The following is a 288,358-nucleotide window of genomic DNA, read 5'->3' as shown; positions in this document are numbered from 1 at the left end:
GGTCTGGAACCACAGCAGAGTCATCTAGGATAGCAGGACAGTGGTCTGGAACCACAGCAGAGTCATCTAGGATAGCGGGACACTGGTCTAGATTCACAGCAGAGTCATCTAGGATAGAGTCATCTAGGATAGCAGGACACTGGTCTAGATTCACAGCAGAGTCATCTAGGATAGCAGGACACTGGTCTAGATTCGCAGCAGAGTCATCTAGGATAGCAGGACACTGGTCTAGATTCACAGCAGAGTTATCTAGGATAGTAGGACACTGGTCTAGATTCACAGCAGAGTCATCTAGGATAGCAGGACACTGGTCTAGATTCACAGCAGAGTCATCTAGGATAGCAGGACACTGGTCTAGATTCACAGCAGAGTCATCTAGGATAGCAGGACACTGGTCTAGATTCACAGCAGAGTTATCTAGGATAGCAGGACACTAGTCTAGATTCACAGCAGAGTTATCTAGGATAGCAGGACAGTGGTCTGGAACCACAGCAGAGTCATCTAGGATAGCAGGACAGTGGTCTGGAACCACAGCAGAGTCATCTAGGATAGCGGGACACTGGTCTAGATTCACAGCAGAGTCATCTAGGATAGCGGGACACTGGTCTAGATTCGCAGCAGAGTCATCTAGGATAGTAGGACACTGGTCTAGATTCACAGCAGAGTTATCTAGGATAGCAGGACACTGGTCTAGATTCACAGCAGAGTCATCTAGGATAGCAGGACACTGGTCTAGATTCACAGCAGAGTCATCTAGGATAGCGGGACACTGGTCTAGATTCACAGCAGAGTTATCTAGGATAGCGGGACACTGGTCTAGATTCACAGCAGAGTCATCTAGGATAGCAGGACACTGGTCTAGATTCACAGCAGAGTCATCTAGGATAGCAGGACACTGGTCTAGATTCACAGCAGAGTTATCTAGGATAGTAGGACAGTGGTCTGGAACCACAGCAGAGTCATCTAGGATAGAGTCATCTAGGATAGCAGGACACTGGTCTAGATTCACAGCAGAGTTATCTAGGATAGCAGGACACTGGTCTAGATTCACAGCAGAGTCATCTAGGATAGCAGGACACTGGTCTAGATTCACAGCAGAGTCATCTAGGATAGCAGGACACTGGTCTAGATTCACAGCAGAATCATCTAGGATAGCAGGACACTGGTCTAGATTCGCAGCAGAGTCATCTAGGATAGCAGGACACTGGTCTAGATTCACAAAAGAGTTATCTAGGATAGCAGGACAGTGGGTTAGATTCACAGCAGAATCATCTGGGATAGCAGGACAGTGGTCTGGAACCACAGCAGAGTCATCTAGGATAGAGTCATCTAGGATAGCAGGACACTGGTCTAGATTCACAGCAGAGTCATCTAGGATAGCAGGACACTGGTCTAGATTCGCAGCAGAGTCATCTAGGATAGCAGGACACTGGTCTAGATTCACAGCAGAGTTATCTAGGATAGTAGGACACTGGTCTAGATTCACAGCAGAGTCATCTAGGATAGCAGGACACTGGTCTAGATTCACAGCAGAGTCATCTAGGATAGCAGGACACTGGTCTAGATTCACAGCAGAGTCATCTAGGATAGCAGGACACTGGTCTAGATTCACAGCAGAGTTATCTAGGATAGCAGGACACTAGTCTAGATTCACAGCAGAGTTATCTAGGATAGCAGGACAGTGGTCTGGAACCACAGCAGAGTCATCTAGGATAGCAGGACAGTGGTCTGGAACCACAGCAGAGTCATCTAGGATAGCGGGACACTGGTCTAGATTCACAGCAGAGTCATCTAGGATAGAGTCATCTAGGATAGCAGGACACTGGTCTAGATTCACAGCAGAGTCATCTAGGATAGCAGGACACTGGTCTAGATTCGCAGCAGAGTCATCTAGGATAGCAGGACACTGGTCTAGATTCACAGCAGAGTTATCTAGGATAGTAGGACACTGGTCTAGATTCACAGCAGAGTCATCTAGGATAGCAGGACACTGGTCTAGATTCACAGCAGAGTCATCTAGGATAGCAGGACACTGGTCTAGATTCACAGCAGAGTCATCTAGGATAGCAGGACACTGGTCTAGATTCACAGCAGAGTTATCTAGGATAGCAGGACACTAGTCTAGATTCACAGCAGAGTTATCTAGGATAGCAGGACAGTGGTCTGGAACCACAGCAGAGTCATCTAGGATAGCAGGACAGTGGTCTGGAACCACAGCAGAGTCATCTAGGATAGCGGGACACTGGTCTAGATTCACAGCAGAGTCATCTAGGATAGCGGGACACTGGTCTAGATTCGCAGCAGAGTCATCTAGGATAGTAGGACACTGGTCTAGATTCACAGCAGAGTTATCTAGGATAGCAGGACACTGGTCTAGATTCACAGCAGAGTCATCTAGGATAGCAGGACACTGGTCTAGATTCACAGCAGAGTCATCTAGGATAGCGGGACACTGGTCTAGATTCACAGCAGAGTTATCTAGGATAGCGGGACACTGGTCTAGATTCACAGCAGAGTCATCTAGGATAGCGGGACACTGGTCTAGATTCACAGCAGAGTTATCTAGGATAGCGGGACACTGGTCTAGATTCACAGCAGAGTCATCTAGGATAGCAGGACACTGGTCTAGATTCGCAGCAGAGTCATCTAGGATAGCAGGACACTGGTCTAGATTCACAGCAGAGTCATCTAGGATAGCAGGACACTGGTCTAGATTCACAGCAGAGTCATCTAGGATAGCAGGACAGTGGTCTGGAACCACAGCAGAGTCATCTAGGATAGAGTCATCTAGGATAGCAGGACACTGGTCTAGATTCACAGCAGAGTCATCTAGGATAGCAGGACACTGGTCTAGATTCACAAAAGAGTTATCTAGGATAGCAGGACAGTGGGTTAGATTCACAGCAGAATCATCTGGGATAGCAGGACAGTTACCTGGAAAGGCAGGACAGTGGCCTGGAAACCACGGCAAAGTTATCTGGGTACAGGGTGCATTGTAGATGAAAACTGAAAAATTGTTGAGTTGAAGGTTTGTGAAGTGATGCACACAATATGTGAGTGATAAAATTTGTTTGGAAAAGATGAAAATTGGGTAAGTGTTTACCACAGATACAATATGGTGTTTCAGATAGGCTTAATTGCAAATGTGATACACAGTTCAGCTTGGAAACTTAAGAATAGTTACAGTAGTATTGGCTTAGATTTCACAACAGTTATAATGTTGTCACCAGGTCAGACACAGCTCTCAGATTTCACTGCAGTTACGTGGCGTCACGTTTAATCACGAGTTACTGCAGTTATGCCAATTGGCAACAGATTCTTGTCAATAATCCAAAATCATGAAAAAAAGGGTATGGCATTCAAAACAAATATCAAAATAAGCTTTGACCAAATTTTGTCATCTTTATATTTGTTATGGATTGCATGAGAAAGCAGAGAACCACATGTGGATTGATCAAAAATAGGTTTATTACTTATTAATTTATTGAAAACATATTTATATTCAAATGGAATGGATGGAGTAACACAGTGATACATGAAATGATTACAATACAAGTCTTTGTACCTTGCACATTGTATGTTTGCTGCTACTGTTTACAAATATTTTTCTGACAACAGGCAACCTTATTATGTTAATTAAATATACATATAAAATAATACAAATAGGATTCATGATTTATTGTATTTGTGACAAGTATGACAGTGCATTACGGGTTCAGAAAACGTATGACATAATGTATGACAAAACTACAGAAAGTGTACTACCTTGTATTACAAATGTCTTGGAGAGTACATACATGAACATAAAACATACTATCTTGTATTACAAAGCCATGGAGAGTACACATACATGAACATAAAACATACTACCTTGTATTACAAAGCCATGGAGAGTACATATGAACATACTATATTGTATTATAAAGCCATGGAGAGTACACACATGAACATAAGACATACTACCTTGTATTACAATATCATGGAGAGTACATATATGAACATGAAACATACTTTATTGTATTATAAAGCCACGGAGAGTACCATACATGAACATAAAACACATGATTGCATAAAGAATACTATATTGTATTACAAAATGATGTGCATATATGAACATAAAACATACTACCTTATATTACAATATCATGGAGAGTACATACATGAACATGATTACATAAAACATACTACCGGGGGAGGGGTATATGACAAAATCATTAAGAAAACATAAAATATGCTATATTGTGTGACAAAACACTGGAGTACATATGAACATACTATATTGAAAAGCAGAAATAAAGAGTACATCATGAACATAATACAATAAAACATGCAATATTACAGAACAATGGTGGAAGGCAAAGTATTCATACACAGTAAATGCAAGTTGGAAGAGACTTGATCTGATAAGGAAGAATACATGTATTTACAATGTACATTAGAAAGTTAGTGCAAGACATCAATATTTTGTATTTCCATCTATAATAGTACTGATCATTTCAAATTAACAAAAAAAAAACATCCACAAAATATTTAGTCAAAAGCAAAGAATTAAAAATAAGTTTAAAAATTGTCATTAATAATGATAAGTTACAAAACATAAGGTAATTAATACACTGTACTTGAAACCACTGCATATACAGCAAAGAATAGTGAAACAAAGGCGTTTAACTATAAAATCAAAACATTTGTAATTGGCCATACATGGGTATATAGACATGTAAATGAGGATACCAAATGATTCTGGTTCAGAATTTGATTATTGTATTAAATGGAACACTTGCTTTGCAAGCGATAAATATTTGTGAAAAAATATACAAGATTGTTGAATATTTGTCAAGAAACCCTCATTTCAATGTTGATGGGTTCAACACTGTAGCATTGAACATTGAGGTACATATAAACTGGTCATATCACTGTTTAACTGTGTAAAAAGGCACAAAAACAGTTTATAAAATACTGCCCCAATAAAGGCACATATGATATCTAGTTTCTATATTGCATTACAGAAACATACAAAGTTCATTACGACCATAATGATCCCAATGATAGATGACATATAACACTGATTCATCATCTTATCACTGAATATATTAGATTTATTGACAATAATACTGACCATACCCACAAACTAATCCCTAAGTTTCAGATAAATGTTAATCTAAGTCCCCCTAAGTAATTATTATTTAATTATTCTGTTTTGATTGGTGGTTTTTAACTAGTACATATATACAAGATGTACATGTTTGTAATTAAACATCATATTTACATGCAATTTACATAAGAAGACAAATAATATGTAAAATATGCAATCAATAAAAAAACAAATTAAATATTCTGCATTCTGTTGTAATTCATAATTGTTTGTAATTGTCTTTTTACAACAAAGTTTGCTCATGCGAAGAAATTAATATTTGGAAGGCATGGTGCTTGTCCCAAATAATTTTCATTATCACTAGTGTATAACATTCTCCCATAATTTGTTACAAATATTTATGTCCATAAAGTTAGAAAACAGTCATGACAACATAGAGTTTACAAATTTGTAAATTTACACCGACCCATGTTTCAACTTTATCACAAAATACTTGATCTTGTAACATTTAATACTCAAAAGAATCGTGTTTATAACAAAAAATGATGTGATTAAAAAAGTACTGTGATTAAAAACAGTTATACAAAATAACAGCTTTGACTCGGACACAAGATCAAAATAAAAAATTTTACTAGCATTAGCAAGATATTATAATACTTGATTATAATACATATTTGGTAAGTGGAAGACAATACAGCTGGGTTTCCTGAGACTGCTGTATAAGACGTAAGTAATGAAATTTGCATAAAAATACAAACTCATTTGATAAATAATCCACCCACATTTTATTTCACAAATGGCCAGCATTGTTCCTACCAATTAGAAACCTAGTTATATTATTTTCATTAAAAAAATAAACTGGAAATGGAACACAAAAAGAAAGCATAGGGAGCTATTATACTTTAGAAGATCTGATTACTTGCTTGCTGCCAGTTTTCAACTCTTTTTATGTTCATAAATAACTTTCAGACATTTCAGTTCTCAGCACATCGTTTCGTACACCCGTCAACATCTTTCGAGATCTCCGCTTCAGTTTTTCTGCTGTCCTTATTGCATCTTCAAGACTTATTCCAAGACGAATACTTTCAACCTGAAAAACAAAAGCAATAATCAATATATATTCTTTGTTGATTGTAAAAATCTAACAGTGTTTCACTAGTCATAGTTCCTGTCAATAATATCATCTACTATGATTGGCTGATAGTAGGTCACATGCCAGGTTAAGTCAAGTCAAACCCCACATTTTGTGCAGAAAACGACATTACTACGTGAAACATTCTCAGACATATACATACCATGCTGGTCACATTACTATGTGAAACATTAACACAGACGTACACATACCATACTGGTCACATTGTTATGTGATACATTTACACAGATGTATACATACCATACTGGTCACATTGCTATGTAAAACATTCACACAGACATGTACATACTATACTGGCCACATAACTATGTGAAACATTCACACAGACATACACATACCATACTGGTCACATTACTATGAGAAACATTCACACAGACATACATATACCATGCTGGCCACATTACTATGTAAAACATTTACAGACATGTACATACCATGCTGCTCACATTACTATGTAAAACATTCACACAGACATACACATACCATGCTGGTCATATTACTATGTGAAACATTCACACAGACATTACACACCATACTGGCCACATTACTATGTAAAACATTTACAGACATGTACATACCATGCTGCTCACATTACTATGTAAAACATTCACACAGACATACACATACCATGCTGGTCATATTACTATGTGAAACATTCACACAGACATTACACACCATACTGGCCACATTACTATGTAAAATATTTACAGACATGTACATACCATGCTGCTCACATTACTATGTAAAACATTCACACAGACATACACATACCATGCTGGCCACATTACTATGTAAAACATTTACAGACATGTACATACCATGCTGCTCACATTACTATGTAAAACATTCACACAGACATACACATACCATGCTGGTCATATTACTATGTAAAATATTAACACAGAGGTACACATACCATACTGGTCACATTACTATGTGAAACATTCACACAGACATACACATACTGTACTGGCACATTACTATGTGAAACATTCACACAGACATACACATACCATGCTGGTCACATTACTATGTAAAACATTTACAAAGACATATACATACCATGCTGGCCACATTACTATGTAAAACATTTACAGACATATACATACCATGCTGGTCACATTACTATGTGAAACTTTCACACAGACATACACATACCATACTGGTCACATTACTATGTAAAATATTAACACAGAGGTACACATACCATACTGGTCACATTACTATGTGAAACATTCACACAGACATACACATACCATGCTGGTCACATTACTATGTGAAACATTTACACAGACATACACATGCCATGCTGGCCACATTACGATGTGAAACATTCACACAAACATACACATACCATTCTGGTCACATTACTATGTGAAACATTCACACAGACATGTACATACCATACTGGTCATATTATTATGTAAAACATTTACAGACATACACATACCATACTGGTCACATTACTATGTAAAACATTTACACAAACATGTACATACAATACTGGTCACATTACTATGTAAAACATTTACACAGACATGTACATACCATACTGGTCACATTACTATGTAAAACATTTACACAGACATGTACATACCATACTGGTCACATTACTATGTAAAACATTTACACAGACATGTACATACAATGCTGGTCACATTACTATGTAAAACATTAACACAGACATGTACATACAATGCTGGTCACATTACTATGTAAAAGATTAACACAGAGGTACACATACCATACTGGTCACATTACTATGTAAAACATTTACACAGACATGTACATACCATGCTGGCCACATTAAGATGTGAAACATTCACACAGACATACACATACCGTACTGGCACATTACTATGTGAAACATTCACACAGACATACACATACCATGCTGGTCACATTACTATGTGAAACATTTACACAGACATGTACATACCATGCTGGTCACATTACTATGTAAAACATTAACACAGACATGTACATACAATGCTGGTCACATTACTATGTAAAACATTAACACAGACATGTACATACCATGCTGGTCACATTACTATGTAAAACATTAACACAGACATGTACATACACATATATGCTTTATTCAGTAAATCATTTTCATAAGCATATACTAGTCAACAAATTATAATTTTATTAATAGAAATATGGTGGTTAGAGCTGAAGCTGCGGCAAAATGTATGGAAAGTGTGAAGATAACCCATACCCATGATCACCATTTCATTTACCATATAAGTTAGTTGACTACATTCATCAAATATTCTCTCATGCATTTTGTAACATGTTTGGAATAGAAAACAGGGATCTCGCCAGCCCAGCATAAGTGCTGGTCGGTCATGAATATTAATGAGCTATATGAATATTAATTAAGACATTATGTTTTAGAGTTTAGAAGAGTTTGATTTTAAAAATTAAATATATTCGAAATGTGAATGCTGCAGACTAAAAAACAGAAACAAATAAATTATTATTGCAATATTAATGTCTATTGTAAAAAGTTAAATAAAACGCATTTGAAACGTTTCAGCAGGAATATGTTCCCGATCTTATTTACTCCAAATACATTCTCCTTAATTATTTAGTTAATTAATTAGAGTATTGTCGTAATTTATTATTCGTACCATCAACTTCTAAAACGTATATATTCACAGTAATGAACGAATAAATAAAACTTTCAAAGTTACGACGTTACATAACTTACTTCTCGATGTTATACACCGATTATACCAATAATTCCTATTCCTCAGTCATGATGCCAAGCAAAAAAATTTTACTTCGTTTTTTTATATGAAATAAAAGTAAAATTTGGATATTTTTTGATCACTCGATCACTTCGGTAAAAAACAAAGCCCGCCATGATGTTTGTGACGCATTGGTTGTCCGGCATGTGTTCTTTGACCCGATGGGTCAAGAATTCCATTAATTAATCAGAATGCCGCATGGTAATGCCGGTAGAATTCAAAGTTTTCCGAATGGGTAGTGATCATAAAAATTACATTGCGGAAGTGAAGTGATGTCGTAGCACGATGTGTTGACATCGATTTCAGTTGAAAACTGCATGATGGTTTTCGAAAGAAGTGATTAGCAATTTTTAAAAGGTAAAATAGGTCTTGAAAGAAGAGTTTTTACATGAATCGCGATGATAACAGTTCAAATGTATTTTAGTGGGTAGTGATCATAAAAATTACATTGCGGAAGTGAAGTGATGTCGTAGCACGATGTGTTGACATCGATTTCAGTTGAAAACTGCATGATGGTTTTCGAAAGAAGTGATTAGCAATTTTTAAAAGGTAAAATAGGTCTTGAAAGAAGAGTTTTTACATGAATCGCGATGATAACAGTTCAAATGTATTTTACCAAATCACGCAATAAACACGTTGATTTTTTTCTTGAGTAGCGTAAACTGTCAGATCGTGAACTCCACTTTGACCATGTTATATTGAGGTGGAATTGATTTTGAAAGAATTTTAGCCTTCAATCTAAAGACTGTTTATCGCAGAAAGTATTTACTTACAAACAAAGAGGTGCTAATTTCACAAAATTGACTAGCCGCTACGAATCGTGCGACGAGGTCTATTGTTTACAAATTATAATCCAGGACTGTCAGGATGCATGTCGGTCGGTACATAATTATAATAACAATAGTCCTGGTCGGAACCATTTCCATGGTGGTCGCTAATTTTGAGTGCCGGTCGGGGCCGACCACTGCCGACCAGCGTGGCGAGATCCCTGAGAAAAGTATGTGTATATGTGCATACACATGCAATGATGCACTGTAATCACAAAAGCTCATTTTGAAAGTTACACCAATATTTTTGTAACTTCAATGTCAAAATTAAAAATTGTTTTCTATCTTCATATTCTGAAAAAATATTTGAGTGAAAGAAAAAGTTTGGTTGTGAATTAATACCATGTGAGTCCCCTAAAAATAAATAAGTTAGTAAAAACATTAATAAAAAAAATTAAATTATACTACTAACCAGCTACGATAAACTGAAATTAAACAATAAGACTCACATGCAGAAATGACTAATGCAGAAGACAGCAACGGGATCACTTGGATGAGGAGGCTGCATGCTTATCCAATATGAAGGTCAAATAACATACCTTTGAAGCTCTGTCTTCTTGATATGTTCTAGAGTGAGGTCTTCGACTTTCACGGCGAGGACTGGTTCTATTGAAAGAAACACACCAATATTTAACACATGGTCATAATATGTTAGGCAAACATGGATACAAGTCAGTTGAATGTGTTATTATGGTATACACAACAGTGCAATAGAGTTAACTGTCTATACATACCTTCTGTATATAATCTCCTCTTCAGTAGCAGTATCTGTATCAAAGGCTTCATAGTAACGAACTTTTCCTTTCTTCATAGATGTTGTATATTGTCTACAAACAATAACAGGGATTGAACACTAAACATAAAAAGCCATACAACAAACCACAACCAAAGGCTGGGGTCAAATTTCTTAGATTTCGAAAAACGCATTATAAATGAATTTCAGGACAAAATTTGTTGAAAAAAATACAGACTGTGCATATTTATGACAAAATCGAGGAAGACCATGACATTGAGAATTCTAAGATTTTAATGTCATTACAGTAACAATTGTTTCCTACCTTTCAAATATTTATACTAAACCAAAATCATAAAGAAATAATGTTTACAGAGGTGCTTAGTTTATATATGGGGAGTATTTTATGTTGTAGATAACTCACCTGACAGGAGTTTTACTGATAATCTGTATTGGTTGTTGTTGAGCTGTAGCTGGGACAGACTGCACTGAAGTGTATGTTGGCTGTGTCACCACATGTTGAGCAGGTGAGGTTGGTGCCAACACTGGTTGCTGCATCTGTGGCTGCTGGTATCCTGCTGATACTGCAGTTGGTATGGACGGAACAGACTGTGCCATTCTGGAACCAGAGGTTGGGGCATAAACAGGCTGGGCTGGATCAATGGGGGAATGTCTTGCCATAGTGGGCGCTTGTGCATAGTTAGGAGGAGGAGGGGCATAGGTAGCCTGTGGGGGTGATTCTCGGCCATAGTCCTCAGGATAGGCATATTGTCCATGCGTATGAGAACCTGTCCCACCACACAATGGGCAAGGAGACCTTTGAATGTTGAATGATGGCATAGACATGGATCGGTGGTGAGGACTTAGTGGCCTTCCAATTGGACTCACAGGTCTTCCAACATAAGCATCAATATAAGGGCTGTCATAAGCTGCATATCGTGGTCTATCATCAAGATAACCACTCTCCATGTACGGAGATGTTGCACGAAAACTTCTATCATATTCCTGGTTCTCATCCAGGTACTCTCTGCTCGAATAATCTCTGGGAAGGAACTCCCCACTAGGATATTCTCTTGTCGGATACTCCCTAGCTGGATACTCCCTAGCTGGATACTCTCTAGCTGGATACTCTCTAGCAGGATAATCCTGGTCTCTTGGTGGTTGATAGACCCTGTTGGAATAGTGATGTGATTGTCTGATGGGAGATGAAGAACGGATTGGTGAGGATGTTCTTGGAACTCTGTAAGGTTCAGATCTACCTCTGCTGCTAGATGCAAAAGGCATGGACGTTGATGCATCCTTACGATATCTGGGATTAAACTTTTTCATAATCTGTTCTCGAAGCCTTTCAACATCATCACGTAGATTCCTTAACATTTCTTCACGACGGCTTGGTCTAGAAGATGTTGTTGCCTGCTTTGATCCAGGATATCCGGATAAACGATGGTCATTACGTGACCTTTCTCTTTCACGAGGTAGATGCAAATCATCATGCATTGCACTACGAGATCTTACTCTATCAGCACTCTGAGAACGCCTTCGTCTCTCATGTGGTGACCTATCTCTACTGAACACCTGCCTAGAAGAAGATGACCGACGCTGATATGCTTCACGTGGTGGAGATGAACCCTGTCTTTGATTGTGTCGAGAAGGTCGTTCCTTTTCATACAAAGATCTAGTGCTGCCATTTGGGGTTGTAAAAGACCTTTCTCTCTCAACTGTTGGTTTTTCATAGTTTGGCATTTCATAGCTCTGAGCTTTCAGTTCTTCCTGTAAAGGAGGATGTCTTGCACGGACCATGTCTCTCTTCAATTTCTGAACCTCATCATGAAGTGCTCTTATTGCCTCACTCTTAACACTACTCCTAGAAACCACAGATGCAGAATCAAATTTGTCTCTTTTTTGAACAGGATCTGCCCACCTCTCAACTTCCTTATCTCTCAGTATTCTTTGTGTAAGAGCACCTTGCCTTGATGCCTTGTCTTCTTCTTCAGTACTGTAATAACTTGGAGCCACTCTGCTAGATGCAATGCTATCTCTAGACCTGCCAGACGTAGGACGTCTCGGCCTAGAAGCATCTGTCACTGAAACAAATAGCAGCATATGAATAAATATAAATAAGAATAATATTTACATCTGAAAGTTGTTATATTGGTACAGTGTTCAGAATATAGAAAAGGAAGTAAAACTCACCAACACTACTAATACTAGCAGGTGACTTTCTCTGTTTTGATGAACCTCGTCGTGATGATTTCTCTACGGTATCATAGGACTGCACTGACCTTCCGTTGCCTGTAGTATAGCTCATGTCATCCTCGCTTTCTGTCCATTTGTGTGACTGTGATGTCACTGAAGCACGATGGCTTTCACGTACTGATGCTGGTGACTGTCGACTGTACAATGACGGTGTTTGTGATGGTATAATTGTTGAATACGAATAACCAGATCTGTATGTATTTAGAAGCATATAATGCCGTGGTATTATCACTGTGACAAAGTAACAAAATAATCGCTTCATTTCTTGTTTCCTTTAATTGAAAAGCCAGATATCCCGGCACATGAGGGCAGTATTTCACTTACCTATCTTTACGCCCATATCCTGATATGCTAGTCTGATTGCTATGTCTGCTGCCCTCAGAGCCAACAAAACCACTGTCTATATCGCCCTCTAGTGGGTTCCTCTGTGCAGAATATTTCTGATTACGGTTATAATCCAAAGAACTTTGTTGTTTTGACAAATTTGGTGTGGATCTGCCGGAATATTGAGATTTTGGGATCATTTCTGGAGATGAATTTGGTGTTCCCCGTCCTGACCAAGTGGGAATGCGACTAGAACCATAACCTGTAAAAATAAATAGATGAATTAGATCAAACAAGAAATCCACCTTTTATCCACTATTAAAGAACGACATGTGATGGCAGTGCTTAGTATTCTAATTTGTATGCAGATAAGTTCCTTCTAGAGTGATGTGGTCTATACTGCAATGTTCAATAAATATATTCACAGATATAAATCATGTTGCGTGGAGTTAATAAATATTTTCGGCTGTATTTTGTTCTACTGTAATTCTAAACCTGCTCTCTGAACGATCGGTGAAACAAAACACCTCATGACCTCATAGGCAACAGCGGCTTGGATCGATCACTGGGTCGTACTATTTTTTTTATTGTAAGGGAAATGGTTAGTTTCGAGTCACATACATGTATTCATGTGTTGCTACCATTGCCAGTGATCATGTTTTTTTCTTCTTATTTTGGCTAGGATGTGCAACAGCGAAACTTGAACACCGACGATGACATTGTTTACATTCATAGCGAGACTTGCTACAATGTATCAATGTGACAACAAGGTCACGTTCTCACGCAACTTTCAACTTCGATTGGGGTCGTTCATTGACATCGGAGAAGAGAAAATAAGAATTGTGAAACTGTGCAAGATTTCATTCGCAGCTATAGGTTTCCGATTTCTTTTGACAAAAAGAATTCAAAACTGTGTCTAGTCAAACAGAGGAATGTGTAAATGTGCATTTTTATCTTATATGTATATACCAATTGGTGTTTTCAAGCCAGAAATAAAATATTTGACCCATAATAACCATGACCCACAATAACAATGACATGCATAAAAAAATTATACGATGTATTTGAGTTGCATATTACATTATAAAACTAATTTACATATCTGATCGCAGTTGCTGTAAAACTAGTTTGCCTATATTTCATCCTTAATTTCACGGAAGACAGAGCAAAAACGACCTACACATTTTAGAATCATGTTTTCTGGTTCTTTAATTCAGCAAAAATTTTATAGTGTACTAACTACAAAGTCTTAGAGGAAGTTTGTGATTTTTGGTTGGCTATTAATCAACCATACGACCAAAGTTCATTTGATGCTCAGCCGACTGTGTCACATACGTAAATACAAAAATATACCGCACAAAACAACATTTGCAAATGACAGTAATACAATACAATGAATATTCTACCTGGTTTTGACTTTAACAATAGCTATTTGAGCAGAAATGCCATGAATGACCAACTGCCAAAATCATTTTCCAAAATTATGTATGCATTAATTTATGTTAATATGGCATCCATATGTGTCAATGATTGTGTATAGTGAAATGAGGTTATCAAGATAATACAACAAAGTATGCATCACAGCATTACAGTGATTATGTTGAGTGACACAGAGTAGGTTGATGTGATCCTGTACTGCCCAAGTGCATACTTTTCTATATTCTCTTGAAAACTTATTATTATCTTTTTCCTAACTTCTAGTAATAATTTAGTGAAAACATTTTTGACGACATAATCATCATTATCATTAACGGTTGGCGGCATTTATTGACGAGAATCTATATCTGCCCACACTATGTTGTCACATGAGACATAAGCAGAAAAGTGTCAAGGACAGCTGAATGCTATAGTTTTTCATGCCATTAAATAACTGGTGGTGGTGTTAATGAAAAAAAAATAAAAATCTTATACTTACTTGTTCTTCTTCGTATTTCAGGGCTGGAATCAGGTGACTCTTGCAAACTATCAGAGCTCTGAAAGTGAAAAAAAAAGACAATTCAAAGATAGGGACAAACCAAAGCTGTACCTCCATGAAAGTCTGAGAGAAGTAAAGTTAATCTCTTGCAGACAACTTTGGAAACTCAGAAAGCAGACAATATAGTGGTTAATATATAACATTATATTGATTTATTGAGTGATTTTATACAATACAGTTGTTAATATATAACATTATACTAAATCATAAAGTCATTTCAGACAATAAAGTGGTTAATATGTTACATTATACTAAATCATAAAGTCATTTCAGACAATATAGTGGTTGATATCGGTATGTAACATTATATTGATTTATAAAGTCATTTTAATAACTATTTATGAAGGAATCTTCCAAAGATCTCAAACCTGTTCAAACCAAAAACGTATGGGTGGTAGTAGCATTGACAGGTGTGAGGGTGTCACATACAAGTACATACCTGATAATTTGAATAGCGTATAGGATCATGGTTGGTAGAGAACAGCGATGGCTCTGATAATGGTGCATATAACTCAGGTTCAGGAAGGTGATCAATATAAATATTTGGATTACTAGCACTGAAAAATCTATCTGGTAACACCGATGAACCTAGGTCAATAAAAGGGATTTAAACAGAATGTTTAGTGATCTAGTTTTGATAAGATGTTGTCCACATTCAAACAGATAGATGAACAGACTGACAAAATATGGTACAAATATTACGACACACTTAAGGGTGGGATGCACTTTTTAGGAAATGTTTGATTAAATCTAATTATTTTTTTACTTTTTGAAAAGGACATATATTTTCAGTTAGAACACACTCAAAACACACAGTTTAATATACACAAGTTATAGCTAGACATTGAAAAAAATGGGCCATATAAAAATACGATATAGCAATTCTGGCACAAAGATGGTGATTATGCAAATTAGCTAATAATTTATATTTTTGGGGAACCCCTTGCTTGATTGTTGTGAAATTTTCAAATACATAACATGTTGTGTCTTTCCTTTGAACAATGTCTACATTTTGTGATATCTTCAACAGAACAATAAAAATGTATGTACCAGGTTAAAACTTACATAAAATAACTTGTGTACACCATCAAAATAATAAATTTTTATAGATTTTTGGATCAAAAAACAGCAAAAATAAATTTATACCAACAGTGTTTTAATCTTGATGTTTTGGACAAAACCAGATAGAACAAAATCAAGTTTTCAGGCTAATTGAATCACAAAAAACACACATTTCCGAAAATACATGACATGACATTACATTTTCTAAATGTCATTTTCATCATCTGATAGCTTATTTAAAAAACACTTTTTCACCATCAGATTTTTTCGACCAAATTTTTCTGCACTTTGTTTTTATATTCTTCAATATTTCTGGAAATGAACTCCAAAAATTTGGCTATTTTTGTCCCAATCTTTTGAAAAAAAATGCAAACTATGAACAGGACTATTTTGTGAATTTGTTATGAAAAGAGAAACTGGTGGTGAAAAGGTTAAATCTCAGATTTCACCCAATGCCATGCTAATTACAATACTGATTGTTTTGCTCACAATGGTTCAGGTAAAATTTGACAATTTAGCGTTTTAGAGAAACAACCATAATCATTACCTCCTTCTCTGTCTCGTATCTCTGGTGGCAACTCATGACCAAATAAATCAGGGTTCTCATTATGTAGATTACGTAAATGCTGTCGGAAAGTAACAATAAAGACATTAGAGAGAACAATAGTAATATCACATAATACCATGTTTGGTCCATTAGCATTAGCATATGTTCCATTGACGCAAATAGATTTTACCGTATTCATCCACGTTAGCATTCAGGGTCCTCAACTGAGAAAATCATGATTTTTATAGGGGTGAGTGCTTACCCGAGCACCCCCTTGGAAAAGAGTGCAAATGACAATTTTAATTCACCATGTGACAGATTGAGGGGGATATTACGTCGTTGAGGGAAAATAAAATTATGAAATTAGTTGCGTCGTCATTGACTTTTACAGTGAATAAACAGAAAGGGTCACAAAAAACTAACATGTCATTTATATATGTATGCTTCTAACAAAGCAAACACAGCATATTTGTTTTTAAGCAAGTGATTGTGAATGACATGTTGTTCTCCCTATTTCTTTGACATTCAAAATCATACATTAGAAATTTTCAGAGAAAATGAACTGTTTGTAAACAAGATGTCTGCAATTTGCACATACAAAACGAAAGTCAAGAGAGACAACAGTGACATTCAATGTCGGTAACTATTGCGTGGCACAAAAAATGTAAAAAAAAAACAAAAACAAAAAAAAACAAGACGTCTGTGTTTAATTCAGCAAACAACATCAATACAGAGAAATTGTCAGTTTGTCTCCAGCAAGAGTTCACATCAAACCTTAAACCTAAGCAAAAGCCTTATGCATTACTTTACTGACTGAATTAACTCCTAGACTGAGCAGATTTAATACCCAGCGACTGGAAAACAGGGCAACAGTATACATCTGTCCTGCTTGGGTATGTGTTTCATCCCCTCCAGTTGGTGATGACTTCAGAATAATATAGGGGCACCCTTCAGGGGGACATACATATGCTGTAGCTCTGATGGCCAGTCAATGGGCACATGTATACTGGTTTACTCCAACTTGAATATACTGGGTTATACAATTGGCATTAACAATCTTACACATGTTACCGAGGTAGTGGGAAATAAATTCAAGATTACATGAATTTGTGGAAATTAAATACCATACCTCAACTAAATCATCTAACTCTCTGTCCCTGTCAAAAGAGGAATCCAATTGTTTTAACTGGCGACATCTGTAAAGAAAACAACATCAACACTTTCAGAATTATATGGACAATAAATGCTGAATGTACCTAATCTCAAACAAAAAATTATTATAATTATATATAATTAATTATAATTATATATAATTAATTAATTATATATAATTATATATAATATATATATAATTATATATATATATATATATATATATATATATAATTATAAATTAAATTAGTAAAAAACCAAAAATATGCAAATTAGCTTTTAAAATAAAATCCCAGCATGCATACTTACCCCATATTCTGTAAACTCTAATAGCTGAAGTGATACATTCAGTTTGTTGCAGTTTAAATTCCACAAGTGAACATAATTTGGGAATATCATTCCTACCTGTTAAGAAGTGTATGATATTCTTGTGTTAACTGTTGTTTTCTGCGTCCTAACTCTGGATCCAGAGAAGCCAGCATGGCATCAGTACTACCTATTGTGTCATTAGCTGTAGTGCTGCGACAATTATCCTGTAACAAGTAAATAAGTAATAAATAAACAAATGAGTCTCCCCACAATGTCATATTTATTAACCTTTACACCACCAGGCTTTCTTGCCCAAATTTTCATGCACTTTTTTTCTGATATAGTTCAATTTACCTTAATTTTTAGCCAACAGACGAAATTTAAGTCAATTTTAATTGTTTTACTCAAAAAAATATTGGCTGTTTTTGCAGACTATAAACGAAACTATTTTTGAATTTGTGAAGAAAAGAGGGAACCGGTGGTGAAAAGGTTAAACAAATATAGTAATTTTTATTTGTTCCAAGCCTTTGAAGAATTGACATTGGGAAATATTGTCTTATGTATATGTGGCTTTATAAATATTATACCTTACATTTGTAACTACAAGACATATTTGCATTAAATTCCTAACAACGGTTCAAGAGAAAAATATTGTGTAAATCCACTATTGAAATATATTTTTTGATGTCAGCCGTGATGTCAAACATTCAATAGACCAATCAAATTACAGCAAGTCTCAGAAGTATTGGGGCAGCCAATTTGTAAACTTGCTAGCGAATTGGCTAACAGCTTTGGTTTTGACTAAACGGTTGACGCCAGCGAGATTCAAAAGCCAACCGTTTAGTCAAAATCAAAGCTGTTAGCCAATTCATTAGCAAGTTTGCAAATTGGCTGCCCCAATACTTCTGAGACTTGCTGTAACACATCACCCGCTGAGACCCTTTATTCCAATTAATTTTGGTAAGTCTATGGAGGTGTTCAAAGCAGGCAATGTATTAATGGGATTTTTTTAATACAGAGTTTGGAGATATCAAAAATCCACTGAATTGCCATGATACGGTATATTTCTATAACTAACATCAGTTATTATCAACGCCACATTATGATACAACTGCATAAAGTAATTACTGTTTTATCATTACCAGGGTAATTTTTTAGGAACAGTCCGTTAAGTGGGAAGGCCGATTTCAAGCATTTTTTATAAATAATCTATAACACCCTAGTTGTCAGAGCGATGCATTCCTACACATATCAGTGGAGGGAAATATAAAATCAGACACTGTGTGCTGTTCACTACAATCAGTGTACTGTACTTTGCAGTACATGAAAGCCTTAATATTACCGGTATGCATATTTCACTGCTTGTCGTAATAATTTAGTATTACAAATATTACGTTGTCAATTTTATATAATTTTAAATCGTAATTTTTATAGCCATACTTTTTAGATCAACTCAGCTGAGATATTGTATTTAATGTTTTGCCTCCGACATTGTCAAAAGTCATAAGCTGTTAATAATTGATTATTTGTAAAAATCAAAAGTAATAAATTAGTGAGATATAACATTTTATATTGTGCTTTCGCAATACATTCAGTGACAAGATTATATTTCTCTGAAGAAAAGATATTGCTCATGTGAAGTAAATTTAATGTAAATTTACCAAATAGTATCAGTAACGCAATTAAACACGATCATACAGGGTATTACGGGCAGTTTTATTAATTTGTTTTCTCTACCAGATGTATAATACTTTATTTTCATCTGCAAATGAAGTCCAGTAATATTTCCCTATGGTTTACATATTAGAAGTATATATCTAATAGAAGTGCACAAAAACCAAAATGCTATTTACTGCACACCGGATTAAAGTATGAGTAATTTTGTAATGTGGTACTAATAGAGCAAATAGAGTAAGATTATAAATATGACAGCTCAGTAAAAGTAAATAGCATGAATTTGTGGTTTTTAGTGAAAATAGAGTGAAGCATAGTCCATGCGCCATTACATGATTCAAAGAAAAGCTGATTCAGGAAAGCTGATTTGAAGTTTAAGGATCATGGTTTTAAACAAATGAAAGATGTGCATTGATTGGTTGACAGCCAGCTACATATCACACATTACAGAATGTTTCAACCAATAAGTGAGAGTGTACCAACCTGTACTTTCTCATTTAAGTCTTCTAGCTGCATCCCTAGCTGAAATATTTCCCCTTCGATTTCTTTTTCAGCATCAAACGTTTTATCATGTTTATCCGTAATTAAATTAGTTTGTCGCTGAATGGTGTTCTGTTCCTCTTTGGCATGTAAATATTCCCTCTCTAATCGTTCATGTTGTACCTTTATACGTTCAAATACTTCTTTCTGGTCTTCTGGTGACAACTGGTCTTCACTAAGTATTTTCTGAAATGATTCCATCTGGAAGACAGGAGGATGCAGCAATTTACTACTACTCAAAACGTTATTTCAAACACGGCATAAAAAATATATATTAAATATGAAAATTTAATACTAATATAGTAACGGAATCAAAAATCATAATATTTGACAAATGTGTGATTATATTCGGTATGCATGCCCATTAACTTTTTTGCATATAATCCACAGCGAATTTGAGTAAGAATATATTTTTACTTTCTAACATTCAAATGCTGTTGCTTTTCAAAAATAGTAACCCTCCATAAATCACAATTACAGCAGCACTGAAATAAACTGATAAAGATCTTCCTATAAATTGCCAATGTTCCAAAGGAAATTGATAGGGAGATGGCAGCTTTCATGATCAGTGTATTTCATCGCCCGATGTAAAAGACGATGGTCGTCAAGACAACATGTGTTTGATATGGGTCCCATGCTATGCATAGCAACATATAGGCAAGTGGGTCAATGTGTTGTTTATTTATGCTTAAATGGATTGCATTTAACCTTATACAGTGGTGACAACTGCTGTAACTTTAATAAAGTAAGATATTTTGTAATCCATGAATGCTAGCTACGCAGAGTTCAACAGCTTTCACACATAATTTGACAATGCTGGGTGTTATCATAGAGTGAACACAAAACAATAATATTTCACCAATACAGATGGTCCAAATTCAATGGGGTTTTCACTACCCTAAGGTCTAAACTATATGCCATATTGGTCATTGACCAGAAAGGTTGTATGTTCGCTATTACTAGTAACTGAGATATCCACACATTTACTTTGTATTGTGAAAGAAATGTTATATATTAAATGGGTTACTATGCAGTTCTAAGACAAAACTGGTTCATAATCCAATGCCACTGATTTTTCATTGATTTTATTTTATTTTAGAGATGGATATTTTTCGGCACTGTACAAAATTTGTGAGTGGGCAATAAGGTAGCCATTCACACATTCATATGCAAAATAATCTTGAAGGCAATAAACGATTTCCGAGTCCCTTTGATTTTATGGTTTTAACGACAACAAACTAGTATTCTTAGTAGCCAAGCCTGAAGGGCATCACAGGTAAACTGGCTGACCTGCACAGTGCAGATAAAATGACACTATAGCTGTGATAACCTGCACAGTTCAACTCAATTAGAATTTTAGTCAGGTTATAAATGAATTAATTAGAAGTGAGAGTTGACGAAAACATGTCCTTGAATAATTCAGACATCCAAGTCAAACACATGACATGATTCAATGGTGTTCCAGCAATCATTGCATCTATTGTTCAATGTTAACAATAAAAGGCAAGCTTGGCAGCCACCCAAGTAACAAAATATCCAACAATATAATAGTGTTGGCACATTTTTATACACATAACAACAATACCTATTTATTTATGCACCAAAGCATTAGAAGCATCATCAAATTCAGAAAATCAAAAAGTTTTTTTTTTTTAAAAAGTATGATTTTGAAAGCAGCTGTTTTAAATTGAAAATACGACTATATGTTAGGTCTGTTGTATTATGGCATTACTGAGTGGATTGGTAAATGGTGAAAGCTCTAATGATAGGGTCCAACAGTCTGTCTCTTTAAATTGCAATAAATTAAATATATAGAGACAATACACGTCAATACCAACCCCAGCATAAAATTGTAATATAATAACAGCATATTTTACACAAAAAACAAAAATAAAATTAAAATGGTACAGAAAAAGTACTAATTAAGCCTTATTCTCCACATAAACAAAATAGTCATTAACAGTAAATGATAATACTTTATTCAGTGTATTGGCATAAAAAACAACTGATTGCAAATATTTCTAAATATCTGAGAAAGAATTGAAAGTTACCTGTTCTTTAAGTGTTTTGGCTTGAAATCGCAATCCCATGGCTGTGCTTTCAGCACTGGTGACTGCAGCCAACACAGGGTCATCATCGTCTATGTCATCAGCTGTGGTTATTGTGGTATGGCTGGTGTTTATAGGATCCCCTCGCACTGTGTAGAACCAAAACATAATGTTAGACATCAATAACACCCATATCACAATAATTCTCACATATTGAAAGAACAGAACCACAGAGATAGTGTGTAGTGTGCCCACTACAACACACAGTCACAATAAAAACAAAATAACCAAATGCTTTTTTCTGAACCAAGAGGGCGCTATTCATATTGATTTAATTTTTTCACTTGCCCACCAAATATTCCATAGAAAGCATTGCACCAAAGAAAACACATCTTAGAGAGATTCAATCTTTTACATTTAAATTTTGAAGGTAAAAAGACAGTGTACTGAGTGCTAAAGACATACATGCTGTCTACATATTATAATACATGGACTCAACAAGGAAAACCGGCAAGTGCCAGTCAATAATTCCTCTTTTCAACTGAATTGCAGCAAACAGGACACAAAGAGATGTAAAAAGAAAGTGAACATGGTTGGATCAATCTTGTTTATGGTAATACTAGGAGTGGAGAGACTTACTTGTGTCACTGAGAATAGCATGCTGTGGAGCAGGGCTAAGCCTAGCATGTGACAATGAACCCAAATTTATTGTCTGTGGTTGCAGTGCCTTTGATAACGTTCCTGTTGTACTCTGTCCTGGTTGGGGTGGAGTTGATTCCACTGTAATCTACGTTGGTGAAACAATATACAGAATTGATCAAGCATCACACTTTGTATTGCACTGTTTTAAATAGTTATTAAATCATTTGATTAGACAAAGAATAGTTGGTTGTCAGTGATATGGTGCAACATTCACTTCATGCTTTCAAGAATAGTCATAGTCCAAAACCAAGAATGGTACATACGTAATGTAACCATAATGAGCTATAATGAGCATATCAATCCCAGATAAGTTGTAGAAGAAGGACGTAAGAAATAAGAAAGCTAGCATTTCCCTAGATCTCAGAAACCATAGATGCATTATTTGGTGACAGAATTCTGTGCCATTTGAGACACAAAATAGAAAATTGTCAACTTACATTATGAAAAATCCACTTGGAGCCAAGACAAAAAAACAATTTAGTTGAAGCAATTACAAACTATGCTTCATGTATATGGGTACTCTACGCATTGTATTACCATGCATATAGTATACAATTCTATGAATTTATCTGTATCTATCTAAACTAGTAGTCACAAGCAAACTGCACTGAACTGGGCAAATCATTCAACAAATACAGAACACACACTCAGGTTAATACTCACTCTGGCTCCTAGTCTCAATTGATCGATAGTAACCTCTGCCAAGGCGTATTTCTGTAGTAGGTCATCATAATCAGACTGAAGTTGATCCACTAACTCATCAGCTTGTATCCTTGAAGATGCTTCCCGTTTCAGTCGAGCTGTCAATTCCCGTCTGGAGGTATCCGAAAGATTTTCCCAGTCTGTGCTGCAAACTGAAGACTCCCAATAATTGTCAATTTGGGATGAAGGTGGTGATTCACTGGTGTACTGAGTACTGCTCAGTCCACTCCGTCTGCTAGTTTCTCCGCTCTCATCATCACTTTTATACTTGGAAGGAGTTGACCTCCCAGATGTTGAACCCCTTCTAACTGGGATTCGACTGGGAGTAGTTCTGCCAGATACTTTAGCACTGGGTGTGGTTCTCCCAGATTTGCTTGTGGGGGTGTCTCTACCATTCTTAGAGGGTGTGTTCCTACCACTCTTAGACGGCACATCTTTGCTGGTTTTGGATGGGGTTGTCTTGCCACTGTCTGCCTTAGACTGGCTTGATTTCAGTGGCGTTGTTCTTCCTGATACTGGAGTTGTCCTGCCAGACTTAGGGGTTGTTCTCCCGGATTTAGGGGTTGACCTGCCAGTTTTATTTGGGGTGACCCTACCTGACTTCTGAGGTGAGGATCTACCGTTTTCAACACCACTGTCTTTCCCCTTAGGTGTTGATTTTTTGATGGGTGGTCCAATACTCTTAGGTGGTTTGCCAGTCACAATAGCAGTAGGAGACACACTATGCTTAGTGTACCTTTCTGGAGACGTGTCAATTACATCCGATAGATTAATAACAGTTTCTGATGTATTATTGAGATCAGAATTATTACCAATATCATCAGGTGACACAAGTTCTTCCCTAGTTATGTCAGTCAATGATGAAATATCCGGAAAATTTTGTTTTGAAAGCGTACTGGCATTCATGCTGTCTGCTGACGTATTCTTGATATCTTCCTCTGGTCCACTCTCTTTCGCGGATTCATCACTTTCAGACACATCATGCCTTTTATGTTCCGGAGAACTCTCTATGATACTAGAGAGATCCTGAGAAGAGTTATGGGTAACTGTTTGGTCATGCTGCTCTTCAACCTCAAAGACATCAGAACTGTAAGTATCCTGACTCAGAGATAGAGGCTTATGTTCAAAATGTTCTTTAGGAGTTTTTTGTAAAAATTTCATCATATCAAGACTTTCATCCACAGGGCTAGCTGTTGGTGCACTGACACTGTCATAGCTACGTCTCTGTCCTGGTTCTTTCATTACACCAAACTCATCAAATTCATCTTCTTCCATTATCGCCTCAGCCATTATCCCGTCATTCAATTCATCAAAATCATCTCCTTTTATTGTTCCTTCATCATCCGAATCCCCGATCACACCTTGATCTTTTAAATCCTTACTAGATGAATCTTCAAAGTCATCCTCGTACATTACGCCTTGTTCTCGTAAATAATGAGCAAGATCTTTATCTTGTGGTGGTGTTTGCCTTTCATTGACTCCCACATCGTCGTTTACAAGCTGTTTTTCCAAACTTTCAAATTCAAGTAGTGATAGTGTTTGCTGAGTTTTTGTTTCATAACCATAAGCATCTAAGTTGTCTATAGCATTCTTTGAAGTGTGCTTCATTGGCTTGATTTCATCTTCATCATCAATAAAGTTCAATTCTTCAAGGTCTTTTGACCCATCTAAGTCACTTAGGCTTAGGCTTGGTTCCTCTTGAAATGGGTGTGAGTCGTCACTGTCAAAGTTTATTGTGGATGCTACATGCTCCATATCTTCATTGACTGAACTCTGTGATAAAGATTGCATGTGTTCTGCAGGAAGAAGAATAAAATCCATTACAATTTAGACATTGAACTTAGGGCCAGCATAAACATAAACACTCATATAGAAATTAAATTATTTAATGACAAAAATTATTGGAACAGCCAAATTCAGGAAGCTTGGCCCACCATCTGCAGCTTGGCCTGCCCACCATCTGCAGCTTGGCCCACCCACCATTTGCAGCTTGGCCCACCCACCATCTGCAGCTTGGCCCGCCCACCATTTGCAGCTTGGCCCACCCACCATCTGCAGCTTGGCCCGCCATCTGCAGCTTGGCCCACCCACCATCTGCAGCTTAGCCCACCATCTGCAGCTTGGCCCACCCACAATCTACAGCTTAGCCCGCCATCTGCAGCTTGGCCCACCCACAATCTACAGCTTAGCCCACCATCTGCAGCTTGGCCTACCCACCTTCTGCAGCTTGGCCCACCACCTTGGCCCACCCACCATCTGCAGCTTGGCCCACCCACCATCTGCAGCTTGGCCCACCCACCATCTGAAACTTGGCCCACCACCTTGGCCCACCCACCATCTGCAGCATGGCCCACCCACCATCTGCAGTTTGGCCCACCACCTGCAGCTCTTGGCCCACCCACCATCTGCAGCTTGGCCCACCCACCATCTGCAGCTTGGCCCACCACCTACAAATTTATGTAAACAATTTATTTACATGCATTGTTTATGTTGCATGGGACCCATAACACCACATCACACAGCGTAATATTCATCCCTTTTTGAAACTTCTTTATTTCCTTAATAGCTCACCTGGTATTGGCACTTTTCTGATGCGAGTGAAATCGTCTAGATTGATTTTAGATTTTGGCGTGGTGGGGTCGTTAGTATTGTCTGCCATGGTAACCTCACTGTGATGGCTTGCTTCTACGATTATGGCATCTTAAACTGTAATAAAAAAAAAAGATTATCAATACCAGGATCCTGCAGCAAATATTACTTTGCATTCTATATACATTACTAAACACAAGGATTTTTTTAAACAAGGGAACAGGGGAGCAGCATCCTCATGCCATGGCCATGTGCCCCCTTACCCTGGGGAGCAGATCCTCTGGCAACCATAAAATTCTGATTGACCGGGGATCACATGTGGCCAGTCTTCAACTGTGACCTGTTTGATAGTAATGTTGGTCCCAAGAAAGCCACAGAATGCTCCATTTTAACTTAGAATTATCAAAAACTCCACACCCTGGTAGGGAGAACCCTATCTCCCCCACTTGATGGTGCCGCTGAATTGCAGTGCTCCCTTCTGTAGTTTTTTTCTAGAAAAACCCCTGATACAGTGATTGTTTTGAAGGAGTGGTTTATTAGTGGTTATACGAACATCGCCCTCTTGTGTTCACTTCAATGGTGTTAGCATTTAGTTTTGTTGATAAACCATATGGCGACTAAAAACAACAATATTTTCATAATACATACAACGGCAAGAATGAGAAGAATCAGTTGATGCTCACTATAGGTTAGCTACACAATGATTTGCAAAGTCACGCTGTTTAGTTACACCAATGACACAGTACAGGTAACAGTGGTGTAAATAAAAGAGTGCAGGCCAAGCAAACTATAACAACAATAGTTGCCCGAAGGCCTGTCTTACAACAATAGCAAAAGACCACCACATGGTAAATAATAATACATTAGATACAAAGGGTTAGAAATTCTTATTAGTGTCCCACCCTGCTGTGAACTGTCTGACAATACAAGGTTGTTTTTACAGTGGTATAGTTGGAAATACTCATAGGTATGCATGCAACTATGTCACATTAATTGCTACCTATATTACTATACCTCAATCAATCAATCAATCACTGATACTGTCAGCACATGTGTAGAATAATGTCAAATTAGGCCTAATTTAGCAGACTACTAAATTATGCACAAAAACCAAAGGTTTTATTTATACATGCAATGATGCATACAACTTGTTGATTCGTTGACAAAACACAGGATTTAAACTCTCTTTACAGTAAAGTTAAGCTGTCAGTGCATTCACAATTTACTTGTTCATGGCAGCAGTGTCAGAAAGATTTCCTCAAACAGACTTCACAGTGAATGCTATATCATGCCAATGAGGATGTTGCCATACATGTATTTTATAATAACAAACTGCAACTTTCAGAAGTGTTGCATAAAAACAGAATACTGTAAAATACTTTATTTTACCTTGAATTAATTTTCAATGAAAAGGTTTTTGGGTGTTTTATACAGAATTTTATTTTCACTGATTTTTGATCAGTTGAATGTAAAATGTACGAAAAAAGGTATATTCACTAGATTTGTTTTCATTAAATCATCTCTTCAGTACACAGTGTACATACATGAGTTATGAAGATACAGTATTAGTTGGATGTACTTTGTAGTCATGCACTACATAAAGTATTTTTCATTTCCTCTCACTGCATTTAAATGACAGGAAAATATACGCCATGTTTATACCGACATAAATGTACTGTATTTTATAAATAACTCTTTATGATTACAAATGTATCAATTCGATAGCAGCAAACACTGTTCATGACACTATAGCCTAATTATATTACAACAGATACACCTATTATTTTACACACAGTCATTTAGGTGCTAATTACGGTACTATTCATTAGAATAATTCACCAGAGAACAGATGTACAACATGCTGCACCAATACACTGTGTTATGAATAAAACCAGCATAGCTATCAAGACAAATATCTGAGTGACCAGTGAATTGTATACCCTCATACCTGAAGCGGCCGCCACAAAACACACCAGTAGACATGTTACATGTATCTGATGAAGTCTGATTACTACATGTATACACAAGTATACATACATCTTCGTTGCTATAAACTGATAAAAACACTGTATTTCTAAGGATGTAATAAAGTTATTATTATTATTATTATTTTTATTGCAAATGTTGATAAGCTGCCTATTTGTTACTTATACATGAGGAACTGATTCAAAGCATTGGAAGTTTTGTAAACAGGTGCTTCACAACACAAAATTAAATTGCATAATTTTTCTAATGATACTTGTACTTGTAGTACATGTATTACTTTTTAGTTTTTGTTACCCATAGAAATGTTCATTTTCTTAAGATACAATAAAATATTACTCTTACTATTACTTATACATGTATTGGATCTAATGATCTCACCTTCACTTCTAATATGAATCTTTGTAGCCAGACTATTAATAATTATGACATCACTTAATTCTGTATGACTAACAGTATATAAATGACTACATAATACCAGTGAGTACATATGCCTATACTAACCCACCATCTGTTACCTCACATTACCTAGTGTATGATGAGGGGCTTATCTACTGATACCAATACAGCATGTGACCACTACACCAGGTGTTCACACACACATAGCTGTCAATTGATATCAAACCTAATTCATGATATCTATTGCATCAAATAAACGCCATCTTCAGACTAAAAAATAACATAGTGAAACTAATGAAGCCCTGCTTTGCAAAACCACTCTTAATACTAACTACCTTACCACATACTACCTTAGCGGTACAAATAACAGCTTTTACAATATTAGTTGAAGCTATCATCAGAAATGCTTTTTACAAGGCAGCATTGCAACCAAGTAATCAATAACCAATTAACTCACTTAATTAACCTTAAAACATATATATAAACTGTATTATTTCAATATCTGTATGTAATATACCAATCAACATATCAACAATGTAAGGTATTTATCTTCCTGCATCAAAATATTCACACTCAATCAATATGCACTAAATATTTTAAATTGGGGATATGAAGATGAGGCTGTAACGTCAATAGAATTAATTCAAAGTGTACTATAATTTTGGTAAAAAAACAGTTTGCACTTTAGTCAATTTGATACAAATCAGCAGTAATACATATATATGAATTATCAAGTCCACCAACATACAACATACCAGTACTAGTACAATTTAAATGAACAAACAAGCAGTCTGTCTTCTGAAAATAAAGCTTATTATCAAAGTAAATAGAAAATTGTCATTTGAAAATATAAAACTAGTCTGACTTGCAATTTTCAAGAAATGGAAATATTGATGGCAAACAAAGATAATAATATGAATAGCCCCAATCATCACATTGTATCTTTTAGCTTAAGCTACTGCAAGTGTAGGAACACAAATGATAGACACCTATACAACCTGGTAGAGTTCCAGCTATCCCATAATAACCTGTTACTCACTGCTACAAGGTGCTATGGATAATTATGTGCACTGAGTAGCACACAGCCACACATCAGGTTGACAGCAGAACTAACTATGCATCAACAAACTATGAATACCAGGACTCAAACATTATGAAAAAAAAACGCTTCATGAAAGGCATAATTTCCTTTTCAGCTGAATTGAATAGGATCACTCGTTTTTACAATTAATAAAAAATATATACAATTTTCTGTAATGTGTTGAACCATGAAAAACAACAATGTGTGTCCATTGTTGCCATAGAAACACTTCACTGACATAAATTTGACAATGACTACGTTAAGCAGGTTGTTCACAATGTGACTCAAAATAGATTCCAATACAAACTAGGATGGATTTAAAGCAATCTTAATTATTTGTCATTCTTGTCAATAGAAATAACTTAAAATTGATAAAAAGGGTCACCATCACAATTCCAAATCATTGTGAATTGTGGGATAGTTTTGTTGTACACTTGGCAGAGATCGCAGGTCCTACAACAATTCAAGTTGGTAAACGTTGGTTTATCATTCTACATATGGTCAACAACAACATAAGACCATGACCTGATAACAGTTAAATCAATATTCTTACAATAACAACTCTTGATGCCACTGCACCTTGGCAACAACTGTTGTAAGGGACTGAGAATATTTTAATGTTATTGCTGCAATGTACAATAAATACAACATAGTATTTATTGTGAACCATTGAACATCAAATACACGTATAAGAAGTACAATGTAGTACCGTAAATATTTGTGAATATCTAGATTTCTTGGCACCTAGAAGAACATACAGGTAGCATACATCAAGCTATTTCTATACTAAGATGGGTAGTATTATTTATAGTAGAATGGCAATTGATGGCAATCCTAGACTGGCCCAGTCGTGGCAATTTTATAATTCTTTCTTAAACCTTGGTCTGATGCAAAATAACTATGACTGGTCTATTCTGAGGCATTCATAATATGCAGTGACTTTATGGAACCCGGGAATGGAACACTTGCGCAAAAGATTCTACGCATCAGACCACACGTGCATAGTTGCGTAGAACCAATCAGGCCAAAAACTGCCATTCTTATTGGTCGGCACTTTACAATTATTAAAAAATGCTACTCATTAGCATAATGTGGTGCAAAATATAGACCAGATGTCGAAATTTTGCATCAACGCGAGAGATTGTACAAACTCGTTCAAAAGGAATAATCATATAAAACAAGAATATTGCCACAACTGGGCCAGTCTATGGCAATCCCTGCATTCTCTAAAATGAGATTCAAGTCTGTTAGACTCAGCTGCGATGCCTTCCTCATGTATCCATCTCATACAGCTATCTTTTAATAAATTATCTTCTCTGACTTCATAAGAGAAATACTCAAAATGATGATTCTTGGAAACAATTGAAAAAAGTTCCAAACTTCACAATACATGTAGTATCAATAGTACATATTATAAAATTTATTTTAGCTGGAATTAATTTTTGCTGAAAAGACTTTTTGGGCATTTTGTATGGATCTCACTGGATTTTATTTTCACTGAATAACCTATTCAGCAAAAATAAATTCCAAGCAAAAATAAAATATTTTACAGTATATGACCCAAGGCAGAGTTTGGCCAGTGAGGTCACCCTAGTGAGGTCACCTGAGTGAGTTAGTAACTGCAGCGGTGTAACTATGGTAAACCAACGAGAGCTGAACAAGTCAGTCAACAGGAAAGTCAAACTGCAATTGACTAGTTCAGTAAGTTAAATCAGGTTACCATAATTGACATACAAAACAGGAAACTTGTTCAGCTGTCTCCTGTATTTCAAGGATTTTTACTATAAAACAACACACTTCTCATTCAGAGAAAATTATATTAATTATTTAAAATGCAGGTTATAAACCTTAGTAATGAGTTTAAGATAATTACAATTCCATTCTTTCTTAATTCTAAATTACCACGACTGGTCTATTCTGAGGTGTATTCATTGCTATTAATAATTATTCATGATATGCAGTGATGCTATGAAACCCGGGATTGGAACATTTCCTAAAGAGGAAAATAGGTGTACGCTTGTGCAAAAGATGTGTCAGGCCACGCTTGTGTAGAATAGATTGGCCTAAACACTGCCTTTCTTATTGGTTGGCGGCACTTACAATTCATGCTGTGTATTAGCATATTTATCACCTCAAAAACGTGGTGACGACACAAATAGGCAGAATAGACCAGTTGTGGAAATTTCGCATCAATGAAAGAGATTCTACAAATTCAGTCTTTGAGGGAAAATCATATAAAACAATAAATTTGTCACGATTGAGCCAGTCTACCTTTTCTAGTGAATAATGTAAACGTGTGGATTATGGCATAAGCTACATGTAAATATATCAATTCACCATGTCTGTGAAAAGTATTCCCTCAGTATGTTGTTCTGTGGTTCAGGTTAACATTAAACAGCACCTACCTGCAACCAATTTGACAAATAATGGCAGCAATAATAGTAAATATGCGATGACTATGTCAGGTGTGTCATGAGTGAATGTAAAAATAGAACACAGTCATATAAATTTATAGGTTTGCTAGCTAGAGGATAAATTAAAATTAAGCTGCATATGACTGTTACTTTCGGGCCGGCCCATTAAAAACTCTGACCGGATGACAAATGTGAGTCTAGTGAAAAGATACAGTAATTTCATGCAGAACAACACAGTACCATTACCGAGTATATTAGCATTATCAACTGAATGTATGTACAATGTAATTTTGTATTTGTGAAGAAAACCACTGACACACTATATCAATGTGCTACAAAATTTCCCATTTTTCCATGGCTTATTGGTATAGTTGACTGTTGGAGTGACAACACAGCTATCCTGTAATTGTGAATGAGGTGAGAGTTACCAGGCATAAGATAATCCTATAGTTTGGTACATACTGGATGTAATTTTAAGTTGCTTTTCTAAGTCCAATAGGTGATCAAGCGGATATCTTCACAATATATGAACAAATAAAATTACTATGTAATCAGTTCAACAACAATGCGATGTTCATATAAAAAACATGAACTTCATTTTCATCCAAATAAACACCAACAAAAACCATAGATATGATTGACACCAATAAACTTGATATGGAATTAAAATTGTACTAAGTCTGATATGCAACTGTACTAAATCTGTGTGTCAGTAAAAATGCTTGTTATTCCCTCACTAAATGTTATTGATTACAAGAGAGCATCTGATTTTATGATGGGTGTTATTGTCAGTAATGAAAGAAACCTCTGTTCCTTTGATTGAGAATACCTATGTCTGTATAACTAAAGTCACCATAATAGCACACACCACCTATAGCACAATGTAGTTGTGAAAGGTCTACGGCTGATGAATATGGTACTTGTCATATATAAACACTATAAGACTTCATCCAACAACACAAAACTTTCTGAAAAAAGGGAGGTCCAGTATGCATTGTAGCAGCATCTTAATATTTCAGGACAACCAGAGTGTTATTTTCTGTATTTTAAACAAGGATGGAGAATTTTGACTGGCAAGGCATCCAATGTACTTTAAATGTACATGTATGTGTGTATAAAGAGGAATGACCTACTTAATATTATAATGAGATGGTCGAACAAATTGGGCGACTGTCTTGGAAAGCATGACAACATTAGCAACACAATGAAATTGAAAATTATGTTTGTACTACACCAATGCATGCATGTATGAAAATTAAAGATGTACTTGTATTATTTATCTAATACACTAGAATGACAGGAACAGTTATTGAGAAAGTGTCAGATTATATAGTACCCCCTACTAACACAGTACAATATACAACAATATCAACTAAATGTAATACAGATGTGACAAATATATAGATCCATCCCTTTTCTATTTAGTTCTAGTAAGATTCATATAATGGATTATAATAAATTCAGTGCCCTATACTGACACTATCAGGTACCAACCAATTCAGCCTAGTAAACAGATCTACATGTACATGTAGAGTAGCCAATACTCACTTGATTATAACTATAGGAATGGATGTTATCGTGGGTGATGAAGCCAGTTAGGTGATAACAAGTGACATGCATTTACATGTTACTATATTTATAAAGCACACAATTCATGTCAATTGTGATATTACATGTTGTCTCCTTGAACACAATGTACCTTTCAAAATGAGTGTGTATGTGTGTGTTCACACAGACTTACCAATGAACAGTTATAATTCAGTGAAAGTGTAGACAAAGATCCAATCTTCAAGTCCAATGACAGGTATAGAGTCCGTGATTTGAAAATGAGAAAGTAAACTAGACTGGTTAGACATGTTGTGAATGTCACTTATCAACCATTGGAAAACGTCACATAACCTACCAATATGGCTGGGGATTGAGAAGAACTAATAAAAGAAGACTAATAAAATAAACCTACAAAGGACAGCAATAATTAACCAGTTATAAATAGTATAGTAAAAAAAAATTATAAATTTAAAAACAAAGGTTGCAATTAGAATATACTATGTAATTTACACACTATTTACATATCACCCCCCCCCCCAGTTTGACAATGGAATCACCCATATTTTTTGTTTGAGATGTGACATGTAGATATGCTGGTACATGCAGTGTGTGGACATCGATGTTATTGTGGTATTCATATTTACAGCTTCCATATGGTCGGTTAATATAAATATAGGAATTCCAACGTTTTTTTTTTTCTTTTTTAGGTTTGTCCCACAATTTTGGTTTTACTATTTCCGCCTTTATGAGAAACTGCTATTCGAAAAATGAGTAGATGATATCAGAGACATTCTGCTGCAATTTTAGATTACACAATATGCAAAAAATATTTATTCATTATTTTAGATATTAATTGCAATTACATGAACAACTTGAACAAGCACAAGTTTTACATGATTTAGAACAAATTAGAAACAAGCACTCCATAGCATAGCAGTGTGTGAAACTACTGTCTGCTGATACATCAAAGAAAAGTGACTTTCTAGTCAGGTCAATGAAAGATAAAACTATACATGCCTGAGGGTGTGGTAAAATTGTTTTATGGTCGGTTTGAATTAAAACTATAAAAAACACAATTTTTTCCATACTCAGAATACAGATCTGACATTCAGACTATCTACAGCTAAGTAAAGTAACTCTAATTTGGGATTATTTGAAAATAATCCTTAATACATGGCTGTTAACTTTCTAGCAGGGTTGGTGAAATTTGAAAGTTACCTACACAGCCCTGGAAATTTAAAACATTATGCTCCACAGTGATCAACACAACAGATATCTGAAAGTGTTGAACAACTTATCTTTCTATTTTTCCTACGATTAGCTTAATATAATATAAGATATGTGGTCACATCGACCTCTTCTGCATGTCAGTTGTACTGTCTTTGTGCATACTTTGCAATATCTTTGTCATAACCTTATTATCCATCTTTTCCTCCCAAGTGTACATCATAGGAATACCAAAATCCAAAATCCAAAAAGTTTCGAACATATTTAACAAACTTCTTTGTGTGTGTGTGTCAAACCCTGGGGGCAGTCATGTTTGTATTTATTATTAGGGATGCGTTTAATCGTTCCATATTTTGAATTCGCATTTCCTAATATGGTAGGATGAGAATACACAGTGCAATACCGCAAAATTACGGCACACTGTAACTTATAGCGTTACAGTGACAGATGTATAATAATTACAGAGTATTCATTGTAACAGTACATATGTGCCGGTATTTTGATGAAGTTCTTTAGAAGAGACGGTCTGAACTTACAAGTAGAGTAGGTAGTGGGAGATTGGTTCTGACATGATCTCTTGACAGACATCAGGCTGGCTCTAAACAAGTGTGAACTGAGTGTCACATGGAGGGAATTGATTATTACAAATAGTGTATACCAACCATGCATGTCTTAGGAATAGCAGAGTGCTGCCACTTGACAAACTATAGAAACCAGACAATTTACTTGACCACTACAATGTTTTTAATTTGTTTTTGGCTTTCAGTTGTATAGAAACCCAGAAGTGAAACTTGAATTTCTATTTTGGTTCATTTGTTAATTTAATAGTAAAAATTAGTCGTCATGGTAATGTAAGATTGTTGTCCTATGTCAACCTTTATTAATGGCGCTTATTGACAGGGATTGCAAAAACATATTTGTGATCAAAACATTTAAAACCCAGTTCAGCTGAGTGGTCAAGGCATGAATGAGAACAATAACACTGACTTAAAAGTAGATATACAGACTTAAATGTCCTTCTACTCTATCCTCTTACCTCATGCTCAAGAATATTTTTTAGGTAATAAATTCCACAGACACAACAATGTTAACGTCTTTACCTTATTACTTATCTCTTCTGGGAATTGCTTCAGATAAACTAACCACTATAAATAAAAGTAATCTTAGATTTGTGTCTGGTCACATAAATCACTGGAGAAGACCAAAGACTAATTTCTGCATGGTTTGGTATCATTGTAATAAAGACGTCCCCACAGGCTGTCCTGAGCTGGTCAGTACAATGTAGACTGAAAACACAACAAGTGTGGTACTCAATTGGTACTCACTTAATCATTGAATAGGTACATTTATCACAAGATTTCTAAAACAATTTTTACACATTTATTTTTGGGAAAAAATCAAATACTGTTCTTACAAATTACAAACCAAGGAATGGAATACCAAGAAGAGGAGACAGGTAATGGAAAACAAAAGAATAGGAAATGAAGAAATGGAAAACAAAGGAGAGGAAGAACAAGTGGGAAATCCAGGAGTGGAAAACCAAGGAATGGAAAACAAATTAGTGAGAAATTGAAGAGTGGGAAACCAAGGTATGGGAAACCAAGGTATGGAAAACCAAAGAGTGGCAAACCAAGGAATGGAAAACCAAAGAATGGGAGAACATTGAATGGAAAACTAGATAATAAAAAATCAAGGAGTTGGGAATCAAGAAGTGGAAAACCAAGGAATGAGAAATCAACATAAAGTGAGCACACTGACTCACATTCAGTGCTTACTGACTTGCATTCAGTTGACACACCTACACTCACTAAAATAAAAAAAAGACACCTGTTGATTCACTGATCTCATCATGGATTGCACTCAAATGCTTACATGTAGAAAGTGTTGACGGCTAAGTCAGCAACAGACAACACTGTTTGTTATGATCATTAATAATAAAAGTTACTGGACATTGTGAGAGGAATTCAAAGGGTTAAAATACCATGGTATGTTGATGGGTTGTACTAACATCACATGTGACACGGACCACAAACCAACAATAAGAATGATTAAAAGCATGGTGAGTGCCTAATGGACTCTGACTGAAACAAGATTTAAACAATACGCATTATTCAAATAGTATAGAGTAAAAGAGTTTGCTAACAGAATAAAAAAAGTCAACAAAAGTAGCTTCAGAACAGGAATTTCTGGCTATGACAATGGCAGCAAAGAACACAGTTTATCCTAAACATTAACAGATATTTGTAAAAAATGCCACTTTAGGAATGTGTGCTTGACTTTATATGTATATTGTATACAAGCAATTTAAACTATATTTATGAAGAAATGAAACCTAAGACATTTTTCAGTTTCATGAACAACATACTAGAAACTTTTGAGATAAGTTTTCCTGAATTTTGTGAAATAGCAACATTTTTTAGCACTGGAAATTTCTTTGAATATCATAACATTGAGATATTACAAACATTACAAACAGCAAAAATTAAATGGTTTACAGTACTTATTATTTGAAGCCTGTGTTACATTCAGTTAAACTGTTCTTACACAAACAGTCATGGGTATTTTTTAAGACAATGTTGTACGACTGAGCAATAGCAAAAAATGTTTGGCATCCACCCACCCCCATCCCCCCAAATACGCATAATTCTCTATAATGAAACTTTTTGACTGAATGCAGCACTATCCTCAGAATGACTTTAGTGTTTGCTAACAAGGAGCTGAGTACACATGGGTGATGGTAAGTATACTAAAGCAGAAAAGCCTATTTATGTACAGGAACATTAAACTAAGTGAGAGGGGATTACATACATTTTTTTTTTGTATAAGTATAAGAAAAAGATAAAGGTGCAATGAAAACAGTTCATGTTCTTATCAAACATACAAATTCAGTTGTTAGATATAGGCACTGTGTCAGGTCACATGATATCAATTAGAAGACATGCACTTTATTCTTCCATGCTCAACCATTCACCATAGAGCATCTTCCAACTGACCGGATAGACTGAATGTAACCAACTCAATTTACTGGTATATTTAAATTTAAATGTTGTCACATTGATACACTTCTGTAATTATAGTTTTCCACAAAATCTAAGCTGAAAGACTCAGCCTCCACTCATGTACATGTAGCATTCATAAAAGTTAGTCATTTCAGTAGCTTTATGTTATTTTCTGTTCAGCTGACTGACTATAGCAAATCTAATAAACTCCAGCTGATTTAGTAACTCTGAAATCAGTGTTGAATTAAAGCATAAGATGGCTGAGAGACATGCAAGAAAGATACTATATTTTGTACATGTATATATGCGACAAACAGGTATCCATTTCAGAGCTATCTGACTAATGGAGGGGTGTGTCGCAAAGGTGCTGCATTCTGATAATGTCCCACTCAAAATTTAACACATACCTGTTTTAGAAAGATCTATACATGGTACCATAATGTAATAACCATATACCTGTCTCAGATAAATCAGACAACGCAATACACACCGTTATCTTCATTCAGACATCTTGAAAAAAAGTGGTGAACTGAAGTTTGGTCAATTGCGTATATTCTTCAATAGCCAAAAGAACTATTTGACCTTCATGACACAGATAGCATTTGAAGAATCTTGGCACGATTCCAACAAATTTACATAGTAACTTGAATATATAAAACTGATAGCATGCCTATAAAACTTATAATGCTATCCAAATCTAAAATATTTGTTTTCTGTTAAAGCATAACTTTAAATTTGAAGAAAAGATGGCTAATATTGAGGATAAATTCCATTGTTAGGTTGAAATCTGTACATTTCACGGCTGTCTGGGGCACAATAGGTATTGTCTTACGTAGAGGCATTGTTATGGAGAACACACAGTAGTGTTGGCAGTTTAGAGTACAATAGCCATGTAACATGTTACAACTTTTCTTCTGCGCCAGAAAATACAGATATAATGCAATTTGACAATCACTTTGAGATGTGTTGAGTTATCTGAAGCCCAACATTTTGAGAAATAATTGTCAATTTGAGGTGCTAAAGATGGTCAAATGGATTCATACTTGATGCACCAAAATTCCCTGTATTCATGCTGTAACAAGTATGAAAGTCAGTACAAAGTAACATGAATACTTTGCTATGTAACAAAATAAGGGTAGAACTTAGAAGGATTTACAACTACAGTACATGATTACATGGAAATATATTATCCAAAATTATTACTGTATTACACCCCTGTCAATAAAAAAAAAAAAATTCAATAACCTGTACACTCTCCCTATGTTGTGACATCTATGTGCAATTAAATGCATGCATATATATGTCGGAAAGATTTGTTGAAAATAATTATTTTTCAGTAAGATTCAACCAATGTTTCACAAATATTAGTAGTGACCACAAAATATAGAGTAAATATAGAAGTGTGCATAAACCAAACACTGTATTTATTTATTTATTTATTTATGAATATGTATGACTAATTTTGACCACAGACACACCTTTGTCATACATTTATAAGTACATGTGCTACATATATTACAACATTCCTAGTTATAAAAGTTAATGCTGATTTTACTGAGGCAAGAAGACAAATTGGCGACTGAAGTTTTGAGAAGAATTATAAAAAGTTAAGTACACCTGGTAGTCTTGACAAGGTGTAATCTGACACTGTAGCAGTGTTCTCCCCAGAAAAATGTATCAGAGTGGCGGCTAATTTGCATATAATTTACATATCATTAGCATTTGTCTGAAGATAAAGAAAACAATAATGACAGGCTTGTATGGATGAAAATGTGTCTTTATTTTTTAACAAATTTATGTAGAAGATTAAATGAATCTGCTGCTGTGTGATTTCTATGTAATGTTGATTTTTCGGACTTTCATGGAAGCCCAGTGATCTGCAGCTTTTGAGAACGCCGTGATTTTCTTTGCTTCCCACTTCTATTAAATGACATGGCCTTCTTGTGCATCTCCGAGTGTGCGTGTTTATCGATAGCATATTTCGTAATAGTTATACATGGCATAGAATTCCATACCAAAGAACTATTTCTGGATGTTTTTAAGTTGAATTTTCCACATATGTGTCACAGCATTCCTAAAAGATAAGAAATAGGAGCGAATCAATACTTGTATTTAAAAAATATCGTCACGATCAACACGAAAATAAACAAATTGCCGCCATTTTGAAAAGTCGCTAAACCTAAAAATTGCCACGATAAACTTTACCCAACTATTTCAAAACACAATACTAGTATTAGTTACTTTGATAAATCGTAGCCAACAATTTTTGAACTTCCAGAAAGAAGGTCGTTTCCAAAAAAATGTTTCGACGATCGGCAAAAAATGAAGCCATACAAAAATTTACTAAACTAGGTCAAAACTCGCTTCCAAGTAAAACGCTACAAATAAATACTTTTTTTACCTTTGCCATCGGATGTTTCTCTCAGCCACGTATATTTTGTTGTCCATTGTGCATCAAATCTAGAGTTTATTTTTTTGCACTTTTCGTTGTAACATCATCTTGGACACGTTTAGTACCACTGCCGACAGGGGTACCGGTGACCGCGTTGCTGGTGGGTTTATCGCTCGCAACCAGGGGCCCAGCAGGGCGTTCTACGCGGAACCACAACGTAATATTTCTGCTGTTTGACATCGTTGCTTCTTCCAGCCAAATATGCTACTGAGAAAATACTCGCTATTACCCCAATTAAATAGGGCGAAAGTGTTTATTGTCGAAGTACGAAGCTGTATTAGTCCATTGTCTTTGCGTAATCACTGACATGTTTCCATTCACACCTGATTTGGCTCACAGTACCGGACGCTGATGACGCTGACTAACAGATTCGCACGTGTATTAACAAGCTAAAACAAAGAGTAACAGGAAATGCCACAGAGTAGCGGGCAATCTCTCAGAGTAGCGGCATAAATAATGGAGTAGCGGCCCCGCTACGCTAAAACGCTTTGGGGAGAACACTGTGTAGGTTCTACATCATTCACCTGTGACATGAAGTAACTCAATACGGTTCACAACAATGATATCAAGTACTGTCAACAGGTATGTTAAACTCAGTATAAATAGCAGAGACTCCAGGCTCCACAAGAAAAGTCAGCTTAAAATTCAGAAACTAGGCTGTAGAATGCTACTCATGAGCTTTTACATGTGCGCATATTTTAGGCATATGCAATTTAGCCAGGGATTTTTTTAAACGAAGGAACAGGGGCACAGCACTTGTATGCCATAGCCATGCGCCCCTTACCCTTGGGAGCAGATCCTCGGGCAACCATAAAATTCTCATTGACCAGGGATCACATGTGGCCACAGTCTTCAACTGTGACCTGTCTGATAGTAATTTTGGCCCCAAGGAAGCCATAGAATGCTCCATTTTAACTTAGAATTATCAAAAACCCCACACCCTGGTAGGAAGAACCCTATCTCTCCCACTTGGTGGCGCCGCTGAATTGCAGTGCTCCCTCTTGTAGTTTTTTTCTAGAAAAACCCCTGATGTAGCAGTAGCAATATTTTGTGCCAAAAACTGACTACAATTAATGAATTATCCAATTATTAGTCAGTATTAACAGTATGTGAACTTTTTGGTTCACTGTCAAAATTTTGAGAAATATGGTAAAATACCGTAATCCGAATAAAATCAGTTTCCAAACACCACAATGAAAACACATTTTCTGACCCACTAAAAATATTGCCAATTTTTTTATTAATTGTAGACATCGAAAAAGTACCTTGTAAAACACTATATATTCTTTTTCACCATATGACAACATTTTTGACATTGAGATACATCCTTGCCATAGGAAAAGAATAGTAAAATGTCGTAAAACAGACAAAACATGCTATTTTCAATTTATTTTATTGACTGATTTTCTCTGACCTCATATTTTTTATTTCTTTGTAACATGATATGTTAAAAAAAGAAAGAATACAATATTTTTACTTTTGTGTAGTGTCCTACCTTTAAGTTAAAGCCTGGCATCTAACGGTGATAGGTCATAGGTCAGCGGGATGATTTACCTAATAGTATACATCATGCAGTAGTAAATCAGACAATATACCACTACGGAAACCTGAAACCTTGCATTATGGGAATTTAATTGACTTATAATGAAAACAGAAACCACATGATGCATTAGTATAGCACACATTAGAAATCCTGACTAGTTGACTGAATAGAATTACATTTCTCATACGTCCTGTTTTTGCCATTTATTTTAATTCTATGGTAAAAATGTGTTCAATCAAAAAAGAAAAGGTAAATGTGTGCTTGTCTAACAAAAATATGGCTGGGTGTGCAATAGTGTGATGGTGTACATGTATGTACAAAAATAACCACAGAAGTACTCAAGTTATTTAACCTCTCGTATACAGCAATATTATTACTGTAAACCGCTTAATTAATTTTCACTGCTAAGAGTTATAGTAATTTGATGAGTTTATAGCATTCGTGAAGCCACAAAATTCGCAACAATTTGTCTCTTACAATATTCAAGGTATTTACAGTGCTTCCTATTCCTTATCAAAACCTTACCAACATATCATTAATGACAGGAGTAAAGAAAAATATTGCAAAATGAGAATAAATGCTTGTTAAAGCATACATACCTTACATGTAGATAGTTTAATACAGACAAGTGGGTTTGCTGATCACTATGGCTTAACCATAAATAGCCACACATGTCAAAGCAATTTGACTTAACTGGGTACTACTTGGCTATGACAAGTGAATCACACTTATTTATAATTTAATAATAGACTGTGAATGTAACCTGAGTCACAACAAATTCTAGCTATTAAAGACCATCTACAATTGTGCCTAATCAGAATAAGCATGCCCCATCACTGAGGGATGTAGGTAACAAAGGTCTGCATACATGTATTTGGATACAGTGGAATATGCTTCAGGATGATGTGTGACATGCAGTACAGTCAAGGGTAGCCTAATAATCAGCTAGCTTTTAAAAGGCTTGGAGCTATCTTAACTTATACCTAGCCATATACATATACCTAACTTGTACACAGAAATCCATCTAAATACATCTCCTAATAACTTTAGTAAATTCGCAGAATAAGTTAAAATTATTTAGGATTATATTATATGATACACACTTTAAAAATTGTATTTTTTGTGAAAAAAGTCAAAACCAGCTTGGTTGTTGAGTTACACTCACACTGTACTATACATGTACATTGCTAACATGACAAACTAGACAGTAAACCAGTTTGTAAATTTATCATGGTATATTTAACTTGATACATTGTACATGTACATGATTATTGCTGTCAGATCAAGCTTTATTAAACTTTAAATAATCAATAGTTGGTGAATTATTATTCATTACACAGATCATCAACAAAAGATGGCAGACGCCATGACTGCAGGTTGCCAAGGAAACCAACAAGATGCTTCATCAATCATCCGGAACTTTAATTAGTCACTGAAACTACGACAGCTAAATATGGCAGGTTTTGATTTAATTTTACATGAAATAAAAATCAAAGTATAGAGCACACATAAAATAACATGTAGCTACAACCTAATAAAATTAGATGATCTGTCAACCTTTGAAAATAAGTACCGGTAATAAAACAAACAAAAGTTATTTTATAAACTCTAAAGTCTCTGAAGACTTTATGATTTGTTGCCGAACTCAAGACCCCAGAGAAAGATCTGTGGATAATAACAACAATGGTTTGAGTGTCCCATGATACCACAGACAATATCTCTAGGGATAAGAATTGCTGGTCAAAACCAAGCAGCTACATGTTTACACTTTATAAAGCATTGTAAGTACAATAGCGCAGGTCAAGGCCTGATTGGCTTGTTTATTCTGCATATTTTAATGTAGTGTAGTGTAGTGTAAAATACTATATTTTAACTCACTGCTGGAATAATTTTCGCTAAAAATTTTGGCTGTTTTGTATAAAGTTTATTTTTATTGATTGTTGATGAGTTGAAATATAGAAAAATATAGGGAAAAAGGTATTGATTCATTTCTTCAGAGAAAATAGCAAAAATAAATTCCAGGCAAAAATAAAGTAATTTAAAGTATGAAACAAGCAAGTTTGCTAAACTAAACTGTGAAGCAAAATTAGGAAATATTTCAGAATTAATCAAGTCATCGACATGACACAATCCCCATCATGCAATAGTTAGCAAAAGTGTAATTTGTTATTCACAACTTGACATGATTTTGATGTGTGAAGTTTAATTCGATCAGGTTTTGAAATGCTGGGAATGCTCGATTTTGTCACATTTTTAAGCATTAAAATGTCTGATATTTAAACTAATCTGAAAATCAGATCATGTAAATATCATGTACCCGAAGACAATGAATGATGAAGTTTGAACATCATCTGTCCAGGAATGTCCCAGATAAAAGTGTGGACACATTGACATGACCATTAATTAAAATACACTTATCATATGCGACAGTATTCAAAGAAATTGTGAACTGGACATAAACAAACTTTGATATGAAAGAATCAAAGAGGTTCATTGAGTGATTCAGTTGATATAGGTATAATATCAACAAGAGAGTTGACAGCTACAGCATCTGTTGTCATAGTGTTACTAAGTAAAAACAAATTATAAACGTCTTTATTACAGAACTGCTAAAAAACACAAAACCACTTTTACAGCCAGTTAGCTTACTTTGAAAGTACTTGGCCCTTAGCCAGAGTCTGTACAGTGAATAATGGTTTTAATTACAAATATTTTATGCTACATTACTTGGCTTCATAGCCTATCTTGACCTTTGAGACATTTACAATTGCTTCCATGGCCGAAACCTGAAGTGGACATTAAAGTTTGGACAGTGCTTGTAGGGTCAAAGTTCACTCTTTCGGGAACGGTGCCAAGAATTCATACATTATCAAAGATGCCAACTTGCCACGAATACTCAAAGATGCATTCAGGTTTTACCTTGCAACTGAAAGTTTGGGACCAATTTGAGAATAAGTAAACCACACTGGGGAACAAATATCAAATTAGTTTTCAGAATATGGCAAATAAATCTACAAATTGTTATCATAATCTCCGAAAACAGAATAACAATAGTTATTGTGACTTTTAATCATGATCATACCATAGCAACCGAATCTCTATGAACTTTTGTTCTTTAACACCACCATTTTCTGATTGCTCAATCACCAAAATACCCTGACCATTTACAAGTTGTAGGCTATTGTGCAGCAAAGTAACAACAACTTGGCAATATTTATTGCTTTAATCCATCCACAATATAATGAAAAATAGTTCAGAGTGCGCAAACGGTGAGTTTTATAACCCATGACAATTTTGTCATTTTGCCAATTTTCATTTAATAATGTCCCTAGGAAAAAATAAATACTTAAAATATTTTACTTTTTGAAAGAATTGTAAAAAGTGATCAATGGAAGTTGATTAAATAATATTTACATGTATCTGGTGGGAAATGGTTTATAATATTTTTTGCAATTGTTTTTGAATATTGCCTTTTTTTGTTTTGTTTTATGGCAGAAATTTCTAACATTTCCCAGGACAATCACATCTATACATGTACAAAGAATAGTTTTTAGAATTATCTCCAGTGGTCATCAATTATTTCTCGTGAATTTTGTGAAATAGATTTGCGTTAATCAGTATGAAGCAGAAATTCTAAATAATTTTAATTTTAGCAATATAATAATTTATTATTCTACAAGAAATTCTCCATACGTGATATAAGGTGATGGTATAAAAAAGAATGAAATTATAATTGTATTTCCAATCTTTGTAGCTTTTAAGTTCGTTGCTACTGACGCCATTCTGGGGAATGTGCAACGGTTTGTCACAACATCGACAATAGAAACCCCTATTTGTCATCAAGAACGACATTTTACCCCCACTGAGGCGACATTCTATATTCGTTGCAAGGGTCATGTGGTGATATGATAATGGCTGAATGGAAATCCTTTGGAAATAGTGTTTTCCTTGACAATAGATGTTGACCTCCTTACAAACAAACTTACTCTAACTGTTTTCTTCGGTGTCGCACACACCTCCACAAGTACTTACATGTCCGATCAACCTAAACAAGCTTTGAAAAGTAAATATCGAAGACAACTTACGTCTCATCTATCCCAGCATTATATTCACTTTCCTGGCTGCTCCTCCTGTTGTTAGAAACGTGTGTATTCGATCACAAATGGATGAAAGTCCCGCCGATATATATCCAACGACCAACTGACACACCGACCCAAACTGAAGCAGAATTCAAAATGGCGACCAGAATCGATAACACTAATTTGCATACTTCAGGTCTGGTTTAAAACACCTGCAGGGGGCGCCCTTTTCGGCGATGGCAATTTTACATACTCGTACTTTTCGCACAGGCTGTCGATCCTTCTGTCGACTCAATGGTATTATTTTTTCCCGTACTGTAGTTTTAATTTATAAACTTCCGCAAATATCCTCCACCTACTTTTGAATTTCAATGAACCGACAAATGGGATGATAAAACAACGTTTAATTGTTTTAGGTGCCCAGAGAGCTCATGGGGACATAGTCCTCCTACCATAGATATACTATGGACATACTAATACGTACGTCCATGGATATACTAACTCTGCTAGAAAGAGATGATGTGTGTCACGTGGGTCACATTACCAAACGAATTAGTTTTTGACATACCCGGATGTCCTCTCCAGTGTTCTCCCCAGAAAAATGTATCAGAGTGGCGGCTAATTTGCATATAATTTACATATCATTAGCATTTGTCTGAAGATAAAGAAAACAATAATGACAGGCTTGTATGGATGAAAATGTGTCTTTATTTTTTAACAAATTTATGTAGAAGATTAAATGAATCTGCTGCTGTGTGATTTCTATGTAATGTTGATTTTTCGGACTTTCATGGAAGCCCAGTGATCTGCAGCTTTTGAGAACGCCGTGATTTTCTTTGCTTCCCACTTCTATTAAATGACATGGCCTTCTTGTGCATCTCCGAGTGTGCGTGTTTATCGATAGCATATTTCGTAATAGTTATACATGGCATAGAATTCCATACCAAAGAACTATTTCTGGATGTTTTTAAGTTGAATTTTCCACATATGTGTCACAGCATTCCTAAAAGATAAGAAATAGGAGCGAATCAATACTTGTATTTAAAAAATATCGTCACGATCAACACGAAAATAAACAAATTGCCGCCATTTTGAAAAGTCGCTAAACCTAAAAATTGCCACGATAAACTTTACCCAACTATTTCAAAACACAATACTAGTATTAGTTACTTTGATAAATCGTAGCCAACAATTTTTGAACTTCCAGAAAGAAGGTCGTTTCCAAAAAAATGTTTCGACGATCGGCAAAAAATGAAGCCATACAAAAATTTACTAAACTAGGTCAAAACTCGCTTCCAAGTAAAACGCTACAAATAAATACTTTTTTTACCTTTGCCATCGGATGTTTCTCTCAGCCACGTATATTTTGTTGTCCATTGTGCATCAAATCTAGAGTTTATTTTTTTGCACTTTTCGTTGTAACATCATCTTGGACACGTTTAGTACCACTGCCGACAGGGGTACCGGTGACCGCGTTGCTGGTGGGTTTATCGCTCGCAACCAGGGGCCCAGCAGGGCGTTCTACGCGGAACCACAACGTAATATTTCTGCTGTTTGACATCGTTGCTTCTTCCAGCCAAATATGCTACTGAGAAAATACTCGCTATTACCCCAATTAAATAGGGCGAAAGTGTTTATTGTCGAAGTACGAAGCTGTATTAGTCCATTGTCTTTGCGTAATCACTGACATGTTTCCATTCACACCTGATTTGGCTCACAGTACCGGACGCTGATGACGCTGACTAACAGATTCGCACGTGTATTAACAAGCTAAAACAAAGAGTAACAGGAAATGCCACAGAGTAGCGGGCAATATCTCAGAGTAGCGGCATAAATAATGGAGTAGCGGCCCCGCTACGCTAAAACGCTTTGGGGAGAACACTGCTCTCATGGCAGGTCTTTTTGATACTTGATACGTTAACAAAAAAGTACATAGACGTAGCAGTTGTTCGCAACTAACTTCAAAGTGGGAAACGTCCTGTTCGATATGGGACTCATAGCGACGTATACAACGCGTGTAAAATACATTGTTTATTTACATGAAATTCGTACACGCGGTGCGCGACGACCACTGCGCTTTAAACATCAGAAATCGACGTGCTACATGTCTGATTTGTAGAATGGGAATGTAGAATCTCCCTTATTCCTGTAATGTTCATCTCACGATGATTGAATAATGACAGCGCTATATTGAGTACACATTTGATTTGATTGAGTAAAACATTAGTTGTAATTCTACAAAACTGTTTCTAAAAAAATATCAAGACATTTTCAATATGAAAAATAATAAATTAAGATATGCTTCAACAAAAATTAGACACTTCTAGATGTGTAGACATACCACCATTTTTCAATCAATTTACAACCTGCGTTTCTTGAAAGTGTTGGGTAATTCAAACGTCTTGTATCCTAGCGACAATAACTTGGGATAAACTGTAGCTCCAAATAACTATACGTGACCAGTAATGTACTGGTAATTCTTTCATTCTCATTCTGTAGAAGAAATGAATAACTTTTGAGACTTAATTAATCCAATAAATTTCTATACAAATAGTATTTATTCACATTCCTTGCCAATTAAAAAATGCCGGTATGAAAATATACCACGTTCAGAAAATAATTAATAAAAAAAAAAGAAAAGGGAAATCGAGACAGCGAATAGCGATCACACACTTTAGTTTAACTTTGTCTCTACATTAGTAAAAATTTATAAACATCTATGGGTCCAATATTGCAGAATGCCGGAAGTGATACAGTAGCTCGTTTAATAATTCAAAGAATCATCTTCAGGGATTGCTGTATATATTTTACGAATACTTAATGTCACACTTTTTTGTGTTTTTCCATTTCTTCTTCATTGTGTTTTCACAATATCTTTTCATAGTAATTTTATCCTAGACTATTATTGTACTTGGCAATACGGGGAAGAGGTCATCGCCAGGTACGTCGTACCTCCGGCTATTACTGAAGGATTACTTTTATCTTCATACATTTACTACTATATCGCCGTAAGTAGATATCTTCGTCTCTGTTCTTCTATATCCAAGCTTTCAATATATAAATTTAAATGTATATACACTGATACATTGATTGTTCACATTTTATGGTCTATGTCGGCGACGCCACGTGTTGCATACTAAGATTGTTGCACCAAGGGAAATGTAAAACATTATACAAATGTATTGAGAGTAACGCCCTCTGTAGCCACAGTATTCCATACTGTAAACGCATTAATTATACATATAATATTTGCTAAATTAACTCTTTAATTTTTTGCCAACGAAATTGCTCAAAGCATCAAAAAATTAAAAACAGTGAAATTACATGCCAATGAAAATAAATATGTTAACAGTATGAAAACGTTGGCAGCACTAGATAAAAGGTATCATGTTAATTAAGATACACTTTTCCCTTCAACTTTTTTCTAGAATTAATTTCATTTCAGAGGGTATCTTCAACAATGGTCAATTTTGATTGGTCCTTCCTTGATTTTAGAATATTTCTAATACCATGTGACAACAATCCACACGTTAGCGCAACACATCTGAATTTCCCATCTGAACGAGAGGTTTCTTTTGGCTGATTGAACATTGGAGTTACGGTGTTTTTGAATGAAGTAGTCAAAATCAGTTGTTTTCTTTGTTTTAAACAAAAGAATTGCACAATTTCGAAAACGGAAAGTTATCATCGTAGTTGCAAATGATGGTCGACCAAACATTCATTTTCCAAATGACTAACTACATATGCGTGTTTGAATATCAAAACATGTCACCACATAATCGTTTATTTGGTACGACAGCGGTAATTTTGGCTCCATATTGCATGAAACAAAAAAAATGCAATATTACTATGATTACTCGGACTAAATAAAGTTATTGTATATTTTTCAAAAAAGCCTTTGTTTGGGGATTAGCCGGGTATGGATTAGTAACAAAAAATGCAATAATTTTAAAACAACGATCAAAGTAATATATTTTTTACAATAGAGAGTTTGTGGTTTACCAATTTGCTGTTAAACATTAAACATATAATTAATCTTAAACTTAAATTTGAATCGAAAGTATGATACACCCTAAATAGCGTACTATTTGAACGAAACTAGGTCTGAACATTGAAATGTATAGACCCGTAAAGAGCGCGACTACAGCAGTATTCTCCATTGTGATTTGAAAATGTTATCTTTTGTTTAAAGAGCGCCCTCTGTGTCTAAATAAGCTCACCTCGATTTACGTTGAGACAAGAGAATAGGGACAACAGGGAATCATGTTTAGTTTGAGTCCGCTGTATTTCGCTCAAGCGATTTATTTAGAAAAACAGAATTAAAATAAAACGAGTAGAATTCGTTTACTAGTATGTACTGTGAAGTGTAGCCGCCGATACAGAAATTGCACGGAGGCAACAGTCTGCCGGATATTTTCAGTTGCCACTCAATCAATCAATTGACCAATCAGCGGTCCGCTTTTCATTTAGCCAGACGACTGCGTAATCATCCTGCGTAGATTCATAGAACGCGATGTGTTTTCGTTGTGAAAGTGCGAGTGGCACGAATATTTTTTTCTGCGATCGCGATTTTCGCCGTAAAATGACCCGACGTTTTGATTGTGCCTTTGCTCTGGATTACTTTTGCTGTCGGGTGATATAAAAGTGAAGTACCGCAAGGGCTTCCTTTCCGTGTTTTCATCACAGGTGGGTGTACAGGAGGAATAAACATGTCGACTCTGCCACGGAGCACATACAGCGGTCGATCATGGAGAGATCCTTCACCGTCACCGACACCAATTGGTAGGCGAACCCTTTCCACTAACGTTCGCCGTCTTCACGATGCTCTCAACAACTTACTCAATGAAGGAGATCGGGCATATTTTGTGCATGCACTGAACGACTACCATGCTCGGCGGAATGTGTATGACTTAGTCCAGGCTCTGCGAGTTATTTTAGACACACCAGAAAAACGTTATCTGTTTTATATGCTGGGGCAGGTCATTCCTACGACCGATCAGCGGCTTTACTGGCGGCACACAGACGGGCTCTTCCCCCGTCCTGGCAGCATAAATAGATCATCGAGTTTGCCGCCGAGAGGTCGAAACGCCAACAAGAGAACAACAGAACCACACGGTAAAACAGTAAAAAAATCGTCCGGACAAACATTTCCCGCTGATGCGTACAAGGACGTCCGGAAAGTTATTTTGAAAAAGTCCCCTCCCCCCGAGGATGGATTAGGGTTCAGTATACGGGGAGGTTGTGAACACGGCGTCGGTATTTTCATTTCGCTCGTCGAGTCGTACAGTACGGCAGAACGCATTGGGCTGCAACCCGGCGATCAGATACTACGAGCTAACGATATATCCTTTGAAAGGATAACACACGAGGAAGCTGCTCGGGTGAGTCACTCTCTATTATACTTTTATTTTATAGTGTTTCTCCATTGAATTCTACCAGCATGTGATGTGATGGCCGAGAGGTCGTGCTTATAATGCGTGTATAATGATATATCACTGAAAATGTGCATTTTAATATTTATCTGGTCCAAAAGAAGCAAAATGTGGTGTGTTTACTAAATTTTATTAATATCAATGTAACACAGGCTTCTATTATTTGTAAAAAAACAAACAAAAAAACTGACAATAATATTTAAATTAAATTAACCCAATTAACAGTACACATGAATGTAACAAGTTGCAGCAAGTGTAACAGAACAATATCCTCCAGTAATTGCTAAGTACAACGAATTAGATATTTGCATGATTTAAGGGACTAAAATCAAATGTATTATTTTTAGTTGAGAATAATTTATTTGGGGTTGAATTTTATAATTCCTTGCATACAAAAGGGCAGACTTGTTGGATTAATTGGATTGGCGTCATCACCAACAGAATGAGTTATTTTTGGACAACCAGGGTCCTGTTTTGATGGAGATAAACACTGGTATAACATACTGTACAACAATGTGCATCTACTGCTTGCTAGTTCACAAAATCATTTTTATTTTGTGTAAACTTTGATTCCATCATTCTTTCAGTATCTATGGTTACACAAATACAGAAAATAATATAATGCTGTGCACATCACTTTCTCTGGTTTTTGCAATTATCAAAACCAAAGACACCAGAATATACATATTTCTTTGAGTTAGCGCAACATCCAAAATAATATCAGAAAAAGAAAATCCAGCTAAAATACTATAAATGAAATGCAACACAACCAGCTGTATCGCCATAGTGATTGCTTTGCTTTACAAATAGCAATAATAGGTTTGTAATGGTAAACTGTGTTGAAGGTGTACTTTCATTAGAGAAAATATGGTACTAGTACAGTGTTCTCACCAGGAATTTAAACCACTGTGGCGGCCTAGGTTGCATATAATTTGCATATAATTTACATAATAATAGAAATTGACCAAAGCACATTTACACCCACACAATAAACAACATATATTTTTAAAAACAAAGTGGCAGATATTTATTTGCTTCACACAGTGTTATAAACACTTTTATTTTGGGCACTTTTGTAATATTAATGAGCTCCGTCACAGGGAAATTTTTTTTTTTTTGAGTCAAAATATTACGTTTCACAATTTAGAAGAGTTTGAATTTAAAAATGAAACATTCTTGAAATGCAAATGCTACAGACTAAAAAGAAACAAATAAACTGTAAAAGGTTAAATGAAACTCATTTGAAACGTTTGAGCCAGGATTATGTTCACCTCTTTCATGATCTTATTTACTGCAAAATTCTCCTTCAAAAAATCGACTATGTAGTTATTTGGCGGATTGTTGGTTATTATTCCGACCATCAGCTTCTAACGTTTACATTTACAGTAAATGAACGAACAAATAACACTTCCAAACGATCAAAGTTACGACGTGACATAACTTACTTCGCGATGTTATACATGTACACCGGTTATACCAATAATTCCTCTTACTCGGTCATGATGCCATGCACAAATTAAATACTTCTTTTTTTATATGAAAAAAAAACATAAAATTTGAGCTAGTTTTATCGGGAGAAATTATTTTTGATCACTCGATCACTTCGGTGGAAAACACAGACCCGCCTAGCCCTGAGTACAGTCCTGTAGGTTGGCCTCCTTCCGTTGATCATTCGGCCCCCACAGTCCTGAGAAGTCGCATAGACCGGGGATTCGACACCCGCCTACAAATTTATGGCGGAGAACCGTTCTGCAGTTTTCATGATTGTAACCAGCTAAAACATCTATCGACCAATCTAGCGATTACAAATACCTTTTTTGTGGCCGAAAAATGAACCTACAGCACTGGAACGTTGGCGAAAGCAAGTTTTACGCAACGAAACAACGTTTTGTTTATGAATGCGTCAAGAACAAGATGGCGGCGTATATTTTCGGTTGACGTTGGAAAATGTCGATTTTATCGACCCTAGTGGGAAATCTTATGTAATTTCGCTTCCAGTTAAGGTATTTAGAATAGTTAGACGCATCGACCTGCTTATTTTTTAACCGCAAAGCTGAATGCCTCTTAAATCGCCCGATACACTCTTTCACAATAGTGTCGAATCCCCGGTCTATGCGACTTCTCAGGACTGTGGGGGCCGAATGATCAACGGAAGGAGGCCAACCTACAGGACTGTACTCAGGGCTAAGACCCGCCATGATAGTTATGACGCATTAGTTGACCGGCAAGTGTCCTTTGACCCGGTGGGTCAAAAACGCCATTTACCAATCAGAATGTCGCATGGTAATGCCGGTAGAACCCGAAGTTTTCCGAATGATCGTGATCATAAAAATTACATTGCGGAAGTAAAGCGATGTCGTAGCATGATGTTTTGGTATGAATTTCAGATAAAAACTGCATGATGGCTTTCGAAAGAGGTGATTAGAAATTTTTAAAAGGTAAAAAAAGTATTGAAAGAAGTGTTTTTACATAATTCACGATGATAACAGTTCAAATGTATTTTACCCAATAACGCAATAAACACGTTTTTTTTCTTGAGTAGCGTAAACTGATCGTGAACTTCGATTTGCCCATGTTATATCGGGTGGAATTGATTTTGAAAGAATTTTAGCTTTCAATCTAAAGACTGCGTCTATCGTTAGAAAGTATTTACTTACAAACAAAGAGATGCTAATTTTACAAAATTGACTTGTATTGTTCAAAGCCGCTACCACATCACGCGACTGTGTCTATTGTTTACAAATTATTATCCACGACTGGCAGGATGCGTGTCGATCGGTACGTAAGTAGAATAACAATATGACAATAGTCGGAAGCGTTTCCGTGGTGGTCGCTAATTTTGAGTGCCGGTCAGGCCGACCAGCGTGACGAAATCCCCAAATGAAAAAAAGCACTGTGGCGGTCTTGCTAATCACCGTGACGGTGTCAGACCGGTGTGGCGGCAAATCGAAGCACTGTGGCGGTACCGCCACGCTGTTTACATCCTGGGGAGAACACTGTAGTACTGAAGGTGTACTTCTAATAGAGTAAATATGATACTAGTATTGAAGTTGTACTTCTAATAGAGTAAATATGTTACTAGTATTAAAGTTGTACTATACTGGCAATGTCTCAGCTTCTGTAGTAATTGTATGACCACCTGTTGTCAGCTGTATGTCCTGTTCTGTACCAATATCCAATGTAGCAAATGATCTCTCAGTTTTGATCCTAAAGTATTAATTAATATTGAATTATTCTGGGTGTGTCATAGTTAGAAGCATTGCTCTGATGGTGCCCTACATATCAAAGTGTACTATATTTTGCTTTTTCAAACTTTTTTTTTATTGGCTATCACAGGGTCTGTACACTGAGTATCTGTGATTTCATTGGCTATCACAGGGTCTGTACACTGAGTATCTGTGATTTCATTGGCTATCACAGTATTTACACCAAGGTGACATTGATCTATATATTTTCAGAAATTAAGTTTTTAAGCTCCTATTTAGTTGTCTTCTGTTACCATGGTAATACATCACTTACATTAGATCTATGGACTTTTTACAAATTTACACCAGTATAATTCTAGTTGATCAGGGAAACAAACCCAGTGTGTATTAAAGATACCTGCAAAAATTGAGAAATAGACAAGTCAAATGATCAGAAAGTCATTTTTATATGATAGATTTACAATTTCATATCATCATTATATAGGGACAGCAGAAAAAATACTAAAATAAAAAACATTAAGAATATGTACAGACTTTCTGTAACTCACAGTCCATCTAGATGTCAAAAAATATGAATGTTTGGTTGTAAAACACAGCACCTAGGACTATAATCACACAGAAGGCAGCATGTACCAGTGCTTCCTTTAGTACACTCTGTTTAGTTTACATTGACTCACTAAACCAAATATGACTTTTTTTACTAAATAAACTTTTCACTGAAAAAATAAATATAACACGACTTGTGATCCACATTCATAAATCTGCCGCAGTACTTGAATTAGTTGACCATAGACGTATAACTCCATGTATTAATTAATTTTTTTGGGGGGTTTATTTTACTGAGACCATAATGGTTTCAGTGATGCATTTCTAAAGACATGCAGTATGAATAACAAGTCATTTTCTTGGTCTGTGGTATGGTGAGCAAACCATTTTATTCAGGGTGGATAGGTATGTAGGTAAGGGTGCACAACCTAGGGTTATTCCATTATTGTAAAGAATGTTACAGAATTCATTTATGGGGTGGAATTCAGAAAAAAAGATTTATGAAACCTAAAATTGTGAATCCTGAATCATTCTTTGAAGATGTACTATTTTGTAAAGGTCACATGGATGGTCACCTTGTTTGTACACTGTTCACAAGATATTAACTGACAACTTTTGTAAAACATGACATGCTATTGTGGCATTAAAGGAACATGTCAGTTTAGTGTTGCACTGCACTTAAGAGTGTCATGGCTAATCTATATTGAATGGAATTTCCTGATATTTTGGCAAGTTATTCCTCATAACTGGTTATTATAAAATGTTAGAGGAAAAAACTAATTTTTGAATTCCTCCTTAATTTATTTGCTTCTTTTTTATTTTATTTGATAGTACATTTTGCTGAGCAAATATTAGGGATTCCTAGTGTCTTTAAAAAATTACTTTAAATTTATATTTAGCCCCAAACCTAGTTTCCTTAAACCGTAATTTTGGTCCTCAATTAACCCAATTTCTAATTACCATCTTCGATCAACTGAGTGTATCACATATGTTGTATACTGAACCATTCAAATTACTTATTTTGACCGTAGAAACTCCTCTGTAATTCATGTAAGCATGTTTGCGAATAAAAATAGTATCTTAACTATTGATTATTATGAATATTGATTATCTTGAATATTAATTATTATGAATATTGATTATCTTGAATACTGATTATCTTGAATATTGATTATCCCAACTGCACATGCAGGGGAGCATCTATGACGTCTATAAATAATCTCAGCTTAGGTAACATATGTTAATGATACTGTGCAGCTTTCTGAGAGATATAACATCTGTTTCAATTGGTTTGTTTTCAACCATATTGTAGATTTCATAACATATCAGCCAATAGCAAGACATCTTATGAATGTTTACTGAATCATTTTTTGCATTATACAATTTAAACATAAAGAAAATACTTTCAAATTTTAAGAAAGATAAATTATCTGAATTTTTTAATTCCCCTAAAGTTATTTTTTTTATGCTAATTTTGTTCATAATTATATCTTCTACTATATTTAAAATGTTACCATAAGGCTAATCATGGTGCCATTTGTAAATGTCACATTATTTATTTTTGTGAGTTGATGTACAATATGTATTCAGAGTATTCTATTGTGTTACTTCTTATCTAAGTTTTTAACAGTTTTTTTTAAAGATGCAATATTGTTGTTTGATACTCTATACTGTAGACCAAATGAAATTATAATTTATTATAAACTGAAAGTTTTGGATTTGCAGGATATACAATATTATTCATTACTTGAAAAATAAAAAGCATTAATAAGCAGTTATTACTAAAACAACAAATGCATTTAATTTCACTATTTTAATGTTTTGAGCAATTTCACTAAGTTTGGCAGAGAAAACATGAGTTTTATTATTTATTTATTATTTATTTATTTATTTATAATTATTATTTTATTATTTATTTATTATTTTATTATTTTATGTGTTCTTGTAGAACAGCGTTTTCATATAGTATTAAATCATAGTCCAGTGTATTCATCAACAATCAGTGTAAAACAACAATATTAAAAATTACATGAACTTGTCCATAATGCATCTTTAAGACTGAAAGATTTGAATTAAATGTTGTGATAAAAAGACGCCATGTAATTGACTCGATATATGAAGTATGTTTATGGTGTTTATTTAATACTGTGTACTACTTCAGGTTAAGTGCTATATTAATAAAAATGTCTGCCGGGAACCCAAAGCATCTGGAGACTCTATCGCCATAGCAACATCTAAACATTGTGTGTTTTTAGTATGAGGTCAGTCAACTCAACAATCTGTACTCACAGACAACATGCTTAAACAATTTCACTATGATTTGTGTTACTCTCACCTCAACAAAGGTATTTCCTTAATCTTTATCTATGAAATTCACATTTCAAACTGAAATAACATTGGAACGCTTTCAAATGTTGATATCCATACTGTGCACATTGATTGGCTGGTTGGATTCAACTGTTTTTGAAATTTATAAATGAATGGAATGCCTTTGTTGCACTGAGAGTATTTATTTTACTTGAATAAAAGAACATATTTAACTCTATATGATTTGATCCCACTTACATTATTAATTTATTCATATTTTCTGTTATCCTAATTTTAATTAATAATTTTGATGTAGCCAAGGAAATTGAACTAGTAGTAGTTTTGGGAATATTATCCCTTTGAGTGGAAGATATTTTTCCATCCAAAATTCAGAGCAAATATTTTCACATTTTGTAAAATTGTTACTAAATTTCATCATCATTTTGGCCATACAGACAGTTTCAGATATTACTTTTAGGTTTTTGATCAAACATTTTGTCAATTCTTACCAACATTTCCTGTAGGGAAGAGAAGACTGTACGAAAACATTTTATAGATGATTCCAAAAGTTGACAGTGACACTCAAATGGTTTACAGAGCTCTGAAACTACATGTATATGTTGGATTCTGCTTAAAATGTGTGGGATTATTAAACTTACTCACTTTCTAACTACATTGTATAACACATTTCCATGGTAACAAATCTTGCCAGGGTCAGATCTTTAAATTTGCTGAGGTTTTACAAAAAAAACACTAGATAATTGACCTAATCCTGGTTATGTTTAAGGCAGTGTATTTTCTAGTGCCGGATCATATTTGTCCTATGCAAGGATCTAATTTAGTCTGGATGACAAAATCCTGTAAGTCTCAACCGGTGGTTGATTTCATATTCTTACTACTGTAAAATACTTTATTTTCACTTAAAATTAATTTTCACTTTTTTTGCTGAAGGATTAATTCAGTGAAAATGAAATCTAGCAAATACATCTTTTTTTTGATATTTTACATTCAAGTCATCGAAAATCAGTGAAAATAAATTCCATACAAAACAAACAAAAAGGCTTTTCAGTGAAAATTAATTTCAGCTAAAATAAAGTATTTTCCAGTAACTCCATAATTTTGACCTTATTTCAAATGACCAGTATTTCCTTTTTGTATTCTGATACTTGTTTCCTCAAACTATAAATATTTAGTTGTCTTAGAGTCTGAATTTAACATCAGTGTGTTGTCCATGCCAGTACGAAACCAACATGTTCTATTTTAATACATGCAAAAATACCTATATTCAAATGTTGTATGTTCATAACAATACAAAAATAAAAAAAGGACTTGGAATTGAAAATTTATTATATAATTTATTATATAAATGTTTCAATTATGATTACAAGTCTTGGTTTACGAAGTATGTGCACATTTTACTATAGTAACAAAAACGTACAAATAATTTCTATAGGTCAGGCAAAGGTTGGTATTATATAGCTTAATTAATTCAGAAATAAAAATAGCATTCAGGCTGTTCTCTGTCTCACAGTCACATTGAACCATACATACGACAGCTGCTGCTGCTGCTGCTGCTGCAATGTAAAATCATGTGGTCCTAGTTTACTTTTTTCAAAACATGCGGTCTGTACACTAATGTAATTAGTTTGGTGTTTGCTATTATACGTGTAATTACACAGAATGAAAATGTTGACTATATATAACACTGTTTAGACCTTTCACTTACTTAATTTGCATGTTAAAATGTAGGTGACATTTTTGTAATGTTCTTGTATATTTCTAAAATTTATTTGACATAAGGGAAGAGAATACAGATATATCTGTGAAATGATGATGTCTGTGAAAAGTAAACTTTTGTGACGCCATATTTGTTACATGTGTTCGTCACATGGTACCATATTAAACATGATTCATTGCTTGAAAGAAAGCCAGCACAATTTACGCTAAATTGCAGTACAATTTTTTTTAAGACTTTTTGTAAACTTTTGTAAACAGCTAGGAATTAATATATTTAGGTATTTTGATCTGCGTTAATTTTCTGAGATTTCGATTTGGAAACAAGTAGAATAAAGATTAAAATGTGGTGAAAGTCTCTGATCTGAATTTACATTTTTTTCACAATTTTGGTAATTGTAAACTGACTTCATGAAAATAATTTTTTGTGTCTAAGAAAAAATTTCTAAAATTGACCGTGATAACAAAAGGTTAAAGGTCACCACAGAAAAGAGAGCATTCATACAGCAAGTTTAGCACTATTTACAATACCAAGTCACTTTCAGAATATTAATTCTGAAAATTATTTGGGGGAAAATGGAGTATCAATCCTTTTAATGCAAAATTTTTGTTTTGGTAAAAAATATATTGTGCAGAATTGATGTATTTGATCTCATAATATTGTATGCTACATTGGTTGTTCATTTAGGTCAAAAATGTCATTTAGATTTTATTGCTTTGTATGTTTCAAAATAAATTTGTTTTTATTACAAAAGGATATCGCATTTAACTATTAAATTTTTATTAACATGGAATAGGAGTCAGCAAGAAAAACACAATAGTGAGGGACTAGAGAGGGGAGGGGGTGATATACCGTATTTCAAGTTCAAAATACATGACAAATTTAATATGAGAAAAACGTTCTGACCATGCTAATTATTCGTTTCTTAATTTCAAATACCATTAGTTGTAAAATAGTTTTCTGTTTGAACTATAACAGTTCACTTTGTGACTGATGTTATTTTTAAAATGGAAAAAAAATCCTATTGTAAGAATAACAATTGGCAAGCTGGAAGCGATTATTCGACTGAACTTAACTGAATTGTCATCTTTTGATGCGTATTTATTTCTTTATTTACTTTCCATGTGACTGTGATATAAGTGGGTTCATGCTGTAGTTGACAAATTACATGTCATTTTTAAATGTAGTTGGTTGTACAATCATATATTATTTGCTTCCAGTCAATACGATTATTGATCCATTTTTAAAAATAGTTTTCATTATCATCATTGCTGCTTATGAATCTGATAACGTCACATATTATGGAATATATTTTTAATAACCAGTGGAGCATGTCTATATATATTTTTACCATAAAAAATAATAGCCAACAAATTTTCTTTACCAGACATTTTCGTTCAAATTTTTTCGCATTTTTTTTCTTATATTCTTCGATATTTCTGGAAATGAACCCTAATTTTGGGGCCAGCTTTTACTCCAAACATTTGGCTATTTTTATCCCAATCTTCTGAAGGAAAGTGCAGACTATAAACGGGACTATTTTGTGAGTTTGTGATGAAAAGAGGGAACTGGCGGGGAAAAGGTTAAACAATGATTTTTTTTTGATATATAGCAAACAAAATTTTTATTTTTATTTTCATAAAAATTGAAGCCTGATGGTATAAATTTAATCTTATTACTTTTTTAATCTAAAATTAATTTCCAAGTTTTCATATATGAACTATGACCATAATGTATGGTTAATTTGTCATTGTGTTACCATGGAAACAATCTCATATTTCAGGAGGTTCATTATATCCCAATTATTCATAGAAATGAGATTAAAACAGAGAATTATTAGAGGCATTACACTAATTGATAATTATGTAAATTAAAAATTATGTATTAGAAACATTACAATGTCACTTATGAACTGAAAACTTTTGTGGGAAATCAAAACTTAAATTGTACCAAATCAAATAAAAATAAAGAATATCTTGTGAACTTTGTATCAAATAAAAAACATTTAATACATAATGTACATATTTATTAGAATGACAATTTGTTATTTACATCACATCTGTCGTCATCAAACCTTGGGATAATGGATATCATTTGTAATATACCACCAAAGTTGTAGGGATTGTACAAAACAGATGATGTCACACAATGCAGTTGCCATGCCGACATACATGTAGTAAGTATTGGAATGTAGGATTTTCTTATTCTTCAGGTTTTCATCATGTTTTCTTCATTTTTTTCACCATTTTTTTTTCAAATTTAGCATCTACGGTATACGAAAAAATGACATTGAATTGTAATTAATATCAGTGTTTAATATTACAACGCTACTGACTATGATCCATTTATTCAAGCTGTTGCACTGCGGCTTTTGTGCACTGTTGTTTCCCTCTGGTATATTGACATCACTATCACCATAGCAACAGGTTGATATTGTTCCAGGCTGATGATCCATTTGAAAAACATGATGAAAAAGATTTATATTTAATAATATTTTGTTATTGACATAGAGCCTTTGGAAAAAAAATATTTGTTTTATTTTAGAGCAGTTTTGTTTCATGTATCATTGTTTTTTTCTTTCTATTCTATTATGCATAGGTAGCAGGGTGAATATAATCAATAGGACATCAAAAATTCAATCTTTGGCTTGTGAATCCTTGTAGAGGATATGACAATTTGGAATTTCTTGAAATAAGCTCAAAGTATTATCGTTTTTGACTTGAACAAGTGGGTATACGGATTTTGACGACGTGTAAAATTTATATGTACAAGTGAATTAATTCAAATTAGCTAATAGTGGAATCGCTATAGCAACATTGAATATAAGAGCAGGAGATAACACTGAACAGCTTTTTAACTCAAAATAATAACTATAAAAAACTATAATAAACTATATAAAAAATAATATAAATATAACTATAAAAAACCTATGTGTAAGTAGCAGAGAAAAAGTGTTCAAGCATAGAAACAAAATTGAAAGCTGGTATTTTAATCGTTTTGAAAAATAAATTGTTATTAATTTTACTGCATTGTGTTTGTGGCTAGTGGTGATGCAGGGTGTGTTACCACTATACTTGACCGTTGACCTTTATTAAAATTAATATCCAAATTGAATTATTGTATTTTAAAATAAATTCAATACCAGTGTTAAATATGCTTATAAATCGTGGCAAGTAAAATAATAACGCTGAATAGTTTAAATGGCCGAGCAGCTCTGTGTCGTGTGCTATATTTTGAACAAAGTTGTCGCTATTGTGACATGTTTACGCAAGTTATATTTTTGGGAAAATGGTTATTTTTTTGCTGGTACTCATGAATATTCAGATTTCAATACCAGCAAAATAAGTGTATGGCTGACACAGACGCTGTGTGCGATTGACACCGACGCTGGGTGATTACAATGTTCTTATTGTTGACAACAAAATATCATTATTCCTTTATCAATTGAATATCATATTTTGATGTTAAGTACTAAACAGATTTTTGAAAGAATTTTTCTGACTGTATTTTACAAGTATTTTACATGGTAAAAGTTTTTTTTTTAGGGGGGGGGGGGTGCTCAGATATTTTGGCCATACATGTATCATTGTAACTTCACTTTTATAGAGACAATTATTATAATATTATTTTTTTTTTATAAGATCTTATTTTTAACATACTATATTTTTATTAATAGTTGGAAACTGGAAATTTAACTTGATTGTTCTTCTGAACAATTCTTGATGAAGAAAAAAAGAAACCTGGCTAATTAAATTTTGCATCTTTAATGGATTTATTCAATGTCAGTTTTTCATAAAAAATATGATAAATATTTGACACTCAAGTCATTGTAAAACGGACATATAGAGATATATCTTCTATTGTTACATACCTGGTCATTATAAATACGTCTATAATGAAATAAAGCTAATGTGTATATGTCCTGAATTTATCGATACATCGCTAAGTTATAAGTGATTCCAATTATTTTCAGGTATTTCTAATTATTTTAATTTCAATTTTTGATGAAAGTTTGAATTCAAATTCAGGACAAAGTGAAGTAAATGTTGAGACGTTGGCACGATTCCAGATGCATGTAAACAAAATGTAATTGAGCTGATCAAGCAGAAAAATACCTCCTGCTTAAAAATTACTGTCAAAATTAACTCTAAATCGTTTTTCGTGTGAAGGCAAATTTCTTTCTTGTAAATTGAATTGATAAAACATCATGACATCTGGTTTTATTCTAATGGGAAAGTGCAATAACTCAGGTGTGCATTTATTTTCTACTCAAACTAAGAGAGAAGTAAAACAAAAGAAACAAGTCTTAACAAGTTTGCGTGAATTGATACTACTAAAGTCAGTGTGCTAACAATAGAACTCAGTAATGGTCTTTACTTGGTATCACATGCTGCGAGTACTATTTCACTATTGTGTTCACAGAGTATTGGTTTTATATGTGTAGACTGCCAAGAGTTATAAATACATGTATTCCCTTGACATTGATACACATGTATTTGGTTAAACTTAAAACTTAATGAAAAGAATTCAGTCTTTTACTTTGAGTGAGAAAACACATGTCCAAGGCTAATTGCTGTATCTTTCTTCAATTTGTACATATATATATACAAGTCTTTTATGTGTAACACGTATCGGTTTCCACATATCTTTAATTTCCAAAATTTATAATATTAGTTCTAACACTTCAACTTTTATTTTATTCACTTTTGTTCTGATACAGAAAACTCATATTTATGGTTTATGAACATAAAATATTTATAAATTTGAGAACTGTTGTTGACCAATCAGAACGATTGCCTTGACGTCATCGTAGATAAATACACTTTCCTGAAAGAAATGACCCAGTCTTCACATGTGTAGCCGAAAATCTACCAGAATCTGATTGGCTTTGCGACAAATCGTGCAGTTCTACATGAAATATTTTAACCAATACCCCGTTGTCTCAATCAGATTTGAATTAAATGCTTGATTATTTTTTTTAAATGATTTATAAAATATGTAAATGGGTTTTCTGATGCACTGTAAATCTACTGAAGTTTATATGAATACAAATCTTTATATGTTGATACATAGATGTGTAGACATTTATATTGTTGTATAACACTATAAAGTCTTTTCTGTACCTGGATTCATCTCTGATAAGACATCTGGTTCTTTATTTTCCTCAACGCCTGATGAGATCTCTAAATGTATGGAGATATATATGTATATTTTCACTGCATTATAATCTGAAAGAAAAATTAATAGTGGAAAATAAGTTACTTTATTGCACTTTTGTTTACTTCATTATTTGTTATTTTCTTTTAATTTCTTTTTGTTAGAGTATTAATCTCTGGATGACTGTCATAGTTTTCTTTTCCTGTATTTGTATCTCTACATTGGTAGCATTACTTAAAATAATTTGTTTGTTTTACTCTGATGTTGGAACATTTAATCTTTTAAAACCTTATTATATTCCCCTAGTGCATCATTTTGTAAATTTAAAAAATAATTTCTTAATATTTGATTAGCTGAACATAATGTACGTCCCATTGGCTATAGGTCTTGATCAAAAGCTTTGAAAAAATAAAAAAAAATATACTTTGTGATGACAAGAATTGACCTTGGTATTTTGAAATTTCAAATCTAAGAAAAATTGTAATTTGAAGATTAAATATTAATTTTTATTGAGAAGTTACAAATAAAGTCATATAATTGTTGCTCAATGGTATTGTACATTTTTATATTCACCAAAACATGTTCCATTAGTGACTAATTTCAGATTAAACTCTTCATCAAAACGGTCTTTGCAGTAAAGAACCACTGCTGGGTATGTGTATCAGGTTTATATGGTCTGTTGTAGCAACCGTGACTGTTGCTAAGGAAATGCAGTCTTAGAATATGTAATTAGGTCAGATTACACAGGGCTGCATGTGGAGAGAACAAATAAATCGATGATGTAAGATGCTGAGTAATGTTTTCTACAAAAATACCATATTGCAGTTTTATGTAACTAAGCATTTATTTCATTCATCTTAATTGTATCCACATAGCAATATGGAAGTTACTTGCTCTTAAATTATCAGACCTTCATCATTACCATGGCAACCATATATGGAAGAAAATTCTCAAATATAATGTATAGTCATTTATCATTTGTAATCGTTTTTTCAAGATTTGTCAATGTAGCAATTAATAGTGTATGTTTTATGTTTGATAGTGACAAACTATAAATAAACCTGTAAACCAGTCAAATGTCTAGGCTGATTTCAGTAACAATTATTTTACTAATTCTTAGTTTCTTTCATAACAACTGCTAGTACATAAACATTTTCATTTCAGTTTAGTTAGCAAGCCACACGGCCAAGCCATGCCATGCATGTCTTGTAGATGATTCAAACACTGATAAATTGTGACTTATGTATAGATCTACTCAGACAATTCAGAAAAAAACACATCAGCTTTTCTCTCAATCTCATCTTTTCAGTGTCAATGTCAATATACAACACTTTTGTAAGAATTTATAATTAAAAATACAAATATAATCAAGTTTTTAACATAAGTAAATTTTTTTTAAATATTTTAACAGTAAAATAAGACATAACTGGAATCAGTATTTATAGCGTTCACCAGTTGTGTGTGTTGGAACCAGACTATTGTTTCTCTGTAATACCTACGGTACGGTAATATCCTGACAATGCGAACCAAATCCTGCTATGGAACACGCTCATCCAGGAGTATAAATGTTGCCTTTTTGATTTTCTCTCCATGGCAACAACTATTATGATTTCTCATATAACATATATAAGATTAGAAACATTTATCATGGCAAAGCTCCTCAAACAAATCCTGTGATGTGCTTTGGGTCTAATTTTGATTTGAGATATTTGCGAATACCGTAATTGTTTTATTTGTTATATAACACATACTAATTCACACCTATATGGCTTTGAACAAAATTTATCCGATATTTTAACTTGACAGAGATTGAAATTAGGCAACCAACTGTAAAGGCAAGTCTATGGTCAAAATAAGACATATTTTAATGATTTTGCATGCAATTAACACAATTTTTGATTTATATGTATTGAAGATATGCTTCTAATATACTGTAGAATACTTTATTTTCACTTAGAATTTGTTTTCGCTATTTTCGCTGAAGGGATGATTCCGTGAAAATAAAATCCAGCGAATATAATTTTTTTCCTATATTTCACATTAAACTCAAAAATCAGTAAAAATAAATTCCATACAAAACGCCTAAAAAGCCTTTTCAGTGAAAATTAATTCCAGCGAAAATAAAGTATTCCACAGTAGTTAATACTGTAATTCTACTTCATGGCTCTACCTTAATTAGCACACATGAGTTTTTTCTAAGCTTTCTTTGATCTGTCTGGCAACTGCAGTCAACTATAATCATTTCTTTTCAAATTTGCTACACATCCGGCCAGAAGCATGCATGTCAAGCCTTCTACATTCCAATCTATTGTTCAAAGCATGCTAGCCCCAAAGGTATTTAAATTGGGAGCCAAGCCAAGAATCATAAGTACACACTGTATGTTTACGTACATTCACAGTCACTGATGATGGACTGTGGTACATTGTTAGCGATCATGTAATGAATTAACATATTATTTTTAGAGCTAACTTGTGACAAAGTAATCTCACCCTTTGCAATAACATATATATAGCAGCTTAAGGGGTTTCAATAGTGCTATTATGGGTGATAAAGCAGAGAATTATGTGTATCATTGAAGGTAATCGTAGAGGGGAGAAGACGATATTGTTCTCCCTTGTTCCATGATCTCTTTGATTTATTTACTTGGTAAACATTCTCGTAATTTGATTATGTGAATAATTAGCCTTCAAGTCAGCTTGGAAACAGTCTGAGATACTGATAACAAAATCCTACAACTTGACCAAATCACAGATCCTTATAAAATATATTCGCAGTCTTCATGTTAGAAATTGTACCCAATTACAAGTTTCAATGACCCTACCATGGTCTTACATGTAGCATCATATTTCACACATGCAACGTTTCAAAACTCAGATTGTCATGGATAGTCTGGAAACAAAATGGTGAAACTATTGTGTAAAATCACATCACACATCATCACATGTTTTTTTTTTTCAAACTGAAACAGTTTTCTACAGGAATGAAGCAGTCTTTCATCTACTCATGCTGGAAAACAACTAATATGTCGTTTCCAGTACAAGCAGTGGTCGAGATTATTTTTTCATTTCCAAAACTTGTTGCAAGTTCAATCTTTTTGTTGAGTAAATAAGTGTAAGTGAAGACAATTTGAAAACAAAACATAGACGATGGCGATAAGGCATGAAATAAAAGATCTGGATTAAAACTCCCTTCTCCTAGATTACCGGTACCTTCCATAATGTTTTCGACACAAAACCTACAGCCATACAATAACACACAATTTTGTAGATGGCTGCCATGTTTGTTTTAAAAACCCAGACATTTTTTCAAAGGTAGCGCTGATTGACTGTTCAATCATTCACAGCTCATTTTTAAGACAAGGTGTGCAAAAATTATGCATTTTTCACGTTTTCTTTTTGTCTCTTGCTTATATTTATTTTCTCCCACTATAGCATTTATTTATTTATATTCCTGAGCCACAGCTCACAATGTAGAGGACTGAAGTCAAGTTCTAATTCCTGAGCCACAGCTCATAATGTAGAGGGCTGAAGTCAAGTTCTAATTCCTGAGCCACAGCTCACAATGTAGAGGGCTGAAGTCAAGTTCTAATTCCTGAGCCTCAGCTCACAATGTAGAGGACTGAAGTCAAGTTCTAATTCCTGAGCCACAGCTCACAATGTAGAGGACTGAAGTCAAGTTCTAATTCCTGAGCCACAGCTCACAATGTAGAGGACTGAAGTCAAGTTCTAATTCCTGACCCACAGCTCACAATGTAGAGGACTGAAGTCAAGTTCTAATTCCTGAGCCACAGCTCACAATGTAGAGGACTGAAGTCAAGTTCTAATTCCTAAGCCACAGCTCACAATGTAGAGGACTGAAGTCAAGTTCTAATTCCTGAGCCACAGCTCACAATGTAGAGGACTGAAGTCAAGTTCTAATTCCTGAGCCACAGCTCACAATGTAGAGGACTGAAGTCAAGTTCCAATTCCTAAGCCACAGCTCACAATGTAGAGGACTGAAGTCAAGTTCTAATTCCTGAGCCACAGCTCACAATGTAGAGGACTGAAGTCAAGTTCTAATTCCTGAGCCACAGCTCACAATGTAGAGGACTGAAGTCAAGTTCTAATTCCTGAGCCACAGCTCACAATGTAGAGGGCTGAAGTCAAGTTCTAATTCCTGAGCCACAGCTCACAATGTAGAGGACTGAAGTCAAGTTCTAATTCCTGAGCCACAGCTCACAATGTAGAGGGCTGAAGTCAAGTTCTAATTCCTGAGCCACAGCTCACAATGTAGAGGACTGAAGTCAAGTTCTAATTCCTGAGCCACAGCTCACAATGTAGAGGGCTGAAGTCAAGTTCTAATTCCTGAGCCACAGCTCATAATGTAGAGGACTGAAGTCAAGTTCTAATTCCTGAGCCACAGCTCACAATGTAGAGGACTGAAGTCAAGTTCTAATTCCTGAGCCACAGCTCACAATGTAGAGGGCTGAAGTCAAGTTCTAATTCCTGAGCCACAGCTCACAATGTAGAGGACTGAAGTCAAGTTCTAATTCCTGAGCCACAGCTCACAATGTAGAGGACTGAAGTCAAGTTCTAATTCCTGAGCCACAGCTCACAATGTAGAGGACTGAAGTCAAGTTCTAATTCCTGAGCCACAGCTCACAATGTAGAGGGCTGAAGTCAAGTTCTAATTCCTGAGCCACAGCTCACAATGTAGAGGACTGAAGTCAAGTTCTAATTCCTGAGCCACAGCTCACAATGTAGAGGACTGAAGTCAAGTTCTAATTCCTGAGCCACAGCTCACAATGTAGAGGACTGAAGTCAAGTTCTAATTCCTGAGCCACAGCTCACAATGTAGAGGACTGAAGTCAAGTTCTAATTCCTGAGCCACAGCTCACAATGTAGAGGACTGAAGTCAAGTTCTAATTCACTTACAGTGTGTGTAATTTAGTATTGAAGGAAATGACAAGATGTAGAAAAATAAAATTATATTGTGTGTTACATCACATCTAGTTTGTTGCAAACCATGATAGTGAGGTATTACAAGACAACTGAAGGGTTTCATATTGTTTTACTCATGGTGTTGGTATTTTGTTGAGTCAATCATTTCACACATCACTCATAAATTTGATACATTACATGCTTTATTTAACTAAATAAATTAACTGCCTACAACAACACCATCATTTACTCCAGAAATATTTAGCATCGCATTTTATTTAATAAATTTCATTTTGACATTAATAGTAACTTTCTTGGGCTTGCACTTTAATTACTGAGATCAGATTTGAATTAAGGTTAAACACCAAATTATTGCAAGAAAACAAAACATTGTTTCTAGATACAATTTATCACTTAGGAAAAGCTACAACAACTCATCATATGTTGCCTAGGGAGTTGTTAATGTCACCTTAACAGAGTGAAAATAATCAGCACTAAAGTTGCCATAGTAATTAGAAAAGCAATTTGTCATTTCAAAAATTATAATTTCACAATTAATTCTGATATCAATATTTGGTTATAGAATTAGTGAACTGTCAGATTTCATATACTGAATACATACCATAGTAGTTATGTTCATCATCCTTGATGTAATTAGAAGTACCGGTAGTAACAATTACAATAGAACTCCATGTGTAAATCTTTTCCCTATACAAGTCTCTTTGAATGTTTGCTAAAATAGTTGTACAACTGCTGAATTGGGGTATTTTTATTTAATGTGTGTTAATAGTATTGAATTGCTGCATGTGATTACACAGAAGTCACATACAACTCAACACTCAGTTATTGGGGATTTAACCTGGAGTCAACCAATGTATACATGTACCTTGAAAAGTTAATATTCAAATGACCAAGTATTCCAATTTGCATAACAATACATTTGTATCCAGAAACCAGGGTACATGTGTTACAATTTATTACAATAATTATATGTTTTTTTAAGAAATATTTATTATCTAACTTGTTTTCAGAATGATAATAACTTTGTGTATCATAGTACATAACTATTTTATTGTCAGTGTTCTGTTGTACTTGTGTATAACCTAAATCTTGTGTTTTGATTGTTAGATACTAAGAGTGTCTGCGACATTATCACTACTGGTAAAGTCTGTAGGGAGAGTTCCAGGATCATTTGTTTCACAACAAAAGTACACATGGGTGAATCCTGAAGGACGCAGTGTCTCACCGCCACCAGATGTTGCCATCACAGGACCCAAAATGAATGAGTCGGTGGGTCGTAGAAGTGGACTCAATTTACTCAAAGATGGAGATGAGAGAAAGGTACACTGCAAACAAATTATTTGATGTGTTATTATTATTACATTTAAATTTGTTTTAGTGTTTATTCACTGATTTCAAATTTAAATATTAGATCATTGCAACATTCGTAAACTTTAAGACTTAGTGTCCCTGAAAAGTAATACTGTCTTTATATAACTATTGTAATGACATTTTTACTTTAATACCCTAAAGTGAAGACTGTCACAATAAATACCCACTATACATATTATAACAGACAGGATCACCTGATTAAAGGAGGTGATTAAAATCAAACCATCGGTTTCCGGCCTGGTATCCCAGAGCTCCTCAGAGCCCCGCAGAAGATGAGGTTTCACAAATTAGTTTTTAATTCACTAATTAGCTATTAATTTGGTCACGTGCTATTAAAACATCTTTTGTTCTGTCAGAATATAAACAGGTTCATCTAGTCAATTGATAAAAAGAGTAATTACCAGATATCTGTGTTCAAAAAAAATAAAACATTAAAAGAAATTGGTTCAAAATTCGGAGAGCCAACCATGTCTTGTCATTGATTCCCCGTTTGTTCGAATGACAGTGCGTCTACGAACGTGTCTTGCGACTATAATTAAATTCACACAGTGTAAACTTCAGATCTAGATTCTAAAAGGGACGCATAGTTCCGATTTGTTGGTAAAGTACAAATATTTATTTCTACTAAGTTCTGTTTATTTGGAAATAGGGTAATTGTTTTTTATTCAAATCAGTGCAAGATATAATGCAAATCAGCTGATATTTTACATCACCAATAATTTGGTGAAATCTATGCAAAGGAGATATTATTTCTTGATTAAGAAGAAAATTTGAACTTCTGACCCAGATTGTACAGAGATGTGTAGTTTCTATTTTGTCAGCAAAGTCAAGTTTTTATTTTATTTTAGTGTTTTATTTTTTATTATCATTTTATTATTTCTTTATTTTATCAAAGCATTGATGAATAAGCAAATACTTTATTTATGCGACACTGTCACAGGGTGCTAGTTGGGTTGAACTAAGGTTTCAAATTGTCCCAAACAAATGACACCCATAACACCCCTGTGAACTGGGTCCTTTAATAATTCGAAACTTAGGACAGTTGTATAATTTATATGCGACATAAACAACAAGTACACGCTACACGAGTAAGGCTTAAACAACGTACTTTATTCCACACACCTAAAAGATGGGCAGGAAATGCCTGACCAGTTACAAGGGGTAGTGGGGTACACGTTGTTTTGTTACACAAAAATATAACACTAGAAATATAATTCAGTAATAATATTGTAATATTTCCACACGGGAAAAGGGTAGGCAAGAAATGCCAAACCCTCTATAAAGGGGTAGTGGATTACGTTATACTATTACGGGGAAATGCCTAAATCGATAATGTAAATAATTGTCTAACATAGAATCTTGCATGCATGCATAAAACTAAGAGACAAACGTACATAACAAACAACGGACGCAAATAATATACTGGCGATCGGACACAGCCCTACCTACATACAGTTTCTTTAAACTAGATGAAAACGGGTCTTTGCGTGATAACGGTGTATTTTCCAGCGAGTCTCTGCTAACGGTGGCGACGACGGTAATTACAAAACGCAGTCAGAAGCACTGTAGTCGTAGAATACACGCTGCACACTCAGTCGAGCACGATACCAATCAATTACAGAGTTTATCTGTCCAATATTCGTAACTTGTAGAAGGAGAGTGGTCCGGGTGGATTCCCTTGCACCGCAGTACACCTCTGTAGCCAGTAACATAAATTAGAAGGCACATCCAGTTCAGAACCAAAATCGGGAATGTCATTCACTGGCGAGTTTCCCCACTCGTTAACTGCAGTAGGCCGGAATTGGCCAATAGAATTATCTTTATGATGCACATTCCGTAGATCACAATACATTAATTTGTATGACAATACACAGTGTATTGTTCTAACGTTACTTGCAAACGCGTGATTAGTAGACACGTAAAAAAATGGTATACTGCCAACAACGGCGAACCGACGTCCTCCAGAATAGATCACAAACTCCCATGATGCAATATTATTCAATGGCTTACTGTGGTACCTACAAGATCGGACATCCACATTTGATCACATGAACGTTCAGATCGGGTTCTATCAAAGTCCGCTTCCCTAGTGCTGACTAAAAGAAACATCTTGCCACTCTATATTTAACAATTATCTATCGCCAAAAACAACATTGCCTATCTATCGCCGTAAGACAAACACAAAACGCCACCATCACGACATACAACATAAACATGATTTAATGTTTGACATTCGTGACAGACACCAAGAAACAGGTTTAGCTACAATGTCCTAAAAATGTGTGTTCAGGAATTTTTTATTTACTTTGGTTGTCCTATTTTACAGCAATTCATGTTTATTTGAAGTAAAACAATCTGTTTGCGAAAACGAGGCACCGCACTGAACTTTCAGCTCATAAATATTCTTGCATAAATTTGCACTTAGCATAGAGTACCCCGGAGCTTGGCAGAGGACTAAGTAGCTCCTTGAAGCTCTGAGGGCGTAAAACAGATGGTTTGATTTTGATCTCCTTCCTCAGACAGCTTATATACACTATATGTCCTGATTGTTAAAAGCTGTTAACAGTAGTAGAGTTGCCATTTCAAACATTTTGTGTCACAATTGATTATATCAAAGATTTGACTGTGTCGGATAATGCTGTTCCATTACGTCAGTAAAGCTGCATTCTTGTTCAAAAGTTGTGCAAGATGTACACTATAAACAACTCACATGTTAACTTAAATTTGTACAAAGCGTCCACACATTTCTAATAATAATAATAATAATAATGAATTTATTGCATCCTTGGAAATAATTTCCATTGGTTGAACAGCAATAAAATGTTAGTAATAAAGTACAATACATATAAAACTAAAGTAAAATGTCAGTTATTATTATTTCCGATTTCAAATATTTTGTATAAGTATTCACCAACTTAACTCATTAGTACGTCTTATCTTGAACTCATAATATATTTAAATATCTGGTTATCACTTTTCAATTCTTCTGGAATACTGATATTATTAAATAGTTTTTGTCTTTCTGTTTGGTACCTAAGACATTCCATGAAGAAATGTTCTTCATTTTCAATTTTGATCAGGGAACATTGCTTACAGATTCTGTCTTCTAAAGGTATTTTGGGTTGGGTATGTCTACCCTTCTCAATTTCTAATACATGACTGCTTATTCTGAAACGAGTCAATAAGATTTTATGTTTCAGATTACATAAAAGCAAATATGGTTCAAAAGTGTACGAGTCTTTAAACTTTATATACGTTCTCAGTTTTCTATTATCATTTGTTACACTCAACTTCCAGAACTCTACTTACCTTTGTTGGATGTTTTTTCGTATGTTTTTTATTTCTAAGAATTTTCAGTACTTTATATTGGAAGTTTATCTAGAGCAATTTTGGTATTATATCAGATGAATATTTGGAATATAATCTGAGTATACAAGTATCTGAGTACGAACAAGTCTAGGATGACAAAAATGCAGATAATTATGAGAGTAATACACCATGTGACACTGAATCATGCAAATTGTCTATTAATTCTCTAATCAACCACATATGTCTAGTCAAAAGTTAATTAGTTTGATATATTTAATTAATACATGTATCAGTAGTTACGGAGGTGTAGGACAGTTAGGAAAACAGTTTCATTGAAAGGACTACCACATGTTTGCATTCATGGTTATAAGTTTTAAACAGTTATAAAGTTAATATTTAGTATCAACAAAGATTTATAAAATTAGGGAATGCAAGGGTGTACTAGTCTGAAGTTGTAAAATTTAATTTCTAATAATTCTAGTGTAAATTATTTTGTCTGTGAAATAATTCTTTTGTGCTCATCTCATACCATTTTTGGTAGTGTCCATGCTTATTTGCAAAGTCTGCAATACATGCGTTTTGCATTTTGAATGCAGCTTATTTCTGATTACGAAATTAACCCACTGAAATCTCTGGCGCTATTGGTCAGAACTACATTTGAATAATGCACACAAATTAAGCTTACAAAAGTGTGAAATTGTGTGAGTTCTCTTCCCATGAGATCTTCCTTACACATATCACCAAATACATGGTTATAAAAGTTTCATAAGATAAGATAAGATAAATTTTATTTGGTACGGGAACATATAAAATGCCATGACCAAGAACAAGAGAGAAAAATTACATAACTACTAAACTAAAATAAACTAGACTAAAAAAGCTCTAAAATACTAAAAACAAATTTGGCTAAGCCTGAATAGATAAATTTATCGGTACTTGAAAACATTTCTGCAAATAAATTGTCATCCTCTATGATTTCAAGATTTGGTGCATACATAAATAAAGTTGTAAAAAAATCATTTCTAAAACAACTAATTTGAAAAAGATATAATGTAACTCATCCCCAATTTCATTATTTGAACACTTTGTACAAAATCTGTTCTCTTTAGGAATACCTTTGTGCCTTCCTGTCTCTATAGGTAATTTGTGTGCAGACAGGCGAAACTTAGTCATTGCCACTCTGTGTTTTGCAGATTTAATGTCACATAAATATTTCTCCATTGCATAGTCATTTTTAAATAAACTATATGTTTTTAATTTATTATGTGCTATTTTATTGATTTCTTAATACCATTTGTCATAATAAATTTGCTTTAATTTTGTGTTGAACTGATTACCAAAACTTGGATTATTGATGTCAGCTGGTTTTAAATTACTAATATCTAACAATTTTTTAACAAATCAAAACCACTGACCAGTCTCTATTGAATTGCTTGTATTCCAAGCCCCAATGAGAATAGTGTTTTTAACATCTTCACATCTAAATCTTTGATAGTATTTCATCATACTAGTACAAATATCAATGATAAGTGGGTATCTACCGAATTCACCCCTGCATGCCAAATTAGTTGCCTTTCTGTGAACTCCCAGAATCTGTTTACAGAACTTAACGTGCATTTGTTCAAAAGCTAATTTATCTGAAAACAAGGTATTAATGAATTTGTCATTTGCACTATTAATGTTGTATTTACTGATATCAAAGTTAAATGCTCCCCAGACATATTCTTCTCTTAGTAAATCCTTACCCCAGTATATAAATTCTATTATTATACATCTGTAACGCCATAAGTGACAGCGTGCTGTAATTTTGCAGTATTTTCATCCTATCATATAAGGAAATGTGAATTCCAAATATGGAATGATTATGTGCGTAAGCGTCCTCTAACAATAAAAACAAACATGGCTGCCACCAGGGTTTGACCGAACTCCACACAATGAAGTTCGCTGATTTCGTTCTAAACTTTTTGGATAATCGGCATTTCCATGATGTATCCTTGAAAGGAAAAGAAGTATAATAATAAGGTTATTATGAGGATACCTCAAAGTATGCACTCAGACAGTACGCCATCACATCGACCTTTGCTGTACGTCGGTCGATACTCCCGCTGTACTGTCTTCGTGCATACTTTGAGGTATCCTTGTAATAACCTCGCAGTATACGTATCGATAATGGTCATTATGGGGAAATATTTTTAAAAACTAACTTTTTTGTTTTTCAGGTAAATTTGAATGTACAAGATGGTCAGAGTTTGGGATTAATGATACGTGGTGGCACAGAGTTTGGTTTAGGAATCTATATCACCGGTGTTGATGCGTTTTCTGTCGCTGACAACAAGGGTCTCAAGGTAATTTGGGTGCAACATATTGCCTGTCTTTTTTCTAGAATCTTTTACCATACTATCTGCCCCAAAATTTTCTACACATTTTTCTTGTATTCAATATTCTGGAAAGGAATCCTAATTTTGGAGCCAACAGACAAAATTTGAATCAATTATCAGTTTCTACTCAAAAAATATGCCTGTTTTTGTTCCAATCCCAAAAAATGGAGACTACAAACTATTTTGTAAATTTGTGATGAAAAGAAAGAACAGGTGGTGAAAAGATTAATCAATTTTCGAAAACAAATTTTAAAAAATGTAATTTTTATTTTATGAAAAGGTAATGAAAGTTACCCTTGATCATTGAAAAGTATTTTTTTTTCCATTTAGACTAAATAAAAAAATATATTTGTGTCTCTTCATCAGGTGTGTCAGTTAAAAATGTATTTGTCACACAACAGCTTGTTTTGGAATTTTTGCCAGAATTTTAGAAAAAAACAATAGGAAAAAAATCTACTTTCAAGTTGAAGAAAAACAAATCTAGATGAAACTATTTCATATTATACTCAAGAGTCAAGGAAAAAGTGCTTACCATATATCCTGTGAAATTGCATAAATATTAACTTTTCACAGGTTGGGGATCAAATTTTGGATGTTAATGGGATAAGTTTTCTTGACATTGAGCACCAAGAAGCTGTGAACATATTGAAGTCTTCCAAACTAATGGTTATGACAGTTAAGGATGTGGGCAAGTTACCTTATGCACGAACTACCTATGACCAAACGCAGTGGATTATGGGAGATCAGCTGTCTCAGATGGGTGAAGGAATGGGGTCAAGGTCAAATTCTGTCATGAGCACCAACAAATTGTCCAATGGTGACTGTGTATTAGAAAGACAATCGGTAAGTCTCTAAAAAATAATGAAATGTTGCTATTTTCAAATTTTCTATCATGCCTAGTCGCCATGATGATTTGATGACACTGCCTAGTTGCCATAATGATTTGCTGACACAGTGCCTAGTCGCCATAATGATTTGCTGACACAGTGCCTAGTCGCCATGATGATTTGATGACACTACCTAGTTGCCATGGTGATTTGCTGACACAGTGCCTAGTCGCCATGATGATTTGATGACACTACCTAGTTGCCATAATGATTTGATGACACAGTGCCTAGTCGCCATGATGATTTGCTGACACTGCCTAGTTGCCATGGTGATTTTCTGACACAGTGCCTAGTCGCCATAATGATTTGCTGACACTGCCTAGTTGCCATAATGATTTGCTGACACAGTGCCTAGTTGCCATAATGATTTGCTGACACTGCCTAGTTGCCATGGTGATTTACTGACACAGTGCCTAGTCGCCATGATGATTTAATGACACTGCCTAGTTGCCATAATGATTTGCTGACACAGTGCCTAGTTGCCATGGTGATTTACTGACACAGTGCCTAGTCGCCATAATGATTTGCTGACACTGCCTAGTTGCCATGGTGATTTACTGACACAGTGCCTAGTCGCCATGATGATTTGATGACACTGCCTAGTTGCCATGGTGATTTGCTGAATATTACCTAGGCATCACAGTGATTTGCTGACACTGCTAGTTGCCATGGTAATTTGCTGAATATTACCTAGGCATCACAGCGATTTGCTGACACTGCCTATTCACAGTGATTTGCTGACACTGCTAGTTGCCATGATGATTTGCTGAATATTACCTAGGCATCACAGTGATTTCCTGACACTGCTAGTTGCCATGGTGATTTGCTGAATATTACCTAGGCATCACAGCGATTTGCTGACACTGCCTAGTCACAGTGATTTGCTGACACTGCTAGTTGCCATGATGATTTGCTGAATATTACCTAGGCATCACAGTGATTTCCTGACACTGCTAGTTGCCATGGTGATTTGCTGAATAATACCTAGACACCACAGTGGTTTGCTGACACTGCTAGTTGCCATGGTGATTTGCTGAATAATACCTAGGCACCACAGTGGTTTGCTGACACTGCTAGTTGCCATGGTGATTTGCTGACACTGCTAGTTGCTATACACTTATTTCTCACCTATTTTCCTGATTGATGATAATTAAGTCATAACAATATAATGAGATCTTAAAATATAAAAATTGTCTTTACATGGCAGTACCACATACAGATTGTTTGTATGAATCAGTGTCAAACTCAGATGTTTCTCCTTTACATTGGCAGTCTAAATTTACTAAAGGATTAGCGGGATCACAGCTGATGTGGAGTAGTAATTTATCAACACATTCATGGAGTATGATAGAAGAACAAGCCAGGTACCTACTGAATGAAAATGAGCGTTGTACAATGAAGTACTATCTAGATGAATACCAGCGTACTCATATCAGTGTCGATGACCTCGTTATGGCTCTTTTGGAGCTTCTCAATACACATTCCAAGGTTAGTTTTTATTTCACAAAAGCAATTTGCTTCATTTTGTGAGTCTGGAGGAGGGGGGGGGGGGTCTCAGTCTATACTTAGTCTTCCTTTTTACCCTCCTTTATATTAAGTGGTGTATTATTTTATTTAGGGATGCAATAGTGTATATTTCCAAATTATTTTTTCTCAAAAAATTAGCAAGATATTTTGGCCCAAATTTGTTTTTCTCAACAAATTAGTATGTAAATTACTTACAAGTGTGCCCTCCAACAAGACTGATTTTGTTGGCATCCTAAGTCAAAATGGAATCCCAGTAATTAAAATGAGCCAGCTTTTGACTGGCGGAGAGGTCTGTCTTCAAGAAAAAAAATAATATTGTAGATGACCATATAAATATTTTGTTTATAAAATGTTAAATTTTGTTTACCAAATTAGGCCACACTGATTTAGTTTTATGGATGACATCCTCTGGAGACCCCAAAACTAATGCGAGAGGGCGAAAAAAAAAATCCTGCCAAAAAAAAAATGCTGCTTACGGAGCTGGTATTAGAAATTGAACCACAGAACACAGTGTTTCAAAAAAAACAAAACAAGAAGTCTTTATTTGTAGAAAGCACATGTTGATGTACTGTATTACTGTCATAGGTATAATCATTTCAGACAAGCTCTAGTACATGTAGTCATGTTGCAGAAGAAAGGCGGGACAGCCACTCTGGATAGTATGTCCTTAAAGTTGTCTGGGCGAAACTTGCTTGCTGCTACCAATCTCTCGTATAGTCGTGTAAACTCCACATCTCCCTGGCCGAGGTCAATTGCGTACCAGTCTACAACAATCCCTCCGTTTTTCCTCTGAACTTTTATGCTCACGTTTTTTGGTGCCGTTGTCGCCATGTTGGAATTCCCGGCAACTCAATACGCATGTGCAGAAGATCATTTACGACAAAATTGCACGTTTTGAGGTAGCCCAAAACCCGGTTTTACAACAAGCCGGCACTTTGAGACAATATGAGTCGGCAAGTTCCGGACAGAAAACCGATCTGTGAAGACTTGTCACCGGAGATTTTTTTTTTTTTTAGAACAGGCAAAAAAATAATGCGCACACGGATGTCATTCATAAAATTAAGTCGGTGTGGCCTTACATAACTATGTAAAGATGTTTTTTATGATCACTATATCAATGCATGATTGTATCAGTGAATTATCGCAACTAGTTACATCACATCAAATCTTTGTGCGTCATCGTCCTGTCATATCGGCTTAGAGGGCGCACTGCCTTGTACCATTAAGTGATAAGTTTACTGAGCATTTTTGTATTGGGAAATTTTTATTTGTTAATAAAGGAACATTTTTATTTTTTTTATTACAGTTTTCATTGTTATCTGAAGTGCGGACATTTGTCGTACCACGAGATATTGATAGATTTGATACATTAGTACTAAAACGTGAGGTGGAAGCAATGAAGGTATGTTAATTACAAAAATATATATGTTTTGCATATATCAATTTACATAATTTAAAGGTAGCCATGTTGTGAAATAAGTGTGTGTCAATTTGTAGTAACATGTTGGAAAAATATCTTTCAAGTATCCAAGTTTTACCATAACAATTCAAAGGGTAGTTGACTTTTGTAAGTAATTACAAAAAAGAGATATCTTTTTATTTTTAGGCTCGTCAACATCGAGATGGTTACACTATGGAGCGGGCTTCGATGAACTCATTTGGCGAGTCCATATCATCAGCAAGTCACTATTCATCTGCCTCCATTGATTCTAGACCAATCACACCACCCAGGGTACCTCAAGAACTACCACCAAATATCAAGGTAACACTAATCATTGATTAAACCTCCCAACATGCCTACATACAAGTATGTCAGTTGGACTCATGGTAGTTCACTACTATTGAAAAAAATATACTCCTTGAATGAAACAAAAAGGGTTGGTTTACTCTAATGTTCAAAATTCTTAAATAAAAATATATGGTAACAAAACTAAGTTTTCCACAAAACAACCTTGACCCCAAGAACCCCAACCCCCCCTAGATTACCCCCCTAACTTACTAATGAAAGACACATTTAGGCAGATTACTCTATACACGATGATTTTAAATGAAAACTTAGCCAGCTGAAAGTTAAGGTACACAGGGCAAACTGTACTGTACCTCTGCCTTATGCAAACTTTATTATGCAGAATTTGATGACATTCATCATTCTTTTGTGTGTATGTAGAGAAGTTAATATGCAATGCATTATGGTCATAATCATTTACATTTAATGTTACACACCACCATTATAAAGTATACCCTCAATTTTAAGTATGATTTTACTAAAAGGCAATCTACTTTGACTGTATGTTATGTGTATCTATTTTCAGTTTTATCCAGTCTTTGCTGAATGACTCATTCACTGTATTTGTAGTCCCATTGTTCTTTCAAGTTTAATGGTGGTGTGATACCTATATATACATATTCAGTTTTCATTGCATGCTCCTCAATAGATTGGCTTAAATTCCCATTTCCTTCCTATTCTAGGTGAGCTATGATTCTAGTTATCATGATTTTTATAACAACTGTATAAATGCTGATAGAATCAATGACGATACTGATGGTCTCCCAGATTTTGAATTGCCAGTAAGTACCCATGAATGAAGTGTGCAAATGGGGATTCCAAATTGAGAGACATATCAGCAGAAACCAAAGTCAAATAATTCAATAATTTGATCTTTCTTAATTAGTTAACTTTAAAACTGCTATACCCACTTTAGTATAATTTGCATAGTTTCCCATCATGCTTTGCACTAACATGACTACTGTAAAATGCTCTATTTTCGCTGAAAAGACTTTTTGGGTGTCTTGTATGTGATTTATTTTCACTGATTTTTGACAAGGTGAATGTAAAAGATAGGAAAAAAGGTATATTCACTGGATTATATTTTCACTGAATCATTCCTTCAGCGAAAATAAAGTATTTTACAGTATCAAATTTGCTCATCACTCACTGTGAGGGCGCTGTTTTCATAAAACTTGATTATATATGTATACATCTAAGTAGTGTATACTGGATAGCTGGACCAATACACTGTGCATGAGATATTTGGTGCACAGCTCAGACTTCAAATCTTCCGGCCATCCACTTTTATTATTACTAAGAATAACATTTTTACAATTTCTAATTATAGGATTTCAATGATTCTCAAACAACATTTAAACCCAAGCCAATCGTACCAAACAAGCCAAAGTCTTTATCAACCAATAAACAGACTGTGACTGCTGATATCCATGTTAGTAATCACGTAGACAACTTTCCTGATGCAATGTATGACGAAACAAAAAGTCCAAGTGAAGATAGCGGTGTGGACGTTCATGTGGAGTCACAAACTAAAGACAGGTAGGTCATGTGACACCATTACACAGATAAGATAACAATTTTTATACCTTATTAGGAGAAATTATTTCCATATAAGGAATTGGAATTTCTGAGTTTCCATTTCTGAATTGGAATTTTTGTTGCTTGATGCATGCATAAACAAAAATTAAAAATTAATTGTAAAACTCAGCATTGTGTTAGCATAGTTACATACATTGTGACATGTCATATTTTTGGGAGTGAACATCTTTCACCATCTTCAGTGAAAACAAAGACCACAAATTCTCAGAAACTACTTTAGGATAGTTGTTAGGATAGACTCTCTTGAACAATGTAACAAGATTACCCCTATATGTACAGCATATATAAATCTGGTTGCTCAGGATTACTTCAGAGTTTAGTTTGTGCTGTTTTCTTGAATTTAGCTATTTTCACCGGCTCTTCAACCAGCATTCCGTAGCACCTAGTGCAGCTGGCATAGAAATACATGGTTTAGTGGTGCCGCTCTTAGCAACATAGAACATTCTGTTACGTAACTCCACTTCCGGGAATAGATAGTTTGCTTGTAATAATGCATTGTATTACGTATTGCCGTTCACTCTATTGCACGTCAGATATGCAAATGAGCAAAAAAACAACATATTACATAATTTTTGTGCCACCATGTGTGGATTTAAAAAAACCTTGTAATGCATGTGATAAAACAATGTGAATGCAACAAATTAGTTTTAGAATTGGAACTCCATACAAAAACACTATGTCTGATAGGCCGGAATTTTCACTGGCGATATGCAAATTAGTATGTTATTTAAGGGCTGATAACATGAGTCACCAAAACACTCAGGATGTTGGGTCTGAATGTATTTGAAAGACACATTTATTTTTTGATATCAATGTTTGGAGAAGCCCCATGTTACAATTAGTGTGTTGTTTTTGTCCAATTAATCTAGAAATGACTGCTTAGCAGCCATTTTGTAGCAGCCATTTATGGAAACCATTTTGTGGCAGATGCTTTGCGTCAGTCATTTTGTGGAAGTCGTTATGTGGCAGTCGTTTTGTGGCAACCGGTTTGTAGCTGCCATTTTGAGGAAGCTGTTTTGAGGTAGCCATTTAAAGGCAGCCATATAAGATAGCTGTTTTGTTGCAGCCATTTTGAGGTTCCATTTTTGGCAGCAATTTCATGGCACATCATAGTCATTTTTTGGTAGAAATTGTGTTGTATTTACATTATCATATTTTTTTGTGGCTTTATCTGGCTGCCATTCCAGCATCATCAGCATGTTAAAATTAGACCACTACACCATCTAATCATGCTTGTATTTTTTTATTCCGTACTCTTCCCTTCCTTTCTTTTGACCATGGTGATGGCATATGTCCCTCCCCTACACTTCCATGTCATATCAACAACACTGCAGCAAGCCCAAGAAGAGGTAACATTGTGTAATAATATATATGGCACTCTGTGTTCAAAGTTTGTAGCATGTCATTTGTGTGAAGAAAAAGTGACGTTATATTACACATATTCGTTTGCACTTAGAGTATGTTGTTGCCATTCTTATTTTCTTTTACAATTTTGTTCAAAACTGATTTTAAATTTTAAATGCTGTTTCATTTTCTGATTGTTTGTAAATTTCAATAAGCTTATTATGCCTACTTACATTGGAATACACATACCATATTTTCTTTATTAGCAAAGGTGTTTACATAAAATCACAAAGTGTCTATCACCAAACTAAATTACATTTTAATTTGCTCTATTAGAATAACATTCATTATATACTGGATATAATGAATGTGATTCTAATAGAGCAAATATGGTACCTGTAAACATCTGCAGTTTTATCAATGAACTTAATCGGATAGTTGTAAGTACATTTGACTTTCATTTAATAGAGGGTCACTTTTTTATGAGTTCAAATGACATGGATATGAATAATTTTATATTGTCGTAAAACATGCAGCATCTAAACTAAATTTATGCATGTTTGTTTACTTCAAGAATGCATGTTTTTTTTTGTTTTTTTTTGTGCATGTATTTTTAGTATACATCATTTATTTATTTATTAACCTGTAGCTGCCTGTGGTGGAATGAGAACAAAATAAATTACAATTCATTAAAATTAAAAAAAGATAAAATATTTTTATTAATATCTCACAAAAGTGACTTTCGAAGCAGTTTATTTCATTGAAAAATTTTCTATCAAATAAAAAAATAATATATTTTTCACCATGGAAACTGTTGCTGCATGTTTAAAAGATTCTGTATATGAGTCAGTAGATTCCTTATATGGATCAGTAGATTTCTTATATGGATCAGTAGATTTCTTATATGGATCAGTAGATTCCTTATATGGATCAGTGGATTCCTTATATGGATCAGTAGATTCCTTATATGAATCAGTGGATTCCTTATATGGATCAGTAGATTCCTTATATAGATCAGTGGATTCCTTATATGGATCAGTAGATTCCTTATATGGATCAGTGGATTCCTTATATGGATCAATAAATTTTCTTATATGGATCAGTGGATTCCTTATATGGATCAGTAGATTCCTTATATAGATCAGTAGATTCCTTATATGAGTCAGTAAATTTCTTATATGAATCAGTAGATTCCTTATATGGATCAGTAGATTCCTTATATGGATCAGTGGATTCCTTATATGGATCAGTGGATTCCTTATATGAGTCAGTGGATTCCTTATATGGATCAGTAAATTTCCTTATATGAGTCAGTAGATTCCTTATATGAATCAGTAGATTCCTTATATGGATCAGTAGATTCCTTATATGGATCAGTGGATTCCTTATATGGATCAGTAGATTCCTTATATAGATCAGTAGATTCCTTATATGAGTCAATACATTTCTTATATGAGTCAGTAGATTCCTTATATGGATCAGTAGATTCCTTATATGGATCAGTAGATTCCTTATATAGATCAGTAGATTCCTTATATGAGTCAATAAATTTCTTATATGGATCAGTGGATTCCTTATATGGATCAGTAGATTCCTTATATGGGTCAATAGTTTCCTTATATGGATCAGTGGATTCCTTATATGGATCAGTGGATTCCTTATATGGATCAGTGGATTCCTTATATGGATCAGTAGATTCCTTATATGGGTCAATAGTTTCCTTATATGGATCAGTAGATTCCTTATATGGATCAGTAGATTCCTTATATAGATCAGTAGATTCCTTATATGGATCAGTAGATTCCTTATATGGATCAGTAGATTCCTTATATGAATCAGTGGATTCATTATATTAATCAGTAGATTCCTTATATGGATCAGTAGATTCCTTATATGGATCAGTGGATTCCTTATATAGATCAGTATATTCCTTATATGAATCAGTAGATTCCTTATATGAATCAGTAGATTCCTTATATGAATCAGTGGATTCCTTATATGGATCAGTGGATTCCTTATATGAATCAGTGGATTCCTTATATGGATCAGTGGATTCCTTATATGGATCAGTGGATTCCTTATATGGATCAGTAGATTCCTTATATGGATCAGTAGATTCCTTATATGAATCAGTGGATTCCTTATATGGATCAGAGGATTCCTTATATGAATCAGTGGATTCCTTATATGGATCAGTAGATTCCTTATATGGATCAGTAAATTTCTTATATGGATCAGTGAATTCCATATATTAATCAGTAGATTTACATATCCCATGGTTAATGGCTCAACAGATCCTTAGGCTGTTTATCTTATATTGTCTGTCGTTTTTTTTTTGTTATTTTTTTGCTATTTTTGTTAATATTTGTTGATGGATTGATAAATGTAAAAATTACAATATCTTCCCAACACCAATAAACAAATGTCATTGTTTTACAAAAAGGCATTGATAGACTCAATTTTGTAAATAATTCAAATTGTACTAAATGGCAATTTTCATTTCTATACAGTGTGACTATATCACCAACTCCTCCAGTGACCATTAACGACACCATGCTTGAAAGCAGTGCTAGGCATACTGGAATGTGGGAAATACCTCATACTACTAACCACATAGTAGAGTCCACAAGACGAAGATCCACTGACTTAGAAAGAAGACATAGTTTTGATAGTGTAACTACAGAAAGTTCAACCCACAGTGGAGTAAGTTTCTTGCCCCTTCAAATAATTATGTTCAACAAGTGGTCACAGCGCCCTCTATAGATTTAATGGAGAAATACTTTTATTTTGGGTTATAGTGTGAAGTAGATTTTCATTTTGTTTGCTTATAAACCATTCTTTTATATTATGCAAGCCTCCAGAGGGCGCTGTCCAATTTTTAGTGAATTTATTTTGTCTGCATCACCATCATAAATTTGATCAGTATAGTTTCATTTTCACTGTTTACACAGTTATTTGCACATGTAATTTGCTATTTTATGATTAGCCCCAATGTGGAAATGAAAATCAATTTTATTGTCAATATTACCAAGAAAGTCTGTAACTCCCTATGTGTGTGGGAAACTTGGAATGAATGAAAGGAAAGTGCATTCATTTTGTGGTGTACTAGGATGGGTTTGAAATGGATGTGCATAAGTTCTCACATGGAATTATGTTCTAACATTCATGTATTAACTATTAAAACTATTTGCAAAGTATAAGAAAATAACTTGGATGGAACTGTTTTTATCAAACACAATTCTCGTTTGTAAATAGCAGTCCCACTTCATGTTAGGTGATAGACATACCTAAAATTTATGTTAAGTAGTTGGCTTAACTTTATGTTAAATAGTAGGCATACCTTCACTTTGTTAAGTAGTAGGCATACCTTAACTTTATGTTAAATAGTAGGCCTACCTTCACTTTGTTAAGTAGTAGACATACCTTAACTTTATGTTAAATAGTAGGCATACCTTCACTTTGTTAAGTAGTTGGCATACCTTCACTTTGTTAAGTAGTAGACATACCTTCACTTTATGTTAAGTAGTAGACATACCTTAACTTTATGTTAAATAGTAGGCATACCTTCACTTTGTTAAGTAGTCGGCATACCTTCACTTTGTTTAGTAGACATACCTTCACTTTGTTAAGTAGTAGACATACCTTAACTTTATGTTAAATAGTAGGCCTACCTTCACTTTGTTAAGTAGTAGGCATACCTTCACTTTGTTAAATAGTAGGCATACCTTCACTTTGTTAAGTAGTTGGCATACCTTCACTTTGTTAAGTAGTAGACATACCTTCACTTTGTTAAATAGTAGGCATACCTTCACTTTAAGTAGTTGGCATACCTTCACTTTGTTAAGTAGTAGACATACCTTCACTTTGTTAAGTAGTAGGCATACCTTCACTTTGTTAAATAGTAGGCATACCTTCACTTTGTTAAATAGTAGGCATACCTTCACTTTGTTAAATAGTAGGCATACCTTCACTTTGTTAAGTAGTAGGCATACCTTCACTTTGTTAAATAGTAGGCATACCTTCACTTTGTTAAGTAGTAGGCATACCTTCACTTTGTTAAATAGTAGGCATACCTTCACTTTGTTAAATAGTAGGCATACCTTCACTTTGTTAAGTAGTTGGCATACCTTCACTTTGTTAAGTAGTAGGCATACCTTCACTTTGTTAAATAGTAGGCATACCTTCACTTTGTTAAATAGTAGGCATACCTTCACTTTGTTAAATAGTAGGCATACCTTCACTTTGTTAAATAGTAGGCATACCTTCACTTTGTTAAATAGTAGGCATACCTTCACTTTGTTAAGTAGTAGGCATACCTTCACTTTGTTACGTAGTAGGCATACCTTCACTTTGTTAAATAGTAGGCATACCTTCACTTTGTTAAATAGTAGGCATACCTTCACTTTGTTAAATAGTAGGCATACCTTCACTTTGTTAAATAGTAGGCATACCTTCACTTTGTTAAGTAGTAGACATACCTTAACTTTATGTTAAATAGTAGGCCTACCTTCACTTTGTTAAGTAGTAGGCATACCTTCACTTTGTTAAGTAGTAGACATACCTTAACTTTATGTTAAATAGTAGGCCTACCTTCACTTTGTTAAGTAGTAGACATACCTTAACTTTATGTTAAATAGTAGGCCTACCTTCACTTTGTTAAGTAGTAGGCATACCTTCACTTTGTTAAGTAGTAGACATACCTTCACTTTGTTAAGTAGTAGACATACCTTAACTTTATGTTAAATAGTAGGCCTACCTTCACTTTGTTAAGTAGTAGACATACCTTAACTTTATGTTAAATAGTAGGCATACCTTCACTTTGTTAAGTAGTAGACATACCTTAACTTTATGTTAAATAGTAGGCCTACCTTCACTTTGTTAAGTAGTAGGCATACCTTAACTTTATGTTAAATAGTAGGCATACCTTCACTTTGTTAAGTAGTAGACATACCTTAACTTTATGTTAAATAGTAGGCCTACCTTCACTTTGTTAAGTAGTAGGCATACCTTAACTTTGTTAAGTAGTAGACATACCTTAACTTTATGTTAAATAGTAGGCATACCTTCACTTTGTTAAGTAGTAGGCATACCTTAACTTTATGTTAAATAGTAGACATACCTTAACTTTATGTTAAATAGTAGACATACCTTCACTTTGTTAAGTAGTAGGCATACCTTCACTTTATGTTAAGTAGTAGGCCTACCTTCACTTTATGCTAAGCAGTATACATACCTTCACTTTATGTTAAGTAGTAGGCATACCTTAACTTTGTTAAGTAGTAGACATACCTTAACTTTATGTTAAATAGTAGGCATACCTTAACTTTGTTAAGTAGTAGACATACCTTAACTTTATGTTAAATAGTAGGCATACCTTCACTTTGTTAAGTAGTAGACATACCTTAACTTTATGTTAAATAGTAGACATACCTTCACTTTGTTAAGTAGTAGACATACCTTAACTTTATGTTAAATAGTAGACATACCTTCACTTTGTTAAGTAGTAGACATACCTTAACTTTATGTTAAATAGTAGGCATACCTTCACTTTATGTTAAATAGTAGGCATACCTTCACTTTGTTAAGTAGTAGACATACCTTAACTTTATGTTAAATAGTAGGCATACCTTCACTTTATGTTAAGTAGTAGGCCTACCTTCACTTTATGTTAAGCAGTATACATACCTTCACTTTATGTTAAGTAGTTGGCATACCTTCACTTTATGTTAAATAGTAGGCATACCTTCACTTTATGTTAAGTAGTAGGCATACCTTCACTTTATGTTAAGTAGTAGGCATACCTTCACTTTATGTCACACATGCTATCTCATTGTCTCATTCCAGTCATCGCACTCATCCTGCATTTTATTCCGTTTTTTCAGACAGCAGCTTTTGAGCCTGTGCAATCTCATTTCAAAAGAAATCAACGCATCAGTGATCCAACTCATGTAAGCAGCATATCCCATTTTCATTGGCTTCATAATAAAGAAATGTAGTGCAGCACTGATGCAGCAAAATCTCATCTTTCATTGTGTAACTGTATGATAGTGTAGCACAAAACCAATTCAATTATCATTTAAATTGTTGTTACTGTTACATTATTCTCATTATACAGTTTCAACTGACAATTTTTCCTTATATTCTTCAATATTTCTGAAAATGAACCCTAATTTTGGAGCCAACAGACAAAATTTGAGTCAAAGTTCTCTCAAAAATGTTGCTATTTTTGTCCCAATCTTCTGAAGAAAACTGCAGACTATAAACAGGATTTGGGATAAAAAGAAGGAGCCGGTGGTGGAAAGGTAAACTGGCTGATATGACGTGGTAATAGACCTTGTAACATTCATGACATGAATTGTAATGTTTGTTTTCCTTGTTAGCATGTACCCAAAGAGGAACAGAGACGAGTTGCAAGGACCAAGAAAGCGAGTGAAACCTTGTGTGAATTGAGAAAACAGCCACCAAGCCCTGGTGTTTCTCCGCGTCCTACAAGTCCCATAGATAGCGAGGTGACCCAGAATGTCTACAAAAAACCATTACATAGAACCCGTGCTGAAGTGATTGTGCATCGATCAGCTAGTCCGGCTCCAGAACCAGCAGGAGAGATGGTGGTCATTAGGCGGTCACCAAGTCCAGTGAGGTCAAAGGTCAAATCAGAGGAAAAAACATTAAGCACATTTATGCCGTTGAGTGGCTCTGCATCAGACTTGCGAAACAACAGAAACAACGGAGAGTATTCCCAGTCTTCCAGAATTTCAACTCCATCAGATTTTAACAGAAGAGAGACATCTCCTAGTCCACCAAGAAGTCGGTCGTCAAGTACGTCCTCCATTGAAAGCCTTGATAGTACATTAAAAGGAACACTCACAAGGAACGAATCATCAAATGGCGACTCAGCAAGTTACACTGTCAGACACGACAGACATGAGATTGTGATGCATTCAGAAAAGTTACCAGAAAATAGTACATTGACCAGAACTCCTAAAATACCAGATAGTCCGAAAATCAAACCAGCAATATCAGCAAAGCCAGTACCAAAACCAAGAAGCAAACCGCCACAAGTACCAAAGCCATATCAGTCCCTTGAGAGGGAAGGTGAACGTAAAGTGATTGTTATGAGCCAATCAACGGAATCGTCTCAGTCAGTGAACGGTGTTCATATGGTAAGAATTACTTTCATCTAAGCAATTGGTAATTATTTCCGGTATCCTAGGGAAACGTATAATAATTCTGAATAATTACAGTATTTATCATGACTTGTGTGAATGGGGTGTTAATGGGTAACACAATGCACTAAAAAAATGCCATCGTCAATATTTTGAAATTCACAGAGAATTTGGTCAATATGATACAGCATTGTGATTGGTTAATAGGACTATTGACCTGCTAGGTCAGAGTACATTGTTGCAGGGGATATTATGCAGAAACACACCATGGCAAAAATTGATTTGCATCAAGAGTTTTAACAATATAATGATAAAGATCTTGACTTTGATTGTTTTCCCAAAAACGCTATTAATTTTCTGATTTCCAGAATTATCTGTAAATTCCGATGTTACATAATTAATATTGTAATAAAATGTTCATATTTTTTGTGTGAACATTTTTAATGTGGAAGTCAGTTAGTACACAACTAATTTACAATTTTGTTTTCCCCAAAGAAACATAATAATTCCTTTTAATATTGTAAATGATGAACACAAATGTTATGAGCACCCACCCTTTATAATACAAGATTTTTGGAGCTGCGTGCCCTAGGTGCTAAGTCAGACAAGTAAGGTATATTGGTTAATTCATATTGAATCCCCTAAGTTAGTATTTTATGTTAATTATTTTGACTTACTTATATTTGTTTGCAGTTTTCAGAAGCTGAGAGGGGTGAGAGGATTGAGAGGGGTGAGAGGATTGAGAGGGGTATTGATGATAGTCTACCAATACATTGTGAACATGTGATAATTAGTAAGACCAAACCAACACTAGGAATTGCTGTGGAGGGAGGTGCTGGAACAAAGCAACCTTTACCAAAAGTTATCAATATTCAGGTATTTTGTCAAAAAGTGTTTTTTTTTTAATAATTCGTAATTTGCTTTTTCACCAATTTGTTTTGATATTTTCACTTGGAAGATACATTTATGTGTTATCTATGTGTGACTGTCTCACTGGTACACACCAAATCTGTGTCAGTGCCTACCCCTATATAAAGACCACCTGCCTATAGTGATGGTCCCTATATAAAGACCACATGTCTATAATGAACACCCCTATATAAAGACCCCCTGCCTATAGTAAACACCCCTATAAAAAGACCACCTGACTATAGTGACCACCCCTATATAAAGACCACCTGCCTATAGTGATGGTCCCTATATAAAGACCACCTGCTTATAATGACCACCCTTATATAAAGACCACCTGCTCATAGTGACCACCCCTATATAAAGACCACATGTCTATAATGAACACCCCTATATAAAGACCACCTGCCTATAGTAAACACCCCTATATAAAGACCACCTGACTATAGTGCCTACCTCTATATAAAGACCACCTGCCTATAGTGACCACCCCTATATAAAGACCACCTGCCTATTGTGACCATCCCCATATAAAGACCACCTGACTATAGTGACCATCCCTATATAAAGACCACCTGCCTATAGTGACGGTCCCTATATAAAGACCGCCTGCTTATAGTGACCACCCCTATATAAAGACCACCTGCTTATAATGACCACCCTTATATAAAGACCACCTGCTCATAGTGACCACCCCTATATAAAGACCACATGTCTACAATGAACACCCCTATATAAAGACCACCTGCCTATAGTAAACACCCCTATATAAAGACCACCTGACTATAGTGCCTACCTCTATATAAAGACCACCTGCCTATAGTGACCACCCCTATATAAAGACCACCTGCCTATAGTGACCATCCCATATAAAGACCACCTGACTATAGTGACCATCCCTATATAAAGACCACCTGCCTATAGTGACGGTCCCTATATAAAGACCGCCTGCTTATAGTGACCACCCCTATATAAAGACCACCTGCTTATAGTGACCACCCCTATATAAAGATCACATTTATAATGAACACCCCTATATAAAGACCGCCTGTTTATAGTGACCACCCCTATATAAAGACCACCTGCTTATAGTGACCACCCCTATATAAAGACCACATGTTTATAATGAACACCCCTATATAAAGACCACCTGACTATAGTGCCTACCTCTATATAAAGACATCCTGACTATAGTGACCACCCCTATATAAAGACCACCTGCCTATAGTGACCATCCCCATATAAAGACCACCTGACTATAGTGACCACCCCTATATAAAGACCACCTGCTTATAGTGACCACCCCTATATAAAGACCACCTGCTTATAGTGACCACCCATATATAAAGACCACATGTTTATAATGAACACCCCTATATAAAGACCACCTGACTATAGTGCCTACCTCTATATAAAGACATCCTGACTATAGTGACCACCCCTATATAAAGACCACCTGCCTATAGTGACCATCCCCATATAAAGACCATCTGAATATAGTGACCACCCCTATATAAAGACCACCTGCTTATAGTGACCACCCCTATATAAAGACCACCTGCTTATAGTGACCACCCCTATATAAAGACCACATGTCTATAATGAACACCCCTATATAAAGACCACCTGCCTATAGTAAACACCCCTATATAAAGACCACCTGCCTATAGTGATCACCCCTATATAAAGACCACCTGCCTATAGTGACCACCCCTATATAAAGAACCACCTGCCTATAGTGACCATTTTTAGGCAGTCCATAGACATAATACATATAAATAACCTATGTGTAAAGAACACTACTCTTTCAGCAATATATTTGTAGATTCACTTTTGTTTTTAATTTCTAAAATCCAATAAATAATTTTGTTGCAACAATACCATCTCAATATTTTTTCCACAAATATTATGTCAAATGTACGAGTTGGCAATCCGTTAAAAAATAAATCCAACCTCCATATCAAAAACATTTTACTAAAGTCTCTTGGGTAGTCACTATACACAGGTTTGACTGTATCTTACAGTAGCATAAAGTAAACAGTGTATCAACTTAATTCTAGATCACAACATGTACTCATGTGCCCATTTTGTCACACAATTTATTTTGAAAACCGTGATTTGTACCGGACAAAAACACTCAATAGCAATTTTTAAACAAAATATTGTGGTATAATTTTCACAACTAGCCTCTTCACCTCAAAATTGTCCTGCACCTTTTTTCTTATGTTCTTCAATATTTCTGGAAATTAACCCTGATTTTGGAGCCAACAATCAAAATTTGAGACATTTTTCAGTTTTTACTCAACGATTTTTGCTATTTTTGACCCAATCTTCTGAAGGAAAGTGTAGACTATAAATGGGACTATAATTTTGTGAATTTGTGTGAGAACTTGTGGTGAAAAGGTTACTTGGTCAAAATACCTGTGAATGACCTGAAATGATGTGAAACCAAACAGGATATATTTTTGATAACATTGCTATGGTGTCACTAAACACTACAAATGATGAGAAAGCAGAAAATTCCATGACTATTCTGGCTGGTTCATTTTTCTCTCTATTTTGAATACAGATTAACACAACTGAAAACATAATTAGTCCTTGTGTGCAAAAGACGTTATAATAATGACAGATTGTTTGTGTTTTTCTTTTCTCCACAGTATGGAGGTTCAGCATACCATAATAGCAATCTAAAACGAGGCCATGTGATCATGAGTGTCAACGGTAAAAGTCTTAAAGGTCTACTTCACAGGGATGCAGCTAAAGTTATTGCAGAGGCCTTTAAAAACAAGAGTACAGATACCATGGAACTTGTAGTAGTCGATACAAACAAGTACCCCCTTGGGTATTGATGTTGCACGACCCCTATTATAACATGGTATCACCCAAATATAGTTGATGTGTGTGTGAATTAAATTTGGGTCCAAGTTTTTATTTTGTTATGATTCATAATACAATTTATTTAAAGATACAAGTGTGGACATTTTGTGTGTACATTTGGGGCACAGTAATTGGTTTAGCCTTATGCATTGGATTTACATCTCATTAGTTTGCAGCCAATTAAGTTCAAGCTTCTAAGATATTGGGGAAAAGCTTGTCATTGCATTATCCATATAGGTTGTATGTTTACATAGTTATAATTGAGACAATTAACAAAACTTTTTTTTTTATCATCAGTCGAATACAGGGTATTAGCTTGCATACAGAGTGATACCTACTAGGGTGGAACTGTAACCATCTATGTCATTGTCTTCTAGACACTGAACATGCCAAGTTCACCAATTCAATGATTTTACACAAGCTATTTTGCATTTTGACTCGCTGTATAGTAGAAGTTCAATTATTTTGATTGCTCTATTAATTTTCCAACCCGTTTCCAACACGAAAATAGTGTTTGTTTGTTATCTCTAACAAATAACGACCAACTTACATGTAGTTCTGTAATGAACAGCCATTACAAAACAGTATGCCACTCAAAATTTATTCCAAGTGTATATGTAGATTCTGTTTTCCAGACTAAATTTGTTAATTTGCAGTGTTTAAGTCATAAATGAATACTGTCAACACAACAAACCCATTCCCTTGATTTTTAGAAATATTCATGAATGTCAATGACAGTGCAATCAGCTAATCAGTGCACAATGATGTCATTTAAAAATGTCCCAATATTATTCCATCAGCCAATAGAAGCCTCTCATTCCAATTTAAATTAACCGATATTTAAAAATCATGTCGATTTTTAAACTAAATTGTTTTTTCTAGTGTGAAAGTTTTTTAAAGGGTTTCAGCTGACTGTTAGAGTAGTCACAAATGTGAGTGATTTGATCGTTGTCGCACACTAAAAATATACCTTATTAATTTCAATACAAATTCCATCATTTCCGACCACCACTGAATATTTTTTTTATATTTCCAAAATTTAGCTTCCGAGATCATAAGCAATACCGTAGTATGAGTCACTTTGTAGCAGCTACCCATGTGTACATGCTAATTTTTCAAAATTTTATCAAACAAATAGTTTCTGAAGGCCATGTTATTTTGTCAAAAGTGCAATTAACGAAAAATCCATCCGAACTAAAATGTTAAACTTACCTAGCATTTTCAAAAACGACATTGTTGTTGATTATTCTGTTTTGGTTAAGGTTCTCATTTGAATTATATTTGAGTTAATTTGTTCTATCAAATTTTGTAACTACCAACAGGAAATAGGGTTTAAGATAAACAGAGAAAGTTTATTATATATTTAAGAACTATTGTTCTATATTGACTGTGGTCATGTTTTATTTCAATTATTTATTTTTATTATATTTCCTTCTTTCCTGTTGTTAAATTTGTTTGTAACAGAAATTCAGATCAATCTTTCATATGCAAATAAGTTTAGACCATTGTAATAGGGTGTGCAGGTAATATGTAGGTGAGCACTATATCATGGCAGTTGTTCGGACACAACCATTGTAATAGAGGGAGGTGCAGGCAGTATGTAGGTGAGCACAATATCATGGCAGTCATATGGACCCAACCATTGTAATAGAGGGAGGTACATGCATATATAGGTGATCAATGTATCCTTGCAGTCATATAGACCCAACCATTGTAATGAAGGGGTGTACAGGCAACATGTAGGTGATCAATGTATCCTTGCAGTCATATATACCCAACCATTGTAATGAAGGGGTGTGCATGTAATATGTAGGTGATCACTATGGCAGTCATATAGACCCAACCATTGTAATGAAGGGGTGTGCATGTAATATGTAGGTAATCACTATATAAAAGCAGTCATATGAACCCAACCATTGTAATAGAGGGAGGTTCAGGCAATATGTAGGTGATCACTATATCATGGCAGTCATATAGACCCAACCATTGTAAGGGACGACGTCAAAAGATCGATGTCGGATAAAAAACTTATTTCCTTTAGTTTGGGGGTGGGGTGGGGGGGTTGACCTCAAAAAGTTTCCATCCTACAAAAACGATTTTATTTTCTAATGAAGTCAAAAAAATCTTGGTATATTTGTAGTTCGTTTTTTTTTTTCTATCCTATCATGGACAGAAATAACCGAAAAAGGAAAAAAAACAGAAAAAATGGTTTGGTTCGAGTGTAAATCTGTGCGTCAAATGAGGTGCATTTGTAAAATATTTTTACACCCACCCGACAACCAACTGCTATGCAATACTACTGTCGATTATCAATTTGTATTTAATGGTGAATGTAGTCTGACGCCATGACCAATATTTATCAATTAAGTTTCAGTGGGGGGGTTTGGAAAAAACTAAAGGAATTAAGTTTTTTATCCGACATTGATTTTTTGACGTCGTCCCTAATAGAGGGAGGTATCACTATCATGGCAGTCGTTTGGACCCAACCATTGTAATAGAGAGGGTGTGCAGGTAATATGTAGGTGAGCACAATATCATGGCAGTCGTTTGGACCCAACCATTGTTACTGTTGCATATATCTTTGATTTCATGAAGAAATGTTTAGTTACATTTATCACATGAGTGTTATGCATTTCATTCACAGTAGTAAAGTTTAGTGTGAAATAATTTATGGTAAATCTCATGATATTTAGTTTATCAGTAATTATGGGATGTTTTTTTATCACAGCGAAATGAGAATTTCAGACTTGGCGACAACTAGTACTCGCATGATACATCAGTGGTCAGACAAAAAAAGAATATTGCTAAGATAGCATATAAAACATATATGTTAGTAGGCCATAGTAGCCACAACGCCATGCCAGAATGAGGCTCATAGGCCATAGTAACCATGGTGCCACATCAGAATGTTAGTAGGCCATAGTAGCCACGTCGCCATAATAGAATGAGGCTAGTAGGCCATAGTAACCATAGTAACCATATTGCTATATCTGATCAAGGCTATTAGACCATAGTAACCATGGTGCCACAGCAGAATGTTAGTAGCCACAACGCCATGCCAGAATGAGGCTAGTAGGCCATAGTGCCACATCAGAATGTTAGTAGGCCATAGTAGCCACGACACAATAATAGAATGAGACTAGTAGGCCATAGTAACCATAGTAACCATATTGCTATATCTGATTGAGGCTAGTAGGCCATAGTAACGATATTGCCATATCTGATCGAGGCTAGTAGGCCATAGTAGCCACTGTGGTATCAAAATGAGGCTTGTATGTTCCAGTGGCTAGTCTGACAGAAGTGTTGGGTATAGAATTAAAAAATTGTGAAATATCAATAATTTAATAAATTAGCTTCTTTCACCTCATTTGTAAATTTGTCTATAATATAATTATGTAGAATATTTGTCATACTGAATCATAATGATTTGACATATACCATCAACCTTAGTTGCTAGTTGTTAGCAAGCTTGCATGGTATGTATATTATCATTTCATATCAAAGTGATATTTTCACATGGTGGAGGAATAGGTCAATATTTTAATAGATAATTTGAAGTCCTTCCCAATCAGGTCAAAGTTCAAACATTGACATGGGTCAAAGTTCATGTGTTATTATTCAAAGATATGTAAATTTAGAACAAAGAATTTGTAATATATTTTGTACATATGGAAGTTATCTTTTACTGAAAATCTGTTTTTTTGTAATATTTTGGTGTAGAGGCTACAAGATTTTTCATTCTGTAAGTTATTTGGTGGTGAGAAGTGTCTGTATATTTTCTGAAAATTTCCATATAATAAATAAGTCTGCCGTGAATTTAGAACTCACTCTAGTGTCATTGTGATGTTTCAGTGTATGACAGCACTATTTAGCTGTAGGACAAGGAATGGAGAGATTAATACCCTGACAGTGGTGATATATTCAAATACTGGATTGATGCAATTAGAGTAGAAATATTACATCAAAGCTAAAGTGTACACTGCAATGGTATGCATGCATGCATGAAAGTTTCTGACTAATGGAAAATTTGTTATTGTTCAGAAAGTCATTTATTTCACAGTATTAATTTACCACTTGTGGTGTGCATATTGGTAAACAATTTTTCTAAACATTTCAGATTCTTGTTACTCAAGAAATTGTTGCAATTTTTTTTATTTTCTGTATCTTAAAAACCTGACCCCACAATAATTTATGTATGGACAAAATTATATTCCTGGTCAGAACATCCTTACACCACAGCTTTGTAGTCATCATTGTGTCATGGGAAATGCAATTTGAATGGCTTACCATTCTCTTGAGGTGTAGTATTTTATGTAACCATGACAAAACTTTGTTAGCCTTGTAAAACCACAATGTCACAGTTTAGATTAATGATATTGAGGAACAATAATAAATAAATAAACCTGTGATTGCCTGTCATTTTGACAACTTAGAGGTGTTTAAAACATTCCTGTCAACATTTAGGCTAGATTTACCCTTAAAGTGCCTGTGAAATGGCTGCTATTTTCACGCCTAAAATTATCCATTGATAACAACAATTTTTGGTGCATGGGGTTGAGTTAGATACTAAATATGTCCGTTCTGGTGTAGCTGGTCACCGTGGTCGTCACAGTTACCGGCGCACGTTTGTACACTGCGCTGGACAAAATAGAATTTGACGTCGGAATTATCTCGTTATTTAGCAGGTTACTAGGCACGTCACTACACTGTTTTATTTCATCGATCGTCTGAGTAAAACTTTCAAAATTAAAATAAAAGAGAACATATTTTGACATTCTAAACATTAGACTATAATGATCACTATAAAAAAATTAAAAAAACGACAAATCACAGTTACTAAATAAATGACAGCCGCGTGGAAATAAATTGAAATTTTGTTGAAATAGGTGAACGCGTCGGGTCACGACGAGGGCAAGTGCGTTAAAAGCGGCGTTTAAGTGGATAACAAAAATAATCAAGATTGACACACATACAGATAAATTCAGAGTGGATTCGAGTTAGCGTGATCCATGGCTTGATTGTCATAATTATAACATCATATTAAAACTTTATTTGGTGGAAACACATTGACCAAGCCCGGATTCTTATTTTATAAATTATTACGCAGATCACAGTCCTTCTATCACTATGATAGAGGGACTGTGCGCAGATTAAGCTGCAAGCATGGAGGTAAAAAAAGAACAGAGGTGTGAATTCGACATTCAACACAAACCACCAAACAATTCAGAAACTTTTAGCCTTCGAAAATGAAAACAATTAGCAGTGTGTAAGGGCTGTGTATTTTCCTGTTTGTCGACGCTCCGTTTTCGTGTCACTGTCAAAATTATTGCTACCTTTTACTTAACAGGGACTAAATGGTCTCTATAAAACGATAATCAGGATCGCAAAAAAGTCAACTCATTTGAAACACTTGCCGGACGTCTCTCTCTCTTCTGAAATCCGCCTCGGTGATCATGGTCTGGAATCTATTTCTTTCAAAAGTGTTGCGCCAGGTTTATGTTGTCGGCGTTTCTCTTTAAACCTAGTTGTTTTTTTCATGGACGAGAACAGTTACAGTAACAGAGGTTAAGTGGCTTTCTTCCACTGATGTCGCACCTTCGGATCGATTAGAAACGTGTGAATACTTACACTGTGACTATACGTTTCACTGCAGCTGCCCACAACACAACATCTAAAAACTCTCTCTCAAAAAAAATAAAATAGACAAAAAAAGTAGAAAAAAAAATGCCGACCGAAAAATGTATATCGTTTAAAAGTATACTGAATGACCAGTGTTATTATGGCTCAGGGGTATGACTTCCTCTCACATTTTGGCATTTGGTGGCGCACTTTCGGCGAGAGTCTGAAATTCGGAAACAGTCGACCGTTTCGGGATAGGTGGGCGTGGCTACAACACGAGAAATATCCCAAATTTACTTGGGTACGAGTAATCATTTTCAGCAAAAAAATCAATAGCTGCCCATTTCAGTGGGACACAGATCTAAAATGGGAAACGTGAGGGTGGGCATTGCACAGGCACTTTAAATCTTGCCCAACTAAGTAAAATAAATGTCAAACTTGCGTTCAAATCTAATCGAACATTTATGAGTTAATAAAAAAACTCATTGCATTTTGACTGTTGAAATAAAGGATTTCTTGGAGCACTCCATTGAGATGCATCACCATGAAATGTAATTTGCATATTGAAATCCGGTTGCCATCTTTCTTTTTATACACTCAGTTTAAATTTAATTCTTTGTGAAATCGACCACCTGCTCCTTAGATCTCGATCATCCTTGGATTATCAGCAAGCACTGTGAGGTCAAAGTTCATCTCCCCAATTCTCATCATCTGTCACAGGCTCATCTGGTTGCTGGGGTAGCAAAATTGCTTTCCTTTTTCTGCGTTTGCCTTTGCCAACTTCTTTGAGCAGTGTTTGTTTTGGTGGATCGGGTGGAATCAGTTCATCTGATATTTTGTAATACACAATAGTAGAATCTGAGTCGTTTACAGCTAGCTGAACAAAGCTGTGTTTACTGCTTGTGATGACATCACTGGATCCTGAAGGTGACAGGTCTTCTTTACATTTATGTGGTTTCAGTAGTTTTATAAATTGTTGTAACCTACAGAGCAAATCATAATACTCAAGTCATTATTGAAAGCAGTTGGCCCAAATCATGTGACTTGGTCATATGACTGCTAAATACTACATTACATACATGTCCACCCTTGCACCTCACTATTATTACATTACATACATGTCCACCCTTGCACCTCACTATTATTACATGGTTTTAAGATATTTAAAATTTACATCACTAAAAATAATCAGTGTTATAGACTGCTGTGTAAGAATAATATGAGGTTAGTACGAGGATACCAGAAAGTATGCACGAAGACAGTACAGCGAGAGTATCGACCAATGCGCAGCGGAGATCAATGCGATGGCGTACAATCTGAGTGTATACTTTGAGACATCCTCATAATCACCTTATTATTATACATCTTTTCCTTCCAAGGATACATGGGAATGTCGAAATCCAAAAAGTTTAGAATAGAATCGGCGAACTTCTTTGTGTGCAGTTCGGTCAAACCCTGGTGGCAGCCATGTTTGTTTATAATATTAGAGGACGCTTACGCACGTAATCATTCCATATTTGGAATTAGCATTTTCTTATATGGTAGGATGAAAATAACCGTAAAATACCACATTAATTACGGCATGCTGTAACTTATGGCGTTAGGGTGACAGATGTATAATAATGCAGATTATCACTTTGTAACCAATGAGTGGTTTGCAAGAACAGACACACACACACACAGTAAACCCAAGGCTCCACATTCTAATAAATCATCGCACGGTGACATCATTTGTTTATATTTTTTCCCAACCAGCATATGAATGTCTGAAAACAAATCACTGATCAGTACTAGCCTATGATCTGCTGCGGAACATTGAAAATTATGCATGAAATAATGTACCTTTGGTTTGAAAGTGGCATGTCAGAAGAGATTGGTAAAATATGTTGCACTTCATCTTTCTTATTAGCAACTCCTGCTAAGTAGACCATCTGTAGCTCACTGCAGGCATGCACATCAACACTAAACCAATTCTTAACTGAACAAATGAAAGAAGAGAGAGCACTGATACTGTAAGCAAACCCCAACAGTTTATTTTGACACCAAATCACAAAACTATTTCCTGTTATGGAGTAGCTTGCATTTACTCTGCATCTGTTTATCTATTGTTATGGCATAGTAAATAAACCTAAAGTATGTTCCTTCAGGCTCTAAATCTGCATATAAACCAAATATTGCATTTATTTATACTTGACCATTAAATAGAGCCTATTTTGGTGTTTGTATTTATCAAATTATGTATATTGATTATAAATTTGAAAAAAAAATGAAAAAAAATGATTATCTTCAGAGTTATGATGATTAAAATATGAGAAACCATAAACCTGCGAAGGACTTCCGTTTGCGCCATCTTGCCATAAAAAAACGCCCTCATTAGGTATAAACAGGTAAGGTAACAAAGCATGATGACGAAATAGTATCTGATTAAATATAAGCAACTTAGAGAGCCATAGTTGGCTGGACTGGTGAATTGACTTCTAGTCTAGGTTGTTTCGACTTTTACGTTAATGTTATTTTATACAAGCGTATCAACATACAAACATTATTGATGTGCGATTGATCGAGACAGACATTTTGTTTTGTTTTTTGTCTAACTGTCTAATAAATGCTGTTTCTAGTACTGCACTGAGCGGGCGTGCAAATTATTCAAAGTATGGATGCTGGAGTATGCAATCTTGAGTTCGTAGGGTGGTGGTGGAAACATTTTCGTCAATGTATTCACGGGGCTGCACTGGCAAATCATGGGACAAGTGTCACAGGAACACCAAGCAGATTGTTCACAGACTTCCGTGTAATTTGAAATAAAACTATCATCCGAACAAGGGGTATTGTCGACGATATACTCTCATCACTCACACTGGACTGATCTGAATCTTCACAGTATACCGTACTTCCCTGATCATAAGCCCGGAGGCATGAACATGTAAGGGAAAAGTAAAGGATGAGCTTGTACTCGAGGACCAACTCAAAAAAAATGATTTTGTTTTGGGGTTAAACACTGTAACCATCTTGCAAACAACGAAAAATTATAAAAAAAAATATTCGTTCACCACGTCGGGCTCAGGAAAATAATACTTATTTTTGAAAAAAAATGTGTCATTGATTTGAACGACACTTACAACGAAGAAACAAACATGTTCATAAAAAACACACACATTTTATTACAATACGATTTACATACCGTCTGAATTTATGGTGAAATAATGGGTAGGGTCTGTGAGGAAACAGTGAACGAAGGCATTTATCATTATCTTCGTTTTGGTATGTTTTCGATCGTACGCAAACTCTCAACGCAAAGCAATTTTCCACCATGAGTTTTTTCAGCACGATTTGACCTGGAACAACTTCCTTTGATATAACAGGTCATGTCTTTCATTAACCAATCAAAATGATGTGTCGTAATGATGAAATTTTCCGATTATTGATGATGATTTTTTAACGGAATGCGGAAGTGAATTACCGCAATGTTAAAATGCGATCTGGAGCACTGATTGCAATGAAAAAATGATGATTTTTTTCCCTAAAAACTGGCGATTCGCAATTTCTGAAATATAAACAACGGTTAATAGTAACCGTGGGTAACCTGAGTGTGGAGGAAGAATTTAAACACCTTTCTCGGTCGCCAACATGTCTCATCGTTCACCCTAGGCCTTTCATGATAGTCTCAAAGTAAACCATGCCCAATAACCAGGTACACGACTTAACGATCACATTTTTGGCTTTTCGAAAGCTACTACTCAAAAAAATATGGATTACTCCAGAATTGCAACATCGGGGTACATTCTGAGTAAATGACAGAATAGAAAGGATGCGAACCTTGTTGTGTACGTTCGCCATGCACTCTGAACTTGGAATTAATGCGCATTTTCTCATAAAACTAAAAGCATGAACCAAACTACCATGCCAATCACGATTATTATGAATGAAACACACCTTTTACACACATATTTTAAAGAATATCGTCGACGACCAGTAAAAACACTCTGGGCTTGTGATCGTGAATGCCCTCAACTCGATAAATACCAAGTAAAAACATAAGGATTGGATTTTTACTCGGGAGGGGCTTACGATCTGGGAAGTACGGTACTTTAATGCAATTGGGCTTTCACTCTCAGAATACTGTGGTTCAAATGCATAAGGCTCTGACCCAAGTTTTAAAAAGCACATTGTGCATATAAAAGTTGAGTTTATACTACTAGTACACAATGCTTGGCAGCATGAACGGCTATGTACAATGGCGTATACGAATGCGATCAGATACTAAAACGTCATACCGGTAGCTTTGAAAAGTACCCGGATGTTAAATATGTTCGTTCGTTATTTATTCCCCTCCATGAATGGCCTCCATGGTGTTTAATTGCAAGCACTTCAAATACCTATCCATGCTACAGTTATAATTAAAACAAAATTAAACCACTGCAATATTATTTCGAATACAGTTTAGAATATACACAACTATAAATTAAGACCGCATTTAGGTTCGCTTTAATACTTATTACTTTTTTTAACCATACCCGATACATATGCACTACTACATATAGAGCAAATAAAGTAGATTTAGAAGAAAATACTTGAAGACCTAACTCAGCTGCCCAGGGCAGTTGTTTTTGGGTGGTGGGGTTATACCCATCATCTAGTTACATGATTGATTTTGATGCATATTTCAACCATTTTGAATTGGATTATGAAACTAAAGCATGTGCATATTTTGGACATGGCTGTGGAATAGCAGTTGACCATTTTGAATCTGATCTGAAAATGACATGTATCAATTTCCCCCAAAATGCTCAGCAAAGCAGGATTGCTTGATTATGATGCACTTTCACAGCCAAACATTAGGTCAACCATTAATGAAATTTGACCACGTTCAGCATTTTGATATGAACACCTCGTTACACACAGCATTTATGATTCAACTGTAAGGCAGTTGCTGATTGGTTCCCGAGTTGGATGATGATTTCAGTTTACCAAGGTGTTTGTGTACAAGAGATTTTTCCAAGCAGAAATGCACTGCAATTTTGTTAACTGTTGGCTTACTGTTATATTTTGAAGTACATTTGGCTCTGAATCTAATTCAGGAGTGAAGGTGCTGAGAGTTATGCATGTCACATCTTATAAATCATCATAGACATTCAGGGACATTGATGAGTCACAGATACTCATCAATTTCAGTATAAATTTCACCAAATCCCATTAGTTATGCATTTCCCATCCCTCCACCAAACAAATTATTTTTCAAATTGGCTGAAAAGCTATTAAAAGCATTAAAACATTCTGCATCTAGGATTATTCAGAAAGAGCAAATAATAAGTCATTTAAGTCAGACTTAAAGCAATGATGTGCTTTTCAGCGCACTATGTCCTATATTTGGTAATGTGTTTTTGTTATAATACATACCTTCACAAAGATCCAAATATGTCAACATAGCAATTCGTTGTTGTACTTTGTCTTGAAAACCATATGACACGATTTCATTGTACTAGCCAAAGGACAAAGGATATGAATGAAATCTGTGTGAGTATTTTGCCAAAATTGTAATGTAAAAAATATTTTTATGAAATTTGAAATGAAACAATTGTAATTTATCATCTGTTATCAAGCTGTTTTAAAGTCTGTATCAACTACAGACCATATCAACCACTACTGATTTCTGGTTCCAATGTGCAGAGCACAAAATTGAGACCATTGTCATACTTATGTCTGCCTGTCTGTCTGCAAGGATGGGTGTATCAAATCTTGTTCAACCATCTTATGAATTTGGTACACAGATAATTATGATGAACTATAGACCTGATTACATTTTGGCACAAAGCCATGCATATTAATTAGGTTGTTTGCATAATGATCTACTTTCAGCATGTTTTGTTGATATAACCTAATAAAAAGATTGCTCAAATTGATAAACTTAGTACATGCGTACATGCTTGTGAAGTTAAATATTCTGTACTTTAGAATTATTCTGCATATGTTAATTAGCTAATTTGAATACCAATGAACTACTTTCAGCATGCTATCTCAACAGTTTGCCCATACAGTTCAAAACTTGATGCATCATACTTTCTGTGTAGTTGAAAGCTTATAACCATAGAAATTAATCTGCATGTGTTAATTAAGTAGTCTACCAAAACATTTTGAGAAAAACTTTCATTGTATTTTTGTTTTCTGGCCAGATATCTCGGGCAGTTTATTTGAAATGCACTCGCTACCAGTTTTAACCATTATACGACATGGTTGCATCCTTGTAATAATCCGATCAACAAATTGTGACCCTGGAGCTGCGAAACCACGGCTATGTAAAGACTGGTCCTGAGTACAGTCATGTAGGCTGGCCTCCTCCCACTGATCATTTGTCCATTTGCCCTCACCGTGCAAATCCGTTTTATCAGCGGAAGGAGGCCCATCTACAGGACTGTACTCAGGGCTATGTAGAGACAAGCAGGTTTAATACTAATCGCTTCATCGGAGCCGAGGTTGTCTTTATGGCTGCTCAACCAATGGTTGAGCTGAAATTTGCATTAGCCTGACTACGCTCGAAAAAAAAATCATACAGTTGTACCTTAGGATGCTCAAAATACCAATTGTTTCTGTCTATTCGGAGTGGTTCGGGCTCGCGATCAGGTTTTGACTTTGTAGCCATGTTGAATTGCGCCCTCAGTGTTTATTCTTTTACAACAAACTTTTCAACGAATCAAATTGCTTCGTGAATACGTCATTATATATTTATTTTTAGAATCATTATTAGTTACCATGACGAACTACTAAAAATAGAATGACGGAGTTGCACAAGTCAAACGCAATACCTGACAAATAAGACCACGCTACAGTTTTCATGTTCACATTACACTGGCAAGGATAACCGAGCGAGGCAGAGGTATATTTTAAGCAGGCTAGCCGCCACAGAAAAGAGGACCTCGGAGCTACGATCCCCGCCATGGTAGCCCAAGCTACTGAGTGTGAGGTTTGTGCCAAAGACATTGGCCATTGTCGCCAATCTTTGTTACCCAGTAAACAAGCTCGAAAGACCGCTTTACGACGATTGCGGGAAGTGAACAACAACGATATCGATGGTGACGACGCCGAGGTCAAACCCGATTGCGCGAATGTGGAAACATGTACAACAGCATCAAATGGTAGTTCGGATAATAGGACTAAACGAAGCAAAACAAACAAGAAATTCACATGTGCCAATGAGTTGTGTTGCTTTAGCCTGCCTCCTCGCCAAACTCAGGATTTTGAAAGTGACATGACTTTTGAAGAGGAATTTATGTTCTTTAATGATTCTGAACTACTGAAAGACGAAACTATTTTTAATGCGAACACTGTTCGTGTTAAGCGGTGTGCCGGAAAAGCGAAAGCAAGAAAGCAAATGAAAAATTCCCATTATAGCGACCACCCCAGGTTTAATTACAAAGGTAAACGACTTTATGTGAAAACCCGCGTGAAAAACGCTCGTACAGAAAACGATACCAATTGGCAAATTGCTGTTGCAGCTAATAAACTCAATATTGAGAAATCATTGGCAAAACGCAAGCTTGTCAGATTGGGACCTGTATACCCGGTATTTGGAAACCGCAGTACAAGCACGACTTCAAGTCCCAAAACAGTAGCAGCTAAAACAACCACAAGAAAAACACAAACAACGCATCCACGAAAGTTTGAATTAACAAGTCATAACGCTACGCGAGAGACAGGCCTCTTGGCACAAATTGTGTCACTACAACACCGCGAACTCACCCCAGAAGACTACGAGCTACTGCTGACTCTAGACGAACAAGTCTCTCCCAAAACCGTACAGAAGGAAACTCTGAATTCTTTCAGGACTGAAGAAGTGACGTCACAACCTGCAGACGAAGATTGCGCAATTTGCATGGAACAATACGAACTTGGTCAGAAAAGAAAATTCTTGCCATGTGGTCACGTTTTTCATTCTTTATGTATTGATATGTGGCTCTCAAACTCTAGTTTACAATGTCCTTTGGACGGGCTGGATGTGACGTAATGTCTATTAAAATGTCCCCTGGACGGGCTGGGTGTGACGTAATGCCTATTACATTGCCCCCCAAATTGGACTGGACGTGACGTAATGTCCATTACATTGCTCTCCCCTGGACGGATTGGACGTGACGTAATGTCTTTTATAATTTTCCCTGGACGGATAGGATGTGACGTAATGCCTATTACAATGTTCCCTGGACGGATTGGACGTGACGTAATGTCTATTATAATTTTCCCTGGACGGATAGGATGTGACGTAATGCCCATTATATTGCCCCCAGGTTGGACTGGACGTGACGTAATGTCTATTACATTGCTATGCCCTGGACGGATTGGACGTGACGTAATGTCTTTTATAATTTTCCCTGGACGGACAGGACGTGACGTAATGTCTATTACATTGTTCTCCCCTCGAAGGATTGGATGTGACATAATGCGCCTATTACAATGTTCCTTGTACGGATTGGATGTGACGTTGCAGGTGTATATTTTTATCATTTGCGAGTTTTTTTGTCCTGGGTTTGCCTAGGCGATAACTTTCAATGCACTGTTTGGAGAATTTTTATTTTTTGCCTATATATATGTAGTTTTCCGTTTTTTTGGGGGGGGGGGGCGGGGGCAGTTTCAAGTGGAAATGCACAAAAGTAAATAATCAATTACTGTAGCATTTAGTTCACTAAACTTTTGTGCATTGCCGCTTGAAACTGTTCCCCTCCAAAAAAAAAACAAAAAAACGGAAAATTACGTTTTGTAAATATGTATAGGCAAAAAACAAAAATTATCCAAACAGTGCATTGAACTTCATGCTGTACATGATGTATGCTTATGTACAAAGTGTGGAACAGGAACAGTGTGGCATCGAATAGCACAAAGTTTAGTGGAATTTTTCTGCAGTGCTAGTTGTATATTTTATTCCATCCTGTATATTTTGTTTATCTCTTTGTCTGTGAAAATAAATTACAGGTTCGGTGATATTCTCACGTGCTGTGTCGACATTCCTTATCAAGTCTTATATCATTAATTAAAACTCCATAGATGGAAATGCTAGAGTTTTGGTGAATTTCTCCAAAAAAAGGTTACAAAGAACAAAATGTTGTTTTAATTTGTTGAAACCACATGTATGTAATATAATTCTGGCCAGTAAAACACATGTTGGCCCGCTCAAACTCCTACAAACTTTCTACCTTCAATATTCTCAGAAACACGGCCAGTTTGGTCACCTGTACTTGTCAATAAACAAAGCTACACACACACAACAGTATACATAATTAGAGTACTCACAACCACCATAAAATTTGAACGAACACTGATAGACTAATTGGTGGCGTGAGACCTATCATACGTATGGTGTTATGTGCGTTTAGTTGTTTAGAGCGCCACTTGCGGCGAATCTGCACGACATCGCCGATCGCCGTGAGTGCAAGTGGCGCACTTGGGGCTCCTGTTGTCCTCAACCCACCTATGCAGATCCGCAAGCGAGACGACAGAACAGACGGGACGTGTGGAACCAACAACAAAAGTCCCCATTTTTGGACTGTGACCTGCAAACGGAGATTATGGAAAACTATAAGTCGTTTATTCAATGGAATGTTCAACTGTTGCTTAAGTAATGCAATTATTCGCGGCATCATGTTTTAAAGTGGCAATATTGTTATTAGCTAAATGCTTAAATATATATTAAGTTTGCAAGTTAAGTTTATTCACGTTCTTAGTTCCCTAAACACAAAACGTGTTCTCTACGTTCTCTGTGAGAAATTAAATCGGCATTGACTGCTTGGGAATCTATTCCAAAAATAACTGATTCTAGTCAAGTTTCTTGCAGCTTCTTCATATTCACTTTAACGATCGGCGCCACATATTCAGATAAACTAAATAAAGGGAGTTCAAAATAAAAAGTTATAAATAATTTAAACATAAAGACAATTGTTATAAGAATACACAAACTAAAAAAATAATTAATTTATATATATCATACCTTCTAGTGAATGGCTGTTCTAAAAACAATCCTCACTCCTTTTTGTAATTGGTAACGAATAATTTGCGTATCATTTACTTCTTTGTTGCCGCTGTAGCTGAATCAGCGAATTATTCTCGGGTAGTTTACACAATGATTTCTTAGCATGCAAATTCTCTCTTGATTGTGTTTGAGTGCGACGTTTCTTTAACCTGCCTTGAACAAATCGCGTTATAATAAATAGTTTATCTTTTGTAACTGTACAACGCTATTTAGATGAACTAGACTCATCAGAGCTTTGGAGCCTGTTTTACGTGGAAATTCGACGATATGCTTGATCACTTTGTGACTTGAACCACACAATCTATAAAATTGAAGCATACCCTTCGCCCGAGTGTAAAATTTTCTCCGAGCGACGTCCCAAACTGAAAATATTGGCCAGTTTGTTCAGTGGAAGGGTTATTTGCCGTTTCTGCCAAATGAAAACGGACTAATTAGTGAACTACATTATCGAGTACGCTGCGTGCCCTGGGTATCGCATTCGCTTGAATTTTGCACAGGATGTTCTGCCGAAAGTGTCAAACAACGGGGTGAGAGCGTTTTATCCTAACGATAATAGTTGGCGAAAAATCTCGTTATAAACTAAAAGTAAATTAAGTGCAATTCAGTGACCGTGGTCCAACATTTCAAGCTGGTCTCATGAAATAAACCCATCTCGCTGGACAAAAATCTTGTTACCCGATTGGATGGGACACCCTGTGGTTAACATTACGATGTTTTTTACTCATCTAACTAGTTTCAGTTTCGCGCAGTACTCGTTTTTTTAAAATAACATTTTTGTTTGTTTACTTAGCAGTCACGTGATAACCATTAAATTCTATCCAAAATGACCCAGAATTTCAGGAAGTGTGAGATAAGAGGTTTCATACAATATATGGTTTACTATAGTTCAGGACAATTCTTATATGAAAATATCAAGCCTAACTATAACATACGTGTTATGTCTACTACATCGTTAAGCTCCGTGGTCATACCTAAGTGCATATCAGATTCTACGTCTGAACGAAATTACCCGCAATTTATTTGTTCACGGTATCCCTGGGACAGTATCGGCGAATATTTCGTTCAGAAAATTTATTTAACCTGGGAATGAATCACTTAACACATGAATTTATATCAGATTTTCTTAGTCGATAGCAAAAACCAGAACGAATGATATCATTTCGTTATCAAATCTATACGTGATTTTTGTTTTATATTTATAATGTCTATGCATGATATCATTTCTATTTCGTACTTGTTGTTGAAGCAGTTTTGCTGACATACTATACCATGGAATTTCAAGTTGATTGAAGATATGCAAGCGTTGGTTGAAAAGATTGAGTAAAGACACGTTTCCGATATTTTTTTTTCGATTTTTTAAAATGAGACCACAGTCACTCTACTAGTAGATTGTCTGTGATGAGACGGTGTCAAGGTCTCATGCCACTAATTAACCAATGGCTGCTTGTAGCTCGTGCCTAGCAACAACCAATGAAATTTTTTAAATATTATTTTTATCAGGTGCTCCCTGTTTGAGGGCGTAATCACCTGGGTCAGAGGTGAGACCAACATGTGGTCTTTTGTTTACTACTTAGCGGCTGTGTACCTGTGGGTTTATTCTGTGTGTTAATGGATGTTCTAATCTTGGTGTTTTTCCAGTGATTTCTCTAGGTGCAATCCAAATACAGTCTTGTTTACCTGAGATTTGCAAGAGTTTGAGCTGGCCAACATGTTAGTTTTTTTCATATGGTTGATTACTGGCATGTTGATTTCCCATTTTTGAGCCATATTTTCAACTTTCTTCGTCATTTTCATATAGCAATCTCGTCATATGTTAACATTGTCGTCTATGGAAATTCAATTAGTGGAATGAGCCCTCCAGTGGACAAGACCAGTGCTTCGTAAATTATTTTTGATAAACGCCGATGAGGGCGGTACGTTGCATTTAAATCCTCCAACACTCCTCCTGAAATCTACACCATACCATCGTTGCATAGCGGACAAGACCAGTGCCGCGTAAATGATTCTTGATAAAATGTGGAAAGGCATCGTAATTCTAGTGATCTGGGTCGGTATCGTACAGGGGGAGCGGAACCACACAGTAGCGGCGCCTCGTTATAGATTTGATTTGGACACTCCGCCCGAGAAGAGATGGGACCACATTGTCAAAGATTGGGATGATAAACTTTTACAACACTTCATCAACGAAACACTGAAGTAAGTATTCACATATATGTATACAAACTTCAGTGAACGTATTGATGGTTGTTTTCAATTGAATAGCGCCGCGTTTTAAAGAACTTGCGTTTTTAATGTATATATTGGTTTCAAATAGTCAATATTAGACAATGTTCCCAAAACATGTAATGTATACCTGCACACGTTTAACAGTGTCAAGAAACTTTTTTGACCCTTGCTTTGTTTTGAAGCATCAGCTTCGAACTCATTATCTCCAATATCAAAGTACATATTACGGTTGAACGAACTATACTCTTATTAGCGGTATGTCACAACTAAACAGTTTACAAGATACCCCACTTTCTTTTAGAAACACGTCTTTAATAGAAACGCGCATAAACCAAAAATATGACTTATTTTGACCATATACACTTATCTGCAAAATAAGGCAAACTTTAACTGACCTATAATTTGAATGGAGTTATCAGTAGTATGATTGTATCATCATAACTATTATAAATAAACGCTAAATGCGTAGGCGCACTAGTTACTCCATTTTGTTGACAACAGCGCGAATTTCGCCGTATTATAAACAAACACTGAGATTGTGAATATCTCGTATGTATTTCAGTTTCCATGGCTACCTAAGTCAGTGGCTTGCAATCATGGATTGTCGATGTATTGTCTCACGGTATAATAATTGTATTCTTGATATACGTGTATGAGAGTCTAAAACACATCCTTCCGTAGCAGTATATTTGGATCAGACAGAGTGAGGAAAGTTGACAACGCGATATCAATAATTTTAAGGAAGAGAAATGTTAACCTCATTTGTTCATGCGGTTGTGGGGACGTACAACACTCATGTAAGCCGGTTCAATCTTTGGCCAATCGCAGCCATCGTATTAGAATAGAGACAAATATCGCATAACACATCTTATACTCATTTGGATGTATTGAACATCGGTGATATAATGCAAAATACTTTATTTTAGCTGGACTTAATTTTCGCTGAAAAGATGGATGTCTTGTATAGAGTATTTTTACTGATTTTTAAACATAAGAAAAAAGGGCATTTTGCTGGATTTTATTTCGGAATCCACTGCTTTATCCCTTCAGCGAAAATAAATTCTAAATGAAGTAAAATATATTTACAGTATTATCATAATACTATATTACTATTTACAAAGTTCTTCATCCAAAATGATATCATTGAAGAGGACCAGCATGTAGTAACTAAGAAAAACAAAATAAATGCGATTCAGACAACATATAGAAGTTACTAAGATATGTATAACAACTTACATATCATCTGAAAGCTTATATATAGGTAAATAAGCAAGGTCATATTCCGTAATAATGCTTATCTGAAAACACATTTCAAACGCCTAACACTCTAAAGGTGGATTTACGCTTCGCGGAAATTTATCGCCCACATTCATTTTAGCGTCTTGTTTTTGTGGACATTTTTATCTGTGTTTTAGTTTTCTAATTACGACTTGTCAAAACTGTCCAGCAGATTGTCGGTTTGAAGCCTGGTCGTAGTATTAAACTTCCGAGCTTCACCGGCTGATCTCAACAGAATACTCAGTATGTTATTGGTCAACTGTAACCCATTATTCTATATTACGCCCGTTAAGAGGTTTGAACCCTTGACCTTAGGATTAAAAGTCACACGCTCTATCGACGACTGAGCTAACCGGGCTGCTCATTTTTTGTGTGTGACTGCTCTCAAAAATTCCAGCAAGATAATTCAGAACTTCAAATGACTCAATATGAACAGACAAAAGGGAATCCGAATGGTCTACAGAGACAATTATAGTAGAATTGGCCGTCAGATAGTCCATTAGACAAACATTTGTATGGTATATGCATTACCGTATCCCCTATATCTAAACTTTAAGATGATGTATATGTTATATCCAGTAACATTCCTAATAACTGTCGACAGTGCTTAGGCCTAAGAGAATGTGTGAATCACAATAAGTCTGAGCCGTTCCTGTGTGATTTACTTTGTCCTCACCAACAGACACAGACACACAAACCAATACATGCATTCATTTTTTGTGATTATTCAGTTCATCTAAATCGAATTGACTTACATTACCTCCTCTCCTTCATAATATCACTTTAAACATGGCCTATTTCAGGACTATGTATATATGAATACGCTCTATCGAATGAGCGATTCTTCTGAATGTGATGTAACGCAGTTCACTATGATACGTACATATATCAGGTGCGATATCTACAGGTCATTTGCCCACTGTCTTATCATACCAAATGAGTTACACATCCCGCGATGTGGCTGCAAAAATAAACTCACCTAATTCGCAGTATAACTCCGTCAGAGTACACCAAATGCGCGGTTATAGCTACTTAACTAACTACGTTGGACTATTGTTTTAGCGTACCCCCAGACTATTATTACATGTATATACTGTAAAACATGTCTATTTAGCTAGCATGTTGTTTTAGCTAATTTCGCTAATTTAAAATAAAGTATATTCCCCTAATGAGATTGTTAACACTTTAACTAAATTAAGATTCAGTTAAATCATGCATCGAGTCAAATTCGCTAAAATGGCATGTTTTACAGTAATTAAAAGATGTGAGACCGAGGCGAACAAACACATTTAAAGTGGTATGGCTGATAGTTAGACAACCAGGCCGGTATAGTGAATTAACGGACTGTTTTGAAGGTAATTCACAAGTCGCAAATCAAACAACCATGAATTACTGTTCAACTGAGTCAAGACGAAATGTGAATCATTAATACTGCGCATGCTCAAACCTCACATAAACCTATTTCTTCTCTAAAGTATAGAACCTGAATCATCACAATTGTGGTGAATACAATTAACAATTGCATTGGTGAGATTACAGCAAATCTATTGTCATATTATTTTTATTGAATTATAATTATTGCTATTTGTGATCCACATTTCGTCTGAGATATATTAAATCATGATTTGTGTTTCGTTTAACAATTTTACGGCGTTCTCCACCACGTATCACGGGGGAAATTCTTCTCCTCTGGGGTTCTCCACACGTGCCAGGGGGGAATCTCGTCTCGTCTCTATGTCACGTCCCCTTGAAGTCGTTAATCTAAACAAAAGTCATAAGACAAAGTCGCTATCATAAAACATTACTCCTCTGGTAAAAAGACGGGAAAGGCTAAAACGATAGAAACTACTAAGTTACATATAAACCTGTCAATCATGAACAAAAGCATGCGTTATCAAACAATAAGTATATAGGCGCACAACACTCTCATCTCGAAAAGACATTAAAAAACGTTACAAAGGTGCTCTCAACTCAAATCAACTCAAAAAGCGTCAGAAGTATTCCAAAACAACACGTAAACAACAATAACTCTTAAAACGTCGGTATCTCTGTACTCGACAAATCTCAAAACTCTTAACAACACGTGGGGGCATCATTCCTCTCATCATATTCCGTACTCATAAACTCATTAAACCACCATAAAACTTCACAAAATCCAAAACACTGTGTTGCAAATACTTGTCCACTGAAACACGCTTAAATCGTTATAAAGGACCTCGAACGTCACTAAATATCATTTCAAAACAAAGGTCTGGGCGCTTACATAACATACAATTCAATATCCCTAAAAAAAAACGTTCAGAAAAACGATAGGAAAAGCAAGCAATACATTACATACTGAACAATAGTGTTGGGATTGTGAAAAAGAGTTCAACGTCCTTGAGTTACAGTGTCCGTTACAGTGTCCAGCGAGCGGTTCTCTAACCAACACACAGATAGCTAAAGTTCTAATCAAAGTCTATAAGCGTCTCTTCTCTTGTATTCGCGTTAGTCCGGTTCATTCTTTATCATCTCCTCTTTAATGTCGCTCAATTCTTAATTATTCAGTCCTATACGATACTGGTCCTTCCGAAGGGGCTTTGAAGTCTTCATGTCTTCAGCGTTGTTCATCGGTGTCATTCGGGTAAAGCCGTTAGTCGTCAAGCGCAGTTTCCGAGTCGTCTATGCCATCGAGCTGCTAGTTCAGTTCACAAGAAAGACACACCTTCGCCATTTCACTTTTCTTCACAGGATGTCAATGTGCATAAGACGCAATGCCCGGATTCTCCACCACGTATCACAGGGGGATATTTTCTCCTCTGGGGTTCTCCACACGTGCCAGGGGGGAATCTCGTCTCGTCTCTATGTCACGTCCCCTTGAGGTACGGGATCGGGAAAGTCATTTAAGCTTTACAGTCAAATAAGACACACACAACGAAATACGTTTCAGCTCTCGTCTTAGTCAGTCAGTGAGCACTCTATAAGACACAGCGCCCTGGGAAAAAGTCCCCAAGACTATCGCAAGGCTGACCCAAGACTGCCTCTAGGCTGCGTCAAGACTCGCCCCAAGACTCTCCAGGACTGCATCAAGACTCGCCCCAAGACTCTACAGGACTGCGTCTGTTGTGGAGTACTCGCCAAGACCAACTAAAAACTCTTTATTCATTTTCAAAACCTTAACCAATTACAAAGCAGTATTAAGACTCTAAGGCGTGGCCTTCAATCATACAGCCAATCACACTAAGTACTGAACACGTCATATCTTTCGATTAATCGTTCACTACATTAATAACTACGAATACTAACTGTCAGAAATAGTAGTCCGAATAGCGACAGTTATCTCATAATTAGCTCCAAATCACTGAGTCGAGTTCCGTCCAGAACCTCAAATGGGCCGAAACGATGACAGACATAACATAGCCATTCGCTAATAATCAGCTAATTAAGTCGATTAACAGATACGCGTAAACAATTTCATCATACACATACAGTTGTAAAACTGCCAAATAATAATGTAATTGAACACGTTGTATGTCCAATTTTCCTTATAGCGACTATTTACCGGAAGCAGTTATCCCAATATTGGAAACTATCGCAAATGCCGCGGATCGTCTAATACCAAGCCCCTATAGGCAGGAAATGGAAGGATTTGCAAAAAACACTGGACTCAAATTATCTGACGTCATTGCACTGAACTTGGAATATGAATTTATGACGTGAGTAGGTGGAAAAATACGTTTCGTTTTCACAAGAAATTCAAATAAGGAACATCTTGCAGCAATTTCGATACATTAGCCTAAGCATGGATTTCATGTAAATTAGTTCATATCACAATATTAAGAAGGCATCAACAGCTGACACTCGCCAACAACAGGTGTGCACATTGCGATGCTAACGTAACCGTAATCATTTCGATTCAGGCGATTGCAGTGCATCATGGGTAATTCAGGAACATTTTTTTTAACAGGTTTTGTACCAGTATCGTTGCGCAGAACTCAAACGGTCAGATTTGGCATGGACGTAATATGGACTACGGTTTTGTGGATGCTCTTAGAAATATGACAATAATTGCTGACGTCACACGTAATGGAAAAGTAAATATTGTTTATTTCATCTCCCTTAACTCATGTTCGTGCACATCAAATAACAAAATATTGTTTTTTAATTTCACTTCAAATCGGTTTGGACTTTTTTTCAAAAGTAGTGCTGTTATTATTTCAGGTGATTTATACAGGAACTACATTTGTTGGGTTTTGTGGAATGTTGACTGGCATGAGACCCAACGCATTTAGCATCACTGTTGATGCCAGAGGTAAAACGCAACAGCGCCATCACATGTCAGTTTACTGAACATACAAGAATGCAATAAGACATAGCATATTTGATTTGTAACAATTTGCCACAATGTCACTAACCATTTGTGTATTCTTATCACTGTTCCTATGTACATTTCCTTAGGCTCCGGATCCAAAGCGGACTGGTGGAAAAACGCACTGGAAGCTTTCAATGCCCTATTTATAGGGGGCGCTTCGTTCTCAAGTTTCCTGCCAAGAGAGGTGGGAACCATTTTTACGAGAGCAAAACATTTATTATAATCCGAATTATAAATGATCGTAATCACAATTATACAAAAAGTAGAATATTGCAGCTGATACTAACGTTGTAACAAAGTTTGTAACACTAATTTAACTGAAGCACTTATACAAATACCGTTTCTTTTCGAAGGTTTTTGAGAGTGAGACAAACTACCACGACGCAGTGGAAAAACTGTCAAAGCGACAGATCATCGCTCCTGTCTATTACATTGTTGGCGGCGTCAAACCGGGAGAGGGCGCTGTTATAACTCGTGATCGGCTGAAAGCTAAAGATGTTTGGAGTCTTGACCCTGACAATGGAAGGTAACAAATATTTAAAGGGATCAGTTTACTGACGTCATCATTAATGCAGATTACAACAACACTAATCATGTATATGTAATACTGTACGGGATTAAAAGTCAATTGGTAACCCAAACTACCAAGAAAGCTTTCCGGTGTTACGATTTCTATGTTTTTTTATCAATCCAGTTATATATCTGTGTCCGTGAAATGTGTGGAGCCAGGGCACTTCAAGTGACATGACATGCTAATGACGAAATCAGGAAGAATAAGTTAGACTACATATGTTAACAATACCGGGTGTTGTTTATTTCTATTTTAGGTGGTACGTCGTTGAGACTAACTACGATCATTGGCTTCCACCCCCTTCTGGTGATGATCGAAGGTAGGTGATCACTCTAACTTATCGGACAATGTTTGCTGCCCTCGCCAGGCAGGCTAAAGAAGCAAGTGGTGGTATTTAAATTTCACGATAATATGTCATCAATATGTCTATTACAGAGATCCTGCAAACAAGTTTATGAAAGCTGTTGGTCAAAAAAATGTTAACGGAACTGCCATATATGATGTCCTATCCACGCCACCAGTTTATAGATCGTAAGTAGCTTTGATGAGGTGGTGGTAATGGTAATGGTGTTGGTGAACAGGGTCGAAGCTCGTTCAAAAACAGCGCCTTTGCGCTGCGTTCGTACGTGCATGCATGTATTTGGGGGGGGGGGCATATATGTAAGTGTTTTCCGGTCTCCTATGACGCCTCATGTCGTACACACTAACACTACCATGGGTGAAAACTCGCGTGGTAATTATGGTAGAACAAATCTGATTAATTCATGGCGGCATGACCTTTGACCCTGTGCGTTGACATTACCGTTCTATTATTCCAAATTTTTCAATTTCGTAATGTTATTTTATCGACCATTATTTAACAATCAATGTGAAAATAAATCAAGGGACCAACATTTGATATGGTTCTACAACGAAATGTCAGTGGAACTTACAGCAAATATTAATAACAAAAATAACATTACTTTATTCACATTGCAGGGCCACTGTGTACACCGCTGTCATGTCTGCTGCAGACCCGTCTACGTACAAGTGCTGGACTCGTTATGAATTCCTCCCAACAGTAAAGCCCTGGACTGAGGATTACAACGAAATATAATATATATTTTTATTCTATTGATTCTTTAACAGTCGTATTAGCGAAAATTGAATTGTTAAAATTCATTTCGTAATTGAAATGAACACAGCTTCCCCAATAGAAGATGCTGACCATGAGGATGGGTGTTACACTTGGAAACAGCACGGCTACCACGTGTGATTAACTTTATTCAATATTCATACTTTAATAAATGTAACAGCGTTGGTGTTCGCAAGATATCCGACTTACAAATAGCCAAACATCACCGAACAGTTCCATAGATCTGGTTGTGATTGATTTATCAGCATTTTAAGCTTCCATCAAATCACCGAATCGCATTCCGTATTCAAATTGTCTGTTCGACGATTGAAAATGAACTATATTACAAAATCAATAGAAGATGTGAAGCATTTCCGATTAAGAATAATCAGTCAGAGATGCACAGCAGACTTTCGAATTTATGGGATGACTGATTTACTGGTTTTTCCACTGCGTTCGAGTGAACTTCGAATATCAATCATGATGTACACAACGGCGGACTGAAAACCTAAATACATTATTACAGCAACAGGATCCGCATTGCAGCCAAGACAGTTCACACTTTTAAGTTGATACATCGTAACTAATCATGTAGTCACATCTACGCACTCCTATGAACTGGGTGCCTAACTTTGATCAAGATCTGAAGCTAATAGAAAATCTGTTTAGTTCAAAGTTATCAAATCAAAAACAATACATAAAAAATACATTAAAAGCAAAACATTTCATCCACATTTTAAAAAGAAAATTATTCTAAAATATATGTATTCTGTATTTGACAAACAGTTCATTCGACAAATGAAAACTCACAGGAATATGTTTCAGCTATTAGAACAGAATGATAGAGTTTTTATAATACTAGTTTAAAAACGCACTTCAAAGATTGCAGTGTTTGAAGATGTAGATTCTCAGGAGGCAACAGTACTGTTGACTTCTCCCTCCACTGGACACCAACTATTTAAGTTGATTTGCATACAAAGCAGAGCTTGCAACATGATAGCTATTCATAAAGGGTGTTTTATTTTACTTTTCATATAATACAGTAGTCACACAATGAGGCAGTTCATATTTGTCTCAGTGAATCATTAATTTTTGACAGACACCTGTACAAAATACTTGGACTAAAGCCAGCTAAATTTTTCTGTTATCTTGCATGTTTTATGAATCTATTCACATCTAAATGCAGCACTTTTTTTGCAATGAGACATTTGTTTTTATTCTAAAATATCTGAATTACTTTGAATAAAGCTGGAAATTATGTTCCTTAAAATAATTAAACAAATAAGGCATGTTTTTGTAAGATATTTACATCTTTTAAGGACATTCGGTAGACTGATTCCCCACTGTTGGTTCAACCCCCAAACTTGTTTGTATTCAAAATTAATTATGACAATGCATATTTATATTGAAACAAACTATGATAAAGGGAATTATATTATATAACAAAGGGCAAGGTCACCAGAGTTCAACTATGTTTACTTTCTGTTGTGGTGGTATGGTGTGCCAAATGTTTCAAAATTAGTCATAGCACGTATAATGTAACCGTGTAATGTATAATATGTACATGAAATTATGACTGAAAGACATGTTACAGTCTGAAAACCGTGAAACATACAAATCATAGGAGAATACATTGAAAATCTGTTAACCTTTACTAGAAATGAAGAAAAACATGAATGCATTGCCAACAACCAAAACAGATGACGTAATATAAACAGATCGGTAACAATGCAACACTGTAATTCGGGATAAAAAGTGATATTTAAAAAAAATACGTGAAACGTGGTATGTTGCATCACAGTCCCTCGTTGGGGACGGTGGTTGCATTTACAACTAACATATTGTAAGTGAATGGTTAAAACAAGTATAAAACGCACATATAACACCTATTGTTCCTGACACATATTTATATTACACCAAAGACTTCTCTATACGAGTAGTCTTTGAGTACACATACTAATCCAAACTTTCTAATGTAAGGGCTACGCTGATTGGTTGTTGTCGATGTACAGCAAGGAACAACAAGCTAAAGTTGTTTAGGGGGCACCCTCAATCTGTAAAATCCACCGCAGCCGAGGGGCAACGCGAATTCAGTGCAGACCCAGGCCTGGTGCAGACCATCGCTGCAGCGTTAATAATAATAATAATGTTTATTTCCAAAGTACCATAGGCCGCCGGCCCTAATTACACTCAAAGATACATCACTAGTATATGCAGTCACAGGTTACACATAGTTAGATATCATTAAGAATTGCTTCCTCTAACAACGTTTCTCTATTAAGAAAAGAATAAAATAAATATTTAGCACAATTTCTAACAGTTTGTGGATTTTTGTTGGTCATTAGGTTAATGAACTGGGGTTGTAGGCGGGGCTGCTTAGTGTATATCTTTGGAATATAGCGTTAATGTGCATTATATTTACTTATTGACTCTAAAACAATTCCCGGATTGGTCACAAAGTACAAGGAGAAAAATATATAACTGAACTATGACCTGATGGCACTAGCTGCCAGTGCGCATGTCTATTTTATCTTATCTGTGATTTAGATGTGCACGGCCTAAATAAACAGTACATGTTTAAGAGACTGGGCGTGGCGTTGTTATTTAATTAATATACAGAGAAACATTGAAATTTGCTTTCAAAGATTTCCTGCTGAAATGTGGAAAGGTATCGTCATTTTAGTGATTTGGATGGGTCTCGTACAGGGGGAACGGAACCATACAGTAGCAGCGCCTCGTTATAGATTTGATTTGGACACTCCGCCCGAGAAGAGATGGGACCACATTGTCAAAGATTGGGATGATAAACTTTTACAACACTTCCTCAACGAGACACTGCAGTAAGTATTCACATATGTGTAGGTGTGATGATAATAATATTAATGATTTTAGTAAGTAAAAATACACCTATTTTAGAATAAAATTTAGATACAATGGAACAATAAAATCAAAGCACACAGACTAGCAAACAAAACAAACAAAGTCCAGAGTGTCCAGTCACAATTACGTATAAACAATGTTAAAATTTAGTTGAACCTTTTGAACGCACTTTATAGCGTTCCGTTATTCAAGTTTACATAACGGTTTATGGATGAAGGTAGTACGCTACTATATGCAAAATAAACCACATTATTCTATGGATAACTTATACCGGTATTCAAAATTATCCAATTTTTCGTAACACTACACATTATTTAGCATAGATCACCAAACACTTTTAAATATGATCGAATGTTTCTGCCATAGGAACTAATTGTAAATTACTCAAAACACGCATTTTTGTTGAAAACTTAAAACTTCGGTGAATATTACAGTAACCCAACCCCTCTTGCTGGATTTTGAGGATTTCCGAGTATTTTGTTTAATGGCGCAAACAACATTGTGATTTTCATTATTAATAAATAATGATATTCAAGTAGAAATCAACAGTTAACATATTGCTTTTTTTTAATAATCCAATTATATATAGACAAATAGATATGTACATAATATGAATATGTATAAAATTATAACGGTTCAATTCTATAAAAAAATGTTGGTGTGCCAGCATTTTTTTTTACAAACCATAGATCAACGTATTATATTCTTTATTTATATTTATGGAATTTGCGTGTTGTATAATCATAAGAGTGTTTATAATATTTACATATCATGCAGCAAATTGAATTATAAATAAATAAATAAATAAATAAATAAATAAATAAATAAATAAATAAATAAATAAATAAATAAATAAATAAATAAATAAATAAATAAATAAATAAATAAATAAATACTATTGGGTTCAAGTAAGTTTCGTAAGTAAGTATACGGATCAATTGCTGAATAAATTCGGATAGGCGCATTGAATGTAAATAACGAAGCGTGGGCGTCAAAGTGTACGCATAATATAAATAAACTGATAACCCATCATGACATGGAAGTTGATAGACCCAATCGTCTGTGCGACAAACCCGTTGTATCACAGATTTGGTATTGTAGGTATGGTACATGTATTCTGCATAATAGCCTAGTGTGGGTGAAACGGTCACGTTTAAGGTCAAAGGTCAAAGACGAGCAAAGAATGTTTGTATTTCGTAGAGTTTTTAAATATTGAGAATGCCAAGCTGACGAGAGAGGGGAGCCGCAGATGAATAATTGGAAAAAGTGATCAGGCGAGTAGCTTTTATTTATTTGTAGTTGTAGGCTCGGATAAGTATTTCCCCAGGTTTCGATACAGAAAGTTTAACGTGGGTGGATTAAAGAATTGTATTGGCGGAATGCGCGATAGCACACCAACCTTGGTACTGTCTGTCTTGACAACGTTTGCAATATGTGATTTCCAGGTCAGGGAAAGGTCAATACTGACACCTAAGGAAATGACCGACGAAGCGCCCTCTATCGAGATACCAGTAATTTATTTTTTTGGAAGTTTTCAAATTCATATATTTAGTTTTGTCTACATTGATGGTCAGTTTATTGGCATTGAACCAATCAATACTATTTTCAGGGTCATTATTTTCATCGCTGAAGTTAGTAATATTAGGTTTTGGAAATTTAAAGATGAGTGTGTCGTCTCGAAATACTCTAACAAATTGAATGCATTTACTAGATTTATTAATGTCCTTAACGCAGTGTAGAAATATAATTGGGCCTAGAATAGATACTTGAGGTGATCCGCTTTGGACGTGTCTAGTGTTGATATCGTGCCGTCAACTGATAGGCGTTTTTTCAGGTAGCTACGAATCCAGGAACGAGGAATCCTCTTAATTACATAATGCCATAATTTGTCAAGAAGAATCTTATGATCTATTGTATCAAAGTTTTGTTAGGTCAATAAAGACGCCGGCTGTAACACAGCCCTATTTTGTTGCATAATATGTAAATACTATAATACATCTTTCCCATTATATAGGTCACAACTGTTGCATATAATTACCATAAATATAAATATAACAATATAATATGCTGATCTTTGGTTTGTAAATAAATGGTACAACACCGAGTATCGTGCTCGATAAACACAGTACCGATGTAGCTAAACTGCAAACATGCTCGAGGTCGTACGGTTAAAGCGTCCGAGCTTACGTGGGCCGCAAAAGCTTATCCAGTTTATAAATTAAAGCGCGGTGGACGTCGCGCAGCGCGTGTACGAATTTCATGTAAATAAACAATGTATTTTACACGCGTTGTATACGTCGCTATGAGTTCCATAACGAACAGAACGCGGCACGACGACTGTCGCCCTTTAACAGTTTTAATATATGTCATGTAGTTAATAATGCGATCAATTTACCGTTCTTTACGATATGGGGCAGCCATCTTGAATACGACATTAAACTAAATAAGTAAAAAGTTGCAAAACGTGTTTTTTTAGATTCCTACAAATCAGGACCTATTACTGTTAGCCAAACCGCTAACAAAATTCGGCCGCATTCGTCGTTTTTAAGCGGAAAATCCCTTGCATACGAACACCTAATTACACGAAGAACTTAGAACACTTTTCTGGGATCTGGCGATAGTTGTTGAGATTCTCCTGAACAGTGTAGTCCCTACATGTGAAACATACTAGTATATACATTTAGTTGCTCAATATGTTTTCACCGGCTCTTCGTCCAGCGTTCCACTGAGCTTGCGCAAAGCTCATAGAAATACATAGTAACGTAGAACGCTCTGTGACGTAGCTCTGCTCCCGAGAATACGAGGTATATGATAAGACAACGAACCTCATTACGTAAGTGATACATACTACTAGTTGTAAAACTGCAAAATGTGATGTCATTAAACACGTTGTATGTGTATTTCTCCTTATAGAGACTATTTACCGGAAGCAGTTATCCCAATATTGGAAACTATCGCAAATGCCGCGGATCGTCTAATACCAAGCCCCTATAGGCAAGAAATGGAAGGATTTGCAAAGACCACTGGACTCAAATTAGCTGACGTCATCGCATTGAACTTGGTATATGAATTTATGACGTGAGTAGGAAGAGAACACGTTTCGTTTTCACAAGAAATTCAAATAAGAACACCTTGCAGCAATTTCGATACATTAGCCTAGGCATGGATTTCATGTAAATTAGTTCATATCACAATATTACGAAGGCATCAACAGCTCTGTGAAGTACGCCAAAAACAGGTGTGCACATTGCGATGCTAACGTAACCGTGACCATTTCGATTCAGGCGATTGCATCTTGGGTAATTCAGGAACATTTTTTTTAACAGGTTTTGTACCAGTATCGTTGCGCAGAACTCAAACGGTCAGATTTGGCATGGACGTAATATGGACTACGGTTTTGTGGATGCTCTTAGAAATATGACAATAATTGCTGACGTCACACGTAATGGAAAAGTAAATATTGTTTATTTCATCGTCCCTTAACTCATGTTCGTGCACATCAAATAACAAAATATTGTTTTTTAATTTCTCTTCAAATCGGTTTGGACTTTTTTCAAAAGTAGTGCTGTTATTATTTCAGGTGATTTATACAGGAACTACATTTGTTGGGTTTTGTGGAATGTTGACTGGCATGAGACCCAACGCATTTAGCATCACTGTTGATGCCAGAGGTAAAACGCAACAGCGCCATCACATGTCAGTTTACTGAACATACAAGAATGCAATAAGACATAGCATATTTGATTTGTAACAATTTGCGACAATGTCACTAACCATTTGTGTATTCATATCACTGTTCTTATGTACATTTCCTTAGGCTCCGGATCCAAAGCCGACTGGTGGAAAAACGCACTGGAAGCCTTCAATGCCCTATTTATAGGGGGCGCTTCGTTCTCAAGTTTCCTGCCAAGAGAGGTAGGAACTATTTTTACGAGAGCAAAACATTTATTATAATCCGAATTATAAATGATCGTAATCACAATTACACAAAAAGTAGAAGATTGCAGCTGATACTAACGTTGTATTAAAGTTTGTAACACTAATTTAACTGAAATACTTATACAAATACCGTTTCTTTTCGAAGGTTTTTGAGAGTGAGACAAACTACCACGACGCAGTGGAAAAACTGTCAAAGCGACAGATCATCGCTCCTGTCTATTACATTGTTGGCGGCGTCAAACCGGGAGAGGGCGCTGTTATCACTCGTGATCGGCTGAAAGCTAAAGATGTTTGGAGTCTTGACCCTGACAATGGAAGGTAACAAATAATAACAAAAGTATCAGTTTACTGACGTCATCATTAATGCAGATTACAACAACGCTAATCATGTATATGTAATACTGTACGGGATTAAAAGTCAATTGGTAACCCAAACTACCAAGAAACCGTTCCGGTGTTACGATTTCTATGTTTTGTATCAATCCAGTTATACATCTCTGTCCGTGAAAAGTGTGGAGCCAGGGCACTTCAAGTGACATGACATGCTAATGACGCAATCAGGGGAATAAGTTAGACTACATATGTTAACAATACCGGGTGTTGTTTATTTCTATTTTAGGTGGTACGTCGTTGAGACTAACTACGATCATTGGCTTCCACCCCCTGCTGGCGATGATCGAAGGTAAGTGATCCACTCTAACTTATCAGATAATCTTTGCTGCCCCTCGCCAGGCAGGCTATAGAAGCAAGTGGTGCTATTTAAATTTCACGAGTTTCTTTGTTGATACAATGTAGTCATTAATACATAAATATGTCTATTACAGAGACCCTGCAAATAAGCTTATGAAAGCTGTTGGTCAGAAAAACGTTAACGGATCTGCCATATATGATGTCCTATCCACGCCACCAGTTTATAGATCGTAAGCAGAGTTGATCCCAAGTTGGGTTGGTGGTGGGGATTGTGGCTGATCGAAACTATATACAGGGATCAGTCAAGCAAGTTAACAAGAAACCATTCTGTGTGATATATGTTTGTTTTCGAATCAGCTGCTTATTACAAAAGTGGGTGATTTGATCCTTGCTCGGTGATTTCGTGAAGTATATGGGGAAGGGACATTATGTAAATACTGTTATGTTCGTCTTTTATAACTTTCATCCCTTACACAATGAGCGAAATATAAGTAAGACTTATAATAGAACAATTCAAGCAATATATATAATCAGAGGTAAATTACTTCGGGTTTACAACGCGCATAGTACTGTATGTTGACATCACGCCAAGATCCCATTCAAGTCTCGTAGGTAGCGGACCGATGCTACGACCTTCTGACATGACATAGGTGGTTTGTAATAAAACAATATAACATGTATTACCACATTCATAGTGAAGAAATGTAATACATCAAAAATGTACGGAAAATATAGTTATCTTAATCCGTCATATCGTGAACAGCTATTTTGATCCACCTGGACATCCCAGTATTCTAGTTACCCCTGGCATGCGCATTCGCATTTTTCTGAGTTGAAAAGCGAGAGCGAGATTGAAACGGGATCTTGGTATCATGTCACGGGAGTGCAAACCCCAAGTAATGTACCTCTGAAATATTGTATATATCCAAATTCTTCAATTTAATAACAAAATCATTATAGTAAGAAATCAAATGATTCACGTATTTATCCCATGAGTCATGCCCATGTGATACAGCCTATTGGATGTTCTTGATTCGATTGGCTATTGATGTCATTTTACAATGATCATGTAAATGCAACATACAAGAAATATAGTCATATCGGAAATAACATTACTTTATTCACATTGCAGGGCCACTGTGTATACCGCTGTCATGTCTGCTGTAGACCCGTCTACGTACAAGTGCTGGGCTCGTTATGACTTCCTTCCAACAGTAAAGCCCTGGACTGAGGATTACAACGGAATGTAATATGTATTATTATTATTCAATCGATTCTTCTACCGTCGTACAGTGTTAATAGTTACAATGTATTCAATAGAGAATATTACATCGCATTAAAGTCATATTTTTTAAATTTCAAACCACTTGACGTGTGTGTCAATTACTGAAGATGATGAGCGAACGTGATGTGGGTGGTACATCATCTTGAATCTCCCGACACTGCCAATGTGTACCTAACCTCATCACTCGACACTTGTTTGATATGTCATTGATTGGTTCACAGAAGACGTCGCCTTGCGGTGTAATTGAAAGAAGTTATCTTGCACACGAATGCACGAATTTAAAACTATGGTAAGAAAACATTTTAACTTGTGTAATCAGACTCAGTGTCAATAATCATCCGATATTACAACACACCGTGTGCTATAAATGCCCCAGTTAACACCGAAAGAAAAGAAAATTAAAACAATTAACACCCTAATTCCCGAATTGGGCTCTGACCAAGACAGCACCTGTACATTTAATCAAGAATAGTCAGAAATTATGGAAGTTTAATATTTCTTACCGATAATGGTAAAAACATATTAGTTTTCAAAGCGTAATGATTCGAACATTTCTGTACAATGCGCTCCTATCAAATGTAGATTCCTCATGTTCAGAGTGTTGATAGATATGTTTAATGATTATTGGGTAAAGCAGACTCAATGAGGAATTCAAGCAACCAAGAAAAACTTTGGAATGTGTTGTACGATTGGTGTGAAATTGAGGAACTACGTTAATTTAAGGTAGAGATGCAGGTTCGTGGGCACTTGGGAGTGAAATTTTTTTTTGCTTTTTATTATCCAAAAAGTCTTGGCTATAGACTGTTGAAATTTTGTAGAATTGTGAATAGTGGAACATACTCAAAAAACGATTTTAAAATATAGATAACAGGTGCAAACATTCTCTCTATTGAATGCTTAACAAGATTTTAACAAGACAACTGGTAGTCAGTTTTCAAGATGGCACTTTCTTCATAGTAAATAGATGTACCCATAAACCAATTTTGACAGAAAACAGAAGCATGGTTTAGAAGCTAATTTTTTTAAAATCACTTTTTACCAAAAAAGCACATTTTTCTGCATATTTCAAACTACAGTGTCCATAGAAATAAAATACTAACAAAACTTTAAAATTCATACAATAAGCTTTCCGAAAATATATAGTTTTGTGGACAAGGGAGGTCATGGTTTTCTAAGTAACTAATTAAAGTACCTGTCAAGTAAACTGCATCTCTACCTTAATGAAGTTACTGTTGAATTCAGTAAAGTTGCGAGCAAAGTAAATAACGTTGCGTGAATAAACCTCAAAGTTGATGAAATTAGGTGGATAATCTGAAAAGCTGCGTGCAAAAATGATGAAATTATGTTGATAGTCAGCAAAGTTGACAAAGTTGCAAGGATGTCTGCAAAATGCATGCAAGAAAATAAAGTCACGTGGATAGTCTGCAAAGTTGCATGCAAAATTGATGAGGCTACCTGGATAGTTTGAAAAGTTGTGAGGAAAGTTGATAAAGCTAGGTGGATAGTCTGCAAAGTTGATAACATTACGTGGATATTCTGCAAAGTTGCGTGCAAAGTTGATACAGTTACGTGCATAGTCTGCAAAGTTGATAAAGTTACCCAGATAATGGAGATAATAAAGATAATGAAGCTACGTTGATAGTCTTAAAAGTTGATGAAGTTAGATGGACAAACAAAGTTAATACCATTTCGAAAGTCTGCAAAGTTGATAAAGGTATGCAGATAGTCTGCAAAGTTGATAAAGTTATGCGAATAGTCTGCAAAGTTGATAAAGTTATGCGGATAGTCTGCAAAGTTGATAAAGTTATGCGGATAGTCTGCAAAGTTGATAAAGTTATGCGGATAGTCTGCAAAGTTGATAAAGTTATGCGGATAGTCTGCAAAATTGATGAATTTGCGAAGAGGAATGGCAACTTGAAGTTTTGTGCATACAGTATTAAGTTACGTACATAGTCTGCAAAATTGATCAAGTTACAAGGATAGTTTTTAAAGTTGCGAGCAAAGTTGACAGAGTTATTAGGATAACCTGTAATTTGATAAATTTAGGTGGTTGGTCAACAAAGTTAATACAATTACGTGTAGAATCTGCAAAACCAGTAACGTTATGTGGATTGTCTGTAAATTTGTGAACACATTTTATCAAGTTACATAGATAGTCTGCAAAGATGCGGGCAAAGTTGATACAGATATGCGGATCATTCAAGTTCTCAAAGTACGTGGCGTGTATAGTCTGCAAAGTTAATACATTAGGTTTATATAGTCTACAAAATTGTGAACAAATTTGATCAAGTTATGTAGATAGTCTGCAATGCTGATGAAGTTATGTAGATAGTCTGCAATGCTGATGAAGTTACGTAGATAGTCTGCAATGCTGATGAAGTTATGTAGATAGTCTGCAATGCTGATGAAGTTACGCGGATAGTCTGTAATGCTGATGAAGTTATGTAGATAGTCTGCAATGCTGATGAAGTTATGTAGATAGTCTGCAATGCTGATGAAGTTATGTAGATAGTCTGCAATGCTGATGAAGTTATGCGGATAGTCTGCAATGCTGATGAAGTTATGTAGATAGTCTGCAATGCTGATGAAGTTATGTAGATAGTCTGCAATGCTGATGAAGTTATGTAGATAGTCTGCAATGCTGATGAAGTTATGTAGATAGTCTGCAATGCTGATGAAGTTATGTAGATAGTCTGCAATGCTGATGAAGTTATGTAGATAGTCTGCAATGCTGATGAAGTTACGCGGATAGTCTGCAATGCTGATGAAGTTATGTAGATAGTCTGCAATGCTGATGAAGTTATGTAGATAGTCTGCAATGCTGATGAAGTTATGTAGATAGTCTGCAAAGTTGATAAAGTTATGCGGATAGTCTGCAAAGTTGATAAAGTTATGCGGATAGTCTGCAAAGTTGATAAAGTTATGCGGATAGTCTGCAAAGTTGATAAAGTTATGCGGATAGTCTGCAAAGTTGATGAATTTGCGAAGAGGAATGGCAATTTGAAGTTTTGTGCATACAGTATTAAGTTACGTACATAGTCTGCAAAATTGATCAAGTTACATGGATAGTTTTTAAAGTTGCGAGCAAAGTTGACAGAGTTATTAGGATAACCTGTAATTTGATAAATTTAGGTGGTTGCTCAACAAAGTTAATACAATTACGTGTAGAATCTGCAAAACCAATAACGTTATGTGGATTGTCTGTAAATTTGTGAACACATTTTATCAAGTTACATAGATAGTCTGCAAAGATGCGGGCAAAGTTGATACAGATATGCGGATCATTCAAGTTCGCAAAGTACGTGGCGTGTATAGTCTGCAAAGTTAATACATTAGGTTTATATAGTCTACAAAATTGTGAACAAATTTGATCAAGTTATGTAGATAGTCTGCAATGCTGATGAAGTTATGTAGATAGTCTGCAATGCTGATGAAGTTACGTAGATAGTCTGCAATGCTGATGAAGTTATGTAGATCGTCTGCAATGCTGATGAAGTTATGCGGATAGTCTGCAATGCTGATGAAGTTATGTAGATAGTCTGCAATGCTGATGAAGTTATGTAGATAGTCTGCAATGCTGATGAAGTTATGTAGATAGTCTGCAATGCTGATGAAGTTATGCGGATAGTCTGCAATGCTGATGAAGTTATGTAGATAGTCTGCAATGCTGATGAAGTTATGTAGATAGTCTGCAATGCTGATGAAGTTATGTAGATAGTCTGCAATGCTGATGAAGTTATGTAGATAGTCTGCAAAGTTGATAAAGTTATGCGGATAGTCTGCAAAGTTGATGAATTTGCGAAGAGGAATGGCAATTTGAAGTTTTGTGCATACAGTATTAAGTTACGTACATAGTCTGCAAAATTGATCAAGTTACATGGATAGTTTTTAAAGTTGCGAGCAAAGTTGACAGAGTTATTAGGATAACCTGTAATTTGATAAATTTAGGTGGTTGGTCAACAAAGTTAATACAATTACGTGTAGAATCTGCAAAACCAATAACGTTATGTGGATTGTCTGTAAATTTGTGAACACATTTTATCAAGTTACATAGATAGTCTGCAAAGATGCGGGCAAAGTTGATACAGATATGCGGATCATTCAAGTTCTCAAAGTACGTGGCGTGTATAGTCTGTAAAGTTAATACATTAAGTTTATATAGTCTACAAAATTGTGAACAAATTTGATCAAGTTATGTAGATAGTCTGCAATGCTGATGAAGTTATGTAGATAGTCTGCAATGCTGATGAAGTTACGTAGATAGTCTGCAATGCTGATGAAGTTATGTAGATAGTCTGCAATGCTGATGAAGTTACGCGGATAGTCTGCAATGCTGATGAAGTTATGTAGATAGTCTGCAATGCTGATGAAGTTATGTAGATAGTCTGCAATGCTGATGAAGTTATGTAGATAGTCTGCAATGCTGATGAAGTTATGCGGATAGTCTGCAATGCTGATGAAGTTATGTAGATAGTCTGCAATGCTGATGAAGTTATGTAGATAGTCTGCAATGCTGATGAAGTTATGTAGATAGTCTGCAATGCTGATGAAGTTATGTAGATAGTCTGCAATGCTGATGAAGTTATGTAGATAGTCTGCAATGCTGATGAAGTTATGTAGATAGTCTGCAATGCTGATGAAGTTACGCGGATAGTCTGCAATGCTGATGAAGTTATGTAGATAGTCTGCAATGCTGATGAAGTTATGTAGATAGTCTGCAATGCTGATGAAGTTATGTAGATAGTCTGCAATGCTGATGAAGTTACGCGGATAGTCTGCAATGCTGATGAAGTTATGTAGATAGTCTGCAATGCTGATGAAGTTATGTAGATAGTCTGCAATGCTGATGAAGTTATGTAGATAGTCTGCAATGCTGATGAAGTTATGTAGATAGTCTGCAATGCTGATGAAGTTATGTAGATAGTCCGCAATGCTGATGAATTTATGTAGATAGTCTGCAATGCTGATGAAGTTACGCGGAAAGTCTGCAAAGTTGTTTAAGTTGCATGAATATTCCTAAAAGTTTCGAACAATCTTGATAAAGTGACTTGGATAGTCTGAAAACATGATGAAGTCACATGCATAGTTTGAAAGGTTGATAAAATGACGTGGATAGTCTGCACAGTTTATGAACTTGTGAAGAAAATGGCAAAAGTTGTGTGCAATGAAGTTTATATAGTTATGATAGTCAACAGAGTTGCAGATAACGTTCAAACAGATATGTTGATAGTCCGCAAAGGTGTTATCGAAGTTAATACAAATAGTGGATAGTCTGCAAAGTTGATAATATAATGTGGGTAGCCTGCAAACCTAATACAATTACTTGGAGAGTCTGCACAGTTGGTAAAGCTAGGTGGAAAGTTTGCAAAAGTGGTGAATTTGTGAAGAAAAATGGCAAAGTTGTGTGCAAGTTAGTAAAGTCACAGGAATAGTTTGCAAGTTTGTTAACACATTTGATCAAGTTACATAGATAGTCTGCAATGTTGAGGGCAAAATTAATACAGATATGTAGATAATTCTCAAAGGTGCGAGCAAATTTGATCAATTTACTTGGATATTCTGCATAGTTGATTACGTTACATGGATAGTCTGCAAAGTTGCGAGCAAATTTGATAAAGTTACGTGAATAGTCTGCATAGTTGATTAAGTTACATTGATAGTCAACAAAGGTGTTATCAAAGTTAATAAAAATACGCGGAGAGTCTGCAAAATTGGTATAGTAATGTGAATAGTCTGCAAAGTTGTGAAAAAAATCGATCAATTTACGTAGATAGTCTGCAAGTTGGAGGCAAAGTTGATAAAGTTACGTGCATAGTCTGCAAAGTTGATGAAGTCAAGAGATAGTTTGCAAAGTTGATAAAGATATGTGAAAAGTCTGCAAAGTTGATAAAGTTAGGTGGTTAATCAGTAAAGCAAATAAAATTATGTGGAGCAATTTGTAAAGTTATGTGGATAGTCTGCAAAAGTGGTGAATTTGTGAAAAAAAAATGGCAAAGTTGTGTGCAAGTTAGTAAAGTTACTTGAATAGTCTGCAATGTTGAAAGCAAAGGTAATACAGATATGTAGATAATTATCAAAGGGCAAATTTGATCAATTTACTTGGATAGTCTGCAAAGATTATAAAGTTATGTGAATAAATTGCGAGCACAGTTGAAAAAGTGACGTGGATAGTCTGCAAAGTTGATGAACTTGTTATTGAAATGAAAAAGTTGTGTGAAAAGTTTATATAGTTACGTGGTTAGACAACAAAGGTGCGAGCAAAGTTGTAACAGATATGTAGATAGTCCGGAAAGGAGTGTTAAAAGTTAATAAAATTACGTGGATAGTCTGCAAAGTAACAGGCAAAGTAGATAATGGTATGTGTATAGTCCGTGAAAGTGCGAACCAAGAAGATAAAATGACGTGGATAGTCTGCGAATTTGCGAGCAAAGTTGATAAAGTTACGTGGATAATATGGAAAGGAATGCCTGCAAAGTTGCGTGCATATCTGGAAAAGTGACATGAAAAGCCATACAAACACTGTCTATGTAATTACGTGGATAGTGGATACAAGCAACATTTATTTTCTTACGTGGATAGCCTGTAAAGTTGCGAGCAAAGTATATCAATTCATGTGGGTAGCCTGTAAAGTTGACCAAGGTATGCAAATAGTCTGCAAAATCGATAAAATTACATGGATAGTATTAAAAATTGCGAGCAAACTTGATAAGGTGACATGGGTTGTTTGTAAAATTGCGTGCAAAGTTTGATGAAGTTAGGTGGTTAGTCAGCAAAGTTAATAATATTACGTGGACAGTCTGCAAAGTTCCGGAAACGTATATCATGAATTAGTTTTCGCGTATCTGTTGACCGACTTATTTAGCGAGTTACTAGTGTATAGCTGTGTTATATCTGTCATCATTTAGACTTATGCGAGGTCCTGGACGGAACTTGACTCAGTGATTTGGAACTAATTACGATATAACCGTTGCCATCCGGACCGCTATTTCTGACAGTTGGGTCTTCGCAGTTAGTAATATAGTGAATGATTAATCAAAAGATATGACGTGTCCAGTACTTAGTTTGATTGGCTATGTGCAAGTTGAATGTGTGATGTGGTTAAGAACTAGCTATTGTAACGTATTTCGTTGTGTGCGTCGATTTGACTTTAAAGTTTAAGTAACTTTCCCGGTCTGGTACCTCAAGCAGACGAGATATAGAGACAGACGAGAATTTTCCCCCTGTCACGTGTTGGAGAACCCCCGAGCCCGGAGAAGAATTTCCCCCGTGATACGTATATCAATTTACGTGGATAGTCTGCAAAGTTAATAAAATTGCAAAGTTACTTGAACAAAATTAAAACAGATATGTAGATAGACCGCAAAAAAGTGTGCAAATTTGTGCAAGTAAGATGGATATTTTGCAAAGTTGTTAAAGTTAGATGGATAGTCAGTAAAGTTAATAAAATTATGTGGAGAGTCCGCAAATTTGACGTACTTGAGATAAAAAATGGCAAATTTGACAGAGTTACATGGCTAGCCTGCAAAGTAGATAATGTTACAGGCATAGTCTCAAAGTTGATAATTTAGGTGGTTAGTTGGAAAAGTTAATAAAATCACATGGATATTTTGCAAAGTTGATGAAGTTACGTTGATAATATTAAAAGTTGATAATGTCACGTGAATAGTCTGCAATGTTGATACAGATATGTGGATAGTCAGCACAGTTAATGATATTACGTGAAGAATCTGCAAAATTAATAAAGTTATGTGTGTGCAATGTTGTTAAACTTCTGAAGAAAAATGATCAAGTTCGGGATTTGGCCCACAAAGTTGCGAGGAAAGTTGAAATTAGGTGGATAGTATGCAAAGTTGATTAAGTTAGGAAGTTGTTCAGCAAATTTAATAAAATTACGTTGAGAGTCTGCGAAGATGATAAAGTTATGTGGATAGTATGCAAAGTTGATGAAGTTACGTGAAAAGCCTGCTAAGTTGCGATCAATATGATTTGGAGAAGTCAATAAATCAATCAACATGATGTAATTACTGTGCGATGTCTCTAAAAGACTAGAATACCCACAATGCCGTGCGAGACATGTGTAAGATTCAGGTTGTAACAACGGACTGGATTATTTGTATATACGAAACATCAGGTGCATTTTCGTGTTCTGATAGTCACTAAATCGGCATTATGTTACTTCAAATTGTCTAAGCATGTCCAAGTTATCACATTTTAAACAAACAAGATGGCCGCCAGTCAGGCATATTTTATCAAATTGCAAATTGAATTGACAAGTACATGTATCAATTTATGACATGCTAAATATCAATGAAATTGATACATGGGTGACAGATATACAGTAATATGGCCAAAAATAAAAACAGCCGTTATTTGGCCATCTTTGATCTGATTATGAAACAAACTGACATGTATGATGAAGACTGTACAATGTCACTAAAAGCGTGGAAATCTCGCACATTGCCCGTGCGAGACATATGTAAATTTCAGGTGGAAACAACTAAATGAATTATTTGTATAGATATGGTCTCTCCACGAAAAAACAAGTGCAATTTCACGTTCTCATTATCACTGTATCGGCATTAGTCAATTCAAATTCCATATTTCCTGAAAGTTCAACGTTGGCATAATTTATTAACATATTCGAATTGGTGGTTCAGTGGTAGAATTTTCGCCTGCCACGCGAGAAATCAACATCATGCAAGGCCGGTACAATATCACTAAAAGCATGGAATAGAAGGAACTAATTATTAGTTACCCATTCTAAACCTTGTGGTAATTGGAGAATTCAATACACTTGTACAAACATATAACCAGTCAAATTTGGGGGCATCTATATAGATGTAACTCTTTGTGAAGAAATTGTCACACAAAATACTGTTCTCTATACTCAAAGTATAGATCTGATAAATAGACACAATAGACAAAGTGTATATTTTCAAAGTATGTTTTATGTATCAATAGAATGTCATAACAATAGGCAAGAATATGTTTGTTCTCAGAAAGTAAGACATCATTGGTGGCAGAGTGTAGACCACCTATTCCATTGAAATGCAAGTCTGTTGGCACAGATACAGCTATGTTACACCCTGTATTGGTTAGATAAATTGTCTAACATAAAGTACAAAAAAAATATTCAGCCAATGTGCTACTGATCTAATAACTTAATTAATCCACCCAGAAAAATTAAAAAAAATTCGAAGACATATGAGAACAAAAGATGATCAATGCGAGCAGAGAACAATGGATTTAATTTTTTGAGTGGATGACGAATGTGAGCAGAGAACAATGGATATCATCCTATGAGTAGCAAATGTGAACACACAACAGTGGATTTAATCCTGTGAGAGGATGATGATTGTGAGCAGAGAACAATGGATTTCTTTCTGTGAATGCACAATAAATGTGGGCAGATAAATCAATTTTTTTGAGTGGATGATGATTGGAAAAATAAATGAAAAGTGATTGGATATGGATGATCACTCATATATACAACATATATAAAAAATGGTTTGTAACTTTTGTATCAAAATACATAATATCTAACCCAAACTCGTGAGCAAAGTTGATCTAAGTTGATCAAAAGCATCAACTGAGCTGTGAGTACATAATGGTGCTCAAATGTTTATGGAAAAACCAGGAGACCATCTATAAATGATACATTTAAAAAAAAATTCAAAAATAAATAGTCATATATTAGGAAGAAAAAAGCACATGTTTTTTTTTTTAATTTACAATGCATTTATAATGTAAATAAGAGTTTTTGGTTATTTAAAAAAAGAAAAGAAGTTATATACAGTGAAGAAAGATCCAAGAGAAAGCTCTGTACATTGTACACACTATGTGACACATACATACACATCAACACATTTACACACAGCAAACCATAACACCATTTCCAGACTGAGCAGAGAAAATGAAGGTGATACACCAAAATTATATTAGTGCCTGTCATGTTATGTGACTATATATATATATATATATATATATATATAGCACAAAACCATCAATTGATGGCACTGTTTGCATGTGATTGTTTGTTGAGTCAAACCATTTTTCATTCTTACAAATCAATATCTGGAGCCATTAAGGATAGACGTAAATAACTAACCAAAATGTGGAGAACTTATAGAAAAAGAGGGGCCACCCGAACTGGTTTCCAAGGAAATAATGGCTTTGTATTTTCCCATAATGCCCTACTCTGGTGGTCATTTGGTTTCCAAGGAAACAATGACTTTGTATTTTCCCATAATGCCCCACTCTGGTGGCCATTTTGAAATTAAAGTGTCAAATAATTCAAAAACTAATTTGGGTACCCATATTTATTTTTTCAGCCAATCTAAGATTGTTGCACTAACATGAATATCACACATACTGGTTCAGTTAAATATTTGCCTAACCTTAACAGGTGACCTTGTGATGTTTTTTTGTTTGATAAATATCCTCCTTGACCATCAAGGGAAACACAAGCAGCCAACGAGCTGAATGCTAAAAATAGCAGTCTTGAGCAAAATTTCAAAATATGGATATTGTAGATATAGACGTGGAAACCTGAAACGAGTCATTTCACACAGTTTTTTAAGAGAAATTATGTTAAAAATTATAAAAATCAAACTATTAGTCAAAATAGATCTGCTATATATTCTACACAATCAGACATATTATAGACCACATCAGATATTAACTTTGTTGGTAAATGTGAAACCAACATCAATTACTTTATTTTCACCACACCAAATGTCCAGGCAATTTGAACTGTAGTTTTGAGACTGATTAAATGTTTTAAGTTATTATTGAATCATGTATTTATGATGTATATTTCCAATTGGATGTATTTTGCCATTCAGTTGTATTGAAAAGTTACCCACAAGGCATATATGGGAAAACATGTGGTGTACGCCTACATAAATCATTTATAATCTGCTTTTTACAAACCAGGCTATGGTGTATGTACTCAAAAGAAAATCTTTGACAGGGACACTTTTATAAGTGCACTTGTGCATTTGATGAGTTATAACCACCAGAACCATGGCAAGAAAACATTTATCCAACCCTGCTAGTATGGAAGTAATGTGAAAGTATCAATCTCCTCCATTTCATACTCTTTTAATAGTCTGTTAAAATACCAGTTTATAAACAAACTTAGTACTGTAGAATACTTTATTTACGCTTGGAATGAATTTTCATTAGAAATAAAATCCAGCAAATATACCGTTGTTTCTGAATTTTACATTCACCTCATCAAAATTCAGTGAAAATAAATTCCATACAAAATACCCAAAAAGTCTATTTAAAGTATTTTAAAATAAAGTATTTTACAGAAAAACATTTAAAACAAATCAATCTGGTACTGTATATGAGCCATGGCTGTACTATTGTGACTGAACAAACACACTGTAGAGTAAAACCAGCTATGTGCAGTTCTATGCAGTGTCCCTTTAAGTCACTGTGCAGTTCTATGCAGCGTCCCTTTAAATCACTGTGCAGTTCTATGCAGTGTCCCTTTAAGTCACTGTGCAGTTCTATGCAGTGTCCCTTTAAATCACTGTGCAGTTCTATGCAGTGTCCCTTTAAGTCACTTTGCAGTTCCACCCAGTGTCCCTTTAAGTCACTGTGCAGTTCTACCTAGTGTCCCTTTAAGTCAGTGTGCAGTTCTACCCAGTGTCCCTTTAAGTCACTGTGCAGTTCTACGCAGTGTCCCTTTAAGTCACTTTGCAGTTCTACCTAGTGTCCCTTTAAGTCAGTGTGCAGTTCTACCCAGTGTCCCTTTAAGTCATTGTGCAGTTCTATGCAGTGTCCCTTTAAGTCACTTTGCAGTTCTACCCAGTGTCCCTTTAAGTCATTGTGCAGTTCTACGCAGTGTCCCTTTAAGTCACTTTGCAGTTCTACCCAGTGACCCTTTAAGTCACTGTGCAGTTCTACATAGTGTCCCTTTAAGTCACTGTGCAGTTCTACCCAGTGTCCCTTTAAGTCATTGTGCAGTTCTATGCAGTGTCCCTTTAAGTCATTGTGCAGTTCTATGCAGTGTCCCTTTAAGTCACTGTTCAGTTTTATGCAGTGTCCGTTCAAGTCACTGTGCAGTTATATCTCAGTAGAACATCTACTGCAGGCTTCACTAAACAAAACAAAACAAAACAAAACAAAACTTGGCAAGATGAAGTTACAATGTGAAAGACATACAAAAATGGTAAAAATACTGTTTCAGAGTAATGTGCAAATGTGGAAACATAACAATACAAGTCACAAGATAGTTGTGGCACCACTACTGACTGTTAGCACCAGAATGTGTGAGGGTCTGTATCTGCACTCTTACATATCACAGAAACAAAACATCGCTAAGATTTTAACTACAAAACATGTCTTTTTCACGGGTATATAAAAATAAGAACCTGTTTTTCCATCTTCTTCTTGGATATATACAAATACTGTTTAGTCAGATCATTGAAAAAATGTACATTTTCTAAATTAATCATCTTTCTATTCTACATGTTGTAGATAATAATGGTGCTGACACTAGTGGAGTACGGGAAATGCAATGTTTGAATACTGATTGCAGAGAAGAGATTCATAACCACAACTGGTTCTTTTCTTCAACTCCATATTGTTCATATCAAAAGGAATGTTATTTTTTTTAATTAAACGTAATGTTTCACAAATTGAGTCAAACTACTTGTTTATTTTTCTTAAAAAAAACAAAACAGTTTTGCATTTGCTACGTAATATCTTGTTCCGACAAGGTGTCTCTACCCTGAAAAAGACAATAGAAAGTGAATTATGATGTTGAAAATGTTAAAAGATATCACATCAAAATATTAAATGAATTTTTATGAAAGATACAAGTAACGTTGTAACAGCCGATAACTAGGTAACAGGGAAATTTACATATTTTTCGGGTATGAATTAAACAAGTGACATGATGGTCAAAAAAGCTTCATTGTTTCAGCTGAGTCTTGAGTGTTCCTCTAATGCACAGAAAGGACTAATCTAATAGAGGTACATGTACACATGTAGCAAGTGTAAAAGAATCAGAGTTTTCAAGAAGTAGTCGAAAATGACAAAAACATTTGGCAAAAATAGAGAATTGAAGATATTGTCAAGAAATGAACAAATCATAAAGAGGCCCACCTAAGGTACCTACATCCCAAGTATCAAAGCAATTGAACAGTAGTTGTTGATGAACAGATGACATAGGACAATAACCTATATGAATAACTTCACTCTGTCATCTTTGATGACAGCAAAACTAAAAACTCAACCTTCACCTACCTTTTCAATTTTTTCATCCAACATTTGAAAAAATTCTGTTTGACTTTGTGAAACTTGCCTGCTGAAGATAAAAAAGAAAAATTATGCAGATAAGACAGAGGGAAGCTGATGTTGAGAAGTGAAGGTTACAAAATATGGTAATCTACAAGGTATTCACTCTGATTAGTAGATTAGGCATATTAGGGTACTTACTGATAGTCAGGTTTTTAAAATTATGGTTCCTAGGTAGTCAGGTTTAATAAATGTGGTCTCTAGGTAGTCAGGTTTTTATGAATGTGGTCTCTAGGTAGTCAGGTTTTATAAATGTGGTCTCTAGGTAGTCAGGTTTTATAAATGTGATTCCTAGGTAGTCAGGTTATATAAATGTGGTTCCTAGGTAGCCAGGTTTTTATAAATGTGATTCCTAGGTGGTCTGGTTTTATACATGTGGTCTCTAAGTAGTCAGGTTTCATAAATGTGCTTTCTAGGTAGTCAGGTTTTTATAAATGTGGTTCCTAGGTAGTCAGGTTTTATAAATGTGGTTCCTAGGTAGTCAGGTTTTTATAAATGTGGTCTCTAGGTAGTCAGGTTTTCATAAATGTGGTCTCTATAAAGTAGTCAGGTTTTTTATAAATGTGCTTTCTAGGTAGTCAGGTTTTTATAAATGTGGTTCCTAGGTACACAGGTATCATAAATGTGGTCTCTAGGTAAACAGGTTTTATAATTGTGGTCTCTAGGTACACAGGTTTCATACATGTGGTCTCTAGGTGAACAGGTTTCATAAATGTGGTCTCTAGGTACACAGGTATCATAAATATGGTCCCTAGGTACACAGGTTTCATACATGTGGTCTCTAGGTACACAGGTTTCATACATGTGGTCTCTAGGTACACAGGTTTCATACATGTGGTCACTAGGTGAACAGGTTTCATACATGTGGTCTCTAGGTACACAGGTATCATAAATATGGTCTCTAGGTACACAGGTTTCATACATGTGGTCTCTAGGTAAACAGGTTTTATAATTGTGGTCTCTAGGTACACAGGTTTCATACATGTGGTCTCTAGGTGAACAGGTTTCATAAATGTGGTCTCTAGGTAGTCAGGTTTTATAAATGTGGTTCCTAGGTAGTCAGGTTTTATAAACGTGGTGCCTAGGTAGCCAGGTTTTATGAATTTGGTCTCTAGGTAGTCAGGTTTTATAAATGTGGTCTCTAGGTAGTCAGGTTTTATAAATGTGGTCTCTAGGTACACAGGTTTCATACATGTGGTCCCTTGGTAAACAGGTTTCATAAATGTGGTCTCTAGGTAGTCAGGTTTTATAAGCGTGGCTCCTAGGTAGTCAGGTTTTATAAACGTGGTCCCTAGGTAGCCAGGTTTTATAAATTTGGTCTCTAGGTACCGGTAGTCAGGTTTTTATATATGTGGTTCCTAGGTAGTCAGGTTTTCATAAATGTGGTCTCTAGGTAGTCAGGTTTTTATGAATGTGGTCTCTAGGTAGTCAGGTTTTATAAATGTGGTCTCTAGGTAGTCAGGTTTTATAAATGTGATTCCCAGGTAGTCAGGTTATATAAATGTGGTTCCTAGGTAGCCAGGTTTTTATAAATGTGATTCCTAGGTGGTCTGATTTTATACATGTGGTCTCTAAGTAGTCAGGTTTCATAAATGTGCTTTCTAGGTAGTCAGGTTTTTATAAATGTGGTTCCTAGGTAGTCAGGTTTTATAAATGTGGTTCCTAGGTAGTCAGGTTTTTATAAATGTGGTCTCTAGGTAGTCAGGTTTTCATAAATGTGGTCTCTAAGTAGTCAGGTTTTTTATAAATGTGCTTTCTAGGTAGTCAGGTTTTTATAAATGTGGTTCCTAGGTACACAGGTATCATAAATGTGGTCTCTAGGTAAACAGGTTTTATAATTGTGGTCTCTAGGTACACAGGTTTCATACATGTGGTCTCTAGGTGAACAGGTTTCATAAATGTGGTCTCTAGGTACACAGGTATCATAAATATGGTCCCTAGGTACACAGGTTTCATACATGTGGTCTCTAGGTACACAGGTTTCATACATGTGGTCTCTAGGTACACAGGTTTCATACATGTGGTCTCTAGGTGAACAGGTTTCATACATGTGGTCTCTAGGTACACAGGTATAAATATGGTCTCTAGGTACACAGGTTTCATACATGTGGTCTCTAGGTAAACAGGTTTTATAATTGTGGTCTCTAGGTACACAGGTTTCATACATGTGGTCTCTAGGTGAACAGGTTTCATAAATGTGGCCTCTAGGTAGTCAGGTTTTATAAATGTGGTTCCTAGGTAGTCAGGTTTTATAAACGTGGTGCCTAGGTAGCCAGGTTTTATGAATTTGGTCTCTAGGTAGTCAGGTTTTATAAATGTGGTCTCTAGGTAGTCAGGTTTTATAAATGTGGTCTCTAGGTACACAGGTTTCATACATGTGGTCTCTTGGTAAACAGGTTTCATAAATGTGGTCTCTAGGTAGTCAGGTTTTATAAGCGTGGCTCCTAGGTAGTCAGGTTTTATAAACGTGGTCCCTAGGTAGCCAGGTTTTATAAATTTGGTCTCTAGGTACCGGTAGTCAGGTTTTTATATATGTGGTTCCTAGGTAGTCAGGTTTTCATAAATGTGGTCTCTAGGTAGTCAGGTTTTTATATATGTGGTTCTTAGGTAGTCAGGTTTTTATAAATGTGGTTCCTAGATAGTCTGGTTTTATACATGTGGTTAAATTCCTAGGTAGTCAGGTTTTTATAAATGTGGTTCCTCGATAGTCTGGTTTTATACATGTGGTCTCTAGGTACACAGGTATCATAAATGTGGTCTCTAGGTACACAGGTTTCATACATGTGGTCTCTAGGTGAACAGGTTTCATAAATGTGGTCTCTAGGTAGTCAGGTTTTTATGAATGTGGTTCCTAGGTAGTCAGGTTTTATAAATGTGGTCTCTAGGTAGTCAGGTTTTATAAATGTGGTCTCTAGGTAGTCAGGTTTTATAAATGTGGTTCCTAGGTAGTCAGGTTTTATAAATGTGGTTCCTAGGTAGCCAGGTTTTTATAACTGTGGTTCCTAGGTGGTCTGGTTTTATACATGTGGTCTCTAAGTAGTCAGGTTTCATAAATGTGCTTTCTAGGTAGTCAGGTTTTTATAAATGTGGTTCCTAGGTAGTCAGGTTTTATAAATGTGGTTCCTAGGTAGTCAGGTTTTTATAAATGTGGTCTCTAGGTAGTCAGGTTTTCATAAATGTGGTCTCTAAGTAGTCAGGTTTTTATAAATGTGCTTTCTAGGTAGTCAGGTTTTTATAAATGTGGTTCCTAGGTACACAGGTATCATAAATATGGTCTCTAGGTACACAGGTTTCATACATGTGGTCTCTTGGTAAACAGGTTTTATAATTGTGGTCTCTAGGTACACAGATTTCATACATGTGGTCTCTAGGTGAACAGGTTTCATAAATGTGGTCTCTAGGTACACAGGTATCATAAATATGGTCCCTAGGTACACAGGTTTCATACATGTGGTCTCTAGGTACACAGGTTTCATACATGTGGTCTCTAGGTACACAGGTTTCATACATGGGGTCTCTAGGTGAACAGGTTTCATACATGTGGTCTCTAGGTGAACAGGTTTCATAAATGTGGTCTTTAGGTAGTCAGGTTTTATAAATGTGGTCCCTAGGTAGTCAGGTTTTATAAATTTGGTCTCTAGGTAGTCAGGTTTTATATATGTGGTCCCCAGGCAGTCAGGTTTTATAAACGTGGTCCCTAGGTAGTCAGATTTTATGAATTTGGTCTCTAGGTAGTCAGGTTTTATAAATGTGGTCTCTAGGTAGCCGGGTTTTATAAATGTGGTCTCTAGGTAGTCAGGTTTTATAAATGTGGTCTCTAGGTAAACAGGTTTCATACATGTGGTCTCTAGGTACACAGGTTTCATACATGTGGTCTCTTGGTAAACAGGTTTCATAAATGTGGTCTCTAGGTAGTCAGGTTTTATAAGCGTGGCTCCTAGGTAGTCAGGTTTTTATATATGTGGTTCCTAGGTAGTCAGGTTTTCATAAATGTGGTCTCTAGGTAGTCAGGTTTTTATATATGTGGTTCCTAGGTAGTTAGGTTTTTATAAATGTGGTTCCTAGATAGTCTGGTTTTATACATGTGGTCTCTAGGTACACAGGTATCATAAATGTGGTCTCTTGGTAAACAGGTTTTATACATGTGGTCTCTAGGTGAACAGGTTTCATAAATGTGGTCTCTAGGTAGTCAGGTTTTATAAATGTGGTTCCTAGGTAGTCAGGTTTTATAAACGTGGTGCCTAGGTAGCCAGGTTTTATGAATTTGGTCTCTAGGTAGTCAGGTTTAATAAATGTGGTCTCTAGGTAGTCAGGTTTTATAAATGTGGTCTCTAGGTAGTCAGGTTTTATAAATGTGGTCTCTAGGTAGTCAGGTTTAATAAATGTGGTCTCTAGGTAGTCAGGTTTTATAAATGTGGTCTCTAGGTAGTCAGGTTTTATAAATGTGGTCTCTAGGTAGTCAGGTTTTATAAATGTGGTCTCTAGGTAGTCAGGTTTTATAAATGTGGTCTCTAGGTAGTCAGGTTTTATAAATGTGGTCTCTAGGTAGTCAGGTTTTATAAATGTGGTCTCTAGGTAGTCAGGTTTAATAAATGTGGTCTCTAGGTAGTCAGGTTTTATAAATGTGGTCTCTAGGTAGTCAGGTTTAATAAATGTGGTCTCTAGGTAGTCAGGTTTTATAAACATGGTCTCTAGGTAGTCAGGTTTTATAAACGTGGACCCTAGGTAGCCAGGTTTTATAAACATAGTCCCTAGGTAGTCAGGTTTTATAAATTTGGTCTCTAGGTAGTCAGGTTTTATATATGTGGTCCCTAGGTAGTCAGGTTTAATAAACGTGGACCCTAGGTAGCCAGGTTTTATAAACATGGTCCCTAGGTAGTCAGGTTTTATAAATTTGGTCTCTAGGTAGTCAGGTTTTATATATGTGGTCCCCAGGCAGTCAGGTTTTATAAACGTGGTCCCTAGGTAGTCACATTTTAGTCAGGTACTATTGAAAATACAGAAAATAGAGAATTTAAGCAAGGGCGCCCTCAACAGCTGGAAAAGGTGGTTTATTTTTGTTTCTTCTATTTACATGCATTATAGGTTACCATTAGAAACTAGCAGAAAGCAAATCCTGTAAATAATAATTGTAATTAAATACCAACTAATTAATTTGGTTTTCAGTAATTATCAGTAAGTATATGAATTAATAATCTTACTAAGATTGAGAAAACAGACAGAAGCTGAGAAAATTTGCTATTTATGAATACACTCATAAAAATTATTACAATCAACGATTATCCTCCGTTGAAACAAACAGCATGTGATTTGAGTCTTGTCTTCACAGAGCAAATGCCAAGTCCTACTTTGTACTTTGATTAGGATCAAAATCATATAGAACCAATATTCATTACACCTACGTCACATAAACCATTCAAAACAAGGTTTAAGCTGTAACAAAATCAGTCAAATGACACCATGCCCCCTTCTTTCCCGCATCCTCCCTAGCCAGCTGACACCATGACCTCCACCTCCTCAGCTAGGTGACACCATATGCCACTCTACCTCCCCAGCTAGCTGACACCAATGCCCTCCCCACAAGTTTAAAAGTTTGAACTTGAACAATCATATGGCTCCGAAACAGCATTCATCCAAAATGACATGCATCAAGGTCTCAATGTATTTACCAAGTTTGAACAAAATTTATTGATGCATGACCGAGATCTAGATCTGTTATGGTAGAAATGATTAATTTTGATGAATCATTGAATTGGCTGCTATTCGATGATCTGAATCGAACATTAAACGAATACATGATGTATATATAATGTTTGAACAGTCAAGGTACACCAGAGATATGGCTCTGGAACAATAATCAATAAAAGAAAATGGCCACCAATTAGCCATTTTTAAATTGGTCAGAAAAAACAAAACCAAGTGCATCAAATTCTTGTCATGTCCAATGAATGTGTCAAGTTTGAACAAAATAAATCCATACACAACATGAAATGCTTGATTTTGATGAATATTTAGCATAAAAATGGTCGTCATTTGGCCATTTTGAATCTGACCATCAAATGAATAAATATGTATATGTATGATACGCATGCACTGAGATCATTTCATAATTCTTTGTTTTCACACTACATCCAAATGAAGACATATAAACATACTTTAGTGTCATATAATGGTGAAAATGAAAGAAAATCGAGAAATGTAGAACCATGATGCAACAGTCAAAAGTTCCAACAGAGAGTGCACCCAAACTATCATGATTTTCTTAAGAAATAAAATAGTCTTTAGTTTGGTTTAATCAGAAATAATGCCAGATCATACCAATATTACAAACTAACAACACTACATTGAAGACAATAAAGAGGATGGAACCATCATATCATGACTTGAACATTAAGGTACAGTTGAATGTCTAACTAAGTAGGGTTACACTTTGTAACTGAAATATTGAGAATAAACAGAACTCTGTACCTGTTGTTCCCAGTTTTATTGTTACTGCAATGGAGGTGCATGGAAAGGAGAAATTGAGGAGATTAGGACATGATACCAGCCCTCTGAATACTACAGTATTTTGACAGAGAGATGTAATCATGATATTGAAAACATCTAACACTGTGACCACAGCAGTTACAATTCTGCAAGTAATTCTATATATGCATACAATCATTCAGCCAGGCCAATTGCTATCAGCTTTACAATAGCAACTAATATGGTACCAGATTTATATTTCTATGTTCATATTTAAAAAAACATAGTTGAACTCTGGTGACCTTGCCCTTTGTTATATAATATAATTTCCTTTATCACAGTTTGTTTCAATATAAATATGCATTGTCATAATTAATTTTGATTACAAACAAGTTTTGGGGTTGAACCAACAGTGGGGAATCAGTCTACCGAATGTCCTTAAAAGATGTAAATATCTTACAAAAACATTGGTGCCTCATTTGTTTAATTATTTTAAGGGACATAATTTCCAGTTTTATTCAAAGTAATTCAGTTATTTTAGTATGAAAATAAATGCCTCATCGCAAAAAAAAAGTTCTGCATTTAGACGTGAATAGATTCATAAAACATGCAAAATAACAGAAGATCTTAGCTGGCTTTTGTCCAAGTATTTTGTACAGGTGTCTGTCAAAAATTAATGATTCACTGAGACAAATATGAACTGCCTCATTGTGTGACTACTGTATTATATGAAAAGTAAAATAAAACACCCTTTATGAATAGCTGTTGCAAGCTCTGCTTTGTATGCAAATCATCTTAAATAGTTGGTGTCCAGTGGAGGGAGAAGTCAACAGTACTGTTGCCTCCTGAGAATCTACATCTTCAAACACTGCAATCTTCGAAGTGCGTTTTTAAACTAGTATTATGAAAACTCTATCATTCTGTTCTAATAGCTGAAACATATTCCTGCAAGTTTTCATTTGTCGAATGAACTGTTTGTCAAATACAGAATACATATATTTTAGAACAATTTTCTTTTTAAAATGTGGATGAAATGTTTTGCTTTTTATGTATTTTTTATGTATTGTTTTTGATTTGATAACTTTAAACTAAACAGATTTTCTATTAGCTTCAGATCTTGATCAAAGTTTGGCACCCAGTTCATAGGAGTGCTTATATTGATTTTCTGACATCTTGTTTTCTGTAAAGATTTTATTGGTAGGTTTGCAAATGTATATCAGACTGTGCAATCTCTTCATGACTTGGTTTTGAAACCCAGTATGGGATTCTGGGATACATTACCAAGGATATTATTACAAGATAAATCATTTGCTTCATTGAACACATACAACAATGCATAATTCCACTGAGATCAGTGACCTTTGATGTGTATCACCAGTGATCAGTCAAGTAGAAACAGTCAAAATATTTTATCAGATTTTCTCTATTTTTGCATGATATTTTCATACAGGACATCTGTTGTTCAAACTCAAGGAAGACATTATACTAATGAATAAGGTGACCAAGTTTGATGAAGTTTGGAATAGAATTAGAAAAGTTATTATGCACACAATAACAATTATTAACGACGACGACGACGACAACGACAACAACAACAACAACAACAACAACGACAACACCGGACAAAATCTTTCCCTTAATATACCTTTCCCTTCCATCTTTGATGGTACGGGCAAGGTAACAAAAAATATAATATATATTTTTACAGAAGTAGTAATAACTTTATTATGACAACATTTCATAATCATTGTTTAAAGCGCGGTGGTATGGGTCTCATATAAAAAAGATGGCGATTTTGACTGTTGCGCAGATCAATGAGTACGAACTGAGACGTTTCCAAGCTTTAATTAAGTAAATTTCATGTTATTGGAAGCCATTGAAGGAGTCACTGACGGTAATCAGTGCAAGTTGCGCCCAGGTCAAACATCATACTTGCGATTTCCATTTGAAGAGCGCATTGGATTGTGGGAAAATCAATGTTTATCAACACAACGACGATTACCGCGCTTTAAAGCAATTATTCAAAATATCTAGATGTTTCAGGCAATGGCCCTTGTCCAAAATGTCCAGGTATTTTGAGAAGTTACTTCTAATAATGATTAACAAATATTGCCTACTATATATTATTGGTCTGATCAGTTTTTATCACTATTAGTACTACACACTTTATTAGGCACACAAAGATGCCAGCTGACAATATTTATAGTTGATACACGTATACATGTATCTATATACTTGTATTCTCGGGAGCGAACATCCAGTGTTCCACAGCAGTTCGCGCAGAGCCCATACAAATACGTGGTACAGTGGTGCGCGTCTTAGCAACGTAGAACGTTCTGTGAGATAGCCCCGCTCCCGAGAATATCTAACCAACAGCGATGGACAGTACAATGTGTATACTACTACAAATACCACAGTCCATACAAACTGAGAATACTTACGCATTGGTTGCCAAAACACCCGTCATTTGTGGCTGTGCTTTCATTCTATTAATAGAGTTGAGCTTTTCCTATATAAAAAAGAATAATAATTAAGTATTCAATATAATGATATATTTGTATCTGGAGAATTTGATTAAAGGTAATGTGACATCAGCACATATTTATTGACTTACAGTATCATTGTCATGCTTATAGCGGTTATAGGACGAGTCTTTGTTATTGCTATCAGAGTTGAGATCATTTTGTGATAATTTCTGACTTGTATCATCGTCTGTAGATAAATTATCACTTTCTCTGTATTTACCAGTTTTGTCAAACTCTTGAACTGAAAAATATTAATAAAAACAAGTTATGAAATTTTCAACATACATGTACCATTAGTTAGACCTCTTTGCTATAGATAGCATGCTTATTAATAAGTTTATTTTAAGTTTAGTATGATGTCACACTTTTCTCAAATAGTGTATTTACATGTACCACATTTTTGAGGTAATTACAAAAGTTGATGTGTTTTGAACCACAGGTAAATATAAAAGTTGCCTTATATTTTAATAAAAGAATATTTTGAATTTAATAAAAAAATATTCTGTATGTGTATCATGTGAACTGGTGACATTATGACCATCTCTGTCATAAAATCAAACGATATCCTCAGTTGATAATTTCATGAAAACACAACAACAAAATATATTCAAATATATCAACACATTCTGATCGAACAACCTAACTGCACTGAGATACTACTCCCTGAGTGCAGACTCCAGATGTATTGTACTCCAGAATTTGTGAGCACCACGAGTAGTATATGGGCTGAACGCTATCACAAACACCATGTAAAATATGGCTCCAAGTAGTGAAACCATAGTCAGAATGAAATGAATCAGTGTTATGAGAATACTTTCTATTTCAAATATTTAACTTTATTCATGTCTTTGTATCACATTTCACACTGATAATTTACAAAAATGCTGACAAGTGACAAGGCAATGATGAACTCAGTGACTTGAATTTCATTTGGTTATGTATTCCTTTTGTGAGGACCCTTGGTGACTAAAACTGTGTCGTTCATCAAGAGTACTGTAAAATCTGTATTAAAAGCTGCGGCTTCTAATGAAATGGAACAACACAAAAGAGAGGATGCGGTTTCTATTAGAGCATATGAGAAATGGTGAATTTGTGGGTCTCAATTGTTCAAAAAGAATGGGTGCGGCTTCTATTAGGGATGCAACTTTAATTACAGATTTAACGGTACTATATATCATCTCTCTAGTAATGATTTCATCTGTGTCATTAATTATAAATCTGATCTCGACATGAACCATCACCCAAATTAAAGTTCCGTGTGACCAGTCGGCCAACCCTTGACGACACTGAATTTAGCTGTGACCAAATTAGAGAATTGAAGACATCATCACAAAGTGAACAAATCTGAGAGAGGTCTACTTGTAGTACCTTTAGTTATAATATTAAACCAATCAGACTTGTAGTTTTTAACAATTCAAAAATATCACTTTTTACCAAAAATGACAAAAATATTCATCAAAATGAGAGAATATCATCATGAATTGAACAAATCTGAGAGAGGTCCACCTGAGGTACCTACATGTATATATTGTAGAATACAATTTATCAAAGCAATTGGACTTGAAGTTTTCATGCAAGAAGAAGAAGTCGAAAAGGTAAAAAGTTGATGTGGGCGGCGATGACGGACAATTCTTTATATGATAAGCTCCGCATGACACCATCATGGACTTGTGACTCCATGTATAAGAAATACGGCAGACTATACAGGTCACTTGTCTTTGATGATTTCCCAACTCATTCAGAATACCAAGAGAGTATATAGAATTATCCAATGTACATGTCTCATTGGACATCCTCTCTCTCTCTCTCTATATATATATACCGGATTCGGCTGATACCCCGCCCATCCTAAACCCCGCCCATGGGCGATGTTTCAAATAGTGGGCGATGTTTTGGTCCACACATTGCCTGACTGAACCTACAAACATTTTTACAGACCCAATTTTCCTGTCCGACATCTTGTATCGAGCGCGCTATTTCAAATATGACATTAACAATAATTCACTGTGAGGCCGAAAAGCCTGAAACTCCAATAAAACCAATGCAGTATACAAATTGTTGTTGCGTATTATTACACTTGAATAAAGTCTATGCTTGAAAAGAATGTTATTTACGAAGTTTAAAATAGCCAAGCCTTCCTGATTCGAGCCTCTTGGTTGTTATCAGTAATATTTAATCTTTGTCTGTATCGCATTCCAGACAAAAAGTTCAAGATCGGTAAACAAGAAATGGGCGAACTAAAATGTCTCCTGTGTTTCACATGCGACATGATTATTAAAAAAGAACACAGAGTTAAGGGGTCATGTACGTTCTATAAATCTAATGTGCACACATAATTTTGTATTGACGTGTTTTTTTCCAAAAAAGACGTTTAGTGTCAGTTAACCCCCAGTTACCGGTAACTCTTTGCATTCATGCGTTTGTGAGAGTTGAAAAATTTTGTTAACAAATGACAAGTAACTATATTGATTTGCGTCAAGCTGGATGGCCCGAAATTAAATATCAGTGCGTGAACTCTGGAGGTCATTGCCCAATGCTGCACGTAATTCAAACACGTGGTTAATAGAGTTCAGTCGAAATGTACGTGAATATTGCGATCGAAGTGCGCTGTCCAGAGTTTATTATATTATAGTAAAATTTAACTTGACACATAGTATGGTTTATATTACATGTCCACTTCATTTCGAATAAAATAATTCACCATTGGAACATCGATGAATCACAAGTATTTAAAATATTTTCTCCGTCGACTTTCTGTAGATACTTGACTGCCACTATCCCTTTTAATGATTTAAATGCGCCCATGTTCATGTTTGCGTAATTATTACGAATGCAACGCATTATCAAGTCGGTAATATTGTAATATTCACAGACCCAATACCCCGGGTCAGTGCCCTAACAATAGTAAAAAATAACTTGGATTTGCATAATTACCATGAAAGCAATACATTACAAAGTTGAAATATTCAGAGCCAGTACAATATTGTAAACAAATTTGCATAATTAGAAAAGCAGTGCACTAAGTAAACGACGTTGATATATTCAAAGCCAGTACAGAGTTGCATACAAGTTGCGTAATTACAGTACCGTCGGATATAATAACAATTTTACTAGATCGAAGCGTGGACCACGAAAGGAAAAGGTTGCTAAGGTAATGTGCCAGTTCAGTGCGTGACTTGGGGTCAAACATTGGTCAACACACACTTTATGTCAGCATAGCTGCGCAGCAAGTTTCGCAAAGAAGTACTTTAAGTTCAATTGCGTCCCAAAATGATGCCGCTGATCACTCAGTTGTCGCAGCGTGTGTTGTGTCATGTCTATGATGCACCCTGTTTCGACTTTGGCTTGCTTTTCCTTCTTAGTGCATGTTCTTGTTCACGTAAAATGCGACCTCTCATCAATGTATTAAAACACTTTGAATTTATACTTTGCATGATTATATTTGGTCAACGCGAAACATTATTTTTTCTAAACATTTTCTGAGACTATTTTTTATCAACGCAGTGTTATTTTTCCAGACAATATGGGCTTCGTAATATCTGCCAAAACATCGCCGGGCGATCTTTTGGTCCACATTTTTCTAAAAAAAAATCGAATCCTCCATAAGATAGCCCAGGGCGGGATATCAGCCGAATCCGGTATATATATAGTAGACACATGATTGCATATCTCCATTCATGCACAATATTAAAGGGTTCCATGTATTGAAATAGTAGCAGTTATTACCATGCAATGAGTGATATACCCACTACAGTAACTGTATTTGCTCCTTTAGAAGTATATCTCCAATATCAATGCATATCAACCAACAGTTGTACATGTATGTAAACTGATCATTTAAATATGAATTATTTTGACCAGGAACACACCTCTGTCATTAACATATTATATATTATTAAAAGTGAATGCACTACTAATAGAGCAAATATGGTATTAGACGGTTTTTACAAATATTATCTCATAATGGAAAGAATTATGTCTCAGATGATATCTATGGATGGTGACTAAGCTCAACATTTTTGGTGATTGGACACATACTCTAGATGTCTCTATTGAATTTGCAGGGAAGTTGTTTGACATGTATTAAAACCAGTTTTATTTTTGATGAATCGATACTAGCCAACATCTGTTTCACTTCAGCAACAAAAGATTCCAAGAATAAATGTGTCTGGGGAAGATACTGGTCTTTCTTGGAATATAATAATCAATTTGTTAACTGATCATGGGCAGATAAAATCTACACCTTATCTCATCAATAGCGAGGTAATTTTGTTATTTAAATTTAAACTGCTTGTTGCCAAGGTAAAATATTATACGTATTCAGATACTACTAATTAAAAGGACCAATGACCAAAATGTCTGATTATTTTGAATAATTACTACGAAGTATGATTATCAAGGAAAATCATTAAAAATGGCAATAAGCTGTGAATCAAATCAAGTACCATTCATGTTGATCATAGCAACAACTTAGCAACTTATAACCCCGACAATTTTAACGACAATCTCAGTACATTTTTCAGTGACTGCTACTTTTTGTAAGTGCAATTAACTTTGCTATGTTTGCAACAACCAAGTGTTCCAGAAACATAAATTTAATTACAAAAAGTGTTTGAGAGACAAAATGGAGTCTGAGTCTTCATTGTTCTTTTTAGGACACAAATTATTTACTTGATAATTGACCCCTTACTGAAAACAACTATGGCAATTATGATAAACACACAACAACGAGTTCCAATTGTCAACCCGTGTACCATGACAAAATCAATAAACTTGAAAAAGTGGACAAGCAATGCTTTGCGCAATGTACAGTGCTGAATTCAAATTACATATTTTAAAAACAAACAGCCTGTCGGCTGAGATAGTTCCGCTGTTAGCAATGCACATTACAATTAAAGAACAGAAGATATCATTAGAAAATGAACAATATGTATAGTGACAAAGCAATTGTACCGTTTTCAATAAGAATTCGAAGATACCACTTTTTACCAAAAAATGACAAAAATATTCATCAAAATTAGATAATTGAAGATATCATCACGACATGAACAAATCTGAGAGAGGTCTACCTGAGGTACCTATATGTATAGTCAGGGGTTTTTCTAGTAAAAAACTGCAAGAGGGAGCACTGCAATTCAGCAGCGCCACCAAGTGGGAAGATAGGGTTTTCCCTACCAGAGTTTTTGATAATTCTAAGTTGAAATGGGGATTCTATGGCTTCCTTGGGGCCAAAATTACTATCAAACAGGTCACAGTTAAAGACTGTGGCCACATGTGATCCTTGGACAATCTGAATTTTATGGTTGCCAGAGGATCTGCTTTCCAGGGTAAGGGGGCGCATGGCAATGGCATGAGGGCGCTGCACCCTGTTCCCGTGTTTAAAAAAAATCCCTGATAATATCAAAGAAATCCGACTTAACAAGAAGTCAAAAATATCACTTTTTACCAAAAATGACAACAATATTCACCAAAATTAGAGAATTGAAGATATCATCACAAAACGAACAATCTAAAAGAAGTCTACCCGAGATATGAATACATGTACACCATGTATCAAAGCAATCAGGCTTGTAGTTTTCAAGAAGTCAAAAAAGTAAAAAGTTGACATAGACAACAGGTGTCGATGGACAATCACTTATTTGATAAGCTCTGCTTAACAAAATCAACAGCAGAGGCAAAAATTACAGAATAATTTGGACAAAAAAGTCTGGTGGTGAAAAGCCCAGGGTTTTTTGATATTTTATTCTAATTCAATTTTGCAAGCCACACCAGGCCATCTCATTCTATGAGGCCAAAACAGCAGCTCTTAAAGAGTTGGCAGTTAATCATTTGTTTATCATCAGGGAAGGGAGGGATGTAGGGAGAGAAAATTGGTGAATAGATTGTAACCAGATATTTGATGGATTGATTAACATGTTTTGTACTGTGGCAATTATGCACAGTGTGGTTGCAGTCTCTCCCTGACTGTCAGTACATCTACTTGTAAGCTTGCAACACAATTGAATTAAAGAAGATGGGTTGACGATAAAATTAGATAATCTGTAGCAATAATCTAATGAAATGGAGAGTTTGTTCAATGACATCACTTCCTGTGTCAGTGTTTTTTAAAAGGCTGAACTAGCTATACAAATGCGGTGTTGGGCAACAAAGCATTAGGGAGAATATTATTTTTTACTCTGTTGTATCAAAATAATTATATTCAATGTATTGTGTTTTACAAGCTGTATCATGTATTTCAAGCAAAGTCCAGAGTAAACAAAGAAGTGTATTCCTTCTTGTAAAATATTATAAGATGAGATACAACATAACTGAGTGAAAAAATATATAAGATTTCTTTTTACCAAAAATGTCAAAAATATTCATCAATATTAGAGAATCTATATCATCATGAAATTAACAAATTTAAAAGAGGTCTACCCAAGGTACATATACACCAAAGACCAAAACAATAAGAATTGTAGTTTTCAAGTAGAATTCGAAAAAGTAAAACGATGTATAATGAGGTATAATTTACTATAAAATGATAAACCATTTAACAATAGAGAATATAGACAATGGTAATGTAATATCCAAATTCATACATGTATCAGCAAATCGGTGAAATAAACAAACATACAAGTAGATGGTGCCAAATTTATAAATGTAGCTTATATTTGCAGAAGATTTCAATACAAAATATGCAATAATCAATCACCAATTAGGGAGGGGGGTGTTCCTGACTTGATAGCGTTTGCGCGTTTATCGTTTGTGTGATTGAGCATATTGCGTAACCTGGGGTCAACAAATTGGAAGATAGAAGAGATTTTGAACGTACCGAACGCGCAGAGTCGCAGTGCACCAAACATCAATGTTCCCAACTCGCAATGTAAAAATTTCCTGAAATAAAACTGCCATCATCTTTCAACTAACTCGTACCAGCCTCTGACAATTTACACACTATTCTGCCTAAGCAAGAATAACAAGCATGCAAAATATTCTTGGGCTATAGCGTAATATTTAGTATTTTTTGTGTGTATTTCAGGAGTTGAAAAACTAAGTCATGGTCATACACACACGTAGTGTTGACTTCTTCCGAGTTGCAGGTCTAATGGTGTCTTTTGACTTTTTATATTTTTGTCCTAACCTAGCCCGTTGCCCATTGCATGTGCAAATAAAATTACATCGCATCTGATCGTAATTTGCGAATTGTGAATTGTAAGATAAAACATTAACAAATCCTTATAGTTTCCTTACATGAATTAAATATGATATAATTTTCTTATAAATTATCATAAATTCTTCCCCACATACATGTAAATGAATGAATGAATGAAATTTATTTCACCAATGTTGTTTTTTGGTTTGCCTTAAAATAGAAGGAACTGTGTCTAGATAGTCCAACTGTTAATCAGTCAATGTCGATAACTGACACTACCAACACACATCCCCAGGCATCTACACGCTGCTATTCTATCGAGAAGCATGTAAACATGAAGTGGAACTAAATATTTTAGCATATTACCCAGAAACCCTTTAGGTGCTGTGCACCTGGTGGACAATACCATTATTTTACTTCCAGGGGTAGACTACATTTTATAGCTGGCAGCAAATCAAACTCACTTTGTCTATAAATTTCTAATCTAAACAATAGTGGTTGTAATTAGTAGTAATGACATACACATACTAGTTTAGGATTGGTTATAATTAAACTATTCAAAATAATTTAAAATAATCTTTTTGCCACCTGCTCCCTCTTTTCATCACATTCACAAAATAGTCCTGCTTATACATGCAGTCTACACTTTCCTACAGAAGTTTGAGACAAAAATAGAGACAATTTTTGAGTAAAAACTGAAAGTTGACTCAAATTTTGTCTGTTGACTACACAATCAGGGTTCATTTTCAGAAATATTGGAGAAAATAGGAAAAAAAGTGCCGACAAAATTGGGCGAGAAACTCTGGTGGTGAAAAGGTTAAATTACAAAAATTAAAGTGGCTATAACTATGATTAAAAAATTTTTTTGTTTTAATATAACCACATAAAGACTACAGGTCGAGTAACCATTTTGTTGAAATCGGTCACGTGACAAAACACTATAGAAAATTATTATACACAAGGCACAGTGTTGTTATAACATATAAAAACAACTGTGAGAGTTGTGGCTTAGCCAATCGTCAGGCTACTGTGCATTACTCTAAAGTTTAAACAAATCAAAATGATACAAATGGTAGCATAAACCATTTTAAAGCACAACTCATTCAGAGAAAATGTAAAAAAAAATCAAAATAACATAATTGCTTGGAAAAGATGGTAAATGGCAATGGAAACAATGTAACCATGGCTACAGAGCTCAATATGCTAGTATATGTTATTATATTATATTGAGCTGATCTAATTAATACTTGCAATGTGGAAATATCCAGGACGGATTTACACATGAGATAAAGACCCTGGGGTAAAAATAAGATGTGAAGTACAGTGACTCCTCGCTAAGTCGCGCCTTGAAGTCGCGGTTTTGGCTAAGTCGCGAGTAGTTAGATGGCTTCCAAAAATTGTGTTTTGCTGGCAGTTTTGAAGTAAAAGAACTAATATTTCGCATCATGTATTTAATTTGCCGTTAAAGGGCTGGAGGAGACAACTTAACACCAACTGGCCGTCAATTACTGAGATACAAAGATTGACGGTGGCGTGACTTGAGGTGTCGATGAGTGTATGAAGTCATGACTTGACGTTATTGAAAAATCGCTATCAAACTCGCTGCAATGAATGTTGAATCTATGCAAACATGGACACTGTGATATTGTCCAATAAAGAAAATGTACTATAAACAAGACATGAATGTCACAGTCCCCGTTATTTGATTATAAAGTAGTACAAGGAACATCTGCAAAAAGGTGAATGAATATGTACTCTATGTGGGTACAACTCATCATGAAGTGATTTCCCATAATCTAGTTTTGTACTGACAACTAAAAACTTCCACTGACCCATGTTCAGAATCTCGGAGTACACAAGTGCAACAAAACTATTTGTCATACATGTATACTTGCTCAAGAAACTGCATTCATTAATCTGAGTGAACCTTGATATACATGACTTCTTTGTTAATTAAGGTCTTAGTATATTACCAGGACCTGGGTCAAATCAAAGTTCAAATAACAGCATTGTTGTAATTTGCAATTTTTTTGGGAGGGTGTGGTCATTATTGCCAAAAGCATATCTACTCGTGCCAAGGTGTAATCATACCAAATATGAATAAAATCGACATGGTGGTGGTAGAGATACATTTGTAGCAGCAAATAACTGCATTGATCTAATTTGCATATTTTTGGGAGGGTGTGGTCATTATTGTCAAAAGCACATCTACTTGTGTCAATGTGTAATCATAAAATATGAATAAAATCGACATGGTGGTGGTAGAGATACATTTGTAGCAGCAAATAACTGCATTGATCTAATTTGCATATTTTTGGGAGGGTGTGGTCATTATTGTCAAAAGCACATCTACTTGTGTCAATGTGTAATCATAAAATATGAATAAAATCGACATGGTGGTGGTAGAGATACATTTGTAGCAGCAAATAACTGCATTGATCTAATTTGCATATTTTTTGGAGGGTGTGGTCATTACTGTCAGAAGCCCATCTACTCGTGTCAAGGTGTAATCCTACCAAGTATGAACAAAATTGGCCCAACGGGTCCTGGGATAAGAGCAAATAACTGCATTGATCTAATTTGCATATTTTTGGGAGGGCGTGGTTATTACTGCCAAAAGCACATATACTCATTTCAAGGTGTGATCCTACCACATATGAACTAAATTGGCCCAATGGTTGCTGGGGTAAGAGCAAATAACTGCATTGATCTAATTTGCATATTTTTAGGAGGGTGTGGTCATTATTGCCAAAAGCGCATCTACTCGTGTCAAGGTGTCATCATACCAAATATGAATAAAATCGACACGGTGGTGGTAGAGATAGCAGCAAATAACTGCATTGATCTAATTTGCATATTTTTTGGGTAGGGTGTGGTCATATTAATAATAACCTAAAAGATGACTTCCAATGATAAGGGAGCTATTTTGAAATTGGGTTCTGAGGTTCTGCAAAGTTGGTTCTGAGTTCTGAAAAGTTTACACTACCGATCGAATACATTTGGTAAAACTTGTGAATCAGAAATCAGGAATTCATGAATCTGAATCTGAATTTAAGAGAATCAATTATTCTGAGCATGCTCAGTTGCTCTGTCAGTGTAGTAGAGAGAAGTAATTTTGGATGAAAATCTTGAAAAAGACGTGCATATTGAACACATACTTGTTCATCAACCTGCTAAGTTTCATTGACATCTGCTGCAGAGTCTCTGAGAAAATGTGAGAGATAACTTGAAAATGAGAAAGAAAGTAAAACTAGTACTCCCCTTTCAGGCTTTGCCTGAACGGAGACTAAAAACAATATTCTCAATATATATCTGTGGCTGGTAACACTTTATTACTTGGACATCTGCAGGAAGGATGTTAGTTCCATATCTCAAAAAAAATAATTGTTTGCTCTTTTATTAGAAGTGCATTAAAGTGCACTGCCCTCACAGTTGAAGTAGTGCCTTAATTGCAGAGAAAAACAAGAGACTTGAATTGAAGTATGTGATCATAATGTAGTTAAAAGCCAGTTAGTAAAAATTCCTTATATAGAGCTGCACTAAACATATTGAGAAATAATGGTCACACTCTGCATAACTGAAGCAGGCAGATACAATTGTACAGAAGTTTAATGATAGAATAATGGTCACACTCTGCATAACTGAAGCAGGCAGATACAATTGTACAGAAGTTTAATGATACAAATAATGGTCACACTCTGCATAACTGAAGCAGGCAGATACAATTGTACAGAAGTTTAATGATACAAATAATGGTCACACTGCATAACTGAAGCAGGCAGATACAATTGTACAGAAGTTTAATGATACAAATAATGGTCACACTGCATAACTGAAGCAGGCAGATACAATTGTACAGAAGTTTAATGATAGAATAATGGTCACACTCTGCATAACTGAAGCAGGCAGATACAATTGTACACAAGTTTAATGATAGAATAATGGTCACACTCTGCATAACTGAAGCAGGCAGATACAATTGTACACAAGTTTAATGATACAAATAATGGTCACACTCTGCATAACTGAAGCAGGCAGATACAATTGTACAGAAGTTTAATGATACAAATAATGGTCACACTCTGCATAACTGAAGCAGGCAGATACAATTGTACAGAAGTTTAATGATACAAATAATGGTCACACTCTGCATAACTGAAGCAGGCAGATACAATTGTACACAAGTTTAATGATAGAAATAATGGTCACACTCTGCATAACTGAAGCAGGCAGATACAATTGTACAGACGTTTAATGATACAAATAATGGTCACACTCTGCATAACTGAAGCAGGCAGATACAATTGTACAGAAGTTTAATGATAGAATAATGGTCACACTCTGCATAACTGAAGCAGGCAGATATAATTGTACAGAAGTTTAATGATACAAATAATGGTCACACTCTGCATAACTGAAGCAGGCAGATACAATTGTACAGAAGTTTAATGATAGAATAATGGTCACACTCTGCATAACTGAAGCAGGCAGATACAATTGTACACAAGTTTAATGATAGAATAATGGTCACACTCTGCATACAGTAACTGAAGCAGGCAGATACAATTGTACAGAAGTTTAATGATAGGAATAATGGTCACACTCTGCATAACTGAAGCAGGCAGATACAATTGTACAGAAGTTTAATTATAGAATAATGGTCACACTGCATAACTGAAGCAGGCAGATACAATTGTACAGAAGTTTAATGATAGAAATAATGGCCACACTCTGCATAATTGAAGCAGGCAGATACAATTGTACAGAAGTTTAATAATAGAATAATCAAATCTTTGAAGAGATGGATTTTGAAACCAGGACAACAAACAAATAAAACAGACATAGGGGGTTAGTGTTTATAGCAATAATTCTAGGGGATGGTGCTATGGCAATACTCCTAGGGGGCAAGTGCTTATGGCAATACTCCTAGGGGGCAAGTGCTTATGGCAATACTCCTAGGGGGCTAGTACTTATGGCAATACTCCTAGGGGGCAAGTGCTTATGGCAATACTCCTAGGGGGCAAGTGCTTATGGCAATACTCCTAGGGGGTAGTGCTTATGGCAATACTCCTAGGGGGCTAGTACTTATGGCAATACTTCTAGGGGGCTAGTGTTCATAGCAACAATCCTAGGGGGCTGGTGCTTATGGCAATACTCCTAGGGGGCAAGTGCTTATGGCAATACTCCTAGGGGGCTAGTACTTATGGCAATACTTCTAGGGGGCTAGTGTTCATAGCAACAATCCTAGGGGGCTGGTGCTTATGGCAATACTCCTAGGGGGCAAGTGCTTATGGCAATACTCCTAGGGGGCAAGTGCTTATGGCAATACTCCTAGGGGGCTAGTGCTTATGGAAATACTCCTAGGGGGCTGGTGCTTATGGAAATACTCCTAGGGGGCTAGTGCTTACAGCAATTATCCTAGGGGGCTAGTGCTTATGGCAATACTCCTAGGGGGTTGGTGCTTATGGAAATACTCCTTGGGGGCTAGTGCTTACAGCAATTATCCTAGGGGGCTAGTGCTTACAGCAATACTCCTAGGGGGCTGGTGCTTATGGAAATACTCCTTGGGGGCTAGTGCTTACAGCAATTATCCTAGGGGGCTAGTGCTTATGGCAATACTCCTAGGGGGCTAGTACTTATGGCAATACTTCTAGGGGGCTAGTGCTTATAGCAATAATCTTAGGGGGTAGTGCTTATGGCAATACTCCTAGGGGGCTAGTGCTTATAGCAATAATCTTAGGGGGTAGTACTTATAGCAATAATCTTAGGGGGTAGTACTTATAGCAATAATCTTAGGGGGTAGTGCTTATGGTGACAGTTCTAGAGGGCTAGTGCCAGTGCTGACAATATGAGGAGGGTGGTGGTGCTACATTAGAATACAGTATGTTACTTAAAGCCTTGCAAAATGACACATTTATCACAGGTGAATAAATGTGATGTCAGCAAAAGAAGACATCTGACACTAAATCAGTACACAACATTGTATACCTGTACCTAATCTATTCTGAGTTCCTTTTCAGTGATTTTGGAATGTCTGAAACATGACAACATTCCTGTGCTACATAATTCACATTTTCTATATTCATATGGTAATGTAAATCAATAGTTACTGTACTCACACTACGATAGGTCAAACCACACTAGCACTCAGCAATTGATTACAACCCTAACTGAAATTCCTTGACTAAAAGCGCTTGAATTTCAATTTAATATATTAGCAAATGAACGCAAATTGATATTGCAGGCACTTTTAGTCACATATTTCCTTTCAATAGAACAGTTGCTGAGTTTTCACTTTCTGATTGTCAATACTCTGATTCATACTTTATGTCTACAGTTACAACTACTAATAAAGGTTTTGATAATGACTCACTGGGAGGAAAGTTGTTGCTAGGGATTATTGTTTCCATGGAAACAAGCAAAGGGATGTTATCCTGCTGCATTTTGTCATTAATATAATTAGCATGCTTTGTAAAGCAAATTTAATCAAAGAAAGCTTTATATAGAAAGAACTCCTGTGTGCTGGGGATATTTTTCTTTTAATGAGAGGAATCTGGGTCAGAATTATAGATGAGTTTAGGTCAATACAATACCAAATTGTTTGTAGTCACTGGTGTATATGATAGTCACGCATGTAATATGCCTTAGTAATTTGATACATGCCATCCTGGATTATGGGTAATTCACCCAAAAACATTACTATATGGTCAATTCATTTGCAATGTGAAAGTTCACTGCAAATGACCTTATGGATATTTTATGGTAACTTTTGAATAAATGGGGATATTACTTGACTCATTAAAAGCTTTAAAATTGATATTGAACCAAATTTTAACATTATTGCCTATTCATGGGAATTATAGAATTCTCACACTACAAAATTAAAGATGTCACTCTAGCTATAAAATGAGCAATATGTATGTATACTGTGGATAAACTTATACACTTCCCATTTCCTCTATGGTACATACATGTGTATATCCTCATATGAACCATAAATTAAATTGAATTGATATTGACACCACGGATCATGAATCATCCTGGTACATAATAAATTATTTTCTAGAGCTGAATTAAAACTGATATGTGGTTCCACTTATTCTGCTTATGTGCAATTATGATATCAATTTTTTGACATCTATAAAACTGACACAATTATGTTATGATATAGGTAGGGCACAATTATGTTATGATATAGGTAGGACATAATTATGTTATGATACAGATAGGACATAATTATGTTATGATATAGGTAGGACACAATTATGTTATGATATAGGTAGGACATAATTATGTTATGATATAGGTAGGACACAATTATGTTATGATATAGGTAGGACATATTTATGTTATGATATAGGTAGGACACAATTATGTTATGATATAGGTAGGACATATTTATGTTATGATATAGGTAGGACATAATTATGTTATGATATAGGTAGGACATATTTATGTTATGATATAGGTAGGACATAATTATGTTATGATATAGGTAGGACATATTTATGTTATGATATAGGTAGGACATAATTATGTTATGATATAGGTAGGACATATTTATGTTATGATATAGGTAGGACATAATTATGTTATGATATAGGTAGGACATAATTATGTTATGATATAGGTAGGACATAATTATGTTATGATATAGGTAGGACATATTTATGTTATGATATAGGTAGGACATAATTATGTTATGATATAGGTAGGACATAATTATGTTATGATATAAGTAGGACATAATTATATTATGATATAGGTAGGACACAATTATGTTATGATATAGGTAGGACATAATTATGTTATGATATAGGTAGGACATAATTATGTTATGATATAGGTAGGACATAATTATGTTATGATATAGGTAGGACATAATTATGTTATGATATAGGTAGAACACAATTATGTTATGATATAGGTAGGACATAATTATGTTATGATATAGGTAGGACATAATTATGTTATGATGTCGATAGGACACAATTATATTATGATATAGATAGGACACACTATGTTATGATATAGGTAGGACACAATTATGTCATGATATAGGTAGGACATAATTATATTATGATATAGATAGGACACACTATGTTATGATATAGGTAGGACATAATTATGTTATGATATAGGTAGGACATAATTATGTTATGATATAGGTAGGACATAATTATGTTATGATATAGGTAGGACACAATTATGTTATGATATAGGTAGGACATAATTATGTTATGATATAGGTAGGACATAATTATGTTATGATATAGGTAGGACACAATTATGTTATGATATAGATAGGACACAATTATGTTATGATATAGGTAGGACATAATTATGTTATGATATAGGTAGGACACAATTATGTTATGATATAGGTAGGACACAATTATGTTATGATATAGGTAGGACATAATTATGTTATGATATAGGTAGGACATAATTATGTTATGATATAGGTAGGACACAATTATGTTATGATATAGGTAGGACACAATTATGTTATGATATAGGTAGGACATAATTATGTTATGATATAGGTAGGACACAATTATGTTATGATATAGGTAGGACACAATTATGTTATGATATAGGTAGGACATAATTATGTTATGATATAGGTAGGACACAATTATGTTATGATATAGGTAGGACACAATTATGTTATGATATAGATAGGACACAATTATGTTATGATATAGGTAGGACATAATTATGTTATGATATAGGTAGGACATAATTATGTTATGATATAGGTAGGACACAATTATGTTATGATATAGGTAGGACATAATTATGTCATGATATAGGTAGGACATATTTATGTTATGATATAGGTAGGACACAATTATGTATGATATAGGTAGGACACAATTATGTTATGATATAGATAGGACACAATTATGTTATGATATAGGTAGGACATAATTATGTTATGATATAGGTAGGACATAATTATGTTATGATTTAGGTAGGACATAATTATGTTATGATATAGGTAGGACACAATTATGTTATGATATAGGTAGGACACAATTATGTTATGATATAGGTAGGACATAATTATGTTATGATATAGGTAGGACATAATTATGTTATGATATAGGTAGGACATAATTATGTTATGATATACAATAGATATAGAATTATTTATATACTTATATTAATGTTGATTTTATTGCATACAAGATTAATGTTTATTTTTACTATATACACAACCCTTTACAACTTCCTTAAGTTCATATGCTACTAATAGAACAAGTAACATAATCCCACCATATTTTCTCAATGGTTGACGTCAGTAGACACAAGAGATTACCAGTTTAGTTTTGTCTCAATCCTAGCCATAGGATGAATCCTACTGTGTAAGTGTCTGTTTACGTCAATATATAATAGCACCTACCGGTAGTAATTTCGTTGACACCATGAATGGTGTATTTTAACATGCTCTTTGCATATATGCGGTGTGATCATTCTGCTCTAATATTCTGATATTTATTCAAATTCACTAGAATTCTTTAAATAGCAACAGATTTTTTTTAGGAGACTACCTTGCTAATATAAACAATGAAAACACGTTTGGAAGTTGTCACATCAGCTACTATTTGCATTTTCAAACTGTCCTGTATTCTGTCGCACAATGGAGATACGAACATTATGCATGTAATAAGGTTATGTAATTACTGTGTTTTGTTAATTTCTTATTCACAAATTAGGGTTAGGGTTTTGGGAGGAATAATGCACTGTGTATTGACAACAATATTCTTTATTTTATTTCTATACTGTACACAACAACTGACCTGATAAGACAAATAATTTACAGTTTATTAAAAAGTTATTCGAAATGCATGCACATGATGGTGAGTTTGTCATAAGGGACCATTAAAATTTCTGTGTTCTATGTTAAAGTTGCTCAATTGAACTTGTTTTTGGAAAATTTTGTTTATGTTTAGACAATCTGAGTTTTGTTTTTTTGACATCATTAAACTTAATCAGGGGTTAATTCATGAAGGAAATATTTGTTACGTGTTATTTTTATCACTAGAACCACACTCTTGAGCACACCTATTCTACACAAAGACCATAAACTCAAAGACATATGCAAAGTTCAGATAATTTATTTGGTCATAAATAACGCTAGCAAAATAGAAACAGATACAATGTAACTATATCAAAACATATTTGCACTCATTTGAACATTCAATTTGTCTTTATTCAAGGTAAATAAATTATATACTTTTACGTGTTCAAGAATTGAATGCCACATTAGAACACTTTCCTTTGTTTACAGTGGTCGAGGAACTTTATATCGCATGATGGAAATAGAAACCACATTACTGAATATGACAATTTGCATAGCACAAAACATTTTCGTGGTTTTTATCTCTCATTAAATTATTAATACAAGCAAAAAAAAGATGTATAATAATAAGGTTATCATGAGAATACCGCAAAGTATGCACTCAGGCAGTACAGGAATGCATCAATTGACTGGTATGATTGCTGTACTGCCTTCATGCATATCTTGCGATGAATATTTCAATATGTTTCAAAGTAGTGATTGTTTCTGAATTTAATTTTAATGTTGGTTTAGATCGCTAACAGAAATGGTCTGTAGAATTTCTGTTTTTTCTATTTCTATTTAATTTTTTTGGGAGGGGCTTTCAACAACCCTGTGCTAATTTTGTGAAAATATGCTATATTTTTGGGCAAACAGATTATGTTTTTTCCATTCTACTGATTTCTACATAATTATATGTTATGTGATAAAAAGGATGTGATATGATAACATTTAATCATAAAACTGTAAATACTCACGATGTGGCTGAAGACACGTACCTGTGTCTGTGTTCCTTTCTTTGTCTGATAACTGTGGATCTGAGACTGACTTGCTGGGTGAACATCCCATCATGCATCTCACCACAATGCCTGTGGAATGAGGTAACCTTCTACTTCACTCTGTTTTGTCACGTTCTGCTGAAAACAGAAATGAGAAAGAAATTAAGAAATAAATAATTGATTTGTCAGATACATAATGTCTGCACCGTTTTTTGCAGACATCTTGAAATTCACTACAAACACTGAAGTAGGCAGCTTCACCCCACACAGTAATACCACCTGACAATGACTCTCATCCACAACAACAGTTTGAACAGACCATTAGCAATACAATCAGTGCAAGAAATAACTCAATTTCTTACTGCATAAAATACGTGTAAATCTACACTGCTATCAAGGTAGTGAAATGTACAAAGCTTTGAAAAGTGTTCACTGGTTTCAGGAAAGTGCTTTGTACCTTACGTGCAATTAAATTAAACCAACTTTGTTGATCATTATACCTGGCTCTTTGCAGTGCATTATGCTGGGCGCTGTATATGTTTTAGTATCTGATCTGTTTGGATTCAGGTTTCAGAATGAGTATACAACTATACAGCCACAGCCAGCCAGGTGTAAAACTCAAGTAATGGCGGCAATCTGAGACATACATGTACTAGTATACCATAAAGCGATAACACTGCTCAATTAAGTCCAGGAAAAACACTAGTCTAGTGAGTTTTTTTTGAGGTTACATGGAAGAGAACTCTAACTGGTACCGGGTAATTCTGTTTAACATGATTAAAACTATACTAATCAGTGTAGTGAAAACATGTTGACATCATCTTGATTACAGGCATGGTAGAAGGTAATGAATAATTGAATAACTGTATGCATGTACATGTATTGTGGACATAAATAATTTATTATTCACAGATCAGATTTTTCCCGAAAAGCGATTTCCGCGATCAGAAACTATCAAGGGAATTTTTTTTTTTTTTTTTTTTTGAGTGATTGACTTTGGAATTCCCCCACCACCCCTTGAGTATACATATACTAATCTGCACTGGGTATTTTTATTCTACCATATTAGGAAACGCAAATTCCAAATATGGATAATATTAAAAACAAACATGGCTGCTCCCAGGGTTGACTAGACTCCACACAAAGAAGTTCGCTAAATCAATTCTAAACGTTTTGGATTTTGACATTCCCATGATGTATCCCTGGGTGGAAATAGGGTTGAATGATGCTGCGCATCGCTGTACTGTCTTCGTGCATACTTTACAGTATCCTCGTAATAACCTCATATTCATATTTTATAACCTGTACTACATCACACAAATAGACCATTTTTCGTTTACTGCATAATCCAACATTATGCGTGGAATCGAACGTAAAAACAGACGAAGGTCATAGCATCATAGCGACATCAAAATTTTGTATGAATTTCGACAAACGCAAAACTATTTTTTGCTCATGTCCACGCCTAATAATGTGCTATACACATTTAATGATGGTTAATTTTAAATTTTGATTGTCACAGGGCGTAAAACTGCTACAATCAAAGAAATACTAAACCTTGGATTGTTCATTATGAAGAATTCCTTTTTCAGATGTCATTCAAATAAACATTTTCAATATTCAGCAGAAACCAATGTTTCGTGTTTCTATGCATACAATAAACTTATAACAAAAGAAGCCGATCGATTCGTACATCTCATGTCCTTGTCTTATTGCATTTCCAAGCAAACGAAAATTACAATGCAGCAGCCAAAAACGACTGATTTTCGCACAAACTTACATGTTTTTTTTTATAAGAACATGAATTCAGTCCAGTAGTCAGATATATTTATTTATCTATCAGAGATGCCTGGAAGCAAATATTCATGATGCAAATCATTTTGGTGATGAAACATCTGCGGTAACAGCCAAGAGGTTGAGAAACTAAATTTCAAAAAGATATTTTATATAGAGTACAAGCCACTTCGCGATGAGCGTCTTTTGCGGTCAGTAATATTTACGAACATTTTTGTTCACTATCCGCTCCGCTAGGTTTGTCCTTAAAATCAATTAATTTTGTGTGTCTGATTTCCAGTGTTTTCACGTATTAATTCTTCTGTCATCTTTTGGCTTGGCCCATTTCCCTTAAACTTGGCAGGCGACACTAGTTATTAGGTGAAATCTGAAAAAAAACTGTTTTTTTTTTTTTTTTTGATAGCTTAGTGCCAAATGTATCTTCTCCTACAAATTTAGGATAACACTTCTCATACATAGCTCATTCTACTCAGCTTGAGTGTGGGCACAAAGTTACTATTTGAATTTATGATATCTTTTTTAGTCCCCGTTCAGACGCAGTCCAAAAACAGGGACTTATGTTTTGACCTCCGTGTGTCCGTGCGTGTGTGCGTCTGTGCGTGCATGCGTCTGTGCATGCGTCCGGACCTGTATCTTAGAAATGCCTGGACCAATCACAATCAAACTTCACACATACATGATATTATACATATGCACGTCAATTTGTTTCACGATTTGATTCAAGATGGCCGAATGGCGGCCATTTTTGTGCTAAAAATCATCAAAATCAAGCATTTCTCGGCTGTTTACAGATGGATTTTGTTCAAACTTGATATATACATTAAACATTATAGGACCTTGATGCACATCAATTTGTTTTACGATCTGATTCAATATGGCCGAATGGCGACCATTTTTGTGCTGAAAAATCCTAAAAATCAACCATTTCTCGGCTGTTTACAGATGGATTTTGTTCAAACTTGGTATATACATTAGACATTATGGAACCTTGATGCAAATAATTTTGTTTTTCAGATAAGATTCAAAATGTTGTATTAATGAATGTGGTTCTCATTCCATATGTCTGACTTGCTTTCACTGAATATGTTCAAATTTTAAATATTCATTATACATCATGTCATAGATAGACAGATATATTGGTTTGACGATCCTATTCAAAATGGCCAAATGGTGGCCTTTTTGTGCTAAACAATCATCAAATATCAAGCATTTATGGCATTTCTGGATGAATTCCGTTCAAACTTGGTTCATATATTAGACATTACAGGTTCCTGATGAACATCATTTATTTTTCAGATCGGATTCAAAATGGCTGTCTGGCGGCCATTTGGTTTTAATGAATGGGCTTCTAGACCCATATCCTATTCAAAATGGCCGAATGGTGGCCATTTTTGTGCTAAAAAAATCATCAAATATCAAGCATTTATTCGTTCAAACTTGGTACATACATTATCCATTACGGGTTCATGATGCTCGTCATTGTATTTTTCAGATTAGATTCGAAATGGCTGACTGGCGGCCATTTTGTTTTAATGATTGGGCTTCTAGAGCCATATCTCTTAAATGCTATGACTTATTATATTTAAATTTTATATATTTGTTACACATCATGTTATATATATACATGTATTCAAAATGGCTGATTTTGAATGCTGTTCCAGAGCAATATCTCTCAATATGGACAAGTACTTGTTTGACGATCAGATACAAATGTCAATCATTTTATTGTTAAAAAATCATATTCCTGACATGGTTATATTCCAGCTATATTACTATAAACAAAACTATATATCTTAAATTTGATAACTAATGGGGACTGTGCCATGCATGGCTTGTTCATTACTGAGAAATTTGACTCTTCTGTGATTTTTTTGGCTAGGCCGATTTGGTTCAAACTTGGCAGGCAAGTCACACCTTCACTCTAGTTATTAAATAGGTTGTAAAATCTGAAAACAAACTCTGGTCCACCGTTTCCATGGCAACAGCAAAAAAAATGATTTTTTTTGAATACCTTCGCGCCAAATGTATCTCATCCTACAATTCTAGGATTACTCAGTCTGAGTGCGGGCATACATTTACTAGTTGTTTTATGTCTATTTTCATTACCGAGAAACTTGACCTCAAAGTTGGGGTAACTGTTCACCAGCGGCTTTTAACTGCTCTGTTGTTTTTTGGCTTGGCTGATTTTGTTCATACTTGACAGGCAGGTCGTACTGTCACTAATTGAAAAAAAAATTCTCGCTCACCACTGCCATGGCAACAGCCAACAGCTGATTTTTTAATACTTTCGTCCCAAAACCAAAATTATTACCTTCCACCAGTCTTGTAACAGCAGTGTTAATACGATCATGTTTTTGTTTTTTTTATTTTGGCTACGTTGCACACTGGTAAGAGATCACCGGCGCCAACATTGTTACACTATGCCAACGTAATCCCAACACAACTTTGAACTATAAATAAACTGTAAATGCCGCCTTCAATCTAGAAAATACTATCGCAAAACGGTTGGAAATAATAAATTTAACAGCAGATTACGTCCTAGCAACAAAATAAAGTGACTTGTAAGGACTGAGCGTTTTTTGCGAACTTCGTATACGGGGCCCGGTTTTAGTTATAAACCGACGTTAGCTTCACGTTCATGTCCTACCATGGCAACAGCCGAAAACATGATCGCCAACCAGCCTACTGGCTTGTTTTATAAACTGGCTTGGCAATTCCCATCACCAATTAGACCATGTCACAGCATTTCGGCTACTTTTCCAACAAATCCAAAATCACTCAATAATTTGTTTACTTTACATTTGCACTATGATTACATTTGAAGTTACGATAATTTTAATGCGTACATATACACTCACAAAAAATACACCAAAATAAGAGAAATTAGGATATAGCCTTGACAAAAAAGCATTATTTTTCCTTGACTTAATATGACATTTTTTTCTATCTGTGTAACTTCATGTGGAAATCCTGATGAGATTTAAAGTTCAGTTCACAACTAACGGTTTTGCAATATTAGAGGCTGTGAACTTGTCCATGGAGGCTGCAAATTAACAAATATTGACATTTATTTTTTGTATTTACATTTGCATTTCAACAGTATCTTTTTCTTACTGGTGTGGCTACAGTGACCGTGTAGTATTTTTGTTTTGTCGATTGTTGCCAGTTGTTTGTTTTGTGTTCTTGGAATTTTGTACAAAAAACGGTTAAATAGGTATGTTATTTCCATTTTGCAGTATATCGTAGACAGTACTTGTATACTTTGTTATCCAGCATAAATATCAGATTGTTCGGAAGCATGAGATTGTAATGTAAATTTTATTCATTATTGTTGTAAGATGATGCTTTCTCCGGGGCCTTCAGAGTCCCATGTTGACTATGTTCCGGTCCGTTTACTTACTTGTTGTCAGTGTCTGAGTGGTATTTACAAAATACGACCAAGTAAATAGTCAGATTATTAAAAAAATAGAGACCTAAAACTCAGTTGCCCATGCCAAGAGACCCGCAAAACCAAAACAATCTGTCAGCCGTCGCCCTCCACAGCAGCGATATGATTTTACACATCCAAATTGAGAATCGCAGGTGTAAACATATTGCATAGAAATTAACACTTAATACATCTATCCCGGCCAGCAATCGAATCATCAATATTCATGAGTGACGTAACTGGCATTTCCATCTATTTGCTTCTATTCCCACTATCCTAAAACGCTGAAGTGAATGTTGTCAAATTCGCGAGTGTGCGTATTTTCGTACAGTGGCGTAAACATTGCTACAATCAAAGACGCGCCGAACAGAAAGTCAATTCTGGGCTAGTACCATTGTCAAATTCTGGGGAGTAGAGGACTATTTATATGGGAGACGTTACAATAAGGAACTATTAATATTGTTCGATTTGCATATAAAATTCCTTTATTGGAACAGAGCATGTTCTATATTCACCAAAAAACAAAGTTGTTATGTTTCTAGACACACAACAGACTCGAAACAATAGAAACCATTCGATCCGAGCGACCTGCGTTCTTGAAAATCGAGTCTTATCGCCCTTACGTTTCCGAGCAAAAAAACGTTGAGGCCGAAAACGACCGATTTTCGCCCAATCTTCTATGAATTTTTCATAATTTAGCTAATTCAGTCCAGCGGTTAGATAGGGTATTTATTAGAGACGCCCGGAGAACCAAAATTTGGGATGTGAATCACTCCGGCGACTAAAAATCAGCGAAAATGGCCAAGGGGGTGAGGGACTGCATTTCAAAAACATATTTTATATATAAGGTATATAATGAATGGTTTCTGTTTTTGATAGTTTATCGAGTAATAATTTATTTTAAACCAAATTTTTCTAAATGATTGTAAATACAATAAATCATTAATTTCACTTGCACAGTTTATTTGGTGTCATCCAAACCACTTAACATTAGCATTAAAATATTTGAAATGTCAAAGTATGAAGTTTGCGGAAAATACATCAGGAAATTTGAAAATACAACTTTCTCCGACAGGAAATGTCTGCAAGAGGTTAATGCATTATCTGAACTATGTTTTCTATGAAACTATTTATACATAGTATTTCATCTATTCATGGGTGGAATCTATGTTTGTTTATATCAGTGAAAATATTCTATTAAAATATGGTGGCATTGTAACCATAGCAATTATAGGATGATTTCAGGTTATATCTACTATACTGACATTACTTTTCAAGACTTAATTATTCTGATATGTGAAATTAATCATAGCACAATACTACTAAATGTACAAGGTAATATGCAAATACACATGGTGAAATTAATATTCAAATGAATACATAAATGACATCACACGTTGTTTTAAGTAACTATTGAAATTAACTAGACTTTTCGAGCAATCGCTTTTTATCGATAACATAGAGTAAAATGTTTAAGCATATAAGTAGAACAGGAAAAACATAAAAACAAGCACAATAAATATAAAATAAAATCAATTAAAAACAAGCACAATAACTATAAAATAAAATCACTAAATAACTTCCACAATAGAACATGTATACGTGCACTAGGTAGTACCGGTAAGCACAGGAATGAGTTGATCAGTTTGTTAATTCCCTGTGGTTCTTTAGTTGCAAGGCAGAGTATAGTTTCTTCCTTGACACTCCCCAAGTTGATTTTGTTGCTATTGACAACACATACACCACTGATTTTCAAGACTGTTTTTCCCCGAGTGGTGATATTTTTTTAATTTGTTAAAAGTGGTGAGTGATGATTATATATATTCAAAAATTTTAAGTGTTTGATTAAAAAACTGGAATAGGAATTCAGAGTGTTTTTTATATCATATGATATCCCATACCTCTCACCTCCAAACTGTTGTCTATGTCTATGCTGAGTATCTGACTATATAACCTAATATACATATATTGATACATTAGACAATGTTATAATACACACACCTTTTTGTGTTTTCAATATTTTTAGTCAATTTATTATTAGCATGTTTGGTTTGTAATTGTACTAACATATACAAAAACAGTTGAAAAAGGACAATGTACATGAATTTTACTATATTTTGAGTCAAAATTATCATCAAATCAGGAAATAGAGCATTTTTGTAGTCACATGTAGGTGTCAGTAATCTCTTTATGATTTTGTGAATTATTTTGACAATGGGTATATGATGACCTCGTAAAAAGTTGAAAAAAGTGTGTTTTCACATATTTTGGTACTTTCAACCACATGTTGAAATACTATTTACAATACTATTTAACGCATGAAATAGGCCAATGATTGGTGCTACAATGTACATGTACATGTAAATGTAGCCATGAGTGATTGCTATGTGATCATATAGATTAATTAGTAAGTATTGAAAAGTGAAGACCCTATAATCACAATAATCAATACGGTCATAAATGTTATGCAAATATTACTGTGTTCTATAAGAATATGCTAATTAGTTCCCTAATTGATATTTAATGACATCGTTTGAAGTTAAAACCTATGTCAGTAATCAATACAGACATGTGTGATGATCCCCACAATGTGTTGACATCTATAGAAAGCCAAAAATCACATATTTTTCCCACTTTTGTTATTTGTGATCGCCTATAAACAACAAATACGACAATTTTTAATAGTAAGTGTATTTAAGTTTTTTTAATGGATTTCAAATTTAGACATTTAATATAAAAGTGGTCCAGTAAGACAATGCTATACAATCAACACTATTTCACCATGTGTGTGTTCTAATATAATTATTTTGTAGCTATATATTAAAACATTATGTTCTGTCTAAATTATATAATAATAATTCCCACTATGTTCTTATTAGTGATAATCAACAGAGTCATAATTTGAAGGATATTTAACAATTTTGTTTATTAGTTATTCAGGTTGTGTTATTGATTCTTGTCATCACAGTGAGATAAATTTGTAGCATCATCTGTCTATGATTGTTATAAGCATTTATGTCTGTAGGGTTTCATAAAAAGCATGACATACACATGACTAAACAAAGGACCCAAAACTATTGGAAATGTCACAGCTTCCTCTGTTCTTGTACATTGATTAATAAATGATGAAATATCTGCATGTACCAGTACTACACTGAACTAATGACTTAGACTGCCAGATAATTTAACATGTGTGAGTCTCTAATGTCTATGTTGGAAATATGTAAAACACACATTACGATTCCAAATTATTGCGTATAGCAGTATAATTATGTTAGAGAACAGACACATTTTAGGATTGGCAGAGTAGTGTTTGATTTGGTCATCTATCCCACAATACATTATGATTTGCAATTATTATATGGTGCTTGGCCGACAGTCAACCATCTTGGATTGTTTTGTGACACAAGTCAACTGTTGTTGATTTGCTAGAACAATTGTCAGTGAACCAAGTTGACTTAAACAGGCCAACAGACTAACATCACTGGCCAACAGACTAACATCACTGTCAAACAGACTAACATCACTGGCCAACATACTTACATCACTGGCCAGCAGACTAACATCACTGTCAAACAGACTAACATCACTGGCCAACATACTTACATCACTGGCCAGCATACTTACATCACTGGCCAGCAGACTAACATCACTGTCAAACAGACTAACATCACTGGCCAACATACTTACATCACTGGCCAGCAGACTAACATCACTGTCAAACAGACTAACATCACTGGCCAACATACTTACATCACTGGCCAGCAGACTAACATCACTGTCAAACAGACTAACATCACTGGCCAACATACTTACATCACTGGCCAGCAGACTAACATCACTGTCAAACAGACTAACATCACTGGCCAACATACTTACATCACTGGCCAGCAGACTAACATCACTGTCAAACAGACTAACATCACTGGCCAACAGACTAACATCACTTGCCAACAGACTAACATCACTGTAAGCAGACTAACATCACTTGCCAACAGACTAACATCACTGTAAGCAGACTAACATCACTGGCCAACAGACTAACATCGTTGACAAACAGACTAACACCATTGACCAATGGAATTACATCACTAGCAAGCAGACTAACATTATTGGCCAGCAGACTAACATTATTGGCCAGCAGACTAACATCATTGGCCAGCAGACTAACATCACTGTCAAACAGACTAACATCACTGGCCAACATACTTACATCACTGGCCAGCAGACTAACATCACTGTCAAACAGACTAACATCACTGGCTAACATACTTACATCACTGGCCAGCAGACTAACATCACTGTCAAACAGACTAACATCACTGGCCAACATACTTACATCACTGGCCAGCAGACTAACATCACTTGCCAACAGACTAACATCACTGTAAGCAGACTAACATCACTGGCCAACAGACTAACATCGTTGACAAACAGACTAACACCATTGACCAATGGAATTACATCACTAGCAAGCAGACTAACATTATTGGCCAGCAGACTAACATCATTGGCCAGCAGACTAACATCACTGTCAAACAGACTAACATCACTGGCCAACATACTTACATCACTGGCCAGCAGACTAACATCACTGTCAAACAGACTAACATCACTGTAAGCAGACTAACATCACTGGCCAACAGACTAACATCGTTGACAAACAGACTAACACCATTGACCAATGGAATTACATCACTAGCAAGCAGACTAACATTATTGGCCAGCAGACTAACATCATTGGCCAGCAGACTAACATCACTGTCAAACAGACTAACATCACTGGCCAACATACTTACATCACTGGCCAGCAGACTAACATCACTGTCAAACAGACTAACATCACTGGCCAACATACTTACATCACTGGCCAGCAGACTAACATCACTGTCAAACAGACTAACATCACTGGCCAACATACTTACATCACTGGCCAGCAGACTAACATCACTTGCCAACAGACTAACATCACTGTAAGCAGACTAACATCACTGGCCAACAGACTAACATCGTTGACAAACAGACTAACACCATTGACCACTAGAATTACATCACTAGCAAGCAGACTAACATTATTGGCCAGCAGACTAACATTATTGGCCAACAGACTAACATCAATGGCCAGCAGACTAACATCACTGGCCAACAGACTAACATCACTGGCCAACAAACTAACATCACTGTCAAACAGACTAACATCATTGGCCAACAGACTAACATCACTGGCCAACAGACTAACATCACTGGCCAACAAACTAACATCACTGGCCAACAGAATAACGTCACTGTCAAACAGACTAACATTATTGGCCAGCAGATTAACATTATAGGTCAACAGACTAACATCATTGACCAACAGACTAACATCAATGGCCAACAGACTAACATCACTGTAAGCAGACTAACATCACTGGCCAACAGACTAACATCACTTGCCAACAGACTAATGTCACTGTCAAACAGACTAACATTATTGGCCAGCAGACTAACATTATAGGTCAACAGACTAACATCATTGACCAACAGACTAACATCAATGGCCAACAGACTAACATCACTGTAAGCAGACTAACATCACTGGCCAACAGACTAACATCACTTGCCAACAGACTAACATCACTGGCCAACAGACTAACATCACTGTAAGCAGACTAACATTATAGGTCAACAGACTAACATCATTGACCAATAGAATTACATCACTGATCAGCAGACTAACATTATTGGTCAACAGACTAACATCACTTGCCAACAGACTAACATCACTTGCCAACAGACTAACATCACTTGCCAACAGACTAACATCACTGGCCAACAGACTAACATCACTGGCCAACAGACTAACATCATTGGCCAGCAGACTAACATCACTTGCCAGCAGACTAACATCACTTGCCAACAGACTAACATCACTGGCCAACAGACTAACATCATTGGCCGGCAGACTAACATTATTGGCCAGCAGACTAACATGAACATTGGTCAATAGACTAACATCACTGGCCAACAGACTAACATCACTTGCCAACAGACTAACATCATTGGCCAACAGACTAACATCACTTGCCAACAGACTAACATCATTGGCCAACAGGTTAACATCACTGGCCAACAGACTAACATTATTGGCCAGCAGACTAACATGAACATTGGTCAATAGACTTACATCATTGGCAAACAGACTTACATCACTGACCAACAGAAACCAATTTGCAATTTACAAAGCATTAACCTAAAAATATGCATATTTTGATTGAAAAAAAACATATTTAAACAATGATTTAGACAATTATACGATAAAAAATATTAAACTCACGTACATGATGTATGTATTCAAACAACATAACCTTTCATTCAGTAGTCATCATGATAGCCAAGCAGGAAATAAACAACTGATTCAGACTCAGTAGGTAGCACCACAAAATAGATCATATATCTACAGTAACACAGAGTAATTGCCATCATTTGGGTGAGGACTTTTGTATCGTCTTGCCAACCAAGTGACTAATGTGATGAATAATGAGCTGTATATACCAATGCACCCAACTGTGAAATGATTCCCAAGGTAGAGTCAAACAACGGAAAAGGTTAAGATCATGTGGTTTGGGGATCATTAGGATAAAACATGCTTAAGGCTAGCTACCATTAAAACAGATTATCAGATTACCTTTAATTTTATAATATGGTTTCAATTTATACTGTTATTCACAAAACTCGTATTAAAATACATGGTTGCCAAACTCTATTTTGCACAACACAGGTCAAACATCGGTGATTTTCAAGCCAATACCCTAAATAGTTTTTATAGTGAAAAGGTCTCATCATATCAAATCATTACTACATCTAGTGTAAGTTACAGTAAATCAATACATATCCAACTTCACAATGTGTCCATTTACCTGAATTACTACATCTACAGTATATGTTACAGTAAATCAATACATATCCACCCTCACAATGTGCCCATTTACCTAAATTACTACATCTACAGTGTAAGTTACAGTAAATCAATACATATCCAACCTCACAATGTATCCATTTACCTAAATTACTACATCTACAGTGTAAGTTACAGTAAATCAATACATATCCAACCTCACAATGTGCCCATTTACCTAAATTACTACATCTACAGTGTAAGTTACAGTAAATCAATACATATCCAACCTCACAATGTGTCCATTTACCTAAATTACTACATCTACAGTGTAAGTTACAGTAAATCAATACATATCCAACCTCACAATGTGTCCATTTACCTGAATTACTACATCTACAGTGTAAGTTACAGTAAATCAATACATATCCAACCTCACAATGTGTCCATTTACCTGAATTACTACAGCTAGTGTAAGTTACAGTAAATCAATACATATCCAACCTCACAATGTGCCCATTTACCTGAATTACTACATCTACAGTGTAAGTTACAGTAAATCAATACATATCCAACCTCACAATGTGTCCATTTACCTGAATTACTACATCTACAGTGTAAGTTACAGTAAATCAATACATATCCAACTTCACAATGTGTCCATTTACCTGAATTACTACATCTACAGTATAAGTTACAGTAAATCAATACATATCCAACCTCACAATGTGTCCATTTACCTGAATTACTACATCTACAGTGTAAGTTACAGTAAATCAATACATATCCAACCTCACAATGTGTCCATTTACCCGAATTACTACATCTACAGTGTAAGTTACAGTAAATCAATACATATCCAACCTCACTATGTGTCCATTTACCTGAATTACTACATCTACAGTGTAAGTTAAGGTAAATCAATACATATCCAACTTCACAATGTGTCCATTTACCTGAATTACTACATCTACAGTGTAAGTTACAGTAAATCAATACATATCCAACCTCACAATGTGTCCATTTACCTAAATTACTACATCTACAGTGTAAGTTACAGTAAATCAATACATATCCAACCTCACAATGTGTCCATTTACCTGAATTACTACATCTACAGTGTAAGTTACAGTAAATCAATACATATCCAACCTCACAATGTGTCCATTTACCTGAATTACTACACCTAGTGTAAGTTACAGTAAATCAATACATATCCAACCTCACAATGTGCCCATTTACCTGAATTACTACATCTACAGTGTAAGTTACAGTAAATCAATACATATCCAACCTCACAATATGTCCATTTACCTGAATTACTACATCTACAGTGTAAGTTACAGTAAATCAATACATATCCAACCTCACAATGTGTCCATTTACCTGAATTACTACATCTACAGTGTAAGTTACAGTAAATTAATACATATCCAACCTCACAATGTGTCCATTTACCTGAATTACTACATCTACAGTGTAAGTTACAGTAAATCAATACATATCCAACCTCACAATGTGTCCATTTACCTGAATTACTACATCTACAGTGTAAGTTGCAGTAAATCAATACATATCCAATCTTACATCTTTATACGTTGTGAACACACCTTTATACCATGTGAAAAACAATTTTATATGATATGAATTTATCATTATGAGTAAATGTCTTTATAAGATGCAAACTTTTTACAACTACCACATACATGTAACCACTTGATTTCTGCCAGAGGGCGCACTTCTAGCATTTCATCTTACAGACGTCATTGCCTGTGAAAGTCTGTATTGTTATGTTACTAGGTTTTTTTGATGAATGAGTGTACCCTTCTACTGTACTCTCCATGACTGATGGAGATCTGAGTTGGCTAGGTGTATCCACAATAAGCAATCAAATTCATTTGCGTGATCTCTGTAAAAGTCGTGACCATGAGACTGGTAGTGCAGACAACCTGGACCGCCCAGGCAATCGCAGCAGAGTAGTATTGGTCTCAATGTTTCATGAGAAAGCCATATATTATTCAGTAGATCGGATTTGACAAGAGTAGCAGGGGACACTCAAGTACACGTGGTGCAGACAGTCATTCTGAGCGAAAACATACATTTTTCCTGGCAAATAAGGATTCATTTAAAATATATCATCTGCTGAATAACAAATTCTCAATTCAGCTGGTTTGGGATACAAAAAAAATCAAATTTAATGCTAATTGTAATGATAAAGAAGTTACTAGGTATATTGATGAGTGGTGACAAAATTGAGAGTGGCGATGAGGTAATTTGTTTCCCCAAACTGTGTGGATGTTAAGATGCTCCAATTTTCTGCTATATACTGTCAGTGGTCAGTGAGTGGCTTGAAGAATAGTTGAGCTCTAATTTACATTCATTGACACTAACCTTAAGTAATTTTGGTAAAATCAACTTATTCTCCTAAAAATCAATTTGGTATGTTTGTACCATAGTGATGAACATAACCTACATGCTGGAATTAATGTTGTCTTAGTAGTTTTTAGTAGTTCTAAATTCATATTCTGATATGCAAATAAATTAGTAATGACGGGTTCTAATAAACACATACATGTATATGCCAGTTTCTAATTTTGATTAGGCCAAATGTAATTAATCTTAGACTAATGTTTCTTGTAACATTGAAAACAAAAGTACACCTGAAGGTAGGTAGAAATAACCTTTTATTTCATGAAAATTAATTATTTATTCTTAATTTATCATTCTGCAGTGCTGCGTGGCCCATACTGTTAGATGAGAGTATTTTTTATAAGATGAACTGGTATGCGAATTAATAGAAAATCATGAATTTTATGATGCTAACTTTATCACTGATTATTCAAGTAGGCACATTTCATTGTACATTGTGCTTCTATTCAGCAAATCAAATAAACACTGAAATCCTATTGCAGTAATAGTTATTTTATACATGTACATGTATGAGGTAATCTTCATTAATGTCTTAGTGTGAAACACTTGGCCTACATACTTTTTTATATTCATTCATGTCAGAATATAGGGCAGACAAGAAATCAACATACATGTACTATTTGTAGGCAGTCATATGGAATGGTTTCAGAATACATATACTTTAATAAACAATTACATCACAAGACCAGATTGGGATACCTATTGCAATGTAGTTTTGTATGTTCAACTATTGAATCAGTTGTCAGCACTTTGATATTTAACCATCATGTTGCAATTACACCTACGTTTATATATTATCATCTGTCAAATTGTGACAAGCATGAATATTTTCCAGAAAACCTTACAATTACACTACAGGGAAGTGATGAAATTATATTCAATAGCACATCTAAACACCTAAGGAGAAAATTGGCAAATTATTTAAAACCATTCATCAATATTTCGTCTTTGTATCCATCCAATTTCGTCATGGCAACTATGACAATTATGATAAATTAGTTTCCCTGGGTTCCACTCTTTCCAGTCTGATTTTTTTGATAAATAATTTGCATCATTTTGTCACGGATTCTAAACGTCATAAAGTACATGTACTTCACTTTGATAACAGCAAAGCTTTACAAAGCAAATTTAATTTAGTAATTGTCAAAGCAAAGGGTGATTAAAGTAAGGGCGCGTAACTGATGTGATATGTGATGAAGATCTCGTTCAATAACATGTAAATTTGTATGTAAATTAAACACTAATTAAAATGAAATCTTGCAATTCCATATGCAAATCTGGGCTTCAACTTCTAGAAAATAATTTCGCAAAATTATAACTTTAAGTATCTTATGAGATTATACTTAATTCAAAGATAATTATTATAAAATTATTATTATGGTCAATGAAGATGAAAAAAACCATTTTTATCTTATGAGAACAGTCATAATTATTTTATTTATTTATTTTTCATTTGCTTTATTTGTAGCATATGTACTTATATAAATGACAGACAGAGCTGAATGATCCAGTATGCAGTAAAAGCAAATTTTGTTTTTTTTCTATTGTATGTTTCTATTAAAGATGTGCTTTTGATAAAACAAATACGGAACTTAACTGACAGAAAAAAGAAATGAAAATAGTCATAATATATATTCACAGATCGTTTATTACTGTATTTGCTCTATTAGAAGCGCATCTCTAATAGTAGTATCCATAAACCAGATTGCATTTTATGTATATAAGATCATTTTTACCAAACACAGTTCTGTCATTCACATAAGCGCTACTCTAGCAAATACGATATATGTTTTTGCCTCTAGGACATTAATATCGTTCATTTCTATTTCCATAATCAAACTTTTCCATGGTTGCCATGGCATTCTGTGCAATGTGTTCTTTAAGTTGATATGACGCATTACTGACGTTCGTGTTTTTTTTGTAATATAGCTAGTTATATCTTACTATTCCCTGGCATGTCAATGACGCAACTAAAATCAAACATAGATATCAGGATCTTGAAAATATAGGTCTGGGATTAGTAATTTAGTAAAATTAAATTCACATTTTAAAAACAAAGAAAATAAGGTGCCACATCTTAGTGTGTGTCATCCCTATCGCTGCATACAATTTTTTTTTAATCCCTCTCGATCCCAGCAGTCGCTAAGATGACCTAACTTGATTTTTTGGATTCCATTTTGAGAATACTGTAAATGCATTAATTGTTCACTGTGTTCTAATGTCAATGATAAATATAATTCGCTGAATTAAATCTATGTGAACAAATTTGCAAACCTTAAAACAAAAAATATCAAAATAGTAAAATTAAATGTCAGTGTATATAGTATATTCAATTCTGTCATAGGAAACACAGAGTCTGTGATGTTTTTTGACAAAACAAGTGATATGTGTATGTAACTTGTTCATAGTCATAAGAATTTCAAATCCGTAAATGATCAAATCAAAGCCAGGAAAGATGTCAAAATATTTTCCAGAATTAATTTTAGTGGAACTTTGATAACCTTGCCATGAGAGGTAACCAATTGAAGTAATATAATCAGTAATTATGATGTAAGTGGTGACTATACTACAATGTTCAACAAAGATATATTATCTGACATGTCCAACTCACTTTCCTGAATTATCTTAAAATATACTTAATAGTTTAAGTAAGCGTGATTTATTAAAGTGATGTTGATGAATCTGATTGATCAAAGAATTACAAACATAAAAACTGATGAGTGGAAATTATAAGACAGACCTATGTTTATACATTTGTATCACCTGACATTTCCTACCTTACAAACAATTTTTTAATACAAACATATGATGAGGAGTATTTGCCATGTAGTTCATGTCTTTCATACCCTTAAAGCCATTAAGAGGGAAACAAGGTCAAATAACAAAAGAACTCTGTATAAGTAGCATTGATTGCGCCATGTGAGACTGAAACCATTTTATCATATGTAATTGATTGTAATGTCAAGCAGGCATTAATGAGATAATTTAATTTGCATAAATACGAGGGCGCTCTTTCTATACTACTGTAGAAGGTGAAATATTCACCCGGTTTAATTTTAGTAGATTTTATGTTGCCCGATTATTCACAAGATTTTAAATTCACTTTGTTGATAAAAGAAACAATTCATCATTCATTCTAGCTGAATTTGAATATTTACTGAATTTTAATTCAGTAAATTCCGCTGACAGCGAAACAAGTGAAAATAAAACGCAGGAAATAACTAAACCCTATATAGTATATGCAAACTATATCATTTTATATGCAATTTTATAATAATTTCATCAAAAAAATAAAGCTAGTAATTTAGTTTTAAACCCAATAATAAGGGATTATGGCAGTAATAGAATATTTTTAACAATAAAAATGCTTTTACTGTCACAGTAGTTTATTCTATATAGAATTGGATGAGTGCTGTGATAAATAGCTAAAGATGATGGTCGCCATAGTAACAATCTGACATACTACTCAGTCTAAAAAAAAAAGAAAAACGGGATTTTCTTATCACAACTTTGTCATGTTTGTTCTTTACATGATTCATTCAACTACACACGTTTTTTTAACGAAGCATGCTGTTTATCCAATGAAGAAAATGGAAACAGATTCATATCACAAATTTATAAAGCGACATGTATGAAATGAACTATTCATTGTCATATCAGCAATGAACAGCGAGACTATTTTTTTGGAATGTGATAAACAAAAAAGTATACTAATCTTTTCAATCTGTTTGTAATATACATTATTATACATCTGTCACCGTAACGCCATGAGTTACAGCGTGCCGTAATTTTGCGGTACCGAATTGCACTGGATATTTTCATCCTACAACATTAGGAAATGCGAATTCCAAATATGGAACGATTACTCGCATAAGCTTCCGCTAATGATAAAAAAACAAACATGGCTGCCCCCAGGGTTTGCACAGACACACACAAAAAAGTTCACAAAATCTAAAAATTTCGGCATTTCCATGATATATTCCTGGGAGGAAAAGATGTATAATAATATTGTAATATTATTACGAGGATACTGCAAAGTATGCACAAAGGCAGTATCCTCATAATAACTTCATATTATCATAAATTCTTACAATTTGGAGGGAATTCAAACTAAACTAGTACGTGACAAACTGCATTCAATGATTAAATACCTGACTGATACTTGTAAAACACTTTGTCTCATCAACTGAATGTGTCAAAAGACAATTTGCTAAAGGTCAAGTTGACTCTTCATCTCCGGCATATGGTTGCTATAGCAATCATCATGAATAGCATCATGAGTAGATTTCAGAGAAGCCATGAATAATGGCAATTATAGTTACCACAAGAGACTATTTTCCACAAGCACACTCCCAACAAACACACACCTACACATGATGTTGTGATAAGTTTTCAGATTATATTGGACGATTATAAAAACAGTGATCATTTGATAAGAGTTGAAGATTACATTGCATACAAATAAACAAAATCTAAACGTAGAATTGCCAGAATTCTAACAATACTGGATCAAAGATCAACACTTATATATACAAATATTCATGGTAATACATCAAATTTATACATGTAAAATATTATTTATTTTTTATTCCAAATTAGCATTGATATTGAACACTGTCAATATACGAGACTATAAAACCCCTAGCAGCACCATAGTATGACCCTTGCTATGGAGGGAGATATTATGATATTAGGTGATGAGTTTACTAGGTATAATTTACATAATTTATAATTAGTATAGTTATCATAATTCAAAATGTCTGGCTCTGATAATTCATTTCCAAATATGGCTTAATTTGTCCATTCCACATTATGGTCTTGGATTTTCGATATTTCTGATATCCAGTCCTACACACAGATTGCACAGTTTAGATGACAGTTACTGCTATGAAAATTTACATAATCACTATAAGTAAAATGCATTATTTCAAGTAGGTTAATCTGTGAAAACAACACATAAGATAATGTAAGTAGTTTTATGATAACTTAAAGACTGGGAAATGGAGTACCACAGTAACACAGTTTTAAGTACAGGTCAGGATTGAAATTAACCCATACTATATGTTTGCATAATAAACAGTGTGCAAAACTTGTGTAGAATCTGTACTGCTCAAGCAGACATGTAAGTTGGAAAAATCACTCACCCTGAATATAATTCACTGACCTAGGTGATCCCAATACAATGTACGGTACTCAAATTTGTTGCTAAGTAAATTCAAATTTACACTGTTTTACGCTTGCTTTACTTACATTATGCACATATAGATTATAAATTATTTGATTTAACATTTTATCATTATCACGCAATGCTATGCAAATTTACTCAAGTTTAACAACTACATGTACCGTACACTGGTACATATTTAACAGAAAATTTAATTCAAGTTCAACGAAGCAATCGGCATCAATCCATTCCAAAATCAAGATATACACAAGCTTCCTTAAAAAGCCCCATATTGCTGGAAACACTATAATTCACACCCACAGTTGCTGAATTTTGGATCTGAATATTTGATGATTAAATATAAGTCTGAGAAATAAATTATCATCTTCTAAATATTTTAACTGTGAAAATGTCAAATTAGGGCAAAATTGTTAAATACAACCAGTTTAACCCTTTCACCACCAAACTTTTTTGCCTAAATTTGTCGTCACTTTTTTCTTATATTCTTCAATATTTTTGGAAATGAGCCCCAATTTAGAAGTCAACAGAAAAAATTTGTGTCAATTTTCAGTTTTTACTCAAAAAATTTGGCTATTTTGTCCCAATCTTCTGAAGGAAAGTGCAGACTTTAAATGGGACTATTTTGTGATTTGTGATGAAAAGAGGGAACGGAACCTTGTGGTGAAAAGGCTCTTGTTTTTGTGTATGGCTTGAACTGTGGTACATGCCTCATGACAGAAACACACTATCTTGATGTTTGGTCATAGCATGGAACTAAACACATCGGTACATGTAGTTCCATGGTTCTAGATTGCCATGAAATGAAATGAATATCCAAATTTGAGCAAAATACCATGCAAAACTATAAACATGTGACAAATCAAAACAGAAACCAAACATCGACAACTCGGATTTGGTATGACTATCAACCAACTACACAGGGATATAGCGGTTCACGAATGCCGAATCAAGAGAATTACAATTTGGGCGTTTACAGCGGTGTTTGAAACACTTCAAGATTTGAAACCTGTATCCAACATACATGTATACCATAACATATCTGTGGTACATGTACATTATTTAACTAGAAAATACGTCTTGTATTTACCTCTGACCCCAAACACGGTCTTCAAACAAACAATAAAGTTTTCAGAAGCTGTGCAAACCCTTTTGAATGAGTAAAATCAGGCTTTTCATTTTTTAAGGTAAATTTCCAATTTATCATCATTCACCATGAATAATCCTTTTACAATAACACCAGGACACACATGAACAATATGACAATCTCAGCACAAAGATAACAGGTCTTGGGACAATAGGTTAGCATGAATTACACACACTGATATCAACTATCATGGTTAGTCTGAATCTAGCAATCTGATTGGCTAAGGCAAGGTCTAATATCTGGATCTAGAAACCTTGTGATCTGGCTCCAAAACTGAATGAACTGGCTTGAACATCTGAATCAAGATCACACAACTGTAATCACTGTATATACCCCCGGTAATGAATGTGGATGTAGGATCAAAAGAGGGAAACCTGATACAAATTATAAAAACTAATTATTATTACCAAAAATGTTGATCTTAATGCGAGGAGAAGTGTGATGAAAGTAAATTGTTTGGACGAGAAGACTACACTGTGTGTCCTGCAGCATGACAAGGTAGCTGAAATTATCCACTGTGAGAATTAGTATTTGCTATTAGTAGTGGATGCTATTACTGTGGTCAAATCTAAGAAACATTTGATGACATGTTGAAATGTTGTTTTTTTTTGTGTTTTGGGAAAAAAAATGAGGACTAGTTATTGTACCAACTTTGAACAAAATTTGACCAAACATGTTTGAAAAAAGAATTCAAATGGACAGATACATGCACAGATGGATGGAACCCAAAACATAAACCTCTGTTTTTGAAAATGTAGACTACTAAGAAAAAATTCAAATAAATTCTGCATTTCTGGTAACCATACCTACATGTATCTAAACCATATTTTGAGAAAAAAATGAAACATCCATTTTTGCAAATTAACTGCTTCTGATTATCAATCCATGTAGGTATTCATTTCAACTAGTGTCAGTCATGGCATACATTTTGTATCACATCTTTTCATCAAAGGAAACATGATTCTCATTAATAACTTATATCTGAGTGATTTCCTGGCCATCATCTTGTTGCCTAGCAACCAACCATAACAATCACAACCAAGAGTTGATTAGATGTGTGAATCTCAGTTGGTTTCAGTTTTATTTTTTTTTTAGTATAATAACGTTCCCTTCAATTTGACTCACTTTGGTAACATTCAAATAGAAATAGGAAACAAGTAATCACCACGAGTTCTCAAGTTTACAAAACATATGAAGTTTGAACATGAACAGTCAGAGCATGTCATTGCCTGCTGACGCTCTTTATTCCCATTAATTTGTGGAGGGTTTTAGCAGTCAATGTGTTAGCAAATTACACATACATTTTTGGAAATATTAAAGCACACAGGCATATACATGTATCCTGTATTTAACAATATATCTACAAGTCATGAACAAGATGCTCACACAGAGAAAACATAGAAAACTAAGTCATCCATCTAAAAACTCTCATTATTGACATCCAGCTTCCATCACTAAAACTTGAATCTAGAAACACAAACATGACAACTAAGGGTATATTAATATTGTCAATGAAAACATTTTGCTGAATTGACATTTGATCAAGGCAAGTCAAAAAAGAATGGATAAACAAGGACATACACAAATAAAACACAAAACATGTGTCCCAATAATTTCCAGAAACAACAAAAACTGCCAAATAAAAGGATGAAATTGTCTTTCAAATTTAAGTACAAGTCTTTGAGCAACTGTAGAGAAATTCTCCTGTAGCTTATCAACATGACTGATCAATCGCAAGTCATGCAGTGTCCGGTCAACAGATATAAACAGCATAGAACACAAATCCACCCATTTGATCAGGAAAATGCAATATTTACTTAAGACTGTGGTTGAAGTTTTGCTGAGCACAATGTTCAGGAAACCTTTGACCAGATCTTTGTAGTACATCCTGAGAGTAGACATTGACATGTGAAATTTGAGGTGAAAATAGATAATGAACTTGACCAATATCTAGTTCTGGAAATGGATATTTTGAATATAGAATAAACAAACACATTTGTGGCATTTAAAAACCAGTGATTTTACCTTTCTATGCAGAGCTCCGCCTATATACAAATTTTACTACGTCATCAGCCTTACAATCCTTGTGTGAATTGTCTTCAGCATTTAAAACACGTATTACAGCATTTGATTTAGTTGAAAAAAAAAATAAGTGACTGTCGACAGTCTAAATGCTTTTATGAGTGTTTACATTAGGCAATTCATTAAGCAATGCACCAAACAACATCTGATGAATTGCCACGTTTGATTGATATGAAAGTGTCACCAAGATGGGTCAGGCAACATTGCCTGAAAAACCGACTTGACAGTTTTTCATTCAAATACCAGTCACTCATCGCACACAGTTAGTTGCCTTAGGTACCCGTTAATGTCATGCCATAGCCTCATAAGTTGCTTGGTGCATCACCTCAAGAATCACCTCATGTAATAAGATTTTTTGCCTTGGGTCTCCATAAAGTACAATGCCTGCACAATATACTATTCATCAAATGAACAGTAATAGTGTATATGAGTAAGTCAGGAACAATAAAGATTACACACAATGACAGACAATCAAGTCAGTCTTCGGTCAGCATATACCAGAGAAGTACAGCTCCAATATTTATATTATTGTAGAAAAATCAGTGTCTTCAGAAACAAATTAATAAATATTACCTGAAAAAAATCCAATCAAACTGTTGGTAAAACATTATGTAAAAGCAAAGTGCTGTAAGCATAATATATTTGTTTACAATAATTACTATATTCACTAGAAACACAAGTATACAATGGAACTACGTACATTGATGGCACGGACCACAAACAATTTCAGTTTTCTAATAAGGTTTCCAATGAGTAACTAAATAAGTAGAGTATTATCACTTAGGTCATACAGGAAATAGTTTCACACAATTATCTTTATTTTATTCTAAATGCCAAATTAGAAATGTAAAACACAGTGGGAATAATGTTTTTATTATCTTATTATCTGAAGTGAAATAAAAGTTTTTTATAAATACACTCATTAAGCCATTCACTAAATCAACTGCTGTGTTGTGCAGACTCACACGTAAGCTACCTAATTCCCCTCCAGCCTCTTGAAGTAAACATCTTTCTACCCAATAATTTCCAATTGCTTTAACAAGTAGACATTGAGTGATGCTGTATTTTTAAGACTGATTCTTCCGTTCTGATTGTACAATGTACTTTGATAACCGCTAGGGTCTATAATTCTAGACTTGGATGGACAGCCTAAAGAATATATGGTTCAGACAATCACCAATGTTCATAATATACTGTGGGGGAAGGGAGTAGTTTAATTTTTCCATGATATCAGGGAATAATGGTTTATTTCTGCCATGATAGGGAGTAATAGTTTATTTTTGCCATGATAGGAAATGCTAGTTTTTCTGCTCTGACAGAGAGTGATAGTTTATTTCTGTCATGATGGGAGTGGTAGTTTATTTCTACCATGATAGGGAGTGATAGTGTATTTCTGCAATGACAGGGAATAATAGTTTATTTCTGCCATGATAGGAAGTGATAGTTTATTTCTGTCATGATAGGGAGTGATAGTTTATTTCTGTCATGATAGGGAGTGATAGTGTATTTCTGCCATGATAGGGAGTGATAGTTTATTTCTGGCATGAAAGGAAGTGATAGTTTATTTCTGGCATGATAGGGAGTGATAGTTTATTTCTGTCATGATAGGGAGAGATAGTTTATTTCTGTCATGATAGGGAGTGATAGTTTATTTCTGTCATGATAGGGAGTGATAGTTTATTTCTGTCATGATAGGGAGTGATAGTTTATTTTTACCATGATAGGGAGTGATAGTTTATTTTTACCATGATAGGGAGTGATAGTTTATTTTTGCCATGATAGGGAGTGATAGTTTATTTCTACCATGATAGGGAGTGATAGTGTATTTCTGCCATGATAGGGAGTGATAGTTTATTTCTGTCATGATAGGGAGTGATAGTTTATTTCTGTCATGATAGGGAGTGATAGTTTATTTTTACCATGATAGGGAGTGATAGTTTATTTTTACCATGATAGGGAGTGATAGTTTATTTTTGCCATGATAGGGAGTGATAGTTTATTTCTACCATGATAGGGAGTGATAGTTTATTTCTGTCATGATAGGGAGAGATAGTTTATTTCTGTCATGATAGGGAGTGATAGTTTATTTCTGTCATGATAGGGAGTGATAGTTTATTTCTGTCATGATAGGGAGTGATAGTTTATTTTTACCATGATAGGGAGTGATAGTTTAATTTTACCATGATAGGGAGTGATAGTTCATTTCTGCCATGATAGGGAGTGATAGTTTATTTCTACCATGATAGGGAGTGACAGATGTCTGCCAGAGAATATTTACATATACCAGTTAACTGTCAATGATCAACATTTTAATAATATTAATATATTATTTTTAAAAGTCAGATATAAAATTTATTAATATTTTATCAGCCAGTGATGAGACTTGCTTGTAATAATAATAAATAAAATAGGCATATAACAATTGGGTTAATTTGACAGACAGCTTGTAGACAGAGTGCTATGCTAGGCAACAATGTATTAGCAACATGGAATCACTGAATGGTTTGTAAATGAAGGCAGCGATAGGAGCTTCCATTCCAATATCCTTATCTGTATGGGGCAAAGGAAATGAATTTCTTTGTTAGGGTAGAACACCAACTGTTTTTGCAAGTTACAATGTAAAAACATAGTAAAAATATTGTTACCTTGCCCTACTGGAGACAAATCACTAGAATACATAACAATTAACAACTAACATTTACAAACAAAAAAAACATATAAGCAAAAAATATTTATGACATATAGTGATGGAATTTGGAATTGATGAAATTTGAATTTATGATAACTAAGCAGAATTTTAATAAAGTATTAGGTCCCAGCTTATAACATTTCTAACCTTTTTATGGCCTTTTAAGGTATGCTTCTAAAAACTCTATTAAACACAAAACTATTATAAAAAGAAAAGAATCATCACATGTAGAAACCACATAAAGTCATAGTTAAACTGAGATGTATGTTGTGAAGTAATACAAAGAAAAGAATCATCACATGTAGAAACCACATAAAGTCATAGTTAAACTGAGATGTATGTTGTGAAGTAATACAAAGAAAAGAATCATCACATGTAGAAACCACATAAAGTCATAGTTAAACTGAGATGTATGTTGTGAAGTAATACAAAGAAAAGAATCATCACATGTAGAAACCACATAAAGTCATAGTTAAACTGAGATGTATGTTGTGAAGTAATACAAAGAAAAGAATCATCACATGTAGAAACCACATAAAGTCATAGTTAAACTGAGATGTATGTTGTGAAGTAATACAAAGAAAAGAATCATCACATGTAGAAACCACATAAAGTCATAGTTAAACTGAGATGTTGTGAAGTAATACAAAGAAAAGAATCATCACATGTAGAAACCACATAAAGTCATAGTTAAACTGAGATGTATGTTGTGAAGTAATACAAAGAAAAGAATCATCACATGTAGAAACCACATAAAGTCATAGTTAAACTGAGATGTATGTTGTGAAGTAATACAAAGAAAAGAATCATCACATGTAGAAACCACATAAAGTCATAGTTAAACTGAGATGTATGTTGTGAAGTAATACAAAGAAAAAGAATCATCACATGTAGAAACCACATAAAGTCATAGTTAAACTGAGATGTATGTTGTGAAGTAATACAAAGAAAAGAATCATCACATGTAGAAACCACATAAAGTCATAGTTAAACTGAGATGTATGTTGTGAAGTAATACAAAGAAAAGAATCATCACATGTAGAAACCACATAAAGTCATAGTTAAACTGAGATGTATGTTGTGAAGTAATACAAAGAAAAAGAATGAACATAACAAGTTTTCAATTATTTTTTTTAAAGACCTAATACAAAAATATTTTACATTTTTGCAAGGCCTTGCAAGGGCAAAGTGTTTTCATTAATTAAAGTCTAAATTAGTGTACAGCCATACACATATAGGACCAAAAATAAAATCTGAATCGGATAAAATTTTGGCGAACCAAAAACAGCACAATTCTGTTATCAGTGGTAATTTTAGCATCAAATAAAAACAGAAAATGTGGTCTATTTTTTAAAGTTTTTACAGTAAGATGTTTTTAGCTATTTCAAATTACATAAGTTATTGAACCCTCGTTTTGGGCCATCTCTGGTAATTATGCATGCAAGACAAATCTACTTAAAACCATTACTTTTTGCGTTGAATACGAAAGTGAGGGACGTTTTGTGATTTGAATATCAGTCTTTCTATTGACTATGTGAACCTAAGGATTTTTATTAAGCTACATTTTCAAAAATAAACTAGCAAAACGATTACACTTTGTCTAAACCATATAGTGGGAATGAAAAACTAGTGTGAATTTTAAAGTTTGAATTTTCAACAGTCATTTGATTTTAAACAATTATACACGTCCTGATATTCTAATTCAAGGACAACATTTCTTAAAAAAATGCTAGACTAATCAGAATTGTGACGGAAATATTTGATTACTAAAAATCGCATCAAGACATTAAGGTGAGACATCTAGATAATTGCCTTTATGACATATTTTATAAACATAAAGGAAATATATGTAAAAATTCAAAAAATTTCAGAATATATTAAAATTTTAAACTGACTGAATAAATAAGCCATGCTTTGCACGCCAAGGGAGTAGGTGATCGTTTGAGTGATGTTTACATTCTTCAGTGCTCCTTACACAACGTGCCATCAATTCTGTTTTAAATAATTACAGCCTAAATTAGAGTTGATCCATTAGACCAAAAAGTAAAATCTGAGTTGCGAAAATTTTAGAAACCAATAAATTATGATTATTAGGTGGCCGAATTTATAGAAAATGCAACATTTCCGATAATTCTTATGTTTTCTCAGCACATGTTTACAATATGCACATCACTCAAGAGAAACAACAGTAACATTCAAACTGTTGCTAGGGCACAATAATATATTTAGAAAATTATTGTGTCTTTATATCTTTCACATATATTGAGTGTATGGTGTTTGTGTGTAGACATAGAGAAAAGCATAAGATCATCCATTATTAAACAGTTCCAAGATATAGATACACAAATGGATGTTAGTATTCACACACATACATGTACATGTAGCAATGAATTATGGTACTTATACATTCTCTTTGCACTCCAAATTGATCTTATAGTATACCATCAATATTTTCATTTTAAGTGATTCATCATCAGTTTTATCAGCTTATTAATGTTGAAAGTTACGCAGTCATCCCATCATAACCAATCAGAATGCCGCATGGTAATGCCGATAAAATCCAAAGTTTTCCGAATGGTAGCGATTACAAAAATTACATTGCGGAAGTAAAGCAATGTCATAGCATGATGTGTTGACATCGATTTTAGTTGAAAACTGCACGATGGTTATCGAAAGAGGTGATTAGCAATTGTTTCAAGTAAAATAGGTCTTGAAAGAAGAGTATTTACATGAATCGCAATGATAACAGTTCAAATGTATTTTACTAAATCACGCAATAAACACATTGATTTTTTCCTTGAGTAGCGTAAACTGTCAGATCGTGAACTCCACTTTGACCCACAGGCGCTTTGACCATATTATATCGGGGTGAAATTGATTTTGAAAGAATTTGAGCTTTCAATCCAAAGAATGTGTCTATCGCAGAAAGTATTTACTTACAAACAAAGAGGTGCTAATTTCACAAAATTGACTATCCACTACGTATCGTGCGACTATGTCTATTGTTTACAAATTATAATCCACGACTGACAGGATGCATGTCAGTCGGTACATAGTCATAATAACAATCTGACAATAGTCCTGGTCGGAAGCATTTCCATGGTGGTCGCTAATTTTGAGTGCCGGTCGGGGCCGATCACCGCCGACCAGCGTGGCGAGATCCCTGCGCACACACACACACACACACACACACACACACACACACATACAGACACACTAACTGCAAAGACTCCCTTTTTGTGCTTCGCACACAGGAGTAAAAAACTAATGACACAAATAGTATATCATTTCACTGTTCATGAAAGGAATACAAATTTTTAATAAATTCATAAGAATACTCGGTAACTGATCTGACAGTATCATTCATAATTTATAGATTTATGCTATACCATTTAAATGTTTTATATCTTTCGTTGAATCACCTAGAAAACATATTTGTAGGAGCAACGCCATTAATATTGTTGTCAGTTTTTACCTGTAGTAGTAAACTCATCTCGTATGTGGCTTGAGGGCAAATCAAGTAACTTATTAAATAAAAATTTAAATATATAACGTAATTAACTATGAACTAATGCATTTCCTAGCTACATTCATGTACAAAAATAGTAAATAAAAATATTTTCAATGACACATAATTTCACTATTTTGATGTTTTGAGCATATTCACTGTGTTTTAATTTCACAAATTTATCAAGGAAACAATGTGTTTTATTGTTATTTTACATAGATTTAATTTAGCGAATTTTACTAAACAGTGAAAATAGCGAATTTAACACCCAGTGAATAATTAATGCATTTACAGTATTTCTGAAATACATCTGTGCATGTAACGTTTCCACCTAAAGCAAGACCTTGGATATCATAGAGTGGCAACATTATAAACTGCCTGGATTCAATTTACAATTGGAAACAAATTACACAGTAATGGCATCCCATGATGTAATTGACAGTAAATGGAAACTGAACATTCCCTTTTATAGCACATATTAACCAAATAATGCCTGTATTCGATATGAATGTCAGTTTAGAACCATTACACCATACAAACAATTATATAACCAACACGTACAGCATGAAAATTAATACAGGCTTTCTCTTTCAACACATTACACATAACCATGTGTATTGTATGCAGTATTTTAGCGCCAGGATATACGCCTATACAAATTATATATTCTGATTGAATGTAGGAATTATAAAAATCAGTCATCAGTCTCATAACCTTACACCTTCAGACGCCTAGCAATTTCTAATTGTCCATCACCATTTTTTTTTATCAGTAAATATTGTCATCATAGTTGCATGTGCTAATGTAAAAACTGCAATGCACAAAACTCATTCTATTTGGGACTGTCCATCCTGCTAGCATTCAAGCAAGCACACAACATAGCATTATCATGGGTCATGATTGACTAACCATAAACTCGATACCACTGACCATTCTATTGAACATTATGTTTATATATGTTACCATGGCAACAACTATTGTAAGGGCCAGTTAATAATCCAAAGAATGATGACCCCTGTATGACTGACTTTACATGACTAGCCATCCATGTACTAATAGCATATGAAATCCTTCACTGTGACAGCAAATACATTAAATTTAAATTTAAATGTATTTATTTATTAATTTATTTATTTAATACTTATTTAATAGTGCATATCATAACATATTAACTACCGGTAGTCACCAATACAACCACATCACATAATATGAATGTGAAATGGACAACAGATAATGTGATTATATGAACAATTTAATATGGGAGTGGTAAAATAATACAGAAAGAACAAAAAAGACACAGCATATTTGCTGCAGGAAATCTGAAGAATTGACTTCAATAATGTACGCTATAACCCTCACTCTCACTGCTCAATGGGCCGAAGACAGTATAATAGCATATATTATCTGGACAACAAAGAAATAGGACAACAGACGGATCAAATTCAAAATCACAATGCTAGTCAGAACATGCAAGAAGACAAAAATAAACTAACATGGTTCATGAAAGTCCAATCTATGCAGCAAATCTCGGACATCATTAATGTGCAAAAAACCTCAAAAACATAGCTAAAACATGGAAGCCTTGCCTCATGTGACAGCCTCATTGTATGCAATCTGCATGTGGATTTGCAACAAAACTAAGATGTTTGTATATCAGGGGAACATGAACATTAACATAATGATTATTATTATACATCTGTCACAGTTACAGTGTGCCGTAATTTTGTGGTATTTTACGGGGTATTTTCATTCTACCATATAAGGAAATGCAAATTCCAAATATGGAGTGATTATGCACGTAAGCGTCCTCTAATATTAAAAACAAATATGACTGCCACCAGGGTTTGTCTGGACTCCACACAAAGAAGTTCACTGATTCTGTTCTAAACTTTTTGGATTTTGGCATTCCCATGATGTACAATGTATCCTTGGAAGGAAAAGATGTATAATAATAAGGTTATTACGAGGATACCGAGAAGTATGCACGAAGACAGTACAGCGAGAGTATCGACCGACACGCAGTGGAGGTCGATGTGCAGCGTTTTGTCTGAGTGCATACTAACCTCATATTATTCAGATCAACACAGTCTCAGATTTCTGAATTATTACTACAATATGCATGTCACAGTTTAATATGAAAAACTAGCAGTACAATTTTGTAACACCAAACAGACCGACCACTTGAATCATCAGCAGAAACAACAGCCTCTTTATAACACCTCATAGTTCATGCATGAGGGACAGCTATAAAGTGAGGTCAAGTTCAAGACCACTTAAAATTGCAGTTGGGAAAGGATGCCGTGGTTCCAATCCATGTCTGCGTGAATCACTATGGGTAGAACTACGGAGGAGTGGTGCTAACTTCCTGTCTGCCTGTCTGCAAAGCAAATACAGAAAGCCTGCTTATAAACATATAACAAAAGCTAGTTTATTTACCATCACTCTTATATACATGTAACTGAATTGATAGTTTATTCACAAGGGACTTTTTCTTCCAAATTCCAAATTTTCTTCCAAATGTTTTCAAGAAAATCTTGACAATTGTGCAAATAGTATTGCTAATTTATTCATAATTGTAAATTGCTAAAAAAGTGTAAGTTTTGATCTACAAATGTAACAATGAAGAATATGCATGTTTTCTATATCTTGAGTCAGTAGAAGCATACAGACTGTATGTTAAACAGGGACATTATGATCACTTTTGTTCTAGGCCCATTATGTAGTCAGAATGGGTATTTAAACTGAATTAAATTAGTTAACGCAGATTTGGACATGGCTTGTTTGTATAGCTATAAGATATGAGCAAAGAAATGGAATAATTTGGTAACATTTGGCAACTATAGCAGGAAAACTTCGTTGAGAAAGAAACATGTCACAACAAGGATTTTCTTGAAATGAAATTAAACTGCTTACAAAGAGAATGTTAATCTTGCAATTATTGTCACATGGTTCAACTGGTGAATTATTTAGTATTTGAATGGAAGTTTTGCAAATGAAGAATCCAAACCTAGCAACAATCAATGAGAGCTGACTTCACTAGTGTGAAGTATAATTTCCCTAAGTTATATTTTCTATCAGTTCTCAGCAAAGTCAGATTGAATTCTGCAGTTAATCACATCTGATCTGTGCAGATTGAAAAACGAATTATAAAAACAGTTATTTCAAGGTTATATAAGCTCACATGTTTACCATGATATCTGCAATGATGAACACTGGCCCAAAATAAAGCCTTGAATATACATATAGATAAATGTCCTGTAATTAATAGCAATATACACGTTATTAACTTAAAGTCCTAGTCTCTGTCATTTCAATTTAGGTACAGATCACACAATACACATCTGCAATAATTTTAAGTACCCTAATATTTCTGCAGTAGTAAGAGTAATTATTTTTACAAGAACATGAAATACAAAATATTTTTTTTCTCATGCACAAATTAATAGAATTATTTTTAGTTGACGTACTCAATGAATAGTGATCTGTTTTTTTGGATGAATATTGACACAGACAGCTGTAACATTTGCCATGATATGGTCTAGCGAGGGCAGATTTAACAACAATTTCATGCACACATGATAGTATCATTCAATGGAGTTTTGCAGAAAGTACACAAATCTACCAACAAAATAACATTCAAAAATATGTAGTGCTAGTTCATTGCTGAATTAATTTAGATTTCAATCAAAACTATGCAACTGAGAGCTTTGTTGATCTTGTGGGCTTGTACTGACACAGGTCACAGTGAATCAAATTCATGATATAATTTATTGCAATGCATACATCAAATAATGTCCAGTTTTGCAACATGATTTTTTTTTAAATAAACTTACTTGATAATAAAAATGTTAAAATGTATTCTAAAGGATACAAATTTTAACCTTTTTTTTTTTTAACACCACAAATGTTTTTTTTTTTTTTTAAATGTTTTTGTGCCAGGCGACAGTTCCGGACATTGAATGTCACTGTTGTCTCTCCTGACTTTTTTTTGTAAGTGCAAATTGTACTAGTGCTGACACATAGTGCATTTTGCCACAGAAGCCATTTCCTGTTTGGGACTACATGACAGGGCTGTGCAGCCATCTCTCTATCAAATGGCAATTTTAATGCGCTATCCTGGCGTCAACCAGGCTAGGTCGAACACAAGCACCTGCGGACCTTAACCAAGGTTCCCCCAAAGTCGCATTTGTTAGTGAATGAATCTCGGCCAGTGATATTTTCGACTTCTTGTTAAAAACCGCTAGTCCGATTGCTTTGATAATACATATATAGGTACTACATGTGGAGCATGAGTCTGATGCGACAACCACTAAGCTACCAGTTACCACCACAAATTAATAGGATACATTTAATAATAACATTTTTAAAATGAATTGTTTGCACATTTCTAATTAATGCAAGTTTTTACAGTACTGATACATGTACATATTCCTATATTTGTTCACATATTTATATTTAAAAGGACACTGTACCCTGAAGTACAGTAATAAAAAAAAAATTATTTAATTAGTATGTAGTGATAAAAAAAATGGGTTCAAATAAAGGAGATATTTATTTAATAAATAAATAAATACAGACGCAGCTAAAGAAATCCATTTTTCTGTCACGGATGTTTGAACCTAACTCATTAAAATTCAGGAGGAACAAAAGGAAGAAAGGAAAACATGATGTTCTAAAAATAAGGTAATGGAAAAACATGGTGTGTGTTTCTAGCAACACGCTCAAAAATACTGGGTATACATGTAGGGTTTTCATTTTATTTTAGTTTAGTTTTTATTCATTTTAACAGTTTATTTTTTATCAAAATCTTCCATAAATATAGGCTTAAGATTAAGGATTAGGAAAGTATGAGCACCAATTGCAGTTAGCCATCAAGTAAATGAACCAAAGTTTCTGTAGAAATTTGCATAAAATACCAATTTGAGTTTTAACAAAAATATAGGTACCAGAACACAATTATTTTTTCCTTGATTTAATAATCTTTTACAAATAAGCATTTAATGTCAGTAAACATTATTTTCTCAATTGTTACAAAGCAAACTATTTACTAATTAATAAAAAGCATTTAATGAAGCTGATCAGGGATGAAATTTTGGCTAAATGATGTTTCCTTGGAAACACATCAAGGATGACAAATGGGGGAACAAATCTGTGAAGGTCTGCATTCAATATCTGTAACATCTACACCTGCACAATCTATCATTGAGAAAGGTTACTTTGTTTGAAACGTCTGGTTATATTGAATAATCACCAATGACTATGATTACCTACTACAATTGTGTATATATATTATATATATAAGACCTAGCAGTTTTCACCAATTATAAAATTTACACCAGAACAATGTATACCAAGAACCTGGCTGGTTGATTAATCCAACCCGAAAACTGCATACAATACGTGACACATCTACATTTAACCATTTGTACCCAGAACCAGGCTGGTTAATACAAACATGACACTGCATACAATGCAGCTCTGTATTGAGAAACATGAATGCAGCTCTGTACTGAGAAACATGGATGCAGCTCTGTACTGAGAAACATGAATGTAGCTCTGTATTGAGAGACATAGATGCAGCTCTGCACTGAGAAACATGGATGCAGCTCTGCACTGAGAAACATGGATGCAGCTCTGTACTGAGAGACATGGATGCAGCTCTGCACTGAGAGACATGGATGCAGCTCTGCACTGAGAAACATGGATGCAGCTCTGCACTGAGAAACATGGATGCAGCTCTGTACTGAGAGACATGGATGCAGCTCTGTATTGAGAGACATGGATGCAGCTCTGTATTGAGAGACATGGATGCAGCTCTGTGCTGAGACATGGATGCAGCTATGTAATGAGAGACATGGATGCAGCTCTGTACTGAGAGACATGGATGCTGCTTTGTATTGAGAGACATGGATGCAGCTCTGTACTGAGAAACATGGACGCAGCTCTGCACTGACAGACATGGATGCAGCTCTGTGCTGAGAAACATGGATGCAGTTCTGTACTGAGAAACATGGATGCAGTTCTGTACTGAGAAACATAGATGCAGCTATGTGCTGAGAGACATGGATGCAGCTCTGTGCTGAGAGACATGGATGCAGCTCTGTAATGAGAGAACATGGATGCAGCTATGTAATGAAAGACATGGATGCAGCGCTGCACTGAGAAACATGGATGCAGCTATGTACTGAGAAACATGGATGCAGCTCTGTATTGAGAGACATGGATGCAGCTCTGTATTGAGAGACATGGATGCAGCTCTGTATTGAGAGACATGGATGCAGCTCTGTGCTGAGAGACATGGATGCAGTTCTGTACTGAGAAACATGGATGCAGCTCTGTAATGAGAGACATGGATGCAGCTCTGTATTGAGAGACATGGATGCAGCTCTGCACTGAGAGACATGGATGCAGCACTGCACTGAGAGACATGGATGCAGCTCTGTAATGAGAGACATAGATGCAGCTCTGTACTGAGAAACATGAATGCAGCACTGTACTGAGAAACATGGATGCAGCTCTGTGCTGAGAAACATGGATGCAGCTCTGCACTGAGAGACATGAATGCAGCTCTGTAATGAGAGACATAGATGCAGCTCTGTACTGAGAAACATGAATGCAGCACTGTACTGAGAAACATGGATGCAGCTATGTACTGAGAAACATGGATGCAGCTCTGTAATGAGAGACATGGATGCAGCTATGTACTGAGAGACATGGATGCAGCTCTGTAATGAGAGACATTGATGAAGCTATGTACTGAGAAACATGGATGCAGCTCTGTACTGAGAGACATGAATGCAGCTCTGTACTGAGAAACATGCACTCATGATACATATACATGGGCTGTGAAATATTAAAACAATCTTGATGTGAAATGTTTTTGATTTAATTAACACATTTTGCTTCATTAAAACTAACCATCCATGACCTGCCAATAAGCAGATACATAATTCAGTAAACTTGTGAAATATTTATTTGGCGAAAATGCATCTGAAGATAATCCTCTATATCAAAATGCAAAATATGATTAATATTATTATGCAAATAGGTTCCTAATATGCAAATATGATTCTTATGCAAATATACACTGATGATTAGAAGTATCCTAACTAAAAACTCACAAAAATCACAAGCTTTAATTAAAATAGTTTTATTTCTTGAAATCATCATGAAACATTTTTCTTGTTGGTACTGTAAAATAATTTATTTAAGCTGAAATTAACTTTCACTGTTTTGTATGGCATTCATTTTCTCTGATTTCTGGTGAGTCAAATGTAAAAATATAGGAAAAAGGGTATTTTCATTGGATATAATTTTCAGTGATTCATTCCTTCAGCAAAAATAATGAAAATAAAGTACTTTGCAGTACAACACAGGTAAGGTAAATGGGTATTGGGTTTGGAATGGCTCGGATGTAAGGTACAAGGTAAATGGGTATTGGGTTTAAAATGGCAAGGATGTAAGGTACAAGGTAAATTGGTATTGGGTTTGGGATGGTAAGGTAGTAAGGAACAAGGTAAATGTGTATTGGGTTTGAAATGGCAAGGATGTAAGGTACAAGGTAAATGGGTATTAGGTTTGGATTGGTAAGGATGTAAGGTACAAGGTAAATGGGTATTGGGTTTGGAATGGCTAGGATGTAAGGTACAAGGTAAATGGGTATTGGGTTTAAAATGGCAAGGATGTAAGGTACAAGGTAAATTGGTATTGGGTTTGGGTTTGGAATGGTAAGGTAGTAAGGAACAAGGTAAATGTGTATTGGGTTTGAAATGGCAAGGATGTAAGGTACAAGGTAAATGGGTATTAGGTTTGGATTGGTAAGGATGTAAGGTACAAGGTAAATGGGTATTGGGTTTGGAATGGCTAGGATGTAAGGTACAAGGTAAATGGGTATTGGGTTTAAAATAGCAAGAATGTAAGATACACAGTAAATGGGTATTGGGTTTGAAATGGCAAGGATGTAAGTTACACAGTAAATGGGTATTGGGTTTGAAATGGCAAGGATGTAAGGTACACAGTAAATGGGTATTGGGTTTGAAATGGCAAGAATGTAAGGTACACAGTAAATGGGTATTGGGTTTGAAATGGCAAGAATGTAAGGTACACAGTAAATGGGTATTGGGTTTGAAATGGCAAGGATGTAAGGTACACAGTAAATGGGTATTGGGTTTGAAATGGCAAGGATGTAAGGTACACAGTAAATGGGTATTGGGTTTGAAATGGTAAGGTAGTGAGGTACACAGTAAATGGGTATTGGGTTTGAAATAGCAAGAATGTAAGATACACAGTAAATGGGTATTGGGTTTGAAATGGCAATGATGTAAGGTACACAGTAAATGGGTATTGGGTTTGAAATGGCAAGGATGTAAGGTACACAGTAAATGGGTATTGGGTTTGAAATGGCAAGGATGTAAGGTAAACAGTAAATGGGTATTGGGTTTGAAATGGTAAGGTAGTGAGGTACAAGGTAAAGGAGTATTAGGTTTGAAATTGCAAGGATGTAAGGTACACAGTAAATGGGTGTTGGGTTTGAAATGGCAAGGATGTAAGGTACACAGTAAATGGGTATTGGGTTTGAAATGGCAAGAATGTAAGGTACACAGTAAATGGGTATTGGGTTTGAAATGGCAAGGATGTAAGGTACACAGTAAATGGGTATTGGGTTTGAAATGGCAATGATGTAAGGTACACAGTAAATGGGTATTGGGTTTGAAATGGCAAGGATGTAAGGTACACAGTAAATGGGTATTGGGTTTGAAATGGCAAGGATGTAAGGTACACAGTAAATGGGTATTGGGTTTGAACTGGTAAGGTAGTGAGGTACAAGGTAAAGGAGTATTAGGTTTGAAATTGCAAGGATGTAAGGTAAGGTACACAGTAAATGGGTATTGGGTTTGAAATGGCAAGGATGTAAGGTACACAGTAAATGGGTATTGGGTTTGAAATGGCAATGATGTAAGGTACACAGTAAATGGGTATTGGGTTTGAAATGGCAAGGATGTAAGGTACACAGTAAATGGGTATTGGGTTTGAAATGGCAAGGATGTAAGGTACACAGTAAATGGGTATTGGGTTTGAAATGGTAAGGTAGTGAGGTACAAGGTAAAGGAGTATTAGGTTTGAAATTGCAAGGATGTAAGGTACACAGTAAATGGGTGTTGGGTTTGAAATGGCAAGGATGTAAGGTACACAGTAAATGGGTATTGGGTTTGAAATGGCAAGAATGTAAGGTACACAGTAAATGGGTATTGGGTTTGAAATGGCAAGGATGTAAGGTACACAGTAAATGGGTATTGGGTTTGAAATGGTAAGGTAGTAAGGTACACAGTAAATGGGTATTGGGTTTGAAATGGTAAGGTAGTGAGGTACAAGGTAAAGGAGTATTAGGTTTGAAATTGCAAGGATGTAAGTTACACAGTAAATGGGTATTGGGTTTGAAATGGCAAGGATGTAAGGTACACAGTAAATGGGTATTGGGTTTGAAATGGCAAGAATGTAAGGTACACAGTAAATGGGTATTGGGTTTGAAATGGCAAGAATGTAAGGTACACAGTAAATGGGTATTGGGTTTGAAATGGCAAGGATGTAAGGTACACAGTAAATGGGTATTGGGTTTGAAATGGCAAGGATGTAAGGTACACAGTAAATGGGTATTGGGTTTGAAATGGTAAGGTAGTGAGGTACACAGTAAATGGGTATTGGGTTTGAAATAGCAAGAATGTAAGATACACAGTAAATGGGTATTGGGTTTGAAATGGCAATGATGTAAGGTACACAGTAAATGGGTATTGGGTTTGAAATGGCAAGGATGTAAGGTACACAGTAAATGGGTATTGGGTTTGAAATGGCAAGGATGTAAGGTACACAGTAAATGGGTATTGGGTTTGAAATGGTAAGGTAGTGAGGTACAAGGTAAAGGAGTATTAGGTTTGAAATTGCAAGGATGTAAGGTACACAGTAAATGGGTGTTGGGTTTGAAATGGCAAGGATGTAAGGTACACAGTAAATGGGTATTGGGTTTGAAATGGCAAGAATGTAAGGTACACAGTAAATGGGTATTGGGTTTGAAATGGCAAGGATGTAAGGTACACAGTAAATGGGTATTGGGTTTGAAATGGCAATGATGTAAGGTACACAGTAAATGGGTATTGGGTTTGAAATGGCAAGGATGTAAGGTACACAGTAAATGGGTATTGGGTTTGAAATGGCAAGGATGTAAGGTACACAGTAAATGGGTATTGGGTTTGAAATGGTAAGGTAGTGAGGTACAAGGTAAAGGAGTATTAGGTTTGAAATTGCAAGGATGTAAGGTACACAGTAAATGGGTATTGGGTTTGAAATGGCAAGGATGTAAGGTACACAGTAAATGGGTATTGGGTTTGAAATGGCAATGATGTAAGGTACACAGTAAATGGGTATTGGGTTTGAAATGGCAAGGATGTAAGGTACACAGTAAATGGGTATTGGGTTTGAAATGGCAAGGATGTAAGGTACACAGTAAATGGGTATTGGGTTTGAAATGGTAAGGTAGTGAGGTACAAGGTAAAGGAGTATTAGGTTTGAAATTGCAAGGATGTAAGGTACACAGTAAATGGGTGTTGGGTTTGAAATGGCAAGGATGTAAGGTACACAGTAAATGGGTATTGGGTTTGAAATGGCAAGAATGTAAGGTACACAGTAAATGGGTATTGGGTTTGAAATGGCAAATATGTAAGGTACACAGTAAATGGGTATTGGGTTTGAAATGGTAAGGTAGTAAGGTACACAGTAAATGGGTATTGGGTTTGAAATGGTAAGGTAGTGAGGTACAAGGTAAAGGAGTATTAGGTTTGAAATTGCAAGGATGTAAGGTACACAGTAAATGGGTATTGGGTTTGAAATAGCAAGAATGTAAGCTGTAAACATACAAGGTAAATCTGGTACATGTACTAGGCTAGGTACAGCAGACATGGTGATGCAAGATAAATACTCGCATTATGGCTTGATATGTTAAAGACGTACAATGTAAACAAAAGCTACAAGGTAAAATGGGTAATAGGATTGACATGGCAAAGACATCCAATAAGAATGTAGGCGAAAGTATGAAATGGTTTTCAACGAAATGTCAGTCCTACAAATTCCAATTTCTTTCAATAGGGTTGAGATGGCACCAATTTTCAACTTTAAATTTGATAAAATTACCTTGGAATAGAAATTATATGTTCAAAATTTGTATTTTTTGAAGAACACCAAGGCAAACTCACTGGGTATCATTGCCTTCAATACCTCAGACTAGTAGGTTTAAGCTCTGCCTTTACATTGATGTAGAGGTTTACAGTTCTCACTGGAGAAACTCAACATCAGATAAAAATAAATCAGTACATGGATTAGTGACTGGCAATATAAATGTGCAGCTAGAGGCTGTTCTGAAGGTCAAGGCTATAAATTGTAGAATCAATAGGACATTGATGAACGGTATAGTGTGTAGAAAACATGGAATACACCAATGCAGTGTAGAAAGCACCAACTGCAAATATATTATTATTTGTGTGGAAATGTAGACACAAGATTGAAAATATCAGATGATTTATTGACGTTTTTCAAAAACTAGCATATGTTTTAGACCCGTAATTCAGCTATTAGAAAAATGAGAATTACTTAATGGACATCAATCATAACATAATACTTTAATCCAGGATATGTACCAATACTCTACCTGTCTTAAATAGTATTTGTTCACCATGTAGTCACATCTATACACACACCATGCATTTGTCCCGGCAAAAATGTTCACAGATAAAATTGGCAGAAAACTCATGCATGTATGTTTGTGTCGTTTGCTTTTACAAGAAGACAAGCTGAAAATCAATATTCACTAAATGAGCTATAAATCAAGTAATAAACCATTGCCAGAAGGTGACAGGTATATTATGAGTTTCCACTGCATATATATATATACATATAAAAACATGGTAGAGTGCAGGTCAGTTATAGTGTGTTTATTTGTAATTATATTGACCAATTCAGTTCAATCTTAAATTCACAACAAAAACATAGAAAAACTATCTAAGCCTTGCCTGAAATTGTGAGGTGATCTATGTTTTACATCTGTGACAGGTATTTACGACCTAGAAATAGTGCCGTATGCGAGTACCAAGTTGCGAGTCGCAAGTAGCAAAATATGCCATATGCTAGTGGTAAAAACGGCATATGCGAGTGGTAAAATGTATCGTTTGCTAGTAGCAAAAAAGCCCTATGCGAGGGGTAATACAAAGGCTTGTAACGTTTGCTTATAATATAACAACGTACGTTCAATTGTGTTTTATCACAGTAAAATCAAATATTTAGCATGGTTATGAAATGATGTGTACATGGTTGGTTAAGATTGGCATGATGCTGTATCAAAAAGTTCGTTCAGTCGTTTGCATAGAATCGATGTTTGCTCTTCACGAAATTGCACAGGAAACTTTATTTGTACAAGTAGAAAAAGTGTTATGTTTCGTTAAAACATAGACCTTAGAAAAGATAATAACAATAAAAATATACAGTTCACATACATGTATATACTCTCAAGCAAAGATCCTGGCATAATTATAGAACTGGCCAATTATATTTACACAACACAAATATTTATTTAACATTTAAATCCTAGTTAAGTCCTTTTGTATTGTTTTTTGTACAATTCTTACATATATCTTATTATTTTAAAACTCTTTTTTGCTGTACTTATCCTATGTAAAACATTTTACACGAAGGCAATAAAGTTATTATTATTATTACTACATGCCCGGGACTTCACGTTCAAGTATCCAACTTTCCAATACAAAACATGATTAGTATCAGCAATAATTTCTAGTACTGCCTGGATAATTGCGTATTATTAGTTGACATTTTTCTTGTGGTGTTTTTCGTCAATGTATTAAATATAAGTGCGTTGGGAAATAGCATAATTATATTGCGTGAGTGAAAGAGGCTGGTGATACTGCGTCACAACGCTGTTGAATGCATTCTATTTATTTCCAACGCGCGTGGTCGGCGCCTCTGATTGCGTTTATTTTGTATTTTTATTTTCGAAATGTATCACTGGCTGCGTTTTTTGTTACGTCTCGCAAATGTGCAAGGTCCAAGTAGTCTGGTTGAAACGTGCGTTCCCATTGGTCGACAGAATCAACAGTTTATAGGAGAATTTAGCTAAGGGCCTGTGCTTCATTACAAAGCTGTTGAAATACCACGAAATTAACATCACGTTATTCCTAATCAGCAAAACAGCGAGTTTGTTGTCCATGTCTTGTCTGAGACAAAATTGCTTTGAAATCAGCCATTGTTTCCATTGGCTCGCGTGTGAGTTCCTGTTCAGCGAGTCTACTTGTACTGATGATAACTGTACTTCTATGATTATTTCAATGCTAACATGTCCATGCTTATTTTAACGAAACATAACACTTTTTCTACTTGTACATATAAAGTGGTTAGGTCGAAGTATTTGGGGCATTGAGGGTCTTCTACTAGCATTTACCCATGAAAATTGTCTCTCTATCCTGACCAAGCAATGGCAGACGCTTCTTTGTTTCAATTTGTTTCAATTCAAATTTGATCCGGGTTGCCTGTAAATACATTCCATGTGTGAGGGACGTCTCGTAAACATGCGGACTTATCACTCAACATGCACTTTATTTCTTTATTATATACTATGTATTATGGAATTGTGTGCTAGTTAACACTTGGGTTGTGGCAAATTTAACACCTCTCCGAGGTGTGACTACTTTTGAAACCTGCCATTGTCTTCATTTAAACGGCGGCGCGTGACACAAGAATTCTGTGACCCTTCGGTGAACATGCACCCGTTACTAACTACAATTATAATTCTATGATTCTTTAATCGCTGACCACGGGTTCATACTAATTTTACCAAAAGAAAAAACAATTTTCACATGTTATGCGGAGTGTGCTGGCTGGTCATGGCCGTTTATTAAATTATTGTGCTTTCATGTTTCCTGTGCAATTTCGTGAAGAGCAAACATCGATTCTATGCAAACGACTGAACGAACTTTTTTGATACAGCATCATGCCAATCTTAACCAACCATGTACACATCATTTCATAACCATGCTAAATATTTGATTTTACTGTGATAAAACACAATTGAACGTACGTTGTTATATTATAAGCAAACGTTACAAGCCTTTGTATTACCCCTCGCATAGGGCTTTTTTGCTACTAGCAAACGATACATTTTACCACTCGCATATGCCGTTTTTACCACTAGCATATGGCATATTTTGCTACTTGCGACTCGCAACTTGGTACTCGCATACGGCACTATTTCTAGGTCGTACATACCTCTCTGTGAATTAAAAATAAAGTGTTGTTCAATTCAATTCTAAACAACGTATGGATTACTTGTACTAACTCACATATATATGATTGACTGTAAATTTCAGACTGACTAACCATTACTATATTGTCTTTAATTACAGGCAAGGCAATTACTCATAAAACAATCACGGTGTCAAGACAATAAACTAGAAATTCATTTGCATTGCATAAATTCTCTCATCCATCACGTGTTATCAATTATATACTTGGGTACCCCTAGCTTTCTATATTTTCACTGGCACACATTCATTATATTCGGGTAATCATATCATTTATTTTTTTTAAAGTGTATGGTGTAACTTCATACTTCCCATTTGTTTGCCTTTTAGAACATTATTGCTTTTACATGAGGATGCAGTGATGTATTACTATTACAAGGATATTTTTTTTAGGAATTATCTAAAAAATTCAATTTGTTTACCATGCAAAAGTCAATATCAACAAGGATGATGCATTCATCGGTAGTTATCTGTGAATAAACATTTTTTGTGAGGTTTTTTTTATTGTGTATGATGACAGAAACAACCAAAACCAGCTTTGACACAAGTTTTTTGTTACCTATCTACTCATTTAATGTGCTTGCATATGATTTATCAGACAAAGTCACAAATTAGATTTCCTGTAAGCAGACAGAATAAAATTACAGAAATTAGGATTACTGTTATTTTGCTTTCTCTAACAACTTTTCAACCACAGTTGTGTAAGCTTTAATTTCATTATTTTTTTAAAAATACAAATGTTTTATGTTGTTTGGTGATATTAGGTGTTAATTTCTCACATTAATTATTTTGAAAAGAAAAATATTACAAATTGTTGCTACTCTTACAGTAGGTAAGCTAAATTAGCAAATTTTGAAAATGCATACAAGTATTAAATACCCCATCTCAATTTTCATAATTATAATTTTGCATGGTAAATCACGTACATTTTACCATGCTATTATTTATATAGCTAATTATCTGCAGGTGAATTTTAAGTATTGTCACTGTCAGTTGAACCAGTTTTGTGAAGGTCTGAAGATCAGTACTTCCTTAGTACCCTCATAAGAGCCTTCATATTATTTATCCTAATCCTAAAACCATGTAAAAAAAAAAAAATTTTTGTTTAAAATACGCAGTCATGCACAATGTGCATTATCAACACTTCTTTACCTATCGTCAGAACGTTGACCAATTATGTATTGTAATACAAGAGTGATTGAAAAAAAACCCTTGAAGTACTAGTATGCACTCAAAAAGTATAGGCGAGACATCAGCACCAGTTGATAATCCGGTCATGGTGACCTTTATTATTTGTACACATGCGCCAGTTGATTTCCAGTATCGTCTACCCGTGCTGCTTTATGTGCACAGGCACCAGTTGATAATCCGGTTATCGGTCTATGTTTCACGCATGTACCCGTTGATCTAAGCTAGCGCAAGCTGACATTCGATAAATGTTATGTGATAGGTGAAAATTTATAATAGTTTTCAAAATTTATCCATCTCATTATGAAATCAGTAGATCATTTCTAAATGTAATTGTTGAAACAATATGACTGTACTATTCCTCGTCAGTGTTGTTATTGAATAAATATACATGTGATAGTCCCAGTGTGAATAATCCAAGGTATTCTCATAAAGAAGAGTATAGCAATATAAATAAACATTTAGTTTGATTGTCTCATCCTCTACTGCTACATTTTCTGTATTTTCTCATTGAAGAGAGTTGAATAATAAGATGGAGGGTATACAAGTATGTGATAAGCTCTCGCACAAATTGAAGAGACCACATAAATTGCGGGATAATCACAATATATAGCAAGACATCGTACATTTACAGAAATCCTAATGCAAATTAGTGAGTGTGAAAGAATTTGATTTCACCAATTGTTTATAATAGTGTCTTTGATTATTTGAGAATATGTGATAAATCTCGCTTTTTTTGTGTGTATGCAATCCACTGTTTCCTATGACACTAATATTGTTTAAAAACACATTTGACTGGTATGCAGGGAATGGAACAGCTTTCAAAGGTTTTCAAAATGTGTGTTAGTGTCTTGTGCGATCTTTATCGCATATTACTATTCATGGATATGAAAGTTGCATCACACAATTTGCCAAAAAAATTAAAATTTGCAATTTCCATTTAATTTTGACTGTCTTGAGTATTTGTTCAATTGCTCTCATTTTGAGTTATTGTGTAATGGCTAACGAAGCAATATTTTTAGAGAAATCACATTTGATTTGGTTCAATCCTCAGTAACGCCCTGGACTGCATGCCTTGTTTTAATCAACCCTTGACTGAATTATTATAAGCTGTGCCATCTTAAAATTAAATAAATAAACAACACTTTTCATGTCATATTAAAAGTAATTATAAAAGTAATTATAAGTTAGATAACTATTTGGATAAAATTAAAAACAAGAAACATAGAATAGCTTTAACTAAATACCGTATTTCCGCACACTTTCTACCTATTGAGAAAGGCCGTTACCAGGGTACTGATAGAGATAATAGAGTATGTAATTTATGTAACAACGATGACTTGGGGAATTAAATACATTATATAATGCACTGCAAACATAATGATATTACTGGGCACAGGGATAAGTTCCTTAAATCATTGTATATTTATGCACCCAATCTACAAAATTTATGTGAGGAAGATTTGTTTGTGCAGATTTTCTCTAGTAATGATAAATTTATCTATACCAACTTAGATAATTTTGTTTTTCAGATTATGAAATTATTTTAGTTTAGTTAGTTATTTAGTTAGTTGTTTTGTATTGTTATTTCTTTTTATTTGTTTTTTGTTTTGTTTTTACTTTACTCGAGCTTTGTATTGTGTACGTCCCAAATAAAATATCTTGTATCTTGTATTAAATATTAATGATGTAAATGTGCTTTATATATAATTTTGTGTTATCGGTATACTTGTATAAAACTCTCGTACGAAAATGGAGCAGGATAACGTCGCTTTCGGCTATGTTGCCCCCAAGACGGCATCAACCATAACGAACGCACATCGTTCCGAGTGAATTCACGTTAAGTTAAACAACAGCTATAAACATTAACTGGAATGACGTGAGTGATGGTGTGGACGTGCCAATATTGAAACCGTAACTAACTACAACTTCAAGTGGACTATACGATTCACTTTATACATCGATCATGCCCACGCTACGTAAACAAAGCATGGATGACAACTTGAACAGTAAACTATAAGAACAGACACGGTTCATGGACGTCACTGTGTATCAACGTGTCCCTATTTCGTATGTCTTGCTTTCCTACTTACCGTACAGATGTAACGGGTGCTAGAATACACAAATTCAAAACAACATATGCAATACACACACATAAGTTTAGCAGGGACTGGTCCGATTCGCTACAGTGTTCCTTGGCCTGCTTCCCACTGCTGCTCTGCAGCCAAGTCTGTCGAGTCGTATCAATCCAGAGCTTTCAGCTAATCTCTTCAACCTCAGATATGACAGGTGATTATCTTAATAATAAACAACTGGCCATGAAGGTAAACACTGTCCCCGCACAAAAATAACTCTCTCCACACACAGCAATAACGAGAGTTGGGCTGCGTGAAGAATTAAAACTGACCGAGGTCAATCTCACTCAGCAGTCGGTGGGGTCGAGTCAGACAGCGACGGAGCTCACTAAACTTGATGTAAAATCACCACGATCGCATGAAATTGTAGTCTTAAAACCCCATGATCATAATTAGAGCTTTCTCGAAATCTGTCGTTTCTGGGAAAACGCAGAGTATGTTCGTCCTGGGTCGCAACGGTCCGATTTCGCAGCCAAGACTGACAGAGACACACACAGATTTGTCCGCAGCTACTTGCTGCTGTACTGTACTGATCACTAGCTGGCTGTGAATGAGCCGCGCGCGTGACGTCACTCATTGGTTGCTATAGTATCAGTAACAAGCATCTATTATGGGATATGTGTCATAGGCATATCATGCGTGTATGTTGGCTGTATATCATAATGATTATATTAAAAACAACTGTTGACTTGTGTGCTGTGTAATTTATCAAACGTTTTTAACGAAATATTTTAAGCTGAGCTCAACTGTTTTCGATATGACAGTACTCGTTAAAGGAAACAGCTCAACACCGTCATTGGTAATTTCAGGCACAGTTCCTCTGTGTTTTAGGTTACAGTAGAAGTTTACAGGTACACCAAGTAGCGGCCAATGTCAGCTACATGACACTTACTGTCTATTCTACATTGTCTTTGGTACTATGAACTTGACCAAGGTGAAATCTTTGTTCTTACACCAAAATAAGAACATTGTTTTTATTCACTTGCCTTTCACACCAAATTTGTTTTGAATTGTGAGAGATGCACATATCTGTTTCCAACTATTGTTAAGTCTGAATAAAGCGGAGAGACGCTAATGTCTTTTATTGATTGCCAGCTTTGTCCAGCATTCATTGTTCATTAACACTCGGACCATTGCCCTCCGGGTGTCCTATAATTCCGATGTTAAATGGGGGGAGGAGGGGGTTCCATGATCCGTGATTGTCAACTTTATATTTTGGGAATTGTAATTTGTATTTAAAAAGGTGTGGTCGTCGCGCCGCGTCCTGTTAGATATGGGCCCATAGCGACGAGAAAACCGCGTGTAAAATACATACAAGGGCAAGTTGTAAAATGTAATCAGCTATTTTATTCGTCCGTAATTTGTACTAAGATATTATTGTTTGTATAAGCGTATAAAGCATTTTCAAAATTAAATGTCGTAATTCGTACACAATTTTCAATTTTGATTTTTAAAGGGGCACTTCCAATTAAGCCTAATCTCACAACAAATTTACTTTCTGGATTAAAGTTAATAAATAACATAAACAATAGTGTCCCATGAGTCTTTGGTGCAATCCATGTGATTGAGCGATATCAAAAATAGTATAAAATTGTAATTAGGAATTTGTCTTTTCTGTGAAGTGTAAAAACATATTTTTTACTGTAAATGAAACTTTCATTTTATTTCCTGTCACAACGTAAAATGTCGGTTTTATTTCCTGTAGCCTGTACAAGACACCCCCTTGCTACCTCTCTGTGCAGCACAATTATTAGTGAGTTACTTTCGATATTTAACAGCATTCACATATTAATATTGTTTATTAAACAACAAGTCGGAAAAGTGTGAATTAGAAAATAAAATGTACAAATTAAAGTGCTTATTACCAAACCATGCATGTAAGTTTAATGAGTCCTATGAGGCAATTTGCACGAATGATCAATCTGACAGTGTTAGGTAGATTACACAAGTTCGACAAGTTATGCTCTATGCAGATTTCAACAAACGAATATGCAACTGAAGACTGGATATTTATGTTAAACATTGATTTTCTAACAATCCAATGCTCTCTTCTAATGAAATCACGAGTAGAGTTCTGACATGCACTAATAGACCATTTTCCGTTCACTGCGAGAATCACGCGTGAAATCGAACGTAAAAACAGGACAAACAAAGGTCATAGCGTCGTAGTCGCGTCAAACATCGTGTGAGATTCGACAAACGCGAAAGTATTTTGGGGGACATTTCCATGTCAATAATGTGCTGTACACATTTGATGATAGACAATTTCGATTAAAAGAAGATATTCGAATGCAATATTCCTCTGTCAAAGATCGGCCGGTCGATGTGAGCTACGAAATAAAGAAATTCGAGTTCAAAATCAAATCGTTCGATTTTTGCACCAGACGTTCGACGCGCGTCTTTCATGCATCTCGCGAGATCTCGCAGTTGTACGGAAAATCACCTATTATCACCGATGATTCCTTCCATACCTTCCAATCACCAAAGGAATTACCTAGTTAAAGCTTGGAAATGTCTCAGTTTGTTCTTAGTTTTTTTTTGTCTGCGCAACAGTCAAAGTCGCAATCTTTGTTTATATGAGACCCATATCTCGCACCACGACCACCGCGCACCGCCCTTTGAATATATATTTAGACCTCGGATATTGTCTAAGTTCAGACGCGAGAACGTAAGAGAGCTGATAAGCACTTGATGTACTCAGGTATGGGCAGGATGTGAGTATTCGATGACTTCGATGTAGGAAGCCGCGTCCGTCAACGCCGTAGAAGCAGTACGTTCGTAGACCAGTCAGTCATTGATACCTCGTCCGAGATCTGAACCCCCTAAACTGTACTAAGCAACCAAACAATAAGTCATACTCCGCACCGAAGTATTACAGTTCGTTCGTATATTATTTCTCTGAATCAACGCATGTCTGTTATGTCAAACAGACGACGGTATACATTCATTGACCGTATATAAGTTGTGTTTATGATATGAAAGCATTATTTTCCAACTCAAATAACTAAATTCGTTTGACTGCATTGCTTAAATGTTTACGATTAATTAAACGGCTACTGGAAGTTTCTAAGTGAACAGCAGGAAACCAGTTTCCATGACATAAGTACACATTCTCGATTATCAAAAATAAAGTTTGAAAAGAAACCGATCACTGGTAGCATAGTGGTTGTTGCACCTACCCTGGGTGAGTTTACACAGACTCAATGGGAAGGCCAATTCCACTGTCCAAGACTCATTCACTAACGAATTCTACTCTGGGGGAACCTTGGTGAAGGTCCGCAGATGCTTGTGTTCGACAGAGCCTGGTTGACGCCAGGGTAGCGCATTAAAATTGTCATTTGATAGAGAGATGGCCGCACAGCCATGTCATGTATTCCCAAACATGAATATGACTTATGTGGCAATAATGCACTGTGTCAGCACCTAGCACTTGTAATTTGCACAAAAAAAAAAAATAAAAATGAAAAGTTTATCAGTGTGAGCTTTCCAGCCCAATACCCTTTCCCCGAGAAGGATGCTATAAGCATAAGATGAAACGCATAGAAAACTTTGAAAATTGTGTTTTTCCTTGTGAAGTGCCATGCTTTATTTTTTTTATTTCCCGTGATCTTTGATCATGACCCCTTTCCCCCATCTCAAATCACCAGATGTTAAAGCTTTTCATGGGCTGAGTACGTAAATGTACCATTAGCCTTGTGTTCCAGAATCTTGAAGTTCGATCCATATATTTCGTGTTTATCTGTGTCACAGAGTCAGGGTTAAAATCGTTTATTGATATTCGACATATTAAGTTAGCGTAAAATATCACCTTACATAATTTTAACGAGCAAATATTGAAACATCATTTCTTGAAATATAATTAGTATTTGTCAGTATTCCCAAATAATTTGAGATAACCACAAGTAGCAATCTAGTAATAACTACATATTACACTTTTTGACTATTTAAGTTTTGATCATGCTAGTCCCAAACAGTCCGAGAGCTGGTACGTGTTACACAAAATCCGGTTCAGTGTTTAATTATATATTAGTCGCTGAACATTTGCGTTGTTTCAGACCCGGATGTTATAGGATAGGTTCTATGCTTCGTCTGTCGGAGCACACGTCAGCGTCTGCGTAGCGCCTGGCCAATACACGAACACTGCCATTGACGGATGAACGAAGCCTCGGATCGATCTGGGTTACAGAAGTTACAGATAGGTGCTTCGATGAGCACTTCGTGCTTAGGCCTAATGTGAGAGCTTTAAAATTTGACATCCTCGAAGAACTGCAGAAAGCTTAAGACTAATAATATATAATAAAAATTGCTTGTCAGAGGAAAGCAGAAATTGCATTTAAAAACAAAAAACAAATTTCCACCAAGATTGCAGAAAAAATGTACATACAGCAAATGCGTTAAGCACGGCTATATTTTACATACAGTTAATGTTTCACGCGCCAAACAGGGCTATATTTTACCTACTACTAATGCGCCATGCACCAAGCACGGCTATATTTTACATACAGCTAATGTGGCACGCGCCAAACAGGGCTATATTTTTCATACACCTAATGTGGCACGCGCCAAATAGGGCTATATTTTACATACAACTATTAATGTTGCACGCGCCAAACAGGGCTATATTTTACCCACTACTAATGCGCCATGCACCAAGCACGGATATATATTTACATACAGCTAATGTGGCACGCGCAAAACAGGGCTATATTTTACATACAGCTAATGTGGCACGCGCCAAACAGGGCTGTATTTTACATACAGCTAATGTGGCACGCGCCAAACAGGGCTATATGTTACCTACTACTAATGCGCCATGTACCAAGCATGGCTATATTTTTCATACAGCTAATTTGGCACGCGCCAAACAGGGCTATATTTTACATACAGCTAATGTGGCACGCGTCAAACAGGGCTATATTTTACCTACTACTAATGCGCCATGTACCAAGCACGGCTATATTTTACATATAGCAAATGTGGCACGCGCCAAAAAGGGCTATATTTTACCTACTACTAATGCGCCATGTACCAAGCAAGGCTATATTTTACATACACCTAATTAGGCACGCGCCAAACAGGGCTATATTTTACATGCAGCTAATGTACCAAGCATGGCTATATTTTACATACAGCTAATATGGAACGCGCCAAACAAGGGCTATATTTTACCTACTACTAATGCGCCATGTACCAAGCAAGGCTATATTTTACATACACCTAATTTTTCACGCGCCAAACAGAGCTATATTTTACCTACTACTAATGCGCCATGTACCAATCATGGTTATATTTTACATACAGCTAATGTGGCACGCGCCAAACAGGGCTATATTTTACCTACTACTAATGCGCCATGTACCAAGCATGGCTATATTTTACATACAGCTAATGTGGCACGCGCCAAACAGAGCTATATTTTTCATACAGCTAATGTGGCACGCGCCAAATAGGGCTATATTTTACATACAGCTAATAATGTTGCACGCGCCAAACAGGGCTATATTTTACCCACCACTAATGCGCCATGTACCAAGCACAGCTATATTTTACATACACTTAATTTGGCACGTGCCAAACAGGGCTATATTTTACATACAGCTAATGTGGCACGCGCCAAACAGGGCTATATTTTACATACTACTAATGCGTCATGTACCGAGCACAGCTATACTTTATATACAGCTAATGTGGCACGCGCCAAGCAGGGCTATATTTTACATGCTGCAAATGTGTATGATGTACCAAGCAGTGAGAGGCACTAAGACATGTATTTATAATCTTTTTAAGTTAGTTTAGTGACGTCATTGATTTATCTGACTGTTATACTGTAACAGTATAAATCATGGCTTCTCTGTAATGGAGTGTGGCAATAGTTAAGAATTCAACAGTCTTGTTTTGATCTGATTTAAATGAATGTTACACCACTAAGCAATGGTGAACCGGAAGACACTGACATTGTAACTTAAAACCACTTTTTTTTTGTATTTCGAAAAGCCTTATGCTTTTAAACCCCAAAAGGAATGTAATTTTTCTTTCTTCTATATATTATACAATGCCCAACGCAGTCTTTCCTTGATAGAATAGAAAAGTGATTTTATGTTTGTTTCACACAGCGATTGCTTGGCCAATTTCGATTATATTACTTTGTGGTGTATTTACTTTATAGTATTATTATTTCATAAACATCATTTTTATATTTTGCATGTTTGATATTATCAAACATTGTTTACGTTGCTAGAATTGTGTGGTCATTTGTATGAGATGGTTGACAACCGCTGTATTGCCAAGTTGTTTACTTATGTTGGTAAAAAAATCATGGGCAATTGTATATAGCGCCCTCCCACGCCAACAAGTCAAGATAAGTTAGAACCAATGATTTTGAAAAAGGTGGATGGTTATTATAATTGTGATGTTGCTGTAACACCATGACGTCATGACAGTATTATCCAATCATCTGCGGTTATTGGGTAATACTTCTAATGTCCGAACAGGAAAAAATAAATAATCATTTTATATAAAAACGCGAAGACATGAAAGCGCATAAATTATCGGTGCGTAACTTCTAACATGGAACTATAAACCCTTCTAACCACAATTGCTTGTAACAAAAGTAAATAAATACGACTTCTATCAAACATCCGCGGATTGTGTCGCCTCCGTGTATGTTTTTTTTATTCGTACAGGAGGCCGACATTATGCCGATATTTGATAAAAGTCGTATTAATCTTTATGTTACAAGCGTATGCAGACTCCCAGTCGCCGTGAACCGATTGTTTTCGATAGGAGCGGACATTGACAAGCGTTAGGTGTGGGTTACGCCATCAGGTCATGGTTAAACTCGCCTATTTCTAATGCGTATGTGATTAAAACCATAGTACACAAATATAGGTACAACCAGCAATGGTCGTCTACCAACACTCTCCCCTTGGCTGTGGCTTGTAGGGGTACAGTCACTCAGCCAATAGTCAAACACTAAAATACGATCGCTTTTAACAGAGCCGCGATAATGGCCAGAACTGAAAACTTGTCACCAATATCTAGTCAAGTAATTGATTCAAATGACGAAAATTATCGTTCGAGTCTTGACCGGGTTTAGTGTGGGTCAAAAAAATCGGACCGTGGCCCTCAGCCAGTACTCGAACATCTCATCCTATAACCGAACGTGTTTTAACGGAGGATTTTGAACAGAATAATAGACTGAACCTGTACGCCTGCTATGCGGGGAGAGCCATCAGTCTACGACGAACGTACGAACGAACCAAATATTACGATTACGATTACCAAATATTATCTTCAATATATCAGTCTACGACGAACGTATTCGTACGTCATATGAACGTACTAACTAACGCGTTAGTACGACCATGGTGACATAAACCATATAGTACTATTTTCCATACTACACTTTGATTGGTCTTTGTACCCGCTCAGAGATTGTGACATCACCAACTAGTCACCTTCTGAAATGCCAAAACATAGCACAACTAGTGACTACACAATTGTTGTGATAACTGTTTTTTTGTATCACACTTGCTTCTATGCTATCGATAAAGAGCCATTGCTCGAAACGTCTAGCTATTTTTAATAGTTATTTAGGACTACGATTACCAAATATTATCTTCAATATATCAGTCTACGACGATGTCGTATTCGTTCGAAAAACCGGGGATTATAATTATCACACGTATTAAGCAGTATCAGTCATATGAACGTACTAACTAACGCGTTAGTACGACCATGGTGACATAAACCATATAGTACTATTTTCCATACTACACTTTGATTGGTCTTTGTACCCGCTCAGAGATTGTGACATCACCAACTAGTCACCTTCTGAAATGCCAAAACATAGCACAACTAGTGACTACACAATTGTTGTGATAACTGTTTTTTTGTATCAAACTGAATGAAATAGTGTTATGCATTCACCAATTTGTGTTTTTATACTCATTGATTTCACAATTTCAAATTCGCCCAATTATTAAACCAAAAGTATTTTATTAAAATTAAAGTAATTTTCATATGTTCACAAAAAGCTTTGAAAATATGAAAATTACAATACAAGTTTATTAAATCTTAAATCACTCATTTGATATTCTTGTTTTCTAGTTTGACAATGTAGCGAGGTTTACTTATCAGTTGTTTTGGTCTTTGACTTGTAAATTCTATTTGATGACATTGAATTTGGATATCATTTGAGAAAGTCATTTCTATCTTCTGGTGATAAAAAAGGGTAATTTTACTTCAGATTGAGACATTTGTTAATCATACTGTATCAGTAATTAAAGAGGGGTTGTCACCCCTCTGCATAAGCGCAGGAGTTCCAAGCTACTATAACAATGCACACTAAAAACACAGACTCATGAGTAGACATTTTTTGTAAACAATGATACGCTATGGCTGTCAGTCTTACGCGCATGCAACTCTTTCGCTTTAAGTGAAAATTTATAAAAAACACTATGAATTAGAAAGAAAATGTAGTAGTATAAAAAATGAATTGATATATTCATACAACACAATGGGGGACATCTCAACTAAACAGCCATTCATAACTCCAGCATTGCAACATAACATACAATATTACTACATGTAGTATAAAATTATTATAATAAAAACACTAACAAAATATTTAAAATCTCTTTAATTTATTGACTATTTTTTTTTTAGGCATCGATGTTGTCATGGTTACTGGGAAGACAAATGATCTAGAAATAGTGTAACACAAATCTTAAAATGGAAAACAGACAGGTAGATGAATATAGTTTGAATATACAGTAGATATTAGTGACAGTATAAAGATTGTTTTCATCAGCCCTATACAATATATGGCAAATAGAACAACCAGACGAGACTTAGAAGAGAATAGGACACAATGAAACAACAAATGGCAATACTGAATATTCTTCAAAGTATATTTGGGGAAAAAAAAACTATACAAAAGATGCATCAGAAGAATTATCTTGTTGTACAATAGAAAACAACATACTCTTCTTTGTAATGATTGCAAAGGTGTAAATAGTGGGTTTTACCTTGGACAATAATGATCAAGATGACTACTACTGTACAATACTTTATTTTTGCTTGGAATTAATTGTCGTTATTTTTCGCTGAAGGAATGATTTTAATTATACTATGGCCACATTTGAATTGATTGATTTGCATAGGCTAAATAAACAGGCATTTGTCTTAGTTACATAACTGTATATAAAATACTGTTGAATATTGAACCTGTGCAGCTTCAGAAAAGGTAGAGATCAGAAGTGTTATTTCAATGTCATGTGACATGTATTGAATTATCCATGAGTAAATGACAAGGTACAATTATACCTCTTGTATTCATGTTAAATTGACCTCTGCCCACCCCTGCGAACAGAGCAATGCAACTGCTTGCTGAATCTTTTATCACAATGTAAACCTGCAGTTTTGTTAAATTTATATCTATGAGCCCACACTATCTCATGTTCTTTCCAACAAAAATTAAATAATTTAAACATTACATCTTGATCAATTTAATTTTAGGATGTTGGCAATGTAAAAAAAACAAAAAAAACAAACAATACACATAGTTGAAATACTAACTGTAACTTGAAGCCAATTAAAGAAAAAGCAGCCATTCCCTTCTTTATAAAGATGAGATCATAAAAATGACAACACAACCAGATATTCAATCCAGTAATCTTACACAATGTAGTTACATTGAGACCCTTCCCATTGCAGTGTAAAAGGTTATTTATTGGGGTTGAGTTTAGTTTAACAAGTGATGAAGAAAATATCACTTGTTTATAACCTCAAATAATACTGTTATGTTGAGTGACTGAATCACTTGACATCATAAAGATTACATTAATGGAAAATATCCGTTTAAAAAAAAAATGATTTTTCCAACTGACAAAACAAGTCCTTTAAAATTGTTTTTGTTGTTGTTGTTGTCAATATATACATATATATTATAAATATGAATAATTATAAGCCCTGGGAAGCATTTTTTGAAACAATGAATAATAAATATTTTGACCAAATTTACATTAGTTAACAATTAAAACCTGATTATTTTTTCAACCAATCACTAAATAGTACTGTAGCTAATCACACAGCAATAATACACTATTAATGACTTGGCATGTTTGACCATGCACATCTGTTGATTTTAATGACACACATTTTACTTCGAGCATCTGTTCTGAATTGAAGTAAGCTTACATACCCTTGTGGATCAACTTTCTAATAAACTTGAATAACTAGTACATACTAAAAAAGTAATGTTACCACTCTGTTGTCTTGGCAGTGTATCCAACCAACATGAGCGGGTATTGTAACTTAACTGGTTAAAAGTACAAGTAGTAAACATAACTAAACCAACTGGAACCCCCCTCCCCCTCAAAAGGACTAACCATTAGATTTGTCAGTGTGTATTAACAGTGAGCTAACTGCTTGTGTGTGTGTCCAGTTTTATGTAAGGCTAAACTTACATCTCGTATTTTTTTTTTACATACACACACTGAGATTCATGGCTCTTTGGTTTATCCATAGACCTTATGGTTTAATCTGCCCATTGCTTTAGTTTAGTGAACCATCAGTTTATCATAAATAAACATATTAGTTGGAAAACTTCTGCTCAAAGTAAAAAGAGGTGTGATCATCTGTATCCCTTTATTACTATCACAATTAGTCCAATGCATATTCTGACCCAGTTCCTGTAAAAAGTCATTTTTTAAAAAATGTTTGAAATTTGATTTGATTAGCCTTCAGTATCTATGCTTGATCAATGAATTGGAAAGGGTCACATGGAAGCACTATGACAATGACATGTGTAGCATAAAAGCATACATTCAATACCAAAAATGTATATTTATCACTGGTAAATCACATCAGTTTATGTACGGCAATCAGAGAAAATTACTCCGAATATCATTTTTTGTCTGAAGACATAAATTTGAAGAACAATGTCAATGCCCATACTAGTCAAAACAATTTCTAGCAAGATTAAAAGCAGAGTAAGAACAACCATAACATTTCAAAGACAATCTAATTGACTTAAATCTACACAAGAATCACCATCACCTATGACAACCACCATAGAGGGCAGTGCACCATCTCCTATGACAACCATCCTAGAGAGCAGTGCACCATCTTCTAAGACAACCACCACTAGATGGCCATGCGATTCATTATTCAAAGACTTTCAAGAGTTCAGTTTTACTTTATGGGAATTAGGAAAAAAAATACAGTCATTATAAGATCACTTTTCCAGTTTAAATGGAAACAAATAATGTCAATATTCAATAAAACTAGAAAAATTATTTTTCTTTTTGAAGCCATAATTGTTGCATTAAAGGTGGCAAGTACCATCAAAGTGTATCTTTTGCTTCATCAGATTCTGCAATGCTTTGCTCTGCTACACTCTGCTTAGTTTCCAGTTGCTGTTTAAGCTGTTCATGTTGCTGCTTTTGCAGCTCAATATGTTGCTGCATCTGGAGTTGCTGTTCTTGTTCATGTACCACATATTTGTGTAATTGTTCATAGTGCTGTTGATGACGAAGCACATGTTGCTGATGGAGTTCTTGCTGCTCCAACCACTGTGCCTTAGTAGCACTATGCTGTACTTTCAAAGGTAATTCTGGAGTTGCTTTCATATGTTCTGGTGTTTTCTGTCCATGTATCACAGTCGTTGACTTTGGTTGTGGATTCTGTTTACTCTGACCTGGTGATTGCGGATTTGTTGGGAGCAAACCTTCATATTGGGAAATAATTTCCTTCCGATCCTCAGACATTTCTAGTTCACCCTTTTGCTGCAGGGAAACACATTCATCTTGTGTTTTGTCCTCCTCGTTTAGTTTCTCACAAACTTTTGAGTTTTCACCCGGATGCATCTTTTGGTCTAGTTTTTGATGGTTGTTGGCGTCATCTTTATTAGTCCATTCAATGGTCAATTCTGCTGCATTTGGTGATTTTACACTGTCAATCTGATCCCCAAATTGCAACTGTAGCTGCACATCTACTCCGACTGATTTCAAATCTTTTTGTGTTTCCTCTAACTGCTTTAAATACTCCGCAATTCCTTTTCCCTCTGCCATTTTCTGAACCTCCTGTAGGATTGCATCAACAAGTTCATCTGGAAGCTCAGGTCCAGGAGTCTTCTGAGCATCAAATCCAGATTTCTTTTCAGCAGAAGTGCTTTCTGGTAAACTCTTTTTATCTTCTCTTAGCTTCAGAATTTCTTCTGCAAGATTAATACATTATAATCACCATTATTATACATCTGTCACCTTACTGCCATAAGTTACAGTGTGTCATAATTTTGCGGTAATGCACTGAGTATTTTCATCCAACCATAATAGAAAATGCAAATTCCAAATATGGAATGATTACACGCATATGAGTCCTCTAATAATAATAACAAACATAGCAGCCCCCAGAATTTGACCGGACCCCATACAAAGAAGTTCGCTAAATCTGTTCTGAACTTTTTGTATTTTGGCATTCCTTGGAAGGAAAAGCTATATAATATTAAGGTTATTATGAGGATACCAATGAGTATGCACTCAGGCGTTATTATTATCTTAAAGTGCAGAGGGCTGAATTACATTACTAACATCTGGTTCTTATAAATCTCTTCACTTAATATCATATTTTATAGCGTTTTATGATAGCCAAATTTTAACCCATATTTTGAAAATGATACATGATATTCACAACAAATTTGAACTTGGTTGACATTTGGTATTGATTAATAAGATTTCTATGTTTAAAGATGATTAGATAAACATTTATTGACACTTTAAGCGACATTTTCACCAATATCTTGAAAAATATACATGTGGTGCATGCCAAAATTAAACTTTGGCGAGATTCAAAAGTGATTAACAATATATTGAAGTTTGAAAAAGACTGAACAAGAAATGCCTCTGTTGGTTCAATAGTAAACAAAACAGAAAGTGATAAAATGACATGATGTACCATAGTTGTAATGTTTGATCACAAACAGTCAAGCATGTCTCCATAACTCAAATAAAGTTTGATTGATTTGCATTTCTGAGAAATAAGCCATAAATGTGATCACTATGCAAATAAGATTCTACTCACTAGACTGGAGTTGTATATCCATTCAACTTGGTACACAATAATTATGATAAAATGATTCCTAGCAACCTAACTTGTGTTATATTCATAGCAAGCTTGGTTGAAATCAGCATATGAACTGCTGAATAATTCATGTGCAATCAAACATAGTTGAATAATAACATGCCACAAATCTGTCAAATAAATTTCAAAAGAGGCTGCACTGTTAATAAACAACTTAAATACAGGGAGCACAGAAAAATCTCATTTTCAGCAGATAAACCTACCGCAAAATATAGGCAAAACATTTCCAAAATCCAAACAATAATAATAACTAATGAATTCAAAACAAAAAAATATTCAATTTGCAATGGAAAGAACAATTTTAGGACTAGGACTAAATATTATTAGAATAAACAAATAAGCATATAAATTTCTTATGAAAAAAAATTTAATGAAAGCAAAAACACTGATTTATATATTACTGGCAAAATTATTAAAAACAGTTTCCTTCATAGACAGCAACACTTAAATTTGTATTTTGTCTTTTTTCTTATGTTGTTAATTCTTGAGTTCTGTATTTTATTTTATTTTTGTGATTCTTGTTATTGCATTCTTGTGATTGTATGTTTCACTATGTTGTGTAATCATTTGAATCTTTTTTGAGGAGATGAAAATCAAATAACTTGTTTAAAAACATTGCCACTGACGACCTGGTTGTACTCACCTACTGACTTAGCTCTATCTGACAATAGAACTTCAAGGTCACCAGCATGTTCTTTGACAGCATTAAGCAGAATTTTTCCTTCTTTCCAGAATAGAAAGAGAGCTGGAATACTGACATCTGTGGTACCGTCCCCAGACATGGCAAATATTGGAGATAGGTCACTACTGGTGGCTTCATTATTGTCAAGTATTATAGCCCCAATGCTGCCATATTTCTGAATATTTCTCACCTGCAATAATTTTAACAATGTGCAACACTTAGTTTTACACCAGCACAATGACAATAATCATAACCTTTTTGTTTGGCCTAAGGAAATAAAATGCATTATTACAACATTCTAACAACAGAGTGGATTACAACTCAGGAGTACAGAGAAGCAATTTCGCAAAATCTTTATGATTTCTAACAACATGGGATTTGATGAATAATTTTACTCAACAATGATGGCTGAATGACAGGTTTTCTGCAGAGAATTACAACAGTGGTTGGATGTATATACCTAAACTGTTTATTATTTGTAGAAAAATATTTACAAAATTTGAGATCTTATAAGGAAAGTTTACAGAATAACGACATCTATCAAGTCATCGATGACAATGTTATGAACTGTAACATAGACTGAGATTGAGAAGCAGTGTCATTCTGTCATCATTTCATTACATGTTTATAAATAAACAACTCCATAAACAACCACACCCATTCTAGGTAAGAGGGGGTTAAGCTCATCTACACCACACCCATTCTAGGTAAGAGAGGGTTAAGTTCGGCTGCACCACACCCATTCTACATAAGAGAGGGTTAAGCTCATCTAAACCACACCCATTCTAGGTAAGAGAGGGTTAAGCTCATCTAAACCACACCTATTCTAGGTAAGAGAGGGTTAAGCTCATCAAAATCACACCCATTCTAGGTAAGAAGGGGGTTAAGCTCGGCTGCACCACACCCATTCTAGGTAAGAGAGGGTTAAGCTCAACTAAATCACATCCATTCTAGGTAAGAGAGGTTTAAGCTCATCTAAACCACACCCATTCTAGGTAAGAGAGGTTTAAGCTCATCTACACCACACCCATTCTAGGTAAGAGAGGTTTAAGCTCATCTAAACCACACCCCCATTCTAGGTAAGAGAGGTTTAAGCTCATCTACACCACACCCATTCTAGGTAAGAGAGGTTTAAGCTCATCTACACCACACCCATTCTAGGTAAGAGAGGTTTAAGCTCATCTACACCACACCCATTCTAGGTAAGAAAGGGTTAAGCTCGGCTGCACCACACCCATTCTAGGTAAGAGAGGTTTAAGCTCATCTAAACCACACCCATTCTAGGTAAGAGAGGGTTAAGCTCGGCTGCACCACACTTATTCTTGGTAAGAGGAGGTTAAGCTCGGCTGCACCACACCCATTCTAGGTAAGAGAGGTTTAAGCTCATCTAAACCACACCTATTCTAGGTAAGAGGAGGTTAAGCTCGGCTGCACCACACCCATTCTAGGTAAGAGAGGTTTAAGCTTATCTAAACCACACCTATTCTAGCTAAGTAAGGGTTAAGCTCATCTAAATCACACCTATTCTTGGTAAGAGGAGGTTAAGCTCGGCTGCACCACACCCATTCTAGGTAAGAGAGGGTTAAGCTCATCTAAACCACACCTATTCTAGGTAAGAGGAGGTTAAGCTTGGCTGCACCACACCCATTCTAGGTAAGAGAGGTTTAAGCTCATCTAAACCACACCTATTCTAGGTAAGAGAGGGTTAAGCTCATCTAAACCACACCCATTCTAGGTAAGAGAGGTTAAGCTCGGCTGCACCACACCCATTCTAGGTAAGAGAGGTTTAAGCTCATCTAAAGCACACCTATTCTAGGTAAGAGAGGGTTAAGCTCATCTAAACCACACCCATTCTAGGTAAGAGAGGGTTAAGTTCGGCTGCACCACACCCATTCTACGTAAGAGAGGGTTAAGCTCATCTAAACCACACCCATTCTAGGTAAGAGAGGGTTAAGCTCATCTAAACCACACCTATTCTAGGTAAGAGAGGGTTAAGCTCATCAAAATCACACCCATTCTAGGTAAGAAGGGGGTTAAGCTCGGCTGCACCACACCCATTCTAGGTAAGAGAGGGTTAAGCTCAACTAAATCACATCCATTCTAGGTAAGAGAGGTTTAAGCTCATCTAAACCACACCCATTCTAGGTAAGAGAGGTTTAAGCTCATCTACACCACACCCATTCTAGGTAAGAGAGGTTTAAGCTCATCTAAACCACACCCCCATTCTAGGTAAGAGAGGGTTAAGCTTATCTAAACCACACCCATTCTAGGTAAGAGAGGTTTAAGCTCATCTACACCACACCCATTCTAGGTAAGAGAGGGTTAAGCTCGGCTGCACCACACCCATTCTAGGTAAGAGAGGTTTAAGCTCATCTACACCACACCCATTCTAGGTAAGAAAGGGTTAAGCTCGGCTGCACCACACCCATTCTAGGTAAGAGAGGTTTAAGCTCATCTAAACCACACCCATTCTAGGTAAGAGAGGGTTAAGCTCGGCTGCACCACACTTATTCTTGGTAAGAGGAGGTTAAGCTCGGCTGCACCACACCCATTCTAGGTAAGAGAGGTTTAAGCTCATCTAAACCACACCTATTCTAGGTAAGAGGAGGTTAAGCTCGGCTGCACCACACCCATTCTAGGTAAGAGAGGTTTAAGCTTATCTAAACCACACCTATTCTAGCTAAGTGAGGGTTAAGCTCATCTAAACCACACCTATTCTTGGTAAGAGGAGGTTAAGCTCGGCTGCACCACACCCATTCTAGGTAAGAGAGGGTTAAGCTCATCTAAACCACACCTATTCTAGGTAAGAGGAGGTTAAGCTTGGCTGCACCACACCCATTCTAGGTAAGAGAGGTTTAAGCTCATCTAAACCACACCTATTCTAGGTAAGAGAGGGTTAAGCTCATCTAAACCACACCCATTCTAGGTAAGAGAGGTTAAGCTCGACTGCACCACACCCATTCTAGGTAAGAGAGGTTTAAGCTCATCTAAAGCACACCTATTCTAGGTAAGAGAGGGTTAAGCTCATCTAAACCACACCCATTCTAGGTAAGAGGAGGTTAAGCTTGGCTGCACCACACCCATTCTAGGTAAGAGAGGTTTAAGCTCATCTAAACCACACCCCCATTCTAGGTAAGAGAGGGTTAAGCTCATCTAAACCACACAAATTCTAGGTAAGAGAGGGTTAAGCTCGGCTGCACCACACCTATTCTAGATACTCTAAAATACTTTATTTTAGCTGGAATTAATTTTTGCTGAAAAGGCTTTTTGTATGGAATTTATTTTCACTGATTTTCGTGAGTTGAATGTAAAATACAGAAAAACAGTATATTCACTAGATTTTATTTTCACTGATTCCCCCCTCCTCGGCCTTCTGTGAAATCAAATTCCAAGCAAAAATGTAGTATTTTACAGTAAGAGAGAAACAAAGCACCGCATCCTTCCAGGGTAAGACAAATTATACCCCTGATAAGTTTATACTTTGACAACACTGGGTTGGTTACAGTACACAAAACACAAGATAGCAACTATTAATCGGTATTACGTGATCTATACTATCTATACAATAGACACATTCATTTAATCTAGTCATTAATATTACCTTATCAATAAACATGCAATCACCTCTCTCTAAAATCACTATTTTCCCAACTACGTTGTCATTCTTTAGTTGTCCGCACCCCCGGATAGGGTCTGCCACAACTACTTGACCACATACCTGCAGAAGAACATTAACATTAACATCATTGAACATTAACCATTTTATAAGTTATAAAAGTAAAGACTTGTTGACTTGATAAATTACTGACAAAACTACATGTAAAGCACTGTGTGCTGAGAGTATTAGGCATTATAATCATTATGCAAATTAGGTTATTAAATATGCACAGATTTATTCCAAACTAAAAAGGTCTTTTCATTGTCTTAGAGCATCTTTGTATAAAGTATTAATGAAATGTGATGCTTAGTCTAGAGACATTGGTGGGAAAAAACTGACTAAATATTAAGCAAATACTATAATTAATATGCATAGATTTTAACTCCAAACAAACTAGGTCTGTCACAGAGCACCTGTGTACCAAGTTTCATTGAAATGTGATGATTGATTCTTGATGTAACAGAATACGAGACATATTCATACACACTGACAGGGTAACCACAAAGACTCCCATTGTGTGTTCACAATAAAGATTACATATATGCCAACAAAACAATGGCAAAATATTGAGTATACAGGTGTACATATTTTTATGCTTTGTAGGCTTACCCCAAAATGTCCATGTAACTCGAGACCAAACTGAGCAGGACCCGCAGTTAGGACTATATTACCATTGTATGGATTGGAGATAAACTGAATGGCTCTCGGTTGATATTCTGAAAGACATACATGCAAATCAACAATTAACAAAAAAAGTTGAAGTCATTCACAGGAAGAAAACACAACTAGAAACCATATTTTTTGAAACATCTGGAAGTTCCCTAATTATGATGAAATACATGACAGAAGCCACAAAATCTTTTTAACCCTTTCACGACAAGTTTGTTCTTTTCATCACAAATGGTCCTGCACTTTCTTTCGCAAGATTTGGAATAAATGGCCAAATTTTTTTGAGTAAAAAATGAAAATTGACTCAAATTTTGTCTGTTGGTACCAAAATTAGGGTTCATTTCCAGAAATATTGAAGAATATAAAAAAAAAATTCTGGAAAATTTGGGCGAAAGTCTGGTGGTGAAAAGGTTGACATAAAACCTATACCGGTAGGAACATTTGCATACCTTCTTGTGACTGTATCTTAGAGAGTTCAATCATGTCTTGCATAAATAACATTCCTTCCTCTGCATCTTCTGGAGTTGAAGCCTGAGAATTATAAAATCTACACATTAGCAACACTACTCAACAAATATATTAAGAATCTACAGCAATATTTGAGGAGATGTTCTGACCTGTGATGCTGTGTGTAGTAACTGTACTCTACCATCTCGCATTGTAACCATTCGGATACCCATCTGTTTCAATATAGCTTCATGATCTCTGTTCCCAGGGATAAAATCAACTGCTCTCAACTGAGAGCTTTTCTGTGATCTAAAATGTGAATAGAGTTTAATAGAACAGAACAAACCATGTCAGTATTCGCAGCACTATAAAATGTCATGATCAAGATTATGGCTTTGCACACTAGTACAGAGAGGTTTAAGCCCTGCTGCACCACATGCATTCTAGGTAAAAGAGGTTTAAGCCCTGCTGTACCACACACATTTTAGGTAAGAGGGGTTTAAGCCCTGCTGCGCCACGCATTCCAGGTAAGAAAGGGTTAAGCCCTGCTGCACCACACATATTCTAAGTATTAAAGAGAGGTTTAAACCCTACTGCACCACACGCATTCTAGGTAAGAGAGGTTCAAACCCTACTGCACCACACGCATTCTAGGTAAGAGAGGTTTAAGCCCTGCTGCACCACACGTATTCTAGGTAAGAGAGGTTTAAGCCCTACTGCACCACACATATTCTAAGTATTAAAGAGAGGTTTAAACCCTACTGCACCACACGCATTCTAGGTAAGAGAGGTTTAAGCCCTGCTGCACCACACGTATTCTAGGTAAGAGAGGTTTAAGCCCTGCTGCACCACACGTATTCTAGGTAAGAGAGGTTTAAGCCCTACTGCACCACACATATTCTAAGTATTAAAGAGAGGTTTAAACCCTACTGCACCACACGCATTCTAGGTAAGAGAGGTTTAAACCCTGCTGCGCCGCACGCATTCTAGGTAAGAGAGGTTTAAGCCCTTCTGCACCACACCAATTCCAGGTAAGAGAGGTTTAAACCCTACTGCAGCACACGCATTCTAGGTAAGAGAGGTTCAAACCCTACTGCACCACACGTATTCTAGGTAAGAGAGGTTTAAGCCCTACTGCACCACACATATTCTAAGTATTAAAGAGAGGTTTAAACCCTACTGCACCACACGCATTCTAGGTAAGAGAGGTTTAAACCCTACTGCACCACACGTATTCTTGGTAAGAGAGGTTTAAACGCTACTGCACCACACATATTCTAAGTATTAAAGAGAGGTTTAAACCCTACTGCACCACACGCATTCTAGGTAAGAGAGGTTTAAACCCTACTGCACCACACGTATTCTAGGTAAGAGAGGTTTAAACCCTACTGCACCACACGTATTCTAGGTAAGAGAGGTTTAAACCCTACTGCACCACACGCATTCTAGGTAAGAGAGGTTTAAACCCTACTGCACCACACGTATTCTAGGTAAGAGAGGTTTAAATGCTAATGCACCACACATATTCTAAGTATTAAAGAGAGGTTTAAACCCTACTGCACCACACGCATTCTAGGTAAGAGAGGTTTAAGCCCTACTGCACCATACATATTCTAAGTATTAAAGAGAGGTTTAAACCCTACTGCACCACACGCATTCTAGGTGAGAGAGGTTTAAGCCCTACTGCACCACACGTATTCTAGGTAAGAGAGGTTTAAGCCCTGCTGCACCACACGTATTCTAGGTAAGAGAGGTTTAAACCCTACTGCACCACACGCATTCCAGGTAAGAGAGGTTTAAACCCTACTGCACCACACGTATTCTAGGTATGAGAGGTTTAAGCCCTACTGCAACACACGTATTCTAGGTAAGAGAGGTTTAAGCCCTGCTGCACCACACGTATTCTAGGTAAGAGAGGTTTAAGCCCTACTGCACCACACGTATTCTAGGTAAGAGAGGTTTAAGCCCTGCTGCACCACACGCATTCTAGGTAAGAGAGGTTTAAGCCCTACAGCACCACACGTATTCTAGGTAAGAGAGGTTTAAGCCCTACTGCAACACACATATTCTAGGTAAGAGAGGTTTAAGCCCTGCTGCACCACACGTATTCTAGGTAAGAGAGGTTTAAGCCCTACTGCACCACACGTATTCTAGGTAAGAGAGGTTTAAGCCCTGCTGCACCACACGCATTCTAGGTAAGAGAGGTTTAAGCCCTGCTGCACCACACGTATTCTAGGTAAGAGAGCTTTAAGCCCTACTGCACCACACGTATTCTAGGTAAGAGAGGTTTAAGCCCTGCTGCACCACACGCATTCTAGGTAAGAGAAGTTTAAGCCCTACAGCACCACACGTATTCTAGGTAAGAGAGGTTTAAGCCCTGCTGCACCACACGTATTCTAGGTAAGAGAGGTTTAAACCCTACTGCACCACACGCATTCTAGGTAAGAGAGGTTTAAGCCCTGCTGCACCACACGCATTCCAGGTAAGAGAGGTTTAAGCCCTACTGCACCACACGTATTCTAGGTAAGAGAGGTTTAAACCCTACTGCACCACATGCATTCTAGGTAAGAAAGGTTTAAGCCCTGCTGCATGCATTCTAGGTAAGAGAGGTTTAAGCCCTACTGCACCACACGCATTCTAGGTAAGAGAGGTTTAAGCCCTACTGCACCACACGCATTCTAGGTAAGAGAGGTTTAAGCCCTGCTGCACCACATGCATTCTAGGTAAGAGAGGTTTAAGCCCTGCTGCATGCATTCTAGGTAAGAGAGGTTTAAGCCCTACTGCACCACACGCATTCTAGGTAAGAGAGGTTTAAGCCCTGCTGCACCACATGCATTCTAGGTAAGAGAGGTTTAAGCCCTGCTGCATGCATTCTAGGTAAGAGAGGTTTAAACCCTACTGCACCACACGTATTCTAGGTAAGAGAGGTTTAAGCCCTGCTGCACCACATGCATTCTAGGTAAGAGAGGTTTAAGCCCTGCTGCATGCATTCTAGGTAAGAGAGGTTTAAACCCTACTGCACCACACGCATTCTAGGTAAGAGAGGTTTAAGCCCTACTGCACCACACGCATTCTATGTAAGAGAGGTTTAAACCCTACTGCACCACACGCATTCTAGGTAAGAGAGGTTTAAGCCCTACTGCACCACACGCATTCTAGGTAAGAGAGGTTTAAGCCCTACTGCACCACACGTATTCTAGGTAAGAGAGGTTTAAGCCCTACTGCACCACACGTATTCTAGGTAAGAGAGGTTTAAGCCCTGCTGCACCACACGTATTCTAGGTAAGAGAGGTTTAAGCCCTGCTGCACCACACGCATTCTAGGTAAGAGAGGTTTAAACCCTACTGCACCACACGTATTCTAGGTAAGAGAGGTTTAAGCCCTACTGCACCACACGTATTCTAGGTAAGAGAGGTTTAAGCCCTGCTGCACCACACGTATTCTAGTTAAAAGAGGTTTAAGCCCTACTGCACCACACGTATTCTAGGTAAGAGAGGTTTAAGCCCTGCTGCACCACACGCATTCTAGGTAAGGGAGGTTTAAGGCCTGCTGCACCACACGTATTCTAGGTAAGAGAGGTTTAAGCCCTGCTGCACCACACACATTCTATGTAAGAGAGGTTTAAGCCCTGCTGCACCACACGCATTCTAGGTAAGAGAGGTTTAAGCCCTGCTGCACCACACGTATTCTAGGTAAGAGAGGTTTAAGCCCTACTGCACCACATGTATTCTAGGTAAGAGAGGTTTAAGCCCTACTGCACCACACGTATTCTAGGTAAGAGAGGTTTAAGGCCTGCTGCACCACATGCATTCTAGGTATGAGAGGTTTAAGCCCTACTGCACCACACATTGTAGGTAAGAGAGGTTTAAGCCCTACTGCACCACATGCATTCTAGGTAAGAGAGGTTTAAGGCCTGCTGCACCACACGTATTCTAGGTAAGAGAGGTTTAAGCCCTGCTGCACCACACACATTCTATGTAAGAGAGGTTTAAGCCCTGCTGCACCACACGCATTCTAGGTAAGAGAGGTTTAAGCCCTGCTGCACCACACCCATTCTAGGTAAGAGAGGTTTAAGCCCTACTGTACCACATGCATTCTAGGTAAGAGAGGTTTAAACCCTACTGCACCACATGCATTCTAGGTAAGAGAGGTTTAAGCCCTGTTGCACCACATGCATTCTAGGTAAGAGAGGTTTAAGCCCTGCTGCACCACATGCATTCTAGGTAAGAGAGGTTTAAGCCCTGCTGCACCACATGCATTCTATGTAAGAGAGGTTTAAGCCCTACTGCACCACACGTATTCTAGGTAAAAGAGGTTTAAGCCCTGCTACACCACACAATTCTAGGTAAGAGAGGTTTAAGCCCTGCTGCACCACACGCATTCTAGGTAAGAGAGGTTTAAGCCCTGCTGCACCACACGTATTCTAGGTAAGAGAGGTTTAAGCCCTGCTGCACCACACGCATTCTAGGTAAGAGAGGTTTAAGCCCTGCTACACCACACCAATTCTAGGTAAGAGAGGTTTAAGCCCTACTGCACCACACATATTCTAGGTAAGAGAGGTTTAAGCCCTGCTGCACCACACGCATTCTAGGTAAGAGAGGTTTAAGCCCTACTGCGCCACACGCATTCTAGGTAAGAGAGGTTTAAGCCCTACTGCACCACACGCATTCTAGGTAAGAGAGGTTTAAGCCCTACTGCACCACACGCATTCTAGGTAAGAGAGGTTTAAGCCCTGCTGCACCACACGCATTCTAGGTAAGAGAGGTTTAAGCCCAGCTGCACCACACCCATTCTAGGTAAGAGAGGTTTAAGCCCTGCTGCACCACACCCATTTTAGGTAAGAGAGGTTTAAACCCTACTGCACCACACGCATTCTTGGTAAGAGAGGTTTAAGCCCTACTGCACCACACGCATTCTAGGTAAGAGAGGTTTAAGCCCTGCTGCACCACACGCATTCTATGTAAGAGAGGTTTAAACCCTACTGTACCACACGCATTCTAGGTAAGAGATGTTTAAACCCTACTGCACCACACGCATTCTAGGTAAGAGAGGTTTAAGCCCTGCTGCACCACACGCATTCTAGGTAAGAAAGATTTAAGCCCTGCTGCACCACACGCATTCTAGGTAAGGGAGGTTTAAGCCCTGCTGTACCACACGCATTCTAGGTAAGGGAGATTTAAGCCCTGCTGCATGCATTCTAGGTAAGGGAGGTTTAAACCCTGCTGTACCACACCCATTCTAGGTAAAAGAGGTACCCGTAATCCAATTCTACGCGTCTTACCTTTTAGAACTAGATTTTAGATTCTGTGAACAATAGTCTACATGTAATGCATCTGATTCCTGTAGAGGTTTCCTCACCAAATCAGCAAACTGGGCAAAGTTTTGTTTATAATTGTGATTTGGACATGTCCTATCACCATCCAAGAATTCCACTGATATTGGAGGCTGTGGTTCCTAGAAAATAGAACAGCTTATTAACAACACAGAGTAAAAGTTTTCAGGAAATACAATGGATGTGTAATTGTAGTGGTGGACATACTCAAAAATAAAATAAAAATAAAAAGTAAAGATAACATGTATAAAAATAAGTTTCTGGAAATATGAGGAATCATAAACATTTCCTTTTTATTAATTAATTTGAAGATGAATAATCCTATGCTGATTGCTTGTTAGTTAATGACAAGCAAAATTATAATCCACTGTAGATTTGTATGTACATGATTTGTATAAGGAAACAACAAAATGGCATTTTTCACTTTGCGGTCAGACACAAGTAGATCTGAGCTGGATAAATATTTAACCAGTTGAGATAATTGAAATAATCAATGCAAGAACCAATGAAAGCATCCCTTGCACCATGACCTATTCACCACTGTATTGGTGATTATAATTTTCTATACTGGTGTTGCATGGCTAATAAATAACCAGTAAATATAACTCTATACATGAAGTAATGGTTCACCAGTGATTGAAAGAAGGAATGGATGCCCTCATTGCTTATACAAAAGTTCAATTCTCAATGCATAGATTTTAGTGATGCAAACTTGAAGAGTACACTGCTTAATCAAATATTTGTAAAAAATTTGAGCCCATGGTTGTATTTCAACCTTTTCACCACCAGTTTCTTCTTTTCAGCACATTTACACAAAATAGTCCTGTTTATAGTCTGCCCTTTACTTCAGAAGATTGAGACAAAAATGGCCAAATTATTTGAGTAAAAACTAAAAAATTCACTGAAATTTTGACAGTTGTATACTTAGTGAAGAAATGAATGAATGGAGCATACACAAAGCTAAGATTGCATTAATGTCCATCAGCACAACAGCTTTTGGCAAAAAAATTGTGAGCTGTACTGAAAATGATGAAATATAGACACTGAAATGACAAAGTATACTTACAAAGTTTTTGGATGAGGCAGACTGATTTTTAATGTTTCCCAGATAGAGAGGTAGTAAATGAGCTTCTGTGGTGAATAAATAATCATCAACATCAATAAATAAATCTTCAGGTTCAGAAAATAAGAGATATAGGTACTTGAATGTCTCAGCCAAAACAAAGGAATCCATTCTATAATCAAACAAGCCATGCATGGCACAGTCCCTGTTAGTTATTAAATTTAAGATATATAGTTTTGTTTATAGTACTATAGTTGGAACATAAACATGTCAGAAGTATGGATCCAGAAGATGATGCTTGATTATGATGATTTTTTAACATTAAAATGATTGACATCTTGTATCTGATCGTCAAATGAGTACTTGTCCATATTGAGAAATATTGCTCTGGAACAGCATGTTTTAAAACAAAAAGGCCACCAGTTGGCTATTTTGAATACATCTATATATTTATAACCTAAAATTTAAGCATAATCAGTCAAGGCATATCAGCGATATGGCTCTTGAAGCGCATTCATTAAAACAAAATGTCAGCCAGTCAGCCATTTTGAATTCGATCTGAAAAATTAAATGACTCGCATCCAGAACCCATAATGTCCAACGTTATGTACCAAGTTTGAACAAAATCCATCAAAAAATGCTTGATTTTGATGATTTTTTATTCGGCCATCTTGAATCAGATCGTGAAACAAATTGATGTGCATATGTATAATATTATGTACATGTATGATGCATGTGTGAAGTTTGATTGTGATTAGTCCAAGCTCGTCTAAGATACAAGATATATGCACACACGAGAGGATGCATGGATGCATAAAATGTCAATCCATAAGTCCCCGTTTTCGAACTGCGTCCAAATGGGGACTAATAATCAAATCCTTCACAGTCAGGAGTGTTAGTGTTTTGTCTGTAACTATTTTTTTTTTTGTCTGTATTTTTTCGGTGTATTGTGAATTTGTTTAGCATTAAAAAAAAAAAAAAATGTTATCTGCATTCAGAATGAGGTTATAGGAAGAAGTTGGAGCTTACCATTCAAATAAGTTTAATTGTTTTGTATTGCAAATCACCTTAGATGAGCCACTTGAGATCCAGTTCAAGGAAAGCAGAAATGCTTGCATATGTACCCACTACATGTATGCGTGAACATGATCAGTACAGACATGTCAGAATCGCATTCATTAAAACAAAGCTCTCCTTCCAAATTAGTGCGTAAGCATCCTTTAATAATAAAAACAAACATGGCTACCACCAGGGTTTGACCGGACTGATTCCGTTCTAAAACTTTTTGGATTTTGGCAATCCTATGATGTATTCTTGCACTGTACTGTCTTTGTGCATACTTTGAGGTATCCTTGTAGTAACCTCATATTATTAGAAATGAATTCATACCTATCCTCATGACTTCCTGTACGTACATCCTTCATGCCTGCAAAGCCACATGGTACCCTGGCATGCTCATTCAAATTATCAATGATATTTTTACCAACTTCTAAATAGTGTGGATCATTGGTTGCCTGCAATACACAATTATATACATTTAAAGTTACCAACACAGTATTAACTACTAGGCCAGTAATAAACATGTTCCAAATTATTGATGTAAAGTCTAAACACTTTTCTTTCTATGTACTGTATTGCATTGGAAGTTTTATAAACAGGTGCTTCACAACCCAAAATAATATTGGATAATTTTTCTTTCAATGTTACTTGTACTACTTTTTAGTTTTTGTTACATATATATTTATTGCTAACAAGTGACAGAAATGTTCTTTTTCTAAAGATGCAATAAACTATTACTAAAAATAATAATAATAATAATAATAAGGTTACCACCAAAAAACGGGATCACTGTAGTGCTTCCATAGATACATGTACACTTGAATTCTTGTGATAATTTCATGATATACTGTAAAATACTTTATTTTAGCTGGAATTAATTTTCGCTGAAAAAGTTTTTTGGGTGTTTTGTATGGAATTTATTTTTACTGAATTTTGTTGAGTTAATTTTAAAATATAGAAAAAAAAAATAATATACCGTAAAAACCCGCAAATAAGCGCCACCCTCAATTAAGAGCCACTCAGTGAAAATTTGTTACATTTGACCCTCCATTAAGAGCCACCAAGAGTTGAGTGGTTTTGTCAATAAGAACCCTGAAATAAGCGCCAGCCGCCCGGTTGTTTACAATCAGGCAGACACAAGCTTGTTGTGCCTCACTTCCACCCTGCATTGTTTATTGCACCACAGAAGGTGTGAGACAAATAAAGATTATCCCCATAACTTGCCTGATGTCCTGTGTAATTGAGAACGGAAGAATGATAGACGAAAGAAATGCACTGAGAGCATGAATGTGACTGTCAACTTGTCCATTTTATATTTCTGACACACAATCGACCAATTCACAAACTATTCAGTAGTAACTACTAGTATGTTTTTTGCCGAAACACCGAAGGACACGTTGAGATATTCATTGTCAATGTTGTCTTTATAACCAAGTAAAGAACGTCACGATTTTAGAACGCCTTTATCGGAAAATCGGAGGTATCGAAAATACATTCTCACAGACGGACCGGAACAGGAAGTCAGCAGAAAACAAAAGATTTTTTCCTTAGCGTGGGGGAAAACAGAGGTGTTAATCCGGTCCTGGCAACGTTTGAGGGATCGTGACGTAGCTCCGACTGTGAGAATGTAATGATTACGCAGCCCACTCTCGCTGATCGTGATTTTGGGTTATTTTTTGCATTTCATTTGAGACGTTCGTTTTGGGGTGATTCGAGACAAAATCTTCAGGGAAGGAACAAAATAACTGGCATTAGTGTGGAGAGGACTCTCTTGCTGAAAGTAATAAAAATTGAAGTCGAATGGATTAGTTCCACAAACTTGCGCGATCAACTTGTCTTACAGCAAAGTGAAGTCTACGTGACCCGCCTGACCCAAATATTTAAATTAGCTATTTGTGAGAATTGAAAATAATCTGAACTTGTACCAATCAGAAAATGCCTTGTAACAGGCCTGGGCTTTCGTGAATGATTTCGTCTCTCCGATTGGTCACAGGAAATTATTTTTAATACATGTAATTGTTACTTTCTCGGTATCGTTTCGTATTTGGTTATATAGGGGTGGGACTATAGTTTGACCCTGTTTGCGTGGACTGTGAAGTACGTGAATATCATTAACATATCATTATAAGCTGGCTTGATTATGAAACAGGAAATATAAACCAAAGCTGTACTGTCAGACGTCTAGCACAATTAAAACAATGCCCAAGTACCCAAGCTGTAAAAATCTATAGAAAAACGTGTTTTTATTTATTGTTTTTGCCATAAATACAAGTGATTGGGCATCATTTTCTTCATTCGTTCCATGCTTGCTTTGCAAGTATGTCTTCTCCTGTCGCTGCTGGTCAGATCAATTCTATCCGAAACTATTTTATATCGTCACCAAATCAACCACCACGCCAGCCACAGCCACCCAAGTTATTCCCAGTTTTCAAGAAAAAAGTTTGCCGTACAAAACTTGGTAAACAATTGTACAACGGAAGTACAAGTGATTCGAGTGTAGGGTCAGACACTGAAAGTGCTACCAAATCCGACTTCAGGCATCGCTACGCATTGTCAGTAAAATGTGACTTCAGGCATCGCTACACATTATCGATGAAACGACGAATCGTCGTATTTATTTGACATTTGTTATTCCCATAACAGTATTTTTACAGAATAAATTAATTGCAATGATACATCATTAATAATTACTTGTCTATTTTGGTTGTGTGTGTGTTTGCCTATCCCCTTCGCTATTTCACAATGAAAAAGTTTGATGACCCTGGTTTAAGAGCCACTGGCTACAAAGTTGTCAACATGTTACCTCAAATAAGCACCCCCCAGAAATGAAAGTGTTACAAAGTGGCTCTTATTTGAGGGATTTTACGGTATTCGCTGGATTTTATTTTCACTGAATCATCCCTTCAGTGAAAATAGCAAAAATACATATCAAGTAGAAATAAAGTTTTTTACAGTACAGGAATATGTATGTGAACAAATCTTCGCATTTATTGTATATCAATTACAGAAATAAGCAAATACCTTGTATAGAAAGAAAGTACTTTCCACAAACTCTGGCCTCAGAGGATGTTGACCCCAGTACACATTGTAGTCAACAGTAAATGCCTGAAAGATAACACACAAAATAATATATTATGATAATGAGAAAAATACACATACATGAAAATACTGGGATTTTGTAATAAATTAACCGTGTTGTACACCTTTAGCTGCATGGCCATTGTGGCAAAGTCTGACCTATGATTATAATATTACAGACAATAATCAGCCAATAAGCGTGGTAAAACTGGCACAGATTTCAGCTTTAAACCTATTAATACTAATAGCAGATACAAGTGGTGTTCTCACTGGACAAAATAAGCTGTTGTCACAACGCCTTGAGAACGTTGTTATAATGTGTGGGTGAACGTCAGCGTTTTTGACACTGTCGTAAAAGGGGTGGACCAGATCCTAAACGCCGTTGTCACACCGGCTCTTGCACAACGCACTGTGTGAACACAATACGACGGCCAAACGCCCACTATCGCCGACTTATTTATGCTTGTCATTACACAAGATGGCATCAGAGGTTACAGGTTGAATGTCAAACTGGTCAGACGAAAAAAACAAGATTACTGATATCTGTATGGAGAGAATCGAATATTCAAAGAATGGTGGACAGAACGTCTAGGGATGCTGGGCCAATTGTTGTGTTATTCATACACTCGAATAGCGTGAACATGAACCAATCATTTCTCGGTCTTGTTTGACCTAACAAGTTGACGATTTCTTGCTTTTCGAAATCTTGATAAATTGTTCGTCGTTGTCTTCTTCTCATGTGTAAAAACACACAGAAAAACAAGAACAAAGCAATGCAGAAGAGGCCATTTTTCGACTGATCTTTCAATTTGTTTATTGACCTTTCTGTGATATGATTCGTTGAGGGCGCAAAACACCGGTGTTTTTACTGAGAACACGAGCAGACAATTCAGCAGATTATAGATAATATTTGCACAACAAAAAAACAGTGTTAACACTGGTGTTTTTTAGACGTGTGAGAACGTTGCTACAGCCTCCTGGCCAAGTGATTCCAGTCATTAACAACTCTGACTGAAAGGAATTTAGCTCTTTGACCAATTGTTTTATCTATTTGCAGTTTCAGATTGTGACCTCATGTAGTTTTACCACATAACTAAAAGGCAATAGGTATTCTGGTTAATATGATCATGTCCGTGGATAACTTTATAGGTTTGAATTAAGTCAGCATGCTTGAGACGATAAAGTAGAGTTGGCAGTTTCAGCCGCGTCAATCTTTCTGTATACATGATGCAAACACTACTCACAGCAAACACGAACAAATCACAATCCAAAAAGACTATCAGAAATACAGTCTGTTACTGCCAAATCTGTATCATTACAAAGGCACAATACAACAGAGGAGATGTGGCTTCTATTAGAGCATCTAGACATATGATAAATGATAAATTTTTGGTTTTAAATTGTTCAAAAAGAATGAGTGTGGCTTCTATTACGGGGCAGCTTTTAATACAAATTAGATTGGTAAAATCCACCTACCTCAGGAAGAAAATTGTATCTTTTTGTTACTTGGTATAGCATTTCATGGGTTTCAATAGCAGGCTTAATATCTCCCACAAGAACCTGGAAATAGAAGCAACAATTAAGTACATATATTTATGCAACTAACACTACCCTATCACAGAGTCACCATATACATCATATATATTAATTAATCATCCTTCTTAACTTAAAAGCTTCTCGTTAAAGCCTTAAAAACAGAATTTAAGTTTTAATAACTGTTATTATGGGCCACAGAAAATCAACTGTGGATAATGTTATTTCAAAATAGCTTCACCTAACATCAAAAACTTAGTGCAGTAAGGTAAATTAAACAGATAATGTCACAGTATTAAACATTCAAAAATAAACTCTGAATACCATATTTGCTTTATTCCAAGCGCATATGTTTACATAAATGACTGAACTGTTTCTATGGTAAAAATAAACCAGTATACAATAAGTGCAATTATTTGATTATTTGTCTATACACATGCTTTATAAATAATGCCATTTAAAATCTCTATGCTTCCAAGGCAATCATTGATGGATGTTATTCTGTATGGTCGTTTACCTGTAGGCCTGGCCAAAACGCTAATAATGCATCCATAAAGTTCTTGGACTTAGTTGTTGGCTTATGCATATGTACATCAATTAGAAGCGGACCATTGCTAACATAACGCATGATTGCATCATAGTGCTGTAATAAATACATTATAATTAGTACTTTACAAAGTCATTCAAAACATAGTAACCACATAGGGTAAGGCAATTCAATGCTTAGGATAGATATACAGTGAATGGCACAAAACTGTATCTTAAATTACAAAATAATGTATTTATAATAATATAGATATAGTGATTGATTAACACTGTCTACGCTCATAATGCATGACAACGCACTTCTTCAATATGAAGCATTGATTGGATGATGTTGAACTAACTCATTAATATTACGTAGCTCACGATGTCAACGTACCATTTTTTTAGTTTGGCCAATTAGAATTAAACAGTCATTTTGATTTATAAAAATGTATATTTCTAGAAAAATTTTATAACATCTTTCGGTTTCTGCTATTCATACAATGTATGTATTTATAAACTGTCAGAACAATCAACTCCAAAAGTGCAGACATAACAGTACCATATGCAAATTATCTGTCACATGATTCATTATTAGTAAACAACCATCATCCAAGTTCTAAGGCATATTGTACATGATTAATAGACCATTTTCCGTTCACTGCGGGAATCACGCGTTGTGCGTGAAATCGAACAAAAAAACAGGACAAACAAAGGTCATAGCGTCGTAGTGGCGTCAAACATTGCATGTTGTCACACGCAACGTAATATTATCGTAATTGGTATAGTACAGGTGTGATGGTTCAAATACCAAAATGACAACAGTAACAGAAAGACTTCTCTGGCGGCGATGATAAAATACGAACACGGAGCCAACAGATGAGGTTTCAACTGGTACTGGTATTATTATACTCTGCAAACATCAAGTACAATAACGCGGTAAAACTCCAAACCTCCAATAACTAGATACTTAAACTCCAACACAATTCAACGAGTTCGCCGATCTGAACTCAGTGCTGAACAACTCCCCTATATATACCCCCACTGTCTATAAATAGACCATTACATCAGCATACATAATGAGTCTGGAACTTACTACCATTTTCTAGAATGTTCCATTACCTTCTATTGCCTCCTACAGTGTACTATTACCTATTCAACCATTTTCTAAAAAAAAATCTAGAATATTCCACCCAGACACAGTACGGTTCTATAACATTCTCAGTGACACGGACGTGGTAAATAAGTTGTATGCGACACATGCGATTCAACAAACGCGAAAATATTTTGGGGGGTATTTCCATGCTTGATAATGTGCTGTACACATTTGATGATAGACAATTTTGATTAAGTGAGGGTATTCGAAAGCAATACTCATGTTGAAGATCGGCCGGTCGATGTGAGCTACGAAGTAAAGAAATTTGAGTTCAAAATCAAATCGTTTTTGCGGCAGATATTCGACGCGCGTCTTTCATGCATCTTGCGAGATCTTGCAGTTGAATGAAAAATCACCTATTTGAATACATCATAACCTTGAGTTCTTGAGTATATGATATCATACCTTATTAAATCTTTCTAGATAGATCTCTTCACCCAGAAGAATATAGGCTTTAAGACAATATTCATAGTAAGAGTCGATGCCTGCACCAACTCCACTTTCTGTTTGAACACAAATGTATGAATACATGAGGTACAGTGAACACACATGGGTTAGCTGTATTCACTGCAAGAAATGTCACAGCATGCAATGCATAGAGGAAAGTAATTGAATGAAACGTACCTCTTCTAACCCAATCCCCATTGTGTATATTGATGGTGGTACCCACCAGATTATTAGACCGATGTCTTTTTTCCCAAATATACTGCATGGCACGATGAGCTTTTTCCTATAATATTGAGAAATATCAATACAGTTTTACATTCATGATCTTTATATACTTTCATTAAAAACCAGTAAGTTTATAAAATGTTATTAACCTCCCCCTTTTCATCACAAATTCACAAAATAGTCCCGCTTATAGTCTGCACAATCCTTCTAAAGATTGGGACAAAAATTGCCAAATGTTTTTGAGTAAAAACAGAAAATTTACAAAAATTTTGTCAGTTGGCTCCAAAATTAGGGTTCATTTTAAGAAATATTGAAGAAATTAAGAAAAAAGTGCAGAAAAAATTTGGGCGAGAAAGTCTGGGGCAGTATTTGGTTTCTCTGTTGAATACACTAATGTACATGAATTAGATCAGCCTTAGCATTACTTACTTCAAAAATGCTCTCCCCTGTCAGCCTACTGAGGGCAGCAAATTCCAAAATCATAGTGCCAGCACATGCTGTACAAGTGTCTCTCTCTGTACCCGTACGTGACTTGGAATTCACCACTCCATATCTTAAATTTACCTGCCATGAGAGGAAACACAAATAATGATGATAAGTACTTGATAGGAATAATATAAATCAAGTGACAAATGTCACAATATAGAGTCATATTTGTCTAGAATCAATGAATGAAGTTGATTTAACAATCAAGGTAACAGCAACAACGGAAAAGTGTCCAGGTGATCACTCAATCTAAGCCCACTATTTCAAAACCTCCTGGTTTTAGCTAAAATCCCAAACACAAAGGATTGCTTGCTTTGGTATTATATTAAATAAAAGGGTTTGAAATACAAGCATGCCATCCCTCACAAAAATTTGTTTTCAAAAAATAACAAACAGCCTTTCGCGCGAGATAGCTCCACTGTTAGCAATGCACATTTCAATTAGAGAATTGAAGATATCATCACAAAATGAACAAATCTGAGAGAGGTACATCTGTAGTGCCTATATGTATAATATCAAAACAATCACACTTGCGGTTTTCAATAAGAAGTCGAAAATATCACTTTTTACAAAAAATGTAAAAAATATTCATCAAAATTAGAAAATTAAAAATATCATTACAAAAAGAACAAATCTAAGAGAAGGTACATATACACCAAGTATCAAAGCAATAAGAATTGCAGTTTTCAAGAAGTCAAAAAGTAAAAAGTTGACACAGACGACGACATCGGACAATCACTTATATGATAAGCTCCGCTCAACAAATTCGACAGCAAAGCTAAAAAATCAAATCATGCATTGTATAAATGCTTTGACTCAAGCGTACACTGTACCTTGAAACAATTCTCATTGTGGACATTACCACTATAAATTGACTTATCACACACTGTGACAGCTAAAACAATTATTATTATACACACTTACCCGTGGAAATGGCATGCCAGTAGAAGTATTGAATGCTGGCAGTAGTCTATAGCCCAAATCTTTAGCCATATTTAATAACTCATCATTATACCACTGCATATAATCAGAGCTTTCCTTTAATGCAAGGGACATCACATGCCCACCTAATAAACCCCTGCAATGTGAAGACAAATGAGTTATAGCAAGTTAGTCATTACTGTATTACAACCAGTTGTCACTTTCAAGAACAATGCTTTCAAGCATCTGCATCATTTTGATCTCACAGAAGAAAGACATACATGTACTCAAAATATGACCAAGGTTGGTGATGACTGCTGCATTAATAAATTGATATATGTATGTATATGTACATTAGTGAAAAAGCTGAAAATGATTATGCAAATCAGTTTAAAAATGAAAGTTCAATTAAAACCAATCAGGTCTGCAATTTAATATGTCAAGTGAAAAAAGCACAAAATTAAGCATAAAATTCAACCCAAAACAAATCAACTCTATGGACTTGTAATGTACCAAGTTTCATTGAAATCTGATGAGTGGTTTTTGAGTTATCAGTTGAAAAGACACATACAAACATGAATAAATGGGCGGAAACTCAGAGACTCTTGTGCCATCAGAAGTCAAAAATCCCAGTAATTTGGTAATACAAGCTGAATATTTGATAGTTCATTTGTTTATTTAATAATATATTTCCCAAGGAATTGTTTGTGATTTATAGTAAACTTCAATATTTCAAATATAACAAAAAGTGTGTTTTTATTTTTAATTATATTTGAATGCTTTTTAACTCTCTAAACTTTTCTGCACACATACTTTTCTTTCTTTTATATCTGCTTGGTGATATTTCCCCAAATTAAAGTAAGGCTTGAAATAAATGAAAATCATCATTGAACAAATAGTTACTGAAGTGGAGGTCAAAATTCAGCTATAATGACCTGAAGAGAAATGTATACTGAATATTGAATGATACAGAGGTAAGTATAAATTTCATTGTATCCCAAAAATTTAACATAACATTTTTTGTAAACCACCACACATGCACAAAAATAAAACTAAGTACAGGGTCACTGGATTTTTATGAATAAATCTATGTTTATAAAGAGTTGTATTGATGGCCATGTGACTGCGTTCTGTCCAATCAAAAGTATATACAAACGTGATACAGAAGTAATGTAAAAATCCTTACCCCAAAACTCTGATGTTAGTCTCAAAGACAGAGACAACAATGTCTGTGTCAAATGTCACATCACGTATGACAAGCTGAACTGCATTTTCAAACTTCTTATAATTACCAAGCAGTGCTAATGTATCTAAAGTGTCTATCAATGTTAGTGAAAATCTGAAACAAAAAAAAAGACAAAAATGTAGAAACTGGTAATGCATAAAATGTTATATTTCACTGTCACACTTTCCGATTGGTTAAAACAAGACACATGATGCATAAATCAGTGATACATCAGTTTATATACATTAAATTAACATGAAAATGTCACTTAAAATATGAGTCTAAAATTCCAGTACGAGTCTGTTTAAACCAAAGAAATGTTATTGATGTGATATAAATGCATATTACTAATTCACATGGGAGGGTTTTTTGGTTGGCTAACAAGCAAGTCATGAATGAATCAATTTTCCTGTGATGTACCAGACAGTTAGGAAATTTAATAAATGAGGCCCTGTATGTACAATCAAAAAACACCGATGGATTTCATTGAAATAAATTATTATTATTATACTGTGTCTTCTACATTCCAATAAAACACTGAATTCAAAGATGGATGTGTCTGTAGAACCACATCACAACTAATTATTAACGATTTTTAATCACTATACATTACTTTATCACATTGCCTGGGTGACATGAAACATCTGTCATAGTTCTCAACAAACGCTATTTTAGCATTACAGTTCAGACACAAGAAATCTAAATCAAATTTGGAAAATTGTATTTAATGTTTGAATATGGTTTAGTTATTCCGCTTTAAGTTTATTTTGAGAGGGTTTCTATATATTTCAATCAAAAAAAACTCAGGAGGGTATTTGTATGAATAAATGTTCTTTAAGTAATTGCATTACATAGACCGAAGATCTAATTCTGGTTACAAAATGGCAGAAATGCATGGCGAGTTTTTGACAGTAAAATGGCAGCCATTCAGTCATCTTGAATCGGGTCATCAAACAAATACATGCGCATATGTGCTACAGAGAATGCTTGATGTTTACATGAAGAGCATTGTCAGAGCAGTATTTGTTGCAACAAAATGATGTGCATCAAGGTTCCATAATGTGCAATTTATGTATCAAGTTGGAATGAAATTTGTCCATACATGACTAAGGTTCAATTCCAGAATAACAGAAATGCTTGATTTTGATGTATTTTTAGTACAAAAATGACCACCATTATGGAATTTGAAGTGAATATCCAAATGCACGAGACAAGAATGTATGCATGGAGGTCAATCCATAAGTCTTTGTTTTCAGACTGCCTACAAACAGGACTGAATAGTAAAAAGATATTAATAACTCACTTTCCCAGAGCATCATCTACATCACCTCTGCTGGTTTCTTCACCCCTGACACGCCCCTTGCAGCTAAGAGGCATTAATTCATCAGCTGGATAAGCATATGTCTGTAGTAATAAAACAATAATCGCCATTAAAATATGTAGCATATTGGTCAGCCTGGCTTTTATCAGGCCTATTTGAATTTTGTTATTGAAACATATGGCTGTAAGACAATCCTGATTTTATATCAAAGCTGATGCAGCCATAACACACTGAGGTATCAGCATGTATATATGAAGTGTAAAACTGCAAATTAGTTTAATGTTAGAAGTTTATGAACCAATCAGATAATGGGCATGAATCTGGACAATTAACACCAAAAAACTAAAAGAACCAAGTGCATGTATAAGTCCACTACCTCACAAATGCATTTAGTGACAAAGTTTAAAATGACAATACACAATACAATCTATTTTCACTTTAAAGTGCCTGTGCAATGCCCATCCTCACGTTTCCCATTTTAGATCTGTGTCCCACTGAAATGGGCAGTTATTAATTTTTTTGCTGAAAATGATTACTCGTATCCAAGTAAACTTGGGATATTTCTCGTGTTGTAGCCACGCCCACCTATCCTGAAACGGTCGACTGTTTCCGGATTTCAGACTCTCGCCGAAAGTGCGCCACCAAATGCCAAAATGTGAGAGGAAGTCATACCCCTGAGCCGTAATAACACTGGTCATTCAGTATACTTTTAAACGATATACATTTTTCGGTCGGCCTTTTTTTTTTCTTTTTTTTTTGGTCTATTTTCTTTTTTTTTTGGAGAGAGAGTTCTTAGATGTTGTGTTGTGGGCAGTTGCAGTGAAACGTATAGTCATAGTGTAAGTATTGACACGTTTCTAATCGATCCGAAGGTGCGATATCAGTGGACGAAAGCCACTTAACCTCAGATTCTTTTTTTGGGGGGGGGGGGAAACTGTCCTCGTCCATGAAAAAAAACCTAGGTTTAAAGAGAAACGCCGACAACATAAACCTGGTGCAACACTTTTGAAAGAAATAGATTTCGGACCATGATCACCGAGACGGATTACAGAAGAGAGAGACGTCCGGCAAGTGTTTCAAATGAGTTGACTTCTTTTGCGAACATGATTATCATTTTATAGAGACCATTTAGTCCCTGTTAAGTAAAAGGTAGCAATAATTTTGACAGTGACACGAAAACGAAACATCGGACAAACAGGAAATTACACAGCCCTTACACACTGCTAATTGTTTTCATTTTCGAAGGCTGAAAGTTTCTGAATTGTTTGTTGATTGTTGTTCTTTTTTTATCTCCATGCTTGCAGCTTGATCTGTGATAGAGGGACTGTGATATGATGTTATAATTATGACAATCACTCCATGGATCACGCTAACTCGAATCCACTCTGAATTTATCTGTATGTGTGTCGATCTCGATTATTTTGTTATCCAATTAAACGCCGCTTTTAACGCACTTGCCCTCGTCGTGACCCGACGCGTTCACCTATTTCAACAAAATTTGAATTTATTTCCACGCGGCTGTCATTTATTTAGTAACTGTGATTTGTCGTTTTTTTTAATTATTTTATAGTGATCACGATAGTCTAATGTTTAGAATGTCAAAATATGTTCTCTTTTATTTTAATTTTGAAAGTTTTACTCAGACGATCGATGAAATAAAACAGTGTAGTGACGTGCCTAGTAACCTGTCGGTGACGATCACGGTGACCAGCTACACCAGAACGGACATATTTCGCATCTAACTCAACCCCATGCAACAAAAATTGATAGTTTGTGTTCATTATGGTCTATTCCCCCTTTGACAAACAAGTACATAAGTGAAATTTTAGTCAAAGACGAGAAAACTGCACAAGAAATTTGCCTTATTTACACGTATCTGCAATGCAAGCTGCCATGCGACTTCCCCTTCTGACGTCACAAGGGGAATTTCTGTATGCAAATAAGAAGCTAATGAGGAGCCTCGTTTTAAAATACACAAAAATAAAGTTGACGTAGATTGAGTTTAAAACACATTTTTTCACTTAAAACAAATAATTCATGCTTAGAAACATAAAAATTAATAATATTTATGTATCAATGGATAATTTTAGGCGTGAAAATAGCAGCCATTTCACAGGCACTTTAATGTATGACCATATCGACAGCCTGCCTGTTGGTCTGCTATAATTACACAGACTAAAGCTAGCCTGCTAGTTGGTATGCCAGGTTACAATAAGTGAATTACTGTTCTAGTGGTACAATGTACATGTATATTTAATTAATAATGTAACTGGGTTATACGGTACTCTGTGTACGCTGGTACTGATAGCAATTTGCATCTACACCAAACAATATTGATCTTTTGTGTATGCACAACATATGGAAGTTACTCTGTAATGTGTAAATTGGATATTAAAGTAAGAATGTTGAATTGTTCATACATTTTGGTTTACCCTAAAATTAATATACCAATAACTATGAAAGCAGAGGAATTTCAAATCAAGAGACTCCTCTTAATTATACAATGTTTAGTGGCAGATTTTCTGTACAAATGTGCAAGGATGAATGACTGCGATATCCAGTTTTTAACCATTACCTTCCATAAACAAAAGTTTTCAAGATATACTCTCATTTTATATTCTACCATGTAATGTGATAAATGTGATTTACTGTAAATTTATGAATAAATGATGTCAGTCTCATTCAATCAGGAACAAGTTTTATACAGAGGGAGGCTAAAAAAAGAGCATCCAATAACGAAACACAAACTCTTGTTTGAATTTGTATATACATATTTACAAAAAATTACAGATAACAGCATCCATGGTTAATATGAATGGGTGAGAATTACATAAAACTCACAAGTTTATCTTATACATATGCTGTACAAGGAATTTGGTGAAAACACAATTCTGTTAGTGAGAGATATACGTGTATGTATGTATGTATGTACATGTATGTATATGTATGTATATGTATGTATGTACATGTATGTATGTATATGTATGTACATGTATGTATGTATGTATGTATGTATATGTATGTACATGTATGTATGTATGTATATGTATGTATATGTATGTACATGTATGTATGTATGTATGTATGTATGTATGTATGTATGTACATGTATGTACATGTATGTACATGTATGTATGTATATGTATGTAAAAACACTCGAAATTATATGTTAACATATGTCCTTGTCTAGATTACTCAATATTGTTGACAACTGTCTGTGTGTGTGTGTAATACTAAAAAATATGTTAGCATATGTCCATCCCAGATCAACTAAATATTGTTGAACATGTGACCACATACCTCAAGTCACATTTTTTATTGAACTCATACTGGTGTCTCTAGTTCTACTGATGCTTTACAGAAAACACAACACAAGTCAATAAAACTATTTTGATAGGAATTGGAGCTTGACAGGTTTATTGGTCTTAATGAATTATAGCACATTTAAGTTAATTTTCAACACTGTATGGTCTTACTTACCATATATGAGTCAAAAGCATGATTAAACATCTCTAGCACCTGATGTCTGTGAAAAAAATTAGAATCCAGATGATGCATTATTAAATTTACTGTATTTATAAATGTGTGTGTCATGATCATGGAGGTACTGTAAGATACTTTATTTTTGCTATTTTCGCTATAGGAATAATTCAGCGCAAATAAAATCCAGCGAATATACCTTTTTTCCTATATTTTACATTCAACTTGTCAAAAATCAGTGAAAATAAATTCCATACACCACCCAAAACGTCTTTTCCGCGAAATTAATTTCAGCTAAAAAAAGTATTTTACAGTAATGAATTTTTGTTTTAGAGGGCGGGGGGGGGGGGGGGGGGGTGATACATGTACAATTGTTTTTGCCCAAAGACAAAATGGAAGATTCAAACAAAGGGAGTGGAAGTTGCAGTCTGCAGAGTAAACCAAAAAATATCAGGATCAGATTATTCCATGATAGAAAAAAAATATTATAAGTGTTTTAATCTATATTGAATTTCACCACAAATCATAGAATAAGACTGCTACGTACTGACTCTATTATGATAATTGTACGATCCACCGTATTAAAGCGGCTTTGTGTATATTATTAAACAAACACCCGGCAAAGTTGTACCGACAACATAAGGCGAATATACATAAGTTCAGAATTTACAACTATAATCGTACTTTGTCTCCACCATAACGGTTAGATATTGCAATCAATACTAGTATATTAGCTAATTGACGATGAATCAACTTGGTAATAATGACTGATAAACAAACTTACTTGAGAGCGGACTTGTCCACTGCTTTTCCGTGGCACTGGAAGAGGGCGTAGTTAGAAAAAAACACCAAACACATATATAATATGTTCATTAATATGTTTACAGGCCCCATGATAAATCCCTGTGCCGTCTACCCTTCTTTTACACGATATTATCTCCACCGAGTCACGACATCTTGCCTTCACTGAACGACATCGCTGCCATATTGAATATATATCATATCTCGTACATTCACGCGTGATCTGCATAACGACGTGGCATTTAATAACGGCGACGCTCATTTGTTTTGCAGGAATCACCTTATTCAAACTAACAATATTTTAAGACGTGGGTTTGCACACGGGTGGTAGTTTTCTGTTATATTTTACACTTAATGTGTGTCCTGTACATTATATTTTCACTGAAATGAATATTTATTAGTCTGTTTAATTTTATATGAAATTATTGGTCTAAAAATAACAATAACTAATGACCATGATTCCCGTGCCTTTAGTTACATGCCGAGTCGCTGTGCGCCGATCTCGTACGCTGGCTATTACTAGTAATCTCCCCGTATACGACAGAGTAAAAAACTTGAAAAGCAGACCTATTTTGGGTCTCACGCTACGAATAAACTCTCTATAGATGACAACTTGAAAAACGCGGAAAGCAAGGCTATTTTGGGTCTCACACTAAAATTAAACTCCCCATTAGACGACAATGAAATAAACTTGAAAAAAGGCTATTTTAAGTCTAGCACTACAACTCCGCTCACCCTAATAGACAACGGTGTAAAATCTCCCTATAGATAACAATGTAAAAACTCTAGACAACAATGTAAGAACATCATATAGATAACAATGTAAAATCTCTCTATAGACAACAATGCAAGAACTCCCTATAGACAACAATGTAAGAACTTCCTATAGATAACAATGTAAAATCTCTCTATAGACAACAATGCAAGAACTCCCTATAGACAACAATGTAAGAACATCCTATAGATAACAATGTAAAATCTCCCTATAGACAACAATGCAAAAACTTCCCATTAACAACAATGTAAGAACTTCCTATAGATAACAATGTAAAATCTCCCTATAGACAACAATGCAAGAACTCCCTATAGACAACAATGTAAGAACATTCTATAGATAACAATATAAAATCTCCCTATAGACAACAATGCAAAAACTTCCCATTAACAACAATGTAAAAACTTCCTATAGATAACAATGTAAAAACTTCCTATATACAACAATGCACACACCTTGAAAAAACAGGGCCATTTTAAGTCTCGCCCTACTTTTCCTGTACACGACAATGTAAGCACTCACAACGCATGCTTATTTTAGGTGTAGTACATAAATTAAACTCCATGGACAACAATGTACAACTAAACAAAACTAGGTTATTTCTCCCATAGAATCAATGAATTTAATGCACAATAATAAATATTGCTTTTTTAGGAGTCGGGCTGGAGTCCGAGGTCGATCAACTATCAACTAAGAACATTCATTCTTTCACCAGACCGCCACAATTATGTTTGACGTAACAGGTGAATTTACTTATCACCTAATAGACTATTTTCTTAAGTCGGGCGCCCTCACAGTTTCCTATTGGAAAGGAACTTGTTTTGCTGTACTGTACACTAGGTAAACCATTCTTTCAAACGTATGAAACACTTTATATTTCTGGTTTAATTTTAAAATTTACTAAACAGTGTGTAATATTATGATGTTGTCAGTATATTAAGGTGAATTACTGACATTAGTGAATCAATTCCGAAAAGGCTAAACTTAATTAGTGGGAGACAAAATCCTAGTCAATGAAATGTGAAAAATTATTATTATTCAGTTTGTCATTGTTGCAAGCATGCTGTAAAATGCTGTTATGCAATTAGTTTTCTCTACTAAAGACGGTGTGTGTGTTTGATAGAATTAAGTTACACTTCCCGTCATGCAGGTCACGATGAATTGATTTATATTTGTTTGTTTCTTCAGTGAACATCAGAAATGTAGTGACCAGCAAAGAATTTTCTGACTCCATACCCAGTTAGTATATCGGTGTACAGTCAGACCTAAACTGTTTGTAATATAATGTCACATTTCATGCTTGTCAATATTTGTCAAAGACATCGCCGCAATGTTCTCTTCCAAGGGTTTACATGAAATCAAAATTAAAACGACCGAGGACAGCTATACAGCATTGGTTGCCTAGTAACAGGCTTACATTCAATGTAACAAAACTAAGTACATAAGTTCCTATGGAAATAATTTTTGCATAAACATATCAAATTCAGTTGATTGTGTCCAGGAATTTAAATAACTAGGGGTATGATTTGACAAACAATTAAAATGGAACGCTCATGTAAATAAAATGTGTAACAAAATCTAGTAGAATTGCAGTGTTCAGCAGACATTGACCGTGTATCTCTAAACAGGGTATTTTAAATCGACTCCAGAAATTACAAAATAGATCGGATTACAGAATAGTTGTTTAATGGGTGAAACAAGGGATTTGTCTACGGATCAATTGTTATATTTGGGCGATTGTCATGTGAACAACTCACATCGTACATGCCCAGAGCTGTAAATGTGTTTTAAGTAACTCGATGACAACAGTTCTATAATACTGGAAAGACTGCTACTGATTGCTGTACATTCCGTTGTTAAACTAGTTAATGAATAAAAGGGCTTTTAAATATCAAGGTGCTAAACCATGGAATGTCCTACCAGAGACTTTTGTAATTGCAAGACATTTTTAAATGCATCTTAAAGAAATATTGCCTCTTTATAGATAGATTTTGTAATTCTTGTTTATTTCTAGTATTTCATATTTTATGTATTTACTATTTTGTATACTTTTGCTGTATGTGAGTTGTATGTTACAGGGCCACCATGTATAAAGATGGTGAATACAAACAAATAAGAAGCATTGTGACGTGATAAATTTTGTCTTTAACAATCATCAGTAGGCCGCATACTGTTACTAAATATCGCCCCCTAGAGGCTATAATATTAGTACAAAGTCTTTGCAAATCGACGGATACGATTCACAAACGATGATAAGTCATATAAAGTGCTGCGTTTGAATACAGTATATAAATTCAAAATATCATTACAAATACTGCACGATATGAGGTGACAATAAATGAATATAACCCGTTACAGTGTAGAATAAATGTATATGCTAATGACGTCATTGATCCAGGTGATGTGTTATTACACGTCATCATAATGGTATCCCAGGGTAAGGCTATGTGTTTTTATGATTGTGTTAAGGTATGAAGATAATCCCTATACACATGGGTATTTTCTCAGCCATATTATGTATATCGATGACTTGGTTTTCTTGAGCCGTCCATCCGTGGTTTGTGAACACTTGTTAATGTTTGCTATGAATATGGATCGGTCCTCGATATTATTTACCATCCTAACAAGTCTGAATGTATGTACTTTATTCCACGGAAGAGTGTTCTTAGAAGCAGTGTAATTCCACACGTATATCTTGGTGACTCTATACTTAAAATTGTGCATAAGCACGTTTATTTAGCATATGTTGTTACTGATAATTGTATGGATGATGACGATATAGAACGACAGATTCGATTACCAGTATTCTACGGCAGAGCCAATATTGTGTTGTTGTAGCAATGAAGTTAAAATTACAATGTTCCGAACCTTTTGCGCTAACATGTATTGTTGCGTATAATAATGCTTTTCGTTTATTCCTGGGCCGGCCCTGGAACTATAGTGCTAGTGGTATGTTTGTATCCTGCAACATTCCTACATTTGACGCTTATGCTTTTTTGTCATTCTATACTCTTACTAAAAGTGACAATAGGATCTGTGTAGTGCTTTTATCATTTGTGTTCCAAATCTATAGTATAGTACAGTACTATATGTTTATAGTATTCAGTACAGTTCCACGTACATTGTATATGCAACAAGTACTCCAGAGTATTGAATTTACATGTCATTGCGTTCTTTATATTCTTTTATTTGTTTTTTAATATGGGGTGTATGCAATAAAATTTGCAAGCAGTGACACAAACCAAGTGGATGTACTCCATTCTTACTGAAATCTTACAATAGTATCATCACTACACATGTTCTTAACATGACTTCACATACTCTGAGAACACATATGGGTTATGAATTGCGCATATATCCTTACAAACTGAAAAAGGAAATTTCCCTAAATGATCGGAAAGTACCCATGTTCTTGTACACAAATAAAACGTTTCGATTCCTGTAACCCCCGTAACTAGTAGTTTATAAATAAACACTTGCTTCTATGCTATCGATAAAGAGCCATTGCTCGAAACGTCTAGCTATTTTTAATAGTTATTTAGGACTACGATTACCAAATATTATCTTCAATATATCACCCCCGTAACTATTGTATTCTATGTCACCACAATAAGTCACATAGAATACATAATTCTAAAATGCCTCATTGTTCAAGGTTTACCAATAATTACATTAAATGTTTGCATTATTTTTCTGAAAGTCTACGGTCACCAAGAGGAAGCAAAATCCAAATCGGGAAGCATTTGTTACAAGTCCTTTCAAATTGGTTTGTTGCACGTAGAGCTGTGCGCCCTCATAAAGCAGTAATCGAAATAATTCGAATGTATAGCGCCCGCGTGTGGAAACTATTAAACGCGGTTGCCCACACCTTTGCACATTGGAACCAGTGGCGGATCCAGAGAGGGGGGGGGGGGAGCAGGGGGGCCATGCCCCCCAAACGCATGACGATTCATATGATCTGGATTATGCATAGCTTCTCTGCGATTTACGCTCCGTATATCTTAAGCGTAGCTTGGACCCCCCACCCTCCCCAATACATTTTGCTGGATCCGCCACTGTTTGGAACTGAGACAACACTTTACTAAATACGGACACGTTATCCGCGTCACTTACTTGTATATAATAAACATAATTCTTATAAAGGGTTTACTCCGTGCTGTCGAGTGGGTGGTAGAAATCATAGCAATATGTCGCTACGACAACCCATCACCGACATCGTAATGTAACTTTGTAATATACATAGCAAGGTCGGACATTTGCCATGGTTACAGAGGCGCGTGTAGCAAATAACAGGCACGTCTCTTTGCACGGGTGACAGAAATAAATGGCTAATTTATTTCGAATGGGTCACTCTGGCTTGAAATAGATTATAGTGATGAAGGCGGTGGTGTGATTCAGTAATATATATCGCGTCACCGGTGACCCGAACGTCTGTCAGTGACCCGGACATACATCGCACGGAGAACAAAATCGGCATTTTATGCCGGGCTTAATTTATTGGTTGATTGCCCGGATATGATGTTAATATATGTGACTTTGTCACAGGTCATTCCCTACTCGCATAAATTTATTTAATACTAATGAGAGTTCTGGTGTCGAGTAGATGTACACGGATGTAAACAGTCGTGTGAAACGGAAGAAATATTGATTAAAAGGACACACAATTCTCACGAGAAATTAATGAATAACGCGGTACCAAGAAAACGTGAAATGTACTTTGTTATAAAAAATGAATTTCCTGTTGTTAGTTTGCTTCCTATCACATATAGGTATGGTCCTTTATGTTTCGTGACCTCAACATAAGCAGTTTGAATTATACAGCGTGTTTTGTATGGTATGAATAATAACAGAACAAAAATCAAAAGGCCAACCACTAGTATTCCGTCAGCGTTTAATGGTAGGTCATTTGGCTAACCATTGTAGTTGTTATAATGCAACTAATCCATGGAGCAGTCACTGTGAAAAGATACTGGCTTTAGCGAAGATAAACAACGGAATCGTACAACAATGGACAATTAGGGCGTTGAAATAGAGCGTGTTAGTAAATGGTCATCGTGTTGTTGATTTACTTTACCGAATTGTTGTTGAAACCCACAGCCCGAGGCGAGGTTATTCTAACTTAGGGTATTCAACCATTTCGCTTTACTCCGTGCAATTAGATTTAGGTCAAATGTCAATTGCATCAGCGAGGTATATTTGTTTCTCTACAAGTCCACATAAACACGTTATTTCATAATATTTCAAAACAAAATTAATGATCTGTAGGCGCGGATCACATTCCAATCATTTCCCATGTTGACCAGACCTTACAATTGCTTAGTAAAACGTGTTTTTAATTATTTGGTCTGTTAACTTCAAGCAATGGTAACAAAATGTAACATATATATGGGACGCACTCTACGCTCCACAAAATTGTATTGTGTCTTTAGAAAGTGTCATAGTGAAAAGAACAAGTTTCTGGTCAATGGTTGTACTTTAAAGGCGCTAATATGTCTGAAAGTAAATTCAATTTATTTAATCCAGTGTCGATGTTCATTTGTTTGAGGATCATACCTTGGCTATACAGACGCTATATATGTTTAATTTGATCTAAATGCCTTTATTTCTTGCAAATGTGAATTTCTGCATTTCTCACACAAAATAGATACACATTATACACACACATAACAGCTTCGAACTATCTTTGTAGTATTATTTTCAATTCAACATAATGACCAACCTGCATCTACGTGATTAATTGTTTTCCAATTGCAATTATATCGAACGTTATTATTAATATTATGAAATTATATTGCTGTTATATTCATCTTTTACGAATATTTCACTACTTACTTTTTATAAATATTTCTGCCATGACTCTGTTATGTGATATGTAAGACGATTTGCTTGTCATGGTACCACAAGATAGCGACGAAGTAACATTTTTATATTAATCAGGATACGGTACCTTACTTAAAGTATATCCGGTGATTCCTTCGATACATTCCAATCACCAATGGAATTATCTAGTTAAAGCTTGGTAACGTCTCAGTTTGTACTCGTTGATCTGCTTTGTTCACATTATACCCATATCTCCACCGCCCTTTAATGTAAAAACAAATTTCAGAAATGGGAGATCAAAATGGAGTCTATGAATAGTAATTATAGTAACGGAACTTAGTAAAGTGCATGCAGTATCTAGTCTAGCCTCGCTATAAAGTGCCACGAACTCGTTTTATTGATATTTGAGACGAGTTTCCGAGTATATGCAGTTATCATATTTAGTTATCTATTATTAATATAAACGTTCAATTATTCTGTACATCGAATGGATCAGGTCTGATTTGGTGCAGGAATGGATCAGGTCTGATTTGGTGCAGGGAATGGATCAGGTCTGATTTGGTGCAAGGAATGGATCAGGTCTGAATTGGTGCGGAGAATGGATCAGGTCTGATTTGGTGCAGGGAATGGATCAGGTCTGATTTGGTGCAGGAATGGATCAGGTCTGATTTGGTGCAGGGAATGGATCAGGTCTGATTTGGTGCAAGGAATGGATCAGGTCTGATTTGGTGCAGAGAATGGATCAGGTCTGATTTGGTGCAGGGAATGGATCAGGTCTGATTTGGTGCAAGGAATGGATCAGGTCTGATTTGGTGCAAGGAATGGATCAGGTCTGAATTGGTGCGGAGAATGGATCAGGTCTGATTTGATGCAGGGATTGGACCAGGTCTGATTTGGTGCAAGAATGGTCCAGGTCTGATATGGCGTGAAGAATGGACCAGGTCTGATTTGGTGCAGGGAATGGATCAGGTCTGATTTGGTGCAGAGAATGGATCAGGTCTGATTTGGTGCAGGAATGGATCAGTTCTGATTTGGTGCAGGGAATGGATCAGGTCTGATTTGGTGCAAAGAATGGATCAGGTTTGATTTGGTGCGATGATTGGGTCAGGTCTGATTTGGTGCAGGGAATGGATCAGGTCTGATTTGGTGCAGGGAATGGACCAGGTCTGATCTGGTGCAGGAATGGATCAGGTCTGATTTGGTGCAGGAATGAATCAGGTCTGATTTGGTGCCTGGAATGGATCAGGTCTGATTTGGTGCCTGGAATAGATCAGGTCTGATTTGGTGCGGAGAATGGATCAGGTCTGATTTGATGCGGAGAATGGATCAGGTCAGATTAGGCAAATGCGTTAATGTGCTTCGTGTTATACGTTTCTTTCAGCGTAGAATGTTTTTTAGATAACATATTTTAGTGAGAATTACTGCTTCGTTTCTTCAGGTGTCCAATGGTAACCCCAGTATACGAAGTAATCACCTAAAACATGGCCTATCCACAAAAATATAATCTTAAATAGGTTACACCAAATAAATTCTGGCGCTGTTGTAAATGCAACAATCGCTAGAATTGAGACATCATTAAGCAAATTATTTACGACATCCACTCATAAGATATATATACCTAGTTACTATGGATACGATCAGGTACGGCATGTATTGCATGAAGTATGACGTCATACCACACTATAAAATACCATGTGACGCCGTGTATTGCCGCTGAAGCCGTTGGCTAACACATATATCTTAACAAGGCTGTCTTGAATATCTTTGTAAACTTACGATTCATGAATACGCACACTGCATACACGTCACATTACGAAAAACGTCACACCTAAGAAACATGTCAAATCTGCAAAATATGTCACACCTACGAAACGTGACATCTGCAAACATGTCACACCTATGAAACATGTGACATCTACAAACATGTTACACCTATGAAACATGTCACACCTACAAAACATGTCACAACCACGTTTTCAAACACATCACACCTATGAAACATGTCAAATCTGCAAACGTGTCACACCTACGAAACACATCACACCTATGATGTCACACATATGAAACATGTCACATCTGCAAAACATGTCACATCTGCAAAACATGTCACACCTATGGAATATGTCACACTTATGAAACATGTCACACATACGAAACACATCACATCTATGAAACATGTCACACCTATGAATGGATATATAATGTATTTACAAGGTCCACTTTAGTTGCAACATTGTGATTTCATTCATAACTCAGTGAGTTAAACAAACATACGTCGACTAAAACCTACCCCATTTGGCGGAGGTAATAAGCTAAATATAGATGTTGATCAAGTAGGCGATTAGGTTGTGCACTTTTTACACTGTGCGTACATTTTCCTAATTACCATTTACAACAGCCCCTAGTTTATATTTAAACGCACGATTTGAAATGAAACCCATACAATTTACTGATTGCTGATTTCAGTAGATAACAGATGAAATCATATAAATTAGTCTGAACAAAAGTATCTTCAAACGTACTATACCATGGCAGAGGGCAGATGCTTCCTGACTGAAGCATTGGCGGAGATTGTATAGATTTATTATTGGTCACCATGGTGATATGAATGATTTAACGCGTAAAAAATATATTATAGCAAGGCGTGAAAATGTATACGTACTGTTAGCCACTCATTACATTTAACATTTAATCGATATTTAATATTACAACCTGAAGCAAGATTCAATGACGTCACAAACTAGTCATATTCGTTTCAAATATATGCTGCCGCTTAAGATTAATAACTATCCGTTTAAAAATGCTAATCAAACAATTTCTACATCTTAGCCATTGGTTTACATAGACCTATTCGGAAAGTGATAGTGGTAGATGTATAAGGCTAACGTATGTGTATATTTTTGAGAAACAAAGCAGTACTATGTTGGTGACGACAACCTGTTAAAAACATGGCCAATATATGCGATATTAAAAAAAACAGTTTCTACAATTGATTCATGTAAAACATGGATTTCATAAAAACCGGGGTTCGTGGTGTGTGATGTCTATACAGACGTTATATATTGCCATTACCACTTTATGTGATGTCTAAACAGACGTTATATATTGTCAGTACCACTTTATGTCATGCCTATACAGACGTTATATATTGCCATTACCACTTTATGTGATGTCTATACAGACGTTATATATTGCCATTACCACTTTGTGTGATGTCTTTACAGACGTTATATATTGCCATTACCACTTTATGTGATGTCTAAACAGACGTTATATATTGTCAGTACCACTTTATGTCATGCCTATACAGACGTTATATATTGCCATTACCACTTTATGTGATGTCTATACAGACGTTATATATTGCCATTACCACTTTATGTGATGTCTATACAGACGTTATATATTGCCAGTACCACTTTGTGTGATGTCTATACAGACGTTATATATTGCCATTACCACTTTATGTGATGTCTATACAGACGTGATATATTGCCATTACCACTTTATGTGATGTCTATACAGACGTTATATATTGCCATTACCACTTTATGTGATGTCTATACAGACGTTATATATTGCCATTACCACATTATGTGAAGTCTATACAGACGTTATATATTGCCATTACCACTTTGTGTGATGTCCTTACAGACGTTATATATTGCCATTACCACTTTATGTGATGTCTATACAGACGTTATATATTGCCATTACCACTTTGTGTGATGTCTATACAGACGTTATATATTGCCATTACCACTTTGTGTGATGTCTATACAGACGTTATATATTGCCATTACCACTTTGTGTGATGTCTTTACAGACGTTACATATTGCCATTACCACTTTATGTGATGTCTATACAGACGTTATAAATTGCCATTTCCACTTTGTGTGATGTCTATACAGACGTTATATATTGCCATTACCACTTTATGTGATGTCTATACAGACGTTATATATTGCCATTACCACTTTGTGTGATGTCTATACAGACGTTATATATTGCCATTACCACTTTATGTGATGTCTATACAGGCGTTATATATTGCCATTACCACTTTGTGTGATGTCTATACAGACGTTATATATTGCCATTACCACTTTATGTGATGTCTGTACAGACGTTATATATTGCCATTACCACTTTGTGTGATGTCTATACAGACGTTATATATTGCCATTACCACTTTGTGTGATGTCTATACAGACGTTATATATTGTCAGTACCACTTTGTGTGATGTCTATACAGACGTTATATATTGCCATTACCACTTTGTGTGATGTCTATACAGACGTTATATATTGCCAGTACCACTTTGTGTGATGTCTATACAGACGTTATATATTGCCATTACCACTTTGTGTGATGTCTATACAGACGTTATATATTGTCAGTACCACTTTGTGTGATGTCTATACAGACGTTATATATTGTCAGTACCACTTTGTGTGATGTCTATACAGATGTTATATATTGTCAGTACCACTTTGTGTGATGTCTATACAGACGTTATATATTGCCATTACCACTTTGTGTGATGTCTATACAGACGTTATATATTGTCAGTACCACTTTGTGTGATGTCTATACAGACGTTATATATTGCCATTACCACTTTGTGTGATGTCTATACAGACGTTATATATTGCCATTACCACTTTATGTGATGTCTGTACAGACGTTATATATTGCCATTACCACTTTGTGTGATGTCTATACAGACGTTATATATTGCCATTACCACTTTGTGTGATGTCTATACAGACGTTATATATTGCCAGTACCACTTTGTGTGATGTCTATACAGACGTTATATATTGCCATTACCACTTTGTGTGATGTCTATACAGACGTTATATATTGCCATTACCACTTTGTGTGATGCCTATACAGACGTTATATATTGCCAGTACCACTTTGTGTGATGTCTATACAGACGTTATATATTGCCACTACCACTTTGTGTGATGTCTATACAGACGTTATATATTGTCAGTACCACTTTGTGTGATGTCTATACAGACGTTATATATTGTCAGTACCACTTTGTGTGATGTCTATACAGACGTTATATATTGTCAGTACCACTTTGTGTGATGTCTTTACAGACGTTATATATTGCCAGTACCACTTTGTGTGATGTCTATACAGACGTTATATATTGTCAGTACCACTTTGTGTGATGTCTATACAGACGTTATATATTGCCAGTACCACTTTGTGTGATGTATATACAGACGTTATATATTGTCAGTACCACTTTGTGTGATGTCTATACAGACGTTATATATTGTCAGTACCACTTTGTGTGATGTCTATACAGACGTTATATATTGTCAGTACCACTTTGTGTGATGTCTATACAGACGTTATATATTGTCAGTACCACTTTGTGTGATGTCTATACAGACGTTATATATTGTCAGTACCACTTTGTGTGATGTCTATACAGACGTTATATATTGTCAGTACCACTTTGTGTGATGTCTATACAGACGTTATATATTGCCAGTACCACTTTGTGTGATGTCTATACAGACGTTATATATTGCCACTACCACTTTGTGTGATGTCTATACAGACGTTATATATTGCCAGTACCACTTTGTGTGATGTCTATACAGACGTTATATATTGCCACTACCACTTTGTGTGATGTCTATACAGACGTTATATATTGTCAGTACCACTTTGTGTGATGTCTATACAGACGTTATATATTGTCAGTACCACTTTGTGTGATGTCTATACAGACGTTATATATTGCCAGTACCACTTTGTGTGATGTCTGTACAGACGTTATATATTGTCAGTACCACTTTCTGTGATGTCTATACAGACGTTATATATTGCCAGTACCACTTTGTGTGATGTTTATACAGACGTTATATATTGTCAGTACCACTTTGTGTGATGTCTATACAGACGTTATATATTGTCAGTACCACTTTGTGTGATGTCTATACAGACGTTATATATTGTCAGTACCACTTTGTGTGATGTCTATACAGACGTTATATATTGCCAGTACCACTTTGTGTGATGTCTATACAGACGTTATATATTGCCACTACCACTTTGTGTGATGTCTATACAGACGTTATATATTGCCAGTACCACTTTGTGTATGTCTATACAGACGTTATATATGCCACTACCACTTTGTGTGATGTCTATACAGACGTTATATATTGTCAGTACCACTTTGTGTGATGTCTCTACGGACGTTATATATTGTCAGTACCACTTTGTGTGATGTCTATACAGACGTTATATATTGCCATTACCACTTTGTGTGATGCCTATACAGACGTTATATATTGCCAGTACCACTTTGTGTGATGTATATACAGACGTTATATATTGCCACTACCACTTTGTGTGATGTCTATACAGACGTTATATATTGCCAGTACCACTTTGTGTGATGTCTATACAGACGTTATATATTGCCACTACCACTTTGTGTGATGTCTATACAGACGTTATATATTGCCAGTACCACTTTGTGTGATGTCTATACAGACGTTATATATTGCCACTACCACTTTGTGTGATGTCTATACAGACGTTATATATTGTCAGTACCACTTTGTGTGATGTCTATACAGACGTTATATATTGTCAGTACCACTTTGTGTGATGTCTATACAGACGTTATATATTGCCAGTACCACTTTGTGTGATGTCTGTACAGACGTTATATATTGTCAGTACCACTTTCTGTGATGTCTATACAGACGTTATATATTGCCAGTACCACTTTGTGTGATGTTTATACAGACGTTATATATTGTCAGTACCACTTTGTGTGATGTCTATACAGACGTTATATATTGTCAGTACCACTTTGTGTGATGTCTATACAGACGTTATATATTGTCAGTACCACTTTGTATGATGTCTATACAGACGTTATATATTGCCAGTACCACTTTGTGTGATGTCTATACAGACGTTATATATTGCCACTACCACTTTGTGTGATGTCTATACAGACGTTATATATTGCCAGTACCACTTTGTGTATGTCTATACAGACGTTATATATGCCACTACCACTTTGTGTGATGTCTATACAGACGTTATATATTGTCAGTACCACTTTGTGTGATGTCTCTACGGACGTTATATATTGTCAGTACCACTTTGTGTGATGTCTATACAGACGTTATATATTGCCATTACCACTTTGTGTGATGCCTATACAGACGTTATATATTGCCAGTACCACTTTGTGTGATGTATATACAGACGTTATATATTGCCACTACCACTTTGTGTGATGTCTATACAGACGTTATATATTGTCAGTACCACTTTGTGTGATGTCTATACAGACGTTATATATTGTCAGTACCACTTTGTGTGATGTCTATACAGACGTTATATATTGTCAGTACCACTTTGTGTGATGTCTATACAGACGTTATATATTGCCAGTACCACTTTGTGTGATGTCTATACAGACGTTATATATTGTCAGTACCACTTTCTGTGATGTCTATACAGACGTTATATATTGCCATTACCACTTTGTATGATGCCTATACAGACGTTATATATTGCCAGTACCACTTTGTGTGATGTCTATACAGACGTTATATATTGCCATTACCACTTTGTGTGATGCCTATACAGACGTTATATATTGTCAGTACCACTTTGTGTGATGTCTATACAGACGTTATATATTGCCATTACCACTTTGTGTGATGTCTATACAGACGTTATATATTGCCAGTACCACTTTGTGTGATGTCTATACAGACGTTATATATTGTCAGTACCACTTTGTGTGATGTCTATACAGACGTTATATATTGCCATTACCACTTTGTGTGATGTCTATACAGACGTTATATATTGCCATTACCACTTTATGTGATGTCTGTACAGACGTTATATATTGCCATTACCACTTTGTGTGATGTCTATACAGACGTTATATATTGCCATTACCACTTTGTGTGATGTATATACAGACGTTATATATTGCCAGTACCACTTTGTGTGATGTCTATACAGACGTTATATATTGCCATTACCACTTTGTGTGATGTCTATACAGACGTTATATATTGCCATTACCACTTTGTGTGATGCCTATACAGACGTTATATATTGCCAGTACCACTTTGTGTGATGTCTATACAGACGTTATATATTGCCACTACCACTTTGTGTGATGTCTATACAGACGTTATATATTGTCAGTACCACTTTGTGTGATGTCTATACAGACGTTATATATTGTCAGTACCACTTTGTGTGATGTCTATACAGACGTTATATATTGTCAGTACCACTTTGTGTGATGTCTATACAGACGTTATATATTGCCAGTACCACTTTGTGTGATGTCTATACAGACGTTATATATTGTCAGTACCACTTTGTGTGATGTCTATACAGACGTTATATATTGCCAGTACCACTTTGTGTGATGTCTATACAGACGTTATATACTGTCAGTACCACTTTGTGTGATGTCTATACAGACGTTATATATTGTCAGTACCACTTTGTGTGATGTCTATACAGACGTTATATATTGTCAGTACCACTTTGTGTGATGTCTATACAGACGTTATATATTGTCAGTACCACTTTGTGTGATGTCTATACAGACGTTATATATTGTCAGTACCACTTTGTGTGATGTCTATACAGACGTTATATATTGTCAGTACCACTTTGTGTGATGTCTATACAGACGTTATATATTGCCAGTACCACTTTGTGTGATGTCTATACAGACGTTATATATTGCCACTACCACTTTGTGTGATGTCTATACAGACGTTATATATTGCCAGTACCACTTTGTGTGATGTCTATACAGACGTTATATATTGCCACTACCACTTTGTGTAATGTCTATACAGACGTTATATATTGTCAGTACCACTTTGTGTGATGTCTATACAGACGTTATATATTGTCAGTACCACTTTGTGTGATGTCTCTACGGACGTTATATATTGTCAGTACCACTTCGTGTGATGTCTATACAGACGTTATATATTGCCAGTACCACTTTGTGTGATGTATATACAGACGTTATATATTGCCACTACCACTTTGTGTGATGTCTATACAGACGTTATATATTGTCAGTACCACTTTGTGTGATGTCTATACAGACGTTATATATTGTCAGTACCACTTTGTGTGATGTCTATACAGACGTTATATATTGCCAGTACCACTTTGTGTGATGTTTATACAGACGTTATATATTGTCAGTACCACTTTGTGTGATGTCTATACAGACGTTATATATTGTCAGTACCACTTTGTGTGATGTCTATACAGACGTTATTTATTGCCAGTACCACTTTGTGTGATGTCTATACAGACGTTATATATTGTCAGTACCACTTTCTGTGATGTCTATACAGACGTTATATATTGCCATTACCACTTTGTATGATGCCTATACAGACGTTATATATTGCCAGTACCACTTTGTGTGATGTCTATACAGACGTTATATATTGCCATTACCACTTTGTGTGATGCCTATACAGACGTTATATATTGTCAGTACCACTTTGTGTGATGTCTATACAGACGTTATATATTGCCATTACCACTTTGTGTGATGTCTATACAGACGTTATATATTGCCAGTACCACTTTGTGTGATGTCTATACAGACGTTATATATTGTCAGTACCACTTTGTGTGATGTCTATACAGACGTTATATATTGCCATTACCACTTTGTGTGATGTCTATACAGACGTTATATATTGCCATTACCACTTTATGTGATGTCTGTACAGACGTTATATATTGCCATTACCACTTTGTGTGATGTCTATACAGACGTTATATATTGCCATTACCACTTTGTGTGATGTCTATACAGACGTTATATATTGCCAGTACCACTTTGTGTGATGTCTATACAGACGTTATATATTGCCATTACCACTTTGTGTGATGTCTATACAGACGTTATATATTGCCATTACCACTTTGTGTGATGCCTATACAGACGTTATATATTGCCAGTACCACTTTGTGTGATGTCTATACAGACGTTATATATTGCCACTACCACTTTGTGTGATGTCTATACAGACGTTATATATTGTCAGTACCACTTTGTGTGATGTCTATACAGACGTTATATATTGTCAGTACCACTTTGTGTGATGTCTATACAGACGTTATATATTGTCAGTACCACTTTGTGTGATGTCTATACAGACGTTATATATTGCCAGTACCACTTTGTGTGATGTCTATACAGACGTTATATATTGTCAGTGCCACTTTGTGTGATGTCTATACAGACGTTATATATTGCCAGTACCACTTTGTGTGATGTCTATACAGACGTTATATATTGTCAGTACCACTTTGTGTGATGTCTATACAGACGTTATATATTGTCAGTACCACTTTGTGTGATGTCTATACAGACGTTATATATTGTCAGTACCACTTTGTGTGATGTCTATACAGACGTCATATATTGTCAGTACCACTTTGTGTGATGTCTATACAGACGTTATATATTGTCAGTACCACTTTGTGTGATGTCTATACAGACGTTATATATTGCCAGTACCACTTTGTGTGATGTCTATACAGACGTTATATATTGCCACTACCACTTTGTGTGATGTCTATACAGACGTTATATATTGCCAGTACCACTTTGTGTGATGTCTATACAGACGTTATATATTGCCACTACCACTTTGTGTGATGTCTATACAGACATTATATATTGTCAGTACCACTTTGTGTGATGTCTATACAGACGTTATATATTGTCAGTACCACTTTGTGTGATGTCTATACAGACGTTATATATTGCCAGTACCACTTTGTGTGATGTCTATACAGACGTTATATATTGTCAGTACCACTTTCTGTGATGTCTATACAGACGTTATATATTGTCAGTACCACTTTGTGTGATGTCTATACAGACGTTATATATTGCCAGTACCACTTTGTGTGATGTCTATACAGACGTTATATATTGCCACTACCACTTTGTGTGATGTCTATACAGACGTTATATATTGCCAGTACCACTTTGTGTATGTCTATACAGACGTTATATATTGCCACTACCACTTTGTGTGATGTCTATACAGACGTTATATATTGTCAGTACCACTTTGTGTGATGTCTCTACGGACGTTATATATTGTCAGTACCACTTTGTGTGATGTCTATACAGACGTTATATATTGCCATTACCACTTTGTGTGATGCCTATACAGACGTTATATATTGCCAGTACCACTTTGTGTGATGTATATACAGACGTTATATATTGCCACTACCACTTTGTGTGATGTCTATACAGACGTTATATATTGTCAGTACCACTTTGTGTGATGTCTATACAGACGTTATATATTGTCAGTACCACTTTGTGTGATGTCTATACAGACGTTATATATTGTCAGTACCACTTTGTGTGATGTCTATACAGACGTTATATATTGCCAGTACCACTTTGTGTGATGTCTATACAGACGTTATATATTGTCAGTACCACTTTCTGTGATGTCTATACAGACGTTATATATTGCCATTACCACTTTGTATGATGCCTATACAGACGTTATATATTGCCAGTACCACTTTGTGTGATGTCTATACAGACGTTATATATTGCCATTACCACTTTGTGTGATGCCTATACAGACGTTATATATTGCCAGTACCACTTTGTGTGATGTATATACAGACGTTATATATTGCCAGTACCACTTTATGTGATGTCTATACAGACGTTATATATTGCCATTACCACTTTGTGTGATGTCTATACAGACGTTATATATTGCCATTACCACTTTGTGTGATGTCTATACAGACGTTTTATATTGCCACTACCACTTTGTGTGATGTATATACAGACGTTATATATTGCCATTACCACTTTGTGTGATGTCTATACAGACGTTATATATTGCCATTACCACTTTGTGTGATGTCTATACAGACGTTTTATATTGCCACTACCACTTTGTGTGATGTCTATACAGACGTTATATATTGCCAGTACCACTTTGTGTGATGTCTATACAGGTGTTATATATTGCCATTACCACTTTGTGTGATGTCTATACAGACGTTATATATTGCCAGTACCACTTTGTGTGATGTCTATTCAGACGTTATATATTGCCATTACCACTTTGTGTGATGTCTTTACAGACGTTATATATTGCCAGTACTACTTTGTGTGATGTCTATACAGACGTTATATATTGCCATTACCACTTTGTGTGATGTCTATACAGACGTTATATATTGCCATTACCATTTTATGTGATGTCTATACAGACGTTATATATTGCCATTACCACTTTGTGTGATGTCTATACAGACGTTATATATTGCCATTACCACTTTGTATGATATCCATACAGACGTTATATATTGCCATTACCACTTTGTGTGATGTCTATACAGACGTTATATATTGCCATTACCACTTTGTGTGATGTCCATACAGACGTTATATATTGCCATTACCACTTTGTGTGATGTCTATACAGACGATATATATTGCCACTACCACTTTGTATGATGTAGCTATATTTGTAAATGAGATGTCTTGTCATTTTCTTGATATTCTTCCGTTACGCTATCGGCTCAACGTTATATATAAATAAAATGTGAAAATATTAACTCTGATTAATTTTGGAAAATGAATAATTAAGGCCGTGTGCGTTTTCACCGTTTCTCATTGCAAAGGCCGATTGTCCAGAATACGTTGTGATCAAATAAATAAATAAATTATTAATTATTCTATCTATTTGCAAATATTTTGCATATAGACAATAATATCATAATATATTCACGCCTATGTGACAGTGTGAGATGAACATTATAACGCTCAAATTATATTGTGAAGCCGGTACAGAATTAATAGAGTAAACATTTCTGTGTGGATAACAGAAGACAACACACGGAATGCATTATTACTAGCGACACAATAAAATGTAGAGTAAATTGTATCCCGCGTCAGCTTGCACTCATTAAACCCTCGAGGCGTTCGGTACATTTAGGCTGGCATATATGAAGGTCATTGACCGGATTAGATATTTCAGGAGAGCATAAATGAAAATCAGTGACCGAATTTTTCAATAACGAATAAATTATATTGGAAGACAGGGAACGGAACGGGAATGGATTGTGATTGGTTTAAATTAATTAATTATGTTTGGGCAAGGAGAGGAATACGGCATTCGAGGTGGCTAACAACATGGCATTTTATAAAAAAATAACATGTTTACAATTCATTTGTATTTTATAATTCCTTTTGAATAACCATTTTTGGTTCTGAAATTTTTAAAACCCACTTTTGTTTCTGATATCTGTTTTCTTTTTAAAAAAATAATTGTTTAAATCCATTTTCGTTTTTATAATCCGTTTTCAAAATCCGTTTTCATTTTTAAAATCTGTTTTCATTTTAAAAATCTATTTTCGTTTTTAAAATCCGTTTTCAAAATCCATTTTTATTTTTAAAATCCGTTTTCATTTTCAAAATCCATTTCCGTTTTTAAAATCTGTTTTCATTTTCAAAATCCATTTCCGTTTTTAAAATCTGTTTTCATTTTCAAAATCCATTTCCGTTTTTAAAATCCATTTTCGTTTTCAAAATCCATTTTCGTTTTTAAAACCTATTTTTGTTTTCAAAATCCATTTTCATTTTTAAAATCCATTTCTTTTTTAAAAACCATTTTCATTTTTAAAATTAAATTTTTTAAAATCCATTTCTGTTTTTACTAATCCGTTTTTATTTTTAAAATCCAATTTCACATTTTTGTTGACATTTGAAATATAGGTACATGTATATTTTACACGTTGAAGCAAATATTCCATCAAAATTTACATAAAAATCGCCGTTGTTTCCCGCCTATCATATTAAGTTTAACTGTTTTTATTTGTTTTTACTAAGATTCTCATTTCGATTCGATATTCGATTTGTGTTTTGTATATCATTTCAACTTGTTTTTTTTTTTGTTTTTTTTTCAAAATGTAAATGAATTGTTAAAATGGTTTTATAAAATGCTATGTTGTGAGCCACCTCGGTTGCCGTAGAGGAAAGCATAATCCTAAATTTGCATCAAGTTCTTAGTTAAAAACGGACAAATATTGTGAGAATACATCGGTTATGTCGCAGTGTTGAATACACAGACGACAATATAACGCCTAAGTCAACGTGTGAGATACGTGCAAACAAGAGAATACTTGATATCACGAGAATATATCGTCTTCGTCCCAGTGTGAAGCTGATACAGACGACAATCTAACGAAATATACACACAGTGTGGATATTTGTTCGTTACCACGTGAAGCAAATATGAAGTCACTATTAATGCACTGATCGTTGCATGGCTGAATCAAACAACCACCTATATATGTTATATTGATCATATATAATTTATGATACAAGTAGACAGTTTCCTTAAAACACTTTTATAATTTAAAGGATGGTGGTCTTCGCGCAGCACGTATTCGAATTTCATGTAAACAATGTATTTTACACGCGTTGTATATGTCGCTACGAGTCCCATGTCGAAGAGGACGTGGCGCGACGACCATCGCCCTTTATATTGTAGCAATTGTCTGTGATGCGATGCTGTAGAGCAGCTATAAAACTGGATATGCCATATCACACTGTGTGTCCATTAAACGTGTGGGTGATAAATACTATAATGCAGATAGCATCAGTCGGAATATTTTAACTATTGAAATATTAATGAACATGTCGTGTTTGACATAATTTATGTGAGATAGGTCGTATTGTTATTAATGTCGATGACGAGGGATTGCTAGTATTTCAAATCCCAATAACAAAATACCGGGATTAAGATTTAAAATATGAACATAGATTATGGTATTAATACGTTCATTGTTCAGGGTCAGTTGTTGTCAAATGGAGTCAGCGAATAGTATAAAATATGGCCACAGTTTGATTGTTGTCGATATAAAAACAAAAATCGAACAATAATAAAAATATTGAGTGAAATCGGCGATGAAATCAATGAGTTGTACAGAATTATAGAAATGCGATGTTTAAGACTGGCAGTTTTCACAGAAAAAAAGATAATAAATGTGAATATATTTATTGTAAATGTATTTTTTCTTTCAAAATGTGTTCATGCACGAGAAGGTCATTTTAAATTTAATAATTGAGACCGTACTGCTGTACTATTCCTGGTCAGTGCTGTGTAGTTGATTACATAAGTAAATACAAGCATGGATTATCGGAACTAGTACTGGTGAATGTACAGCAAACAACTATGCCATACAAATTAATACGGGGATTTTGAGATGACCACACCAAAACCATAAAACCAAACGCATTTTTTAATTCTACCGACCGTGATCGTTAAACGCTTAACAATTGGAAGCCAAGTTGTTGTCTTGTTAGTATTGGTTTGTATAGAGTCATGTACAACCGGCGTTTATATAGCTCGCACTCTATTGATGGGGCATTGCATTTTATTGGGTGCACTGAACGACACCGGATAGCAAATCAATTTGTTAAAGGTACGCAAACATGTCCGGTCTAGTGATGTCACGAATATCACCCGACTGACCTGCCAGTTTCACCTTGCAATCGACTAGAGACAAATAGAAAGACAAATACATAAATAAATTAAGCATAGATTACCGGGACAAGATTTATTTCAAAGTCCGTAGATTGAAAGCACTAATGCATAATATGAATACTATTTATGTGCAACATATATATAATAGTGATATTTTACCATATAATGAATCACTGTGTGCAGTATTCACTCCCAATGCATTGTGGTCCATCCACATACGTCACAGGGCATCACAGCGAATTAAGTAACTTGCTGAAAAATATCAAATTCTTTAAATCGATTTTGTCAATGTATGTAATATTAATATATGATCCAACCACCATCTACATGGTAGATATGTAGTTTGTTGCGATGCGTGTCAGAAATAACTAATAGTGTTAGCCCGCATGTGCTTAAGCGCAGCTGGCGTTATTGGCGATGTCCATTTTAAGCTCGGCGTCGTGTCATCGCGCACATTATGACCGTCCTCCTGAAATCTCACTCTGTTCGTCGACGATGTCTTTTTTGTGGAATGTGTATTCACTGATGAGAAGGAACTATTCGTGCTGTGTCCGCTATCCGTGTCTTCACGTTCAACTAAACCGTTTATTTGATGGTTATCGCCAAAGCTGACTCGGTCATTTCGTAGTTTATTCAGCGCGTCCATAAGTCGTACATTAGCCGTAGTAATGGAGTTAATTTGGCGCTGCTGGTTCCCTATTAGTTTATCTTTCTCCGATAACATGTTGATTATCGAACGTTGTTCTTTGCGGAGAGCTCCCTCTAAATACATTAATTTTGACGTGACTTCCTTCATTTCAGTGTCCCTTCTCTTTGATTCCCGTGCTAACTTATCATCGCCTTCGTCGAGGCGAAGTCTCCACGCGGCTATAAGCTGTCTCGTTCGTATTTTTTGCAATTCCATTTGTTGATTTGTTTGCTCAATGGTGCGGTTCGCTGCTCCCAGTTTCTTTCTCAGTGTCTCGATTTCTTGTAGCAGCTGCGAGTGGGAAAAAGGCAATAGGTAATGAAATGATGCTACTTGTAAATATGAAGGGTTCTTTTAATTTAAATACTAATATATACGTGTTTCCACACTGATTGCTTTGTATCACACATCCAACACTATGCCGGCTATGTGTGACATACCGCCGTCTTTTACAAACAGTGGGGCGGATAATAACATTATCCTTCGTTGGGTGAAACTCTATTCTATAAAAACAGGCACAGAAGACAAAGCACGAAAACGGACAAATTTGACGCTTCGATGGCTTGCTTACCTGCTCTCTGCTACATTCTGGATGAGGGTGTTCTTCAACTTCGGCTCCTTCGTCGGCTTCGGCAGCCATATTTCAAAGTCCAACTAAAATGTGATGTGTTGTTATTAATCTCGATTTATACCTCGCGTAAACCGGCACACTGTCGACCCGGTGTTGTATATAAAGCAATGATTGAACAGGTGAAAATAATAACACTGATCAATTTCGGGAAATGAACAACCCTGCTGTCTATTTCACTATGTCTGGTTTCCAGACGACGTTCTGAGTGTTATGATTTCCTATAGGGTGATTCACTGCAGGTAGTCCTCGGCATGCATCCACACTGAGTCAGTGACAATTGATGACAGGTAATCGACCTCACCACGCAACCCTTTTCACGCAGGTCAAATAGAAAACCTACTGACGTAGTTGTTGTCTCAGATGGCGCTGTGCACTTTAATTGGGCAACCAGTCAAGCCTATCAAAACGACTAACACCGGTGAATACACATAACGGGGGCCGCGTGTATGATGTACGTCCTACTACAAAGGTCAGACCACTCGGCTACAAATACGTTCTCTACTATCGATGAAAAGAACTCGATCGCTTCACTGAACGTGCCGGCATGTGTGAGCTCCAATGGCTATGCGTTGAATGCGGGATACAGGCTGTGTTTTCACTGTAAACGCGGTCGTGTCATTAAAGTATTTGCAAAGATAACAGACTACGGTAACATTACCTGATGGAAACAGACACATTTATATAGAACGACCTTTAACACTGTGTAGAGTTCGTTGCTTTCAAGTACGGCGACAATAACAAGTGGAAGACGTTGCTATTGTGAGCTGGACACACAGACACAGTAAAAGCATAACACGTTGGCGTGGGTAGTTTTAATCGTCATTCCAATGACACTTTTGTCTTGTGTCTATATCACATTATAATTAAATACCAGTAAAAGGAAATGTGAGACAAGAGCAAATAATAGTTGAATAAATATTTTTAGTGTATAAGCGAAAACACGGAATAGTTTTAGTGCTGTATACAAACACACACACATCGGGTGTGTGTGTGTGTGTTGGGGGGGCATCGTAAGGGGCGGTGTTTTATTAATTATGTAAAGCCATCTGCCTCGCTTGCAGCCTCGTACGCTGCTGATACGCAACTAAGGGAAATTTATTAACGTGAAAATTGGTGATATCGTTCGGAGCTGCGGACACTTTTACCGCCTGTTCGGGCATTCAGTGATGAAGAAACATGTAAATAAAGGCAATCTGTGCCCGGATGTAATGCTAACTTGAGGGCGCATTGCAAACGTACTGCAATGTACTAACTTCGTACACTTTGATTATAATATGACCAGAGAGGGGGTAGTCTACATGCTGCCTCCCATTTTTCTCAACTTCATAATAAATAACAGCATCTCTGCCAAGTTTCATTGACTCAATTGCAAACCTACCAAGTTTCGTTGACTCAACTGCCAAACCCATCAAGTTTCATTGACTCAGCAGCAACCCTACCAAGTTTCATTGACCCAACTGCAGAGCTAGCAAGTTTCATTGACTCAACAGCAAAGCTACCAAGTTTCGTTGACTCAACTGCAAACCTACCAAGTTTCATTGACTCAATTGCAAACCTACCAAGTTTCGTTGACTCACCTGCCAAATCCACCAAGTTTCATTGACTCAGCAGCATCCCTGCCAAGTTTCATTGACTCAGCTGCAGAACCACCAAGTTTCTTTGACTCAATTGCAAACCTACCAAGTTTCTTTGACTCAATTGCAAACCTACCAAGTTTCGTTGACTCACCTGCCAAATCCACCAAGTTTCATTGACTCAGCAGCATCCCTGCCAAGTTTCATTGACTCAGCTGCAGAGCCACCAAGTTTCATTGACTCAACTGCAGAGCTACCAAGTTTTATTGACTCAACTGCAAAGCTACCAAGTTTCATTGACTCAACTGCAAACCTACCAAGTTTCGTTGACTCAACTGCCAAATCCATTAAGTTTCATTGACTCAGCAGCATCCCTAACAAGTTTCATTGACTCAACTGCAGAGCTACCGAGTTTCATTGACTCAACTGCAAAGCTACCGAGTTTCATTGACTAAACAACAAACCCACCAAGTTTTATTGACTCAACTGCAGAGCTACCAAGTTTCATTGACTCAACTACAAACCCACCAAGTTTCATTGACTCAACTGCAAAGCTACCAAGTTTCATTGACTCAACTGCAAAGTTACCAAGTTTCATTGACTCAACTACAAACCTACCCAAGTTTCATTGACTCAACTACAAACTCACCAAGTTGTGAATGTTATATTTACAGATATATTTACTCAGCGAAACACGTACCATGTTTCTTTCAGTTCAGTATTTCTGAAAAAAATTTTTTTTTTCAATCCACGTTTCTCAGCTGTATTACATAGTTCTTCTAGTTGTCCATTGTTTACCCATACCCATACCCATACACACTCACTCACTTTTAAAAACCGTTTCAAATATGCCGCTGACTTTTTCCGGGGTTGCATGTCTTTGTTCTTTTGATTGTTTATGTTTCTGTCCTACCCTCACCTGTTGCTGAGTCGGTCACCTGTGTGCAAACAGAATTACATCGCGTCTGTCGGTAATTATATATCGAGATCTGCTCACCAGGTGAGCCGAAGCCGTGACTTTACTAGGGGGTCCGGGGCATGCGCTCTCTAAAAATGTTGAAATATGGATCCTCTGAAACGCTATTTCCTGCATTTCGAGGGTCAGATTTTGCTGACACAAAGGGTTTCAGCTTAATTTTAATGAATGACTCATACTACCGATGGTACACGATGATGAGTCGTTTGTGTCGATGAGCTTGGACGAACGATTATTTCAGAAATTACTTAGGATATTATAAAGATATGTGCATGTTATTTGCTATTATAATGACTTTTCATTCAATACTCTAGCAATGCTTGAAAACATAAAGTAGACAAAAATCGCGAAATTTGAATACATAAAAAGAAGTATTTAGACAAATTTATCAGGGTCGTGCTATCATGACTGACAAGAAGAGAGCAACATTTATACATATTTGGTTCAATATTTAAGTTCAAAGTAAATGGGACAGAATAACAAGAAATGATGATTGTTCTAAACTGAGTTGAGATGTAGAACATAGTTCTTACATTGCATTGATAGTGACGTCATCACATGCAATTGATAATTTAGAATCATATTTATTGCAGTATCCGCTCAATGTAAACGTCATATGTCGACATAACGATCGCGAGTCGTTTACATCACGGCAAACAGTTTCGTGGAATTATCCTTCTGTTTGCTCGATGAAACGGTATCATATGACTCGATGCGATGGTGTCGCCACGGTTCATTCCAGTGTTACGGTAATATTAATCTTATGGACTGGATACGCGCTGCACAACCTCGGGCCTCAAAAGCCGTATCCAGTCCATAAAGGTTTTATCATATACCTTGTGGACCTAATTACAATTTTACCACAGAATGATTTTAGACACATGACGTAATTTAGAATGACGCGTTTGTTTTGATTAATGAAAGCGGGCGCTGTACAGGGTGTGATACGGGAAATTATTGCCCCGATGTGAGGGCGTACTTCCCATAGCGTTACGAGGCCGGGCAACACAAGGTATTATATGATAATAGCAATGATTGCTATATCAAATAATTGCTGTATCCATCTATATTCCTCGCCGATATAGTAGCTGACTGTGATATGTGATAGTAGCTGACTGTGATATGTTACTGCATATCGGCAACTGTTTTTTTTTTCAGGGGAATTTTTAACAGGAGGATATTTCACATAAGAAACAAATGCTGTAAACTCGCATCACGGTGAATGGAACACTTAGTCCCAACCATGCACACAGAAGAGCATTTCGAGTTTTTGAGGAATTCTTACGTCCCCGGAAATTCAGCGTTCTGAATGCGTGGTGGCGGCTTTTATTTTGATTATTCACGCTGCTGGATATACAATCATAAAAATCGTCTTGCGTGGAATCTCAAATAAGAGATGCATTACTGTCATAAAGCACCACGTATACACTGGCAAAGACAAGTTTTTGTCTTGGAATATTCAAATATTATGTTATTAAGTGGATGAATATGGTTTAAAATAAACCTGACCGTCACTGGGATAGGTGAAGTTGGAAAATCTAAATTATTTTAATATTGGATTTTAAATAATGAATAAAAAACGGTGGTTTTAAAATATGAACATTCCAGCAATTACGCCGTGCACGGAACTCATTTGATCATCATTTACGATAACCGCGGATTGTGAATTGAGTCACTGGTATAGTGTGAAAATGTAACACTGCTTCTGCCTGAGATTGAATTATTTAAAATTTTTAAATTTCTTAAACGAAACATATTCCGCTTAATTGTCAATATGAATTAAAATATATATTTAAAAACACGTAGTTGTTTTACATGATGATCATGCTGATCGTAAGAGGTTGTAAATAATTTTCAAAATACTTATAACGCAACCCGGACGTTGACTGCGATCATAAAAGTACATCTTTGCTACATTAACAATATATTGTACACGACGGTCTTGTCATAGATCAGTCAAGCCATGGAGTTTTGGCACATTACTGACTGAGCTAAGCAGACAAGTGATGACGACTTGCAACAATTTACCCGTCATTATACGTACCTGTACCAGGAGTCCTATTCCGTGTATGAGTGTCTTTGTCTGCCCATCACTCTATTGTTCATCCACACAAAACAAGTTACATAACACATTTACGCAGAAACGAACGAGCCAGACAATTTAAACAGCGAACACTGAAATGAACAATCGATTTCTAGAAATTACTATACTCTTGATCGTTGCACCGCAAATTTCTTTAAAAGAGGTACGATTTCAAAGTTAAGTTCAGTGCTGTATCACATTAGATTAGCTAGAGAACCCCTTCCTCTCGAAGTTTGTTACTTTGAAATCGCCTCGCATCTGCAAACCAAGCCATCAACCGACTCACCAGTGGTTCTTTATCCCAACATCCATTTCAAGACTATCGAAGAACTATTCGTTACTAACAACACAACTATTACATAAACTGTCGACAGACCTTATGATTCAATGTGTGTTTTCAACTAAACTGATTTTATTCGAATGCCGCTATACGTTTGCGAACTGCTGAAGGCATTTCACGCGAGCGTCGCAAGGCTCATCTCAAACATTTCTTTCAATTGTATTGTGTTACGTACGTTACAGGTTCATTATTCGGAGGAGTTGTATGACATTCATTCTGGTGGCAAGTGTATTCGCACAAGGTATGTATCAAAACACTAATTGATCACATTCATTAAGATGTTCAGTAAATGTTCTGGCTAAACACACTTATGATTCAGTAATTTATCGATCTCTGATCACTAAATTTACTATGGTATTGAACACGATCCGCGAGGATTTGTAACGATCATGAAAAGAAGACAGGGGAGGTACTCAGAGAAAATTATGTAAAAACATGGAGAAAGGAATTATTTAATGACAGCAGAATGAATGGAGCAACAAACAAACTAACCTCATACAGCAAATTTGAAACTACCTTCAATATGGAGAATTATTTAAATGATATAAAAATTTGAAATTAAGGCGATTATTTTGCAAATTTAGAATTTCTGATCATAAACTACTCTTTGAAACTGGCAGACAAAAGAAAATTCCTAGAAACAAAAGAATATGTAAACTCTGCACATATGATAAAATTTCTTGATAGGATGCAATAAATATGACATACACCGTAATAAATTATTTAAATATATACAGGGCAAAAAATCTGACTTCTTGAAAATGAATGAAGACGAACAATTCCGATTAATTATGACAAGTTTGCAGGAATATAAACTGCACAATTCATAGATACAAGTATGAACTTAAGAGATGAAACATAGCAACTCCATCAAATTAGTATGCAGGTAGTTTTAATGCAATGGCATATTTAGGAGTTTTATTGTTATACTAATTTCCATGTATTTTTTCTTCCATTCTTAGTTACATTTATTCAATGTTTTATTCGTGATTTTGGTGGATTGAACTGTACTTCAGTTTTGCATTGTACTAAACAATAACATTAGCTTATGTGTTTTTGTTTTTTTCCCCGTTCTATAATTATATGTATTTAATGTGCTATTTGTGATATTAGTTGTGGGAAGTATTATTTCTGTTTTTGTTTTACAACCATAACATTTCTCTCTGTAGTAGATTTTCGTGCAATCTGATTAAAATAAGATTCTAGTTTGGGCTTTTTATTTTATTTATTTTTTTTTGTTAAAATAATATCATTCATATTTTTTTCATATATTCTATTTTTTTTTTTAAATTTATTTGCTGGTAATTTTTTAAGTTTTGGGCTTTCGCGATTACCAAAACTTAAAAAAATACCAGCAAATAAACTTTTAAACAAATAATAGAATATATGAAAAAAATATGAATGATATTATTTTAACAAAAAAAGCAAAAACAAAAAAAAGCCCAAACTAGGATCTTATTTTAATCAGATTGATTTTCGTGTTGAAAAAATGATATTTAATGCTTCATCAAGTTTAAACCACCCCATCTGGTAGAATAATATTTAGATAAAATACAAACTATTGTTCCAATAATATGAGGTTATTACGAGTATACTGAAAAAATATGCACGAAGACAGTACAACGGGAGTATCGACCGACCCGCAGCCGCGAATGCGACGGCGTACTGTCCGAGTGCATATTTTGCGGTATCTTCGTAATAACCTTATTATTATACATCTTTTCCTCCCAAGGATACTTCATGGGAATGCCGAAATACAAAAAGTTTAGAACGATCGAGCGAATTTTTTTGTATATGGGTCCGATCACAGTCCCTCAACACCCGGTTAGGCAACGCTATTGTTCTATACGCGTGAATCGCCGGTTGCGTAATATTACCCTCATAGTTGCTGTCGACATAGGAAGTAAAGTAAGCAAATAACACCGAATAAACGGCAAGGTAAAGACTATGTCTAATTATAGTAAATACGTACTGCGTGCGTGACTCGAACCGGCGCTCGCGTACGGCACCTAATCGCCTAGCTTCACGCCACTACACGTCTTCCCCTCGGCCACCGGGCATCCCCAAAAAAGGATGCTTAATAACCGAGCTTATTACGTGCAGAGAACGTGAAACCCGTCCACGCGATACGCGCCACACAGCATGGCCAGAATGCGGCAAAGGCCTTCAGATCTGGCTGTAGTAGGATGGTGAAAGTAATGGTACAGCATTTTAACAGTGAATAAGTACTGAGAAATAATTTTTTTTTTTTTTTTTTAAACTCATAGTTGCTGTCGACATAGGAAGTAAAGTAAGCAAATAACACCGAATAAACGGCAAGGTAAAGACTATGTCTAATTATAGTAAATACGTACTGCGTGCGTGACTCGAACCGGCGCTCGCGTACGGCACCTAATCGCCTAGCTTCACGCCACTACACGTCTTCCCCTCGGCCACCGGGCATCCCCAAAAAAGGATGCTTAATAACCGAGCTTATTACGTGCAGAGAACGTGAAACCCGTCCACGCGATACGCGCCACACAGCATGGCCAGAATGCGGCAAAGGCCTTCAGATCTGGCTGTAGTAGGATGGTGAAAGTAATGGTACAGCATTTTAACAGTGAATAAGTACTGAGAAATAATTTTTTTTTTAAACTCATAGTTGCTGTCGACATAGGAAGTAAAGTAAGCAAATAACACCGAATAAACGGCAAGGTAAAGACTATGTCTAATTATAGTAAATACGTACTGCGTGCGTGACTCGAACCGGCGCTCGCGTACGGCACCTAATCGCCTAGCTTCACGCCACTACACGTCTTCCCCTCGGCCACCGGGCATCCCCAAAAAAGGATGCTTAATAACCGAGCTTATTACGTGCAGAGAACGTGAAACCCGTCCACGCGATACGCGCCACACAGCA

At 35.5% G+C, this 288,358-nt stretch overlaps 8 protein-coding genes and 3 long non-coding RNA genes across 23 annotated transcripts; 4 read left to right on the top strand and 7 right to left on the bottom strand.

Moving 5' to 3' along the window:
- Nucleotides 1-3,446: 3,446 nt before the first annotated feature.
- On the bottom strand, nt 3,447-46,325 carry LOC102805867 (uncharacterized). 5 transcript variants are annotated; one of them, XR_014926910.1, is made up of 18 exons: nt 46,173-46,325; nt 26,424-26,558; nt 23,814-25,648; nt 23,088-23,235; nt 22,452-22,597; nt 20,344-20,601; nt 18,283-18,410; nt 17,855-17,921; nt 16,726-16,804; nt 15,556-15,704; nt 15,057-15,114; nt 13,142-13,403; nt 12,755-13,008; nt 10,986-12,645; nt 10,563-10,655; nt 10,368-10,434; nt 3,964-6,182; nt 3,447-3,870 (listed from the first exon to the last, which is right to left on the bottom strand). XR_014926910.1 is itself a non-coding variant. In XM_085492472.1 (17 exons), exons 2-17 carry the CDS (start codon nt 26,509-26,511, stop codon nt 6,045-6,047), a joined length of 5,430 nt encoding a protein of 1,809 aa, XP_085348598.1. In that variant the 5' UTR covers nt 26,512-26,558; nt 46,173-46,325; the 3' UTR covers nt 3,447-6,044. The 5 variants fall into 5 exon arrangements, 4 of the variants coding, with proteins under 4 accessions (XP_085348598.1, XP_085348600.1, XP_085348599.1 ...); XM_085492472.1 differs by having other exon boundaries at nt 3,447-6,182; XM_085492474.1 differs by having other exon boundaries at nt 3,447-6,182; nt 10,986-12,639.
- LOC146732608 (uncharacterized) lies at nt 39,849-40,877 on the bottom strand. Its single transcript, XR_014926815.1, has 2 exons — nt 40,494-40,877; nt 39,849-40,166 (listed from the first exon to the last, which is right to left on the bottom strand). It is a non-coding gene; the product is annotated as an uncharacterized LOC146732608 (long non-coding RNA).
- Nucleotides 40,723-43,689, top strand: LOC146732607 (uncharacterized). The gene is made up of 2 exons (XR_014926814.1): nt 40,723-41,126; nt 43,428-43,689. It is a non-coding gene; the product is annotated as an uncharacterized LOC146732607 (long non-coding RNA).
- Nucleotides 46,326-46,851: 526 nt separating the features above from the next.
- Nucleotides 46,852-47,650, bottom strand: LOC146732606 (uncharacterized). Its single transcript, XR_014926866.1, has 2 exons — nt 47,497-47,650; nt 46,852-47,169 (listed from the first exon to the last, which is right to left on the bottom strand). It is a non-coding gene; the product is annotated as an uncharacterized LOC146732606 (long non-coding RNA).
- Nucleotides 47,651-50,661: 3,011 nt separating this feature from the next.
- LOC100369054 (whirlin-like) lies at nt 50,662-98,470 on the top strand. 3 transcript variants are annotated; one of them, XM_085492291.1, is made up of 14 exons: nt 50,662-51,547; nt 70,598-70,810; nt 76,390-76,515; nt 77,122-77,391; nt 78,708-78,923; nt 80,269-80,364; nt 80,569-80,724; nt 81,432-81,530; nt 82,079-82,287; nt 86,202-86,394; nt 89,574-89,639; nt 90,072-90,854; nt 91,551-91,733; nt 94,424-98,470. In XM_085492291.1, exons 1-14 carry the CDS (start codon nt 50,876-50,878, stop codon nt 94,613-94,615), a joined length of 3,474 nt encoding a protein of 1,157 aa, XP_085348417.1. In that variant the 5' UTR covers nt 50,662-50,875; the 3' UTR covers nt 94,616-98,470. The 3 variants fall into 3 exon arrangements, with proteins under 3 accessions (XP_085348417.1, XP_085348419.1, XP_085348418.1); XM_085492293.1 differs by lacking the exon at nt 81,432-81,530; XM_085492292.1 differs by lacking the exon at nt 89,574-89,639.
- A 2,235-nt stretch (nt 98,471-100,705) lies between these two features.
- Nucleotides 100,706-106,901, bottom strand: LOC102804868 (tRNA-splicing endonuclease subunit Sen15-like). The gene is made up of 4 exons (XM_006822973.2): nt 106,819-106,901; nt 105,660-105,741; nt 102,105-102,240; nt 100,706-101,245 (listed from the first exon to the last, which is right to left on the bottom strand). Exons 1-4 carry the CDS (start codon nt 106,897-106,899, stop codon nt 100,945-100,947), a joined length of 600 nt encoding a protein of 199 aa, XP_006823036.2. The 5' UTR covers nt 106,900-106,901; the 3' UTR covers nt 100,706-100,944.
- A 5,387-nt stretch (nt 106,902-112,288) lies between these two features.
- On the top strand, nt 112,289-119,796 carry LOC102805630 (N-acylethanolamine-hydrolyzing acid amidase-like). Its single transcript, XM_006822979.1, has 9 exons — nt 112,289-112,470; nt 117,309-117,473; nt 117,725-117,851; nt 117,979-118,069; nt 118,216-118,313; nt 118,483-118,655; nt 118,957-119,019; nt 119,136-119,231; nt 119,679-119,796. The coding sequence occupies exons 1-9, from the start codon at nt 112,289-112,291 to the stop codon at nt 119,794-119,796; spliced, it is 1,113 nt and encodes a 370-aa protein (XP_006823042.1).
- Nucleotides 119,797-122,472: 2,676 nt separating this feature from the next.
- On the top strand, nt 122,473-128,686 carry LOC102805521 (N-acylethanolamine-hydrolyzing acid amidase-like). The gene is made up of 9 exons (XM_006822978.2): nt 122,473-122,654; nt 125,608-125,772; nt 126,021-126,147; nt 126,275-126,365; nt 126,512-126,609; nt 126,779-126,951; nt 127,253-127,315; nt 127,458-127,553; nt 128,456-128,686. The coding sequence occupies exons 1-9, from the start codon at nt 122,473-122,475 to the stop codon at nt 128,571-128,573; spliced, it is 1,113 nt and encodes a 370-aa protein (XP_006823041.1). The 3' UTR covers nt 128,574-128,686.
- An 8,850-nt stretch (nt 128,687-137,536) lies between these two features.
- LOC102804754 (uncharacterized) lies at nt 137,537-216,240 on the bottom strand. 7 transcript variants are annotated; one of them, XM_078013600.2, is made up of 7 exons: nt 215,664-216,240; nt 168,872-169,030; nt 151,002-151,153; nt 150,829-150,896; nt 148,391-148,414; nt 141,872-141,932; nt 137,537-141,353 (listed from the first exon to the last, which is right to left on the bottom strand). In XM_078013600.2, exons 2-7 carry the CDS (start codon nt 168,963-168,965, stop codon nt 141,318-141,320), a joined length of 435 nt encoding a protein of 144 aa, XP_077869726.1. In that variant the 5' UTR covers nt 168,966-169,030; nt 215,664-216,240; the 3' UTR covers nt 137,537-141,317. The 7 variants fall into 7 exon arrangements, with proteins under 7 accessions (XP_077869726.1, XP_077869727.1, XP_085347935.1 ...); XM_078013601.2 differs by having other exon boundaries at nt 168,872-169,027; XM_085491809.1 differs by having other exon boundaries at nt 141,872-141,929; nt 168,872-169,027.
- An 8,093-nt stretch (nt 216,241-224,333) lies between these two features.
- LOC100369345 (ER degradation-enhancing alpha-mannosidase-like protein 3) lies at nt 224,334-257,142 on the bottom strand. Its single transcript, XM_085492492.1, has 20 exons — nt 256,940-257,142; nt 256,156-256,201; nt 252,658-252,758; nt 251,316-251,468; nt 250,133-250,286; nt 249,152-249,286; nt 248,675-248,780; nt 248,456-248,553; nt 246,887-247,012; nt 246,313-246,396; nt 244,780-244,863; nt 242,089-242,213; nt 240,703-240,871; nt 239,586-239,758; nt 234,475-234,613; nt 234,307-234,388; nt 233,798-233,904; nt 233,132-233,248; nt 229,492-229,720; nt 224,334-227,925 (listed from the first exon to the last, which is right to left on the bottom strand). The coding sequence occupies exons 1-20, from the start codon at nt 257,047-257,049 to the stop codon at nt 227,054-227,056; spliced, it is 3,210 nt and encodes a 1,069-aa protein (XP_085348618.1). The 5' UTR covers nt 257,050-257,142; the 3' UTR covers nt 224,334-227,053.
- A 22,068-nt stretch (nt 257,143-279,210) lies between these two features.
- Nucleotides 279,211-280,753, bottom strand: LOC100374516 (disabled homolog 2-interacting protein-like). The gene is made up of 2 exons (XM_002732339.4): nt 280,427-280,753; nt 279,211-280,146 (listed from the first exon to the last, which is right to left on the bottom strand). Exons 1-2 carry the CDS (start codon nt 280,493-280,495, stop codon nt 279,526-279,528), a joined length of 690 nt encoding a protein of 229 aa, XP_002732385.2. The 5' UTR covers nt 280,496-280,753; the 3' UTR covers nt 279,211-279,525.
- Nucleotides 280,754-288,358: the final 7,605 nt, after the last annotated feature.

This window comes from Saccoglossus kowalevskii, chromosome 17 (genome assembly GCF_978046115.1).
Source record: "Saccoglossus kowalevskii chromosome 17, keSacKowa6.1, whole genome shotgun sequence".
Lineage (NCBI taxonomy): Eukaryota > Metazoa > Hemichordata > Enteropneusta > Harrimaniidae > Saccoglossus > Saccoglossus kowalevskii.
The sequence above is the reverse complement of the archived record's forward strand: the minus strand, read 5'-3'. Positions and strand labels throughout refer to the sequence as shown.

Excerpts from the sequence above, each read along its gene's own strand:
- LOC102804868 (XM_006822973.2), bottom strand. The coding sequence starts at position 106,899 with ATGGCTACAAAGTCAAAACCTGATCGCGAGCCCGAACCACTCCGAATA. Across the intron at positions 102,241-105,659 it reads ATATTTGGATCTTTGTGAAG|TTAAGAATTGGTTTAGTGTT; the intron begins GTATGTATTATA and ends TCATTTGTTCAG. Across the intron at positions 101,246-102,104 it reads ATGCCACTTTCAAACCAAAG|GTTACAACAATTTATAAAAC; the intron begins GTACATTATTTC and ends TTTGCTCTGTAG.
- LOC100374516 (XM_002732339.4), bottom strand. The coding sequence starts at position 280,495 with ATGGCTGCCGAAGCCGACGAAGGAGCCGAAGTTGAAGAACACCCTCAT. Across the intron at positions 280,147-280,426 it reads CAGAATGTAGCAGAGAGCAG|CTGCTACAAGAAATCGAGAC; the intron begins GTAAGCAAGCCA and ends TCCCACTCGCAG.
- LOC102805521 (XM_006822978.2), top strand. The coding sequence starts at position 122,473 with ATGTGGAAAGGTATCGTCATTTTAGTGATTTGGATGGGTCTCGTACAG. Across the intron at positions 122,655-125,607 it reads TTCCTCAACGAGACACTGCA|AGACTATTTACCGGAAGCAG; the intron begins GTAAGTATTCAC and ends TTCTCCTTATAG. Across the intron at positions 127,316-127,457 it reads CCTGCTGGCGATGATCGAAG|AGACCCTGCAAATAAGCTTA; the intron begins GTAAGTGATCCA and ends TGTCTATTACAG.
- LOC102804754 (XM_078013600.2), bottom strand. The coding sequence starts at position 168,965 with ATGATGGGATGTTCACCCAGCAAGTCAGTCTCAGATCCACAGTTATCA. Across the intron at positions 151,154-168,871 it reads TACGTGTCTTCAGCCACATC|TTCAAGAGTTTGACAAAACT; the intron begins GTGAGTATTTAC and ends AATATTTTTCAG. Across the intron at positions 150,897-151,001 it reads ATAAGCATGACAATGATACT|GAAAAGCTCAACTCTATTAA; the intron begins GTAAGTCAATAA and ends TTTTTTATATAG.
- LOC102805630 (XM_006822979.1), top strand. The coding sequence starts at position 112,289 with ATGTGGAAAGGCATCGTAATTCTAGTGATCTGGGTCGGTATCGTACAG. Across the intron at positions 118,070-118,215 it reads CATCACTGTTGATGCCAGAG|GCTCCGGATCCAAAGCGGAC; the intron begins GTAAAACGCAAC and ends ACATTTCCTTAG. Across the intron at positions 119,232-119,678 it reads ACGCCACCAGTTTATAGATC|GGCCACTGTGTACACCGCTG; the intron begins GTAAGTAGCTTT and ends TTCACATTGCAG.
- LOC102805867 (XM_085492472.1), bottom strand. The coding sequence starts at position 26,511 with ATGGCAGACAATACTAACGACCCCACCACGCCAAAATCTAAAATCAAT. Across the intron at positions 15,705-16,725 it reads GATACGAGACAGAGAAGGAG|GTTCATCGGTGTTACCAGAT; the intron begins GTAATGATTATG and ends TTATTGACCTAG. Across the intron at positions 13,404-15,056 it reads TGAAATACGAAGAAGAACAA|GTTATGGTTCTAGTCGCATT; the intron begins GTAAGTATAAGA and ends TTATTTTTACAG.
- LOC100369054 (XM_085492291.1), top strand. The coding sequence starts at position 50,876 with ATGTCGACTCTGCCACGGAGCACATACAGCGGTCGATCATGGAGAGAT. Across the intron at positions 81,531-82,078 it reads TCCCAGATTTTGAATTGCCA|GATTTCAATGATTCTCAAAC; the intron begins GTAAGTACCCAT and ends TTCTAATTATAG. Across the intron at positions 82,288-86,201 it reads GAGTCACAAACTAAAGACAG|TGTGACTATATCACCAACTC; the intron begins GTAGGTCATGTG and ends ATTTCTATACAG.
- LOC100369345 (XM_085492492.1), bottom strand. The coding sequence starts at position 257,049 with ATGGGGCCTGTAAACATATTAATGAACATATTATATATGTGTTTGGTG. Across the intron at positions 247,013-248,455 it reads ATCTAGAAAGATTTAATAAG|CACTATGATGCAATCATGCG; the intron begins GTATGATATCAT and ends TATTTATTACAG. Across the intron at positions 240,872-242,088 it reads ACAGGAAGTCATGAGGATAG|AATGGATTCCTTTGTTTTGG; the intron begins GTATGAATTCAT and ends GTTTGATTATAG.